At 36.9% G+C, this 288358-nt stretch overlaps 6 protein-coding genes, 2 long non-coding RNA genes and 1 other non-coding gene across 11 annotated transcripts; 5 read left to right on the top strand and 4 right to left on the bottom strand.

Annotated features, from left to right (window-relative positions):
• The first annotated feature begins 14567 nt into the window (after positions 1-14567).
• On the top strand, positions 14568-17402 carry LOC127838124 (zinc finger BED domain-containing protein 4-like). Its single transcript, XM_052365697.1, has 5 exons — positions 14568-14601; positions 14639-14823; positions 15182-15196; positions 15839-15853; positions 16074-17402. The coding sequence occupies exons 1-5, from the start codon at positions 14568-14570 to the stop codon at positions 17400-17402; spliced, it is 1578 nt and encodes a 525-aa protein (XP_052221657.1).
• Positions 17403-18171: 769 nt separating this feature from the next.
• Positions 18172-21760, top strand: LOC127839472 (uncharacterized). The gene is made up of 2 exons (XR_008030357.1): positions 18172-18455; positions 21360-21760. It is a non-coding gene; the product is annotated as an uncharacterized LOC127839472 (long non-coding RNA).
• A 25030-nt stretch (positions 21761-46790) lies between these two features.
• Positions 46791-53609, bottom strand: LOC127839467 (palmitoyltransferase ZDHHC12-B-like). 2 transcript variants are annotated; one of them, XM_052367866.1, is made up of 5 exons: positions 53223-53609; positions 52362-52501; positions 50749-50883; positions 49182-49348; positions 46791-47519 (listed from the first exon to the last, which is right to left on the bottom strand). In XM_052367866.1, the coding sequence occupies exons 1-5, from the start codon at positions 53224-53226 to the stop codon at positions 47195-47197; spliced, it is 771 nt and encodes a 256-aa protein (XP_052223826.1). In that variant the 5' UTR covers positions 53227-53609; the 3' UTR covers positions 46791-47194. The 2 variants fall into 2 exon arrangements, with proteins under 2 accessions (XP_052223826.1, XP_052223825.1); XM_052367865.1 differs by having other exon boundaries at positions 53230-53609.
• Positions 53610-62375: 8766 nt separating this feature from the next.
• LOC127839468 (uncharacterized) lies at positions 62376-73669 on the top strand. Its single transcript, XM_052367867.1, has 5 exons — positions 62376-62625; positions 69828-70011; positions 70849-70978; positions 72121-72202; positions 72920-73669. The coding sequence occupies exons 1-5, from the start codon at positions 62527-62529 to the stop codon at positions 73175-73177; spliced, it is 753 nt and encodes a 250-aa protein (XP_052223827.1). The 5' UTR covers positions 62376-62526; the 3' UTR covers positions 73178-73669.
• A 9323-nt stretch (positions 73670-82992) lies between these two features.
• On the top strand, positions 82993-261946 carry LOC127839462 (hemicentin-1-like). Its single transcript, XM_052367842.1, has 80 exons — positions 82993-83155; positions 84439-84499; positions 85949-86071; positions 87557-87728; positions 90526-90750; positions 91189-91373; positions 93041-93258; positions 94727-94848; positions 95624-95807; positions 98271-98362; positions 99224-99490; positions 101047-101171; positions 103589-103733; positions 108507-108689; positions 110638-110733; positions 112178-112261; positions 113268-113374; positions 115464-115545; positions 117263-117383; positions 118269-118435; positions 120733-121008; positions 130034-130315; positions 131635-131777; positions 132085-132217; positions 132603-132735; positions 136278-136450; positions 136909-137023; positions 138541-138713; positions 139285-139501; positions 143839-143903; positions 145154-145302; positions 145832-145967; positions 147514-147713; positions 153710-153791; positions 154602-154768; positions 157010-157127; positions 160711-160829; positions 161404-161563; positions 162865-162951; positions 163399-163590; positions 163854-163978; positions 177554-177713; positions 178856-179043; positions 184352-184448; positions 189683-189842; positions 190319-190443; positions 193737-194009; positions 196243-196386; positions 196619-196747; positions 198485-198671; positions 204898-204980; positions 205545-205732; positions 208134-208215; positions 208824-208955; positions 211984-212115; positions 212516-212703; positions 213606-213687; positions 214468-214639; positions 215656-215753; positions 216933-217103; positions 220735-220905; positions 221718-221888; positions 224511-224681; positions 225119-225289; positions 232413-232577; positions 234295-234444; positions 235389-235526; positions 240378-240533; positions 241070-241273; positions 245508-245570; positions 246072-246191; positions 246914-247048; positions 247306-247425; positions 247681-247809; positions 249278-249406; positions 251694-251816; positions 252883-253326; positions 253759-253881; positions 257180-257306; positions 257836-261946. Exons 1-80 carry the CDS (start codon positions 83079-83081, stop codon positions 258212-258214), a joined length of 12261 nt encoding a protein of 4086 aa, XP_052223802.1. The 5' UTR covers positions 82993-83078; the 3' UTR covers positions 258215-261946.
• Positions 123159-128370, bottom strand: LOC127839463 (zinc finger protein 862-like). Of its 2 annotated transcripts, none has more exons than XM_052367844.1 (2): positions 127592-128370; positions 123159-125212 (listed from the first exon to the last, which is right to left on the bottom strand). In XM_052367844.1, exons 1-2 carry the CDS (start codon positions 127838-127840, stop codon positions 123338-123340), a joined length of 2124 nt encoding a protein of 707 aa, XP_052223804.1. In that variant the 5' UTR covers positions 127841-128370; the 3' UTR covers positions 123159-123337. The 2 variants fall into 2 exon arrangements, with proteins under 2 accessions (XP_052223804.1, XP_052223803.1); XM_052367843.1 differs by lacking the exon at positions 127592-128370 and adding an exon at positions 125420-126209.
• LOC127839466 (uncharacterized) lies at positions 226260-228368 on the bottom strand. The gene is made up of 2 exons (XM_052367864.1): positions 228225-228368; positions 226260-227509 (listed from the first exon to the last, which is right to left on the bottom strand). The coding sequence occupies exon 2, from the start codon at positions 227504-227506 to the stop codon at positions 226658-226660; it is 849 nt and encodes a 282-aa protein (XP_052223824.1). The 5' UTR covers positions 227507-227509; positions 228225-228368; the 3' UTR covers positions 226260-226657.
• Positions 236780-238525, bottom strand: LOC127839473 (uncharacterized). The gene is made up of 3 exons (XR_008030358.1): positions 238235-238525; positions 237905-238079; positions 236780-237517 (listed from the first exon to the last, which is right to left on the bottom strand). It is a non-coding gene; the product is annotated as an uncharacterized LOC127839473 (long non-coding RNA).
• A 21951-nt stretch (positions 261947-283897) lies between the features above and the next one.
• LOC127840196 (U1 spliceosomal RNA) lies at positions 283898-284060 on the top strand. The gene has a single exon (XR_008030468.1). It is a non-coding gene; the product is annotated as a U1 spliceosomal RNA (small nuclear RNA).
• The last annotated feature ends 4298 nt before the right edge of the window (positions 284061-288358 follow it).

The raw sequence follows: 288358 nt of genomic DNA, 5'->3' as shown, positions 1-288358 counted from the left end.
TTTACTCTTATATAATGAATGCATATTTAGAAAACGGTATATGCATGCTGATCATAAAACATGGTCCTGAATGGATTACATGGTATAAACGAGTAGACAAATTATGCAACCGCAGAATATGTTCGAAAAAGTGCTTTGCTTAAAATTCCCCCTAATGCTGGAAATACTCACACATACAAAGAATCCGTTTGTTCATGCCCGCGAAATAATAAGCTATTATAGTAAAATATATATATTCCTACATGTATTTTTATTTGACTACCATATACGTGTTAAGGCGTACATTGTATGCATATTACATAATAACAGGGTGATATATTTGGTACAAATGAGAGTAACAATGCTAAGAGGTTACTATTTATCGAGACATAAGAAGTGAATCAAGTCAATTGACAATATGCGTGAATATGTTTACGTTGTTCTGTTTTTTTATTTAAAAAAAACATCATACAATTTAAATTTATTATATGTCGTTACATTTTATATGAAGATATTTAATCTGACACCATAAAGAGAATGCGTTCATATACTTCGACATAAAACTGTTTGCGTAGAAAGCAACATACATTCTAACGGCAAATAATCAGAAGCTAAAATATTGCTGCAAAAAGCCCTTAATACAAATAAATGAAAGCACAAAACGTTGTATTCATTTGTTGTTGTTTTTTCTTCCAGCAATGGCACACTGTGGAAATGCAACCTATTGCTGGAAATGTATATACAAATACATAATAAAAATATCTTTCTATGAATGAATAAGCAGATCTAATAATGTACTTAAAACGACAACATTTCTATCCTAAATAAACGCTGGAGCAAGAGTTTTTCTCTCTCTTATATAATAAACGCATATTTAGAAAACGATATAGGCATACTGAACATAAAACATGAATGGATTACAGGGTATACACGTGTTAACGTAAATTATGAAGCCCAGAATATGTTGTAAAAAGCGCTTTGTTTAAAAATCAACCTGATGAGAGAAATACACACACATCGAAAGAATCCGTTTGTCAATGCAAGCGAAATAATAAATTATTATGGTGAAATGTATATATTCCTACAACGGTTCTATTTGACTGCAATATATGTGTATTCCGGCGTACATTGTATGCATATTACATAAGAATAAGGCGATATCAGAATCAGTATTTCGTACAAATGAGAGTTACAATGCTATAAGGCTAATATTTATAGAAAACACATCAGCAGTGAATCAAGTCAATTTACAATATGCGTGAATATGCCACGTTTTCTTCTGTTTGTTTTTTATTTAAAAAAATCATCATTACATCTACATGTATTATATACCGTTAAATCTTATATGAAGATATTTAATCTGACACCATCAAGAGAATACGTACTGATATTTCGACATAATACTGTTTTAGTAGAAAACAAAATAAATGCATAAAATAAATTATCAGAAGCTCAAACTTTGATCACGTTCCGGCAACAAGCCTTTATTATACAAAAAGACATAACACAACTTTTATTTATACTTTCTTTTCTTCCAGCAAGTCCGAATGAATAAACCAAACATGAAAATATATATAAAATACATTAATAAATATACTGCTAAGTATAAAGAAACAGATACAATTATGCACTATATTGTTTGCAAGGCTACTTTTCCAACATATGTATTTACAAATGTGATTATACTAGAAAGCATTTGTTTAAGAATAGGATTTATTGTTATGCTTAGTTATTACAGTATGTATATGACAAAATATACATATTAATAAAATATTTCATCTAAGCAGTTGGATTTGTATTTTGAATTATTTTTAAGGTACTTCGACAAAACGCTGATTTTAGGGCTAACCAATAGTACAGCCTCCATTTCGTTGGACAATTACGTGTATGCTATGCTGACAATATCATGGTACATAAGTATACATTAACGAAAACGGTAATAAAATAAATATAACATATCACATCTTTAGGAATCTTTACATGATCAGAAATTACATGTACTAATTTCTATCATAAATAAACGCTGGAGCACCAGAGTTTTACTCTGATATAATGAACGCATATTTAGAAAACGATATAGCCATGCTGAACATAAAACATGGCCCTGAATGGATTGCATGGTAAACACGTATAAACAAAAGTTATGCAACCCCTGGCATGTGTTTTAAAAAAGGTCTGTGTTTAAAATCCCCAAGTGCTGGAAATACACACGCATGGAAATAATCAGTTTGTCCATGCAAGCAAAATAATTAAAATATTATGCTAAAATATTTTCCTACATACGTTTTTTATTTGCTTAACATGTATGCATATCCAAGCGTACACTGTATGCACATTACTTACCAATAAGGCGATATCAAAATCATTATTTCGCGCAATGAGAGTTACAATGCTCAGCTATAAGGTTAATATTTATCCAGAACACAGAAGTAGTGAGTCAAGTCTATTTTAAATATAGGTCAATATGTTAACTATTTTTTGTTTGTGTTTTTATAAAAAAATACATAATAAAATCTACATTCTTTATATATCGTTATATTTTATATGAAGATATTTAGTTTGACATATTTAGATAATGCGTGTATATACTTCGACATTATACTGTTTCAGATAAAAATATATCAATAAAAGAAATTGTCAGAAGCTAAACCCTTGATCACGTTGCTGCAACAAGCCCTAAATGCCAACACAATTTTTTATTGATACTTTTTTTTTGTTCCAGCAAGTCCGAATGAATAAAACCAAACATAGCTTTGCACAGTGTGAGTAATGCAACCTAATGCTGAAAATGTATATAAAATACATAAAATTAAAGCGATCCGTCTAAGTATAAAAGAATCAGATAATATTATAAACTAGATTGTTGGCAATTCTACTTTCCCAACATCTGTGTGTACACATGTTATTATATGAGAAAATATTTGTTAAAGATAAGGATGTATGGTTATGCAAAGTAATTTCAGTATTCATATGCCTCAACATAAACATTGATTAACTATTGCATGTGTTTAAATGGTGATGTACTATTTAAAGTATGTACTTTTTGTTGCCTAAATCATTGCTGAGGACTTATTTTTATATAAATTTTACTTAAATTATCCGACGATTAACAAGCTTTCAGGTACTTCGACTTAATGCTGTTTTTAGGACATACCCATAGTACAGCCTCCTTTTCGTTGGACAAGTACTTGTATGCTACGCTGAAACCCGGCATGGTACATACATATACATTCACAAAACGATAATGAAATATAATAGTATGAAAGATATCACAACTGGTGAATTTTGCTAACGTCCATGATCAGAAATTACATGTGCGGTAAAACATAACAACGTTAAAGGCATGCTGAACATAAAGTATGGTCCTGAATGGATAACAGAGTATACGCTAGCAAACAATAAACAATAATGGTAAAATGTATATATTCTAACATGCGTTGTTATGTCAATACCATATATGTTTATTCAGGCATACACTGTATGCAAATTACATAAGAATACGGCGATGTCAGGATCAGATTCTCGTACAAACGAGAGTTACACTGTTATGAGGTTAATATTTTTCGAAACACATATTGTAAATTGACTTGAAACAATCTGATCTTGATTGTTTCAAGTCAATTTACAATATGCGTGAATATGTTGATGATTTTCTCTTTTTATACAACATACATCATAACATCTACATTATTATATATCGTTAATTGTTATATCGATATATTTTAGTTTGACACCAAAACGAGAATGCGTTCATATTCTTTGACATAATGCTGTTTTAGTACAAAACCAATTAAATGCATCATATAAATAAGCAGCAGCTAAAACGTAGATCAAATTGCTGCGACAAGCGCTTAATATAATAAAATTCCAACACAACACTTTGTATTGATACTTTTTTCTTCCTGCAAGTTTGACTGAATTTAACCAAACATAGCATTGCACAATGTGGAAAAGGTAACCTAATTCTGGAAATGTATATAAAAATACATAAAAATAAAGCTATCTCTCCAAGAATGAATAATCAGATCAAATTATGACATAGATTGTTGACAATGCTATTTTCCCAACATCGGTGTTTCACATGTGATTATAAGAGAAAGCATTTGTTTAAGAAAAGGATTTATTTTTATGCAAAATTATTTCAATATTAATATATGGAAACATTAAACATTATGAACTAGTTCAACTAAGCCATTGGATTTTAAATTTTGCATCTGTTTTAATGGTAATGTGATATTGAAGGTGTGATCATATGATTTGCCGAATTATTTTTTATTGACTAATTTTTTTTTATAAATTAATCTTAAATTATCCGACGACAAATATTAAAGCTTTCAGGTACTTCGACTTAATGCTGATTTAAGGGCATACCCATAGTACAGGCTCCGTTTCGTTCGACAAATACTGTTATGCTATGCTGAAATCTATCATGGTACATTATTTAACGTTCACGAAAATGGTTATACATATATTAAACAAAATTCACAACTTTTAGAATTTTGCTAACGTACATGATACGAAATTACATGTACTTTAAAACATAACATGACAATCATAAATAAACGCTAGAGCAACTAGAGATTGGTAGTTTAAATTTGTTATAACGCATACTGGACCTTACATTTGGTCCAGACTGTATTATAGGGTATAAACGTGTAAACAAATATTATGCCTCCCTAGAAATATTTTCAGAACACCAATCCCTACTTCATTGTAACTGGTCCGTGTTAGGGAAGTGATAAATTGCCTGACCAGAAAGCTGAAATGCAAAACATTACAATTACACGACAAAACTGCAGTAAACTGCAGCAAGCGCTTTGTTTAGTTTTTTTCCAAATGTTTTAAATGCATAAACATAGAAAGAAGCAGTGCGTCCATACAAGCGAAATTATTAAACTAGTAAGGCAGTATATATTTTTCAACATGCGTTTGTATAACCTTGCCGGTTATTCAATTCTTATTGCATAAGAATAAGGCGATATCAAAACCAATATTTTGTACAAATAGAAAATACAAATAAGAAAGGTTTGGTTGTAAAGTTATTTAAACATGCATAAGACGAAACAAAGAAAACTATTTCGACTTTACGGTTGGATTTTAAATTTACATCTGTTTAAATTGTTTAGTGCTATTTTACTTCTGTTCGGTCCTTTTCCCACAATCGTTCTTATATTTTTTGATTTCTTGATGCGAATTGACCTTGCATTATTCGGACGACAAAAATGAAAGCTTTCAGATTCTAGGATTTAATTATGTTTTAAGGCCATACTCACAGCACAGGCTTCTTTTTGTTGGGCAAATACTTTTACGTTAACGGTAACAAATCATAAACATTTAGAATATTGTTGACACACATTTTCAAAAATTAATTATAGACATTTAATGTATATCCTTAAATACAGGAATAAATATCATGAATGTAAATGTTTAAATGACTTTATTGATATTAACGAAATAAATCTTAATATGTGTTGTATCAGTATGACGCTTAAATAGCATTAACACAGTGCCTATACCACGTGACTCTTTCGGATCTGTGTTGGGAGAATAAAGCGCGACCCAGTTATTATTTTTAAGGATCTCTTTTTAAATATTTCACCATTTTTAATGGGATAAAGTGGAGAGCCCGCTCATTCGTGAGAGTTTTCTATAGGTTTTATGATCTTTTTGAACAAATAAGTATTTTTTCAGTAAAGTGCAATCGCGCGTTTGAACGGCTAGACAAATGTCGGATCAGTGTGGGGACTTCATATTACAAAAGCGCGGTTGCACTTTACTGAAAAATACTTATGTTTTTTAAAAGATCATGATACCTTTAGAAAACTCTCACGAATGAGCTGGCTCTCCACTGTAATAGACCAAAATCCTGAACAGAAAGCTGCGATGTAAACATTACAAAATACGAGACAAAATTGGAGCAAAACTTTTATCAGCGCTTTATTTAAAATTCCCTCCCAATACTTAACATGAATAAAAATAGATAAAAGAAATGCATCCATTGAAGCGATATTATTAAAGTAGTAAAAAAATAAGTATTGTTTCAAGTCCATTTGAAATATGCGTAAACGTGTGCATGTGTGTTGTCTGTTACTAAACATAACATCATAAATCAAAATGTACATTCATCATATATCGATAATGTAACATCAATTGATTTTTGACAATATAGGCGCATGCGTTCATATACTTCGACAAAATACTGGTTTAGGGGAAACCAAATTAAATACATCAATTCAATTTGCAGACTCTAAAACTTTGATCACGTTGCTGAAACACGTGCTTACTCTATAATATTGTCGGTAAAAAAATTGTGTAAGGATATTGTTTTCCTCAAGCAAGTCCGTATGAACAAACCAAGCCTTACATTGTACACTAGGTAAAACTGCAACTTAATTCTGAAAACTCTGCAAAATATATACAAAAAGTTATCCGCCTGAGTATGACTTATCAGATCTAATTATGAACTAGATACTTGGCGATGCTGTCTTCCCGACATCTGTGATTACAAATATGATTGTAATAGAAAGCATTTGTTGAAATAATAATGCTTGCAAATTAATTTTAGTTCGCATTAGACGAAACATTAAAATAAACAAACAGCTTTGTAATCGGATTTTAATTTGACATATCTTCAAATGTTGAAATGCTTTATGTTTTGTATTCGGTGTTGTTGCCACAAATAGTTGTTATATATATATGTTTATGTATAAATCAACCCTGAATTATTGAGATCTTTAACAATGAAAGCTTTTATATTATTCTGCTTAATGCTGAATTAAGGGCATATCCATAGTACAGGCTCCGTTTTGCACAAATACGTGTATGCTGTGCTGAAATCCATCATGGTACATAATTATACATTCACGAAAACAGTTAAAAGATAAATAAAGGATATAACAACATTTTGGATTTTGTTAACATACATAATCAGAAATTAAATGTACTTTAAAACAATATATTTCTTTCCTAAATAAACGCTGGAGCAATAAGAGTTTTACCCTTTTTAATTAACGCATATTGCGAAAACGATATTGGCATGCTGAACATAAAAATAACAGCAGTTGGATTTTTAATTTTGCATCTTTTTATATGGAAATGTGCAATGTAAGGTGTACACGTTTTTGAAGCCAAAATTATTGTTTTAGATTTATTTCTTTTTATAAAATGAACATAAATTATCCCGTCGACAAACAAAAAAGTTTTCGGGTACTTCGACTTAATGCTGATTAAAGGGCTAACCCATAGTAAGGCCTCCTTAACGTTGGACTGTACTTGTATGTTATGCTTAAACCCAGCATGGTACGTAAATATACATTCACAAAAACAGTAATACAATATATAAAAGTTATCATATCTGTTGATTTGTGTTATCGTACATGATCAGAAATAACATGTACTTTAAAATATAACATTTGTATCCTTTATACAGGCTGGAGAAACTAGAGTTGTACTCTTATATAATGATGGCATATTTAAAAAACGTTAAATGCATGCTGAACATAAAACATGGTCCTGTAGGGATTACAGGGTATACACGACCGCACAAAAGTTATAAAACCCCACGAAAATGTTTTGAAAGACGACACAAATAAAAGCTTTCATGTACTTCCACTTAATGCTGATTTAAGGCCATACCCATAGTTCAGGCTCCTTTTCGTTGGAGAAATACTTGTATGCTATGCTGAACACCATCATGGTACATAATTAAACATGCAAGAAAACGGTAATAAATATTATTAAAGATATCACAACTTTTGAATTTATGTTAACGTATATGATCAAAAATTGCATGTACATTAAATCATAACATGTCTATCCTAAATAAACGCTGAAGCAACTAGACTTTTACTCTTACATAATGAAAGCATGTTGAGAGAAACGCTATAGGCATGCTGAACAAAAAACATGGTCCTGAATGGATTACAGGGTGTACATGTGTAAACATAAAGTATGCAACCCCATAATATGTTTTAAAAGTTATTGATGGGAATGCTGTGCTGCTGGAGCAGCGGAAGTTTTACATTAGTATACTTCACAAAACACTTTGTTTAAAAATCCCACTAATGCTGGATGTACACAGACATAGACAGAGTGAGTGTGTAAATTACATGCAATCATAAGAATTAAACTATTACGGTAAAATGTATATATTCCTACACGTTTATTTACTTGCCTTCCATGTACATGTATGTATATTCAGGCGTAACTATTATGCATATCACATAAGAGTAGTTCGATAACAGAATCAGTATTTTGTTTAAATGAGAGTTACAATGCTATGATGAAATTATTTATGGAGAACATGTAAGTAGTGAATGAAGACAATTTACAATATGCGTTGAATATGTTGATGTTTGTTTTCTGTTGGGTGTTTAATAAAATCATAAAATCTACATTTATATATATCGTTAATTGTCATGTCCAGCTATTATAATTTGACTCCATAAAGAGAATGCGTTCATATTCTTCAACATAATACTGTTTCAGAAGAAAACCAAATAAATGCGTCAGAAATTAGCAGAAGCTAAAATTGTGATCACATTGCTGCTACAAGCCCTTAATATACTAAAATGACAACACAAATGCTTGTTTTCATATGTTGTTTTTATTCAGTAAGTCAGTATGAATTTATAAAACCAAACATAACATTGCACACTGTATAAAATGCAACTTAATGCTGGGAAAGTATATAAAAGTACATAATAATAAAACTAGATGTCTGAGAATGAATAATCAGATGTGATTATAAAAAAAACTTTGTTTAAAAAAAAGATTAATTTTATGAAAATTTATTTCAGTATTAATATGACGAAACATAAAAAATAATAAACTATTTCATCTTAGCAGTTGGATTTTTAATTTAAAATCTAGTTAAATGGTGATGTTCTATTTCAGGTTGAATGTTTTTATTTCTAAATGCATTGTAATAGACTAATTTATTTATATATTAAGTTGAACTTAAATCATCCGACGACAAAAATAAAAGCTTTCACGTACTTCGATTTAATGCTGTATTAAGGGCATCCCCATAGTACAGACTCCTTTTCGTTGGACAAACGATGTTGTATGCTATGTTGAAATCCATCATGATGCATAATTATACATTCACGAAAACTGAAATAAAATATGCAAAAGATGTAACAACTATTGGAATTGTGTTAACGTTTATGATCACTTAGATTACATGTACTTTAAAATATTACATTTCTATCCTTAATAAATGCTGGAGCAACTAGAGTTTTACTATAGGGATAATACACGTTTTCAAGGGCATGATCATCTGCAGGCGCTCAAAAAATCCGTTCCTGCCCGAGTGCGCAGCACGAGGGCAGGAACGGATTTTGAGAGCGCCCGCAGGCACGAGGGCAGGAACGGATTTTGAGAGCGCCGGCAGATGATCATGTCCGAGAAATGTGTATTTTCGCTATTATTGCATAAACAAATCACACATACCAAAATAATTTTAAATAACATTGAAAACAATATTTTGTTCATTCGACATCGACAAAATAATTCGATTATTTAAATACAGTTCAAGGTTGTGTTTTAGATATGCCTCACTCGGTGATCATCCGAAATGACGAGGCTTTACTTTCGGATAGGCAGCTTTCGATTTAAAATGTGTTTAAACAGTGGATTAATGCAAAGTTGAAATGCAGCAGCGTAAAGTAAGAAATGCGGAATTATTTTGGAATTTACAGCAGGAACGTTGAAGGTACATAAACACTTACATTTTGAGCATAGTCTTTTGAAAGTGTTGAGTAAATAACCTTAACTTCAATGACGTTGCCAATACAATAAAGCTGATGTCAAGAGAGTGCAGATGGTATACAAGTAACTTGAAAAGTGGATTGAAATAGTCATTATCCCTGCATGCATGAGGAAACTGGTGCTTATTCAGTTCCCCAATTATGCTTGGAAAGTCGTCGAAGGCTGGAGAAGGGAAGTAACTGCGCGTAGACCAGATTATGGATATGTAAAACACATAACAGCGCTTGAACGGCACGTGAATCGCATTGTTAATACACGATTTCTCCCGTTCAAGCCATCTATTTGCCAAGTTTCTGCACCCCGCCAGAGGGCATTATAGATAGAGTTTATGCAATAATATTATATAATGAATGCATATTTAAAAAACGGTATATGCATTCTGATCATAAAACATGGTCCTGAACAGATTACAGGGTATAAACGAATAGAAAAATTATGCAACCAGAGAATATGTTCTAAAAAGCGCTTTGTTTAAAATTCCCCCTAATGCTGGAAATACTCACACATAGAAAGTATCCGTTTGTTCATGCAAGCAAAATAATAAACTAATATAATAAAATGTATATATTCCTACATGCATTTTTATTTGACTACCATATATGTGTTCAGGCGTATAGTGTATGCATATTACATAAGAACAGGGCGATAGATTTCGTACAAATGAGAGCAACAATTCTAAGATGTTACTATTTATTGAGAAATAAGTAGTGAATCAAGTCAATTTACACTTTGCGTGAATATGTTTTACGTTTGTTCTATTTTTATATTAAAAATTATCATAAAATTTACATTTATTATATGTCGTTACATTTTATATGACGATATTTAATCTGACACCATAACGAGAATGCGTTCATATACTTCGACATAATACTGTTTGCGTAGAAAACAAAATACATTCTTACGGCAAATAATCAGAAGCTAAAACGTGTTTCATATTGCTGCAAAAATTCCTTAATATAATGAAATGAAAACACAACACTTTGTATTCATACGTTGCTTTTTTATTCTTCCAGCAATTGCACACTGAGGAAAATGCAACTTTATGCTGGAAATGTATATAAAAATACAAAATAATTAAATATCTTTCTAAGAATGAATAAGCCGATCTAAAAATGAACAAGATTGCTGACAATGCTTTTTTCGGACATACGTGTTTACACATGTGATTATAAGAGAAAACATGTGTTTAAGAAACTGATTTATTTTTATGCAAAGTTATTTCAGTATTAATATGACTCAACATAAATATTAATAAACTACTTCAACTAAGCAGTTGGGATTAAATTTAACATCAGTTTAAATGGTGAAGTGCCTTTTTAAGGTGTGAACATTTTTGTTGCCAAGATCAATTTTATAGACTATTTACTTAATATAAATTGAACGTCAATTATCCGACGACAAACATGAAAGCTGTCAGGTACCTCGACTCAATACTGTGTTAAGGGTATACCTGACGTACAGGCTTCTTTACGCTGGACATTTACTTGTATTAAGTGCTCAAATCCACCAAGATACATATTTTAGAAAACGGTAATAAAACACAAAACTTCAGGGTACAAACAAAGTATGCCAAAACAAAATTGGGTACGAAAAAACATTTGGGTACGAACAATACAGGGTATATACATTACAACAAATATGCTTCCCTAGAAAGATTTTCAAAACAACAACCCGTCCACAGGGGCGGCTCCGGAATATCTGGTTTGGGGTGGGGGGGGGGGGCGGGATATTCAAAGTTTTGCCGGTGGTCCAGGGGGGCCGCTAGAACCTCTGGTGGGTGCACGGCATAGTGATAGGGGTCCAGGGGAGCGAAGCCCCCCCCCCCCTAAGCTCCACGATTTTAGTGATTTTGAAGGCTTTGACAACCACTTCTCGAACATGTCACGCCTTATATACTTTCATCAAATTACCTTCTTTTAATGCCAAAAAAGTGCATAGTTTATCGTTTTGGGGGTCCAGGGGGGCAAAGCTCCCCAGAAGCGCCACGATTATAGTGATGTTGAATGCTTTGACATGTTTAAATAGGTGATTAAGATCTAGTTAAGTGTTAAACATCAAATGAATTGACTTTACTTTGGCGATTTTAGTGGATCCGCCTATGGTCCTACATTGCATAGCATCACAAAATATCAGATAAAACTGCGGTCAGTGCTGTATTTAAAATTCCCTTCAAATGCTGGAAATGCATAGAAATAGAAAGATGCAAGCGAAATTATAAAACTTGTATGGCAAAATATATGTATATTGCAACATGCTTATTTATAGCCGTATATAAATATTCAGGCGTACAATTTTTGACAATTGCATACCAATTATGCGATATCAGAGCAAATATTTCGTACAAATGAGAATATTGTATGTATCGAACCCGTATTATGTATAATAGTTAATACACAATATGTGTGAGTGCACTGTTATGTTTGTTTGTCTGTTTTTTCTTCTTCTTAAAGTATAATAATAAAGTATACATTTATTTCATATCGTTAAATCTTATATCGAGAGGTCTTATTTTTACGACAGTAAGAGAATGCGTTGTCATATACTTCGATACAATACTGGCGTAAGTGAAAACCAAATACATGCATCAAATAAATTAGCAGACGCGTTTTATTTGTGTTTTTTTTTGTTCAAACGAAAAGAAAAATTGATACTTGTTATTTCGTTCATTGCATCGTGCCCCAGAAAACTATAACTCTGTTGCTTTGGTTTCTTCTAACCATTGATTAATCCAGCCGTTATTAAATTATTTATAAGCTCTCTTTTATTGCCTTTCAATTTGTATTACAAAAGATTATTCACACTTATGTGTGTTTTATATCGCTGGGCTAAGTGTGAGGTTCGGGATCTCTCAAATAGTTTTAAATTCGCAATGCTATGTATTTAATGAACGTTCGAAGCAGATGACCACACTTTTATTCAATGTTGTTTTTTACGTTGTTTCGTTTTGTTTTTGTTTTAACCATTAGCTGGCCATCATTATAGAGACGCTAATCAAAATCCACCAGAGAACTAATTCAGTTATCAAAATTAGAATTTATATAATATTTGTAATTACACTTACATTGATAAGAATATTAACCATCAAGGTAATTGGCTATTCGAAGCATCACGTGATAGTAAATGTGACGTAAATTAGGCGCAATAAATGCAAGCACTAAACTGTAAACAAATAACTAAGCAGAAGTAAAAGGCGTACACTGATTCATTCGTGCAAAGCAATGTCGTAACGGTTTAGCACAACACCGACCATAGGTGAGTCGAAATAAATGTAAGATCTTGAATGTTCCACAATAGTCTGAATTAACCAACAAAAAGCACACAATACTTGGATGAATTTAATGCATCGTCGAGGTCGTGATCGAACAGAGCAATTGAATCTCAACAAATAAACGTATATATCTGAGTGCACCCTAATTCCTAACATTTACTTTGTGTATGTGTTCTATTTTTAGATCAGAGAAAAATCAGCACGCGGATAATACATAAATATTATAAATATTAAATATTATATTAAATTGTAAGAAAAGTATCATAAACGCATAATAAAATTATGCTGTTACGTTTACAGACGTGTATCAGCATAATATATTTTTATTTATTATTTATTATCTAAATATTTATTTTTGCTAAATTTATCAACAGTCTTAGAGAAGTAGAGCGTAAATTAGTATGTTTTCGGTATTAAGTTCCCTTCTCCCAAGTGCATTGAAGAGGTAAAGTGAAATTTCTATATGGGTTTTTTGGCATTAGGTAGAAATAGAATTAAGTCGAAAATGAAAATTCAGAAATTTAACATATAATTGTGCAAAATTTAAAATATTTTTTCATAGTTTTACAATGTTTTTCTCTTAAATTATTTAGTTATGAGATTTTTATTAAACATAAACTTAGTTTAAAGAAGTTTTAAAAAATCGCCAAAGTGCTGTGTTTTTGCGCACTTCGCCCTAAGGTGGCGATAGTATTTATATATATATATATATATATATATATATATATATATATATATATATATATATATATATGAAACAAATGATGAATATATATATATAGCATTTAAATATTTTGTAACAATAAAATATGGTGAAAAAATCAATGTACTTTAACTGTTTGTTCATCGCTTTTATTTAAGGGAGAGAAAACATACATTAAATGGCCAAGTTTATAAATAGATCAACACGGTTGACTGATATCATAAGCTATTTTTAGACCCTGGTTGAATGAATATCGCTATTTTTAGAATGCATTAGGATATTTATAAAGTTATGTTTACTTCCTTAATGGAGAAATGTTATAATCTGTGATAACCAACCTGAAACTATAAAAATATTAATATTAAAACACACATTTTTAAATCATATCAAACTTTTTACTAAGATTGAAATAAAACAATTTCTTCAATAATAAAAGTATAGAAAAACTTGTTAGATTCAGTTCTTTACTCAGTTTAACCTGATTGTGAATATCATTACTGATTATACAACCTTAAAATGTCATGTTATGTAAGAATAGCTTACCTGCTATCATATGCTACTTATTTCGATGAAATTTCTGTCGGCGTTAAAACTAACGCTACCACTGAAAAAGTAAGAATTCAAAATAATAGAAATAAAGTTGTATATGCTGATAGCATGATAGACATGTATACATATATATTTTTATATTGAATGAATAAAAAAATGATATACATGTACACATTATTTGTATATACACCCAAAATATTGATTATTTTTCAGCACCAAAAGTATTCAAATATATTATAAAATCTCAAACGTTTTGTGAATGCAGTTTGCCATTATGGAAGGTTGGAAAAAAACATGTCTCGCAGCTGTACAGTTGGCCTCGATACAGGTATGACACTCGCTCAAACCCACCACATTGAGTACAGGACAGCTCTTGGAGCAGTACAGTTGGCCTCCATACAGGTATGACATTCCCTATAACCCTCCACCTTTAGTACATGACTGCTCTCGAAGCTGTACAGTTGGCCTCCATACAGGAATGACATTCCCTAAAACCCACCACCTCGAGTACATGACTGCTCTCGAAGCTGTACAGTTGGCCTCCATACAGGTATGACACTCCCTAAAACCCACCACCTTGAGTACATGACTGCTATTGGAGCTGTACAGTTGGCCTCCATACAGGTATGACATTCCCTAAAAAAAAATCCACCACCTTGAGTACATTGCTGCTATTGGAACTTTGCATTTGGACACATACATGTATGACACTCCCTGAACCCACCACCTCGAGTACATGACTGCTCTTGAAGCTGTACAGTTGGCCTCTATACAGGTATGGCATTCGCGAAAACCCACCACCTCGAGTACATGACTGCCTTTGGAGCTGTACATTTGGCCTCTATACAAGTATGACAATCCCTAAAACCCTCCACCTTGAGTACATGATTGCTATTGGCGCTTTACAGTTGGCCTCTATACAGGTATGACACTCCCAAAAACCCGCCGCCTTGAGTACATGACTGCTCTTGGAGCTGTACAGTTGGCCTCCGTACAGGTATGACACTCCCTAAAACAAACCATCTCGAGTACATGACTGCTCTTGGAGCTGTACAGTTAGCCTCTATACAGGTATGACACTCCCTAAAACCCACCACCTTGAGTACATGACTGCTCTTGGAGCTGTACAGTTGGCCTCCATACAGGTATGACATTCGCTAAAACCCAACACGATGAGTACATGACTGCTCTTGGAGCTGTACAGTTGGCCTTTATACAGGTATGGCACTCCCTAAAACCCACCACCTTGAGTACATGACTGCTCTTGGAGCTGTACAGTTGGCCTTTATACAGGTATGACACTCCCTAAAACCCACCACCTTGAGTACATGACTGCTCTTGGAGCTGTACAGTTGGCCTTTATACAGGTATGACACTCCCTAAAACCCATCACCTTGAGTGCATGACTGCTCTTAGAGCTGTACATTTGACCTCCATACAGGTATGACACTCGCTAAAACCCACCATCTTGAGTACATGACTGTTTTGGAGCTGTAGAGTTGGCCTCCATGACACTCGCTTAAACCCACCATATTGAGTACATGACTGCTCTTGGACCTGTACAGTTGGCCTCAATACAGGTATGACACTCGCTAAAACCCACCACCTTGAGTACATGTCTGCTCTTGGAGCTGTACAGTTGGCCTCCATACAGGTATGACAATCGCTAAATCCCACCACCTCGAGTACATGACTGCTCTTGGAGCTGTACAGTTGGCCTTCATACAGGTATGACACTCCCTAAAACCCACCATCTTGAGTACATGACTGCTCTTCGAGCTGTACAATTGGCCTTTATAGCATCGTAGCCCCGACTACACAGTGCCCTGTAGGAAAACAGTGAGGACTTGTATCCAGCGACGCTATGACGTGGAGCGTGAGGCGCTGATGTCACAATTAGAAAGCGTCCCGTCCGTGTCTATCACTACGGATACCTGGACCTCCAACTCTACCGAGAGTTTCATCACCGTCACTGAACACCATATGACCGACGCATGGGACCTCAAGTCAAACGTCCTCATCACGCGTGCCATGCCTGAACGTCACACTGTGGAGAACCTTGCTCATCGCCTTAAGGACTGCGTGACCGAATTTAGTTTGGACGGTAAAGTGGACACGTGTGTGCATGACAATGCGAGAAACATCGAGTGTGCTGCAAGTTTGTGTGAGGATTGGGGCGATCTGGGTTGTTTCGCCCATACTGTACAACTGACATTGAAGCCTGCGATGGAATTGCCGTTGAACGTCCCTCAACACACTCTTATCCAGGATGTCCCTAGTCGGTGGAACTCCACCTATCTGATGATGGAACGCCTGGTAGAGCAGCAGCGCGTTCTTTCTGACATCATGCTTGATCCAAAGTTAACAAAGAAGCAAGACGCCGCACTCAATTTGAGGGAGTCGCATTGGGACATTATTAAAGAGTTGTGTGTTATTCTAAAGCCGTTAGCGGATACGACGGCATACATGAGTACAGAGAGTCACGTGTCTGTGTCGGAAATATATCCGATCGTTTGTGGATTGGTCACCAAGAGCCTTGTATCTTGCTCAACGGACAGTTCCATCGCTCATCGAGTGAAAAAGGCGATTCGTGATGATTTGGTCCATCGCTACCAGCCAGAATCGGAAGAAGCAGCAAGGTCAACGGCTGCATTGGGTGCCCTATCGGACCCGCATTATAAAAAACTGGCGTTCTTCTCGTCCAAACAACGGAACATTACTCAGGATACGTTGGAGTCGCGCATGGACGATTTGCCCCTTAGGTTCACAATAGAAAAAGGTGACATTGAGACCCCATCAAAACGCCGGAAGTTGGACTTCCTGGACTTTGGCTCACCGGAGAGTACGCTGGAGGATGAGCTTCAGTGCTATGTCAACAAGAAGTCCGTTGGCATGGATCCTCAGCAGTGGTGGCGGGAGAACGAGGAACGATTCCCAAAGGTGGCAGTGGTAGCCCGACGTGTACTCTCGGTGCCCGCGACGCCAGTGCCATCCGAAAGGTTGTTTTGTTCAACCGGCTTACTGCTTAGTAAGTTGAGAAACAGACTCTCAAGTTGCATCGTGGATGCCATCGTGTTTCTAAACAAAAATCGTGTGAATGTCTGTGACGTTGACGAGAATGAAGCGTAGATGAATGTATTGTTTATTGTTGAAGATACGAAATATATGTAAATATGTTTTATAGCGATTAACTGTTTTGTGAATGCACACTGCATGTACATAATAATTACGAAGCAAGAAAACTAGTTCGTATGTGCATGTTGTCTGAATGTGTACCAGTATGTTGTTGCTACGTTATCTTTGTGTAAACAAAAAACAACTTGTGCACTTAGGTTTTTGTTTGTGTTTATTTTAAAGTACAAATCAGGAATATAATTTATATATTATTAAAGTTCTATCCAAGTTTTGACATCATCATGGTTCTGGAGTCCGTACTGAAAAAAATGCGAAAACAAAAGAACAAATATAATCTAAGAGAAGTAATCCAAAAATGACATTCAAATAAATCAGAATTAGGGTAATATGTTTACCGGCAACATGTGAAATAAATAAATGTTATGAAACTAAAATGTATCAAGCGAAAATAACGAGAAAAATAATCACGTATCGATCTCAAAAATGATAAATCTATCTCATTTTATACTGATGCATATACAAAACGATTGAAAGTGTAATGTGTGGCAATGAGGAACGGTACTTTTCTCCGGACGGGCGTAAGTTCGGACATTTTCATTTTATGTCTAAAATCGAATATTCGAATATATTCGAATAAAGGAAAACGAATATTCGAATATCATTTGAGTATTCGAATCCCATCCCTACTAATTAGATTTGATGTCATCAAGGTGTGCATTTGAAAACATTTTCCGTCAAATACCAACATAAACAGTAAATTAACATAAAGACAACCAAATTTCTTTGCTCTACTTATTTTCAGCTAATAATGAAACTTTCCAAACCAAGCCCTTACGATGCTGTATCATTTCATTTTCCTACATGGTTTCTGCTGATGATGCTCTACACATTTTCAACTGATGATGCAACCAGGCCCTGGCCTTGCTGGATCAGCACTTGCTTACCCTACAGGCTTATGGCACAGTGTTTGCCAAACTTTCTCATGTGCTACTTCAAGTGTAGGGTCGCCATAGCAACATAGGCAGGCGGGCGACAAGAAACGTGAGGGTAATACTGATATTTTCCATCATTTTTAGATGTGAGCGTGAGCAAGAAACTAATGTAGATGCAGTTTTGCAAGTCAGTCTGCTGTTAGCTACGCTAGGAACGATAACCACTGCCTGTGTCTTCTGTTAGCTACGCTAGAAGCGATAACAATGCCTGTATATATATCACCACTGGTACATTGCAGACAGTCTGTATGTTATCAATAGTGTTTAAGAGCTTGTACGACGATATTGGTCAGTCTAGTGTTTATAACAGCTTGTGCGACGATGTTGGCCAGTTTATCATTGAAATCTGTATTGGCTGCTTTCAGGGAAACGGATCTTAATGCTGCATTAAACGTATTAGATTCACATAACACAACATGTACATCATTCTAGTCGTGTTATTCTTTAGCAAGGCAGCCAAAATTCTACAGATGGTTGCCATTGCAGCAACTAATGGTGAAATAAGAGACGTATTGTTGTTATTTTGTCTAAGTTATCTCTATAACAAAAATATGAAGATAAACACTTCACACACATCTCGACCTGTGCTTTCAGACACACTCTTTATAAATTTGAATAGTTTGTGATCATTTCAAACTTGCGATATAAAAAGCTATAACATAATTAAAAAAACTGAGTTGCGTCTAAGATTATACAATAGCGAGTAGACTTCATTCCAATTTTCAAAGACTTGTTCTGTGACATTTAGTACATACATTTCCAAAAAGAGTTTTATTTGTATCTAAACCTTATGCTCCATAGTAGAATGACACGAGCTTTTCATTAATCCGTACTAATTATATGACGTCCGTCGTTAATTCGATTGCTATTTGTCCTTTTCGCTGAGCATCGTTATTTTTTATTGTCATATTGGATCACGTTAACACCATGTGTGTAACGAACGTAAATTCGTATATGTCCGACTACTTTCGCGAACCAATAGTTAAGTATGATGTCGTTCGGCCAGACGCTCTTTTAACGTTTTTAATCACTTCCGGAATTTATCGATGCAGTTTGTTACGAAATTCAACGAATTATGTCCGGAAATATCATGAGTCGGTAATAACGAAATAATGAAGTTGTGAAAACTGCAAGAGGGTTACACTCTTTTGAAGCAAAAATCGCCAGCCAGTAAGGCCGACGATTTGCATTTCACCGTCGGCCTTTTTAAATGTTCGTCGGCAATGGCCGACCGGCTTTCGCCATGTCTGTTAACTTACATGTACATTGGCCTTCGACAGTAGATGACCGCTATTGAAATTGGGATCACTAGGTCAAAGGTTAAGGCCACTATCACACTTACGTGTGAAAATTGTTTCCGATAAAAATAATGTCAACGAATTGACGGATTGGCTTGATACTTCACATGTGCATTGGCCTTGGACAGTAGATTATCCATATTGAAATTGGGGTCACTAGGTCAAAGGTCACTGTTACACATTAAGAGCAAAATCGTTTCCGCTCAATAAATCGTCAACTGATTCCTCAATTGGCTTGATATTTCCCATGTGCATTGGTTCGGACAGTAGATGACCCCTATCGAAATTGGGGTCACTAGGTCAAAGGTCAATGTCACTGTTACACACTAATTGTGAAAATATTTCCGATCAATAACTCGTCAACTAATTCACCGATTGGCTTGATACCCCCCATGTGCATTTGCCTTGGACAGAAGATGACCCCTATTGAAATTAGGGTCACTAGGTCAAAGATCAAAGTCACAGTTACACACTACGTTTGAAATCGTTTCCGATCAATGACTCACCGATTGGCTTGATACTTCTCATGAGCATGTGCCTTTGGACAGTAGATGACCCCTATTGAAATTGGGGTCACTCGGTCAAGGTCACTGTCACAATAAATGTGAAAATTGTTTCCAATCAAAAACCCATCAATGAATTGACCGATTGGCTTGTAACTTCACATGCGCATTGGCCTGGACAGTAGATGACCCCTATTGAAATTGGGGTCACTAGTTGTAAGCCCTGTTGTGGGGGCATATGTCTCCGACCGCGGAACTTTTGTTTATTATTCAAATGATAACTTTTAGATGAAGGATGTTCAAGGGGAGAGTTGTTTTTAATGTACCATTAGACATAAAAGGCTCTTCATTAATTTGAAAAACCTAAGAAAATTAAGTACATTTTATTTTACTCTTGTCCTTTGTATCTTCTTCTGTTTTTGAAATATCAGTAGGTCACATAAACATTTTTGTCATAAATTCTTACATACATACAATTTCTGTCACATATTTTAGGTTCTCTGTCCTGTAGAAAAACCTTTACTTTGTGACCATTCTAACATAATATAACTGATTTCCCATATTTGAGGTTCGCTGTCGTGTGAAACACTCTTTACTACATAATCATTCTTACATACATATAACTGATTTCCCATATTTGAGGTTTGTTATCCTGTAAAACACTCTTTACTGCATGGCAATTCTTACATACATAAAACTGATTTCCCATAATTGCAGTTTGCTATCCTGTAATACATTCTTTACTGCATAACCATTCTTACATACATATAATTGATTTCTCATAAAATGAAGTTCGCTATCCTGTAAAACACTCTTTACTGCATGACAATTCTTACATACATAAAACTGATTTGTCATATTTGAAGTTTGCTATCCTGTAAAACACTCTTTACTGCATGACCATTCTTACATACATATAACGGATTTCCCATATTTGAAGTTTTCTATCCTGTAAAACACTCTTTACTGCATGACCATTCTTACATACATATAACTGATTTCCCATATTTGACGTTTGCTATCCTGTAAAACACTCTTTACTGCATGACCATTCTTACATACATATAACTGATTTCCCATAATTGAAGTTCGCTATCCTGTGGAACACATTTTACTGCGTGATCATTCTTACATATAAACTGATTTCCCATATTTTAGGCTTGCTATCCTGCGTGAACAGTCTTAAGCATGTGACGGAGTTGTATCAGAACTGTGAGGCATTCCTTCATGTCAAGAACCCCGTGTATCTAGGCACGACTGTACCATGAACTGGGATTCACAAACGAGAGGAATAGATGTTCACACCAGTAGAGACAGATCGACCAGCAGAACCCGACACTTTCACACATTTTTGTCAATGTAATTTGAATATTTCACATATTGTTAATGTAATCGAAATACATTGTATTTCACATGTTATTGTGAGTGCCATGTGAACATTTTACCAAGACCGTTATGCCCCAGAAATATTTCACTTGCCACTGATGTTGCTTTTTCAATATTATTACAGATAATTTGCAATGCCATTTAAACATTCAGATAATAAATTATTAATGCCATGTAAACATTTCATTAATAGCTTCTGACAAACATTCTGACCATATTTCATTAAGATCAGATGAAAACTGTGACCTCTATTGTCTACAAACGATTTTATTATGATTTGACCTATTTACATAGTTTCTGACCCCAGATGACCCAAATACAATCCACATCCAGATTTTATCAAGATAAACATTCTGACCAAATTTCATAAAGATTGGATGAAAAATGTGACCTCTATTGTCTACACAAAGTTTTTCTATTTTTTTGACCTAGTGACCTACTTTTTGACTCCAGATGACCCAATTTTCATCAAGATAAACATTCTGACCAAATTTCATAAAGATTGGATGAAAACTGTGACCTCTATTGTCTACACAAGGTTTTTCTATTATTTGACCTAGTGACCTAGTTTTTTACTCCAGATGACCCAAATACAATCCCAAACCAGATTTCATCAAGATAAACATTCTGACCGAATTTCATAAAGATTGGATGAAAACTGTGTGACCTCTATTGTCTACTTAAGGTTTTTCTATTATTTGACCTATTGACTACTAGTCATAACATACTTACGAGAGCTTATTGAAACGGTCCCCCGGTCCTTCCCTGTTTGCTAACGCCGGTCGACCGGCGAGAACCGGGATGATTCGTCGAAAAAAATTTACGCGGTCACACTATTTCCCGGTGCCGCTCCTGTTGAAGCCGGTCAACTCCGGATTAGCTACGGTTTATCCCGGTGAAGCCCCGGCAGAGCCCCGGTTTTCGCCGATAATGCCCATGTGAAGCCCAGGTGAAATCCGGCAGCGTCCCGGCAGAGCCTCGGTCTACCGTTACTCCACCGGCACTCACAGGGGCTATACCGGCATCAGACCCCGGCAGAGCTACGGCAACGCCCCGGCTTAATCGCGGTTGTCGCCGGTTGTGCCCAGGCGGAGCCCCGGTAAATTCGGGGGGCATCCCGGCAGTGCACCGGTTTACCGATGTACCATAGCTATACCGGCACTCTGCCGGCATTCTCCGGGGCTCCACTGAGGCACCACCGGCGATAACCGGGGCGTTGCCGTAGCTCTGCCGGGGTCTGCATGGGCCCCGGTGGAGCTACGGTGCCGTCCCTGTTGTTCCGGTTGCCGTCCCGATTTTTTTCGTTATAATCAGTGTGCCTGTCTGGTAATTAGTATTTTCTTTTCAATTACATCTAGCAAAGTATATAACTATTATTAACATGATTTTGTTCTTATAATTCGAATAATTATAAAGAGTTAAATTCAATTAGCTCTTTCCAAATCAGTGGATTTTTTTCGCTTTTTAACACCAAAATGGCCAGAAAAAGGCCTGAGCTTGGGAGTTTCGGACTAATAAAATCAGTGAGCCATGAGACAATGTACTGGACTGTTACCATAGCTACTTTTAACATTGTTGATTTGTTTGGTCCTCAAATCTAACTCTCAAAGAGCTGTGCAAGAAAATCAGAGACAAGATGAAAACTGAGCTCTATGTCCTGTTCTTGAAAAAGTAAGTGAATAACTCATAACATGCTTTTTACTAACCATGCAAATGTATTTGACCAGATTGTCATTGCTTTCGTGTACGCTATCATTCGGATTCATTAATAGTATAAATAAGCACATGCTTCTAACCAAATAAAATACGTCTTATTTCAGCTATGATTTCAATACTGTGACTGATAAAAGATTATGAAAATATATATATGAAACAGAGTTTGCTATATTGGTGATACTAGGATATTTTGTCCTTTTTGTGCTTAAAATAATAATCTTTAAATGAATTCTATTTGTCATCAGAATTACATAATTGTTGGAAAAATGTATGTAAATGACACAGATTCCAGCTGTCCTGTCGGACGGTCAACATCGATTGACGAAAAAAGAAAAGTTCTTAAATACCGTTTTTTTTTTTACAATTAATAGTTTATATTGATTAAAATATCACGACTGGTATATTACATTACTTGAAAAAAGTTGTCAAGTTTTCATATTTTCAGTATATTCGGTAATAAATTTTACTGGGTACTGGTACCAGGTAACACCAGTTAACTATAAAAAAAAACGGAAGTAGATTGATCATCATCGTCACGTGGTAAACCCAGGAATGCAAATTCTATATGCGTAGTGAATTGTATATATTTTTTATATAAAATGATCAATCTACTTGCGTTATGTATAGTGTGTATATCGTTATGTCACCTATTTTCGCAATGTACTTTCGATTTCACATCGCGAAATTTTATTACCGAATAAACTGAAATATGAACTTTTTTCAAGTAATATAATATACCAATATTACATGATATTTTAATCAATGTAAACTAATAATTGTAAAAAAGGGTATTTTAGAACTTTCCTTTTTTGTCAATCGCGGTTGACGGTCCCTTTAAGAGAACATCAAAGCCAGCTTAAACCAAAGATCTACTTGAATAAACATACTGACTGTTTCATTTACGAGGAACAAATGATGAATTCTTTCTTTCTTCTTCTTCATTATTTTTCATCGAGTGCACCGGGATTGTCTCCCATATGGCCATCGCCCCCAGAAAGACGTGTTAGTTGGTTACGGGGGATAGTGCAAGATACAGGAGACAACCCGTTCCAGAGGTGACCCTGGGTCTTTAAGTGCCCGGTGTATAGCACCTAGTACACTGCGCCTCGGTTTAACGTCTCATGCGAAAGACGAGTTAGTAGGTAAGGTGCAGCGGGGGATCGAATCAGCAATCTCTAGATTGTGAAGCCAGTGTGTTACCAGTTACCACTAGACCACGGATCCGCTACATGATGAATTTTTTCACATGCCTTATGTAAATAAATAAAAAAAATATTATTGTTTTTCATAAAACTTTATTCATGACGTACCCTGGGGTGTAGATTGCCCCAGGTACCCGCTAAAAGAACTAAATGTGAAATAACAAATGTATGGTGACTTATTATAATATTTAACAAGATTAACAAAGTTATAAGAAACACAATTATATTTTCCACAATTTACAAACAGTCTTTTGCACGTCTGCACGTTTAATAAATATTCCAGTCTTTGTTCACGTCTGCACGTTTATATGATGTTATTGTAAAATTTATATGATGTTATTGTAAAACAGAACACAATGATAGCTTTTAACAAATAAATGTAACCATCTTAAATTTAAGCGGGTCTTAATTAGTATTATGTATTGAGTTTATATCCTTGATTATAAAACGAGTAATGTATCCACACTTCCTTAAAAATTGTAAAGAATAACTAAAAGAAACATATAAGGTTGTATATTTAAATGAAAAAACTATAATGAAATAAAATGTGGTTCCCAGCGAACCACTTCAGGTCATGCACGGGCACTTCCCGCGATGGTCCGCCAGGATCATGATATATAGTCTACAGCTGCCCTGGATGATGGAGTTGAGGCACGTGACAGCCTTCGGTACAACTTCTCACCCGCCTCAACCCCACCATCCAGTTAAGCATGAACAAGTGTGAAAAAGCATGTATAATATGAAATATATTTTTTGAAATGAAACTCAATACGCAAGAAAGGTAAGTACAATGTTCCTATGGCCTACATGAGTGAAAATGAGGCAATGGTATAGCGTATATACAAAGTGATGAAACATGAGTGATAATGAAATTCAATGAATAAAATGAGATGAGCCCAAGACCGGGTTACACAGTATATGAAATTATGATTGAAATGATTCATAGAAACATTGATGATAACAGTGATGATACATATATAAATACATCAATACAAAAACGCATCACACAAACACTGTATCACTTTGTTGTTCTCTCTCTCTGACCCAGGATGACAACCCGAGCACCGGCTCCCCACATCCTCGCTGCTGTCATTCCAGAGAGAAAACACAACAACAGAAAACAAGTAAAATGTTATAAAAATGTTAAGTAATTTTAGTAATCAAGTTCTCTATGAAAAACAATATTTTCATTGGTTGTGTGACATAATCCACCCCAATATAAATAAAAGAAATCATGTGTTAAGCGATGAAAATCTAATGTAATTCTAAATTTTATTCTATTTATAATTTTAATAAATTAGTCTAAGGGAGATAATAATATTTTTTCATGTTTGACGGAATTCCTACATGTCCAAATAACATGTCTTGATTCTGACAAAAATATTAAATATACATATTTTAATTCAGTACTTCCAACATTTTTTACATAAAAAACTGGAACTATTTAGGATTAATATTAATGTTTTCAATCGTAAGTATATCAATTAAATATAAAACAGTTTTGTTTAAAGGGGAGGTAAACAAACAATCTATAAATAAATGTTGGGCAGTTTCGTCACAATTACAAAAAGTACATTTCTTTTTTGCTTGGTTAAACTTTTTATCATATAAATATTTATTTACATACACAACAGAAGGCGCTAACCTAAAACAAGTATTCCTACACACAGGATCAACTGCCATGGAAAATATATTTCTAAATGTATTTTTAAAATCAATTAATGTAAATTCTTTATTACATTTTGGAATATATTCATTATTTGGATTTTTATTAAAAATATATATTTCTTTTACAGACCACTGTTTAAAATTTTCAGTTTGAACATCCTTTATAAATTTACGAAATACCCTTAAACATTCAACATAAAAAGAAGGAATAAATTCACTGTGGTGTTCACTGTTACTATGTAATGAAGGATTAAATTTTCTAAGTTGCATACCTATCCATTACCTTGTAAAATATACCCAAGGAGATTTATAATCATTTAACAGTTTAAATAAGTGTGATAAATAAAATGCATTAATTCTTTGTTGAACATTAGGTACCCGAAGGCCAACTAAAGTGAAGTCTAAAAATAATGTTTTTCGAGCGATTGGTCCGTAAACACTGCCCCATATAAACTTAAAACAACTTTCTGTATCATATTAATATTGTGACTCGGAATTGTTTGACATTGAACAAAATAAAGAATTTTTGATAGCACATATGTATTTAAAACAGAACTTTTGCCTTTAACAGATTTACATTTATTATAATTTATTTTAGAACATGAAACTTTTTGAAAATCAGAAACATGAAGAAAGAAATAAAACATAGATTTGTCATCTGTTAATACCGATGTATTATCATCGGCATATAAAGAAATTTTAACATGTAATTTATTTCCTGGTGTCTGTATACCATTTATAGTGTTATCATCTTGAATTATTTTAGCAAATGGTTCAAGACAAAGTACATATAAAAGAGGTGATAATGAACAACCTTGACGAAAAGAACGAAATAATGAGAAAGGATCAGATATATGACCATTTACAATTACAGACGATTTAATATCCTTATATAAAATTTTAATCCAAGTTATGAATGTATCTGAAAAACCAAATGAAACAAGTGTCTTATATAGATAGGACCATGAAACTCTGTCGAACGCCTTCTCATGGTCTAGACAAATAAAACAAGCATTTATATTCTTTTGCTCAACATAATCAATAATGTTTCTAATTAAATGTACATTGTCAAAAATAGTACGACCTGGAACAGAACATGTTTGAGAAATACCAATGATCGAGTCTAAAACCTTATTTGCTAATATTTTTGATAAAAGTTTTCTATCAATATTTAAAAGAGAAATAGGTCTGTAATTTTTAACTGATGTTTTATTATTTGGATCTTTGCATAATAATGTAATATGAGATATTGCCAAATAAATGGAAGAATTTAATGTAAATAACGGAAGTTAAACCATCACTACATGGACTTTTAGTGTGATCCATATCTTTTAAAGCTAATTTAATTTCATCTAATAATAAGGGGCTATTTAACATATTATTATCATCATTTGATACTTGAGGTAAATTATTTATCATTAAAGGATGCATCTACTCGCTCTTCTGTATACAGTTCTTTATAAAATGTTTTAAATGAATTTAAAATGTCATCAGTTGATTTTTTATCAACTCAACCATCAATAATATGGTGTATAATTTTGTTATTACCATTTTTAAATTCCTTGATATGATAAAATGTACTAGAGTTTTCATTATCATTTAAAATATCTATTTTACTTCTTATATATGCCCCTTTATATAAATTGTCTTGAAGTTCATTTAATTTATCTTTAATATCGATTTTTTCCGAAATATCAATACAATGTTTATATTGTACATCTAGTTTTTTGATTTCATCAAAAGATTTTTTATTTTTAGACTTGCTATAATCAATACAGAAGTCTTTAATTTGTGTTTTTAAAATGTCCCACCACTCTAAAGTTATATTTTCAGTTCTACTGATAATTTTAAAATAATTTCAAAAGCAGAGACAAAATCTTCATCTTCAAAAATTGAAGTGTTTAATTTCCAGTATGATTTACCAATGTTTATGCTATTAGTTGTATTATTATTTTCCAAATTTATAGTTAAACTAACAAAATCATTATCTAAAAATGGACATGGAATAATATCTACGTTTTAACATTGTTCAATAAGTGACTTTTTAATATAAATTCTGTGTAAACGACATGCAATAGATTCTGTTGAACATTTCCTACTCCAAGTTGTTATTACTTTATCTGGATTAAGATGTCTATAAATATCTGATATTTTAAATGTTTCCACTATTTGTTTGAAAACTTTACAACCTTTTATTGTATCAATAAATGTACCCCCTATTTTATTTAAGAGTGGGTTTAAAATGAAGTTTAAGTCTCCTAAAATAATTAATTTGTTTGATGACACTAAATAATGTTTTATTGATTCAAAAATTGTATTTCTGTCACCTGGTTTATTCGGTGCATAAGTATTACAAATTTTAAAATAATCATTTAAGTATTTACGAGGAACAAATGATGAATTCTTTCACATGCCTTATGTAAATAAATAAAACTTTGCAAGATAGGCGTGTTGTGTGTGTACATTTTTTGTTGCTGCTGTTGTATTTTTATAAATTTTTTTCAATTCTGGCTGGATTGTATATTCTTGAAATATTGTTTAAAGATGAAATATTGCTGTAACATTTCAATATTTCAAACTATGAATATGCTATAATATATATAGCAATAAAATATTTTGTAAAAATGAAATATGGTGTAAAAATCGATGTACTTTAACTGTTTATTTATCGCTTTTATTTAAGGGAGACAAAACATACATAAAATGGCCAAGTTCTCTACTATAAATAGATCAACACGGTTGACTGATATCATGGCTGAATGAATATCGCTATTTTTAGAATGCCTTAGGATATTTATAAAGTTATATTTACTTCCGTAATGGAGAAATGTAATAATCTGTGATAACCAACCTGAAATTAAAGAAAATATTAATATTAAAACAAAAAATTTAAAATCATATCAAACTCTTTGCTTAGTTATAAAAAGATTGAAATAAAACAATTTTTTAAATAATAAAAGTATAGAAAAACTTGTTACATTCAGTTCTTTAGTCAGTTTAACCTGATTGTGAATATCATGACTGAGTATATCATCTTAAAATGTCAAACTACGTTAGAATAGCTTACCTGCTATCTCTAGCTATACCTAATTCAAGGAAATTTTTGTCGGCGTTAAAACTAACGCTAACACTGATAAAGTAACCATTCAAAAAAGTAGAATTAAAGTGTCATGTGCTGACAGCATGATATACATGTACGCATTAATTGTATATACACCCAAAATGTTGATTACTTTAATTTTCAGCACCAAAAAGTATTCCAATATATGATAAAATCTCAAACGTTTTTGTGAATGCAGTTTGCCATTATGGAAGGTTGGAACAAAAACATGTTTATGCCCCCGGATCATATGCGGGGGCATATGTGTTCGACCGCGGAACTCTTGTTCGAATTGTATTCACCAGAAATTGCAATTGGAACGACTATAAAAAAAGTACAATTAGTAAAGGCTCTGGGTGTGGGTTGCTCTGCCCTTTATTCCCGTTGGATTCCTGCGGCCCAAGACTCCCGGCCTAATTTTCAGAATATCAAATTTGGGACAATTGACACTGCTTTAAATGTACATGTAAATGTACATAAACTAAATTATGTTTGTACTTTGACAAGTACCATACTCATTGTTTACTGTATTGAAAATAGTATGGTATATTATGATTCATGATATGCCCTTGTTGTCATTAAAAGACATCTAAAAAGTTGATAGTATGTATAATGATTTCAAAAACAGTTTTCGCCCTCCGAAAAACGATAACTGGTTTGCTCAAAGAAATTTTGGGCCAGCACTAGCCCTGACTTAGATACTTATTTTTATGCATTTTGAGTCGCTCAGGAAGTTAAATTTAATTAAAGACCTTTCTTACTAGATTTAAGTTTTAAAGGCGTTATTGCCAACCCTTAGATACTGATGAGCAGCAAACGGCATGAAACCTTAACAGACTACGAGTTTATTGCAGGCTATTCTGGTTTATGCTGTTTGCACATAGTAAATTTCACGTTGCTTCTGAGTGGGAAAGGGTGAAGAAATATGACCAATCTCCACACGTGTTATGTAGCTAAAGTTATGACAGAAATGCGTTGTTTCGAAATATGTACTTTTATTATAAGTATGTCTGTGAAATGAAGACCATGTGAAAGTAAACTAAGACGTGTAAGACGTATATTTACTGAACTTCGGTATTCATAGATATTGGTATTAAGCAGTTATGCTTCTTTGAAAACCAAGTCTGAACTTTATTGAGTTATAATTGTTATCACAAATAAATTACAAAACTATACCACTGTTGTTGTATTGTCTTTATTCATAAGCCTTTCAGAAAATTTTGACCTATGCATAATACTTTTGAATTACAAAGGGAAGCCTGTAACAATCAAACAAAAAAAAACAGAATTTGTAAGTCTTTTCTGCATTATGCATTTAATATTATCTCAGCTGATCACTTATAATATACTTTCTTCTTACAGGGGTTATCTGGAGCTGGGAAGCCTGTATCGTCAGACAGGTAATGAAAGCATTGCCCAATCTTACATACTGGAGAGTATGACACTGGCTAAAACCCACCACCTCGAGTACATGACTGCTCTTGGGGCTTTACAGTTGGCCTCCGTACAGGTATGGCACTCGCAAAAACCCACCATCTCGAGTACATGACTGCTCTTCGAGCAGTACAGTTGGCCTCCGTACAGGTATGACACTCCCTAAATACCAACACCTTGAGTACATGACTGCTCTTGGGGCTGTACAGTTGGCCTCCGTACAGGCATGACACTCCCAAAAACCCACCACCTCGAGTACATGACTGCTCTTGGAGCTGTACAGTTGGCCTCTAAACAGGTATGGCACTCGCAAAAACCCACCACCTTGAGTACATGACTGCTCTTGGAGCTGTACAGTTGGCCTCTAAACAGGTATGGCACTCGCAAAAACCCACCACCTCGAGTACATGACTGCTCTCGGAGCTGTACAGTTGGCCTCTAAACAGGTATGGCACTCGCAAAAACCCACCACCTTGAGTACATGACTGCTCTTGGAGCTGTACAGTTGGCCTCTAAACAGGTATGGCACTCGCAAAAACCCACCACCTCGAGTACATGACTGCTCTCGGAGCTGTACAGTTGGCCTCCGTACAGATATGACACTCCCTTAAACCCACCACCTCGAGTACATGACTGCTCTCGGAGCTGTACAGTTGGCCTCCGTACAGGTATGACACTCCAAAAAAACCACCACCTTGAGTACATGACTGCTCTTGGAGCTGTACAGTTGGCCACCGTACAGGTATGACACTCCCTAAAACCCACCACCTTGAGTACATGACTGCTCTTGGAGCTGTACAGTTGGCCTTTATTCAGGTATGACACTCCCCAAAACCCACCACCTTGAGTACATGACTACTCTCGGAGCTGTACAGTTTGCCTCCATACAGGTATGACACTCGCTCAAACCCACCACATGGAGTACAGGACTGCTCTTGGAGCTGTACAGTTGGCCTCCATACAGGTATGACACTCCCTAAAACCTACCACCTCGAGTACATGACTGCTCTTGGAGCTGTACAGTTGGTCTCTATACAGCTATGACATGCCCTAAAACCCTCCACCTTGAGTACATGACTGCTCTTGGAGCTGCAATCGTGATACATCGGCTATCTCGGATTCCTCCGTAAGATAGGCCTCGTGGCTAACGGTCGCCATATTGCCGTGTATTACTACTTTACTACCCAAAAGGTTGTAAGTCTATTGTTATGAGGCTGTATACATGCGCGTTGAACTAGCGCCAAACTTTTTACCGAAACTTTGATATTAAGAGCACTATTAACGTTCATTTGTGTTGCATTTTGACCTATTATCCAAGTGATTTACTTTTCCATTATTATTTAATCACCCTATCATCCAATTTTTAAGATGAAATTACGGTGTTTACAAAACCAACCAAACCGAAAGTGAAACTGGATGCATTACGTTTCGCGATGTAAACATTAAATATGTGTTCAGTTTGAGAAAGCGAATCGATAATAGACGTTGGAATATGTATGCAATACAGGCTTTCATTGCCGATTGTATTTCTGGCTAAAAAATACATTTTATGACAGGTCATGTATAGAACGTTAAGCAAATAGTGACCATAAATCACTACAAATGTCTGGGTTGTTCATTAACCCATTTATGCCCAGTGGACTCTCCCATCCTTCTTAATTGGATCAATTTATTTCCAAAAGTAGGGGTGTCTGGTATATTTATTTCTATATTTAGAATATTTATTACAGAAATTTCTTTAAGCAAACAGCGCAGACCCAGATGAGACGCCGCATTATGCGGCGTCTCATCTGGGTCTACGCTGTTTGCAATGTCCTTTTTTTTAGGACGCTAGGCATGAATGGGTTAATATAATTAATGCACGTTTCTGATCTAATTGCCTGTATCTAGTTGTAATTACCATGATATTGATAAAATTAAAACGTTTTTTTCATAAATTAACATTACATGTTTTATTTTTATCATTTAGGGAATATATAACTGTATCATTATCATCATTAAACATTCTGAAAATGATCTAAATTATCATGATTACTTTAAAGTAGAATTTTTAAATTTTACTCATTATTTTTAATGAATTTGCACATTTGCTTGATTCAAAATAAAATGTATTCATAAGGGTTTCAGTTGTTAGTTTTAACCCATTTTTAGTTCGATTAAATTTAAAGTACTAACTACGTACATGTATGTGTAATGCTCTTGAGTTCGTTTCCTGGACCTAGAACCAGTACTTGGGTGTCTCTTGGAGATTTCTTAAGAATGCTCCCACACTGGGGATCAAACCAGTGACCTCCAGATCATTAGGTGGACACCACATCCATTACACATCAGCGACCTTTAATTAGTAAATTACTTTAGTATTGCAGCATTATATAATGTAATGTTGCTACATATTTTTGGAAAATGATTAATGTGCAGTACTAAATAAATCTAAATGCATACAATTTTAATTGTGTATATTGTGTGATTATTAGTTACAAATTCCCTTTTTACAGGTATACTGGATTATGAAAGACTGATAAACATAAAATTGACAACTCATCTCCCCAACGATACTTTGTGTGGCTCATTCTCAGAACAAACCCATAGTCAGTGAGAAAACTACAGTGTAAAAAGACCACTTGATTGTGACAATTATGGCTGACCAAGCAAATGTTATCATTTAAAATAAAGAAAACTTCCAGTTCAATATACATTTTATACCAATTATGACATTGGCCAACACAGAAAATAATTATAAGGTTGATTTTCCCAAAATTGACTGTTACAATTGGATACTGTTTTAAGCTTCACTCTACTTTGTCTGAAAATAAAAGTCCTAAATGATGTAATAGAAACATACATATTTAATTTTTAGTTTTACAAGGATATATATATACATACATATATTATAATATCTTTTTATCGATGGTCAATCAATTTAAGTTTAACTATACATGTGTATGCTTTGATTTTTTTCTATTGAAGCCAATTTAATATCCCATTAGATAGATAGATAATATCACAGCAGTATTCCTATTTTGTCTGCAAGTACTGCAGAAATCATGGATTATTATTTTACTGCGTCAGCCTTAATCTTTATATTATAATTGTTAAAACAGATTAAGATGTGCATTATACAATTGAGGATGCATCCAGATTAAAAAATGGTACATGTATAAATTAATAAAGAATCAATAACAATCAGAAACTGTGCATTTTTTTCTGTATTGTGTGAAAGGATTTAAAGTAATGATGTGTTTTTGAAATATGATTTATGTGAATTTGAATAAATATATACAATTTAGTGATTTTCTCAAACAAAAACTGTTAATTACATACTAAAGTATTCAGAATGTATTATTGTAATATTCATTCGAATTTTTTAGTGCAAAAAGCACTTTTCCCAAACATGAACACGGTTTCATTTTTTGAGTATTTAAACAAGAGGGCCATGATGGCCCTGTATCACTCCACTGCTAAAAAAAGGCTGAAACAAATTTCTCTGCATGTGCAAATACTTAAATATAGGCCCTATTTAAGCACATGTACACTTTTGTGACCTTCTGGGCTGGGTCAAATTTAACCCCAGGGGCATAATTTGAGCAAACTTTGTAGAGGACTACTATATCTCACTACATACAAAATGTGGTAGCCCTAGGTCCTAGAGTTAAGGACAAGAATATTTTTCAAGTTTTCAAAAAATAAGCAAGATATAAGCGTATATAATGTTCAATTTTGTGACCCGCGGGTCAAGATCAAATTTGACCCAAAGGGCATAATTTGAACAAACTTGGTAGAGGACTATATGATGTTATTGCATACCAAATTTGGTAGCCATAGTCCGAATGGTTTTTTACAAGAAGATTTTTAAAGATTACACAAAATAGGCGCTTTATAAGCGTTTATTCAGTTTTGTGACCTCCTGGGGCAGGGTCAAAGTTGACCCCAGAGGCATTATTTGAACAAATTTGGTAGAGGTTTATTAGATGTCACTACATACCAAATTTGGTAGCCCTAGGCCCAATGGTTATGGACAACAAGATTTTTAAAGTTTTCACAAAATAGGCCCCATATAAGCGTATGTTCAGTTTTGTGACCCCGGGCAGGGTCAAATTTGACCCAAGGGGCATAATTTGAACAAACTTGGTAGAGAACTATTACATGTCACTACATACCAAATTTGGTAGCCCTATGCCTTATGGTTAAGGACAAGAAGAGTTTTAAAATTTTCACAAAATAGGCACTATATAAGCATATAATTGATTTTGTGGCCCCCGGGGCAGGGTCAAATTTGACCCCTGGGGCATAATTTGAACAAACTTAGTAGAGGACTATACAATGTCACTACATACCAAATTGTGTAGCCCTAGGCCATATGGTTATGGACAAGAAGATTTTTGAAGTTTTCACAAAATAGGCCTTATATAAGCATATGTTCAATTCTGTGACCCTCGGGGCAGAGTCAAACTTGATCCCAGGGGCATAATTTGAAAAAAACTTGGTAGAGGACTATAAGATGCCACTACATACCAAATTTGGTAGCCCTAGGCCCAATGGTTATGGAGGAGAAGATTTGTAAAGTTTTTACAAAATATACCCTATATAAGCATATGTTCAATTTTGTGACCCCCGGGGCAGAGTCAAATTTGACCCCAGGGGCATAATTTGAACAAATTTGAAAAAGGTTTACCCCAGGAATATTCCTCAGAAATTTCATCAGAATTGGACCAGTAGTTTATGAGAAGATGTTTAAAGGAAAAGTTAATGCACGGACGCACGATGGACACAGGACCTTTGGCCAGTGGAGCTAAAAATCAAATTAAACATTTAGTTTTGATGTAAAATCAGTTTTTATATGCAAGTGTCTATTTCACTTATAAATTAAAACAGCATATTATACATTATTGAAAAGATTATTCCAAGCTTGATGTCATATTTCAACTTTGCATAGTGTAGTTAGTTGAACATTGTATTGAACTGTATGGGCAGCTATATTTTTTAATTTATGTATGTTGTATTATACAAAATGCATTATTTCTACCACAAGTAGACCATATAAGGCCTACTGCTACTAAATAGGCACTGGTATGAATTTGTTACTGCTTTTGATGCTCATACAAAACTTTAATTATTACTTCACTTTAGTATATTAAATATTTTCAAGTTTTTGTTCAACATTTTTTGCAAAAGAATGTCTTAATGCATTTGAAAATATACTTAATACAAACTAAAAATGCATTTTAACATACCTTTTTCCTGGTAAAGTGTATTTGGGATGATAAAAAATACACTTGAAGAGTATTAATGCTGGAAAAATGCTGGAAAAATGCAGAAAAAAATACATTTGTTTCTGTTAGAAGTGTGTCTGGTCTGCATTTTTAAGTGTATTAAATGCACATCAAATGCAGATAAATACAATGCCAATACTGTTACATGTATTGTAATGGACATAAAATGCACTTGTTCTTGTAATTAAATGCTTTAGTGAATGGAAATAACCTTTTATAACGTTTTAACAATTAATAATACCTTTTTATATAAATTTTCTTTTGAAATGTGACACTTAATTGATTTTTGCACCACTAGTAAGAGATATAATTTGTGCTCATAATGCTTTATCATTACACTATATAATATCATTTGTTGTATGAAAATTACCCGTAAAATTCATGTGAAAGCTCAAGAGATCAATAGCAGCGTGCTATACCCTGCTCCTTTTTACATGACTTGATGGTATTTAGTCCCCAATTCTACATGGCCAAGGGCAAATTAATGTGCAGATTTGACAAATAAGTCATAACTGGGATCCAATAGGCAGACTTTCATATTACTTGTATTTAATTTAAATCATGATCTGAATTGCTCTTTGGCAAATCTTCGTTGGTCACAGTATTCAACTGAATTTTGTTCACGTTGTAGTGATTATATTTTCAATATTTATCAGACAACATCTTTCTTCAAAAGTTTTACATGATTGCTTGGTTTATTTAGAAACATCAATGCATCATAACATAAAATGAAAAAATGTGTAATAGTAAAAATGGCCGCAAAAGAGCACTAGATTATATGCCTTAAATCTGAGACGTTATGTTGATGTATTGGAGTTTCTCATAAATAATGTGTTCCATAGTTGTATAATTGTATAGTCGCATGCATGAGTGTTGTCAATGTCACAATACCAATTAAATCCTATAATTTACTAAAACAATTTGAAGTTTGGTTTGTGCTTTTTTCAAGATCTGTTATATATAATTATTTATATATATATATATATATACATTGTTGAAAAGTTAACATGCAATAAGTTTACTGTAATTAAGTGACAAATAGTTTTACTGATTTGGTTGGATGCATATATGCAGATATATCATGGTTTGTGCAGAGGACAGTAGCAAAAACAAGAGCTGTCTCCGTAGGATGACATACGCCCCCGATAAACGCTTTGATAGAAGTTATGAGCATTTTTCAAAACCTAAACGCCGACCCTAAGTTCAAGGTCAAAGGGGTGTGTGTGTATGGGAAGGCCTTGTCCATATACACATGCATACCAAATATGAATGTTACATCTGAAGCGACATAGAAGTTATGAGCATTTTTTCGAAACCTAAATGCAAAGTGTGACGGATAGACAGATGGACAGTGCGATCACTATATGCCCTCCTTTGGGAGCATAAAAATGTGTTTCACATTGTTTTGGTAAATTAGTAATGTAGTTAAAAGAACAGAATCATCAATTATAAAGTTATTGATTATAAAGTGTTGCTGGCATATTTGCTGCATTCATCTAGCTATAAGAAGGTCCCTATTTTATCCCCACTGGCACTGAGCGAGGGTTCTCAAAATCTTTAAACAATATGAATAAGTACATATAGGGTCGAGAAAGCCTTGTTGATATGGGGGCTAAACACCTGAAATCAAAGCGACCCAGGTTAAAGGCTGAGGCAAAATAAATAAACAAGAGGCCGCATGAGCCTGCTATACTCTGAGACTGAACGAGTATTGTTTCTTCTCAGAAAACTGGCTTAAGTGTCTTACTAAGCTTTAGACTTTGAGTTTCAGTGCAATCTATCTAAAATAAATTGGTTAAATTAAATAATAATTTGTAAAAAATAAACATTCTGCACAAATTCAATTATTTACTTTACCTGTGTGCATGAATCATTTCAGACTTGATGGTTAGTGAACTATGTCAAAAGCACCATAGCTATGAAACACTTGTATTTTGAATATTGCAATGTTCCACAGAAATGATGCTGATGATAATTCTACCCGATCATGACACGAAAAATGATGAATTATTAGATTCTAAATTCCATTTCCACCAACAATTCGGTTATTCCACTACCAGTTCACATGCTTCGTACATAGTTGAAAATAACACTACAGTATTCCACTCAACAACCGTGACACATGTACTCAATTTTTCAACTTTTCGCAATTAAAATTGTCTTCTACTGTTATTGTTGTTGTTGTACTTTTGAAAGTAGTTCGAAAGATGGCGACTATTAACCCAGAGATTGATTTATGAAATAAATCGTCTGCTGATCCAGAGTGTTGGAGCTGTACAGTTGGCCTCTATACAGGTATGACACTTCCTAAAACCCACCACCTCGAGTACATGACTGCTCTCGGAGCTGTACAGTTGGCATCTATAAACGTATGACACTCGCTAAAACCCACTTTCTATATTACATGACTGCTCTTGGAGCTGTATAGTTGGCCTCCATAAAGGTATGACACTCGCTAAAACCCACTACCTTGAGTACATGACTGCTCTTGGAGCTGTACAGTTGGCCTTCATACAGGTATTACACTCCCTAAAACCCACCACCTTGAGTACGTGACTGCTCTTCGAGCTGGATCAGTACTTGCTTACCCTACAGGCTCATGGCACAGTGTTTGACCAGGCAAACTTTCTCATGTGCTACTTCAAGTGTAGGGTCGCCATAGCAACCAGGCAGGCGGGCGACAAGAAACGTGAGGGTAATACTGATATTTTCCATCATTTTTAGATGTGAGCGTTAGCGAGAAACTAATGTGGATGCAGTTTTGCAAGTCAGTCTGCTGTTAGCTACGCTAGGAACGATAACCACTGCCTGTGTCTTCTGTTGGCTACGCTAGAAGCGATAACCACTGCCTGTATATATATCACCACTGGTACATTGCAGACAGTCTGTATGTTATCAATAGTGTTTAAGAGCTTGTGCGACGATATTGGCCAGTCTAGTGTTTATAACAGCTTGTGCGACGATGTTGGCCAGTTTATCATTGAAATCTGTATTGGCTGCTTTCAGAGAAAACGGAGCTTAATGCTGCATTAAAAGTATTGGATTCACATAACACAACATGTTAATCATTCTAGTCGTGTTATTCTTTAGCAAGGCAACCAAAATTCTACAGATGGTTGCCATTGCAGCAACCAATTGTGAAAAAAGAGACGTAGTGTTGTTATTTTGTCTAAGTTATCTCTATAACAAAAATATGAGGATAAACACTTCACACACATCTCGATCTGTGCTTAAGACACACTCTTTATAAATTTGATTGGGTTGTGTTCATTTCAAACTTGCGATACAAAAACCTATAACATAATTTAAAACAAGAGCACCGCCTTGCGGGTGCAGACCGCTCATCTATTTTCTTTTTAAAGGTGAAGGGACTCTCATTTTCAATCACAAAGGAGGGAGGGGTGGAGTGAAGAGGGGTGCATTGTGTGGGGGTGTGGACATTTATTACATTATCTTCCAAAAATGCGAAAAAAAGGAAAAAAAATCGGGGGGGGGGGTGGGGGTTGGGGGTGGGGGTGGGGATTCTTGGCAGCAATGGTTGGACGGTATTTAAAACATAAAATAATCTAAATAAATAGTTTTTTTTAACCGTTAAAAAATATAATTGGGGGGTAGAGGTGGGGGGGGGTATAGTGTGAGGGTGTGGTGGTAATTTGTGAGATGATCTTAAAAAAAATAAAAAAAAATAGGGGGGAGGGGGGATTCGGGGGGGGGGGCACGGGCGATGGTTTGGGTGGAGTCTATTGTGGTATGTCAGGTAAGAGTAGTTTTGTCAAAGTATCAATCAAATCTAATCAGGCCATCCTTAAAAAATTGTTTGTTTGGCATAACCCGACCCAGGTAAATTTGGGTGGGTAGGTAGGTAGGGATTTTTATTTTTTTTAAGTTTTTTTTTTCTGAAAATTGAACGCCGACATATACCAAACTTAAAGTTAATTATCAAATAAAGCTCCAAGTCTTCTGCCTCATGAAAGGAATTGGTAAATATTTTTCTGCACCGTCCATATCACCGCACGTTTATTCGTAAGTCTATTTTTGTATAAAGAACATCGAAAATATAATATAATCAACACAAAATACTTTATCTGAAAACGAGAGTCCGAACAATTGTACGCATTTTGCACATGAAAATGTGCATATCGTTTGACTACAGAAAATAAAAACAAGTAATCTAGCAAATACGTAATTAATATACCGGTACTATATGGTTTAAATATTACTTTACAATAGCATAGTTTGTGAGTAAAAAAGAACAAAGTAATTATAACATTTTAATTTCAATCAAGAACAGAAAGGTGTAACATCTTCGACATGTAACTAATTATTAAGTTATCATCCTTTAATTCAGATCGATCGATGGTAGAAAGTTGATAAGTGATCAGCTTAAATAAAATGTATTGAGTGTTACGCTTATTTTCATTTGCTTATTTTTTTATACGACCTTTGCCATCGGCCATTATATTGCAGGCAGACGACAGTTTCAACTGTGTATTCCATTATTTGCGCATTAATTACCCAATATTACCCCATAGCGAACTCAATTTTGATTGGCCAGCTACCATATGCGCTTTAAAACTTTCACGGAAACAAAGAGAAAAAAATAGTTTAAAATAAACAATCCGGATTAAAATGGCGGATGTTTTCAATGAAATTTAACACGATTATAGCATATTCGCAAATTATATTTTTCTTGAGCCAAATTCGCTATATTTTCGCAAATTGCAAACGACCGTGCGAGCCCTGTAATAGTGAGCATTTATTCCAATAATAACATGTTGCCAATGTTGTGCTGTCGTTCGCCATTTGAGCCATCTGCGCCATTTGCAAAAATATTGAGAATTTGGCTCAAGAAAAATCTAAATTGCGAAAATTCGAAAATCTAGTAAAATGTCGTTGAAAACATCCGCCATTTTAATCCGGACTAGTTTTCTATATTTGTCTCTTTGTTTCAATGAAAGTGTTCGCAATTCGAACAATTAACAAACCCCAGTCTGTACCCGATTAGACATCGCTAGACCTGACCTTATTTTTATTGAAGTGCACGTGGTAGCTGGCCAATCAACATTGAGCTCGCTTTCACATGACATGACGTTGTCGAATGAAACGTGAGAAAGGGTGGAGCAATCGGATAATATTGGGTCATTTATAAGCAGATGTTGTATAATTTGAATACACATTTAATATCGCAGTCTGCCTTCGAAATAGCGGCCGGTCGCTAGAGATAAACAAATGAAACAAAAACGTGACAATACCCGTCAATAAATATTTCTAGGCTGACCACTTTTTATCTTTCTTCCGAATATTTACCGATCTGAATTAAAGAGTGATAATTAAATAATTAGTTATATGGCGATAATATTACACATCTCTGCCGATTGCCGAATTAAATTGAACAGTAATAATTAATCAATGTGTTTTTTACTCCCAAACTATTCTGAACGACAGCAGCGTATTTTAATTAAAAGGATACGAGAAAAACAGGAGCGGTTGGTATTAAAAGTCTTATTAATCGCATATGCATATGTTAAATAAATAGGCGACTTAAATAAATACCGGTACGCGTTTTGTTCATTGCTATTCTAGATATTCTCAGGGGTGTCAATTGTCCCAAATTTGAAATCCGGAAAATTAAGCCGAGAGTCTGAGGCCTTAGGATAAAGGGAAGAGAGGCCCCCCCCCCCCCCGAGCCCTAGCTTATTGTTCTTTTTGTATAGTCTTTCTAGGTGCAATTTCTGGTGAGTACAATGCGAAATATTATAAACCAAACCATCCGTAACACCGCATGTGTATTTGTCATTCTAAACAAATGATATTAAGAACTTCAAAATTAAATTAAAATCGACAAACCATACCGTATCCGAAAACGACTGTCCGAAAACATGTCCCGATACATCATTTGCAAATGAAATAAAATATGCATATCTTTTGACTGCAAAAAATGAAAACCAGTAACCAGTAACCTAGCAAATACGCAGTCAATATATAATTTGATTAACATATTGTTTTAAAATATGATATTGCAGTGCTTTACTTTGTTACTGCTCATGTCAGTGCCAGCCGCTTATCAGATATCAATAAATTAAATCGGTACCAAGCGCAAATGTCCGAAATGCCGACGATGCTATAACAATATTCGTTCTGAAATGATCCCGCACTAAAAGAATTTTGTCCCTACCCCCACCCCCCTTAAACAAACTCATCGAATTTACATTCACCTCAAAATCAACCCTGGACGAATTTACATTCACCTCAAAATCAACCCTGGACGGCTCAAATCCGGATTTCCGGAATAATCCGGAAAATTGACACCCCTGTATTCTTGAAAGAGCATTCAATTAAATGACGCAAATAACCGGAAAGGATAAAAAGCGGAAAGGCAAAATTTAGCGGAAAGAATTTTCGGCGAGGAAAAAAAAACTTTTTCTTTGAAAGTGACAAAAAAAAATTTAGTCGGGCCGATTTTAGTGGGTCGGTCGGGTTATGCCAAACAAAAGAATTTTTAAGGATGGCCTCATAAATAAAAAAGTTATGGCAATTTTACCAAAATTTAATAATTTGACCTTGAGAGTCAAGGTCATTCAAAGGTCAAGGTAAAATTCAACTTGCCAGGTACAGTAACCTCATGATAGCATGAAAGTATTTGATGTTTGAAAGCAATAGCCTTGATACTTAAGAAGTAAAGTGGATCGAAACACAAAATTTAACCATATATTCAAAGTTACTAAGTCAAAAAAGGGCCATAATTCCGTAAAAATGACATCCAGAGTTATGCAACTTGTCCTTTTACTGAACCCTTATGATAGTTTGCGAGTGTTCCAAGCATGAACGCAATATCTATGATACTTTAGCGGTAAAGTGGACCAAAGCACAAAACTTAACCAAATTTCAATTTTCTAAGTTTAAAGGGCCCATAATTCCGTCCAAATGCCAGTCAGAGTTACATAACTTTGCCTGCACAGTCCCCTTACGATAGTTAATAAGTGTTGCAAGTATGAAAGCAATAGCTTTGATACTGTAGGAATAAAGTGGACCTAAACACAAAACATAACCAAATTTTCAATTTTCTAAGTATAAAAAGGGCACATAATTCTGTGAAAATGCCAGTCAGAGTTACATTACTTTGCCTGCACAGTCCCCTTATGATAGTTAGTAAGTGTTGCAAGTATGAAAGCAATAGCTTTGATACTAAAGGAATAAAATGGACCTAAACACAAAACTTAACCAAAATTTTCAATTTTCTACGTATAAAAAGGGCACATAATTCTGTCAAAATGCAGGCCAGAGTTATCTTACTTTGCCTGCCCAGTCCCCTCATGATAGTAAGTAAGTGTACCAAGTTCGAATGCAATAGCTTTGATACTTTCTGAAAAAAGTGGACCTAAACGCAAAACTTAACCAAATTTTTCAATTTTCTAAGAATAAAAAGGGCACATAATTCAGTCAAAATGCACGCCAGAGTTATCTAACTTTGCCTGCCCAGTCACCTCATGATAGTAAGTAAGTGTACCAAGTTTGAATGCAATAGCATTGATACTTTCTGAGAAAAGTGGACCTAAACGCAAAACTTAACCGGACGCCAACGCCGACGCCGACGCCAAGGTGATGACAATAGCTCATAATTTTTTTTTCAAAAAATAGATGAGCTAAAAACTGAGTTGCGTCTAAGATTATACAATAGCGAGTAGACTGCATTCCAATTTTCAAAGACTTGTTCTGTGACATTCAGTACATACATTTCCAAAAAGAGTTTTATTTGTATCTAAACCGTATGCTCCATAGTAGAAACACGCGCTTTTCATTAATCCATACTAATTATATGACGTCCGTCGTTAATTCGATTGTTATTTGTCATTTTCGCTGGGCATCGTTATTTTTTATTGTCATATTGGATCACGTTAACACCAAGTGTGCAACGAACGTAAATTCGTATATGTCCGACTACTTTCGCGAACCAATAGTGAAGTATGATGTCGTTCGGACAGACGCTGCGTTAACGTTTTGAATCACTTCTGGAATTTATCGATGCAGATTGTTACGAAATTCAACGAATTATGTCCGGAAATATCATAATTCGGTAATAGCGAAATAATGTAGTTGTGAAAACTGGAAGAGGATTACACTCTTTTAAAGCAAAAATCGCCAGCCAGTAACGCCGACGATTTTGCATTTCACCGTCGGCCTTTTAAAATGTTCGTCGGCAATGGCCGACCGGCTTTCGCCATGTCTGTTAACTTCACATGTGCATTGGCATTGGACAGTAGATGACCGCTATTGAAATTGGGATCAGGTCAAAGGTTAAGGTCACTATCACACTTAAGTGTAAAAAATGTTGCCGATTGGCTTGATACTTCACATGTGCATTGGCCTTGGACAATAGATTATCCATATTGAAATTGGGGTCACTAGGTCAAAGGTCAAGTCACTGTTACACATTAAAAGCAAAATCATTTCCGATCAATAGCTCGTCAACTGATTCCTAAATTGGCTTGATATTTCCCATGTGCATTGGTTCGGACAGTAGATGACCCCTATTGAAATTGTGGTCACTATGTCAAAGGTCAATGTCACTGTTACACACTAAGTGTGAACACATTCCCGATCAATAACTCGTCAACTGATTCACCGACTGGCTTGATACTCCCCATGTGCATTTGCCTTGGACAGATGATGACCCTTATTGAAATTAGGGTCACTAGGTCAAAGATCAAGGTAACAGTTACACACAACGTGTGAAATCGTTTCCGATCAATGACTCACCGATTGGCTTGATACTTCTAATGTGCATGTGCCTTTGACAGTAGATAACCCCTATTGAAATTGGGGTCACTAGGTCAAGGTCACTGTCACAATAAGTGTAACATTGTTTCCAATCAAAAACTCATCTACGAATTACCGATTGGCTTGTAACTTCACATGCGCATTGGCCTGGACAGTAGATGACCCCTATTGAAATTTGGGTCACTAGTTGTAAGCCCTGTTGTGGGGGCATATGTCTCCGACCGCGGAACTTTTGTTTATTATTCAAATGATAACTTTTAGATGAAGGATGTTCAAGGGGATAGTTGTTTTTAATGTACCATTGGACATAAAAGGCTCTTCATTAATTTGAAAAACCTAAGAAAATAAGTACATTTTATTTTACTCTTGTCCTTTGTATCTTCTGCTGTTTTTGAAATATCAGTAGGTCACATAAACATTTTGTCATAAATTCTTACAAACATACAATTTCTGTAACATATTTTAAGCTTTCTATCTGTGGAAAACCCATTACTTTGTGACCATTCTAGCATACATATAACTGATTTCCCATATTTGAGGTTCGCTATCCTGTGGAACACTCTTTACTTTGTGACCATTCTAACATACATAAAACTGGTTTCCTATATTTTAGGTTCGCTATCCTGTGGAACACTCTTTACTGCATAACCATTCTTACATACATATAACTGATTTGCCATATTTGAGGTTTGTTATCCTGTAAAACACTCTTTACTGCATAACCATTCTTACATACATAAAACTGATTTGCCATATTTGAGGTTTGTTATCCTGTAAAACACTCTTTACTGCATAACCATTCTTACATACATATAACTGATTTGCCATATTTGAGGTTTGTTATCCTGTAAAACACTCTTTACTGCATAACCATTCTTACATACATATAACTGATTTCCCATATTTGAGGTTTGCTATCCTGTAAAACACTCTTTACTGCATAACCATTCTTACATACATATAACTGATTTCCCATATTTGAGGTTTGTTATCCTGTGGAACACTCTTTACTTTGTGACCATTCTAACATACATAAAACTGGTTTCCCATATTTTAGGTTCGCTATCCTGTAAAACACTCTTTACTGCATAACCATTCTTACATACATATAACTGATTTGTCATATTTGAAGTTCGCTGTCGTGTAAAACACTCTTTACTGCATAACCATTCTTACATACATAAAACTGATTTCCCATATTTGAGGTTTGCTATCCTGTAAAAGACTCTTTACTGCATGACCATTCTTACATACACATAATTGATTTCTCATAATTGAAGTTCGCTATCCTGTAGAACACATTTTACTGCATGACTATTCTAACATATAAACTGATTTCCAATATTTAAGGCTTGCTATCCTGCGTGAACAGTCTTAACCGTGTGACAGAGTTGTATCAGAACTGTGAGGCATTCCTGCATGTAAAGAACCCCGTGTATCTACAGGCACGACTGTACCATGAACTGTGATTCACAACCGAGAGAAATAGATGTTCACACCAGAACAGACAGATCGACCAGCAGTACCCGACACTTTCTCTCATTTCTGTCAATGTAATTTGAATATTTCACATACATGTATTGTTAATGTAATCGAAATACACTTCAACACCGTTATTTCGAACACCCATAATCCGAAGTCACCGTTATTTCGAAGTATTTTTCGGGTCCCGATATTGGTTCTTCTTTGTTTAATGTAAAATTTCATTGTTAATCCGAACTTCGTTAAACCGAAGAAATCGTTAATTCGAAGTTATTCAGTCGGTCCCAACACTATAATTCGCACCTTAGTAACAATCTTTAATCCGAAGTCAAAAGTGCAAAATACTGAGCGTAATTTTACACCTTTGTCGTGGCTCGTCAAAAGCCGATAATTACACCTTTGTCGTCTGCGCGAACGCCGGTGTTCAGAGAGACATCGCGTATTAGTTAAAAAATGTTAATTAATGTCCGAAAATGTATTTATATGTATGTATGTCTGATAATTTGTGCTATTCATTATATTTTATATGTTCTGTAATAAGACAAAAATAAAAACAAGAAAAATAATCGTTTTATTCCTCCGTTTGTTACAAGTGGAAATCTATTTCTATTGTCATGTGAACATTTCATTAATAGCTTTCAATGACATGTGAACAACTTTGTGAATGCTGCAAATTTACTTAATTAGGATTTTATAAGCAAAAACACTAAAGCATTTAACATAATTATTATTAAGCAGCTCTAAAACCAATGAAGGACAGTAATAAAACTATTTGTATTATGTGATAATACACTGTTACAATACAATTTGTTGAATAAATAAACAGATTATTCAAATACAGTTATTTATTCTGACTCTTAACGCCAAGCATTAAAATGTAAGCAATTCAAAAAATATACTGTAAACCCATAAATATGAGTCTTCAAAATCTTGTGGCCCTTTTAAATTAAAAAAGTTTCAATCTTGTGAAGCTGTAAACTTTGCTTTTTGAGCATATACTTGCTCCCAGCGTCTCACTTTATGAAAACACATAAAATAATAAATATTTGATAAGCAACCTTCGTCAAATGGATTGAACTCATTTTCCAGGTATTTTAAATACGTGATTCTTTCCCTCGATGAAGCCTCCCAGGTGGTTTGTCCATTGATCATCAGGTATGTGTGGAAAGCAAGCAGCCCTAAAACTACGGGGCCGCTTATGACAAGGATGATTGCTAATAAAAATAGCACCAGGTTCGTATGAAACCATTCTGTCCAACTCTTTTTGGTCACAAAACTGTCCCTGAAAAAGCAAAATTAAAACATATCTAAACGCTAAACTGTCTGTCAATGAAATATATGTTAATATCACTTGTATGATTACAAAATTTGGAAGTTGAACATTTGAAGTACACTTGCATTCATGTACGAGAGATCACACACTTCTAACCATAAGCTGTTTTGGCTACTGATTTTGCTAATGAAGAGTTGTACAATCATTTTAAGGGTCGAGTGCTAGACTGTTGTTTCTGCCTTCTATATGATAACAGATGGTTTTACACTCAATTATCAAACAAGAGGGCCATGATGGCCCAGAATCGCTCACCTGACTAACCTTGCTACATCAACTTAAATTCTATCACACCCATATACAATCCCAAGTTAGATTTCATAAATTAATACATTCTGACAAAATTTCATTAAGACGTGATGAAAGCTGTGAACTCTTTCATCTACACAAGATTTACTAGAATTGGCCTGTTGACCTATTTTGACCCCAGATGACCCATTTACGATCCAAAATCAGATATTATCAAGATAAACATTCTGACCATATTTCATTAAAATCAGATGAAAACTATGACCTCTATTGTCTAGACAACTTTTTTCTATGATTTGACCTAGTGACCTAGTGTTTGACCCCAGATGACCCAAATACAATCCCAACTCAGATGTCATCAAGATTAACATTCTGGCCAAAGTTTGAATGAAAACTGTGACCTGTACTGTCTACACAAGTTTTTTTTAACTTTGACCTAGTGACCTAGTTTTTGACCTTAGATGACCCAAAGACGCTATCAATCCAGCTTTTAACAAGAAAAACATTCTGACCATATTTAATTAAGATCAGATTAAAACTGTGAACTCTATTGTCTACACAAGGTTTTATTATGATGACCCAAAGACGATCCCAATCCAGATTTTATCAAGATAAACATTCTGACCGAATTTCATAAAGATTGGATAAAAACTGTGACCTCTGTTGTCTACAAAAGTTTTTTTCATTATTTGACCTAGTGACCTAGTTTTTGACCCCAGATGATCCAAATACAATCCCAACCCAGATTTCAACAAGATAAACATTCTGACCAAATTTTATAAAGACTGGATGAAAACTGTGACCTCTACTGTCTACACAAACAAATTGTTGACGGACGCTCACACGCACGCACGCACAACGGACGCCGGACATCACACGGTCACATAATGACGACAAGAATGTCCACAAGATCAGTGTTGCATTTTCAGAAATGTTTCAAGTTATCATGTAGTCACTATGTTAACAGGGGCGGCTACAAAAGTCTATTTGAGTAGTTTCACTTTAGAACATATTTTTTTAGCTTGATGCATCGATAGCCAAGGCTTATTGACACTTTAAAAGTCCATTTCCTGGTTAGAGCCAGTACTTGGTGTTTTGGGGAAATCTAAAGAACAATTCCACATTGAGGATTGAACCTGTGACCTAGGCGGACACCATATTCACTATGCCATGGTAACCTTAGTCTTCCTTTCACGACCAAGGGGGTGATTTTGGGGAGGGAAATACCAAACCACCCATATTGGGGAGCCATGTCTTCATTATTTGACAGATCCATTTAAGTTAAGGGGACCATCATTTGACAGGAGAAATCTCACACTTGATAACTCAGCAGTAGTCTTAACAGGAATTTGTAATGATACATACCACAATATCACAAACGTCCACACGATGAGAACCGCTGTTACAAGCAGGAACCACCAAAAGTACTTGTGGTTTCGTTCCCCAACGCATGCCTCCAGCCACGGACAATGGTGATCGTAGCGTCGCACACAGAGTCGACAGTCCTCACAGTGCTTGGCGCGTAGCGGCGGCTGACAGGAATGGATGAAATAAAAATAAATCATAGATGAAATACAATAAATCATAGATCAATTACAAAATAAAATATAGATGAAATAGAATGAATCATGGATGAAATAGAATAAATCATTGATGAAATAGAATAAATCATTGATGTAATGAACCATAGATGAAAATGAATTTGTAATAGATAAAGTAGAGTTAATCAGAGATGAAATAATATAAATAAAAATTGACATAGAATAACTCATAGATGACATTGAATTAATCATAGATGAAATAGAATAAACCATAAATGAAAAAGAATAAATCAAAGATTTAATCAAGCAATGCATAGATGAAATGGAATAAATAATATACAAAATAAAATAAATCACAGATGAAATAGAACAAGTCATATACGAAGTAGAGTAAATCAGAGACAAAAAAATAAAATACTAGTATCACTTTTTACAGCGAATAACATATATTTAGAGTATAAATAAATCTCATAACATAGAAGCAATGGAGCCATTCCTTAAATCAAAGAAACAAGTTAACATATGTATAGTTAGGGTATGTTTCACATAAAAGCACACATTGATGGGACAGACATAGGTGATTTTGTATGCCTTATTCATTAGGGGTGGGGTATAACAAATTATGGCTATTTCAACATTATTAACTCCTTGAGATAGTAAAAAAAAGACTGAAATTGCCGTCTTAACATTAAATGATAAATCCTATAATTAGCCGTAGTGAAGTAAATAAATATAAAAAAACAAGATGTGTTTGTGAAACACTATGTCCCCATATATTTGACCTTTAACCTTGAAGGAATACCTTGACCTTTCACCACTCAAAATGCGCAGTTCCATGAGATACACATGCATGCTAAATATCAAGTTGCTATCTTCAATATTGCAAAAGTGTACATTAAATAAGCAATTTTGACCCATATATTTGACCTTTGACCTTGAAGGATGACCTTGACCTTTCACCACTCAAAATGTGCAGCTCCATGAGATACACATCCATGCCAAATATGAAGTTGCTATCTTCAATATTGCAAAAGTTATGACAAATGTTAAAGTTTGACGCAAACAAACAAACACACAAACAAAGCAACAAACCAACAGACAGGGCAAAAACAATATGTCCCCCACTATAGTGGTGGGGGACATATAAAATATTTTTAAGATTGTATCCAAAATCCTGCATTTAAAATGAGACTGCCAGTGTTAACTTAAAAAAAAAATTATTTGATACAATGACCTAGAGTTTTTCTTTCAAAAATCAATATCCTCCAAAATAGTTGATAAATATTAATGATTGATATAGGTTTTATGCTGATTTGACAAAATGAACGCATTCTGCTAGAGGTAGCTGCAAATACCAACACTGTAAAGACATAATGACAACCAATGTTCACCTGTATTTCACAGTAATCACAAAATCTGTATTTGTATCTGTGACGCTTATCCAGGGGTTGAGCATCTTGTGTCAGGCATGTCTCTACCTCTGACATATCACTCTCCATCTCCAAGCAATGGTCCTGTCCACCTGTCTGAAAGAAGCAACTACATGTAGCTAAAACCAAACCGTTTGTTCATCAATTGATCTTAGAAACAAATGATCTTCACACTTCATATGCAGCATCACTATTGGGCAGACATGGGTATATTTCAGGTTGGTCAAAACAATTTTCAGGCAGTTCTTTTATTTGAAATATTATTTTTATAAATCGTCATCGAACTATTAAAAATTTCTGTGTCACTTCACAGGCACTAATGATCTCAACAGAATCCCTACAGTATTAGCATAAGCTTATTTGCACATTCCTCTTTAAAGGGGCCTTTTCACGGTTTGGTATATTGACAAACTTTAAAAACTAGGCCTAAGCGTTCTTGAGTTATCATCCGGAAACCATCTAGTGCACGGACCGACCAACAGACCGACATGTGCAAAACAATATACCCCCTCTTCTTCGAAGGGGGGCATAAAAATGTTTCAGATTTGCACATTTTCCTTTTATAGTCATGATATTTGTGATTTAAAACCCTGAAAATTATAAAGCGTTGCAACGCAAAACCATTGTAAAATTTTGAGAGTTCTGTTGTGGTCTTTATATTTTGGGATACTAAGATGATTGCCCATATAAGGTATAAAACAGATGACACATTGTATGAGCACGGATGGCCGAGTGGTCTTAGAATAGATAGAGTTTAACTTCGGGGATCAGTAGTTCGAGCCCAGTTGAAGGTTACTTTTTTTCTTTCTTTAATTTTATTCTTGGTTTTAACATGAGCATTTTAGATCCAATGTTTACATTTATCAATATAAAGCATTTAATGACAAACTTCAATACATGCAAAATCTGTGAAAACTGAAAAGATCCCTTTCATGAGTTTTCAGTGCGTTATATCCCCTTTAATAAACATTTGTTTCCACACAATAAACCCATACACTGACAAGGGGGATCATCCCACAGTTTGACTGATATTCAGACAACTTTAAAAACTTAATCAACCTCTTCAAACCAAGCCAAATTTCAATGCAATATTACTATTGAACAGTCTTAATAGCATGTATGTCAACAACAAAAATGTGATGCTAAAACCTATTTAATTTAGACATATTTTTTTTTTCTGTGCTCCATGGGATCAATGTACCATGCATTTTCTCCCATTTTCTAGAATGTTTTCTCAAAATGTGTACTGTTTATTTCTCCAAAACCTCTTAAAACACTAAACGCCATTTATCTAGCGATTATGAAATTGATAGAATAGTCTAGAATGTTATAGAAGGAAAATGCGGAATGTGAGTGACACTTCATCAGGTTTTAGAATAATAATTCTTAGTAAACCTGCCAATAACTTTAAAAATAGACGCATAAAAAATATTTGCTTACATTCCTTACAGAAATGTTATTACCATGATACATGTACATGTATATTATGCGCTGAATTTGTATATATATGATCTAAAAATAATTTTAAAAACAGTGGGGGGGCAGTATGTCTGATATATTTTGTCCGTACTTACTGTTTTCAACTTTTGTTTAGGTACATATCCGGGGTCAGTGAAGCAAGTTACGAAGTAAAGTACAAGAGACACAGCCAGTAGGCAGCAAAACAGGACTCCATAGATTGGGTCCTGCAGGTCAATTAAGGCATGGTGAAGAACTGAAAACAACATACTTCATAATATTAATTAGCTACGCTCTGTGAAAAGGGGGTTAAATGCATGTAGATTGATCATTTTATATATAAAATATATACAATTCACTATGCATGCACAATTTGCTTTCCGCAGGGTTTACCATGTGACGATGATGATCAATCTACTGGCGTTATTTATAGTTAGCTGGTAGTTACCTGGTACATGTACCTGTACCCAGTGTTACCCAGCTAGAAAAATCCCCGACCATACTGGGGTTCGAACCCGGGACCTCCCGGTTCCAAATCAGGCAGACACTCTACTGCGTCGCTATAAAAGCTAGCTCATATAGCAAGGCAGTATAAGTTCTCCTTACACCGAACCCTGCTACACCAGTAAAATTTATTACCGAACATACTAATAATATGAAAACTTTACAACTTTTTCAAGTAATGTAATATACCAGTCATGATATTTTAATCAATATCAACTAATAATTGTTAAAAAAATACGGTATTTTAGAACTTTTCTTTTTTTGTGGTTGAAGGTCCTTTAAAGATTGGGCTGTTATAAAATAATAATATATTCAATAATGAATCAAACACTTCATCTGCAGATTTTGTTGTGCTTCTTGTTCATGTATCTCACTGGTTTACTATATTTAGAGGCTTAGTTGTGATGCGGAACGTAACAGCAGCTGTCACCAGCCCAGCTTTCACAAAAACAACACAAAACAAGAATAATTACCCATTACCTGTGTCTTTCCATAAAAGAACGCTCATAATTCCCATGCATATTCCTGTGTGTATAATTCTAACAATCATTGTAAAACCAAATTAACGCTTGCAACTATTCCCTTGAGAAGTTGAGTTTTAACTGGTCTTAAAAAATGTCTTTATACTCCATAAGCGTCTACGCGATAAACAACTGTTACTGATTTTAGTATGATATAGTTCATGACAGCATCCCCCATCACCAATATTTATTTTTATTTGACTATACTGATTTTATATGTATAGAGATAACACAAGATTTAGAAAGACAAAACCAATTATGTCAATTTATTTTGGTTGTTGTTTTACAGTTTAAGTCCTTCTCATACAGACGCTGTGATATTTCCCGTCAGGTTAGAAACCAGTAAATCCTACAACCGAAGTCGATATGCTGGTTCCTTCAATTTGCCCTTTGATCCAACGATGTTTATCTTCTACTTCTACTTGATGCTTCCTACAGTCAATTACCGACTATGACAGGAAGGCGTCTGTCGGAGGACAGAGAATGTTAAAAGTCACGTGTTAAAAATATATATACAGTATGTACATGGAGGTGATGTTAATTGACATACAAAATAAAATGGTGACGAACAGTTTAAAGTTATTACATTGACTACTGATTAAAGTATAAAAACAAGAAACTTATATTTATTTCGGGACACCGGCCAGGCCTGCAGTAAACTGACTGAGGCTGGTGCTGATCTTAACGTTGTATGGCAGGTCATTCCAATACCTGATTGTCCTTAGGAAAAAAGAATTTTGATGATAAGTTGTTCTAGAGAAGGGTACCAAGAAGTTGTAAATGTTTTGTTGTTGTAAGATGTTGGTGGTCTACATAGATTAGATGATGTTCAATTATATAAAGTAGTGTCAAGGATGAGTTTATTCTTCTCTGTTCTAGAGTTTGCCAGTTTAGTGTCTTTATCATATGTGAAACGCTACTGGTGTAATGGTAGTCATTTAACACATAACGGGCTGCTGATCTTTGCACTTTTTCTATTTGATATGTCAGATTTTTCTACCATGGATGCCAAATTGAGGAACAATATTTCAGTTGCGGTCTGACATATGTTTTGTATGCTGTTTCTTTTATTTGTTTGTTATTTATTTTGACATTTCTCTTGATAAATTTTAATGTGTTAGTAGCTTTAGATGTTATGTTTTTTATATGCGTTTTCCAGTTGAGATCATTGCTTATAGTTAGTCCGAGATATTTTGCTTTTTCTGTTGTTTTAAGTTCTATATTATGAAGTTTATAAGGGAAACTAATTATCTTTTTCTTTTTCGTTATTCTTATTACTTCACACTTATCAGGATTAAATTCCATGGACCAGTTATCTTCCCATTTTTCTAGTTTGTGTAGGCCATTTTGGAGTGTGTAACAATCATTTTCTTTATTAATGGTTTATTGATAGATCTTTGAATGATCAGATAGTGAAGCGTATAACGTACTAACATTGATTCTCGCTTTTCTTTATTTTTCATTCTGCGATTATGATGATAGATTTTTTGCTCCAAAATATGTGAAAATAATTCTTAAAACCAAAAATAGTGTACCACGTGGCATTTAATAAGGATTTCGACATTGCAATAACATTATTAGCAGTTGTCTGCGGAATAAAGGTATTAAAGGAATATGTATTATCCAGAAACATAATTAGGGGGTGGGGAATTGTGCTACAATCCGCCTATACATTTCAGAACTGGTAACAATGTTCTTCTATTCCGTTTCGGATCTTTTTTGTTGTTGTTGTTAATGAGAAATTTGACCATGCTATTTTACTTCTTTGGCAATACAAATTCATTGAGTTTCACGTGAGAATGTACAAACAATTCAAATAAAAGATTGTTAAATAAGACATCTACTTACCACACCAAGAGAAGCCACTGCGTGCATATTTACTGATGGTCATGCACTAGCAACTACTCATATTCGCAAAATGAAACTTCAGCTGCACCAATAGGCGATAAAAATTGTATAACATGCGGTCCTTTCTTAACCCTTTGCATGCTGGGAACTTTGTCGTCTGCTAAAATGTCGTCTGTTGAATTTCTAAAATTAGCATTTTCTTCGATTTTTTTTCAAAGAATACTATCAGAAAAGCAAACAGTTTGGATCCAGATGAGACGCCACGTTCTGTGGCGTCTCATCTGGATCCAAACTGTTTGCAAAGGCCTTTAAAATTCGGTTCCCGCACTGAAAGAGTTAATGGCAAGTAAGCAATTGTCAAACAGATCGACACAAAACAAATGAACTAAACAAGAATCACAAATACACATCAAACACTCACAAATGAATAAAATAATTGAGCAGTCAAATGGTGATTTAAATAAAATGTATCACCTTTATTTCTTACTTTTTGCAATAGTGAGGCTATGAGGTTAATTTTCATTCACACGATAATTTTTTGTGAATAAACATAGGCTATGTGTGAGGTTTGGCGCTCCATAAAGCCGGTTTGAAGTGCCAAACTTGTGTATTACAGTTTCAAGGTAAAGTGAATCCATGCAGTTGTGTTCACTGTTTTGAGGAGTGTTTGTTGCTCACTGTGCTGTATTTCATTCCTTTGTGCTGTGTTACCCAGTTATATAAGGTATGTTTTCATTATAAAGTAACCTTTATTAAGGGTTTATCGTGATGATGCAATATTGAATGCCAAGAGATATCACCTGTTATGAAATCTCGACACGTTCTTCATTTTAGGCTAGTGACAAATTGCACAAAAAAAACATTCTTACGACAACAGTTACCAACACCATAAACGCGTTAAGCGCTTTGGCACGATCAATGCATAGTGGGTTTAAACCATAAGGCATGGGACAACTGACATCTGGCCCATGATGGATCATACAAAAGGGACAATACTAATTTAATAACATATCAATTATACTAGATGTAGAAATATACCAGAATTATTCCAGCTGTTGTTAACAATAACAGATTTGTGAACTCATTATCGGACGTCTATTGTTGTTGCAAGTTTTTTTTATACTTAATTTGCAGTCGAATTTAATTTATTCATTTATTTATTTATTTGTTTATTTTTATATCTATATAATATTTATATTATTTTAATATCTATATTATATTTATATTAATAAATAAATATATAAAAAATAAAATAATTATTTAATTAATTAATATATTTATTAATATTTAATTAATTTATTATTAATATTACATAACTAAAAAATGAATTAATACATGAATAAATAAATAATTTATTTATTCATAAAATTCATTCATCGAATGAATAAATTTTTGATTGATTGATTGGTTTATTTATTCATTTATTGTTTAGCGGGGGATGCGGTATGTTAGGGGGATGCTTGGAATGGGTGATGTAAACTTTCTTGAGCACATAGTTTCAAATACTCATCATCTGACGCATGTCTCAGGCCCATTGACACAATTCCTTCTGACATATAAGGGCCATCATATTGTATCCGGATGTTTATTGTTGAGAGGATGAAACGCTACTTAAGATTCCTCCAGACACTTATTATATCGGTTGTATTACATTAAAGACACAGTGTCCGCATTGCATAAATTCTGTCTACAAAAATTCTAACATTTCAGCAGAATTGCCGTGTGAAAAAAACCCAGCTCATATACAAAGTGGTGAACATTTTTTGTTTAGTTATTTTCAAATTGTATAATAAGTTATGATGTCACAGTATGAACAAGATCGGATGGACGTACACATGCACGTACACTTAACTATTATGAAAGAGTTATCGAACCGCAAACGGCCTCGACAACAATATGTTGGAGCGAATTTCCAATTTCAGTGAATAACCGATTCTATAGCATGCCGTTATTTTGGAGAGGCTTGAAACAGCGTTCCCTGCTTGTGAGTCAATAGCTGAAAAGCTGGTTGATAATCCTTCATTAACGAACATTATCTTATTGGAAAACTGGGCTTAATTCATTAACGTAAAGTGGCCTCCCATATTAGCATGTGCAGTCCACATATGCTTATCAGGGACGACACTTTCCGCCTACACTGGATTTTGTTTAAGCGAGACCTCCTTAAAGGCGGACTGCACAGGCTAATCTGGGACGATACTTTAAACACACGAATAAAACCCAGTTTTTCCCCCAGACCGAAGCTCCTTTATGACCGCCCAGTCGTGTAGCGGTTTATAATCCTATCTAAACAGCCACTCCGATATATTGCCCATGTGCGAACACACATTGTGGTATGTTATTATTTTTTTAAACTCCCACTGTTGTTGATCATTTATATGTTGACGACCACATTATTCATTTGCGGACACAATAGTATATGGTTCATATGTGGGCATGCTCTATAATATTTCATCTTTATTTACACACACTATATGATATTTTATGCATATGCGGGAATCTACTATGATATATAATTTATATGTTGACATCCACTATATTAAATGTGGACACCCACTATGATATATTATTATTATTATGTAGACAAATACTATGTAAAATGATTCATATGTGAACACCCATTATGATGCGTTATTTGTATGTGAACATCCGTTATGGTATAAAGTAATTTGTGGACACACAAAATCATATGGTTTATAACTCATATATGGACTAACACTATAACATTTAATTTATATGTGGACAACCACTATGATCATATAACATTCTCATGTATTGGAACACTCATGGATGTTCATCATTAACATCGGTTATGATTCATCACATATGTCACAATATCAATTAAAGGTTAGCACACGTACCATAAGCGAACATCTAAATAGGTTCGAAAGAATTTAGGCTGAGCATGGTCGCCTGTACATTGACTATGACCAGTTGATTTTGCATGCATGCAGTGGACGTTTTTTATTCCTTTTTTATTTTATTTTAATGAAATGTAAAGCCACCAATGACAGTGAATTATTTATGTTACATGTCATTCAGCTATTATTCTATTTAATTCAATTATATACATAGACGATCGAGAATAAAAAGTATAGCGTTGGAGTAAAATGCTCATATTATTCTGTTTGATTCTAAACCAATGCAAACAGATCGCCATTGGTCCTCGCGGTCGCAACCACGTCTCAAACGGTAATTGTGACTGTTTGAAATAACAAAACGTACTGTGTTTTATAAGCAATTAAAATTCGATCAAATGAAAGTAATTTTAAGACATGGAAGAGAAAGGGGAAATCGAATTACCAAAAGGATGACTAACAGAGCTCTGCTTTTGTTCTCTTAGTATTCCAGAATTTGAACACGGATCAAATGGATTGGAAAACATTTAGCTGAAAATTAAAACTAAAACGTTTTGAGATGTGATCGAGTATTGATGTATTCATGTATTAAAAACAATATTATAAAGTTGATTTTTTTATTTAACCTTACGATTTTTCAATATGCGTTTAGAAGAAAAATCATAGAATTTGAACAAATGTATCATGATAGGCAATGCCATGTGTAAAGCGATGAAACTTTGTACATTGTGAATAAAATATGACCTATTGCGATGCTAATAATACAGTCAGAAAATGCGTGTCTCAATACAAAATCGGAATGGATTTTAAAGGGGCCTTTTCACGTTTTGGTAAATTGACAAAACTAAAAAAAAATTGTTTCAGATTCGCAAATTTTCGCATTAGTTATGATATTTGTGAGGAAACAGGAATACTGAACATTTACCATGCTCTCAAACATCCATCACATGCATCTTTTGACGATTTAAAAACCTGAAAATTATAAAGCGTTGCAACGCCAAACGATTGAATAATTTGGAGAGTTCTGGTGTTGTCGTTATATTTTCTGAAACTACGAGGATTGTTTTTATAAAGTATTAAATACATCACTCTTTGTATGATCACGATTGGCCGAGTGGTCTAAGTGGTAAACTCCAGGGGTCAGTGTTTCGAACCCAGTTGATGGTTATTTTTTTCATTTTCAAAATTTTATTTTTGTATTTTTACTGGAGCCTTTTAGACACATGGTTTACATTTATAAATATATAAATTTAATGACAAACTTCAATACACGAGAAAATTTGGGAATATGCCCCTTTAAACATTTTTAAAGCGTTTTAAACCAATGAACAGATGGCGAAAATCATGTGTATTCCCAGACGGTTTCCCGCGGCGACGTAAACTGCTGGTTTTAATAAATTATATACTTCATGGCGCTTATGAAAGAAACTGTACAATTAGTACCAATAGGGCCACAAAAAGAACATTTCTTACAATAATTTAAGATGAAACGTACTTTTCTTTTGCCGAAAGACATAAACATTACTTGAACAGGCTTGAGTTGCTGGGTAAGCGTTGATCAGCGAGGTATAACGGCCTGCTTAAACATATATTCAATAAAAGCAGAACGTGAATATATGGTGAACAGGTTGAAAAATGACCTTTAAACAGGGCCCATCAGAGGAGCAAGGCAAGTCATTTGAATGGCATTTCCCAGCGGTAAACTCTCTGCCCCACCTTTGAACTGCTTTAAACAAACGACGTCTTATCAGCTCGAGACAGACTTCATTCATTCGCAGGAAACGCGGTATTTATGAATGTTGATTTCCGAGTTATCAATGGGTCATTCAAACTCATCTGGAGGGGCTGTTACAAAAAACTAAATACATGTTATCCTTTAACTTGAGATGCATGTATAGGATAGTTACTTTTAGCATACATATATTCGTTATGTATTTTTATAATGCTACATACATATTTCAATTTGTGTGCATACCTAAAACTGACGGTTGATGAAAACAAAATCATACTGCGCTCAAATTGGGAAACCATGGTATTTTTGTATATATATTTTTTACATATTTTAAGGCCGTTTACACGATACACTTACGTTGAATAATATGATTTATAGTATTGTAGGTTGTTGTTGGATAAAGATGAAATATACACGACGTGAACAATCAGCTGCACCAGCAGGAGAGAAACCGTATAATACACTGTGGTCCTTTACTTATGGTGCGGAACCAATTGCCAAATAACGTATCACGAGACAAACATTATACCAAAACACACCAACACGACCCACACAATCGGACAAAACTCAGGTCAACGTTTTTGAATAATTTTCTCGCATGAAGGTTATGTAACATTCATATATATATGCGAGCATGCAACGACAACTCTGCTGGGAGATTGCGTCTTGGAACGGTCAATCTAAAGCATTTGTGGTTTATACCGGTTTATAGGAGCCTAAACGTACACATTTCGACAAGAATAATTAATTATAAAAAAAGTAAACATCATAACATCACGATTCAAATTTAAAAGCAATTAAAGAGAATACATTTAACTTTAACTACCATCTTTTCACGCTTTGGTAAATTGACAAAATTGAAAAAAGTTGTTTCAGATTCGCAAATTTTCGTTTTAGTTATGATATTTGTGAGGAAACAGTAATACTGAACATTTACCATGGTCTAATATAGCCATTATATGCATCTTTTGACGATTTTAAAACCTAAAAGTTATAAAGCGTTGCAACGCGGAACGATTGAATAATTTGGAGAGTTCTGTTTTTGTCGTTAAATTTTGTGAAACTACGAAGATTGCTTATATAAAGTATAAAATACGTCCATTATGTGTACTTGGCGAAATAGCTCAGTAGGCTAAAGCGTTTTTACTTTAGGACTCTGGCATGACTCCAGGGGTCACTGGTTCGAAACCTGGTCCGGGCAATGTTCTTTTCCTTTTTTTAATTTTATTCTTGATTTTTTACTGGAGCTTTTACGATCCAATGTTTACATTTATCGATATAAAGCTTTCAATGAATAAGTTAAAAAATGCCAAAATCTGTGAAAAGGCCCCTTTAACTTCTCAATAGATATATAAAGAACACTAGGACCGTTACTGTCATAGCGTTTGATATGCTCGACACGAACCGATTCACCGCTCAAATTGTTTGTCCAGGGCCTGGGCAATTTAACACTGTATTGCCTATAACAGTTTTGCATGTTAGTAGTAAGTATACAATTATATATTACCATTTATAAATATTTAAACTATGCATTTAAAATTAACCAATTTATGCCTAGCCTTTAGAAAAAAAGGCTTTGGCAAACAGCGTAGACTCAGATGAGACGTCGCATGATGCGGCGTCTCATCAGAGTCTGCGCTGTTTGCTTAAAAGGATTTATGTAAAAAATATTCTAAATATGGAAATACAGATACTCAATTCTATCTCTAATTTTGGAAATAAATTGATCTAATTTAGAAGGATGGGAGAGTCCACTAGGCAAAAATTGGTAAAGCTCAAATGCATAAGATCGCAAGCATGAGCAGATTTTACTTTGATATGTCATAACACAGTTTTAATTGCCTCGATTTTGTATATAATAAAATAGATCATTACTTTGTTCTTACTTTGCTCATAAAATAACGTGCGTATTCGTGACTATTTGATCTGACTCGGCATCTCTACCGAAAACCCATCCAAAAAGCAATACAAATTGGCAAAATTAACTAGAACAAAGGGATTTTGTCGAACGTAATATTTCATACACAATTAACCATTGTTTTAGGGACCTAAATAAGTGTATCGAATAGTGGACTTTTTGAAGACAATAACAAACATCTGGCCCAATTTTGTTGAATATTCTTAAGTCAGATTTCATATGATTAGCCCAGGCTCTTTTTTTCAAATTGCAATAACAGGAGGAAATCAAATAATAGTTACAAATCTTGTGAGAAAATTACATGAAACAATATTTATTATTTTATACAACCTGATTAACTTAAAAAGAATAGTAAGATTAAATAAAATATAAAGCGAATTTAGACAGTTATTCTGTAAGCAGGCTAAACCATTTCTTAAAAATCGGGACTAGGGCCCCGTATCACAAAGCAACTTACATAAATCTGTGTGTTAGGTACATATTAATAGGAATAGCTATAACATTGTATAAGATAACCAAGTTTACTGGAGTAAACTATATGAATTTGACGGCACTGTAAATTGCGTTTAACATTATGTAAGTGCAGAATCAGCAATCTATTAAAAAAAAATATTCCTAAGGTTAAGAATTACCCATGCAGCTTAGTGAAACGGGGCCCTAATATGTTTTTTTGTTGAACGACCCTCCGCCCACCAGCATCCGACACGTGACGCCTTATCTGAATAGAAATATATATATGCCAACACCTCCTCGCAGCGTGAAACAAAACATTCAAGTCTGAAAGAAACCGAACACACTGAGCTTGCTCTATGAATGAAACTCTGATTTCACGCTGAGTGAATAAATATTTGTGCCGACTAATAGGTTGTGTGGAACAGATTAACTTTGCAAGGCGGAAAAATGACTTTGCTAGCATTTATAGTTGTGTGTTTGTGTGTGGCTATTGGAGCTTCGGAAAATATTAACTATATCATTCTTCCACCAAATCCATTACCACCCGTAAGTATTTAGTTTATATGGTTCCTCTGGGGTAAATACAAATTAACGTCGTGCAATTATAATGTTAATAATAATAAGTAAATAACAGTATTACTTATTCTGCTTATACTTTAGCAATCAAAACAACAACTTCATTTTACATATCTAGCATGTTTTTGTTAATGTTGCTTCTTCTATAGTGGCTTCTTTTACTACAGAAACAACAAATACAACAAAAACAACGACTACTACTGCTACTACTACTACTACTACTACTACTACTTCTTCTACTACTACTACTTCTACTACAACTATTGCTACTACTTCCACTACTTAACTACTTCTATTTCTTCTACTGCTGCTGCTACTACTACTACTACTACTACTACTACTACTACTACTACTACTAATACTACTACTACTACTACTACTACTACTACTACTACTACTACTACTACTACTACTACTACTACTACTACTACTACTTCTACTACTACTACTACTACTACTACTACTACTACTACTACTACTACTACTACTACCACTTCTACTACTACTACTACTACTACTACTACTACTACTACTACTACTACTACTACTACTACTACTACTACTACTACTACTACTACTACTACTACTACTACTACTACTACTTCTACTACTACTTCTACTACTACTACCACCACTTATTATTTTTATAATACTGCTACTGCTACTACTACTTTTACCACTACAACTACGTCTACTACTAATACTTCTTCTACTGATACAACTACTAAACAATACAACAACTAAACACTCACACACTTCTACACTTTGAAATGGACATGAACAAATTACAGTGGAAACCCTCTACACCGGAATTCTCTCTATACCGGAATCCTATATAAACCGGACAAATTGTCCGGTCCCATTTGCTACATGCAAACAAACACAACACGTAACCAATGGGATATTTGACAGAACCGACAGTATCGGTATACCACCACAGCTGCAACAAACCAGCACACTAATAAGCATCTCAACAACAACACCATAGCACTACCACCAACATCATAACCACCGACTGGTACTTATTCGCAACCACGACCAGTTCTCCCGCTACCGTCAGCATCACTTACACCGCCACCACTTTATCTTTTGAAGCCATCACCACAATTTCTACCACAACTGATATTATTAGACCATTAACTGTTATAATTAAACTCGGTCAGACGGACTGGCATCACCAACATACCTCACCGATGAGCAAATGTTGTGGTGCCTCACCTGTTTATTTTCAAGATTAAGATCTTCCCACGTCTACAAACACATCATTGTACTCGCGCATTTGATATAAAACAGATGTTACAGAGCAATAATGGAGCTTTGTTTCAAATTATAACCTTAGTAGTCTAAATCGGTATAAACCGGTCAAATGTTGCACATGCCGTCTTTATACCTCAGTCACAAATAGACACCGATCACCGTCCGATCAGCGGCCGACGTATTTTTCCGCTCATCGGGCTTGCGACCGGCCGATGATTGCACGGAAACCGGACCAATTTGTAGCATCGGGCGGCGTCCGGATTAATTTTAAGTCTCACTTAAAATTTAACCCGACGTCGAGCCCGGGAAGGAATCGAGTTGAGATCGAAACAAGATCGGACGATCAACGCACGGGTATCGCCCGGCGATCGTCCGACATCGAATTCGTTGGACGCGTATCGGCAAAAGTAAAGGTATTTTCAAGAGGAATATACATCGGGCGGCGACCGTCTGATTGCCGGAGGGCCTCCGCACGATGCCCGACGGACGCCGGACGATGCTCGTTATGATACACGTACAATAAATCCGATGTCGGGCGCACACCGGGCGATAACCGTTCGTTGATCGTCCGATCTTTTTTCGATCTCAACTTCGATTCCTTCCTGGGCCCCATGTCGGGTAAAACAAACTGTGATATAAAAATTTAATCCGGACGCCGCCCGATGTTACAAAATGACCAGATGTGCGTGTGATCATCTGCCGGCGCCAGCCCGATGAGCGGAAAAAACGTCGGCCGCTGATCGGACGGTGATCAGTGTCTATTTGTGACTGAGGCTTTAAACTGTGTCACTCATCTTACGGCGGACGGCTCCGACGTGTCCAGTCTTCCCGATGCCTGGAGATCAGACACATCGGCCGGCGACCGGATTATTTGTGACTGAGGCATAATAATAGTGCACTTGCGAGAATTTGAAAACCGTCCGCTTTCATTTTTTACTATTTAGGTTACGATACAATACGTTACTTTTTCCGATATAAATACGCTTGACCGTGTTTTGTTCAGCTAGTTCGATACAAAAATTGTTTAAAATAAGTTTATAAAACTATTATAGCGTGAAAAGTACGATATACATTCGATACATAGACCTTCCATACACATAAATTTGTTAAAACGACGGCGTCCTATATGATATTGGACGTTTACTCATTGTTTTCATTGATTCTAGTTGTTTCCCTTCAATAGCTTACAGTTTTCTTAGCTGTGCAGCGTTTTAACCCACTTATGCCTAGTGGACTCTCCGATCCTTCTAAATTGGATCCATTTATTTCCAAAATTAGGGATGTCTAGTATATGTATTTCTATATTTAGAATATTTCTTACAGAAATTTCTTTAAGCAAACAGAGCAGACTAGGTCTACGCTGTTTGACAAGGCCTTTTTCTAGACGCTAGGCATACATGGGATAATTTGATCTCGTTCTGGGGAAACGGGGTTAACCCTTTGCATGCTGGGAAATTTGTCATCTGCTAAAATGTCGTCTGCTGAATTTCTAAAATTAGCCATTTCTTCGATTTTTTATCAAAGAATACTATCAGAATAGCAGACAGTTTGGATCCTGATGAGACGCCATGTTCTGTAGCGTCTCATCTGGATCCAAACTGTTTGCAAAGGCCTTCAAAACTTAAAGGGTTAAATACATGTGCGTAAAATTTCGTCCCAGATTTACCTGTGCAGTCCACACAGGCTAGTCAAGGACAATACGTTCCATATGAATTGGATTTTTTTTTAGAAGAGACTCTCCTTTAACGGAAAATACCCAAAACAGCTGAAACTACTAATCCTTATGGTCTATAAAATCACCACAATTCAGGAAAACAATCTTCTTATCCGTGCGTACCATGTTGACCTATTTCATGTACCAATGGTTATTACACTAGTGTGATTTTGAAAGGATTTGATCAGGTCAACTGCACGGTGCCTATACCACGTGACTTTTTAAGATCTGTGTGGGGACTAAAATGTCAACAAAAGCGCGATGAAGGTAAGATTTTTATGGATATTTTTTTTAATATGTCATCATTTTCAATGGGATAAAGTGGAGAGCCCGCTCATTCATGAGAGCTTTCTTTAGGTATCATGATTTTATAAAAACAAATAAGTATTTTTTCAGTAAAGTGCAACCGCGCGTTTGAACGGTAAGAAAAAGGTAGGATCAGTGTGGGGACATTATTTTATTTTGACACAGAAACATCACTTCTGGTGAAATAAAGCAATAAACTTAATGGGCGGAGCTTACACTATATCATTTTGCATTCATTTTCAGTTTTCTGTTATATATTTACGAAACAAAATTCAAGGTAAATATTCTTACAGTAATATGATCTGTGTGGTATACGTTTTTAGAAGGATCTGTGTGGTATACTGTTTATAAGTTTTTCAGTTCTATTCAGTTGCTTAAAAAATGCTTGTCAACAATGTATTTAAAACTGGATTTTTAAATGCGATAGCAAGTAAAACACATAACGGCTATACACTACGCTTGCACCGCTTGTTGAACTAATACATAATTATGATATACAGGCATGCTATACAATCCCCATCATAAAATTAAAATCTTACGCTGGAGCATCTTAAATTGATGACAATGCCATGCATACCTTAAATAGGTGTACACTTTATGTTATTGTATTAAATTCCATTTTTATTTTGGCACCAAACACTACTGTCACGTGAAGTAATGTATTCTATATATTATTTTAGATATTATATTTGCTTTAAGGTATGGCCCAATGCTCCGAATGCGGAAAAATGTTGAAGACCAGAGCTGGATTATTGCGCCACATTAGGAGATACGCTAACTCTGGAAACTATTACTGCTGTGGGAAACCATTTCAGGTAAGATGAAATACCTTAAAAATAGTTACATTTGTATACAGTTATACTAACAAACAGATGAACGGATTTTCGTGAAACAGTACAAATATACAATATATCTCATCTCTCAGGTTATCATACATTTTGAAATATCTCAATAATCGTCAAATCGTTGGTAATTTAAAAAAAAATAACGAACGCGTGTCTTCTGATACTAACATTTTTGAAATAGCGAGTTTACGCATTGAAATGTCACGTGATTAAAATAGCTTTTTTTCTTCTTACGATGCCTTCAATCTTAGAAGGCTTCAAAGAACGAAGGACCCCACGATGTGTGTACAGTGCGGCAGGAGCTTTTCGGACAAGTACCTACCTACCCGTGGCTCGAGAGAAAAGTGCAAAAAAGAGGGATTGTCGAACTGTTACCAGTGTGGGTTGGCAGTTAGGAGTGAGATTGACCTCAAAGAGCACGACAAGCCCCACATGCCTGACAAGTATTACATATATGAGGAGTGTTTCAAACGTACAGTCGCAAAACAAACCTCTCTCGACACGTGAGCACTTCACATAAATCATAATAGTTTACAGTTTGTCTGTGTAACTTGAATATCGTTTTACGTTATTTTATTCGTTATTTTATTTTAACTCTCCTTTTCAATATTTTTTTTAAGTTATCCGAATTTGATTAGTTTTTGTGTTTCGTTAAGTTCGTTTGTGTGTTTCTTTTGAAATTATTGTCAAATAATTGTGCAATAAGTTGGATTTACGTTATTCATTAATGAATCGCATCTGTGATTTGTATTATCTAATCTGTGATTCTTTATTAACTATAACTTGATTAAAGTTGTGCGATGTTTTTTCGTTGATTTTAATTTTAAATACCGCTGTCTGAAGCTAGTTTGATAATCATAAGCAGCCAGGGTTTCTAAAAAGTAGTGATTTTCACGATTGCTTTACATTATTAACTGCCTGCTTATACTTATTCTAGGCCGTGGTAATTGACAATAAACAATGTAGGCGATGAGGTTGAGTATACAATTCAATACTCCTTAATTTAGTCGAAATACGTCTTGACATTCTTCACAGCTGCATCCCACCACAACACAAGAGGAGAATCGTACATATATAATCATTTAATATAATAGTTATTCATTTACTTTTTATATTCTCTTCAAAATAATTAACACTAAATATAAGCATACACTTGTTACACTGAATACAATGTCATAATTTATAACATGACATTATACAAACACATGGCGCATGATTGTAAATATCTATACTATGTAATAAACTAATGCAACAATATAAATTCCATAAATGAAAATAACACACACAAACACACACATATATAATATATATATATGTTTCTACAATGACCATTATTTTGTTTTTAGGAAATCGTGCCGGTTATTTTCAACTTTAAATAACAACAAAATAGAAAATAATGTCGAAAATGTATGATTTGTTTGGTCGTTTAAAGTTTCTTCACAATGATGCAAGGCACTTTGAAATCCATGATAAACCAATACGTCTGGTGGATTCAGTTTTATCAGTTTTTATTTCACATTTGATTTTAAAACATGCATATTACTCAGGAAAGAACATGCCTTTGCTTTTTTTCAACCTGTGTAATATTTGACACAATCTCTATTGCAGAATTTGTGTTCGAATTAAATTTTCAATTGTGTTCGTCTATCCCCATTCTTATTGTTGGCAACAGTTTATGTCAGGCTATCGTTTCGTCTCGCCCGCACCCAACTTACTCCTAGTGTCCCCTTCTGTATAGCATTTCTGTCTCGTGAAACTGTTTCCTCTTTTTTCTTCCCTTATCTCTTTCCGCTCACTAGTGTCAAATATGTGATTACTGAAAAGAATCATTTTTTAATGATAATAATAGATCTACTACTACTACTATTACTTCTTCTTCTTCTACTACTACTACTACTACTACTACTACTACTACTACTACTACTACTACTACTACTACTACTACATGTACTTCTACTACTACTTCTACTACTACTACTACTACTAATAGTAGTAGTAGAAGTAGTAATAGTAGTAGTAGTAATTGCTGTATTGAAATTATTGAAATTAAATATATAAAAAATATTTTGTCGTCATTATTTCAATTTATCCGTGAATTGTAGAAACACGGATACCACACAGATCCTTCTAAACACGTATACCACCCAGATCATATTACTGTAAGAATATTTTTCTTGAATTGTGTTTCGTAAACATATTACATAAACCTGAAAATGAATGCAAAATAATATAGTGTAAGCTCCGCCCATACCGTTTATTGATTAATTGCACCAGAGGTGATGTTTCTGTATCAAAATAAAATAATGCCCCCACACTGATCCTACGTTTTTCTAACCCTTCAAACGCGCGGTTGCACTTTACTGAAAAAATACTTATTTGTTTTAAAAAATCATGATACCTATAGAAAGCTATCATGAATGAGCGGGCTCTCCACTTTATCCCCTTCAAAATGGTGACATATTAAAAAAAATATCCATAAAAATCTTACTTTCGTCGCGCTTTTGTTGACATTTTAGTCCCCACACAGATCTTAAAAAGTCACGTGGTATAGGCACCGTGAACTGGTTTCATTCCAAACGTAAGTGAGGTTATCCGAAATCTTTTTAATCAAATTACACCGAAATGTGCTATCGATTTTATGAAAAACTGGAATGAAATTATCAATGGTTCATAAAATGGTCAGACTTCTTTGCAGCTACGTTTTAGATATACATGTAATGGGTTTTCGGTAGATTTGGAGAAACGGATAACCAATTTTCCGGATAAGATTTATTAAAGTAGTGCAAATACTGTAAATTCATCATTATTCACGGGGCATTAATTTTCGTCCATTTCGTGGGTTAATTTGCGTCTATATCGTGGGTGAATTTTCGTCTGTTTCGTGGGTTGACTGACGAATTTAACACGAACACATCCGAAAATCACCAACACATATTCATATTTTTTTCCAAAATCAGAAATGCACAAAATAAAGGGTCCACGAATTTTTTTTATTTTTTTTTCATGCCGACGAATATAAATGACATCACATTATAAAATCTCGTTGACAGGAAGCACCCACGTGCACCTCCTACAGCGGCCTGTGCCACCTCGCATACAACCTGACGGATAACGGAAACAGCTACCAAGTGTACCACAGCGAGCAAGAGATTTGCCGCTGCCCTGGTGGAAAGCAATGTGAGACGGACTGGTCCAAATCTTCTAGTTCCATGACACGGACCTTCACAAATGGAGGTGACCTCTGCTTTTTATTTTATGCTGGGTATTGAAATGACGAGAATATTTTAATGTTTAGGAAAACTATCGTATAAGTAAATGAAACGGATCGTCAACGATTCCGGACTGAATTGTGAAATGACGTATCGCGTCGTAACGAGCTCCTTTATATTTTACAATATGAAATCTTCTTTCATGATGGCCATATGATTCGGATGATCATCTGGATATCGGATGAGATTTTATATCGCATTGCAATTGTCCGTAAGGTCGCACTACCGTTCATCCAAGATGTGTGAACACTCGCATACTCGTGCATCAATCTGCATGGTGTATTTTCCTCCAATTGTGACAAACCGTTAAAGATTATTGACATGTAGATGTTCTAAAGAACGACGATTTAACCCTTTGCATGCTGGGAAATTTGTCGTCTGCTAAAATGTCGTCTGCTGAATTTCAAAAATTAGCATTTTCTTCGATTTTTTTTTCAAAGAATATTATCAGAATAGCAAACAGTTTGGATCCTGATGAGACGCCACGTTTTGTGGCGTCTCATCTGGATCCAAACTGTTTGCAAAGGCCTTCAAAATTTGGTTCCCGCAGTGAAAGGGTTAACTTCCAATATTTAAATACAGAATATACATAAATAACCTGCTTTTCTTATCTGCAATGGCTACTCTATTTTTACGACACAATAACATTTGTTTTATCTACAATATGAGGGCCGTGTCCCTTTAACGGTACGTAACTATTCCTCTTGATCAGTCTTAAAGGAACAATAACATGCGTAATTTTATTGTGAATTCGAACGGTTTTATCGATATTTAACTAAAACTTGTTTCTGGATCCCGGCAGGCCAAGAGGTGGAGGTGAAGATCAGTTACTGCAAACTGCGTCAGCCGGACACCATATGCAGGATCAACGAGCCTGCGCTCGTGACACGTGGTCGGGGCGCGTTCACGTTCGAAATCGTGTCCGACTTCAGGTAAGAAAAGAATAGCAAAACGAGTTAGACGGCTGTGATTGATTGTGATTGTATATATCTATGAGATCAGTTATAGAATTGTGGGTTTGTATCTTTTGGACCACTTATAGATATATGGGATTGAACAATGGGACCAGTTATAGAATTATTTGATTGCATCTATGGGACAAGTAATATGATTAAGGAGATTGCATCTATGGGACCAATTATAGAATTATGAGATTGTATCCATGGGGAAAGACCCGAAAGTTATAGAATTATGTGATTGTATATATGAGAAAAGTTATAGAATTATGGGATTGCATCCATGGGACAGGTTATAGAATTATGGGATTGTATCTATGGGACCAATTATAAAATTGTGAGATTGTATTCATGGGAAAAGTTATAGAATTGTGTGATTGTGTCTATGAGAAAAGTTATAGAATCTTTGGATTGTATCTTTGGGACCAGTTCTAGAAATATGGGATCGCATCTATGGGGCAAGTTAAAGAATAATGTCATAACGTATATGGGACAAATTATCGAATTATTGGATGCATATATGGAACCGGTTGTAGAATTAATGGATTGAATCTATGCGAATAGTGATAGAATGAAAAGGGATTGCATCTTCTGGACCAGTTTTAGAATTATGTGATTTTATATAAGGAACCAGAAATAGAATTATGGGATAGCATATATCGTACCAGTTATAGAATTAAGAGATGACATATATTGGACCAGTTATATAATTATGGGATAGCATATATCATTATGGAGGCAGTTATAGATTTAAGGGATTGTATACATGGGGCCAGTAATTGAATCATGGGATTATTAAAAAAAGCAGCGTACCGAGTTAAACATATGTACTGCGATTCCTTTTAAAAGACGGCTCCCAATAAAAAGTATTTATATAAGGAATATTTCCGAACTTACGAGTGAATTGCTCAGCCACAGTTGTACACTTAAAAGAACCAACGGTAATTTGCCATCGATACCATTTTTCGTTTCTCATAGAAAACTAAGCAATGTGTGGCTAAACGTTTTTCAAATATCCAACATTTTGACAAAGACGTTTAATTTGCGGATACGTGGCTATTTTTCGCCATGTATTGTGTGTAAGATATCACAGATTACGCTTTTCTTAATGTCCCCAGTTGTCGCTGTTACCGGCCCCTGTTCGCCCATCGGTCATGGCGGGAGGGAGACTACGACTACATCGAGTACGCTTGTGGAAAGGTATGACAGTCACGTGTTAGGACAGTCATGTGGTTGGGCGGTCACGTGGTAGGGCAGTCACTCGGTAGGCAGTCGCGTGTTAGCACAGTCACGTGGTAGGACAGTCACGTGGTAGGACAGTCGCGTGGTAGGAAAGTCACTATGTGTGACAGTTACGTAGCATGCTAGTCTCTTCGTAAGATTGTAGCGTGGCAGAACTGTCACGTGGTAGGTTTGCCGCGTTGTTGGGCTGTATCGCGGGAAGAATGTCACGTGGTGGCGCAATTATGTGGAAGTACTCTCACGTGGTCGGGCTGCAGCGTAGTAAGACTGTCAAGTCGTAGTGCAGTCACATGGTAGTGCAGTCACATGGTAGTGCAGTCACATGGTAGTGCAGTCACACGGTAGTGCAGTCACATGGTAGTGCAGTCACATGGTAGTGCAGTCACATGGTAGTGCAGTCACATGGTAGTGCAGTCACATGGTAGTGCAGTCACATGGTAGTGCAGTCACATTGTAGTGCATTAAGGTGGTAGGGCCGTCTCGTGCTAGGACAGCCTTATGGTAGGGGAGTCACTTAGGGATGAAGTCACGTTGTGGATCGGTTACGAGTAAGATATACCGGTAAGTATCATGTTCATGTGTTTGTGATGTTCTACATTTCATCACTGATATCAAATATTGTATTCGAATATAAAAATAATTTTGTTAAACTGATTATGACTTTCGTGTTTACAGCCTCGGTGCGGAATGAACCGCCTGCCGTCTTCGGAATGTACTACAATCACATGGAACGGGGCGCCGGATATGCTGAACCACACGTACGTGTGCCGCTGTCGCCGCGGCGAGGAATGCACTTCTGGCCTTCTGCCGACGGCCGAAAAAACGACCGTCGTCCGCAGCTGCGAGAGAGTGCCCACGTCTACCACCATTGAACGCCGTCGACGGCGAAGTATCCTGAGGAAACTTGGCAGTGGAGATAATGCGTACCCTTGAATGTCCGCCGCTGACAACCGGGTTTGGATTGTCTCCCATTTCTGCTAACAATTTTGAGCCGCTTTGGCGCGATCTGACGGTGTACAAAGTTGTTATGTCTATATATGTAATGATGAGGCTCTTTCCGTAGATGCAGTAGTGCGTTTTATGTTAGGTAAAATTATTAGCTATGTATCGTGAGTTAGTGGCTTACAACAAACCTTAGACGTTGGAACCTTAACCTTTGATGGAAAACGTTTTTCTTTTGAAGCGAATTTGTACTTCACGTTACTTCCAACATCGTAACCGTTCAAATGAAGGCCAGTAAGATCTTCTAAGAGACAAGTGTTGCAAGGGAGATGGTATGTGATGTGAAGATACTTTGCTACATTGTTAACATTTCGCTTGAAAATATACCCCCATTTCGGTTGATTAAAACTGTCCAGTATTATATGCTTAAACTATTGTTTTGTCATTTTTGTAAAGTATTATTCTTAATATATATTCGTCGAAGATGTTTGGTTTTTGATTAGGCTAGTCATGGACGACACTCTTCGCCTAAACTGGATTTTCGTTTAGGGGTGACTTTCGTTAAATAAAAAATTCCATGAAAGCGAAAAGTGTCTTCCATGTTTAGCCTGTGCGGACTTCACAGGCTGATCTGAGCTGACACTTTACGCATATGCAGATGCCCAGTTTTCCTATAACGAGGCTCAAATGACACTCTAACCTCATACAATGGCTATCTACTCTGATAAGCACACATGCAACCACTGTACATTATTAACATATGGTGCTCGCATATTTTGAACGCAGTACATTCAATTCATCAGCAACAAACATTTATTACACTCATTGTGCTTCTCTGCGCCTAAGGCAAATCAAAAGGTTTAGAAGGTAGGCATTTATGATACGAGGTTTCAGTTTACTCATTGAACATCAATAGACCATATATCCACTTAATGGCTATCAACATTCAACAGCTTTATTTCTTTTTATTCTTGCAACAAACTTATGTATTTAGATGCGCACAACCACTTTATGGTCATAGATTTCCTCAGCAACTTTGTTACTATAGGAAAAAGCAAACGCTTTGTCACGATAAATGCATGAAACATCTATATGACTGTATGTGCGTACAGGTTTTTAATAGAGATAAGACGTTGACTCAAGTTGCACGCAAACACGGTATGACTAGAGATACAGACAGTGACTATAGATGCACGCAAGTACGGTATTAATAGAGGTACAGGCAGTGACTTAAGATGCACGCAAACACGTTATTACTAGAGATACAGTCAGTGAATATAGATGAACACAAACACATCACTAGAGATACAGACAGTGACTAAAGATGTACGCAAACACGTTATTACTAGAGATACAGACAGTGACTAAAGATGTACGCAAACACGTTATTACTAGAGATACAGACAGTGAATAAAGATGCACGCATACACGGTATTAAGAGAGGTATAGACAGTGACTACAGATGCACGCAAACACGTTACTACTAGAGATACAGACAGTGACTATAGATGCACGCAATAACGTTATTACTAGAGATACAGACAGTGACTAAAGATGTACGCAAACACGTTATTACTAGAGATAAGACAGTGACTATAGATGTACGCAAACACGTTATTACTAGAGATACAGACAGTGACTAAAGATGCACACAAACACGATATTACTAGAGATACAGACAGTGACTAAAGATGCACACAAACACGTCATTACTAGATATACAGACAGTGACTAAAGATGCACGCATACACGGTATTAAGAGAGGTATAGACAGTGACTACAGATGCACGCAAACACGTTACTACTAGAGATACAGGCAGTGACTATAGATGCACGCAAACACGTTATTGATAGAAAAACAGTCAGTGACTATAGGTGCACACAAACACGTTATTACTAGCGATATAGGCAGTGACTATAGATGCACGCAAACACGTTATTACTAGAGATACATGCAGTGACTATAGATGCACGCAAACACTTTTTTTACTAGAGATGCAAGCAGTGACTATAGGTGCACGCAAACATGTTATTACAAGAGATACAGACAGTGACTATAGGTGCACACAAAAACGTTATTACTATAGATAAAGGCAGTGTCTATAGATGAACACAAAAGCGTTATTACTAGAGATACAGGCAGTGACTATAGATGCACACAAACACGTTATTACTAGAGATACAGACAGTGACTTTAGATGCACACAAACAACAGTGACTATAGATGCAAACAAACACTTTATTACTAGAGGTGCAAGCAGTGACTATAGATGCACGCAAACATGTTATTACAAGAGATACAGACAGTGACTATAGATGCACACAAAAACGTTATTACTAGAGATACAGGCAGTGTCTATAGATAAACACAAAAGCGTTATTACTAGACATACAGACAGTGACTATAGATGCACATAAACACTTTATTACTAGATATGCAAGCAGTGACTATAGATGCACGCAAACACGTTATTACTAGAGATACAGGTAGTGACTAAAGATGCACGCAAACACGTTATTACTAGAGATACATGCAGTGACTATAGATGCACGCAAACACGTTATTACTAGAGATACAGGCAGTGTCTATAGATGAACACAAAAGCGTTATTACTAGACAAGCACGTTATTAATAGAGATATAGGCAGTGACTATAGATGCACGCAAACACGTTATTACTAGAGATACAGGCAGTGTCTATAGATGCACACAAACACGTTATTACTAGCGATATAGGCAGTGACTATAGATGCACGCAAACACGTTATTACTAGAGATACAGGCAGTGTCTATAGATGCACACAAACACGTTATTACTAGAGATACAGACAGTGACTATAGATGCACACAGACACGTTATTACTAGAGATACAGGCAGTGACTATAGATGCACACAGACACGTTATTACTCGAGATACAGGCAGTGACTATAGATGCACATAAACACGTTATTCCTAGAGATACAGGCTGTGACTTTAGATGCACACAAACAACAGTGACTATAGATGCACATAAACACTTTATTACTAGATATGCAAGCAGTGACTATAGATGCACGCAAACATGTTATTACAAGAGATACAGACAGTGACTATAGATGCACACAAAAACGTTATTACTAGAGATACAGGCAGTGTCTATAGATAAACACAAAAGCGTTATTACTAGACATACAGACAGTGACTATAGATGCACATAAACACTTTATTACTAGATATGCAAGCAGTGACTATAGATGCACGCAAACATGTTATTACAAGAGATACAGACAGTGACTATAGATGCAAACAAACACGTTATTACCAGAGATACAGACAGTGACTATAGATGCACGCATACACGTTATTACTAGCGATATAGGCAGTGACTATAGATGCACGCAAACACGTTATTACTAGCGATATAGGCAGTGACTATAGATGCACGCAAACACGTTATTACTAGAGATATAGGCAGTGATTATAGATGCACATAAACACGTTATTACTAGAGATACAGGCAGTGACTTTTAGATGCACACAAACACGTTATTACTAGAGATACAGACAGTGACTATAGATGCACGCAAACACGTTATTACTAGCGATATAGGCAGTGACTATAGATGCACGCAAACACGTTATTACTAGAGATATAGGCAGTGACTATAGATGCACATAAACACGTTATTACTAGAGATACAGGCAGTGACTATAGATGCACACAAACACGTTATTACTAGAGATACAGACAGTGACTATAGATGCACACAGACACGTTATTACTCGAGATACAAGCAGTGACTAAACATGCACTCAAAAACGACATGACTATTGTTACACTTTGTGACTATCAACGACATGACTATTGTTACACGTTGTGACTATAAACGACATGACTTTTGTTACACGTTGTGACCATAAACGACATGACTATTGTTACACGTTGTGACTATAAACGACATGACTAATGTTACACGTTGTGACTATAAACGACATGACTATTGTTACACGTTGTGACTATAAACGACATGACTAATGTTACACGTTGTGACTATAAACGACATGACTATTGTTACACGTTGTGACTATAAACGACATGACTAATGTTACACGTTGTGACTATAAACGGACTCCAGAAATTCATTCAATATTCTGATGCGCAAATATTTAAAAACCTCGACATACGAAATCGAATTTCATTTGTAACAACACACGTATGACACTGCATTACTAATAAACACATTTCTTTAGTTATTTTAACTTTGCACTCACGAAAGATATTGTATGATTATCGACAAGCTCGTCATCTCAAAAAAAACATTATGAATATCGAAAAAAATGCAAAAAATTGAGTTTTAGACTGTGGGCAGACATCAACTGTCTTAAGTAGGACGATTTCAATATATGTGTATTGAGCTTCGCCCTGGCGAAACTGGGCTTATTGTGCGGACTACAGAGGCTTATCATCGAAAACACTTTCCGCTAAACTGGTTTTTTGTTTAGGAGAGAATGCCTTTAAACGAAGTCCAAAACAGCAGAACAGTGTCGTCATATGTTCAAGCATTAAGCCCCGTTTTCCCATATCGAGACGCATATTTTATTTCGATGCCAAGGTTTTATTGTGCAGGATGCAAAGCACTAAAATGCTCACTACTTATTTTACAGAAAACTGCTCTAACTCAAAACGCTTTTTAATGAATATAAATGAAACACTTAGACCTGCCACAGCTTAAAAAACATGCTCGTGAAAATATTTACGTTTTCCCTTTTCTTGCGGTGGTGGTGCTGATGCCGGCGTAGATGAATATGAATATGTATGAATATGAATATGAATATATATAAATATGAATATATATAAATATGAATATTAATATGTATGAATATAATTATGAATATGTATGAATATGAATCTGAATCTGAATCTGAATATGGTGATGATGATGATGATGATGATGATGATGATGATGATGATGATGATGATGATGATGATGATGATGATGATGATGATGATGATGATGATGATGTGATGATGATGATGATGATGATGATGATGATGATGATGATGAGATGATGATGATGATGATGATGATGATGATGATGATGATGATGATGATGATGATGATGATGATGATGATGATGATGACGATGACGACGATGATAATGATGATGATGATGATGGTGATGATGATGATGAGGAGGAGGAGGAGGATGACGACGACGACGACGATGAAGATGACGACGACGACGACGACGATGATGATGATGATGATGATGATGATGATGATGATGATGATGATGATGATGATGATGATGATGATGATGATGATGATGATGATGATAGCATTTTTTTTTTATGAGAGGGATCAGGTTATGAAGGGAAAGAAGGCGAGACCTCCTCTAAACAATGATTACAATTTAAATAGCCCTATTAACTGAGTCTTTGAATACCCATACCGCGGAGAGCCAAATCGACGGTGGAGCAAGCATACAGTTAACGTGCAGGGGCGCCTGTTGAAATTGTTTCAAATGTTTCATGATCTAATTTCAGCATCTGTTTAAGTTCATAATGTTGTTGCTTATCTTGATCCGTTTGAGATATGCGTATTTAGTGCTTTGTTGGCTGGGTATATCAGAGGAACATACAATAAGATAAGGCCTGTTATCGCGTGTGATTAATTAAGATAAAAATCATTTAAAATACCGTAGTTGCCGGAAACGTTTAAATTCTAGAAATTCTTCTTAAAACTTTGGTCTTGTGCATAATGAATGCATGGAGCACTTAAACTACCGGATTGCAGAGTTTTAAATAGGGATAAATAAATACGAATTTCTGCGAGTAAAAAGCACAGAAACAAAATAGAACAATAAATAAATAAATAAATAAATGAATCAATCATAAGTTTTGAAAATTGAAACATGGTACATTTTTCTTTTAACTAAAGCTGCGCAATGGATTTAAAGATCGTGATTCTTTTGATAATAATAGTGAAGTTATGCAACTTCCGGTTGAACTTCGCGCAGGGCAACGGAGAAAACGGAAACGTTACGAAGGTGCTCTACCGTGGGGAGCGGTCGGGAGAGATACCGGAAGGAGCAGCGTCTCTGGTGTTCGTTTTTGACATTACGGGTTCCATGTACGACGATCTAGTGCAGGTTATAGAGGGGGCAGCTAAGATCCTGGCAACGACACTCTCTCGACGGGAGAAGCCGTTATATAACTACGTTCTCGTGCCCTTTCACGATCCCGGTGAGTGATCAATTGATTTTTGTAGGGACGTGATCTTGGTAAAAGGTCTTTGTCCAAGGACCTTCGTATTTTTGTTAGATATCATTGAACCTCTTTACTAACAAGTATATACTGTTTAAATAGTCTTCACTTATAGCAGTAGCCAGAAAAAAAGTTGCATTAAAAATATTGACTTCACCCGGAATTCGAACCCGGGCTGTCTTGAAACATGAACTAATGCACTTTCATCGGCGAATTATAAACGCTGTCAGTATTATGCGTATTTTCCAAATAATCGAGGAAAGTCGTTACGAATGACGATTGTGCATTAATGAACCCATATTGTTAACTTGTTTCTTTGTCAAAAGTGTTATTTCGCTTGTTGAAAGATAATGTTTACCGGTACATTCTTTTATAATCTCTGCCAATTATTTTGAAAATCGTCATTTTACCAACATGTGAACAAGTCTTTCGTATTTTCGTATTTTTGAAGTGTTATTACATGTATGTACGGTAAAATATAATGCATTTTGAATATTAAAAAATAATTACAAAATCAAACAAATAATTGAATTAAAAGTACTGTGTGACCCTGGATTTGATCCTTAGATACAAAGAGTAACGCGTTACCAGGGGCTGTTTCTGGTGCAATACGTGACTTTTTTACGAATTGTATAGAAACGTTACTAAATTAACGTTTTGCACTTACGTATGATTTTTAAACGGTTCTAAGGAACGGCCCCAGAAGACTAAGAAAACACTAAAAAGGCTTTTGATCTTTGATGCGACTTTTATACAATATCTTAAAATATAGCTGTATTTTCCAAAGTTTTGCTAAAAAGCGTTACAAACGCTTGTTTATCTTACCGATTTCGAATATTGATTATTCATGACGAAAACGAGTTTTAATTTTATTTTTCTCTGTCAGAAGTGATATTTCGCTTGTAAATATTAAGTTGTTTGAATATAATTTTTATATTATTTTTTTTAATCTTTGACAATTTTGTTGGGAATTCGTCATTTGCAAAAATGGAAGCAAGTCAATATATTAAAAGAAACCTGTTAACAGTTGGGAAATTAAACATTTTGTTATATACATGTATTCAGGTTTACCGGTGCATTCCATTATAAAAGCATACATTATACAAGCGGCAAAATAACGCTCCTAGTTTGGGAAAATGTACAAGTTTTGTCTAGTTAATCTTAATTCATCAAACGACATAAGGCTTAAATTATTAAGCGCGTATAATGTTTTCGTATGTGTATTTCGAAGTTTATAAGGTCCTTTCGCGGAGAAGAATGCATTATGTGAGGGCCCGGAGTGTGCCCTAGTACTCCTACCAGATGCACTATTTGACTCAAGAAAATTGGGGTGATTTTTTTTTTATTATAGTTATTATAGCAATTTCCAGCCATTTTTTTACTGAAAGATATTTTTGATTTTGGTGTGGTCTTGTGTACTGAACAGTACAGTGCACTACAGTACTTTGCAGTACACGACAGGAAACTACAGTAAGTACACTGCAGTGCACTACAGTACTTTGCAGTACACGACAGGAAACTACAGTAAGTACACTGCAGTGCACTACAGTACTTTGCAGTACACGACAGGAAACTACAGTAAGTACACTGCAGTGCACTACAGTACTTTGCAGTACACGACAGGAAACTACAGTAAGTACACTGCAGTGCACTACAGTACTTAACAGTACACGACAGGAAACTACAGTAAGTACACTGCAGTGCACTACATTTCAGTACAATATTAAAGAACGTTTCTCGATGATTTTATTTTTTTGTATCTTACATTTGTCTTTTATAGTAAACACACATTTCAAAGGCGTCTGAATTTCCTTCTTGAAGTATAGTGATAACTTAAACTTGTCGCGCTAAGATAAGACTGAGAACAATTCTCCTGTGGTACAAACTGACTCATGTTGTAGAAAGCGATACTGTTATCCATTTAGAGAAATAACATCAGCTTATCAAAATTCCAATATAAACGTGATTGACGAATTAAAAAGCATGCCTGCTTCAAATAAAACGCGTGGTGTTGCATCGAGAAAATGTGGTTACATAAATTGAAACGGTAGCGGCTGTAAAATTAGATTAGCGAGTTTGCCGGATATATTGTAATGCTATAAACAACCTATCAGAGTTTGCAAACAGTGGGTGTGAGTGAATAACCGATAGGCCATGCCAGGGGTAGCCGCTGGAAATTCGAAGAACACAAGCCAAAGCGCTAGTTTGAGCATATTAGTAAACATTATTGTTATTTTTCTTCATCAGTCTAAATAACTGAGACATTGATATTGCAAAAACAACAAAAACGAAGTGGAAGTTATCTTTCTCTTCAAAACCCACTTTGTCGCAATAATCGACATTTACTCTTTTCACGTCATGTAAATCAAATTGTATTTAATGTTATTTTAATTCGGCATTTTATTAAAGAGTATTATTTTTCAACAGTATACCGTTTTATGCATGTATACATTTAAAGATCTAGTTATTCACAGAAATGTATCTCCAGTAAAATGTGTTATTGTTGCCAAACATAAGCATGCCGTTTCGCATTAGGCTAAAAGTGGCGCGCCGTGTTATTAGTTTGACGTAACCTAAATCATTAATTGAAAAGTTACTTCCCTTTGTTAACATTTTCCTTCATGTTGTGTCAGACACTTTTGCGTTTCTTTTCCCACCGTGAACTGACGTATATTTTTTTAACGTTTTGTTGTAAACATTTTAATGTGGATTTAACTTTTTATTACAAATTAAAAGTTTAAACTTTTTCATGATTTTGTTGATGGTAAAAAATGTTTAACGTAGTCAGTCTTAATTATTGACAATGTCTTAATTTTCACACAAGTGACGCAGAGAGTGAGAGATTTTTGTCACAATTTCATTTTTTGATTGCAAAACCAAATGGTTCACAACATAACCCAGATGCGACATGTGGCCCATTAGTGGTTTAAAATGAAATAATTGTGTGTAATGTAAACTGACTCCTAGTCCCAGATCCTTTGATCATTTTTTCTGTCAAACCATTGGCTTTGGGTTATAACGCTGAGAATTTTATTATTGCATCTAGGGTGTTATGTTGAGTGCAGTGTGTTTACCAATAACTTTAGTGCACGGGTTTGATTGAGTTTTTATGTGCATTGTATGCTTTAGCTGCTATATCAGCTACAAATCACTCAATTAAGCAAGTTTTTTCTTCATTATAAAGTACTCGTTAAAGGTAGTTCTTCTTGAATTCTCGGAGGGTCAATAGATTGGATTATTGCAACTATCGTCAGAAAAAATTTCCAAAAGGAAGGAAAGTTGCTTAAAATTTGTTCATACCTGCATGGAAACAAATAAAATGAGCCCTTCAACTGCACATTACAGCAAAAAGACATGTACAAGATTATTTGAATTTTATGAAATAAGTAACAAGCAATTCAAAAGACCCATATTTTCAAATCTGAAGATTTCATGATGCAATTGTTCCACCTTTTTGAGTTTTTTGCACTAATGTTTTCAAATTGGTTGGGTACCCTTACAATTCCCAATGAGTGAGAAATAATTGCTGCATGACTTTACTTTTAATACAGATGTGGGCCCGGTGGTTGTCACTACTGACCCGGATGACTTCCAGTATGAGCTACGTAGCCTGTATGTGCAGGGCGGCACTGACTGCCCGGAGATGTCCATCACTGCAATCAAGGAGGCCATCGATGTCTCACTTCCAAACTCGTTCATTTATGTGTTCACGGATGCAAGGTTAGGTCCATGGGGTTGTAACACTTGATGTCTCACTGCCAAACTCTCTCATTTACTTCTTTAAGGATAGCAAGGTTAGGTCCATGTGGTTGAAGGAATTGATGTCTCACTTCCAAACTCTTTCATTTACATGTTTAAGGATGCAAGGTTAGGTCCATGGTTTTGTAACAATTGATGTCTCACTGCCCAACTCTTTCATTTAGGTGTTTACGGATGCAAGACTTGGCCCATGCGGTTGTAACATTGATGTCTGACTGCCAAACTCTTTCATTTACTTGTGTAAGGATGCAAGGTTAGGTCCATGTGATTAAAACAATTGATGTCTACTGCCCATCTCTTTCATTTACATGAAGAGAATTATGCCCATGGGGTTGCAGCAATTGATATCTCACTGCCCAACTCTTTCATTTAAGTGTTTACGGATGCAAGACTAGGTCCATGCGGTTGTAACAATTGATATCTCACTGCCCAACTCTTTCATCTACTTGTGTAAGGATGCAAGGTTAGGTCCATGTGATTAAAACAATTGATGTCTACTGCCCAACTCTTTCATTTACATGAAGGATTATGCCCATGGGGTTGTAACAATTGATGTCTCACTGCCCAACTCTTTCGTTTATGTGTTTAAGGATGCAAGGCTAAGTCTGACTCCATGGGGTTGTAACAATTGATGTCTCACTGCCCAACTCTTTCGTTTATGCGTTTAAGGATGCAAGGCTAAGTCTGACTCCATGCGGTTGTAACAATTGATGTCTCACTGCCCAACTCTTTCGTTTATGTGTTTAAGGATGCAAGGCTAAGTCTGACTCCATGCGGTTGTAACAATTGATGTCTCACTGCCCAACTCTTTCATTTACATGCTATTGGATGCAAGGTTAGGTCCATGTGGTCGTAACAATTTGCCATGCAAGGTTAGGTCCTTGGGGTTGTAACAATTTTCCAACAAAGATGTCACATTTTGTTATAAAAAATGCTGTTTTAAATGAATGACTACAAAGTGTCTACTCTTATTAGCAATTAATAAAAAACAAAAGTTATAATTGCAACATGTTTCATTCTGATTGGGCATGCATTCATGTATAAATAACATTCTATATTTCAGTATTTTCGTTTTGAATTTAGGTGCCATACATTCAATGTGATATTTGTTTATGAAGCATTCTTACATATACAAATTGAATCTTTTATTTAAGGTTGTATCAGTACAAAAAAAAGAAATTTGTTTCTGGCACCTACATGTTCCTTATTCTTCTGAGGCTATAGATCTCTCATTTGCCTGTCAGGTCCAAGGATTACTTCTTGGTGGAAGAAGTTCTGGCAATGATACAGAAAAAGCAGAGTCAGGTAATAAGAAGACCAGGTTCAATTAACCACAAATTTTGTCACATTAACCACTGTGCTTAACACTAAAAGAAAACATTTTGTCACATGACTCACTATGCTTTGCACACAGACAACATTGTTTTTGCATTTACTGTGCTTTACACTTAAGCCAAAAACTGTGCCACATGGTCCATTGTGCTTGACACTCAAACCCCAAGTACTTTTACAATAATATTGTTCTTAACACTCAAGGTTTATGGCCTTTTAGCATGACCTACTTTGCTTTACACCAATACAACAAGTACTTCACTTGATTTGCTGTGCTTCAAACACAAACCATCAGTAATATCGCATGAACCATTTAACTCAAGCTCAAATACTGTCTCATTACTATTATTAAAATCACAAGAAATGTCGCAGGACAGATAGCCCGTGCTTTATATTTAACCCTTTACAAGATATGTATTTTGACGCATTTGTAGTCCCTTAGAAAGTATAATTTAATTAAAGACCTTTCTTACTAGATTAAAGTTTTGGCTTCATTTCCAACCCTTTGACACACGTGAGCAGCAAACAGTATTAAACTTGAACAGACTGTGAGTTACTTGCAGGCTGTTCTGGTTTAATGCTGTAAGCACATAGCCATTTTCACTTTGCTCCTGAGTGGGAAATGGTAAAGCTATAGGTACAGTAATATTAACCACAGGGCTTTACATCCAAGCTATGAGTTAACTCTCTTATGACTCACCATGTTTTACACCCAAATCAAAAGTTCTTTCACGTAGCATAATTTTGCACTCAAGTGGTGATTTCTAACCCATTGTGCTTTACACTAAAATCAAAAGTAATTAAACATGAAATTTAGTGCTTTACGATCCCGTTATAAGTTATCCCATATGATCCTGTTTAGTTTATAATTCATTTTTGTCATAAAAGTTTTCTGTCTTGCAAATGAAATGTTCAATGTCCTTAGATGTTCTAGATTTAACTTAAAAATCAAGTTCTGTGTGGGCCAATTATCAGCTTATATTTAAGTTATGCATAGTAGCACATTGCCTTCTGATCTATTTACATGACAACCAATCATGGGACAAACAAGCTTGGACAAACACAAAAATTGAGAAATATAATTACGTTTGCAAACTCAAATAAATTCATAGAAGCATGTGCATTAGAGACAAAACAGTAACCCTTTACCGTATAGATAGTTATTTTAACGCATTTGTAGTTCCTTAAAAAATTAAATTTAATTAAAGACCTTTCTTACTAGATTTAAGTTTTATAGGCTTCATTTCCATAAGCAGCAAACAGCATAAAACCTGAACAGACTGCGAGTTACTCCTAAGCTGTTTTGGTTTAATGCTGTTTGCATAGCCATTTTCACTTTGCTTTTTAGTGGGAAAGGTTAAAAAAACTTGTTCAGTTTTGTGTTTAATTCATTCATTAACATCTCATGTGCCTCATACACAGGTAGTGTTTGTCCTGACGGGGGATTGTGGTGACCCCGAGCACGAGGGTTACATCGCATATGAGCAGATCGCCTCCACCAGCTCGGGTCAGGTGTTCCTGCTCAAGAAGACTCAGGTCAATGAGGTAAGTCTCAGGTGACCTGGGGCCATAATCACAAAGTATCTTAAGTTAAAATCTCATATCAGTTAGGTCTGTCCATGTATGTCTGGGGTCATAATCACAAAGTATCTTAAGTTAAAATTTCATATCAGTTAGGTCTGTCCATGTACGTCTGGGGCCATAATCACAAATTATCTTAAGTTAAAATCTCATATCAGTTAGGTCTGTCCATGTATGTCTGGGGCCATAATCACAAAGTATCTAAAGTTAAAATCTCTTGTAAGTTAGGTCTGTCCATGTAGGTCTGGGGCCATAATCACATAGTATCTTAAGTTAAAATCTCATGTCAGTTAGGTCTGTACATGAAGGCCTGGAGCCATAATCATAAAGTATATCAAGTCGAAATCACAAGTCAGAGAGGTGAGTCCATGATGGAATGAAATAACCACAATGTATCTCATAATCACTAAGTCTCTTCAGTGAATTTAGTCCATGACTGCCCGGGGCAATAATAACAAAGTATCTTAAGTCGCAAATCACAAGTCAGAGAGGTTTACCATGGTGGCTCGGGGACTTGCCACAAAGTTTTTTAAGTTAAAATTTGCACAGCTCAGTGATAGGAGTTCAATGTGTGTTGATCCATAATCTTTCAGTGCTAGTATTTATATCGTGGTAATTTCAACTTAACTGATTGAGGTTAGTCCATTTTGGCCTTGGTCTATATCCACAAGGAATCTTCATTTTAAGTTGATGCAGTGACTTGCAGAGAGCCTGGCCCTGTTTTAATGCAGTTGATTTAGTTGATATTGATCATTTTTTCCCCTTGAAATCAAATTCAATGTTGATTTTGTGGCATAATAGTAAACAAGCTGTGCTCTTTAACATATTGACCTTAACATATCAAACTTTTCTTGCAATTTCTGACGACTTCATTATTGTCAAACAATTTGACCAGTAAGTTCAAAATCACTGTTGAATGATTCCAGTCTCAGTGCTTTAGTTTGCAATACACATCTAGGCATTGAAGTGTGTTATTTTGATTGCCTTACACTTTATTTTGTCATTCACTTTATCTTGGTGAACTCTTAAGTAAGCAGTGCACGTTAGTTTGTCGTACACTTAAGTTACTTGTACACTTTAGTTTGTCATACACTTTATTTTTTCATACACTTTAGTTTTTTGTACACTTTAGTTTTTTGTACACTCTAGTTTGCTGTACACTTTAGTTTGTCGTACAATCTTGATTGCTATACACTTTAGTTTGCAATACACTTCCAGGTGTTGAAGTTTGTGCTTTAGATCGCAGAACACTCTTGTTTGCCTTACACTTTAGTTTGTCGTTCAATTTAGTTTGGTGTACTCTTTAAGTTTGCAGTACACTTTAGTTTGTTGTATACTAAAGTAGTTTTGCAGTACACTTTAGTTTGTTAAACACTTCAGTTTGTTGTACACTTAAGTTTGCCATACACTTTAGTTTGCAGTACTCTTCAGTTTACTGTTCACTTGCAGGTGTTGAAGTTTGTGCGGGTGGCGGTGCAGACACGCAAGGTGAACCTGATGTCAGTGGATGTCAAGGACAAGTTTGTAAATGAGTTCAAGCTGCCAGTTGACTCACAGCTGCAAGAAGTCACAATCTCTGTCAGCGGACCAAACCCACGCATATCTGTCACAGATCCTTCTGGTACGGTTACTTTATTTTTTCTGGGCCCATTATTAATTTATTTAAAGCTTTCAAACTCTCATCTTTTACACTTTAATAGTTCTTAAAGCCACATTTTATTTGTCTGGTTAGCCATTTAGAAAGATAGACCTTAAATTGTTTAAAGATCATGTGTTTTTCTAACAGCATATGCTTTAAACAGTGTTTTGCTGGCTTAAAGCCCATGCATGGTTACCAAACACAGGATTATCAATCACATGGTCATCAACCACATGGTTATAAATCACATGGCTAAAAATCACATGGTTATTAATCACATGATCATCAATCACATGGTTATCAATCACATGGTTATCAATCACATGGTTATCAATCACATGGTTGACAAACATGGTTATCAATCACATGGTTATCAATCACATGGTTATCAATCACATGGTTATCAATCACATGATTATCAATCACATGGTTATCAATCACATGGTTATCAATCACATTGTCATCAATGATATTATTTTCAATCACATGGTTATCAATCACATACGGTATCATCAACTGCTTGTTTAGGAAACCTTCTTGACGTCTGGAACCTCCTGGTTGATAGGGTCCTTAAATAATTCAACAGTTTGCCACAGTTTTTTATCTGTAAAAAATGTAGCCACAAAATTCCACGCATTGCTCTGGAAAAAAGGGGCTTAATGCATGTGCATGAAGTGTTATCCCAGATTAGACTGTGCATTTAGGGACAACACTTTCCGCCTAGACTGGATTTTTGCTAAGAAGAAACTTCTCTATAAGAAAAATTCCATAAAATCGGAAAGTGTGGTCCCTGATAAACCTTTGTGGACTTCACAGTCTAATCAGGAACAATAATTTACACATAATTAACTCTTCCAGTGCTGGAACCGAATTTTGAAGGCCTTTGCAAACAGTTTGGATCCAGATGAGACGCCACAGAACGTGGCGTCTCATCAGGATCCAAACTGTTTGCTATTCTGATAGTATTCTTTGAAAAAAATCAAAGAAAATGCTAATTTTAGAAATTCAGCAGACAACATTTTAGCAGACGACAAATTTCCCAGCATGCAAAGGGTTATGCTCTGGGCTCTCAAAGCAAGGCAAGTATTTATATCTGTCAATTTGTACACAGATATTAAAGCAGGGATACTATCAGCAATTTCAGCAATTTCAAACTATTTTCCAATGGGGGAAAACTGGAAGACATGAGGACTAGGCTTAAAGAAGCTTGTCTACTACACCAGGCCTTTTTTTGGCCACTTCGGGAAAAAAATGCAATTTCAGGATTGGGAACCTTTTTGCGCAAAAAGTCCAATGATTTGGGAAAAACTAATTTAACATAACTTTTAATAATGATTCAAATAAGTAGAACAAAATCATATCAATTATAGTTTGTAAATGTTATTGAAACAAAATGAGATCTACAAATCGAGACACTTTTTTATCAAAAACTAAAATTTGATATGAAAAAAATTAAGGGGGGGGGGGGGGGGGGGGGCTGAATCGGGATTTTTTTTTTCAAATTGGGATTTTTTTTACAATTTTGGTTTGGAAATGGGTCAGTTTAACAGATCTGTAGATACGCCAGGAAAAGGCCTGTAAACTTTACAACAAAAATTAAAAAATGAATGTTGCAAAGTTTTCGCACAGACTCTTTCACCAAAACAATTTTCAAATTTAGGAAAAGATCTTACAAAAGAACAATTTCTAACGGAGCCTTTCTGCTAGACTGTTTCTAAAATAATAAGGAGAGAGAATCTCTTAAATAATTACTTCTTTTTTTCAATCCTTTTTTAACACATTATTCATTTGTTAAAGATATTACATTTGCCAAACAATATAAATATTTTGAAACTAATGTAGGAAACAAGATGACCCAATATGGCCTAGGATGCCTTTCCTCTAAACTTTTGTCTAACATAAGAAACAAGCTGACACAAGAATTAGGCCTTAAACAATCTTTCTTCTTAACTTTTTTTTAAACTGAAGTAACAAGATGACAGAAAAACAAGGCTACAAGAAGCTTTTCTATTTAACTATTTTCTAATGTAAGAAACCAGCATGACATAGAAAGAGCATGCCCACATGATAAAACGGCCAAAAGAGAAGACCTTTTAAAATTGTAGATTTATTTACTTTTGTTGACATGACATTTTATGGGTTCATAAATCTGGCATTTAAGTTTGATTGTAAATTCACTGATTTTTTACATATCTGATATACTGCTTAAGACTTGAACGTTTGGTGGACACTTGATTTTATTTCATGGTTGAGAGGACAGACAAAATTCCATGAAAATAAGGTTCAGAAGAATACTTTTGGTTTCACAGTAAGGCAAACTATTTTCTAAAATAGGAAACAAGCATGACGATAGAAACACCCTCAATATCATGATGATAGAACAGCAGAGCCATGAAGAGAAGCCTTTATAATAAACTAAACTATTTTCACACCTAGGAAACAAGCTGACACCCGCACGAGGCCTCAAGAAGCTCCTGCTGGACATTCACAACGCACTGATGTTGAACTGGGCTTAATGCATGTGTGTTAACCCTTTCAGTGCGGGAACCGAATTTTGAAGGCCTTTGCAAACAGTTTGGATCCAGATGAGACGCCACAAAACGTGGCGTCTCATCAGGATCCAAACCGTTTGCTATTCTGATAGTATTCTTTGAAAGAAAATAGAAGAAAAAGCTAATTTTAGAAATTAAGCAGACGACATTTTAGCAGACAACAAATTTCCCAGCATGCAAAGGGTTAAGCCCAGTTTTTCCAGAATAAAACTCATTTTTTAACACAGGAAACAAGCTGACTCCAGCACGAGGCCTGAAGAAGCTCCTAGACATCCAGAACGCGCTGGTGTACAATGTGAAGGACCCCCAGCCCGGCGTGTGGAGGATGAACGTGGAAGGGCAGGGAAGGCACACTATCCGGGTCACGGGGCTCAGCACCACAGACTTTGCTGCGCGGTTCTCACGGAAACCAGGAACAGACCTCCTGCTTGGCGACTATAGGCCGGTTGGAGGTGAGGATGTGGTTGAGTTTTGTTGGTATTTTGTTGAGTCATTTCAGCAAGTATGTAATCACATTCTAGTGTCAAATGGTGTCTTGTGTGCAAGAATGAGTCATGCCATTTAACTCAATGTTTTTTGGGGTCAAATTTGGGGCCAAACATAGAGCCCATTCCAAATCTCAAAAAAAACAAATTTTCCAAACGATTTCCTAAAATTTCAAATTTGATGGTTTCCAAAAATATATATTAAAAAAAAAATAAACTTGTAGTCTATCTTCCAATCCAGCTGTATTGATTGAACCTTATAAAGTTTAATATTGAATTCACTTTTATTCTCATATGTTTTGAATTTGAATTTCTTTTCAAATTTGATAAGTGAGGCTTAGCAATATTGCTCTGCAAAGTTTATATCAATAAGCAACTCACAATTGTCACATCTTCCCCACACAGGTGTGCCCACGTACTTGAAAATCAATGCCACTGACCTCGGCTCCCCGGGGGCGTACAGCCAGGTGGAGTTGTTTGACCTGTATGGCATGAGTCTTGCTGTGTACCCGCTGGCGCGCGATGGGAACAGTACCAGTCTGTACACAGCGCCACCGTTTGTGCCCCCAGAGACGTTCTTTTATGTTCAGGTGAGCTGTTTGTGTGTATTGAGCTTATGTGCCCATAGTGGCTTTTACGAATGTTAATTTTATACTAATGAGCAGTGTTTGGGAAAGCTGGGCTTCATGCCTGTACCTTACGCCTGCACACGCAAATCATGGCAACACTTTCCGCCTAAACTGGATTTTTGTTTTGAAGAGAGTTCTTTGAAAAACAAAATTCCATAGAAGCAGAAAGTGTCATTCCTGATTTGCTAATCTGGGACAACTCTTAACACGCGTACATTAAACCCCATTTTCCAAGAAAGATGCTTAAATGAATCTTTAAGGTGATCTAGTCATCACTATTGAGTAGCTGCAAGCAAAACTACACAAAAGAGCTCACTCATATTCATGGCAGTTCATCAAAGTGGAAATCTGGATAGAGCAGTCACAGGTTGAGTGTTACATGTAATGTTGTTGTGTGAGTTTCACTGTCCGTAAACATGTCTGGACTGTAACTTTGTCATACAGCATGCACTTAAAAAGTTACCATCCACACAGGTTCAACTTTAGGAAAGAAGTGTTGGGTGTAACACGCTTCTCCCTTGCTCAAACTTCAAGTTCACGTTTAGAGGTCAAACGTTAGATATGAGTATATATATAGCTTATCTGGACAGAAACTTATTCATTCATCGTTCAATTTTGATATAACTTGCCATAAATATCAGCAATAAGAAGACCACATTTTTGCGTTTAACACCCGTCTCCCCCTACGACAAAGGTCAATGCTACAATAAGAGGTCAATTTGGCCATATAACAGTAATGGAATAATTTTCCACAAGTTTGCATTTTTAAGGAGGCGTGTCATTCCTAGTCTGATACCCCTTCAAAGGTCAAGGTCAAAGTGAAGGTCAAACATGTTCATGGTGAATATATAGAGAATACTAGGTCGGTGCCGAATAAAGCAAAGTTTATTTTGCGAGGCTTAGAAAATCTGAACCACGAGCCTTGGCGAGTGGTTCAGATTTTCGTGCCGAGCAAGATAAACTTTGCTTTATTCGGCACCGACCTAGTATTCGATTTATCCCATCAATTTTCTTAGTCGTAAATTATTTCTTTAAACATAGAATAGGAAAATCGAACTAGACGGAAAATTCCAAAGATATTTTAAGCAAACATTGTTTCATTATTTTAATCGTGTCGAGCCTAATACATTACAAAAAGATCAGTAACCAACCTGTTTTTTCGTTTATTATACCTCCAGGTCCCCGATTTTTAAGAAATAATGAAAAAAAGAGACACTAAACAACTGCATCTTTAGCGTGAAACTACATGCATTGTGTCGTATGACGTGTTAATAATGACGTCACGAGTACGCGCACTTAATATTTGTAAATAATGTTTATTTGCTTTTTGAGTTGCATTATGTGATAAAACTATATTACATCTTGGTATCAAATTGTTTGTTTTGTTGAATCTGATTCGATTTTACTAAAAATGATTACTTTATAGTTGATTCCGAGTAATATGAACATTCTTCGCCGCGCGTGACAGCTATATTTCAGCACTGCTGAAATAAAGGAAAATTTATTCCACAGTGGTTTATTTCGACAATGCACGTCTGATGATGGGATAAAATGAAATGATCACAAGCATCATTTATAATTAGCTTGACAAGTAACCGACAAGCATTCAGCTGGTAATGTATACCCAGGTAAGCGGAGTAGACCAGAAGGGCTACATACTACACAGACAGACGCCAACAGCAATCACGCGTCTGGTGCCAGGAAGGCCGACGGTTTACATGCCAGAAGTCACTAAGGGGTATTTTGGTCGTACCGCGGTGTTGACGTGTACCGTAGACAGTCTGGTTCCCTACAGTGTGCGATGGTTCAAGGAGGAGGTGCAAGAGGGACCGGAACTGTATTTCCAGTATGTAAACTTCCCTCTTGGTTTCGTTTGTTTTGCTTGTTTTTTTTACCAGGTTTTCAGCAAAATTATAATCCAGTATGTAACCCTTCCACTTGGTTTCTTTTCCTCTATTTGTTTGTCTTGCTGTTGTATATGAGCAGCATTCTGGGTAACGGGGGCTTAATGCATTTGCATGCTGGGAAATTTGTCGTCTGCTAAAATGTTGTCTGCTGAATTTCTAAAATTAGCATTTTCTTCGATTTTTTTTCAAAGAATACTATCAGAATAGCAAACAGTTTGGATCCAGATGAGACGCCACGTTCTGTGGCGTCTCATCTGGATCCAAACTGTTTGCAAAGGCCTTCAAAATTCGGTTCCCGCACTGAAAGAGTTAATGCATTTGTATAAAGTGCCGTCTCAGCTTAGCCTATGCAGTCCAGACAGGCTAATCAGGGATTGCACTTTCTGCCTAGACTGGATTTTTGTTCAGAAGATACATTCTTTAAACAAAAAATACAATAAAAGCGGAAATTGATGTCTCTGTTAAGCCTATGTGAAATTCACAGGCTAAAATCTGGAACAGCACTTTACACACATGCATTAAGCCCAGTTTTCTTAGAGTGCGGCTAAAATTTAACAAGGTTTTTATCAAAGTAAATTGTCCAGGCTATAAGATTGGCATTTTAGGCGGGGGCAGGCGTAAAGGTGGCGTTGGTTTCCGGTTGATAACTTTGCTTACCATGGACTGAATCTTTGAAATTTTGCTTTTGAATATCGGAATGATTTCCGAAAGTAAGAATATTAGACTATTTGTTGCCATTCCTTGTTTAAACATATTAATTTTAATTTGATTACAACAAAAGCTAATGGCTTAGTGGGCCACTATGAAGTCTGTTTCCTTGGAAAACCAATACATACTGTATGTGGACAAAAATCTTCAGAATGTTCACTGAATGTGGATGGAATCAAGGACTAACCAATGGCTTAACAGGCATCATATTCATTTACATATCCAGAACTAAATTATGTTTTCAACGAAAAATGGTTGACCTTAAATTGTTGTCGATGGCTAATAAACTTACAAGAGCCTCATTCTAATACAAAAGGTCTTGATGCATGTGCCTTTAGTGTTGTCTCAAATAAGCCTGTTCAGTCTGCACAGGCTAATCAGGGACCACACTTATTGCTTTTTGTTATTTTTTGTTTTAAGAAAGTCTTTTATACAAGAAAATGCAGTTTATGCGGAAAATACCTTACCTGATTAGCCTGTGTGGACTGCACAGGCTAATACTGGATGACACTTTACTCACAAGTATTGAGCCCAGTTATCACTGAGCAAAAAGACCATAAAAGCGGAAAGTGACTTACCTGATTAGCCTGTGCAGACTTGACAGGCAAACTTGAGATGACCCGCTATGCACATGCCTTAAGCCCAGTTTTACCAGAACGAGGACCATATTATACCTACCTTCATGACTTCATTCCACAGAGACCCTGCCAACTCCACGCTAGAGATCCCTGCGGCCAATCAGTTTGCAGAGGGCATCTACTTCTGTAACGCCACCAACGCTGCCGGCACAGTCCGTGTACCAACTTTTCTTGATATCAGTGGTTTGTAGCCTGATTATTTCAGTTATATGTCATTTTATCTACGTTCCTAGATATCAGTTGTATGTAGCCTAATTAAGAGAGTTCAGTGTCATTTTGTTATGTATTAACGCCTTTCTCAATCAAAATATTTATCTTTAATAGGTTTGTTTTTCATTTTGGTGCATACGATGGAATTAGAAATTTTGTGCATAGATGTCTACGTCTTGATTTTATTTTCCATGTCAGTTTAATGGAGTTCAATTTTTTAATTTAACTGATACACAACCTATTAGGTCATCTGTTTACATCACAACAGATAATAATTGAACCTCAATCTGTGAAAACAGTGCTTAATGCATGTCAGTAAAGTATTGCCCAAGGCTAGCCTGCGCCATCGGCACATGCTAATCAGGCACAACATTTCACATGCTAATCAGGCAAGACATTTCACAGGCTAATCAGGCACGACATTTCACAGGCTAATCAGGCACGACATTTCACATTTTTTGTATTTTTTGTTTAAAGGAAGTGTCTTTGAAGCAAAAATTCAGTTAAGGTGGATATTGTCATCCCTGATTTGCCTGTGTAGACTGCACTGGCTAATCTGGGATGACACTTTACACACATGCATTGAGTCTGGTTTTCCAACAGAAGGCTCATTTCAAATATGTAACTTGCTACTTGCTCTGCAGATTTAAAAGGTGTCAGCTTGTTTTTTTTCTCTAATATAAGTGGGGGTTTCCAAAATCTAACACATTCATGGGTAAGCATTTTGCAATTTCAATGCCTGTTGTAGAGCCGCCCCCCTCCATCACCATGCCCCAGAACGTGTCGGTGTTGCCAGGTAACAGCGCCCTCCTGACGTGTCACGTGTTTAGTGCCGTGGAGCACAACCTGACATGGCATGGGCCTGCGTACAAGGACCCCATCAGGTCAAGCCAGAAGTTTGTCAACTTCAATAATGGATCCTTACTTGTCAGGTTAGAATACAACCTTCTGTTTTCTGTATTCAGTAACATCAAAGATAATTGACCAGTCGCCAACTCCGCCCACATTTTGTCGATCAGCCAATCAGATATCGATTTTTCACACACCCCTCAGCAACGCTTATCTGGCCGCCATTTTGTCCGACAAACAAAGCGTGTTGTACATATGGAATGGACGTAATTTTTAAGAGTTTACACAGATTTTATATCAAATGCATGATCATTACTGTTCGATCATTATTCAAAATTGTAGGTGCTATACATACTTTATAAAAGGTTATTATTTTATCTTTATTTCTTGAACATATGAACGAGTAATCAGAAAACAAACCCAATCAATAGTTTAACCACACCAGGTGTGTGTTCTATGAAACGTGTTATACCGTTTGATGCACAATATTGTTTAGCAGTTTGGGCAACACATTAATTGCCACACGTGCTTATTAATCTCAGCGTAATTGTCGATGATTAATAAATAACAGTATGTTGCGTGGATCTCAGAATGAAGGAACATTAAGGCATTGTTAGGTACTGTACACAAGAAAAGAAAACTATTTAATTACTTAAATGATTTCCAATTATATATTTATTTTCTGTGGATTATTAACAAGGGAAATCATTATAAATTGTTAACTTAAGTATTGTTTTAACTAAAGTAAAAACAACACAAAGGTGATTTCAACGCGGCTTAGCCAGCTTAAAGCGACTTCAAGTGTAAAATGTACGGCTTATAATACAACAACAACATTTCTAATACAACATATATTGATACGGGGAGAAATGTGAAAATTGCAATTAACATATAAGGGCCATCTTGTTATAAATAAGCAAATGCATGATATGCTAAATGTATTCAATTCGAATATTCGTGAACAGCACCGTAATACCAACATTTCATTTTTTGATAGTGAAATGTAACAGGTTCGCATTAAACATAAATGAAATAAAATGCATATTAGACTATCTGTTAATGAAACCACGAAATTAGGCCTGTATTAAATTATGGTTACAATCAAAATTTAATTTACATCCAAATAAAAAAAATCGGAATCTTTTTAAAAATAACACAATAAAACAAAGATCTAAACATTTTTAATAAACAAAAAACCCATCATGATATGGATATGTCATTTGCATTTAATAAAAATATTTTCAAAATTATATATGAATAGCCACCGGGTTCACTGTCAGACGGTTGAATACAAGTTCAAAATCAATATGAAATAAATGCTCATTTTTACAACAGATTTTTCATCACCTCCCTGTATTATATGTATTAGAAACGTTTCTGATAGTCAGTCTGCCGTTAACTCATTTATTTTGATAACGCCATTTCTCTCTTAAGTTTTTTATGATTGTATTAACGTTTTACAAAGCAGTTTAGGTTAGTGTGCGGCTTTAATAATTTATTTTATAGAAAAGAGCATAATACATCATTACAAATTTAGAATTTCCCTCACGTAATCCGCTATAATTGCGATCTGCTTGTCGGAGTTTTCTAATCACTAGACCACGTGACTATGTGGGCGGAGCGATCGATAATTTGGCGACTGGTCAATTCCGACACCTGTCATACCCAACATATCTAGACACCCACAAAATATTCAGACACCTCTGTGTATGCAGACTCACCTGTATATTCAGACTCATGCATTTTCAGACGCTCCTGCTTTTTCAGACACTCCTGCAATAACAGACACTCCTGCTAATTCAGACACCCCTGTGTATATTTCAGACATCCCTGTGTATTCAGACACACCTGTATAATCAGACATTCATGCATATTCAGACACCCCTGTTTATTCATACACCTGGGTATATTCAGACACACCTGTATATTCAGACACACCTGCATACTCTGACATCCCAATGTATTCATACAACCATGTTTATTTTGTTACCCTCATGTATAAAGGCATCCATATATATTGGGTTCTGCTGCATATTCAGATGCTCATGTGTATTCAGACACCACCACATCTTCAGACACCCATATATATTTTGACACTCTTTCCAATATAATCAGACACTCATATATAATCAGATGTTCGTATATTTTCAGACATCCTTGTTCATTCAGAAACCTATTTATATTAGACACCACTTTTTATTTAGATCCCCTTGTATATTTAGACAACCCTGTTCATTCAGATCCCCTTGTATATTCATACAATAATTTGTTAAAATGAGGGAATAGACACAAGCAAGGTATCTTATGAGGTGGAAACCATGTATTTAGTTTATATTTGAACCTCGCAGTCCACACATGCTATCAAGGACAACACTTTAAGGCTTAACCGGTTTTGCACTAAGAAGTGACTTCCTTCAAACTTTAAATACCATAAAAGCGAAAAGTGTGCGGACTTCAACGACTAATCTGAGAAGACACTAAACGGACATGAATTAAGCCCCATTTTACCAGATTGCCTCTCATTTTTTGTCCTGGTCATGTTACAGGTCAGTGGTACGTTCAGACGAGGGCATGTACACATGCAGGGCTTCCAATGAAGGGGGAACCACCGAGAAAAACGCCTATATACACGTACAAGGTGCACATATGAATACATTTTGTACATGACCATTGTAGTACACAAACTTACATATATACATGAACAAGGTGCTTGTAGTTTTATTTCAACCTGTTTATTGTAGCTTGATTGCAGTTGTTGAGTAGCGTTCTGAGAAAACTGGGCTTAATGCATGTGCGTAAAGTGTCGTCCCAGATTAGCCTTTAAATGAAGTACCTTCCTAGCAAAAATCCAATTATGGCGGAAAGTGTTGTCACTGATTAGCCTGTGCAGACTGCACAGGCTAATCTGGGACGACACTTTTCGCACATGCATTATGCCCAGTTTTCTCAGAACACGACTCAGTTACATTTGAATGCGCTATAGTCAATGGGTAGAACCACTGCATGGTGTCTCTGGCCGAGCTCTAAGGAACATAGTTCATTTTGTACATGGCAGTAGTATACAAATCTAGTTGATTATAGAATGGTTTCTAATTAAGTGCAATAACTTTCACTTTTATTTTTAACCATTTTATAGTTTTAGACCAAAATTTACAGTGTGTTGAAATTATTGTTTTTTTTTAGATAAATAGAAAAAAAGGTTGTCTTTTGTCATGGGATGTATATTTTATTATTGAATTCTACATATTTAAAACCTACTTTAGCTAGCCAAAAAATTTCTTTGATCATAGAAGTCACGTATAGGAATTGTTTATGAAAAGGTTACTATTAGACATTGCGATCGATACATTGACTTTTATGTATTGCATTTGAAATACAGGTATTTACTATAGGTATTGCAATTATAAGAAAAAACTAAAGTCGTTGAATTTAAAAATGTGTTTCTCATTTCTCCAATCATTATCAGCACTCATTGGGTACTATTGTCACTTCATTTTAGTTGCTCCAACAGTCAAAATAAACCCACAGACAGCAAGTTTCAAGGTCGGTGAGACTCGCGAATTCACATGCATTGCTACCGGATTTCCGGAACCTTCTGTGAACTGGCTACGCGGAGGCCAGGCGGTCATAACCAATCAGAACGTCCGAGTCGTGGCTAACAAGCTGGAGTTACGGAACCTGAAACGCGGAGACGAGGGCATCTACACCTGCTGGGCGTTAAATGCTGCAGGGGAAGTCACTACAAATGCAGAACTGAAATATATCGGTGGGTACCATATGAGCCTTGTTCTGGGAAAACAGGGCTTAATGCATGTGCGTAAAGTGTCCTCCTTGATTAGCCTGTGCAGTCTAGCCTGTGCAGTCTGATCGGGGACAAAACTTTCTGTCTTAACTGAATTTTTGTTCAGAAGAGGCCTCATTTCACCAGAAAACTGGACTTAATGCATGTGCCTACAGTACTGTCTCTTATTAGCCTGTGCAGGCTGAACAGGCTAATCGGGGATGACATCTTCTGTCTAAACTGGATTTTTGTTAAGAAGAGACCTCATTTTAGGGGAAAATTCCATAAAAGAGCCGAGGGTAATTGATATGACTCTTTACGCTCATGCACATTAAGCCCAGTTTTTCCAGGACAGGCTCATATTTTGTTGCCAATAAAAAAGTTGGTCTGTTGGCTGATCAATTAAGAGAAAAATTTGAAGTCTGCATACCTAAGTTATAATTAGCAAAAATATGTAAAAAGCAAAACATTGGTTTTTCTTAAGGTGTTTACAATATGATTAATGTACTTCATGAAATCCTTCTAATCACATTTTTATCTGACATTCTTTGACAAAAAAGGAATTTTTTACGATAACGTAATATCACACCAGTCATTTGTTCCAAAAGTATGACATTGGTCAAGTGGATTGTGGGGAGGCCGTGTGAGATACAAAATAGTTCGAGTCAGGAGACTAATAATACCTTGGGGACCATTGACTTGCATAATTAATAATCATTTTATTATTGTCAACAAAGCTCTTCAAAAATGCATTTACTTTCATTTATTTTAATACAATGGTTCTGCTATTTTGATTTAGCCGGACATATAAAAATGTATGACATCATCTCACAACATCATGGAACAAAGTCATGGAATCTGTTGCAAAGGTCATCCTGCATTCAGAAAATTGATATCCTTTTAAAGATATAGATTCTGTACTTATAGACTTGTTCTATTCTGGGAACCTTTTTGTACTCCTTACCAGTATACCAGAATATGATGAAGGTCAAAATTCATATGAGCTGCTTTTTGAGAAAACTTGTTTTAACCCTTTGCATTCTGGGAAATTTGTCGTCTGCTAAAATGTTGTCTGCAGAATTTTTAAAATTAGCATTTTCTTCGATTTTTTTCAAAGAATACTATCAGAATAGCAAACAGTTTGGATCCTGATGAGACGCCACGTTTTGTGGCGTCTCATCTGGATCCAAACTGTTTGCAAAAGCCTTCAAAATTCGGTTCCAGCTCGAAAGAGTGAATGCATGTGGGTAAATTGTTTTCTCGTATAAGCTTGTGCGGTCTGCTTAGGCTAATCTGGGACGACACTTTACGCACATGCATCCAGTAACATTTTGCAAGAGTGAGGCTCTGTTACAAGATAGACACAGGCGTTGACAAATATCAAGTTTTTAAATTTAAATCAAATAATTATTTTAAAAAAAAAAGACGAAAAAATAGTCTTTTATTTACTACCAGTACAGAGTGAAGAAGGTAACGCACATTCCAACAGACAAAAGAAACAAAGAATTGGATTTTACATTTGACATTTTCACTTCTTTCAGAGGAGCCTCACATATCCGTGTACGAGAGCAAGGTACTGGTTGCCAGCGGCGATGAAGCCATATTGTTTTGTGGAGCAGACGGCATTCCTAAACCAGAAATACACTGGTACCGTGGTGATGTAGAGGTAAGATTAGAGAATGTGCACATATGTGAAATCATTTGCATATAAGTACACAAATTATCAGTTTTGTTTATACATTTGAGGAACTGTCTTCTATGGAGAATAATTAAGTCAATTTTCCTTGTCCATGTTTGCTTAATAGAGTTTTTGCAGAACCAATGTTTCATTTGTTTTGTAACCCTTTACCACTTAGTTACTCGCAGGTTGTTCTGGTTTTATGCTATTTGCACATAGCCATTTTCACTTTGCGTCTGAGTGGGAAAGGGTTAACCCTGTCTTGTTCAGAAATGTAAATGGCTCTATGTTACCAGCATTTAACCCTTTCAGTGCTGGAACCAAATTTTGAAGGCCTTTGCAAACAGTTTGGATCCAGATGAGACGCCACAGAACGTGGCGTCTCATCTGGATCCAAACTGTTTGCTATTCTGATAGTATTCTTTGAAAAAAATCGAAGAAAATGCTAATTTTAGAAATTCAGCAGACGACATTTTAGCAGACAAGAAATTTCCCAGCATGCAAAGGGTTAACCAGAACAGCCTGCCAGAAACTGGTTGCTGCTCATCAGTATCATAGGTTTGGAAATGAAGCCTTAAGTACTTGAATCTATTTAGATAGGTCTTTAAAGGGGCCTTTTCACAGATTTTGGCATGTATTGAAGTTTGTCATTTAATGCTTTATTTTGATAAATTTAAATTAAATTGGACCTAAAAATCTCCAGTAAAAAAAACACAAGAATACAAATAAAAAAAGGAAAAAAAAGTAACCCTCAACTGGGCTCAAACAACTGACCCCTAGAGTCCTGAAGTAAAAATCTTCTGCTTAAACCACTCGGCCATCCGTTTTCATGCTGTAACAGGATGTATTTTTTACTTTATATAAGCAATCCTTTACCCAAAATATAACGGCAACAACAGAACTTTCCAAATTATTCAATCGTTTCGCGATGCAACGCCTTGTAATTTACAGGTTTTCAAAACGTCAAAAGATGTTTATAATAGATATTTTAGAGCATGGTTGATGTTCAGTATGATTGTGTCACAAATATCATACCTAACGCAAAAATTTGCGAATCTGAAACAACTTTTTTTTATTTTGTCAAGTTACCAAAACGTGAAAAGGCCCCTTTAAAATAATTTTATTTTCTAAGTGACTACAAACAGTTAAAAATGAGTATCTAAGCAGTACATGGGTAAAATTGTACAGACAATGAGCAGCTAATGGTTCTAGGGTCTCTTCACCTGAAAGGTTGGCAGGAGAGCCTTAGCCCTTTGCATGCTGGGAAATTTGTCGTCTGCTAAAATGTTGTCTTCTAAATTTCTAAAATTATCATTTTCTTCGATTTTTTTCAAAGAATACTATCAGAATAGCAAACAGTTTGGATCCTGATGAGAGCCACGTTCTGTGGCTTCTCATCTGGATCCAAACTGTTTGCAAAGGCCTTCAAAATTCGGTTCCAGCACTGAAAGAGTTAATTCATACTGAGGAGCTTATTGAACATGACGCCAGGCCATCACATTATTAGTTAGTGAGTTGAACAAGTTAAGGCTCCTGTCATATATGTCCAAATCATGGATGAGGGACAGTCAAAGATTTCAGTACAGACTTTCATTAGGTATTCTGTGACTGTGACCAGGTTTTAATGCATGAGCGTAAAGTGCTTTGCCAGATTAGCTTGCACAGACTATGACGATACCTCCTTTAACCCTTTGCATGCTGGGAAATGTGTCGTCTGCTAAAATGTTGTCTTCTAAATTTCTAAAATTATCATTTTCTTCGATTTTTTTCAAAGAATACTATCAGAATAGCAAACAGTTTGGATCCTGATGAGAGCCACGTTCTGTGGCTTCTCATCTAGATCCAAAATGTTTGCACAGGCCTTCAAAATTCGGTTCCCGCACTGAAAGAGTTAACCCTTTCCCACTTAGAAGCTAAGTGACAATGGCTTTGCAACCAGCATAAAATCAGAACAGCCTGTGAATAACTCGCAGTCTGTTCAGGTTCCATGCTGTTTGCTGCTCATCAGTATCTAAAGGTTGGAAAGGAAGCCTTTCAAATTTGAATTTAGTAAAAAAGGTATTTAACTAAATTTAACTTTCAATGGGCTACAAATGTGTCAAAATACATATCCATGCAGTAAAGGGTTAAACAAAATGTCATAAAAGCGAAAAATATCGTCCCAGTTTAGACTGTGTGGACCCAGCAGGCTAATCTGGGACAAAACTTCACATGCAGATGCATTAAACCTGGTTTTCTCAGAGTGCATCTAATTTGTCATTTTCAGTTGAAGGCCCTGTCATACGTACAGATCACTGACACGGATTAAAGGACTAGAAAGCTAAATTATTGGTAGTAAAACTTCAGTTCATACTTTCATAAAGAATTTGATAAATTTGACCAATTGCTATATTTGTCATTTTCAGTTGAAGGCCCTGTCCTACGTACAGATCACAGACCAGGGTCAGTTGAGGATCCTGGGGACCCAGCAGCTGGATGCAGGGCAGTATCGATGTGAGGCCAGGAACGAGGCTGGGAAAGACGAGGCAATCATCACACTGGAAGTCGGATGTGAGAATCTCACTATTAAAGTTAAAGTGAATATGCTAGAGTGTCATCCCAGATTAGCCCGTGCAGTCAACACAGGCTAATCCAATACGACACTTTCCGCCCAGACTGAGTTTTTGTTCAGAAGAGACATCCTTTAAACAAAACATTCACAAAATAGGGAAAGTGTTGTCCCTCATTAGCCTGAGTGGGCTGCATAGCTGATCTGGAATGACACTTAACACACATGAGTTATCTGGAATGACACTTAATGCACATGAGTTATCTGGAATGACACTTAACACACATGAGTTATCTGGAATGACACTTAACGCACATGAGTTATCTGGAATGACACTTAATGCACATGAGTTATCTGAAATGACACTTAACGCACATGAGTTATCTGGAATGACACTAAACGCACATGAGTTATCTGGAATGACACTTAACACACATGAGTTATCTGGAATGACACTTAATGCACATGAGTTATCTGGAATGACACTTAACGCACAAGAGTTATCTGGAATGACACTAAACGCACATGAGTTATCTGGAATGACACTTAATGCACATGAGTTATCTGGAATGACACTTAATGCACATGAGTTATCTGGAATGACACTTAATGCACATGAGTTATCTGGAATGACACTAAACGCACATGAGTTATCTGGAATGACACTTAACGCACATGAGTTATCTGGAATGACACTTAATGCACATGAGTTATCTGGAATGACACTTAACGCACATGAGTTATCTGGAATGACACTTAATGCACATGAGTTATCTGGAATGACACTTAATGCACATGAGTTATCTGAAATGACACTTAACGCACATGAGTTATCTGGAATGACACTTAACACACATGAGTTATTTGGAATGACACTAAACGCACATGAGTTATCTGGAATGACACTTAACACACACGAGTTATCTGGAATGACACTTAACACACATGAGTTATCTGGAATGACACTAAACGCACATGAGTTATCTGGAATGACACTTAACACACATGAGTTATCTGGAATGACACTTAATGCACATGAGTTATCTGGAATGACACTTAATGCACATGAGTTATCTGGAATGACACTTAACACACATGAGTTATCTGGAATGACACTTAACGCACATGAGTTATCTGGAATGACACTTAACACACATGAGTTATCTGGAATGACACTTAACACACATGAGTTATCTGGAATGACACTTAATGCACATGAGTTATCTGGAATGACACTTAACACACATGAGTTATCTGGAATGACACTTAACACACATGAGTTATCTGGAATGACACTTAACACACATGAGTTATCTGGAATGACACTTAACACACATGAGTTATCTGGAATGACACTTAACGCACACGAGTTATCTGGAATGACACTTAACACACATGAGTTATCTGGAATGACACTTAATGCACATGAGTTATCTGAAATGACACTTAACGCACATGAGTTATCTGGAATGACACTTAACACACATGAGTTATCTGGAATGACACTTAACACACACGAGTTATCTGGAATGACACTTAATGCACATGAGTTATCTGGAATGACACTTAACGCACAAGTTATCTGGAATGACACTTAACGCACATGAGTTATCTGGAATGACACTTAACACACATGAGTTATCTGGAATGACACTTAATGCACATGAGTTATCTGGAATGACACTTAACGCACAAGTTATCTGGAATGACACTTAACGCACATGAGTTATCTGGAATGACACTTAACGCACATGAGTTATCTGGAATGACACTTAACACACATGAGTTATCTGGAATGACACTTAACGCACATGAGTTATCTGGAATGACACTTAACGCACATGAGTTATCTGGAATGACACTTAACACACATGAGTTATCTGGAATGACACTTAATGCACATGAGTTATCTGGAATGACACTTAACACACATGAGTTATCTGGAATGACACTTAACACACATGAGTTATCTGGAATGACACTTAACACACATGAGTTATCTGGAATGACACTTAACACACATGAGTTATCTGGAATGACACTTAACACACATGAGTTATCTGGAATGACACTTAACACACATGAGTTATCTGGAATGACACTTAACACACATGAGTTATCTGGAATGACACTTAACGCACATGAGTTATCTGGAATGACACTTAACGCACAAGTTATCTGGAATGACACTTAACACACATGAGTTATCTGGAATGACACTTAACACACATGAGTTATCTGGAATGACACTTAACGCACATGAGTTATCTGAAATGACACTTAACGCACAAGTTATCTGGAATGACACTTAACGCACACGAGTTATCTGGAATGACACTTAACGCACATGAGTTATCTGGAATGACACTTAACGCACATGAGTTATCTGGAATGACACTTAACACACATGAGTTATCTGGAATGACACTTAACGCACATGAGTTATCTGGAATGACACTTAACGCACATGAGTTATCTGGAATGACACTTAACACACATGAGTTATCTGGAATGACACTTAACACACATGAGTTATCTGGAATGACACTTAACACACATGAGTTATCTGGAATGACACTTAACACACATGAGTTATCTGGAATGACACTTAACACACATGAGTTATCTGGAATGACACTTAGCGCACATGAGTTATCTGGAATGACACTTAACGCACATGAGTTATCTGGAATGACACTTAACGCACACGAGTTATCTGGAATGACACTTAACACACATGAGTTATCTGAAATGACACTTAACGCACAAGTTATCTGGAATGACACTTAACGCACATGAGTTATCTGGAATGACACTTAACACACATGAGTTATCTGGAATGACACTTAACGCACAAGTTATCTGGAATGACACTTAACGCACATGAGTTATCTGGAATGACACTTAATGCACATGAGTTATCTGGAATGACACTTAACGCACATGAGTTATCTGAAATGACACTTAACGCACATGAGTTATCTGGAATGACACTTAACGCACATGAGTTATCTGAAATGACACTTAACACACATGAGTTATCTGGAATGACACTTAACACACATGAGTTATCTGGAATGACACTTAACGCACATGAGTTATCTGGAATGACACTTAGCGCACATGAGTTATCTGGAATGACACTTAACGCACATGAGTTATGCCCGGTTTTCACAGAAAGTACTTCAAATGATCTAGAGGAATATTTTTGCCATTATTTTACAACCACTGCCATGTCCCACTTGCAGTGACATTTTGCGTGATACTGTAAACAAAAAAACAACAGTAATAGAGTTTATCCCTGTACAGTGGGAAATAAACACTGCCAATTTCATTACCCACCCCTTCCCCTTATTTACACAAATTAGCTGGTTAGTGTAAAGAACAGGATGGTCAATGTATTACTGTACAAACAGTCATGTTATTTGATTTGTGGGTTGACATAATCCACTAATTAAACACAAACATATTAGGCAATGACTGATGCAAAATTGTCATGTTTTTTTTTTCTCCCAAATCAGACATCTACAAATTCACGTGGCCACAAAAAAGTAATTTTTTGAAACACCACCAAATTTCATGCTAAGGAATATACAGTAAATGTTTTTATAACATCAATCATCAACACATTTTAATCACATGACTTAACTTGTAACAAAATAAAGGCTGAAAATGGAGTCGCCTCATTGGTTGAGAACTTCAAATTTTATATTCCCCATGATAAAAATGTTAGTCGCCATTTATTTCGAGCAAGTGGAATTTTACACCCTTAAATCTCTTGTTATGTTTGAAGCATAATCATGCACTTATTTGGTACTTGGTTGAATTATAGGCTTAATTTTACTCTCAACAAAAGTTGCAAGACTATAAAGAGATGCAATATTTGTTATTACATAGTTCCATTGTAAAATGTAAACAAACAAATCCGTTATTTAACTTGCACAATTTGTTTGTAATTCAAAACGTATTTCTGCAAGTGTAGTGATACCTTAAAAATATATTTACCAGCACTTACTTGCACACCTTGTTTTTGTTGTTGTTCTTTATACTGGATTTATTGTCCTTGTTTGGAAAATTAACATTATTTAACTTTTAACATAAGTGGAGTTTTACGGCAAAAGTAGAATGTTGGGGGCAGGGGGGGGGGGGAATGTCTTTTGACACATGTTTAGTTTTCAATAAATTGGTAGGAGTTCACACATGTGTATGTTACCAGTACATTTCAACTGAATTGATTTTAAGCTAAAATTCTTACCAATAAACCATACAACAATTTTCATCTGGTGTGTTTTAACTTAAGTTGAGATATTACAGGCTGGCTTGTAAAATAAGTATGAATGATTATTTTCCTATGAATATGGTACTTGATGACTTTCTCAGTGCAAGTTTTAAGTAAATTAACCTTTTCCCTCACAGAAGAAAAATGAAAATGTGCAAACAGCATAAAACCAGAACAGCCTGCGAGTAACTCGCAGTCTATTCAGGTTTTATGCTGTTTGTTGCTCATCAGTATCTAATCATGGAAATAAGTCTTTAAAACTTGAATCTAGTAAGAAAGGTCTTTAATTAAATTTATCTTTCTGACGGACAACACATGCATAAAAATACGTATCTAAGTGGTAAAGGGTTAAACTAAAAACATATCTCACAACCCACAGAGTGCAAACATGGGAGGAGTGGACATTTGGAATGAAAACGTAGCAGCGGTCACATCTTTCTTGTTCATTCATTCTGCACATTCTGAGACAAAGTTCTTTAATTTCTGACATTTTAAGCCCAACCAGAAGTGATTGAGGCACCTGCCAACGTTGATGTCAACATCGGCTCCAACGCCACGCTGCACTGTCGGGTTGACGGCCTGCCTGCACCAAAGCAGTTCTGGCATCGGGCAGACGGGAGGCCCCTAGAGAAGGGCAATAGGGTCCAACACCTGCCCACTGGGGAACTCATGATTCTGAGTGAGTCACTTCAGTTGAACTTCTTATAACTTTGTATAACTTTAGTTGAACTTCTTATACTTAAGTTGAACTTCTTATAAATTTAGTTGTACTTCTTATAACTTCAGTTAAACTTCTTATAACTTAAGTTGAACTTCTTATAACTCCTTATAACTTAAGTTGAACTTATCATAACTTCAGTTGAACTTCTTATAACTTTAGTTGAACTTCTCATTACTTTAGATGAACTTTTTATAACTTAAGTTGAACTTCTAATAACTTTAGTTGAACTTCTTATAATTGAAGTTGAACTTCTTATAATTGAAGTTGAACTTATTATAATTGAAGTTAAACTTCTTATAATTGAAGTTGAACTTCTTATAACTTTAGTTGAACTTCTTATAATTGAATTTGAACTTCTAATAACTTTAGTTGAACTTCTTATAATTGAAGTTGAACTTCTTATAATTGAAGTTGAACTTATTATAATTGAAGTTAAACTTCTTATAACTGAAGTTGAACTTATTATAATTGAAGTTGAACTTCTTATAATTGAATTTGAATTTCTAATAACTTTTGTTGAACTTCTTATAATTGAATTTGAACTTCTAATAACTTAAGTTGAACTTCTTATAATTGAAGTTGAACTTCTTATAACTTCAGTTGAACTTCTTATAATTGAAGTTGAACTTCTTATAATTGAAATTGAACTTCTTGTAACTTTAGTTGAACTTCTTATAATTGAAGTTGAACTTCTTATAGCTTCAGTTGAACTTTTTATAACTTCAGTTGAACTTCTTATAATTGAAGTTGAACTTCTTATAATTTCAGTTTCCTAAAATATATCGCCCTTCGTGTGGATAATTATATAACAGTCTGTTTTGTCTAAACAGTAAAATGGAATATTTGTATGGAGAAAATTTAAATCATTATTTTTAATTCCAATTTATCTTGATGATTGAGGCACATTATTATCAATATAAAAATAAACTCTGATGCATAACTTTGTTTGTAAATACCATATAAGAAATTAGAAACATTGTGCAATTACATGCCACACGCAAGAGCCAGGTCCCCAGATTCAAATGAATGTCACGTTTCAAGGTGAAATGTCAGTAACTTTGTAAATGCCATACATTTGTCCAACATGAATGGCCCTTAAAATAACTTGGCAGGTGTGGCAAGCCCATGACAGAATGTTAAAAGCAAGAATCAGGTGCATATGTCAAATGTCAAGATCACAGGACAAGATCATATACAAATGTATGAATCCAAGCTGTTACACTATCTGATTGTAACTTTGTCCAGGTTTGATTGATTTTTAAATAATAATGAAGAAGTGACAGGAGTAGGTTAACAGTGTAAGGCACTCAATAGAAAGTCAATGCTCAAAACATGGTATTAAGAATTACAATGCTTTTAAAATAAAATGACACGCACCAGTCTACTCAAGTCCCTATTGGTAAGGAGAAGGTCACACTTATGGTCAAATGTCAAAGTAAAATCTATAATGATTTTGTTTTATCTTTGCATAATTGAAAACTACTCACAGGGCGTCTTTGTGATGGCATATAGCAGTTACACTGCCTGTCAGTGCATCCAGATGTGAATGGAAACATTCCTGTGTCTGCCATATGTCATGTGCAATACCTGTCTTTCTACATAAAAAGTCAAGGTCACACTTTGGAATTAAAGATCAAATGTGAAAATTCCTTACTCAGCCATAACTGTTGCATGTATTGATTGAATTTAAATTAGCTTGGCATTAATATAAAGCCACATAAGATGAAGTGCAACATGTAACACTTGTCACATTACCTTAAATGCCAAGGTAATTATTTGAGGTCAAAGGTCCAATCTGAAAGCAAAAGTTGAATGTTGGGTTGTCTGTATCCCTTTTCCACATACCTTGTTGCCTAAATTAAACATCTTAAAATACACATGTTATTGTTTTGTTTCTTGTCCCCAGATGTTAGTCTTGAGGACCAGGGCAGCTACACCTGTGTGGCCCAGAACCAGTTTGGTACAGTCGAGAGCTCTGCTTTTCTTACCATCACTGGTATAGGTAAGTTGTGGAACAGTAGAAAGCTCTGCCTCTCTAACCATCACTGGTATAGGTAAGTTAAGGAACAGTAGAAAGCTCTGCCTCTCTAACCATCACTGGTATAGGTAAGTTACAGAAGAGAGCTTAGCCTTTCTAACCATCACTGATATAGGTAAGTTACAGTTTGGTACAATAGAGAACTCTGTCTTTCAAACCATCACTGGTATAGGTAAGTTACAGTTTAGTACAGTAGAGAGCTCTTCCTTTCTAACCATTACTGGTATTGGTAAGTTACAGTTTGGTACAGTAGAGAACTCTGTCTTTCTAACCATCACTGGTATTTGTAAGTTACAGTTTGGTACAATAGAGAACTCTGTCTTTCTAACCATCACTGGTTTAGGTAAGTTACAGTTTGGTACAGTAGAGAACTCTGTCTTACTAACCATCGATGGTATAGGTAAGTTACAGTTTGGTACAGTAGAAAGCTCTGTCTTTCTAACCATCACTGGTATAGGTAAGTTACAGTTTGGTACAGTAGAGAACTCTGTCTTTCTAACAATCACTGGTATAGGTAAGTTACAGTTTGGTACAGTATAGAGCTCTGCCATTCTAACCATCACTGGTATAGGTAAGTTACAGTTTGGTACAGTAGAGAGCTCTGTCTTTCTAACCATCACTGGTATAGGTAAGTTACAGTTTGGAACAGTAGAGAACTCTGTCTTTCAAACCATCACTGGTATGGGTAAGTTACAGTTTGGTACAGTAGAGAACTCTGCCTTCTAACCATAACTGGTATAGATAAGTTACAGTTTGGTACAGTAGAGAGCTCTGCCTTTCTGACCATCACTGGTAAAGGTAAGTTACAGTTTGGTACAATAGAGAACTCTGTCTTTTTAACCATAACTGGTATAGGTAAGTTACAGTTTGGTACAATAGAGAACTCTGTCTTTCTAACCATCACTGGTATAGGTAAGTTACACTTTGGTACAGTAGAGAACTCTTCCTTTCAAACCATCACTGGTATAGGTAAGTTATGATATACACATATTTTGTAAGTTGTTCTGAGGGAGTAGGTTATCATATACATGTACCAATATTGAATCTTAAAAAACTTTATGTCAAAGTGTTAACCTTAAAAAATCCTTCGCAGACAAAACTTAAAAAAATCTACATTGCCTTAGAAACAGTCACAGACATGTATAGGTTTAACAGAGGCTTAACATGCAATATACTTATTCGAATTCAGAAGAAATTAAATGTATGAGAAAAAGAATGTTCCATTTGAAGGTATACATTTTTAACCATGTATTACATAAAATAGAGATTATAGTATTGCATTAATGTATTCATACTAACCTCTTGTAGTGGCAGTTCAACGAATGCATTTAAATTTAAAACTAACATAGGGCATTCAATTCTGACACATTGACTAGGGCATAAGTTTGTAAACTTTGACCCATTTCAGTTTCCCCTGTACTAGAAGTGTTAGCACCAGAACTGGAGGTTGTGGCTGGAGACACTGTGGAACTCAACTGCAGGCTATTTCAAGGTATCACACAGGGCCATATCCAGACTTCAGTCACTTGTCCCTGGTTTTGTTTATACAGGCTGTTCTGTTTTTTTTTGCTGTTTGCACTTTGCTTCTAAGTGGGTAAGAGTTAATAAGCAGTCTGCAACTATTCTACCTGGGCATACTTGCCCCAGTATTATATATTGACTGTATTATTGTGTAAGTTATTCATGCATGACATTCAGGATCTGTTATTTGTATGCACTCATTTGACATATAGCAGTTGCGCTGTCCTCCTGTCTGTTGGTCTGTCTGTTTGTTTGTCCGTCCACTTCTCAGAGCGAAGTTTTGTGTCATCAATAAATTTGCCATATATTGATGGATCTGGAATAATTTTCCATGACTGTCCACCCTCATATATGACAAAATGTTTGGTGTAAAACACGATTCCTCGCCTCAAAGATTCAGGTCACACTTATGGGTAAAATTCAAAATGTGCCATATAACAGCTAGAAAATTCCTATTTTAGCCATATCTTTCCAGTATAGATCCGTATTTATTTATTTTGAAATGACTGGGCACAAATATAAACTATCATAAGATGCCATGTTTAGTTCAATACTTGTCTCCCTATCTCAAAGGTCAAGGGCACATTTAGCGGTTGAAATTAAGATATACAATTCCTTAGCCATATATTGACATACTTAAAATTAATTTGGCACAACTGCAGTCCATAATAAGACAGTTTAACAATTGCCTCCCTGCTTCAAAGGACAAGGTTACATTCAGAGTTTGAGTTGAAAAGTCAAATGCGGACACAAATCAGCTTCTTAAAATTAACTTCATGAAATGACTACCATGAGAAGAAAGAGTGTTGTGTTTACATAATGATCATAACTACCTGAAAGTCATAAACTTTTGAAGTAAAATATTAATTATAGATGTGGTTTATTTGTTATAATATATATATATATATGCAAGTTATTGGCTGTAGTGTTAATATACAGTTATTAATATGTAGCCTGTGGTATATCTATGTTGCTAGGCAACCCAAATCCCAAACTGGTTTGGTTACGTGGTGAACGGCCAATCCAAGAAGACAGTCATTTTATTGTGCCACAAGAGGGGAGTGTTACCATAGAAGATGTACAGGTAAGCGATAAGTACACAGTACTGTTATCATAGAAGTTGTAAAGGTAAGGGATAAGTAACAGGTACTGTAATCATAGAAGATGTAAAGGTAAGGGACAAGTAACAGGTACTGTAATCATAGAAGATGTAAAGGTAAGGGATAAGTAACAGGTACTGTAATCATAGAAGTTGTAAAGGTAAGGGATAAGTAACAGGTACTGTAATCATAGAAGTTGTAAAGTATGGTTGAAGTTACCTAGCAGCATACTAGTATACAGAGGATAATTATTAATTAAGTGTTTAATTAACACTGCTTTGGTCACATGTCAAGAGGTAAAAAGGCTGGTAGAAAAAGACAGTCACATCATTTTGTCACAGGTGGTCTATGTAATCATATCAAACTTACAGGTAAGGGAAAAGGAACATGACAAAATATACAGAGAGAATGCTTTGTAAGTTTTGAATAAAGGTATAGTTAATGTTGAAAGGTCCATAGAAGAAGAAGAAGAAGTCATTTATCGTGCCACAAGAGGGTACTGCTATATAAAAACTTTGTCTGAAAACTTTAACAGATATATGTTAACTGGTAAGATGACAAAAGCAAATAAGTTAGGTTTGTCTTTAAATTTTGTATTCACTTTTAGCATTTTTTTTCAGGTACTAAGTTAGACTGAGGAAGTTACTGTAATCATAGAAAAAATCCAATTTTAGATTTTTTTTTAAATCAAACCAAGGGCTTCTCACACATATTTATGCAGTTGCAATACTGTACCTGTTCTTAACAGAAAATATACTCAAATGTAACGCATTAATTATCAGCCAGTCAGATGCAATAACATTTAATATCAAATACAATTCAAAATTACATTACATTGTTCTATACTTTTTCATAAGTTTTTGCAATATGTATAATAATTTTGATAGAGTCATCATACCCCCACAAGAAGGACTGGAGAAGGTATGTATTGAAGTCACTCTGTTATTCAGTTTGTCAATGGTTTGTCCACTTTTTGTCCTTACATAATCTTTTACCTTTATGTAGAAAACTACTTCTACATTTGAATAGCAGTTGAATTGAAACTTGAAGCATGACACGATTTTCATGTGCAGTGATCCTGAATTATGTGCCCTTGAACATAGTTACTATGCCTTTGACAAACTGGTGGTAATAAAGTATTAGTCATGTTTGTAGCGAAGCTCTATAGTTTTAACTGCTTTATCAGATTACCATTAACAACAATGTTCGTCTAGAGCATTCAATACCATGCATTTGCCATTACTACGTTTAGCCAAAGTGCATTGTACAAAAATTGTAACTTTATAAAGGAAGAATTTTACTGAGTTATTGCCCTTAAGTCAATTTTCTTGTGGCGAGCATACATCCCTTAGTATTCATATGGGTTAATCATATGATAGTCAAGATGGCAACGTCCATGCTGAGACAGCTATTTTATACCCTTGATTACTTGTATTAATGTTTAAATAACGTTCACTTTCCAGCCACATCAGCAAGAAAGTTACAAGCATTTATTTTGTATTAATATTTGCTCTATATCACGACTTTACTCCCTGCAAACATTCTTAGCTGGATGATCTAATTACTTAGAAAATTTGCAGGGAGTCGAGATATTAGGCGGATTTTCATACGCAATAAATGCTGATCACTTTCCTACTTATCTCTTTCAGTGCGGGAACCGAATTTTGAAGGCCTGTGCAAACAGTTTGGATCCAGATGAGACGCCACAGAACGTGGCGTCTCATCAGGATCCAAACTGTTTGCTATTCTGATAGTATTCTTTGAAAAAAATTCAAAGAAAATGCTAATTTAAGAAATTCAGCAGACAACATTTTAGCAGACGACAAATTTCCCAGCATGCAAAGGGTTAAATAGCTGAAAAGTGTGCATCATTTATAAATTAAACAAAAGAAATAAAGGGTATACAACGGCGGAAAATACCCGTCCCAGCAAGGATGTAGCAATCTTGGCTATCACGTGATTACCCCCTCTGGTATTGATAGTGGGCATTGAAACAAACGCTGAGTACAATAACTGTAAGTCTTATCAGTATTGTTGTAGTTATTGCACCTAGCCTATTTTCCATTACTTCAGTCGGTCCACAGTGGAGAATACACCTGCCATGCCTCCAATGTGGGTGGAAATGCCTCCTTCACTGTTCTACTCACTGTCAAAGGTATCTGTAGCATACAAGCTCATGAAATCCAAATAACAGCTGGGACAGAACAATACTTTTAATAAACAACAATTTGAAATATTTTATTCTTTATAGTAATTACCTAGTTAGGGCACTTGTCAGTTACTTTTTAGAGGTCGCTGTGGTATAATGGATATGGTGTGGGCCTAGCAACCGGGTGTGTGGTGTAATGGATATGGTGTGGGCCTAGCAACCGGGTGTGTGGTGTAATGGATATGGTGTGGGCCTAGCAACCGGGTGTGTGGTGTAATGGATATGGTGTGGGCCTAGCAACTGGGTGTGTGGTGTAATGGATATGGTGTGGGCCTAGCAACCGGGTGTGTGGTATAATGGATATGGTGTGGGCCTAGCAACCAGGTGTGTGGTGTAATGGATATGGTGTGAGCCTAGCAACTGGGTGTGTGGTGTAATGGATATGGTGTAGGCCTAGCAACCGGGTGTGTGGTATAATGGATATGGTGTGGGCCTAGCAACTGGGTGTGTGGTGTAATGGATATGGTGTGGGCCTAGCAACCGGGTGTGTGGTGTAATGGATATGGTGTGGGCCTGGCAACCGGGTGTGTGGTGTAATGGATATGGTGTGGGCCTAGCAACCGGGTGTGTGGTGTAATGGATATGGTGTGGGCCTAGCAACCAGGTGTGTGGTGTAATGGATATGGTGTGGGCCTAGCAACTGGGTGTGTGGTGTAATGGATATGGTGTGGGCCTAGCAACCGGGTGTGTGGTATAATGGATATGGTGTGGGCCTAGCAACCGGGTGTGTGATGTAATGGATATGGTGTGGGCCTAGCAACTGGGTGTGTGGTGTAATGGATATGGTGTGGGCCTAGCAACCGGGTGTGTGGTATAAGGGATATGGTGTGGGCCTAGCAACTGGGTGTGTGGTGTAATGGACATGGTGTGGGCCTAGCAACTGGGTGTGTGGTGTAATGGATATGGTGTGGGCCTAGCAACTGGGTGTGTGGTGTAATGGATATGGTGTGGGCCTAGCAACCGGGTGTGTGGTATAATGGATATGGTGTGGGCCTAGCAACTGGGTGTGTGGTGTAATGGATATGGTGTTGGCCTAGCAACCGGGCGTGTGGTGTAATGGATATGGTGTGGGCCTAGCAACCGGGCGTGTGGTGTAATGGATATGGTGTGGGCCTAGCAACCAGGTGTGTGCTGTAATGGATATGGTGTGGGCCTAGCAACCAGGTGTGTGGTGTAATGGATATGGTGTGAGCCTAGCAACCAGGTGGTCATGGGTTCAATCCCCATTGTGGTATATCGCTTTATGAGAAGGATTCAAATGAATTTTTGCATAATGATAGAAGACTTTAACGGAAAGTGTCAGGGACAAGAACCATAACTCTTTCTTGAATACTGGTATTTATGGAGTTATTGCTACTGTTTAAATTTATTTTGCAAATAATAACTTTAAGTATAAAATTAAAAATAGAACTTATTTATTAAAAGAATGATATGAAGAAGTAGATACAAACGTAAACCTCTATAAAGGGCATACCGGGGATTGCATCATAAAAAGGAACATATGTGGTCATAAACAATCTCTGATTTTTTTTACACTGGCAGTCAACACCTGCAATACTGTCAAAAATTTCAAGTGGCACAATTCATAATTAATATAAAAATAAATATTATCCGAGTCACTTTTTTGAATCTGGCCTCTCACATATTTTGTTCTCATTTTCAGTGCCTCCCAAGTTCAACTTTGACAACCCTGAAGATGAGCAGATAGACTTCAACATCGTGGAAGGGGACAGGGTTGTGTTGCCGTGCAATGTCCAGGGTGACCCCAGGCCCCAGATAACATGGTAGGTCACTTTACATATGAGCCTTGCTCTAGAAAAACAGGGCTTAATGCACCTGCGTAAAGTATCATCCCAGATTAGCCTGTGCAGGTTATCTGTTCTGTGTGCATTTTATCTTCTCTGTGTACATGTTATCTGCTCTGTGTAAAGGTTATCTGCTCTCTGTACATTTAATATGCTCTCATGTTATCTGCTCTGTTTACAGCTTATCTGCTATATACACAGGTTATCTGCTCTGTGTACATGTTATCTTCTCTGTGTATGGGTTTCTCTGTGTACAGGTTATCTGCTCCTTGTACATATTATCTGCTCTGTGTTCAAATTCTGCTCTGTGTACAGGTTATTTGCTCTGTGTTAAGGTTATCTGCTCTGTGTACAGGTTATCTGCTATGTCTAAAGGTTATCAGCTTTATGTCACATTATCAGCTCTGTGTACATGTTATCTGCTTTCAGGTTATATGCTCTGTGTACATTTTATCTGCTCTGTGCACAGGTTATCTGCTCTTTGTGCAGGTTATATGCTCTCAGGTTATCTGCTCTGTGTACAGGTTACCTGCTCTGTGTACAGGTTATCTGCTCTGTGAACGGCTTATATGCTGTGTGTACAGGTTATCTGCTCTGTGTTCATGTTATCTGTTCTGTGTTCAAGTTATCTGCTCTGTGTACAGGTTAGCTGCTGTGTGTTCAGATTATCTGCTCTGTGTACATGTTATCTGATCTGTGTTCAAGTTATCTGCCCTGTGTACATGATATCTGCTTTGTGCACAGGTTATCTGCTCTGTGTACATGTTAGCTGCTGTGTGTACATGTTATCTACTCTGTGTACTGGTTATCTGCTCTGTGCACAGGTTTTCTGCTCTGTGTACAGGTCATCTGCTCTGTATTCAGGTTCAAGGATGAGAGCCCTATCTCGCTCACAGACTACCACTACTTCATCAATGAGGACGGCAGTCTGGAGATCTACTCCGCCGAGGCCATAGATACAGGGCTGTACCGTTGCCAGGCAACCAATGAGGCGGGGGAAGTTGAGAAGATTGTCAACCTATTCGTACAAGGTTGCCATTTTTAGCCATTTTGAGCTGTTTTTCTCAGTGGTCAATTAACAGTATTCCAGTAATATATTGGTGCTCAGTTATCTCAGTTATCCATTTTTAAAGACATATATCAGTGGTCAATTAACAGTATTCCAGTAATACATTGGTGCTCAGTTATCTCAGTTGTCCATTTTTAAAGACATATATCAGTGGTCAATTAACAGTATTCCAGTAATATATTGGTGCTCAGTTATCTCAGTTGTCCATTTTTAAAGACATATATCAGTGGTCAATTAACAGTATTCCAGTAATATATTGGTGCTCAGTTATCTCAGTTATCCATTTTTAAAGACATATATCAGTGGTCAATTAACTGTATTCCAGTAATATATTGGTGCTCAGTTATCTCAGTTGTCCATTTTTAAAGACATATATCAGTGGTCAATTAACAGTATTCCAGTAATACATTGGTGCTCAGTTATCTCAGTTGTCCATTTTAAAAGACATATATCAGTGGTCAATTAACAGTATTCCAGTAATATATTGGTGCTCAGTTATCTATTTTAAGAAATATTACATTGGTCAATTAACTGTGTTATAGTAAATCGTTTTGGTGACCAAGATTGAGTGGGCACAGTTATGAAAATAATCAATTATTATTCTACTTCAATCAGAGGTATGGGTATAACATTGTTTCTGTAGAAACAATCTATGCATGGCATTATTATAGAATTTCTATATTTGCCTGCATCAAGCATTATAAAGCAAAAGAATGATAATTACTATTAAAATTTATCAATGTGAAACACTTGATTAAATGGATTTGAAAAATGACTTAAAACTTGGAATCAACATTATTTTGATTTCTTTTTTACACACACCTGTTCATTTAACTTTTTGAATGTGTTTTTCTTCAATACCGGTATTCTGTCTACACTTAGAGTATAACAAGTATAACTGTTTATTCCAAGATTGATGTCTTATTCCAACTTCACATAGAGATTGATTACAAAAAGGAAACTACTTTTGAATTAATATGAGAATTTATGTCTAATTTATGTTTAAATATTATATATTTCTTGAAGTACTTTTTAATGCTGTGATTATGTCAACACATTTTTGCGCCTTTCTCAAAAACAACACCATTTAACCCTTTACCAGATATGTATTTTCAATTTTTCACACATTTGTAGTCCCTTAGAAAGTTTTATTAATTGAAGACCTTTCTTACTATATTCAAGTTTTTAAATCTTTATCTCCAAACCATTGGTACTGATGAGCAGCAAACAGCATAAAACCTGAACAGACTGCAAGATACTCACATGCTGTTTTGGTTTTTATGCTGTTTGAACATAGCCAATTTTACTTTGCTTCTAAGTGGGAAAGGGTTAAATTTGCTTTTCCAAATCTACACACTAATCCTCTTTACAGGTTAATTTTCTGGAATGGTGAGCATGCAAAATGAAAGAAATGTTTAGTCCCATTTCTGTGTGTTAGCCAAAGTGGACATATTGGTAGCCTCCTTTCTGTATGTCAATCATTTGTCAAAGAAATCTGGATCCTGCAAATAATGCAAAATAACTGATTCAAAAGATAGTTATATATGAATCTTGATATACTTAAAAATGACAACATGAGGATTTTGCATTAGCTCTTATTTTTCCAGGACAGGTCAGGGCACTCAAAAAAACAAAATCTAATATTGTAACAACATACATATTGCAGGAGATCAAGATAAATGGTGAACGCAATAACCCATACCTTTGCCTTTTGCCAGTCTGTGATTTCCTTTATATATATATATTTATCACATGCTATACCCTGTTTCCCATGTAATACAACCATTACATATTTTTTTATATTACACATGTGTAATACAACATTTTTAAGCTTTTTTCATTGGCTTAGTTTTTGTTTATTGACAATCGCATTTTGTTATTTTGCTATATGACGTTGCAACGTCAAATGACGTCACGAAATGTAAACAACATTCGGGATTTATCATTATGTTTGCGTAAATATTTATTTAATTTGCTCATTTAAAAGTATGTTATAAAAAAAGATCTGACACTCTGTGTCATATCATACCATATTTTATTAAACTCGTCCAGGAAATTCGTTAGTAAGCTGGCCAAACGCTCGCTTACTAACAAAATTCGTGAACTCGTTTAATAAAATATGGTATGATATGACAACTCATTCCAGATCCTATATATATATGATATTTTGGGTTTCAATATTAAGTATAAAATTATTTTAGTTTACCCATGGATCATTTATGCAAACTTGATTTCCATCAGAGACTTTGTACTTTGCAGTTCCACCAACTATTGCTGGTGATCCGAATGAAAAATACATCGTAATAGAGAATGAAACAGTCGTGTTACCATGCGTTGCTAAGGGCATACCACTCCCAAAAGTAGCCTGGCGGAAGAACTTTATGCCGTTCGAACCAACAGACTCCGAGAGGTATCTGCTTGGAGATCATGGACTGACGATTACAAGCGTACAAGTCGAGGACAAGGCCATCTATGAATGCATCGCATCCAACAATGGGGGTGAAGAGACAAAAGTCCTTGTACTCGTAGTTCAAGGTCAGTTATGAAAAAAATATTATGAGTCTGGATCTGAGAAAACAGAGCTAAATGCATGTGAATATAGTATCGTACCGGGGCCCGTATTCACCAACCGATTCTTAGACTTAAGAATAAAGAATAGACTTGGAACCAAGAAAAATGTGTTCAGTGTTTGAATATATACAGGCCTCCACTGGTGATTATGTAATTAACAAAATGTTCTATATGAAGAATAATATAGATAGAGATGTTTACTGCAGAGTTTGACTCAAAATTAAAGAAATTCTTGAATATTCTAATTTAAAGAATTTTCTTTATTCGTAGACTTAAATCTAAGAATCATTTGGTGAATACGGGCCCAGACCAGCCTGTGCAGTCCGCACATGTTAGTAAGGAAAGAAACTTCCTTTCCTGGTGTTTTTTGTGTTCAAAGGTCTCTTCTTAGCGATAATTCAGTTTAGGCGTTAAATGTAGTCCCTGATTTGCCTGTGTGGACTGCACAGGCTAATCAGTGACACAACTTTATTCACATGTTAAGCTTAGTATTCTCAGAGCAAGGCTAACATGAATTTCAAATAAAAGTATTGAATATTGGGCAGGAAAATGTGTCTGATATCCCAGTGCTTGAAATTTGTACTTTAGATAAGGTATGTGGCCTTAACCCTTTTCCACATAAATTCGTATTTTCACGCATTTGTAGTCTCTTAGAAAGTTAAATTTAATTTAAGACCTTTCTTAATAGGCTCAAGGTTTTAAGGCCTCATCTCAAAACCCTAGATACTAATGAGCAGCAAACAGCATAAAACCAGAACAGACTGCGAGTTACTCGCAGGCTGTTCTGGTGTTATTCTGTTTGCACATAGCCATTTCCACTTTGCTTCTAAGTAGGAAAGGGTTAATGCTGAACATGGAACGAGCTTATCTTATCGACACTTAGCTTGTATTCTATTTATCCCATTATTTTATCCTTTTTTACTGTCATTTAAAATAGCTGATTTTTTTTACAACATATAATGCATATTTTAAATAAACAAAATGATGTCATTATAATGAGCATGACAGCTTTATTCCAACAGTTATGAAAGAAAGACAAGCTCATAGCATTTGTAAATTTACTTTTCTGGGTTTATAAACAAAAAATCATGTGAGATAAAAATTAAAAGACAACTTTCAACAAGGCAACAGAGAATCTTTTAAGAATCTTTATGAATGAGTGAGCCTGTTTTCTGATCCTTTTTCCTGGAAACAAGCGGCACAGATTCAGGGCTTGAATTACTTTTTTTTTTCAACTCGCAAAAAATTGCTAGTTGTTAATATTTCAACTCGCATTTTTTATTTCCAACTCGCAATACAAGTTTTCTTTTTTTATTTTAACTAAAAACTTCAAAGCAACATTGTAACACAATTGAGTGTAAAGAGTATTTTTTTTTATATCAGTTATATCATCCAAAGTTAATGCCTCGGTCCATATGGGGCGACATCTGGCCTTTTGCTACTGTTGCCACTGATCCACCACCTATTCACAGCTCTGCGTGGCTGGAACCCCTCATTATCTCTGATAGAGATTCGCATTAATTGGTCCATCCTTTCAGTGCTTAGTGAACATCGCCAATCACTTTTTATCCTTTTCATAACAGAAAAGCATCTTTCACACTCAGCATTGCTGAGGGGGTAGAGACCAATCAGATGAATCAGCAAAAGAATGTTGGAGAACTCTTTCCTGTCAACATCTTCTCGGCTAATACGCTTGTATATACTGAGAGGATTTTTGCCAGTAAAGTGTTGGTTTCTTGAAATGTATAATTTTAAATATTTCCATTCATTGAGTACTTGATTTTCATCAACACCTGCATTGAGCATTGGTTCTCTAAAATGGTTAAGTAGAATGCCAATTTCACCATTCCCATATATATTCAAGGCTTCTCCTTGCTGATCATCTGGCCAGTTTTTGGGATCAAAGACGTGACACGAGACAAACATCTCATCTGTGTTCAAGTTTCCTAACCTTACATTTATACAATCAGTAACAGAGAGCACTAGTCTTTGTTTTTCATTGTTTAGAGATACATCATCAACCACATTGTGCAATGTTTCACCCTCATACACATTACCAACTAGTTTATTTCTAAATGACTGTATGTTCTCTCCATCATTCTCAGGGCTTGAATTACTTTTTTTTTTCAACTCGCAAAAAATTGCTAGTTGTTAATATTTCAACTCGCATTTTTTATTTCCAACTCGCAATACAAGTTTTCTTTTTTTATTTTAACTAAAAACTTCAAAGCAACATTGTAACACAATTGAGTGTAAAGAGTATTTTTTTTTATATCAGTTATATCATCCAAAGTTAATGCCTCGGTCCATATGGGGCGACATCTGGCCTTTTGCTACTGTTGCCACTGATCCACCACCTATTCACAGCTCTGCGTGGCTGGAACCCCTCATTATCTCTGATAGAGATTCGCATTAATTGGTCCATCCTTTCAGTGCTTAGTGAACATCGCCAATCACTTTTTATCCTTTTCATAACAGAAAAGCATCTTTCACACTCAGCATTGCTGAGGGGGTAGAGACCAATCAGATGAATCAGCAAAAGAATGTTGGAGAACTCTTTCCTGTCAACATCTTCTCGGCTAATACGCTTGTATATACTGAGAGGATTTTTGCCAGTAAAGTGTTGGTTTCTTGAAATGTATAATTTTAAATATTTCCATTCATTGAGTACTTGATTTTCATCAACACCTGCATTGAGCATTGGTTCTCTAAAATGGTTAAGTAGAATGCCAATTTCACCATTCCCATATATATTCAAGGCTTCTCCTTGCTGATCATCTGGCCAGTTTTTGGGATCAAAGACGTGACACGAGACAAACATCTCATCTGTGTTCAAGTTTCCTAACCTTACATTTATACAATCAGTAACAGAGAGCACTAGTCTTTGTTTTTCATTGTTTAGAGATACATCATCAACCACATTGTGCAATGTTTCACCCTCATACACATTACCAACTAGTTTATTTCTAAATGACTGTATGTTCTCTCCATCATTCTGACCTAAATCATGAAGGCTTTCATTAGCACTCTGGACTTTAGTTAAAGCACTTGAAAGGACCAAGTCTTCTCTTTGAAACTGCAAGGAAACTGCAGAGATAGTACCAAGTAAATCTTTCATAAAGTGGATATACCAAAGAAATTTGAACTGCATCATCTTTTTTAATATTCCTTTTGCTTTAGCCCTATACTCAGAACCATTAGAATGGTCCTCAGCATAATTCATCATATGCATGACAAGCACCTTCCAGTTTTTTATCAATTTACTAATTGCTCTTAGCTTGTGGTCTACCCATCGTGTCCCATTGCATCTTTCTGGTTTGGTAAAGTGGGTATCCATGACTTCTGCTATCTCTGCAGCTTCCTTGCAGCGCTTTGATGACCCTCTGTAGAAATAAAATATACTGGTCAACACATCAACAACAGTTTGAAGGTATTCCTGCTTAAAGCAGTCTTTCAGAGCAAGCTCTAGACGATGAGCAATACACCATATTGCTAGGATCCAAGGCGCATTTCCTGTTTCACGAATGTTCTGAATAACACCATTTCTACCACCCATCATAACTGACGCACCATCTGAACACATAGCAATTGTTTTATTTTTATAGTCTGGCATCTCAAACTCATCAAAAGCAGCATCAATAGCTTTCAGGATACCGTCTGCTTTCGTATTTTCAGGCTCAACCAGTTTTAAAAAGAAATTTCTTGGTTCAAAGTCATCAATAGCACGTACTAGAATGCACTCTTTTTCAGAATTTGAGTTGTCTGTTGTACCGTCACAATATATGCTTAGAAATGGAGAGTCATGTAAGATTTTCTTAAGATCATCAAAGTAGCAACCAGCAATGTGCGTAATAAACTCAACACACGCCTTGTCATTTATGTATGTATCACCGAGATCAATGCCATTTTCATTTTGCAACTTACACAGCTCAGCAAAATCAGTAAATGGTTTGGCATGTGAAGCTATAAAATAAGCCGTCCTAAAAAGTTTATCCAACTTATCTTGCGCTTTCTCATCTAATTTCATTAAACTTTGCTGAATCGGTGTGGGTTTATTGGCTGTTTTCTTCTGAGCTGCAGCCTTGATATCAACTGCTCTCTTGTGACAGTCAGACTCCTTGTGGAATTTCACAGATTCTTTCTTTATGGAGGTACAGCCAGTAACAAACTGAAATATAAAAAGGGATAAAAGTGAGTGTTGAGAAAAAAATCCATGTGATACAAATAGGCAAATTAAGTCTACCATGATTAGACAGCTCCTGTAGGAGTATTTGTCTATTCAGGGTACACTTCATTTGCGAATGAAGACTCAAGGTGTCACTGGCCAAACATCAATCAAATAAATGATAAAAATTTGCGGATGAAAATTACTTACTGACGAAGTTTGGTCAGCTCTGTGTTCCACACATATTTCGCAGAACATCTTACACACATTGCCGTCTTGGTCTCTCTCCGTGTTCAAAGTTATTTTTAGCTCGTCTTCCCATTTCTTAACTGTTTTGGGACTGGGATTAGTTCTTCGGCATTTCTTTTTATCTGGTTCGGCCTCGGCTTTTTTGTCTTCCACAGAGGAGACGGAGGAATTCGCCACAAAAAAGCTAGTTATTTTTTTAGTAGACGACATTTTTGAGTTTTTAAATCGTCTGCTAAACGTGTTCCGTCTATTTATAAGAATGAGGAATTAACGAAATGAGCTTCGTTTTAAAAAAAACTTCATACTGAATAACTATCGCCAATTTTCACTTAAGAAGGGAATAACATACTTTCAATTGCAATAATATAATTTTCAATGTTCTTTACTAACTATATCGGCAGAAAGATACAGTGCAGAGCGTAAATATATTTTAAAAAATATTTCGTAAAATTATTTCTGCTAGAACGGAAGTAACCGCTGAAATACATTATGCAAATTAGGGTAATTCCAATTTTCAGATCTATTTTTAGATCGAAACTAGACGGGGTTTAATTATTTTCGTACTTGGTCGGAAGACTTTCGATCGGCGAACAAATCTTGTATTTAATCCAAGATCTTTAAGCACCTTGTTTGTTTTTTCCCCAACTCGCAAAAAATGGCGAGTATCTAAATGTTGCACTCGCATTTTAGACGTGTTTTTTAAAATGTACTCGCAAATGGCCTGTTTGCGAGTGCTTAATTCGAGCCCTGATTCTGACCTAAATCATGAAGGCTTTCATTAGCACTCTGGACTTTAGTTAAAGCACTTGAAAGGACCAAGTCTTCTCTTTGAAACTGCAAGGAAACTGCAGAGATAGTACCAAGTAAATCTTTCATAAAGTGGATATACCAAAGAAATTTGAACTGCATCATCTTTTTTAATATTCCTTTTGCTTTAGCCCTATACTCAGAACCATTAGAATGGTCCTCAGCATAATTCATCATATGCATGACAAGCACCTTCCAGTTTTTTATCAATTTACTAATTGCTCTTAGCTTGTGGTCTACCCATCGTGTCCCATTGCATCTTTCTGGTTTGGTAAAGTGGGTATCCATGACTTCTGCTATCTCTGCAGCTTCCTTGCAGCGCTTTGATGACCCTCTGTAGAAATAAAATATACTGGTCAACACATCAACAACAGTTTGAAGGTATTCCTGCTTAAAGCAGTCTTTCAGAGCAAGCTCTAGACGATGAGCAATACACCATATTGCTAGGATCCAAGGCGCATTTCCTGTTTCACGAATGTTCTGAATAACACCATTTCTACCACCCATCATAACTGACGCACCATCTGAACACATAGCAATTGTTTTATTTTTATAGTCTGGCATCTCAAACTCATCAAAAGCAGCATCAATAGCTTTCAGGATACCGTCTGCTTTCGTATTTTCAGGCTCAACCAGTTTTAAAAAGAAATTTCTTGGTTCAAAGTCATCAATAGCACGTACTAGAATGCACTCTTTTTCAGAATTTGAGTTGTCTGTTGTACCGTCACAATATATGCTTAGAAATGGAGAGTCATGTAAGATTTTCTTAAGATCATCAAAGTAGCAACCAGCAATGTGCGTAATAAACTCAACACACGCCTTGTCATTTATGTATGTATCACCGAGATCAATGCCATTTTCATTTTGCAACTTACACAGCTCAGCAAAATCAGTAAATGGTTTGGCATGTGAAGCTATAAAATAAGCCGTCCTAAAAAGTTTATCCAACTTATCTTGCGCTTTCTCATCTAATTTCATTAAACTTTGCTGAATCGGTGTGGGTTTATTGGCTGTTTTCTTCTGAGCTGCAGCCTTGATATCAACTGCTCTCTTGTGACAGTCAGACTCCTTGTGGAATTTCACAGATTCTTTCTTTATGGAGGTACAGCCAGTAACAAACTGAAATATAAAAAGGGATAAAAGTGAGTGTTGAGAAAAAAATCCATGTGATACAAATAGGCAAATTAAGTCTACCATGATTAGACAGCTCCTGTAGGAGTATTTGTCTATTCAGGGTACACTTCATTTGCGAATGAAGACTCAAGGTGTCACTGGCCAAACATCAATCAAATAAATGATAAAAATTTGCGGATGAAAATTACTTACTGACGAAGTTTGGTCAGCTCTGTGTTCCACACATATTTCGCAGAACATCTTACACACATTGCCGTCTTGGTCTCTCTCCGTGTTCAAAGTTATTTTTAGCTCGTCTTCCCATTTCTTAACTGTTTTGGGACTGGGATTAGTTCTTCGGCATTTCTTTTTATCTGGTTCGGCCTCGGCTTTTTTGTCTTCCACAGAGGAGACGGAGGAATTCGCCACAAAAAAGCTAGTTATTTTTTTAGTAGACGACATTTTTGAGTTTTTAAATCGTCTGCTAAACGTGTTCCGTCTATTTATAAGAATGAGGAATTAACGAAATGAGCTTCGTTTTAAAAAAAACTTCATACTGAATAACTATCGCCAATTTTCACTTAAGAAGGGAATAACATACTTTCAATTGCAATAATATAATTTTCAATGTTCTTTACTAACTATATCGGCAGAAAGATACAGTGCAGAGCGTAAATATATTTTAAAAAATATTTCGTAAAATTATTTCTGCTAGAACGGAAGTAACCGCTGAAATACATTATGCAAATTAGGGTAATTCCAATTTTCAGATCTATTTTTAGATCGAAACTAGACGGGGTTTAATTATTTTCGTACTTGGTCGGAAGACTTTCGATCGGCGAACAAATCTTGTATTTAATCCAAGATCTTTAAGCACCTTGTTTGTTTTTTCCCCAACTCGCAAAAAATGGCGAGTATCTAAATGTTGCACTCGCATTTTAGACGTGTTTTTTAAAATGTACTCGCAAATGGCCTGTTTGCGAGTGCTTAATTCGAGCCCTGAGATTTCACAATTCTAAAAATGGAAACCACTAAGACTCCGATGTGAATATCCTCAAACAAACTCTTCTTAGAGTTAGTTTGGCTTCATAATGTTTATGAAATATTGCCCAGTGTGGAACTTAATTCTGAAGGATTGAAAGTAGTCATAGAAATGATCGTATATTGATAGATGGCTTTTATAGGAAATTTTAGAATAATAGCTCTGTCTATATGACATACAGAGTTATTTCTGTTTGTTAATTTTTCTTGAGCCAGGCATCAATTCATAAATATTATAGTGAACCAATACTGGCCTCCATGTTTTCAGTTCTCTAAGTAATTATGGAAACCAACAACACAGAGTTAACAGTTCTCAACGTGGACACAGTATTATTGGCTTCATATTAAATACTGGTCCCTCATGTTTTCAGTTCCCCCAGTCATCCTGGAAACCAACAACACAGAGTTCACAGTTCTCAACATGGACACAGTAGTATTGGCTTCATATTAAATACTGGTCCCTCATGTTTTCAGTTCACCCAGTCATCCTGGAAACCAACAACACAGAGTTCACAGTTCTCAACGTGGACACAGTAGTATTGGCTTCATATTAAATACTGGTCTGTCATGTTTTCAGTTCCCCCAGTCATCCTGGAAACCAACAACACAGAGTTCACAGTTCTCAACGTGGACACAGTAGTATTGGCTTCATATTAAATACTGGTCCCTCATGTTTTCAGTTCCCCCAGTCATCCTGGAAACCAACAACACAGAGTTCACAGTTCTCAACATGGACACAGTAGTATTGGCTTCATATTAAATACTGGTCCCTCATGTTTTCAGTTCCCCCAGTCATTCTGGAAACCAACAACACAGAGTTAACAGTTCTCAACGTGGACACAGTAGTATTGGCTTCATATTAAATACTGGTCCCTCATGTTTTCAGTTCCCCCAGTCATCCTGGAAACCAACAACACAGAGTTCACAGTTCTCAACGTGGACACAGTAGTATTGGCTTCATATTAAATACTGGTCCCTCATGTTTTCAGTTCCCCCAGTCATCCTGGAAACCAACAACACAGAGTTCACAGTTCTCAACGTGGACACAGTAGTATTGGCTTCATATTAAATACTGGTCCCTCATGTTTTCAGTTCCCCCAGTCATCCTGGAAACCAACAACACAGAGTTCACAGTTCTCAACGTGGACACAGTAGTAGTGGCTTCATATTAAATACTGGTCCCTCATGTTTTCAGTTCCCCCGGTCATTCTGGAAACCAACAACACAGAGTTCACAGTTCTCAACGTGGACACAGTAGTATTGGCTTCATATTAAATACTGGTCCCTCATGTTTTCAGTTCCCCCGGTCATTCTGGAAACCAGCAACACAGAGCACAGAGTTCACAGTTCTCAACGTGGACACAGTAGTATTGGCTTCATATTAAATACTGGTCCCTCATGTTTTCAGTTCCCCCAGTCAACCTGGAAACCAACAACACAGAGTTCACAGTTCTCAACGTGGACACAGTAGTATTGGCTTCATATTAAATACTGGTCCCTCATGTTTTCAGTTCCCCCAGTCATCCTGGAAACCAACAACACAGAGTTCACAGTTCTCAACGTGGACACAGTAGTATTGGCTTCATATTAAATACTGGTCCCTCATGTTTTCAGTTCCCCCAGTCATCCTGGAAACCAACAACACAGAGTTCACAGTTCTTAAGGGGGACACAGTTCGGCTCCACTGTGAGAACTCTGGTGACCCCCGACCTCTTGTGGAGTGGAAGAAGGATGAGACGATGTTGGCGCTGTTTGATGACGTCAGTGGCCTCAAACTCGTTGATACAGGGTCGATAGTGATTGGTGCTGCCCGGATTGAACACTCAGGGACCTACGTGTGCATTGTGACCAATGAGGCTGGTATTGCAACCCGGGACTTCACTGTAAAAGTAGACGGTAATGAATAAATAGTGTTTGTATATGAGCATATGATCTGGAAAATTGGGCTTAATGCATGTGCAATAAGTGTTGTCCTGTATTAACATGGGGCAGTCTTCACAGGCAAATCAGGGACGACACTTTCAGCCTGAATTAGATTTTCATTTAGAAGAGACTGACTTCAAACGAAAAGTTAAAGCAGAAAATGTTTTCCCTGGTTAGCTTGTGGGGACTTCACTCTTGATGCCTATGCCTATGTCAGGCGCTTGGCAGGATGGTAATTCCTTGGTCTCAATTCAATTAGCCGCTGGGTAGGCAAATGGCCTTGTCAGAACATCTCAAACCATTGACCTCTTGCTTCACAAACAAACGCAGGATAAAATGTTTATGTTGAGAAATAATTCAAATTCAATTTTCAATATTTGCATCTGGCTCACTTACTTTAGTATTGAAAAAATAATAAAATCTGAAGTCCTTCTTGTTAAAATGAAGTAGTTGGAGACATCATAAGATATTATGCGTTCTATATCTTTTAGAAAGTACCTGTTGTGTTTTGTATGATTTTAAGCTCAGGTTAGAAAAAGCAGCATCAACATTTTGAAACAATAATTACAAAAGTATCAATGCAGTAATAAGCATTGAAGCACTTTGATCAATATTTCACTTAAACTGACCTGTCTTCTAGTCAGGAGCGTTATTTTGCTTGTTTAAAGAAAGGCATACAAGCTTCTTTGAATCTATGGCAATATCATCATTTTACCAGACTGTGAACAAGTCTTATCTGGTTTAAAGCGGGTATATACTATCTTGTCAAATATTTATTAATTAATATAAAATGTGTAAAAACTTACTATACATATATTTCAATATAAACAAAAATTAAAGTAAAGAAGAATATATGTCGAAAAATGCGAAATAAGCCAGATATTTAATTCTGAAATCGAAAAAGGCTGTACAGCCGAATTCGCCAGCATGTATATCATGCATGTACGATGTGAATCTAAATTTAGTTTAACGGTTCTTTTTAAATTCCTGCAGCGATATCGATTCATACGACACACAAACACTCACTAAAAAGATGAATGCATCGGTTATTGTAGGAAAATATGTACGAATTATCTTCGTCACAATCGGCTCGGGTCGCTAATTTGTATTTGCTGCATTTTATGAAATTCGTCTGAAATGTATCACTTTTTCTTGCATATTGTGTGTTATTATAACATATTTGTATCAATATATACAATTTAACACATACAAAAATCATATATACCCGCTTTAATGCAATATGTCATGAATAGTTTAATTGTTCACTTAAACTCATAGTACCTGTTTCTCAGACCCGCCCCAGCTGCCCAATAACCTGACAACCTATAAAGACGTAGTCGAGGACAATGCTCTGATCCTTCGTTGCCCGGCAACGGGCACCCCACCACCCATCATCACATGGTACAAAGATGGCACAATCATCTCCGGAGATCAGGTGAGGGGTCATGTTTTTTAAAGTGGAACTTGCCAGCAGTAAATCAAACCCTTTTCCACTCAGAATCAAAGGGAACATATGCAGCCATCTTAAGACAAGAACAGCTTATGAGTAACTCACAGGTTTCATGATGTATGTTGCTCATCAGTATCTAATGATTGGAAAGAAGCTTATAAGTTTGAATCTAGTAAGAAAGGTTGTACATTTTATTTGAATTTCTTAGGGAGCACAAACACACCAATGTGTGTGTCTGAGTGCTTAAAGGTTAAGATATAATGGCGTCTATCGGTTGGTTCCCTTGTTTCAGCTTGGGGTGGTGATACTGGAGGATGGTTCCCTGCAGTTGCTCTCTGCTGAGGCAGAAGACTCAGGCCTTTACACATGTGAGGCATCAAACTACGTGGGAACCGTCAACCACAATGTTACCGTCAAGGTGTGGGGTATGTGTCATTTTTGTGTCTTTAGTATTACGAGTAACGCAATAAAACTTAAGTCAGACTGTGTGTGTATTTTCACTGATCATTTACCCGAATATAAGAAAGAAATGTCCCATACCGATTGTGTCTCTTGTGTGGTTAATTAGTATGTGTTGAAAATGTTAAAATTTAAATGACTGAAAAGCTTATTTAAAATATGGCAGGTAGGAGAATGTCTCTGTAAACCCAAGACTTGTAGGTGCAGTCAAGCTTATTTTTTTTAATTTTAAATGAATAAGCCAGCAAACAAGTTAGTCAACTGGTAGTAAAATCTTGAAGTCACTTTTCTGGTTTTCACTACTCATTGTCATTTGACCAATTGAAGTAGAAGCCCTCTCTTTTACTCCAGTACCACCAAAACTGACTGGGCCTGACAAGGGCAAGGAAGGAGCAGTGGACAATCCCAAGGTCATCCTAGGTCAGAATGTGACCTTGACCTGTCCAGTGGAAGGTGACCCTGACCCAGAGATCACTTGGTTGAGGTAAGTGCATGTGCACTGGTGTGACCTGAACCTTTCAAGTGGAGGTTGACCCTGACCCAGAGATCACCTGGTTGGTGTTAGTTAATGTGCACTCGTGTGACCTTGACCTTTCAAGTGGAGGTTGACCCTGACCCAAAGATCACCTGGTTGAGGTGAGTATATGTGCACTGGTGTGACCTTGACCTGTCCAGTGGGGGATCACCCTGACCCAGAGTTTAGGTAAGTACATTACTGTGCACTGGTGTGACCTTGACCTGTCAAGTTGGGGATTACCCTGACCCAGAGGTTTCTTGGTTGAGGAAAGTACATGTGTACTGGAGTGACCTTGACCTGTCCAGTAGAAGGTGACCCTTAACCATAGATCACATGGATGAGGTTCGTACCTGTGCACTGGTGTGACCTTGACCTGTCTAGTAGAAGGTTACCCTTAATCAAAGAACATCTGATTTGGGTGAGTAGATATTCACTGGTGTAACCTTGATCTGTCCAGTGGGATGTGACCCTGACCCAAAGATCTCCTTGTTGAGGTAAGTGCATGTGCTTTGGTGTGACCTGACCTGTCCAGTGGGGGATAGTCTCTGACCCAGAGATCACCTGGTTGAGGTAAGTACATGAGCACTGGTGTCACCTTGACCTGTCCAGTGGGGGTAGTCTCTGACCCAGAGATCTCCTGGTTGAGGTAAGTACATGTGCACTGGTGTCACCTTGACCTGTCCAGTGGGGGTAGTCTCTGACCCATAGATCACCTGGTTGAGGTAAGTACATGTACACTGGTGTCACCTTGACTTGTCTAGTGGGGGTAGACCCTGACCCAGAGATCTCCTGGATGAGGTAAGTACATGTGTACTGGTGTCACCTTGACCTGTCCAGTGTGGATAGTCTCTGACCCAGAGATCTCCTGGATGAGGTAAGTACATGTGCACTGGTGTCACCTTGACTTGTCCAGTGGAGGTAGTCTCTGACACAGAGATCACCTGGTTGAGGTAAGTACATTTGCACTGGTGTCACCTTGACCTGTCCAGTGGGGGTAGATCCTGACCCAGAGATCACCTGGTTGAGGTAAGTACATGTGCACTGGTGTCACCTTGACCTGCCTAGTGGGGGTAGATCCTGACCCAGAGATCTCCTGGATGAGGTAAGTACATGTGTCCTGGTGTCACCTTGACCTGCTTAGTGGGGGTAGATCCTGACCCAGAGATCACCTGGATGAGGTAAGTACATGTGCACTGGTGTCACCTTGACCTGTCCAGTGGGGGTAGACCCTGACCCAGAGATCTCCTGGTTGAGGTAAGTACATGTGCACTGGTGTCACCTTTACCTGTCCAGTGGGGGTAGACCCTGACCCAGAGATCTCCTGGATGAGGTAAGTACATGTGCACTGGTGTCACCTTGACCTGTCCAGTGGGGGTAGTCTCTGACCCAGAGATCACCTGGATGAGGTAAGTACATGTGCACTGGTGTCACCTTGACCTGTCCAGTGTGGATAGTCTCTGACCCAGAGATCTCCTGGTTGAGGTAAGTACATGTACACTGGTGTCACCTTGACCTGTCCAGTGTGGATAGTCTCTGACCCAGAGATCTCCTGGTTGAGGTAAGTACATGTACACTGGTGTCACATTGACCTGTCCAGTGTGGATAGTCTCTGACCAAGAGATCACCTGGTTGAGGTAAGTACATGTACACTGGTGTCACCTTGACTTGTCTAGTGGGGGTAGACCCTGACCCAGAGATCTCCTGGATGAGGTATGCACATGTGTACTGGTGTCACCTTGACCTGTCCAGTGTGGATAGTCTCTGACCCAGAGATCTCCTGGATGAGGTAAGTACATGTGCACTGGTGTCACCTTGACTTGTCCAGTGGAGGTAGTCTCTGACCCAGAGATCACCTGGTTGAGGTAAGTACATGTGCACTGGTGTCACCTTGACCTGTCCAGTGGGGGTAGATCCTGACCCAGAGATCACCTGGTTGAGGTAAGTACATGTGCACTGGTGTCACCTTGACCTGCCTAGTGGGGGTAGATCCTGACCCAGAGATCTCCTGGATGAGGTAAGTACATGTGTCCTGGTGTCACCTTGACCTGCTTAGTGGGGGTAGATCCTGACCCAGAGATCACCTGGATGAGGTAAGTACATGTGCACTGGTGTCACCTTGACCTGTCCAGTGGGGGTAGACCCTGACTCAGAGATCTCCTGGTTGAGGTAAGTACATGTGCACTGGTGTCACCTTGACCTGTCCAGTGGGGTTAGACCCTGACCCAGAGATCTCCTGGATGAGGTAAGTACATGTGCACTGGTGTCACCTTGACCTGTCCAGTGGGGGTAGTCTCTGACCCAGAGATCACCTGGATGAGGTAAGTACATGTGCACTGGTGTCACCTTGACCTGTCCAGTGTGGATAGTCTCTGACCCAGAGATCTCCTGGTTTAGGTAAGTACATGTACACTGGTGTCACCTTGACCTGTCCAGTGTGGATAGTCTCTGACCCAGAGATCTCCTGGTTGAGGTAAGTACATGTACACTGGTGTCACCTTGACCTGTCCAGTGTGGATAGTCTCTGACCAAGAGATCACCTGGTTGAGGTAAGTACATGTACACTGGTGTCACCTTGACCTCTCCAGTGGGGATAGTCTATGACCCAGAGATCACCTGGTTGAGGTAAGTACATGTGCACTGGCGTCACCTTGACCTGTCCAGTGGGGGTAGTCTCTGACCCAGAGATCACCTGGTTAAGGTAAGTACATGTGCACTGGTGTCACCTTGACCTGCCTAGTGGGGGTAGTCTCTGACCCAGAGATCACCTGGTTAAGGTAAGTACATGTGCACTGGTGTCACCTTGACCTGTCCAGTGGGGGTAGTCTCTGACCCAGAGATCACCTGGTTAAGGTAAGTACATGTGCACTGGTGTCACCTTGACCTGTCTAGTGGGGGTAGTCTCTGACCCAGAGATCTACTGGTTGAGGTAAGTACATGTGCACTGGTGTCACCTTGACCTGTCCAGTGGGGGTAGTCTCTGACCCAGAGATCTACTGGTTGAGGTAAGTGCATGTACACTGGTGACCAGTAAGTAGACATCCTTGGCCAGAACTTGACTCATCTTTATTATGCATGATTGTTTTTATTTCATGTTATACATTTGTATGAATCATGTTTGAATATTTTTATCCTTTGTTGAGCATCATAAGTATCATGACCTTTTTTCAGTAGCATAAACATTTTTATAAACATTACTTATAGGATGATATGTATATGTAGAATGGCATATATGTTTCAGTATTGTTGCCCAAACATTAAACTTATTTATCTTCTTTTTTCCTGAAATTTAGGTTTAATATGAAAGGAATTGTCAGTCTCAGTTCAATGATTAAGTTATCAGAGATTATGCAGGTATAGAATTAGTGTCTGCATATTATTTTGGTTAAAGCCCGCTGTTCAACGGCCTTTCTAGTCTTTGGAAAGCTGTTTTTTGACATCTTGAAAATGTAATCATTCCAATTGGTCCACAGTTGTTATTTTCAATACAAATGTCATAAATACCATTACAGAAATGGCTTCCCACTGAGCGAGACAGAAGACATGGAGTTCAAGTATTCGTTGTCGTATGATGCACGGGAGCTTACAATTTTTGAAGTGCAGGTTGCAGACACAGCACGTTTCATGTGTACAGCAAAGAATCTGGCCGGAGAAACAGATAAAAGCTTTGACCTTGATGTCTATGGTATTAATATTTTACAGTTGATTTTATACAGGAAAGCTTTGACCTTGTTGTCTACTGTATTAACATCTTATAAATGATTGTGTGACTATAAATACTTTCACCCAGTACTGAGGCAGTGCCCAGGACCAATTGTCTCCACTTCAGAACTAAGCATGTTTTCTAAATTCCTATCCTGTATAGGTCAAGTGAAATGGCAAAGAGAGCCTACCGGAATCTTACCAAATAATGACAAAATCTAGACGTCATCACTTCCAGTCTAAAGAAGCATTTTATATTATATTTAATGCATATTAATGAAATAGTGAAGATTATCAGGGATATTATTTCTTTTTTTCCCAGAAGGGACTTCTTAAAAAAATGGTTTTATTAGATCTGAAGTAAGTTTTCATGTATATCATTTGCCTGTTCATTGTAGAAAAGTCATAAATAGTAAGAAGGAATAAAAATATGTTTTTCAGTTCCACCAGCCATTGATACAGACATGGCTTCACCTGAGAAGAACGTGGTGATTCAGGATAGCTCGCTCTACATCGACTGCCCTGTCTCGGGAGTGCCAAGGCCCAAAGTCACATGGTTTGATCTTCACTTACTATAAAAAACAATACCAGTAAATGTTCTTTGGGTATTCAGAACTTTTATTCAGTAATTTAGCTTGATTAAACCATTTATTAAACCTGGTTGAACCCATAATTTAAATCAAGTTTACCTTCAATTTAACCAGTTTTATTCAGTTATTTATTTTATTCATTCATTTGACCTGGTTAAGCATTATTTTTTTAAAGTTTAATCTTTAATTTAACCTGGTTTAATCACGAATTTAACACTGGATAACCATTATACCATTACATGCCCCATATGTTTGTTCACCAGGTAACCTTGTATTTAACCTGGTTAAGCCATGAATTTAACCCTGTGTAACCATTACACCATTACATGCTCCATATGTATGTTTACCAGGTAACCTTTAATTTAAACCAGTTAAAAGCTGTTGTTTGTTGACCTGGTATAAAGATGGAGAGCTGTTGTTTGTTGACCAGGTATAAAGATGGAGAGCTGTTGTTTTTTGACCAGGTATAAAGATTTAGAACTGTTGTTTGTTCACCAGGTATTAAGATGGAGAGCTTTTGTTTGTTGACCAGGTATAATGATGGGAAGCTGTTGTTTATTCACTAGGTATAAAAATCAAGAGGTGTTGTTTATTGACCAGTTATAAAGATAGAGAAGTGTTGTTTATTGACCAGGTATAAAGATGGAAGACTGTTGTTTGTTGACCAGGTATATAAAGATGGAGAGGTGTTGTTTGTTGACCAGGTATAAAGATGGAGAGCTGTTGTTTATTGACCAGGTATTAAGATGGAGAGCTGTTGTTTATTCACCAGGTATAAAGGTGGAGAGCTGTTGTTTGTTGACCTGGTATAAAGATTGATAACGGTTTGTTGACCAAGTATTAAGAGAGGGAAAGGTGTCATTTATTGACCAGGTATAAAGATGGAGAGCTTTTTTATTGACCAGGTATAAAGATAGAGAAGTGTTGTTTATTGACCAGGTATAAAGATAGAGAAGTGTTGTTTACTGACCAGGTATAAAGATAGAGAAGTGTTGTTTATTGACCAGGTATAAAGAAATAGAAGTGTTGTTTATTGACCAGGTATGAAGATGGAGTGCTGTTGTTTATTGACCAGGTATAAATATGGAGAGCTGTTGTTTATTGACCGGGTATAAACATAGAGAAGTGTTGTTTATTGACCAAGTATAAAGATAGAGAAGTGTTGTTTATTGACCGGGTGTAAACATAGAGAAGTTTTGTTTATTGACCAGGTATAAGGACAGAGAAGTGTTGTTTGTTGACCTGGTATAAAGATGGAGAGCTTTTGTTTATTGCCCAAGTATAAAGATGGAGAAGTGTTGTTTATTTACTAGGTATAAAGATAGAGAAGTGTTGTTTGTTGACCAGGTATAAAGATAAAGAAGTGTTGCTTATTGACCAAGTATAAAGATGGAGTGCTCTTGTTTGTTGACCAGGTATAAAGATAGAGAAGTGGTGTTTGTTTACCAGGTATAAATATAGAGAAGTGTTGTTTATTGATCAGGTATAAAGATGGAGAGCTGTTGTCCCCAGAACTTGACCCCAACCTGCGTCTCCATGCCGACGGGCGGCGTCTGGAGATCAAGGAGGCACGGGTGTCCGATGCTGGCGAGTATGTCTGCGTCGGAGAAAACATAGCGGGGTCTGCAGAGAACAAGTTTGATGTTGATGTGCATGGTATGTGAGATGTGAATATCAGTGGTGAAACGCATAACATAGACCATGTAGCTATTGATAGTAGATTGTGAATGAAAAAAGTGGATATTTTAATTTATTAAGGTGTGACCATTCATTATCTTAAAAGTATGATATATAAAAAACACACTCAAATATCTTCTCTTTTTTAACTCAATGGTAATTTTTGCTATCTCTCTACTTATTCACCAAAGACAAACAATTACAATAGCCTCTATATGTTGGTCAGCAATTGTTAGTTGGTCCATTTGTTTGTCTACTCTTAACTCTATAGTCCTTGATATATGAAATTAGCATCCCGGTATTAAGAACCCCCCCCCCCCCCACACACACACACACCAATTACAGATTATTTAATCTTATTTTTATTTTATCAAATTGAAGATTTTTTGTTGTTGTTCAGTGGGTCATAACATTAACAAAGGGAACTAGTTTTATTAATATTTGAAAATGATCTATATAATTATATTTATATGAGAAAGAATACAATTATGTGCAAAACATTTAATTACATTGTGTATTTTTTCATTAATTGAGTCTTATGTGTTCGAAGTCCCACCAAAGATTGACAGGCCAGGGGAGATAAGCAAACCTGAAATCGTCAAGAACGACACTATCAGCCTCACGTGTCCAGCAGCAGGTGTGCCCATCCCAGAGATCACTTGGTACAAGAATGGCATCGAGATTGGAGCAAACTCGAGTCAGTTCAAGTTGTTGAACGATGGTTGGACCCTTGAGATTGTGTCTGCTCAGATAGCTGACAGTGCAAGGTATATGTGGTCTGCTGCCAATGTAGAGTTTGTGTTGTCTGCTGACAGTGCAAGGTATATGTGGTCTGCTGACAATGTAGAGTTTGTGTCGTCTGCTGACAGTGCAAGGTATATGTGGTCTGCTGCCAATGTAGAGTTTGTGTTGTCTGCTGACAGTGCAAGGAATATATGTGGTCTGCTGACAATGAAGAGTTTGTGTCGTCTGCTGACAGTGCAAGGTATATGTGGTCTGCTGACAATGTAGAGTTTGTGTTGTCTGCTGACAGTGCAAGGTATATGTGGTCTGCTGACAATGTAGAGTTTGTGTTGTCTGCTGACAGTGCAAGGTATATGTGGTCTGCTGACAATGTAGAGTTTGTGTCGTCTGCTGACAGTGCAAGGTATATGTGGTCTGCTGACAATGTAGAGTTTGTGTCGTCTGCTGACAGTGCAAGGTATATGTCGTCTGCTGACAATGTAGAGTTTGTGTCGTCTGCAGACAGTGCAAGGTATATGTGGTCTGCTGACAATGTAGAGTTTGTGTTGTCTGCTGACAGTGCAAGGTATATGTCGTCTGCTGACAATGTAGAGTTTGTGTTGTCTGCTGACAGTGCAAGGTCTATGTCGTCTGCTGACAATGTAGAGTTTGTGTCGTCTGCTGACAGTGCAAGGTATATGTCGTCTGCTGACAATGTAGAGTTTGTGTTGTCTGCTGACAGTGCAAGGTCTATGTCGTCTGCTGACAATGTAGAGTTTGTGTCGTCTGCTGACAGTGCAAGGTATTTGTCGTCTGCTGACAATGTAGAGTTTGTGTTGTCTGCTGACAGTGCAAGGTATATGTCGTCTGCTGACAATGTAGAGTTTGTGTCGTCTGCTGACAGTGCAAGGTCTATGTCGTCTGCTGACAGTGCAAGGTATATGTCGTCTGCTGACAGTGCAAGGTATATGTCATCTGCTGACAGTACAAGGTATATGTCGTCTGCTGACAGTACAAGGTATATGTCATCTGCTGATAGTACAAGGTATATGTCGTCTGCTGACAGTACAAGGTATATGTCATCTGCTGATAGTACAAGGTATATGTCGTCTGCTGACAGTACAAGGTATATGTCGTCTGCTGACAATATAGAGTTTGTGTCGTCTGCTAACAGTGCAAGGTCTATGTCTTCTGCTGACAATATAGACTTTGTGTCGTCTGCTGACAGTGCAAGGTATATGTTGTCTTCTGACAATGTAGAGTTTGTGTCGACTGCTGACAGTGCAAGGTATATGTCGTCTGCTGACAGTGCAAGGTATATGTCGTCTGCTGACAGTGCAAGATATATCTTCTGCTGACAATATAGACTTTGTGTTGTCTGCTGACAGTGCAAGGTATATGTTGTCTGCTGACAATGAAGAGTTTGTGTCGTCTGCTGACAATGCAAGGTATATGTCGTCTGCTGACAGTGCAAGGTATATGTTGTCTGCTGACAGTGCAAGATATATCGTCTGCTGACAATATAGACTTTGTGTCGTCTGCTGACAGTGCAAGATATATCGTCTGCTGACAATGTAGAGTTTGTGTCGTCTGCTGACAGTGCAAGGTATATGTCGTCTGCTGACAGTGCAAGATATATCGTCTGCTGACAATATAGACTTTGTGTTGTCCGGTGACAGTGCAAGGTATATGTTGTCTGCTGACAATGTAGAGTTTGTGTCGTCTGCTGACAGTGCAAGGTATATGTCTACTGCTGACAGTGCAAGGTACACTTCAACACCGTTATTTCGAAGTCGTCGGGACCGTTAAAAAAACTTCGGATTAACGATAATTCGAAATAAACATTTGACAGAAGACTTCTTTGATTCTGTTAAAATAAAACATTGTGGAAGTCGCATAGCAATAGATTTCCACTTGTAACAAACGGAGGAATAAAAAGAATCTTTTTCTTGTTTTTATTTTTGTCTAATTACAGAACATATAAAATATAACGAATAGCACAAATTATCAGACATACAAACATATGAATACATTTTCGGAAATGAATTAACTTTTTTTAACTAATACGCGATGTCTCTCTGAACACCAGCTTTCGCACAGACGACAAAAGTGTATTTATCGGCTTTTGACGTGCCACGACAAGGTGTGAAAATACGCTCAGTATTTTGCAGTTTTGACTTCGGATTAAAGATTGATAATAAGTTGCGAATTATAGTGTTGGGACCGACTGAATCACTTCGAAATAACGATTTCTTCGGTTTAACGAAGTTCGGATTAACAATGAAATTTGACATTAAACAAAGAAGAACCAAAATCGGGATCCGAAACATACTTCGAAATAACGGTGACTTCCGATTATCGTTGTTCGAAATAACGGTGTTGAAGTGTATATGTCTTCTGCTGACAGTGCAAGGTATTTGTCTTCTGCTGACAGTGCAAGGTATATGTCGTCTGCTGACAGTGCAAGGTATATGTTGTCTGCTGACAGTGCAAGGTATATGTTGTCTGCTGACAATGTAGACTTTGTGTCGTCTGCTGACAGTGCAGGGTATATGTTGTCTGCTGACAATGTAGACTTTGTGTCGTCTGCTGTTAGTGCAAGGTATATGTCGTCTGCTGACAGTACAAGGTATATGTCATCTGCTGACAGTACAAGGTATATGTCGTCTGCTGATAGTGCAAGGTATATGTCATCTGCTGATAATACAAGGTATATGTCGTCTGCTGACAGTACAAGGTATATGTCATCTGCTGACAGTACAAGGTATATGTCATCTGCTGACAGTACAAGGTATATGTCGTCTGCTGATAGTGCAAGGTAAATGTCGTCTGCTGACAATGTTGAGTTTGTGTCTTCTGCAAACACATGGGATAGATAGCATACACTCCATTTATTTTGTTAATAAAGTGTCTTAATGAGGTAATTACCTCTGATATAATTAATAAAACTCTGTGAAAACAAATACAAGGATACTGGGAGCCAGTTGGGTTGTTTGATTGTGATAATTACTGAAGAATCTTTTATGGTTTCAGGTACAAATGTAAATATGGATTTAAAAATAATATTTTCTGGTCATTTTTAAACTTATTGTTCTTGCATAAACGTCAATTTTCCAAAAGGATTTAAAGATATTTTAGTTGTTACAAGAATAACAAAGATTTTGCTGTTAAATGAGGATGATGATAATAAGCAGACCAACTGTCTTATAAAGTTGTCACATGCCTTCAGCAGCCACTTTGACCACTTCCCTAATGACTTGCTGCTTATTCAGGTTAGATTAAAATATCCTTGGAACCACATCCCTGGACTTGCTGCTTATTCAGGTTAGACTGAATTATGCTGGGAACCACCTCCCTTGACTAGCAGCTTATTCAGGTTAAACTGAATTATGCTGGGAACCACTAACCTTGACTTGCAAATTTTTTAGGTTAGACTGAATTGTGCTGGGAACCCCTTGACTTACTGCTTATTCAGGTTTTACTGAATTATGCTGGGAACCACTTCCCTTGACTTGCTGCTTATTCAGGTTAGACTGAAATATGCTGGGAACCACTAACCTTGACTTGCAAATTATTCAGGTTAGACTAAATTATCCTGGGAACCACTTCCAATGACTTGCTGCTTATTCAGGTTAGACAAAATTATCCTGGAAACCACTTTCCTTGACTTGCTGCGTATTCAGGTTTTAGTGAATTATGCTGGGAACCACTTATCTTGACTTGCCACTTATTCAGGCTTGACTGAATTATGCTGGGAACCACTTCCCTTGACTTGCTTACTTATTCAGGTTAGACTGAATTATGCTGGGAACCACTACCCTTGACATGCCACTTATTCAGGTTAGACTGAATTATGCTGGGAACCACCTCCCTTGACTTGCAGCTTATTCAGGTTAAACTGAATTATGCTGGGAACCTCTTACCTTGACTTGCAAATTATGCAGGTTAGACTGAATTATGCCGGGAACCACCTCCCTTGACTTGCTGTTTATTCAGTTTAGACTGGATTATCCTGGGAACCACTTTCCTTGACTTGCAGCTTATACAGGTTAGACTGACTTATGCTGGGAACCACGTACCTTGACTTGCTGCTTATTCAGGTTAAACTGAATTATGCTGGGACTTAAAAATTGTGAATGTTAACAGTACTGTACTTGAAAATCCTTTGTATTTGCCAGGTTCATATGTCTTGCTTAAAACTCTGAGGGATTATTAAGTTTGGTGCTTTAAAATGCTTTGTTTTCAGGTACACATGTAGTGCTAATGACTCTCCTGGATTAAGGGTATTTTAAAATCCTTTGTATTATCCAGATGTACATGTCGTTCTAAGAACCTCTCTGGATTATTGATAACGGTATTCAAAATCCTTTGTATTATTCAGGTACACATGTCGTGCTACAAATGCCGCTGGAGAGAGTGAGAAAGTGTTTGATCTTAATGTGCTGGGTAAGTACTGATAGTGACATTAGGGTCCCTAACAAGGTTTAAAACCATATGATATCGCTCCCTTGTTGCAAAAAAGTACCATGTGACATTGAAATAAGAAGGCACATGGTACCTGTTTGCACCAACGGGGCAATATTGCTTTGGTTGTGTAAAAAAAAGAGCTGTTTGAATGTTCACAGATGCCACATTGAACTTATGGATTTTTTTACACATAATGAGATGACATGAACCTTGAAAATATTATTCACTTTTGTAACTTTACAGACGTAAATTGTTCACATCCGTATTTTGAACTTTCTTATTGCTAAGTGTTTTTAACAATTTGAAGAACTTTGTTAAACTGGTTTGTGTTTGAATGTGATTCTGGCAATTAAATCAAAATATTTTAATTTTTAAAATGAATTAAGAGTAAGCACAATATGGGCAAAGTTGTAAGTAATTTTAATTGATATAACCATTTTATTGTATGCTTTTTGGAGTTTTATAGAGAAATGTCAGTGAATTAAAACAGATAATTCACTGTTTCAAACAGTGAAAATTAACAGTGAAAATTATCTTTTTTTTCTGTCATGTCGTGAAATGGCATCGTTGTCATGACTTTATGATGTCATTGTTTCAGCAAAAATACAAAAATAATCATTTTTTAGCATTAAATAATAAGAAAATATTTTGTATCTGGTGTTATATCGATTTAAATTAACTAATGATAAAAAAATGAATATTTTTTCTTTGATTGCTTGTGATTTAAAATCAATACTCCACCAAATCCAACAAATATCCTCTATATAACCCACCTGATGAGAAAATGGGTCTTTCGCCATATGCCTCAAGCTTAGCTCCAGACCATCCTGCACATTCCCACAGACTGGTCAGGAGTTACTCTGTCTGCTTATGAGACATTGAAACCTTGTTTGACTTTATAAGTTGTTATAGCTGGCCCCCGATATTGCATAAGACCCTTTTTCCCCTGTGTCTCATTTTATTTTTATGTAATCATTACATATGTTGATTCCTAATCAATCGTATTACAGTACAGTTTGTTTTGAACCAGTCTATATTGATCCTGATACGTATATGTTGACATGTAACCTTTCCTGTTACATATATGTTGACATATAACCTATCTTGTTACAGTACAGGCGGTTTTGAACCAGTCTTAATATTGACATGTAACCTATCCTGTTACATATATGTTGACATGTAACATATCCTGTTACATATATATTAACATGTAACCGATCCTGTTACAGTACCGCCATTCGTTGACAGAGCCCTAGTGAACCTGTTCCCCAAGGTGGTTGTGAACCAGTCTACCATCATCAGCTGTCCTGCAGAAGGCAAGCCCAGTCCCTCCATCACCTGGTTGAAAAATGGTTTGCTGTTAGAGACAAGTGTACAGGTAAGTAGATAGGGTGAGATAACCTTTTTCCTCTAAGATATGCATTTTGACGGGTTTGTAGTCCCTTTGAAATTCAAATTAGGTTAAAGACCTTTCTTACTAGATTTAAGTTTTAAAGGCTTCATTTCCAACCCTAGGATACTGATTAGCAGCAAACAGCATTAAACCTAAACAGACTGCAAGTTATTCGCAGGCTGTTCTGGTTTTATGCTGTTTCCATATACTCATAGACATTTTCACTTTGCGGGAAAGAGTTTAAGAAGATTTTATACTTCCTTGCTTGATTTGCTAGTTTTTAATGAAATCTTCAGTATGACTTGCCTTTTAGCCAATTCACAAGTTTAACACAAACATATCAGAAAATGGCCGAGGCTAATTGCTAATTTTTTCCTTATAAGAAAACCACAAATGTATTTGTCCACAAAGTCATTTTTTTAAACCATCAATGTTCATTATGACAAAGTGGTGTTAAGGGGTATAACTCATGTTTATAACAAATCTCCAATTCTCATTGTTGCCATGGTTATAGACACGCTACGAGATCCTGTCTGGGGGACGTCAGTTGAGGATTAAAAACGCCCAACTCTCCGACACTGCAGGATATGTGTGTGTCGCTGAAAACAAGGCTGGCATCCACTCTGTGGACTTTAACCTCACTGTTCTAGGTATGGTGCTATAATGTTTATTTATTTTTGTGGTTTTTTGATAAGTTAGTTTAAAAGGGATTTAATTGTTCATAGATTTGACTTTAACCCCACTGTTCTAGCTAAGGTGGTTTTATAATGATTATTTACCTATTGTGGTTGATTCCATAAGTTAGCTTGAAAGTGACTTGTTTAGATTTTTTTGTATTTAAAAAAAAGTTAAATGAATTACCAACATTATTTTTTTAAATATTTGGTATAGTTTTGTAATAATTGTAATAACAAGGAAAAATATTTTGAAATCCAGCATGGGGGTTTGAACCCGGGACCTGTGGAAGCTAAAGCTAATGGGCTACAATTACACGATACAGACGTTTTAAATTAGATAGTAGTTTAAACGCTATCTTTGTAACAATTTTTAGGTGAAGTTTGATGAAAAGCATTAATTTTTTTTAAATATATATCTATTCTTAGTTGATGATTATGGATAGTAGAACATATATATTAAAACATTTGTCTTAGTCAGGAGTGTTATTTTTCTTGTTTGAATATTATAAAGCATACATTTTATAAACGTCTTACTTTTTTGGTCTTTTTTTTTTAAACTGTGTGTTGTAAAAGTCCTTTTAAGCGAGTCCTTCGGAGCTTTGTGACTGACTTTCCTGGGCCTTTACTTCAACGTTAATGTCTCAATGAAGAGCATACAACAAATTTAAAAGTCAACTGACATTTTAAACCTCTCAACACAATGACATTTGTTTGTGAAATGTTCCTAACAGAAAAAACAGAAAAGTTTGAGACAAATTGCAATGAAGTGAATATAATACTTCAATGAATCGATCATCAAGATTGATGCTTAGTCATAGAAAATGTTGAATGCATTATCATCTTACACGCAGACTAACAATTCTGACACTGACAAAAATAAATAATTTTAACAAGTAAAATGAGTATTTAAACTGAACATTTCAAGCCAAAATGCATGAAAATGAATATTTGAATTGATTTGTGCAATTTATACCAAGCAATTTAGAAGACCCATCATTCCCAAACTGAACATTTCATGACATGAATTTTCCCGATTGGAGGGTTTTTAGCACTAACTTTACCCAATTGGTACAGTACCGGTACGTTTACAAATTGGGTACAAAAATTGCTGAACTTTGAACAAGTCCCTTCGGTTTTTAACCCTTTGCATGCTGGGAAATTTGTCTTCTGCTAAAATGTCGTCTGCTAAATTTCTAAAATTAGCATATTCTTCGATTTAAAAAAATAAAATTATCAGAATAGCAAACAGTTTGGAGCCTGATGAGACGCCACGTTCTGTGGCGTCTCATCTGGATCCAAACTGTTTGCAAAGGCCTTCAAATTTCGGTCCCCGCACTGAAAGGGTTTAGGAGTCTCGAGACTGACAAAGCCTGGAAAGCTACATTCAAACATCACCCTACAAATTATATAACCAGTTTTGATACATGTAATTAAAAAGAGGTTAAAAACACTAAACGTTGAAAATGTTTAATACATGGCCACTGGTACTATTTAAACCTATATTTTTTGCATATTGCAGTTCCACCACGGATAGACACGCGCCGCACCAACGCAAACCCAAAAGTAGTCCAGAACAGCACGTTGACGCTCACGTGTCACGCCACTGGAGTACCGTCCCCTGTTATCACATGGTTTAAAAACGGTGATATGTTGCTTAGCAACAACGAGAGCTTTGTGTTTGTTGATGGTGGACGGGAGCTGAAGATATTAAACACGCAGGTAGAGCATTAAGCATGAAAATATTAATTATGTATTCCTCACGCTAATATATAAGCACAACAACATGGGTCTGATGATGTTATTTCGGGCACTGGAAATTTATACAGTCGGGCTACTGGAATTGTATCATCCATTTCTATGAAAAAATCATGATTGAGTTAGTGGTTGAAATTTGTTACCATGAAGTCTGCTGATTCTGTTAGGCAAATGTGTTGGGTATTTGTTATGAGCTTGATGTGTTATTGTCTAACAATGACTGGATTGCTATGTAGAGTGTTTTACAGATTACAAATTTGATCAACCGGTAGTGTGCACACAACAATAATAGTTGTACGAATGTTAAGACACATGCTGTGCTTTCATTGTGGAAGTTTGGTAAAAGTTTGTCATGTTATTCTCACCACAATGTTCAGGGTGGTTGGTTTACTTTCTTGAATATCTTACCTGATGCTTGTTTATTCCATAATAATGTAGCTCAGACTTCATCATGTTTTCCTAAGACCCTGATAGATCTTAATCACAGCTCATCTACATTGTGATAACCATCCAATTACAATACGTGTAACTTTTCAGCTTTTATATTGATAACTTAAATTGATCTTAAAAAATGTTCTCAATGGGGTGATAAGTTGTCATAAATTGATGTTTCCTCGTCTGTATAGATGGAGGTTTTAAGGTATGCCAATGGCATCCTTCCATCTAACATGAAAATTGGATGATTGGGTTAGTTAAGAAGTAATGCTTCTTCCAAAATAGCATCTTTACGTACATATGGTTTAAGACACTAAATATAAAATCAAGGATAATTAATGCAATGAGCCTTGTTTTTGGAAAAATAGGCTTAATTCATATTCACAAAATTTCGTCCCAAATTAACCTATGCAGTTTGTAAAGGCTAATCAGGGACGACATTTTCCGTCTAAGCTGGATCTTCTTCTTGAGGAGACTTCCTTTAAACAAAAAATTCCTTAAAAGCAGAAAGTGTCATCACTGATTAGCCTGCTTTGACAGCCCAGTGTTGGCAGAGCTAGGCTCTATTAAGTATCTGTACTTGATACATTACAGGTATCTGACACAGGCATATATTATCTGTACTTGATACATTACAGGTATCTGACACAAGCATATATTATCTGTACTTGATACATTACAGGTATCTGACACAAGCAAATAGTATCTGTACTTGATACAGTACAGGTATCTGACACAAGCATATATTATCTGTACTTGATACATTACAGGTATCTGACACAAGCATATAGTATCTGTACTTGATACATTACAGGTATCTGACACAAGCATATATTATCTGTACTTGATACATTACAGGTATCTGACACAGGCATATATTATCTGTACTTGAAACATTACAGGTATCTGACACAAGCATATATTATCTGTACTTGATACATTACAGGTATCTGACATAAGCATGTATTATCTGTACTTGATACATTACAGGTATCTGACACAAGCATATACTATCTGTACTTGATACATTACAGGTATCTGACACAAGCATATATTATCTGTACTTGATACATTACAGGTATCTGACACAAGCATATATTATCTGTACTTGATACATTACAGGTATCTGACACAAGCATATATTATCTGTAATTGATACATTACAGGTATCTGACACAGGCATATATTATCTGTACTTGATACATTACAGGTATCTGACACAGGCATATATTATCTGTACTTGATACATTACAGGTATCTGACACAGGCATATATTATCTGTACTCACGTTGTAGGTATCTGACACAGGCATATATTATCTGTACTCACATACATTACAGGTATCTGACACAGGCATATATTATCTGTACTCACATACGTTGCAGGTATCTGACGCAGGCATATATTATCTGTACTCACATACATTGCAGGTATCTGACGCAGGCATATATTATCTGTACTCACATACATTGCAGGTATCTGACAAGGCATATATTATCTGTACTCACATACATTGCAGGTATCTGACACAGGCATATATTATCTGTACTCACATACATTACAGGTATCTGACACAGGCATATATTATCTGTACTCACATACATTGCAGGTATCTGACACAGGCATATATTATCTGTACTCACTTACATTGCAGGTATCTGACACAGGCATATATTATCCGTACTCACATACATTGCAGATATCTGACACAGGCATATATTATCTGTACTCATAAACATTACAGGTATCTGACCCAGGCATATATTATCTGTACTCACATACATTACAGGTTTCTGACACAGGCATATATTATCTGTACTCACATTACAGGTATCTGACACAGGCATATATTATCTGTACTCACATACATTGCAGGTATCTGACACAGGCATATATTATCTGTACTCGCATACATTACATGTATCTGACACAGGCATATATTATCTGTACTCACATTGCAGGTATCTGACACAGGCATATATTATCTGTACTCATATACATTACAGGTATCTGATACAACCATATATTATCTGTACTCACATACATTGCAGGTATCTGACACAGGCATATATTATCTGTACTCACATACATTGCAGGTATCTGACACAGGCATATATTATCTGTACTCACATATATTGCAGGTATCTGACACAGGCATATATTATCTGTACTCACATACATTGCAGGTATCTGACACCGGCATTAATTATCTGTACTCACATACATTGCAGGTATCTGACACAGGCAAATATTATCTGTACTCACTCATATTGCAAGTATCTGACACAGGCATATATTATCTGTCCTTGCATACATTACATGTATCTGACACAGGCATATATTATCTGTACTTGCATACATTACAGGTATCTGACACAGGCATATATTATCTGTACTCACATACATTACATGTATCTGACACAGGCATATATAATCTGTACTTACATACATTACAAGTATCTGACACAGGCATATATTATCTGTACTCAATCACACTGCAGATATCTGACACAGGCATATATTATCTGTACTCACTTACATTGCAAGTATCTGACACAGGCATATGTTATCTGTACTCACTTACATTACAGGTATCTGACACAGGCATATATTATTTGTACTCACTTACATTGCAGGTATCTGACACAGGCATATATTATCTGTACTCACTTACATTACAGGTATCTGACACAGGCATATATTATCTGTACTCACTTACATTACAGGTATCTGACACAGGCATATATTATCTGTACTCACTTACATTGCAGGTATCTGACACAGTCATATAATATCTGTACTCACATACATTGCAGGTATCTGACACATGCATATATTATCTGTACTCACATACATTGCAGGTATCTGACACAGGCATATATTATCTGTACTTACATTGCAGGTATCTGACACATGCATATATTATCTGTACTCACATATGTAACAGGTATCTGACACAGGCATATATTATCTGTACTCACATTGCAGGTATCTGACACAGGCATATATTATCTGTACTCACTTACATTACAGGTATCTGATACAGGCATATATTATCTGTACTCACATACATTACAGGTATCTGTCACAAGCATATATTATCTGTACTCACATACATTACATGTATCTAACACAGGCATATATTATCTGTACTCACTCACATTGCAGGTATCTGACACAGGCATATATTATCTGTACTCACTCACATTGCAGGTATCTCACACAGGCATATTTTATCTGTACTCACATACATTACAGGTATCTGACACAGGCATATATTAACTGTACTCACTTACATTACATGTATCTGACACAGGCATATATTATCTGTACTCACATATATTACAGGTATCTGACACAGGCATATATTATCTGTACTCACTCACATTACAGGTATCTGACACAGGCATATATTATCTGTACTCACATTGCAGGTATCTGACACAGGCATATATTATCTGTACTCACATACATTGCAGGTATCTGACACAGGCATATATTATCTGTACTTACATTGCGGGTATTTGACACAGGCATATATTATCTGTACTCACATATATAACAGGTATCTGACACAGGCATATATTATCTGTACTCACATACATTGCAGGTATCTGACACAGGCATATATTATCTGTACTCACATACATTGCAGGTATCTGACACAGGCATATATTATCTGTACTCACATACATTACATGTATCTGACACAGGCATATATTATCTGTACTCACTTACATTGCAGTTATCTGACACATGCATATATTATCTGTACTCACATTACAGGTATCTGACACAGGCATATATTATCTGTACTCACCTACATTGCAGGTATCTGACACAGGCATATATTATCTGTTCTCACTTACATTACAGGTATCTGACACAGGTATATATTATCTGTACTCACATACATTGCAGGTATCTGACACAGGCATATATTATCTGTACTCACTTACATTGCGGGTATTTGACACAGGCATATATTATCTGTACTCACATATATAACAGGTATCTGACACAGGCATATATTATCTGTACTCACATACATTGCAGGTATCTGACACAGGCATATATTATCTGTACTCACATACATTGCAGGTATCTGACACAGGCATATATTATCTGTACTCACATACATTACATGTATCTGACACAGGCATATATTATCTGTACTCACTTACATTGCAGTTATCTGACACATGCATATATTATCTATACTCACATTACAGGTATCTGACACAGGCATATATTATCTGTACTCACCTTCATTGCAGGTATCTGACACAGGCATATATTATCTGTTCTCACTTACATTACAGGTATCTGACACAGGTATATATTATCTGTACTCACATACATTGCAGGTATCTGACACAGGCATATATTATCTGTACTCACTTACATTGCGGGTATTTGACACAGGCATATATTATCTGTACTCACATATATAACAGGTATCTGACACAGGCATATATTATCTATACTCACATACATTGCAGGTATCTGACACGGGCATATATTATCTGTACTCACATACATTGCAGGTATCTGACACAGGCATATATTATCTGTACTCACATACATTACATGTATCTGACACAGGCATATATTATCTGTACTCACTTACATTGCAGTTATCTGACACATGCATATATTATCTGTACTCACATTGCAGGTATCTGACACAGGCATATATTATCTGTACTCACCTTCATTGCAGGTATCTGACACAGGCATATATTATCTGTTCTCACTTACATTACAGGTATCTGACACAGGTATATATTATCTGTACCCACATACATTGCATGTATCTGACACAGGCATATATCATCTGTACTCACATACATTGCAGGTATCTAACACAGGCATATATTATCTGTACTCACATACATTGCAGATATCTGACACAGGCATATATTATCTGTACTCACATATATTGCTGGTATCTGACACAGGCATATAGTATCTGTACTCACTTACATTGCAGGTATCTGACACAGGCATATATTAAATGTACTCACATATATAACAGGTATCTGACATAGGCATATATTATCTGTACTCACATTGCAGGTATCTGACACAGGCATATATTATCTGTACTCACTCACATTGCAGGTATCTGACACAGGCATATATTATCTGTACTCACTTACATTGCAGGTATCTGACACAGGCATGTATTATCTGTACTCACATACATTGCAGGTATCTGACACAGGCATATATTATCTGTACTCACTTACATTGCAGGTATCTGACACAGGCATATATTTTCTGTACTCACTTACATGGCAGGTATTTGACACAGGCATATATTATCTGTACTCACATATATAACAGGTATCTGACACAGGCATATATTATCTGTACTCACATTGCAGGTATCTGACACAGACATATATTACCTGTACTCACATACATTACAGGTATCTGACACAGGCATATATCATCTGTACTCTCATACATTGCAGGTATCTGACACCGGTATATATATTCGGTTCTCACATACATTACAGGTATCTGACTCAGGCATATATTCGTGCAATGCTGCTAATGAGGCCGGGGAGTCTGTGGTCTCGTACAATGTCCAAGTGCAAGGTATGATCCCCCATAGAGGGAGTATTTGTACATTTTTCTATAGGTGTAGACATTCAATTACGTGCCTCTGAATTTAGGCAAATTTTAGATTCTTAACCTCATTGAACTTGTCCTTTTTGTGTCGCAAACTTGTCTCTCAGGTTACAGATTTTCAGATAATGTAACTTTATGTACTTTAACTATATGTTTTTCATATTGATGTTATATACTTTTTGAATGTGTTTATGTAATATGCAAGGGCCAGTGGCTGTATAGCAAATAAACTTTCTTCTTTATGCATATGATGTTTATACTATGTAAAAGTTCGGGATGTTATGTTTGTATATATTGCAACATTCATTTGCAGAGTTATTTGCCTTTAAACATAGGGCAACTTTTGATATAAAACATCACTGAAGTGTTGTTCTTACTATATTTAAATTCCAGATGTTATTTTTGTGTATATCACACTATTTGTTCCCTTGAAACATTGATGTAATAAATCAACACCAAGCTTTATGTTTGTATGTGGGAACAATGTGAAGAAAGAAACAACAAAACTTTAAGAGATTGCCTTATACTCCCTTTATGCACCTGCTTAAATTAAGCCATATTTAAAAAAAACACTAGAACAATCATGGAAGATTTTTAATAGCCCCATGTCCAACATCTTCAATGATTGTACTAGTTTGTATAAGTCATGTAAAAAGCTGGGCTATTCCAGCATATATAGTTATTCTGTTTAGTCAATACTGGTTTGCTGGTAATTTTCACTGATGTCACAGTAATAACAAACACTTTACTTAACTTGTTCACTCTCCAATGGTGCAGTGCCACCCCAGCTCGACATGGATGACATCAACCCCAGTCCTCACGTCCTCCTGGGGGGCTCGGTCGTGCTTAACTGCCCCGTGTTTGGTGTACCGGAACCAGAGGTCATGTGGATGAGGGCGGGGCTACCCATAAACATTGACACAAATCCTTTTTACAACCTTGAGGTATGATAAGAAGTTAATAACTAATAAGAATGTGTTGCTTGGTGAAAAATGCAATTGAATTTAATTAAGAATTAATAAGAATGTGTTGCTTGGTGTAAACAATTGTTATTTATTTAATCAATAATTAATAAAAATGTGTTTTTTTGTTATAAGTAATAGTAATTAATTAAATTGTTATAATTTTATCTTATGTTCATCTCATGTAATTGTACCAGAGGATGTGTTGTTGAGATATGTGAATTTTGGCACTAATAAGGTTTATAACTTGGTGGTATAATGAGTAACTTTAAAGAATATTTGCTTGAATATTTGTGTAAGAAATATTCACCATTGCACATGTTGTAAATCCCGCTTGTGTAATGCTCAGCGAAACAGTCACAATGGTCAAGTGCATGCGTGCATGTGTGCGTCTAAATTGTCCGGCGTAAACATTTATAATTGAATGAGCAATTTAAATATAGCAAACCAGATATGTTCACCATCATGAGACGAAGTGTCGTGTGTAACACACATATCATTTGTCCAAACCTCAAAGGACACACTTATAGGTCAAAGGCAAAATTTGGTCATTAAACAGCTTGACTTATCATGCAATTTAAAACAATTTACCATTAAAGACCATCATGTGGAGACTGTGTGTCACCTGAAATACTCTTTCTATAAGGTCAAGGTTACACTAAGAGGTCAGGGTCAAAACTGCTTGTTTTACTGCAACTTAATTCATTATCATACAATTAAAAATATATTTACTACAAATGTCCACTATGAAAAGACGATTTATGTTGTGAGAAATATGTCTTCTTTTCTCAAAAGGCAAGATTTGACTTAAATGTCATGGACTATATTTGGCCATAAAACTGTTTTCTTGTCAGGACTGTAACTTCATCATTTATCATGCAATTTTATAATGATTTCCAAAAAATTTAATTTGCAATCTTTAGACTTAATGGCATGTTGTTTCAAATGTCTCCTTACCTCAAAAGTAAAGGTCACACATTAAGGTTAAAGGTGGCCATAAAACATGTTGTACAGAATGTAACTTCATGAGTCAACATGCAATTTAAAAGTAATATACCAAAAAGGTTTACCATGTAGAGATGTGTAATCCCTTGGCACAAGGTCAAGGTCACAATTTATGAGTTAAACATTTGCATGTTTCAGCTTGTTAAATAATTGCAAGCAGATTGATAATGGTTCAACATTTTTCCTACATCTAGTTAGTAACTTATATCTACCTTCTAATATCCAGTGTCCCAATTATGGATAATCAGTACACTTGACACAAACTCCATAATGAAGTAACTCTGACTTGAGCAAAAAATGTGAAGCCATGTCATACAAAACAGCATGTTTTGACACATGTCCAAGCGCTTCGTCATCAGAAGTATACTTTGATAAATTGTATTAATCATATGTTGTTTAAAATCTTTTCTAATAAAATATATTGAATAAAAATGTGTGGCATCAGTCCATAAAGGCTCATCTAACAGGAGAACCCTCAGCTAAAGACCTCTTGCCATTATTGATAAGGAGTGCCATTATGGACGCCTGTCATACAGTTGACATGTTTAAACCTCTAATTATAAAATTATAAGACTGTTTTCAACTGCCTTGTTTTTCATTAATCAGAGGTTGTGTACTTGGAAAACCAGAGATTGTGTGTTTGGTTAACCAGAGTTTGTGTCTTTGGTTAACCAGAAGTTGTGCGTTTGGTTAACCAGAGGTTGTTTGTTTGGCAAAGCAGAGGTTGTGTATTTGGTAAACCACAGATTGTGTGTTTGTATAATAAGAGGAAGTGCGTTTGGTTAACCCGAGGTCATGTGGGTCAGAAGGGGCTTCATGTTAAATTTTGGTAGGTATCTGTTTTATGAGCTTGCCGTTTAGGAAGAAATTGATAAGTGTGTAGCTTGGCAAAATAAATATTAATTAATAAATTTATTGTCAAAGCATTTCATCAGCTGTCATTGCTAAATTCCTACCAAGAACATTAACGGCAACATGCTATTTTTTCATTCTGTAAGATATTACTGGGAGTTATTGTCAGTTTTGTCAAAATGAAGTTCGGTGGTATATAATTATTGACTGTCTCTGTCAATTTTCTTTCTTCCAAATCTGTTGTGAGGTTCTTCCCTTTGTACTTAGATGATCAAGGGTATGGTCAAATATAACTAAACCCTTTTTACTACATATTTGTGAATTACTAAAGGTACAAAATCAGTTATGTGTATCCTCTGATTACAGGGTGAAGGTCACAGGCTGGTCATTACTAATGCCAGACTGTCAGATGCAGGTCTCTTCGTGTGTGTGGCTAACAATGAGGCTGGAACCATCAGCCAGGAGTATAACCTAGATGTCTGGGGTAAGGCAGATAAACAGAGCTCAGGGAAAATGGGGCTTAATGCATGGGTGTAAAGTGTCGTCCCAGATAAGCCTGTGTAGTTTCAGGGGCAGTTTTTTCTGCTTTTATCGTATATTTTGTTTAAAATATGTCTCTTCTAAGTGTTAATCCAGTTTAAGTGTAGAGTGTTATCCTTGATTAGCCTGGGGTGACACTTTAAGATGCATGAAGTTCAATTTCTCAAGAGAAAGTCTCAAATATTATACCTAATCATGGAGATCGAAAACTAAAAGAACACTGTTACTCAGAGAATTGAATAAGGCTTATGACATAGACTCAGACAGTAGACAGATTGAAAAATTTAATTTTGAAATGAAAAATTATGTCATATGAAAAATGAGACTTAATTACTGAGTTATTGAGTAGATTAATTGAAAATTGTCTTCTTCACTTCACACACTCATTAAGATTAATTCAGTACCACTTATCCGCTTATCATAACAATGAACTAGTTACGGGCATGCAATTAGAAGGGCCAGTTACTTTCATTTCATAGCAATCGACAAGTTTATTGGTATGTGATTAATTGGGTCCACCTTCTGCTAGTAACTCACGAGTCACCTATCACGGGCAAGTTTGTGCAAACAAATCTGAAAATGACAGATGCAAATTTCCTTTTTTTATTTCAAAATCAGAAATTGGCAAATTTAAGTGTTGACGAAGTTATTTTCTGTTTGTTTTTCATTATATTTGTGTCAACAGGTGGATCACTGATGAAAAGTATAAAATGTTAACTGTAACAGTCTTAATGGAAAGTAAGTTGAGACTTTTACGTTTTAAGTAAAAGGACACTGGTTCAAGCCCAGGCCCCGTGTTCACAAAACGATTTTGCAATTGAAAATCGATTTTAACTGACATTGATTTTCATTTTTGCCTATCAACTACAATGGCAATCCATTATCAATGACAAGTAAAATCGATTTTCGATTGCAAAAAATGTTTTGTGAACACGGGGCCAGGTGAGGTTAACTTTTTTCTTGTTGTTTTTCTTTATTTCATTATAATCTTGTTATTGTACTGGAAATCTTTTGTTCCAATGTTTTCTGTGACAAATTTATAGCATTGTATGACGTACTTAAAAAATGCACAGATCTGTTTGCAAGTCTCTTTAAAGCTCTATCAGATTATGTAGAAAGCAGAAGACCATTTCAAAAAGTTTTTGTAAGCCCATAGCAATGATCATATTAAACATTTTATATTTAAAAAAATCAATGCAACTTGCTTAAAATGTGTTATTGAAATGGTTTTCAAGCTGATGAGTTTTAAAATGATGATTTTCTATTTGCCTTTCAATATATCCACAATTTAAATTGTGAAACCCTGTTGTCTGTTATTTCTTTTCAGTTGATAATCCCCCCTCCCTCATTTGACTAATAACCTTTCAGTTACCCTCCCACCATTATCATTTTCCTTTCAGTTGCCCTCCCACTATTATCATTTTCCTTTTAGTTGCCCCCCCCACCATTGAACAATTTCCTTGCGGTTGCTCCCTCACCATACATCAATGTCCCTTCAGTTGCCCCCACTATTGACCTATTTCCTTTCAGTTTCCCCAATTATCGACTAATTTCCTTTCAGTTGCCCCCCACCATTAACCATATTCTGTTCAGTTGCCCCAACAATTGACCAAAGTCTGTTCAGTTGCCCCTCACCACTGACCAAAGTCTGTTTAGTTGACCATTTGACCAATTTTCCTTTCAGTAGCCCGCACAGTTTAACAATTTCCTTTCAGTTGCTTTCTCCCCCACACACATTACCAATTGTATTTGATTTGATCTTGCAATTAACCAATTTAATTTCAGTCAAAATCAACTTATTCCACTTACTTCCTTTCAGTTGCACACACAACTTTTTGGCCACAATTGACAAATACATTTTAGTTGCCTTAAAAATTGACAAGTTCCTTTCAGTTGCCCCCACAATTGACTAATTCCCTTTCACTTGCCCCACTATATACCAATATCCCTTCAGTTGCCCTTTTATGTACCAATATCCTTTCAGTTGCCTCAACTATTGACCAATATTCTTTCAGTTGCCCCACTATATACCAATATCATTTCACTTGCCCCACTATTGACCAATATCCCTTCAGTTGCCCCACTATAAACCAATACTCTTTCACTTGCCCCAACTATTGACAATATCCCTTCAGTTGCCCCAATATATACCAATATCCTTTCACTTTCCCCAACTATTGACCAATATTCTTTCAGTTGCCCCCACTATTTACCAATTTCCCTTTCAGTTTACCCCACTTTTGACCAATGTCCTTTTCAGTTACCCTCATCATTGACTAAGATCCTTTCAGTTCATCTCATTTTTGACAAATATCATTTCAGTTTCCCTGACAATCAACCAATATGCTTTTAGTTGCCCCTTTATGCACAAATATCCCAGCAGTTTTGCCAACTATAGACCAATATCCCTTCAGTTGCCCCCTATATTTACCAATATCTATCAGTTTGGCCACAATTGACACTTATCCTACAAGTTTCTTCCACAATTTACCAATATATTTTCAGTCTCCCCAATAATTGACCATTTTCCTTATAGATGACCCCACTATTGACCAATTTCCGTTTAGTTGCCCCTATCATTGACCAATGCCCTTTCAGTTGCCCCAATTTACAACCATTTCCTTATCAGTTGGCCCCATTATTCAACAATGCCCTTTCAGTCGCCATTACAATTGACCAATTTCCTTTCAGTTGCCTCAACAATTGACCAATGCCCTTTCAGTTGTCTCTACAATTGACCAATCCCCTTTCATTTGTCCCAACAATTGACCAATGCCTATTCATTTGTCCCTACAATTGAAAAATTCCCTTTCAGTTGCCCCCACAATTGACTAATTCCCTTCCACTTGCCCCAACTATTGACCAATATCCCTTCAGTTGCCCCACTATATACCAATATCCTTTCATTTGCCCCAGTTATTGACCAATATTCTTTCAGTTGCCCCCACTATTTACCAATTTCCCTTTCAGTTTACCCCACTTTTGACCAATTTCCTTTTCAGTTACCCTCATCATTGATCAAGATCCTTTCAGTTCCTCTCACTTTTGACAAATATCATTTCAGTTTCCCTGACAATCAACCAATATGCTTTTAGTTGCCCCTTTATGCACAAATATCCCTGCAGTTTTGCCCACTTTAGACCAATACCCCTTCAGTTGCCACCAATATTTACCAATATCCATTTAGTTTGGCCACGATTGACAATTATCCTGTAAGTTTCTGCCCCAATTTACCAATATCTTTTCAGTCTCCCCAGTAATTGACCAATTTCCTTATAGATAAACCCACTATTGACCAATTTCCGTTCAGTTGCCCCTACCATTGACCAATGCCCTTCCAGTTGCCCCAATTTACAACCATTTCCCTTTCAGTTTGCCCCACTATTTACCAATGCCCTTTCAGTCGCCATTACAATTGACCAATTCCCTTTCAGTGGCCTCCACAATTGGCCAATGCCCTTTCATTTGTCCCAACAATTGACCAATGCCCTTTCATTTATCCCTGCAATTGACAAATTCCCTTTCAGTTGCCCCCACAATTGACCGCACCAACCTTGACCTTGTGCAGGACGTGATCAAAGGTCAGCCAATCACGCTCTTCTGTCCAGCGGTGGGCAACCCAGAGCCAGCCATCCTTTGGCTAAAGGTGGGGAACTGTTGTGGTATTTTATTATCAGAATCTTATGCAAATATTCCTCTACTATAAAACGCAGCGCTCTTACATTCATGGAAATATAGTCTTGGTTATCCTTGTAGGTATTGCGGTCCATTAGTGGCAATACAATTAGTGGCAATTAGTTCATGGAAGGAAATGTTCATACTGTTATTAAATCTGGTCCGTTGCAACCATATCAAATCTGAAAAGAAATAGACATTTTGTATACCTGTTGTTAGATGCAGAATTGCAATAATGCTAAGTCTTTGCACGTGATCTGTTATAACCAGATTTATCATGTTTTATGACCTGTAAATTTGTCTATTTAAATGTTTGCAGAATTCTTTAAAAATCTTGTAACTTGTCTGTTCAGGTTTTATGATGTTTGCTGGTCATCAGTAGTTAAGGATTGGAAATGAAGACTTCAAAACTTGAATATACATTGTAGTAAGAAAGGTCTTAAAGTAAATTTGATTATCTAATGGACTAAAAATGCTGCATATCTGAGTGGTTAAGGGTTGATCAATCACGCATACATATGATAGATTCTGATGATTCCCTTCAGGAAAGTGACCCCGTTGAACTGGATGGCAGAGTCCAGATACTGAATGATGGACTTCAGCTGCGGATCTCAAATGCATCTATATCTGACACAGCACGGTACACGTGCGTGGTGCGTAACGCTGCCGGGCAGGACTCTGTCTCTGTGGACCTGAGCGTGCTAGGTACGTGCAAGATTTGGAGGTGGCCAGGGGCTGGTGTTGTCAAAGCTGTTTAGAGAAATCTTAACCTAACATGTATTTAAGTTTAAGAATATGTAATCAAATTTTTCTTTTACATAAAGTTTTTTTCAAATGTTAAGTGTAAGAATTGGAGATGACCAGGGGCTGGTGTTCACAAAGCTCCTAAGTGTGATCTTAACTTAAGACGTATTTAAGATAAGGAATTTGTAATCAACTTTTTTATCAAATTAATTTTTACGCATCAAATTGTACGCATCAGTCTTAGCCTTGGCCCATTAAAAGAAATATTTTCAAGCTTAAAGGGGCCTTTTCACAGATTTTGGCATTTTTTAACTTATTCATTAAATGCTTTATATTGATAAATGTAAACATTGGATCGTAAAAGCTCCAGTAAAAAAACAAGAATAAAATTAAAAAAAGGAAAAGAACATTGCCCGGAGCAGGTTTCGAACCAGTAACTCCTGGAGTCCTGCCAGAGTCCTGAAGTAAAAACGCATTAGCCTACTGAGCTATTCCGCCGAGTACACATACTTGACGTATTTTATACCTTATATAAGCAATCTTCGTAGTTTCACAAAATTTAACGACAAAAACAGAACTCTCCAAATTATTCAATCGTTTCGCGTTGCAACGCTTTATAATTTTTAGGTTTTAAAATCGTCAAAAGATGCATATAATGGCTTTATTAGACCATGGTAAATGTTCAGTATTACTGTTTCCTCACAAATATCATTACTAAAACGAAAATGTGCGAATCTGAAACAACTTTTTTCAATTTTGTCAATTTACCAAACCGTGAAAAGATCCCTTTAATATAAATGGTAGTTCTTAAGTGGAATAGGGATCAAACATTAACATAAATATAATAATGTGACCCAGCTTTGTCATTGATAAATATTAATACAAAACAGAAGAAGAAAGGGAGTTTTCAAAGTTGTGGGACCTATATTGGTATTTAAGTGACAAATGTGTTGATAAATATATAAGGAATATTACATGATTGTTGTGTTTGATTGGGTGGCTTGCACTCGTACGACTGAATGATGTTATTCACCATCTACAAGGCCAGTGGAACATGATTTCACACAATAAACGAGTGACGTCATTCAAAGTCTGTTTTTTTCCAGCTGTTAACAAAGGAAATAGAGTTAACACTGTATTTTCTTTTCTATTTGCTACCGAAACTGCACCAGTATTTTGTTCAGATTATCTTTAGTTATATGATAAAGTTTCTTTAACATTGTTTCTTGTACTTGTATTGTGTTTTACATTCCCCTTACCAGTTCCCCCATCCATTGACGAATCCAACGTGGTATACTTTCGAAGAGTTGTCCAGAACAGAACCATCATCATTGAGTGCCCAGTATCAGGTGAGCATAAACTAGAATTTTGCTAAAGAGAGACTTTCTTTAAACAAAAAATATCATAAAAGTGGAAAGTGTCATCCCTGATTAGCCTGTGTGGACTGCACAGGCTAATCTGGGATGACACTTTATACACCCATGCGTTAAACCCCCTTTTTCACAGAGCACAGCCCATATAAAAAATCACATATTAACTTGTATCAGTTCATAAGGACCCAGATGAAAACAGCAGATGGACAAGTAATTAAAAAAAAAATTCAATAAATTTGACGTAAGGTTTGGCTATTATGCAAAAAATCTATTGATGAAATATTAATTTATATTTAGAAAACATGCGACAATACTGTAAAAGTGGATTTATGAATTTTTATCTATGAAAAAATAGCTTGGGAGGAGTTTTAACTTTAAAATTGATGACAAAACCATATTTGTCTATTGTCTGCATATCTGCAGGTATTCCAAAGCCCAAAGTGGCTTGGCTGGTGAATGGTAAGCCAGCGGTAGAGAGTTCGGGCCTTCGGATCACACATGGCGGGTACAACCTCGAGATCCCAAGTGCCCAGGTCAAGGACTCTGCAGTGTACACATGCGTGGCTTCCAATACAGCGGGGGAACTGCAGAAAAAATTTGATCTTGAAGTGCAAGGTAAAACCTCCGCTAATTTAATGAAATCAGCCCATCAAAAAATGAGAACTGATAACTCTTTGTCCTGATTATGGCAGATTTTCAAAAGTTAAATTATTAATATTATTCTCATTTAAAACTATAATTTTTAAAGAAAAGCAAGCTTTTATACTTCTTCAGGAGTCTTAAATGGCATCAGCATTAGGATCAAGTTAAAGCCATTTGGTAAGCTAGATCCTGGGAAACGGCTTGAGGGATGCCATTAAAACTTGTCACTTTTCCAGTTCCTCCCGTGATAGACCGTCGTAACCTAGAGACAAGGCTGTCAGTGATACAGAACCGCACACGAGTCATCTTCTGTCCGGTGTACGGGATTCCTACCCCCTCCATCCTCTGGTCTCACAATAACGTGAGTAGTATGAGCTGCCTTCTGGAAAAACTGGGCTTCATCAATTGATTTTTTTACCTGCGAGTCCTGAGTCCTGGACTCACAAAAATCAGTGAGGATGCTAATTTTCAAATTATGTGAGTCCAAATGATGCATGGAGATTTCTAACAAAATTTAATTTTGAAGATTGCAGAATATCGTAAGAATATTCATAATGCGGGTTTTCAACAGCTTTAAGTGTAAAGAAGCCAGTTTTACAAATGCCTGTAACAGGTTGCTTTAATGTTTTTTAAACCAAAATATTTGGACTCGTTCTTTCAATGTTTGGACTCGTACATTTGGAAGTCATCAAGTCCCAGGAAGCGTTTATGGCAGTTTGTAAAAAAATTACTGGCTTCATGCATGTGTGTAAAGCATTGTCCCAGATTAGCCTGTGCAATCTGCACAAACTTATCAGTGACAAAACTTCCCACTTAAAATGATTTCTATGTTATAGAAGTGATCTTATCTTTTAAATGAACAAATTTCGTCAAAGAAGAAATGCACATGCATTAAAAGCAGTTTTCCTGGAACGCAGCTTGTTTTTATTATAATCTATGTAGGGAAGGGCCAATGAATGGTTGACATTGAAACTTGCAATATGTCATCAACATGAAATGAAGATGTGCTGAACACATTTTTCATCACACATTTTTTGATCCACACATTACTGAGCATTTGCCTTACAAAGCAGTGAAGGGATATAAGTGACATGATTGTTGACAAATCTCTTCTTTATGCCCCGGATCAAGATAGAGGACTGAGGGTGCATATAGATGTTTTCTTGTCCATCACATTGATTTTAAAATAAATAACTTACAAGAATACAACTGAGAGATGATTAGTGTATTCATCTTATAAAAGTGTGTACCTGTGTTTATGTTAAGGCTTTTCCCTAGTCTACATGGGCGTCCGCACACAGGGGCAAATGGGGTCAGCTGACCCCTCCCTGGAAAATCGGTGCGTGGATAAATTATAATATGGAAAAATCTCAATGTGTAAAATTATGATTCCTGATTTGAACAATTTGGATCAGAATGACCCCTGGTTAGTTTCTTACGAAAATCAACTCCCATTTACATGTAAACAAATCATGGATGTGGTTATTGCACAATTTATTTACTCTCAAAACTTTCAAAAATGATAAATTTGTGCACAGTCAAGTTGTAGAATTCTTTAGATTAACATTTATTCAGTCCCTGAATAGGAAGTGAAGGCGACGTGGGTCTTTGGCAAATTTCTCAATGTTTTTTTGTATGAACATGTTCTTGTTGGTGTTGATCCAATCCCTGTGAACGCTCATCATGCATAATCCTGACAGCCTGTCATCGGACATTGTGAATCTTAGCCATGTCTTGACTCGTCTCAGCGTGCTAAATGATCGTTCCACCGTACAAGTGGTGGCGGGCAGGGTTAGTAATATAATCATCGCCTCATGCACAGCTGGAAACAGATCCGTTTTTGTGACCAAGTCTATGAAATTTGACTCATTCTGTTCGACGGTTTCCTTCTTGCTCATGTCGTACCATGACATTGCGTCTTGTTCAAAATTATCGATTTGATAACATTTGTTGATGGTTCTGACTGTATCTTTATAGTCTGATCGATCAATTTTTTAAATTTGGTTCGGATGCAGTTGAAATAACATGAACGCAGGCATATTCGTTTCTGGAAATTGACTTCCTAGAGACTGGATCAGTGAGTCCATGTACGAAATATAAATTGTACGTCGATAGTATTCTTCACTGGTTCCACCAACATTTGCTCAGTGTACTTGACGGCCACATTGCCGTGGTATCGTCATTGTAATACCAATATCTTTGGCTGATTTTAATGCCGGACTGAATATATCCTCCGCGAAAATCAAGTCCCCATTATGCCGATGATCCGTGAACATCGATGTCAGATTATCAACGTGTTTTTTGACACCGATCATGTCTAATTGAACAGCCTGAAGTGCTTGCGTGATGGGCTCTAAAATGGACAAATATTTTGCTATTATGTTGAGCGTTCATAATCACAAATGTCGCCGTTCCACTAACCGTCCTTAGCTGATGTGCGGTCTGTTGTCCTTTCGTATTCTTTTCGTTTTGCGCTAAATATTCTAACTGAAGGCGTAGTTCGATGAAATGGTCAGCAAAGATTCGTATACTTTTATACTTTGCAGTCCACCTTGTTTCGCAAAACAATGGTGTGTTCGAAACAAGCCGTCTTCTCTTAGGGCTGTCTCTGAAATACTTTATGATTTCTTTCACAGTTCCTATGGTATTACGAACGTCAGAAACTGCATTGAAATAATTTACAACAAGATTAATATTGTGAGCCGAACAATGTAATGGGATAATCGGCTTTAATACGGGCTTGTACACCATTTTCTTTTCCAGCCATAGTCGAGCATCCATCGTATCCTTGGCCCCGTAGCTTGTTCAAGTTCAGACCGTACTTCTTGCACTGTCAGGCTGTCAAGTGACCTTTTTTCAAAAAGTAGGACAAAATAGGAACTACTTTTGCAAGAAAAGTAGGAAAAAATTAGGAAAAAGTAGGAACTTTTCCCTCAAAAGTAGGAATACATAATACTAATTTTTTAGACACAGGTCCAGGAAACATAGCTTGAAACAGAGCAGGAGTGCCATCACATGTTCTGTATGGATACCCACTTGAAGCTACCTTAAGGGCCCAGAAGATTTCAGCCTTTTGTATCTGTTCCTTGTGTGATGGTTGTACTTGCATACAGATAAGATTTATCCACCCTGAGAGCTGCTTGGCTTTGGGGCACTTCCACGCTTTTGTGAATTATCATGCATGTATTTCATGTTTATTTTGTGTTTTTATCCATCTGCATGACTTATCAGTTGATTAGCACCAGAATTACAACAAGATGGACTTCATTCAGACAGTATAATATCTTGCAAACTCATTGCCGGTATCTCTCTTGCACCATGATTCAAGTGTTTTTCCACTGTTGTCCAACTTTTCCATCCATGAAGAGTTAAACTTTGGTTTCCCACTAGGCATTTTAGCACTTATAGTGTATCTATGATAATTAAGTTTCAAGCAAAGCTACCCTGATAAAGAAGTATACATGTAATTAGATGCTGTTCATTTTGGTGTATCATCAAATAAGTGGTTAGAGGTCTTCTGTGTATCGATATAAAAATGGTAATTATATTGTGCATGTTATATCCTTAAGCAGAAGACCAAATTTATTTAGTGATACACCAACTTGTTGTACAAGATTACTACTAGTATATAAAGCAGTGTCAATGCTCTGCTACAGCTACATTGTGAAACCTTTAAATTGACAATAGGGTGCAGTTATAATAACTTAAGTTACATTCAAAATGACTGGTGATTGCAGAGCAGATTTTACAACTGGAGATAGGACCTTATCACCTGACATCTTTTATGACATCATTGATTGGGCAATGAAACAGTTGCACTACATTGTTTATTCCAGTTTCAAATAATGGTTTTTACATTATTGATGACTTCGCGGGAGTGTAATAATGCTGTTAAATAATTTTAATACTACGCTTTAACACCTTGAAGTTACCTCACTAGCTATGGCATCATTAGACAAGAATTGTGTTTGTCAGAAACACAATGCCCACTATTGCGCCGCTTTAAAATAAAATTTCAAATTCATCATTTGGCAGGTTCAGAAATTATCTCCCTTTTAAAGCTTATTACTTTCCTTGGATTGTATTTTTTTACTTTTGACCTTGAAGGATGACCTTCACCTTTCACCACTCAAAATGTGCAGCTTCATGAGATACACATGCATGACAAATATCAAGTTGCTATCTTTAATATTGCAAAAGTTATGGCCCATATTAAAGTTCTCGGACGGACACACAGACAGACAGACAGACAAACGGACTAACAGTACAACTGCTATATGCCACCCTACCGGGAGCATAAAAATGTATCAGGGCATTTAGGCTCTGTGCATTTATCTTTAATTACTAAACATGATGTACCTATGATATCAATAGAACATCATATCCGTTGTCATGTAATACAGAATTTATTACATTATATTTGTAAATGTGAAAACTCGGCAAAGCATCAGTTTTATCTTTTTCCAATAACTTGTGTAATAAATTCCATATTACATAACCACTCATACAATACATGGTATCTCTATATCTCTACATTCCAAACAGCAATATCATGTAAACATGCATAAGGTTTGGTCAAATTGTTGTCAATGGAAACAAAATAAAACTGGAATAAACAATGGGTTCCCTCAGCTCTTGCATCACTGGGAACTGTGTAAGGTAGTGAAGTCTGCAGTGAACAAATGCTATGGAAGTAAACAATGCACTATTGTTACTTAAAAAAAAACTTGTCAATAATTTGAAAAGTTACATAAGAAATAAATATTTATGCTTCCTGAAGAGGTGCTAGCAGACAGTCAGCATGGGTTTGTTTGAGGGTTAATTGTCAGGTCTCATCTAGATGAATGCAAATTAACAGGGATACAGTCATGCCATAGATTCATTCATACTGCAAGTTTACTAAATAAACTCTTAAAAAAATATATTATCAATTGAAAATGAAAAAGTAGGAATAGTAGGAAGATTTGGTAAAAAAATAGGAAAAAGTAGGATCCTGATGAAAAAGTAGGAAATAGTAGGAAATAGTAGGAAAAAGTATGACCGCTTGACAGCCTGCACTGTGTTAAGATTGTCCCTGCAATTGTTCTGCGTCCATTTCATCAAGTGCTGTATATCCAAGGAACTCTTCTCTTATGGGGAGTTTCTCTTTTCATTGAAAAATCTCAGTCGGATAGAAAGTTGCTCCGTTCCCGAGATATCAGCAGTCTCATCCGCTAAGATTGAGAATCCAGTTGAATTGTTAGCTGCAGTAACAACATCATCCCTAACAGTCTCTTCACATAGACTAATCAGATCATTTTGGATTCAAACCGGGGTATACTTGGCATTGTCACTAGCATGTTCCATATGGCTCTTCCATACATTGTCACCAGATTCAATTTGGAACGATAACAAATCATTCAAATTGCCGGATTTGGAATCTTTACCCCTTAGTGCAATATCATGGGTACCACAGAAGATAATGCTCGATAAAAATTGCCATTAATTTTGCACGGTTCACTGAAACATTTTCATTGAAGGCTTTGTTCAATGAACTGTAATTTTGCACAGTTCATTGAAACATTTTCATTTAAGGCTTTGTCCAATAAACTGTCGACACGACGTTCTGGATGTTTCGTGTTGGCAAGGAACTTGTTAGCATCCTCTTGAGATTGATGGTGCCAGGCACTACTGATGTGGTTTTTCGCAGCGTTATGGAAGTCGTTATACTTTCGACAAGGGGCACTGATGAAGGCGCCAGTTATGCTACAGTGAACAGGTTGTGGAAATAACACACATAGTTTACATACCGGTCCTTTCAGCAGAGGCGAATATGCTAGCCACTGATATTGCGTCAACCAAGGATGGCGAAAACAGCTATTTCCTTTGGCGTCTTCTCAAAAGTCGTAGTCAATAGGAGGTATGTATGCGTTTGTTAAAAGCTTATGGCGGGTATTACTAGAGATGACTCGATCGTAAGTGACGTGCTTCCCAATATCCATATCATGGCAGACTTGAACACTTCGAGCGGTTGGCGGTTTAGGATCGGGGATAGCGCTAGTTAACGGTTCAGGATCGGGAACAGAGCTGGTTGACTGTTCGGGAGCTAGGTGTTGATTATCTGGTGTGGGCTCTTTTGGCACAGATACGTCAACACTGCAGTCACGCTGTTTGCTTGGAGGTGCTCCTTTGTGTTCAGAGGAAGGATCAGGTTTACGCTTGGTGAAGTTATGGCTGATGTCCATTGGTGAAGTAATGGCTGATGTCCATTGGTGAAGTAATGGCTGATGTCCATTGGTGAAGTAATGGCTGATGTCCATTGGTGAAGTAATGTCTGATGTCCATTGGTGAAGTAATGGCTGATGTCAATTAGTGAAGTAATGGCTGATGTCCATTGGTGAAGTAATGGCTAATGTCCATTATAAGGTGAAGTAATGGCTGATGTCCATTATAAAACGTTGTAAATATCTGATTCTGAAAATAGAGATATTAATGATGGATTAACAAGAGGCTCACAAAGGCGAGCTGTAAAATCTATTGTATGATCAACATCATGATACAAACAATTGTAGAGATACGATATCATTATCTCCTCATGAAGAAATGAAATAATTTTCATTAATCAGGGGTGTGATTTTTCCGCAGATCCGCGGATTTCCGCGGATTGGGTTGTCCCGGAGGTCACTTCTGAGATTCGCGTAAATTCTTTTATAAAAATGTGGGGGAGAGGGGCTACCACCGATTCGGCGGACGTATTTCATAAGCGGCCCGAAATATCCGCGTCCTGTGAAATCTCTCCGCATTTTAAACTGGTAGATTCTGCCTAAGCATTTTTAAAACGAGCGATATAATTGGCTGTCGTTTCCCAATCTTCCAATTAAAATCGTTTTCTTAAAATGCGCTCAGCTGATTTGTTTGCAAATGGCTCCGTTGTGAAGAGAAAATTAAGATTATTGAAATGACAAATAGCAATCGAATAAACGACTGACATCACCTAGTCTGATAGGAATAATGAAATGTGTTTGTCAAAAAAAAAAGACTACGTTTTAGATACAAGCAACACATATTTTGTTAAGAAATGTGCCCACTGAATTTGTGTCATGGAAACCAGTGTTTGCAAATTGGAGTTTAGTCTACTCGCGAAGTAAAACAATTTAGAAGAGTATCGTTCGAACATGGAAATAGACAAACATGATTTGATTTATATGTCTGTGGGTCTTTGTATAATCAGATTCATATGCATATTCTGCTTTATTATGTTTGTCACGCTGTTCAGTTAACTGAAATAGCGTTGAGCTGAGTGAAGATGTGAAATGCAAGATATTAAAAGGTAAACAAATTAAATATATTAATTTAACTCAGTAAGTACATCATTAACACAAGAAGAACACTCAAGTGTGTTTGTTTATATTTAGTCCATTAACTGTAATTCAATACATTGAAAAACTGCTGCTATTGATCACAATAAATACTTACTTAACTGTTTACTTTGCATCATCAGTATGTTAAATGTGAAGTTTAACAGGTTTTTATAAAGAAATATTGTTATGAAGCTCAAGAAGTTGTTTATTTTAATGTCTGTTTTCAGGTTTGTCATTGCGTTATGCGCGCCATTCGTGTAGTCAAAATCAGTCGACAGAACTTTCCTCCCCTCTGACTTTGCCTCAATCACACCCCTGTTAATATATGTATACAGTACTCAACCCGCAATGACAATCAGACCGTAGTACTAGAGGTATTAGAGTGAGTTCTAAATTGATAAGGATAAAAACTTATTTTCAAAACATGCACAGCCATGGATGTGTCAATGCACTCCCATAAATATATAGATGCTGCATTTTTTTATTATTACGTAGTGTTCGAAAATAAACTTATATATTGTAAGCGATTAATAAACAAACTCTATATTTAATACAAATGCTCAATATTTACTTCCAATCACCAAATTTCAAGGCTGAGGGGAAGCCTATGATATTATGAAAACAAAAATAATTTATGATACTTTCATTATATGTACATGATGGGCGGCTATAACACCTCATAAACGAAGGAAGTGTAGAAAGTGAACACTTACTTATGTGAAGATTCATTCAGGCTCTTCTGCAACACCAGCAAATTGATGACTGGAAACTGATTTTACAAGCTCCATCAATGGCCATCAATTGACATTGGTTAAACTTATAACACAACACTCAACACTAAGATAATATTATTGTTCTGTATTGTTGACGTCGCCCTGGAGGGCGGCGACTTGTATGTAATGCATTTTTTTCCGCTTATTGGAGCAAAAGTTATTTTACGGATCAATGTATATATTTTTGTTTTAAGAATATCTTGCATAGTGGTGATTTTTTATGTAAATTAGTGTAAATAAGTACTGCATTTGTGCCTATTACATTTATTACAACATTTATTGCCAATAATGCAAAGCTAATTGTTTTAATTAATAACTGATCCACAACTGATCACAGGGGAAAGATCACAGGGACTGGAAAAATACGCGAAACTTTCTGGTTTTGTATAAAAACAAATGATGTTTTGTATAAAAACAAAACATAATCAAAATATATTTATTTTGTGGTTTTTCTAATTTGCTTATTTAGTGGAGAATCAATGTAGTACGATATTTGACGACCTATTGCGCAAGCAAGTTTATTTGAAGTTGTAGTGGTACTAAAATGTACAATGTATTAGTTTATAAATAGACATATAATAACGATCGCTATACACAACTTCACCAAATAGCAGCACATAAGTGAATGTCAGCCGGAATAGCTCAGTTGGGAGAGCGTTAGACTGAAGTTGTTTACGCAACAGTCATCTAAAGGCCCCCGGTTCAATCCCGGGTTCCAGCATGAACGAAACAGTTCGGCAGCTGACAATTTTTTCAGTCAGGTTAATAAAATAATAAAGCTTTATTTTATGTAGACATTTTAAAATCCATTTTACTACAATTGGACATTTTTATTAAAATTAATGGATGCAACATGGTGACGACGTTAATTAAAATTTCTTACATCATTTAAATATCTTATAAAAAATACACGTGTTTTTATATTAACAAATAAATGCAAACAACACATCTATTATCCATGTATTTTTATGGTTGTCTATCATAGGCCTATCCCTACCACATATAGAGCGCGAAGTGAGACACATATTATTGATTGTAACAATGAGTTGCGATAAAGGAAGCAACCGCTTATCAAGGAGGAGCTGTGTCCCAGCAAACCATTTCCCTAGAGTCAAGCACTCCTCGGATTTTTTTTTTTAAGAACCAAATATAGAGCGCGAAGCGCGACACGTACTAGTATTACTATCCAGGTGGTATGGGCCCTTTAGCATTATCCGACCATTACGTCTATAGTTATCTTCCTTAGAATTTGAGAAATTTTGAAATCCTTGTTCGAAGTCCAAAATTTTCATCTGATTGTTCCCAAACTTTCTTAGGTTTTTTTTATCAATGAGGACCCAACCCAAACTCTATATGAGCAATATCAGACCATAAGTCCAGAATTATGTCTCTTTGAATTTAAAAAAATAAAAGTGAAAAACTGCTTGCTTAGGTGATTATGTCAAAAATTTTCATCAGATTCTTTCCAAACTTACAGTGTCTTCATATCAATGAGCATTTTTACCTCATTTACAATGAGAAACATCGGGACAATAAGTCCAGAATTTTTTCTATTAAATTTGACAAAATAAACAATTTCCACTTGTTTAAAAAAATTCACAACTTTCGTCTGAATCTTTCCAAACTTGTTAAGTGTTTTTATATCAGTATTACTCGAACCCTATTGAAAATGATGAATATCGGAGCAATAAATCTATTATGATCTTTTACTGAACTTCAAATTATTGTGAAATTCAGCTTCTTTATACATTTTACAGTTTTCATTCAATTTTTTTTCAAACTTTTACAGTGTTTTCATATCAATGAGTACTCAACCACTATTGTAAATGAGCAACGTAAGAATAAGTTCAGAATCATCTCCCCTTGAAGTTGAGAAAAATATGAAATTACACTTACAAGATGAATCAGATTTTTAATAACCTACACAGTTCTGTTCCATTAATGAAAACTGCACACGGATACCAGTAAAAAAAGGAAACCAATGTAAATAAAAAGAACTATGAAATATTTGGGAGTTACAACACAAAATCATAGATAATCGTTATTTGGGAGTTATAACATAACATCATAAATAATGGTTATTTGGGGGTTATAACACAAAATCATAGATAATGGTTATACCAGTATATTTTTTTATTTTGTTTAAAATAATCTACCAATATATTAATATTTACAGTAGAAAAAAATTGTTCCATGTAACTTCATTGATTGCCTTTTACACTGAAATTCCCGACGCCCTATGATGCTTTGCATCAATACTTATCTTGTACTTTTTTGTAATAGTATTTTATTTTTACCACAAGTTTCAAAATATATATTCCAAATAAAACGGGTTGTTCTTTTAACATTATTTTAGGTCATATTCTTAGCCCAAAGTCAACTATTGTTTGCTATTGCCTGGTCTTATTGCAACTTTTCCTAAAACTCCCTAAACAATGAGAATTTCTAAAGTATCCGGTTTCTGTATTATTTCAAAGAGATAGCATTGACATTACCATAAAGACAGAGCTTAGAAATGTGAACATCGAAACCATTTCACCTAATTAATAAAGACAATTAACCCAAGTTTATCAACACCACCGTGGTGCCTGGTAAATTACGGGTGAAATGCTTGCATTTCGCGATATCTAGTCAATTTATCAATTCTAAATCCTGACTTGTAACCTTCCAGATATACTTCATGATGTACCATTATCTGGCCTTATTCTCGAAAAAAAAATTGCCTCCAGCCGCAAAGGGGGAAACATCCCCCCTTGACCCCCCTAGGAAAATTCCTGCGGACGCCCATGTCCCTAGAGGGTTTGAGCATTTTTATTCATTGTTCACCGGTCTTACACGGTAATTCTTCCACAATCAAAGCAACTAGAAGTCTATTTGTGCAGTGTTCTAGGAAATCTGGGCTTAATACATGTGTGTCAAGTGTAGTCCCAGATAAGTGTGTCAAGTGTAGTCCCATATAAGTGTGTCAAGTGTAGTCCCAGATAAGTGTGTCAAGTGTTGTCCCAGATAAGTGTGTCAAGTGTAGTCCCAGATAAGCGTGTCATGTGTAGTCCCAGATAAGCGTGTCATGTGTAGTCCCATATAAGTGTGTCAAGTGTAGTCCCAGATAAGTGTGTCAAGTGTTGTCCCAGATAAGTGTGTCAAGTGTAGTCCCAGATAAGCGTGTCAAGTGTAGTCCCAGATACATGTAAGCGTGTCAAGTGTAGTCCCAGATAAGTGTGTCAAGTGTAGTCCCAGATAAGTGTGTCAAGTGTTGTCCCAGATAAGTGTGTCAAGTGTAGTCCCAGATAAGTGTGTCAAGTGTAGTCCCAGATAAGTGTGTCATGTGTAGTCCCAGATAAGTGTGTCAAGTGTAGTCCCAGATAAGCGTGTCAAGTGTAGTCCCAGATAAGCGTGTCAAGTGTAGTCCCAGATAAGTGTGTCAAGTGTAGTCCCAGATAAGTGTGTCAAGTGTAGTCCCAGATAAGTGTGTCAAGTGTAGTCCCAGATAAGCGTGTCAAGTGTAGTCCCAGATAAGTGTGTCAAGTGTAGTCCCAGATAAGCGTGTCAAGTGTAGTCCCAGATAAGCGTGTCAAGTGTAGTCCCAGATACATGTAAGCGTGTCAAGTGTAGTCCCAGATAAGTGTGTCAAGTGTAGTTCCAGATAAGTATGTCAAGTGTAGTCCCATATAAGTGTGTCAAGTGTAGTCCCAGATAAGCGTGTCAAGTGTAGTCCCAGATAAGCGTGTCAAGTGTAGTCCCAGATAAGCGTGTCAAGTGTAGTCCCAGATAAGTGTGTCAAGTGTAGTTCCAGATAAGTATGTCAAGTGTAGTCCCATATAAGTGTGTCAAGTGTAGTCCCAGATAAGTGTGTCAAGTGTAGTCCCAGATAAGCGTGTCAAGTGTTTTCCCAGATAAGTGTGTCAAGTGTAGTTCCAGATAAGTATGTCAAGTGTAGTCCCATATAAGTGTGTCAAGTGTAGTCCCAGATAAGCTTGTCAAGTGTAGTCCCAGATAAGCGTGTCAAGTGTAGTCCCAGATAAGCGTGTCAAGTGTAGTCCCAGATAAGTGTGTCAAGTGTAGTTCCAGATAAGTATGTCAAGTGTAGTCCCATATAAGTGTGTCAAGTGTAGTCCCAGATAAGCGTGTCAAGTGTAGTCCCAGATAAGCGTGTCAAGTGTAGTCCCAGATAAGCGTGTCAAGTGTAGTCCCAGATAAGTGTGTCAAGTGTAGTCCCAGATAAGTGTGTCAAGTGTAGTCCCAGATAAGCGTGTCAAGTGTAGTCCCAGATAAGCGTGTCAAGTGTAGTCCCAGATAAGTGTGTCAAGTGTAGTCCCAGATAAGCATGTCAAGTGTAGTCCCAGATAAGTGTGTCAAGTGTAGTCCCAGATAAGTGTGTCAAGTGTAGTCCCAGATAAGTGTGTCAAGTGTAGTCCCAGATAAGTGTGTCAAGTGTAGTCCCAGATAAGCGTGTCAAGTGTAGTCCCAGATAAGTGTGTCAAGTGTAGTCCCAGATAAGTGTGTCATGTGTAGTCCCAGATAAGCGTGTCATGTGTAGTCCCAGATAAGTGTGTCATGTGTAGTCCCAGATAAGCGTGTCATGTGTAGTCCCAGATAAGCGTGTCAAGTGTAGTCCCAGATAAGTGTGTCATGTTTAGTCCCAGATAAGCGTGTCAAGTGTAGTCCCAGATAAGTGTGTCAAGTGTAGTCCCAGATAAGCGTGTCATGTGTAGTCCCAGATAAGTGTGTCAAGTGTAGTCCCAGATAAGTGTGTCAAGTGTAGTCCCAGATAAGTGTGTCAAGTGTAGTCCCAGATAAGTGTGTCATGTGTAGTCCCAGATAAGTGTGTCAAGTGTAGTCCCAGATAAGTGTGTCAAGTGTAGTCCCAGATAAGTGTGTCATGTGTAGTCCCAGATAAGTGTGTCAAGTGTAGTCCCAGATAAGTGTGTCAAGTGTAGTCCCAGATAAGTGTGTCAAGTGTAGTCCCAGATAAGTGTGTCAAGTGTAGTCCCAGATAAGTGTGTCAAGTGTAGTCCCAGATAAGTGTGTCAAGTGTAGTCCCAGATAAGTGTGTCAAGTGTAGTCCCAGATAAGTGTGTCAAGTGTAGTCCCAGATAAGTGTGTCAAGTGTAGTCCCAGATAAGTGTGTCAAGTGTAGTCCCAGATAAGTGTGTCAAGTGTAGTCCCAGATAAGCGTGTCAAGTGTAGTCCCAGATAAGTGTGTCAAGTGTAGTCCCAGATAAGTGTGTCAAGTGTAGTCCCAGATAAGCGTGTCAAGTGTAGTCCCAGATAAGTGTGTCAAGTGTAGTCCCAGATAAGTGTGTCAAGTGAAGTCCCAGATAAGTGTGTCAAGTGTAGTCCCAGATAAGTGTGTCAAGTGTAGTCCCAGATAAGTGTGTCAAGTGTAGTCCCAGATAAGCGTGTCAAGTGTAGTCCCAGATAAGCGTGTCAAGTGTAGTCCCAGATAAGCTTATGCAGTCAGCTCAGGCTTATCAGGGATGCCCCTTTCCCTTTGGTGGAATTTTTTGTTTATAAACAGTCTTGGAAACAAAAATCCAGTTTAGGCGGAGTGTCTCACTGATTAGCCTGTGTGGACTACACAGGCAAATCTTGGAGGACACTTTACATACTTGCATTAAGCCTGGTTTCATCAGAACGAGGCTCACATCTTAACCTATATGTACCAATATTGCCTCAGTAACCTCAGCTGGACTGGCTGTACTGAAAGTCTATATCATAACCTATATCTATATGTACCAATGTTTCCACAGTCCCCTCTTCTGGACTGGCTGTACTGAAAGTCTGTATCTTAACCTTTATCTATATGTTCCCATGTTTCAACAGGCCCCTCTACTGGACTGGCCCTATCCCAGATTGACCTTGACCTCCAAGGAGCAGCGTCTGGAGGTCACCAACGCCCAGGTGGAGGACGCGGGCACCTACACCTGCACAGCAACCAACCCTGCGGGACAGGTGAAACAGGACTTTCAGCTTGAAGTCAACAGTAAGTGGTTACTGTACCAAATGTGTGATAATTCGCATACATTGCTTATGAACTATGTGCAATGTGGAGTGGGATCACATTGACCCTCACTCACCTATTTACGAGGATAATAAAATATATTGAATGGAAGGAAATATCATTTAAAAATAAAATACGAAAAAACTACTACAAACAAACATAACGCAAAAGTTAGTGATTTGTTTTCTTTGCATATTTACACGGAATTTAAATCCATGCAGAATGCTCATCATATACTCCATGGAATAAATGTAATCCAGACCTTCTAAACTTTGGAAAAAAAACGGCATGAACAATGCTGACACCATGTATCAACCAATGCAAGAGATAAAAACTAACATTTTGCAAATGGGTGTCCTAATAATTATTGTTCATATGTGATTTTGAAAACAATATTAATGTATCACCTTGGTTTGTACCAGCAGATAGGTGTTTTTAGTATTTTAGTATTTGACATGTTACATTCTATAGTAGTCCTCTCCTAAGTTTGTTAAAATAATGCTTCAGGGGCAAAAACATGGGGTCACATGACAAAAATAGACTTTTGTAGTGAACAACTTAAAAAATCTCTGGAACAACAAGTTTTAGAACTTTGATATTTGGTGTTTTACATCAGATAGAGATATTGTACAAAGTTATGCCCTTATGGGATCAAAACTGTCCACGTTACATGATTACATAGATGTATATAGTAAATAGCCTTGAACATGTTATTTGAAACTGCAAGGGTTAAGAGTTTAATATTTTGTGTGTAACCATTGTAAAGTGGTCCTCTACTAAGTTTGTTTAAATCATGCCCCTTGGAGCGAAACTGACCATGCCACTTTACACAGGTGAGCAATTACGGTCATCTTGTCCCTCTTGTTTGGTCCATTTTCATATAAATTTTGCAAACAAATAATTCCAATATAAAGATAAAACATATGTTCAAATATAAATGAACAATACATTACTATGAATGATATCAGTGTTTAACTTTTTATTCTCAAACAAATTTAACAGCATTAAAAAAGCCAATGTTTGATATGATTTAACTGAAATACTTTTGAAACAATGAAAAAAACAAACAACAATCACAATCAACAAACCCACACACAAACACTGCATTACTTGGCTTATTCCAGTTCCACCAAACATCGTAGATTCCGAGTACGTCTCCGAGATATCAGTGACCCGGGGCTCCCTGGTGACCCTTGAGTGCATTGCCACAGGCAACCCTGAGCCCCAGATTGCCTGGATGAAGGGGTCGCAAGTCATCGAGATTTCCCAGAATCCTCAGATGCGGATCCTCAAAAATGGGCGTGTCCTTCAGGTGATTGCCTTATCTTCAATATTGCCGTGACAACTGCCCCCATGTAGAACCTATCTTAGTAAAATGATAATCAGAATTCATTAGTATTTAATTTGTGCTAACCTCTCTGACAATGCAGAATGATTTTTTTAGGCGTTTTCTCCCTAGTGTAAACTTAGGACATTATTGAAATGGTAAAATAGCACAGTGTACACATGTTTTTGCTTCCTTGCATAAATAACATCTTTTATGATAAAGAAACTACAGCTTGATAAAGCAGTCACACTATTTGTGTGTGTATGTGTCTATCACAGTGAACAAGCAGTCACACTATTTGTGTGTGTATGTATCTATCACAGTGAACAAGCAGTAAACACTATTTGTGTGTGTATGTGTCTATCACAGTGAACAAGCAGTCACACTATTTGTGTGTGTGTATGTGTCTATCACAGTCAACAAGCAGTCACACTATTTGTGTGTGTATGTGTCTATCACAGTCAACAAGCAGTCACACTATTTGTGTGTGTATATGTCTATCACAGTGAACAAGCAGTCACACTATTTGTGTGTGTATGTGTCTATCACAGTGAACAAGCAGTCACACTTATTGTGTGTGTATGTGTCTATCACAGTGAACAAGCAGTCACACTATTTGTGTGTGTATGTGTCTATCACAGTGAACAAGCAGTTACACTATTTGTGTGTGTATGTGTCCATCACAGTGAACAAGCAGTCACACTATTTGTGTGTGTATGTGTCTATCACAGTGAACAAGCAGTTACACTATTTGTGTGTGTATGTGTCCATGACAGTGAACAAGCAGTCACACTATTTGTGTGTGTATGTGTCTATCACACTATTTGTGTGTGTATGTGTCTATCACAGTGAACAAGCAGTCACACTATTTGTGTGTGTATGTGTCTATCACAGTGAACAAGCAGTCACACTTATTGTGTGTGTATGTGTCTATCACACTACTTGTGTGTGTATGTGTCTATCACAGTGAACAAGCAGTTACACTATTTGTGTGTGTATGTGTCCATCACAGTGAACATGCAGTCACACTATTTGTGTGTGTATGTGCCTATCACAGTGAACAAGCAGTTACACTATTTGTGTGTGTATGTGTCCATCACAGTGAACAAGCAGTCACACTATTTGTGTGTGTATGTGTCTATCACACTTTTTGTGTGTGTATGTGTCTATCACACTATTTGTGTGTGTATGTGTCTATCACAGTGAACAAGCAGTTACACTATTTGTGTGTGTATGTGTCTGTCACAGTGAACAAGCAGTCACACTATTTGTGTGTGTATGTGTCTATCACAGTGAACAAGCAGTCACACTATTTGTGTGTGTATATGTCTATCACAGTGAACAAGCAGTCACACTATTTGTGTGTGTATATGTCTATCACAGTGAACAAGCAGTCACACTATTTGTGTGTGTATGTGTCTATCACAGTGAACAAGCAGTCACACTTTTATGTGTGTGTATGTGTCTATCACAGTGAACAAGCAGTCACACTATTTGTGTGTGTATGTGTCTATCACAGTGAACAAGCAGTCACACTATTTGTGTGTGTATGTGTCTATCACAGTGAACAAGCAGTCACACTATTTGTGTGTGTATATGTCTATCACAGTGAACAAGCAGTCACACTATTTGTGTGTGTATATGTCTATCACAGTGAACAAGCAGTCACACTATTTGTGTGTGTATGTGTCTATCACAGTGAACAAGCAGTCACACTTTTATGTGTGTGTATGTGTCTATCACAGTGAACAAGCAGTCACACTATTTGTGTGTGTGTATGTGTCTATCACAGTGAACAAGCAGTCACACTATTTGTGTGTGTATATGTCTATCACAGTGAACAAGCAGTCACACTATTTGTGTGTGTATATGTCTATCACAGTGAACAAGCAGTCACACTATTTGTGTGTGTATGTATCTATCACAGTGAACAAGCAGTAAACACTATTTGTGTGTGTATGTGTCTATCACAGTGAACAAGCAGTCACACTATTTGTGTGTGTGTATGTGTCTATCACAGTCAACAAGCAGTCACACTATTTGTGTGTGTATGTGTCTATCACAGTCAACAAGCAGTCACACTATTTGTGTGTGTATATGTCTATCACAGTGAACAAGCAGTCACACTATTTGTGTGTGTATGTGTCTATCACAGTGAACAAGCAGTCACACTTATTGTGTGTGTATGTGTCTATCACAGTGAACAAGCAGTTACACTATTTGTGTGTGTATGTGTCTATCACAGTGAACAAGCAGTCACACTATTTGTGTGTGTATGTGTCTATCACAGTGAACAAGCAGTTACACTATTTGTGTGTGTATGTGTCCATCACAGTGAACAAGCAGTCACACTATTTGTGTGTGTATGTGTCTATCACAGTGAACAAGCAGTTACACTATTTGTGTGTGTATGTGTCCATGACAGTGAACAAGCAGTCACACTATTTGTGTGTGTATGTGTCTATCACACTATTTGTGTGTGTATGTGTCTATCACAGTGAACAAGCAGTCACACTATTTGTGTGTGTATGTGTCTATCACAGTGAACAAGCAGTCACACTTATTGTTTGTGTATGTGTCTATCACACCATTTGTGTGTGTATGTGTCTATCACAGTGAACAAGCAGTTACACTATTTGTGTGTGTATGTGTCCATCACAGTGAACATGCAGTCACACTATTTGTGTGTGTATGTGCCTATCACAGTGAACAAGCAGTTACACTATTTGTGTGTGTATGTGTCCATCACAGTGAACAAGCAGTCACACTATTTGTGTGTGTATGTGTCTATCACACTTTTTGTGTGTGTATGTGTCTATCACACTATTTGTGTGTGTATGTGTCTATCACAGTGAACAAGCAGTCACACTATTTGTGTGTGTATGTGTCCATCACAGTGAACAAGCAGTCACACTATTTGTGTGTGTATGTGTCTATCACACTTTTTGTGTGTGTATGTGTCTATCACAGTGAACAAGCAGTTACACTATTTGTGTGTGTATGTGTCTATCACAGTGAACAAGCAGTTACACTTTTATGTGTGTGTATGTGTCTATCACAGTGAACAAGCAGTCACACTATTTGTGTGTGTATGTGTCTATCACAGTGAACAAGCAGTCACACTATTTGTGTGTGTATGTGTCTATCACAGTGAACAAGCAGTTACACTATTTGTGTGTGTATGTGTCTGTCACAGTGAACAAGCAGTCACACTATTTGTGTGTGTATGTGTCTATCACAGTGAACAAGCAGTCACACTATTTGTGTGTGTATATGTCTATCACAGTGAACAAGCAGTCACACTATTTGTGTGTGTATATGTCTATCACAGTGAACAAGCAGTCACACTATTTGTGTGTGTATGTGTCTATCACAGTGAACAAGCAGTCACACTTTTATGTGTGTGTATGTGTCTATCACAGTGAACAAGCAGTCACACTATTTGTGTGTGTATATGTCTATCACAGTGAACAAGCAGTCACACTATTTGTGTGTGTATGTGTCTATCACAGTGAACAAGCTAGTTATCATGCTCAATAAATCTGTCACAATTGTTGTGTCTGTCAACATTTTCCAGACTGTGAGCTAATCATTTATCATGCAGAATCGCGGCTGCCCTGAAATTTTCTAAGTCCGTTGATTGACCGTAAAAATCGCCATAATGAAAATGTTCAAGTATCAATATATGCCACCACGATCAGTGGGACTGTCCAACTGAGGCGAGCTGGTTCAGTATTTCCAGCTAATACACAATGAAATTGTTGCAAGTATGAATATATACCACCACGATCAGCGGCACCGTAGGCCAACCAACCTAATTTACCACAAATGTTCAACTTGTGGAGATGCTGCAAGTAAGACATGTGCCCCTAGCTCAAAGGTCAAGGTCACACATATATGTCAATGTCAAAATGTCATTATATATTGTATTTAGAATGTAAAATTGTTCATCAGACAATGTTTCAAATAACTAAACACAAATGTTAACTATATGGACACATGATTCATTAATGACCTGCTTCACTGATGTAAATGGGTCAAAGCTAAAATATTGGCATGAATGTTGGGGCATTAAGTTTGTCATAGAACATGCAATTTTACAATAAATTTAAAAAAAAATGCATGCAATTTGGACCCAGTTTGTTGGGGCCAAGACATGTATCCATTACTCAAAGGTGAAGGTCATTCTAAAAGGTCAATGCTAACATAGGGACATCATTAGGCGGTTGTAGACTGTAACTTCATCATTCACCCAGATATTGTAAAAATAATACACCCCAAAAGTTTTTCATCTGTTTTGTGCTATATCTGTGTATCTAAAAGGTCAAAGGTCAAGGTCACACAGTCATTGTTAAATAATTGCAATATGGAATGGCATTCTTGACAAACTGGATTGACATTTTACAAACAGTTATCGTGTTTAACTCCATAATTAAATACATCATGGTTAAATCTGCTTGAAGAAAGTCAGTTTTGGTATGTCATCTTCTCCAAAGTACTATCATGTTTCTGTCCTTTAATTTCTTTCATTAAATATTTATCTAAACACGGGTCTATTAACTTGATTCGGTGAAACTCAATTTCTTCTTAAGCATATTTTTTTAAACCAAGATTTATGCTTAATGTTACAAAATTGTTTAGTTTTCATATTTTCAGTACATTCGGTATTAAATTTCACTGGGTATGTCTACCAGGTAACTACCAGTTATCTATAAATAACGCAAGTAGATTGATCATCGTCACGTGGTAAACCCAGGAATGCAAATTGTGCATGGGTAGTGAATTTTATATATTATATATATATAAAATGATCAATCTACTTGCGTTATTAATAGTGTGTATATCGTTTTCACGATGTACTTTCAACTTCACATTGTAAAATTGTATTACTGAATATGCTGAAAATATGAACGTTTTTCAAGTAATGTAATATACCAGTCGTGATATTTTAATCAATATAAGCTAATAATTGTAAAAAAATATGGTATTTTAAAACTTTTCTTTTTTCTTCATTCGTGGTTGACAGTCCCTTTAAAAAAATTAATCTTTCTTGGAAACCTTTAATTGGGAATTGTTAGGTCCATTTGAGAAAAATAAATACTTTTTTCTATTTGGAATGGGTCCCCGTATCGGACCCAAATTTGAACAAAAAAAGACAATTATAGTGCCAGCCCCTCCAAGTCCTGGTCTGCAGACCAAGGTAGAGGGACTGTGGCTGGTATGTAAGTTTCTAACGTTGACTCTGATGAATGTGATGAGTATCATATAGTGTGCTCACTGTGTGGTCTTGTAGATACCAAACTCCAACGTAGAGGATGCTGGTCGCTACAAATGCCATGCCGAGAACAAGGCTGGTATAGCTGAGAGGCTGTTTGAACTTCAAGTACACGGTATGGATGGTTGTAATTGAGCCTCATCTGGGAAAACTGGCTGTGAAAAACTGGCTTAACCCTTTAAGCGCTGGAACAGAATTTTGAAGGCCTTTGCAAACAGTTTGGATCCAGATGAGATGCCACAGAACGTGGCGTCTCATCAGGATCCAAACTGTTTGCTATTCTGATAGTATTCTCTGAAAAAAATTGAAGAAAATGCTAATTTTAGAAATTCAGCAGACGACATTTTAGCAGACAACAAATTTCCCAGCATGCAAAGGGTTAATGCATGTTTTTAAAGTGTGTAGTCCACATATGCTTATCAGGGATGATACTTTCAACCTAAACTGGACTTTAACTAAGAAACGATTTCCTTTAAACAAAAACTACAATAAAAGGGGATAGTGTCATCCCTGATTAGCCTGTGTGGACTGCACAGTCTTTTATCGAAGACAGAACATTACGAACAAGCCTTGTGTTCCCAGAGCACAGCTCATTTATTTGTTAACCCTTTGCATGCTGGGAAATTTGTCTTCTGCTAAAATGTCGTCTGCTGAATTTCTAAAATAAGCCATTTCTTCGATTTTTTCAAAGAATACTATCAGAATAGCAAACAGTTTGGATCCTGATGAGACGCCACATTCTGTGGCGTCTCATCTGGATTCAAACTGTTTGCAAAGGCCTTCAAAATTCGGTTCCAGCACTTAAAGGGTTAAGTGGAATAATTATATTATCCACCCTTCCCCTTGGATACAAAGGGAATATGGGGTATTCTGGAATGAAAATGGACATATGTCCAACTCTTTATTTGTCTTAACTGTCCGTCGGTCTGTCGGCTGTCCATAGACACAAATATGTCAAGAGAGTTTCACTAAAACGTTGAAATTTCATTGAAGAGTTTCTTGTGATATGAAGTGAGGCATGTGCGATTGTTATTCTCCTACATTAACAATTACAAAAGTCATGCATCTTTTTCAACATAGAAATTCTGTAACTTTATTGTTACGGTTGACTTCATGCCCAAAAGAACACATCTCTGAAACTTCAACATCAAGATGTTTCAAATTTGGCTTGTAACATTTGATATTGGTCCTCTACTTAATATCATAATCTTAACCCTTTAAGCGCTGGAACCGAATTTTGAAGGCCTTTGCAAACAGTTTGGATCCAGATGAGACGCCACAGAACGTGGCATCTCATCAGGATCCAAACTGTTTGCTATTCTGATAGTATTCTTTGAAAAAAATTGAAGAAATGGCTTATTTTAGAAATTCAGCAGACGACATTTGAGCAGATGACAAATTTCCCAGCATGCAAAGGGTTAACTTATCCCAATCATGACCCTTTGGTCATAACTGGCCACTCTAAGGAGTCAAATAGTTTATATGGACTTATAGAGCAAAATAAAACTTCTCATCTGATACCACCATACCCAAAAGGTTCAATATTCTGAATGTAACATTTAATGGTTGTACTCTACAAACTCTGTTTACAAAACAACAACCTTGAGTCAACATTGTTCATGCCTTAGGCTCAAAATATTTCATTGTAAAAACTTCTGAAAGGGTTTAGTTAGTTAAGTGGAATAATTTAAATTAATGTGGTTTTCTGAAGAGATCTGTTTAATTTTAACGAATCATTTAGATTCATGTAGATTTTGTGACATGCAGGATGTACAAACATCACTTTTAATGGGTATATATTAAGACCCATTGTTCTTTCTTCCTTTTCCTTTTTTTAAGCGAGATCTCAGACCCCGATGATCCAATTTGATGACACTTTTTTATGCAGCATCCCTATATATGGTGGACATTGTCATGTTGCTCCATTCCATGATGTTTCAGGCATTTATGGCACTTTAATAAATAATCTTATATGTTCTAATGTTTTGTTTGGTTCAAAGATGAAATCTTTGAAACTTATTTCCAATTTGATGAAACTAAGATGGACATTTTTTTAATTCTGTACCAAATACTAGGAGTTTATGATTCCAAGTTGATGATGTGAACTCATAAATTGGACCTGTGCATTCAGGCCAGATCCTTCTACCTCAATTGTTTTTCAAGGACTTTTCAATCTGCCCTTTAAATCATGAAATGTTTATAGCTGTGTATCATCTTTTGTAAGGTTGCTCCAGTCTTCACTTTTTTCAAATAGCAATTCTTTATTTCCTTTTTCCCATGCTTATAATCAATCAAGATCTTGACAGAGCATTATCAAAAAGCATCCATCAGTTTGTTTGATATTCTTTATTTAAACCTATTTTAACTCTATTGCATCGAAAGCATAAGGCTAATTGAAACCCTCGAGTCAATTTCCTGGGTAGAACCAGTATGTGGTGTCTTATGGAAGAAAGCTTAAATAAGCAGCCACAATGTGGATCGAATCAGTGACATTTTGGTCGCTAAGGGACACCATATTCACCAGGAAAACCTAGAGTCAATTATCATAAAAGAACCATCATTTTTATGCCCCCGGTAGGGTGGCATATAGCAGTTGAACTGTCCGTCAGTGTGTCAGTCAGTATGTCCAGTCTGTCCGTCCGTCCGAAAAAAAACACTTTAACGTTGGCCATACCTTTTGCAATATTGAAGATAGCAACTTGATATTTGGCATGCATGTGTATCTCATGAAGCTGCACATTTTGAGCGGTGGAAGTTCAAGGTCAAGGTTACCTTCAAGGTCAAAGGTAAAAAAAACAAAAAAACAATTATTTCAAAGCAGCATTCTCAAGAAGCTGCACATTTTGAGTGGTGGAAGTTCAAGGTCAAGGTCATCCTTCAAGGTCAAAGGTAAAAAAAAATAAATTCAAAGCAGCGCAATAGGGGGCATTGTGTTTCTGACGAACACATCTCTTGTTTTATTTTTTTTTGTTAACAGTTCTTCATGTTTTTGTTTTCCCAGTGGGTTGAGGTGGGTCTGAAAGTTATTAATTGTATTTTAACGTATTTATTTCATCTTGATTACATGGATAGTCAAAGGCTTATTGAAATGCTTGTGAGTTTATTGCCTGGATAGAACCAGTACTTGGTGTCTTTGGGGAGATCTAAATAACACTCCCACTGTGGGGATTGAACCTGTAACCTCATGGTTGCTAAGGGGGCATTATATTCACTTTCCCACGGAACCCAGAGTGCAGTATCGAAAAACATCCATCAGTGTTTTTGGTATTATTGTTTATGGTTATGTTTCCGCTGTGGCCCCTGGCCTAGTGAGTCTGAGAGGCTTTCAGAGCCCCGAAATGAAAAATTCAATGAAAGCAGAAAGCCTCATCCCTGATTAGCCTGTGCAGACTGCACAGGCTAATCTGGGACAACACTTAACGCACATGAATTAAACCCTTTTTTCTCAGAGCGAGGCTTGTATAGAACACAGATGCATCCACAACATTAATCAGAACACAGATGCATCCACAACATTAATCAGAACACAGATGCATCCACAACATTAATCAGAACACAGATGCATCCACAACATTAATCAGAACACAGATGCATCCGCAACATTAATCAGAACACAGATGCATCCACAACATTAATCAGAACACAGATGCATCCACAACATTAATCAGAACACAGATGCATCCACAACATTAATCAGAACACAGATGCATCCACAACATTAATCAGAACACAGATGCATCCACAACATTAATCAGAACACAGATGCATCCACAACATTAATCAGAACACAGATGCATCCACAACATTAATCAGAACACAGATGCATCCACAACATTAATCAGAACACAGATGCATCCACAACATTAATCAGAACACAGATGCATCCACAACATTAATCAGAACACAGATGCATCCACAACATTAATCAGAACACAGATGCATCCACAACATTAATCAGAACACAGATGCATCCACAACATTAATCAGAACACAGATGCATCCACAACATTAATCAGAACACAGATGCATTCACAACATTAATCAAAACACAGATGCATCCACAACATTAATCAGACCACAGATGCATCCACAACATTAATCAGAACACAGATGCATCCACAACATTAATCAGAAGAGCCTTGTTCTGAGACAACTGGGTTTAATGCATGTGCGTTTCATGTCATCCCAGATTAGCCTGTGTAGTCAGGGTCGATACTTCCTGCATTTAAAGAATTTTTGGTTTTAAGGAAGTCTCTTTTAAATGAAAATCCATTGTAAGCGCAGAGTCTCATCCCAATTCCCTGTGCAGTCAGCACAAGCTAATCTGGGATGACTCTAAACACATGTACATTAAACCCTATTTTCCCAGAATGTGAATTATTCAAATCAAATTTGCACACACAACATTGATCATAAGTGTGGTCTGAAGGTTTTTGTTATGTTCACATTCCAGTTTCCCCCAGCCTGGTAGGTATGAGTGGTGATCAGAACCTATTAATAGTATACAGCGTGGTAGGTATAAGTGGTGATCAGAACCTATTAATAGTATACAGCCTGGTAGGTATGAGTGGTGATCAGAACCTATTAATAGTATACAGCCTGGTAGGTATGAGTGGTGATCAGAACCTATTAATAGTATACAGCCTGGTAGGTATGAGTGGTGATCAGAACCTATTAATAGTATACAGCCTGGTAGGTATGAGTGGTGATCAGAACCTATTAATAGTATACAGCCTGGAAGGTATGAGTGGTGATCAGAACCTATTAATAGTATACAGCGTGGTAGGTATGAGTGGTGATCAGAACCTATTAATAGTATACAGCGTGGTAGGTATAAGTGGTGATCAGAACCTATTAATAGTATACAGCGTGGTAGGTATAAGTGGTGATCAGAACCTATTAATAGTATACAGCCTGGTAGGTATGAGTGGTGATCAGAACCTATTAATAGTATAAAACAGTAATAAGAGTTTTGCTCTGGGAAAAACTGGGCTTAATGCATGTACGTAAAGTGTTGTCCCAGATTAGCCTGCGCTGTCCACACAGGGGTATCATGGATGACACTAAGCCTGCACTGTCCACACAGGGGTATCATGGATGACACTTTCCGCTGTCCACACAGGGGTATCATGGATGACACTTTCCGCTGTCCACACAGGGGTATCATGGATGACACTTTCCGCCTAAACTGGACTTTTGCTGATAAGAGACTTACTTGAAAGGAAAAATGCAATGAAAGCAGAAAGTGTTGTCCCTGATTAGCCTGTGCAGTCTGCACAGGCTTATCTGGCACGACACTCAACACACATCAATTAAACCCAGTTTAAGAATTTAATGTTCACTTTCCAGTTGCCCCCAGTCTGGCAGGTCTGAGTGGTGTACAGAACCTCTGGGTGATTGTGAATGAGCCTCTGACCTTGGACTGCCCTGTAGAGGGCGTGCCGCCCCCCTCTGTGACCTGGAGTCGACAAGATCAGTTTATACAGCCGTATGGCAACCCAAGACTCAGGTAGGCCTGTGTGTGTATGTGAAAGTTTATGAGGTCATTCCACACCTGATGTTTTATTAGTTGAGCCTCGTTCGGCAAAATATTGGCTAAATGCATGTGTGTAAAGTGTCATCCTAGATAAGCCTGTGGACTCGCAGGCTAATAAGAGAGAACAATTTCTGCTTAAACTGGATTTTTCATTAAGAAGAGACTTTCTTGAAACGAAGCAATCCATAAAAGTAGAAAGTTTTGTCCCTGATTAGCCTGTGCCAAATACACAGGCTAATCTGGGATGACACTTTATGCACCATTAAGCCCCATTTTCACAGAGTGTGGCTCACCGAACTTAACCTAACCTACAAGACTAATGAATATTTGATAGATTTTAAATGCTAGCTGCAATTTCAAGCCATTTAGTCTTTACTGAAATATTTTCAAATCAGTTACTTTACTCATTTTAAATGGGTTGCTTTACTTATGTGAAACCCGTTAATCAGGTTGCTGGAGGATGGCAGGAAGTTGATGATTGTCAGTTCTCAGCTGCTGGACCTGGGAGAGTACACTTGCTACGTGGAAAATGTGGCGGGAAACGATTCCCTCAAATACTTTGTCAATGTGTATGGTGAGTAGACTACACTTGCTACGTGGAAAATGTGGCGGAAAATGATCCCCTCGAATACTTTGTCAATGTATACAGTGAATGGGTTCAGTGCCAGTTATAGCCCCTACCAGGGAGGGGAAATATTGGCATCCCACTTTTGCTTGTTTTTTTTATCAGATCTGTTTTAAGTTTGTGTCTGTGTTTGAGTGTATGTCTTCCACATTTCTTGAAAGATTACATTGAAATTTGAAATATGCTCTTAACATAAACGGTTTATATGCAAGGCACTATTTCATACAAAGTGGTTAACTTACAACTGATTTACTTATTCGTTTGTGATTTGCTCTTGAACGTAGCTTACAAAGTGGTGCTAATCAACATGTTTGAGACATTCTCTAGTTAACATATTCGACTTGGAACATGCTTCATGCATTGTCTGGCCTTCCTGAGAGGCAATTTTTCTATTCATGTCTTCTGTATTTACCTTGAAATAGTTTGTATTCTTATTTTGTCACATCATCATTAACAGAAAGTGACAAAACTTCAACGTGTACAACCTTTGATTCTCCATGGCTTGTGGATCAAGCTTTCCAAGCTTTGCCAAATAAATTATGCCCTAATTAAAACTAACTCAGTATTCTTACTGAGTAAATAGAGGATTTAGTGTAAAACTGTCCTATCTGCTGAACAATTCTATCATAGATACAGTACTTCTGCAGCAGAATCTTGATATGAGCCCCACACTGAGAATAAATAATACATGTGCGCAGGCTAATCACGGATGACACATTCTGTGCAGGCTAATCACGGATGACACATTCTGCACAGACTAATCACGGATGACACATTCTGCACAGGCTAATCACAGATGACATGATCTGTGCAGGCTAATCACGGATGACACATTCTGTGCAGGCTAATCACGGATGACACATTCTGCACAGGCTAATCATGGATGACACATTCTGCACAGACTAATCATGGATGACACATTCTGCACAGGCTAATCATGGATGACACATTCTGTGCAGGCTAATCATGGATGACACATTCTGTACAGGCTAATCATGGATGACACATTCTGCACAGGCTAATCATGGATGACACATTCTGTGCAGGCTAATCACAGATGACACATTCTGTACAGGCTAATCACGGATGACACATTCTGCACAGGCTAATCATGGATGACACATTCTGCACAGACTAATCATGGATGACACATTCTGCACAGGCTAATCATGGATGACACATTCTGTGCAGGCTAATCATGGATGACACATTCTGCACAGACTAATCACGGATGACACATTCTGCACAGGCTAATCATGGATGACACATTCTGTGCAGGCTAATCACGGATGACACATTCTGCACAGGCTAATCATGGATGACACATTCTGCACAGGCTAATCATGGATGACACATTCTGCACAGGCTAATCATGGATGACACATTCTGTGCAGGCTAATCACGGATGACACATTCTGCATAGGCTAATCATGGATGACACATTCTGCACAGGCTAATCATGGATGACACATTCTGCACAGGCTAATCATGGATGACACATTCAGTGCAGGCTAATCACGGATGACACATTCTGCACAGACTAATCACGGATGACACATTCAGTGCAGGCTAATCATGGATGACACATTCTGCACAGGCTAATCATGGATGACACATTCAGTGCAGGCTAATCACGGATGACACATTCTGCACAGGATTATCATGGATGACACATTCTGCACAGGCTAATCATGGATGACACATTCTGCACAGGCTAATCATGGATGACACATTCTGTGCAGGCTAATCACGGATGACACATTCTGCACAGGCTAATCATGGATGACACATTCTGCACAGGCTAATCATGGATGACACATTCAGTGCAGGCTAATCATGGATGACACATTCTGCACAGGCTAATCACAGATGACACATTCTGCACAGGCTAATCATGGATGACACATTCTGCACAGGCTAATCATGGATGACACATTCTGCACAGGCTAATCATGGATGACACATTCAGTGCAGGCTAATCACGGATGACACATTCAGTGCAGGCTAATCACGGATGACACATTCTGCACAGGCTAATCATGGATGACACATTCTGCACAGGCTAATCACAGATGACACATTCTGCACAGGCTAATCACGGATGACACATTCTGCACAGGCTAATCATGGATGACACATTCTGCACAGGCTAATCATGGATGACACATTCAGTGCAGGCTAATCACGGATGACACGCTCTGCACAGGCTAATCATGGATGACACATTCAGTGCAGGCTAATCACGGATGACACATTCAGTGCAGGCTAATCACGGATGACACGCTCTGCACAGGCTAATCACAGATGACATGATCTGTGCAGGCTAATCACGGATGACACATTCTGTGCAGGCTAATCACGGATGACACATTCTGCACAGGCTAATCACGGATGACACATTCTGCACAGGCTAATCATGGATGACACATTCTGTGCAGGCTAATCACGGATGACACATTCTGCACAGGCTAATCACAGATGACACATTCTGCACAGGCTAATCACGGATGACACATTCTGCACAGGCTAATCATGGATGACACATTCTGTGCAGGCTAATCACGGATGACACATTCAGTGCAGGCTAATCATGGATGACACATTCTGCACAGGCTAATCACGGATGACACATTCTGTGCAGGCTAATCATGGATGACACATTCTGCACAGGCTTATCACGGATGACACATTCAGTGCAGGCTAATCATGGATGACACATTCTGCACAGGCTAATCACAGATGACACATTCTGTGCAGGCTAATCACGGATGACACATTCTGCACAGACTAATCACGGATGACACATTCTGTGCAGGCTAATCATGGATGACACATTCTGCACAGACTAATCACGGATGACACATTCTGCACAGGCTAATCATGGATGACACATTCTGCACAGACTAATCATGGATGACACGTTCTGTGCAGGCTAATCACGGATAACACTGTCTGCACAGGCTAATCACGGATGACATGATCTGCACAGGCTAATCACAGGCTAATCACGGATGACACGGTCTGCACAGGCTAATCACGGATGACACGTTCTGCTTAAACTGGATTTTCACAAAAAGAGCCTTCCTTTAGAAAAAAAGTCATAAACGCGAAAAGTGTTGTACCTGATTTGCCTGTGCAGACTGCACAGGCTAATTTGGGATGACAAGTAACGCACATGCCTTAAACCAAATTTTCCTAGAGCAAGCGAAACTCTTATATAAGTAAAAAGCCTCTGATTGCAGTTCCGCCAACAATTGAGGGAGGCTTTGAGCAGATTCAGGCGGTTGTCAACAGCCAGGTGACCTTGTCCTGCGAGACAATCGGCCTTCCCGACCCCATTGTCACGTGGACCAAAGATGGCGTCAACTTCCCCACGACCGGTCTAAGACACCGGATGCGGCCGTCTGGAACCATAGATTTCAACTCTGTCCGTTTGGAGGATGCTGGCGATTACAGTTGCCTAGCAACCAATGAGGCTGGCACTGCAACTAGGTCAATGACCTTAGAGGTTCAAGGTTAGGACATTTTTTTATGCCCCCGGATCGAAAGATCGGGGGCATATTGTTTTTGGCCTGTCTGTCTGTCATTCATTCATTGTGTGTGTCCCAAAACTTTAACCTTGGTTAAAGTTTGGTCATAACTTTTTGAGTATCGAAGATAGCAACTTGATATTTGGCATGCATGTGTATCTCATGAAGCTGCACATTTTGAGTTGTGAAAGGTCAAGGTCAATGTCATCCTTCAAGGTTAAAAGTAAAAAAATAAAATCCAAGGGAAGTAATAAGCTTTAAAAGGGAGATTATTTTTAAAACTGCCAACTGATATACATGTATTGAAATTTTATTACCCAGGAAAACTGTCAGTATGCTGACTGACTGCCTGGATGTGACTGAAATACTGTTCACTACAGCAAAAAAATCCACACACAAAGAAAACACAGACTTTCGTGTATCTTTACAAAAAAATATTTGATATGCTTACTGATAAAAAGTAGCATCTAGAAAAATGAACGTTAAATGAAAGAAAAGGGTAAACTGAAAGATATCTTAGTTCAAGATCCAAAGTAATGACTTAAAAAAAAGCAACTGCTCTGCCTTCAATACAAACAAATGTAAATGTGGATTGTTTATGTTTTGTGAACAGCTTTGCACAAGTTTTTCATCATACCATGGCAAAGTGGTTTATAATACTTAATCATTTTTGTCACTTTAATGTTTTGTTTCCGATTTATTGTAAACCTGTGACAAAAATAATGATATAACTGTTTTTCAATCAGCGAGAATCATGTCAACAGCAAACAAAGCCAGTATTATCTTGTTTTTATGGTGAATATTCTCATAATATCCTTGTTATTTTTTCATCAGTCTATATACTGTTTAAACTTTTTTTTAGTTCGCAAGTGAAACTTTACTACAACCATCACTGTGTAGGGTTTTTTGACATGTTAATTTGAATTCCAATGGATGTGTGTATCAAAAAACATTTAAGTCATTGTTTTTAATTGAGTTTTTATGCCCCCCGGTAGGAGGGCATATTGTGATTGGACTGTCCGTCCGTCTGTCTGTCTTTCCGTCTGTCCTTGCGTCACACTTTGTGTTTAGGTTTCGAAAATAGCTCATAACTTCTATGTCTCTTGAGCTATAACCTTTATATTTGGTATGCATGTGTATATGGGGACAAGGCCTTTCCATACGCACACAAATTTTACCACTGTGACGTTGACCTTGAACTTAAGGTCCGCGTTTAGGTTTCAAAATCTGTGTTTAGGTTTCGAAAAATGCTCATAACTACAATGTCCCTTGAGATATAACCTTCATATTTGGTATGCATGTGTAAATGGACAAGGCCTTTCCATACGCACAAAAAATTTGACCCCTGTGACCTTGACCTTGAACTAAGGGTCCAAGTTTAGGTTTAGAAATCTGCGTTTAGGTTTCGAAAAAATGCTCATAACTTCTATGTCCCTTGAGATATAACCTTCATATTTGGTATGCATGTGTATATGGACAAGGCCTTTCCATATGCACAAAAATTTTGACTCCTGTCACCTTGACCTTTAACTTAGGGTCCGCGTTAAGGTTTCAAAATCTGCGTTTAGGTTATGAACAATGCTCATAACTTCTATGTCCCTTGAGATATAACCTTCATATTTGGTATCCATGTGTATATGGACAAGGCCTTTCCATACGCACACAAATTTTGACCCCTGTGACCTTGTCTTGAACTTAGGGTCCGCGTTTAGGTTTCGAAATCTGCATTAAGGTTTAGAAAAAAGCTCATAACTTCTATCAAGTGTTTATAGGGGGGGCATAAGTCATCCTATGGTGACAGCTCTTGTTTCACAAAGTTAAAATTGTTCCTTGACCGATATTTATGTTAAAAGAGTTGATAAGCATTGTTTATTTGTATAAATTTGGGGAAAAAAGCATCCATATGCAATAAAGGTCAATGACCACAATGCAAAGTACATGATAAGAACTTTGATATTGTTAAATTTGTCTTGAAAATGAACCATTTGCAGGGTTCCTTAAATAACAAACAACAATGTCTTAAGGTTTTCTATTTGGACAGGTCACAGGTCGTGGGTTCAATCCTTTCTTTGGAAGCAATTTTAGATCTCTCCCATGGAAACAAAGTACTGTTTCTATCCAGGAAACAGACTTGAGAGCATTTCAATTAGCCTCAGTATTTCATTGGAAATGAGCTCAAATAAATAGGTTAAAAATATAATTTTTTCTATTCCTTTAGTGCCGCCTCGAATCCTTGGTCCCCAGTCTCTGAATGTAGAATCCATCGAGGGAAAGGGAGTCGTGTTGCCGTGCAACTTCACCGGGGCACCTGAACCCAGTATCAGCTGGCAGAAGGGTGCAACTGTGCTGCGAAGAGGAGCAGGTAAAATGAAGAGCAATGTTTGGACATCTTCTAGAAACTTCTTAACCCTTTTATCACCCAGATATGCCTTTTGATTTTGATACAGCCTTTATCATTTTAATGACACAAGTTATCATTTTGTCAAATTCTTATTCAATTTTACAAAGTTGGTATAATGGAAATTGCCACTTTCAGTTCCATTTTACAACCCTGGCTTATGAGCGGGTAGACTTTATCTGAGTTTTTACTGTAGGAAAGGAATTCCTGGCCAATGGTTCCCTGTTCATCCAGCAGACCACAGAGGCAGATGGCGGGGTTTACGTCTGCATTGCACAGAACACAGCTGGAACTGCTTTTGGACAGATCAGACTCCGGATATTCAGTAAGTTGTATTTGGTTTTCTTGATTGTCGAGTCATTCTGCTATAATTCAGTCTGTCCAAACCTGTTGTTGTTGTTGTTCAGAGTTTATTTTCTGGTCCATACGAGCTCCTTCACGGGGTCATTTTGGATGGACCTGGTTAAAACCTGTATTGGATGCTGTTGTTTTTATACTTATTAACAAAGTATGAAGGCAATTACAAAGATTATAATAAAGTTTAGTAAACATAAAAATGTCCCTAGTTTTAACTGTTAACTTATGTTAGGACATGTCAATCAATGTTAATGAACATTTTGATGGTTTAGAGTGACACTGTTATACTGTTAAATCATATTTGTGGGACATTGGAATTTTGCGTTGATTTCTTGGGGTGACCGATTCACGAATTAGCACCAACATGTTGGAAAATGACTAACATTTATTCCTAATTTTGTTCTCAAAATAAAAAATTCAAGAATGTACAGGTCCACAAAAAGTAATTTGTTTAACTTCTTAATTTCACGCCAACAAATATAAACAATGTAACAGTATTTTTTAAGACTTATCAGGCAGATTCATGAGTGTCTGCCCTGAACACATTCAAGAGAGATTATGTCTCTGTGTACAGGATTACATCCCCAACCTTTTTTTTTTTGAATCGTGCGGTCTTCCAATTTAAATTGATGGTGTTGTTGACAATGGCATGGGTGTTGCCAATTTGACGAGGATTTTTCATTTAAAGCTTGTAATATTTTTACAATAAAATGTTTTATAACTTGATTGCAAATTCCCAAAAAAGTGAGCTACAGCTAATCCTGTTGAGACAGACTTAAGAATACTGACAAGACACAGGGGCCCACTGACAGGATTATAGCATACTTTGTTCACTGCCTCCAACCAACAAGACTCAGTCTGGGAAAACTGGACTTAAAACTGTGCGAAAAGTGTCATCTCAGATTAGCATGTGCAGTCTGTACAGCCTAACTTGGGACGACACTTGACCCCCACTCATTAAAACTGTGCCCAAAGTGTTGTCCTAGACTAGCTTGTGCAGTCTGTACAGCATACCTTGGACGATACTTGACCCCCACTCATTAAAACTGTGCCCAAAGTGTTGTCCTAGACTAGCTTGTGCAGTCTGTACAGCATACCTTGGACGATACTTGACCCCCACTCATTAAAACTGTGCCCAAAGTGTTGTCCTAGACTAGCTTGTGCAGTCTGTACAGCATACCTTGGACGATACTTGACCCCCACTCATTAAAACTGTGCCCAAAGTGTTGTCCTAGACTAGCTTGTGCAGTCTGTACAGCATACCTTGGACGATACTTGACCCACACTCATTAAAACTGTGCCCAAAGTGTTGTCCTAGACTAGCTTGTGCAGTCTGTACAGCATACCTTGGACGATACTTGACCCCCACTCATTAAAACTGTGCCCAAAGTGTTGTCCTAGACTAGCTTGTGCAGTCTGTACAGCCTACCCTGAGACGACACTTGACCCACACTCATTAAAACTGTGCCCAAAGTGTTGTCCTAGATTAGCTTCTGCAGTCTGTACAGCATTACCTTGGATGACACTTGACCCCCACTCATTAAAACTGTGCCAAAAGTGTTGTCCTAGATTAGCCTGTGCTGTCTGTACAGGCTTATCTGGGACACCACTTTTCCAACACTCATTAAGCCCAGTTTCCCTAGAAAGCCACTATTGATTGGAGACACAAGGGCCTGCTGGCCTCACTATTACAAACTTTTTTCAGTGCCTCCTACCATCGAGGTGCGGGAAACAGCTTTCGTGACCTCCAATGGTCAGAACATTGTGTTGCCTTGCCGCGCCACGGGTAAACCCCGCCCCACAGTCACATGGGAGCGTAACGGGGTCGCAATATCTGGCAGCAGTTCCTATGTGCGGGTGATAAGACATGGGCTGGCCATACCTTTTGCCAGGTACTGTCCCCGCTGCTTGTAGTAAAAATGTGCGGGTGATAAGACATGGGCTGGCCATACCTTTTGCCAGGTACTGTCCATGCTGCTTGTAGTAAAAATATGAGCCTTGCTCTGGCATGATGGGCCTTAGGGCTATTCCAGTAAAACAAATGTCCCACCACCTGGAAGGCACTTTTCCTTGCTCTGGGATAATGGGCCTTAGGGCTATTCCAGTAAAACAAATGTCCCACCACCTGGAAGGCACTTTTCCTTGCTCTGGGATAATGGGCCTTAGGGCTATTCCAGTAAAACAAATGGCCCACCACCTGGAAGGCACTTTTAAAATGAACCAACCCCCTTCAGAAGTTAATTTTACAAAAAAGAACCCCCTTAAGAATATTGTTTTCTGCTATTTGGACCCCTTTTAGAAGTTTGTATGTCCCCCACTATAGTAGTGGGGGACATATTGTTTTTGCCCTGTCTGTTGGTTGGTCTGTCTGTCTGTCTGTTTGGCCAACTTTAACATTGGCAATAACTTTTGCAATATTGAAGATAGCAACTTGATATTTGGCATGCATATGTATCTCATGGAGCTGCACATTTTGAGTGGTGAAAGGTCAAGGTCAAGGTCATCCTTCAAGGTCAGAGGTCAAATATATGTTACCAAAATCGCTCATTTTATGAGTACTTTTGCAATATTGAAGATAGCAACTTGATATTTGGCATGCATGTGTATCTAATGGAGCTGCACATTTTGAGTGGGAAAAGGTCAAGGTCAAGGTCATTCTTCAAGGTCAGAGGTCAAATATATGTGGCCCAAATCGCTTATTTTATGAATACTTTTGCAATATTGAAGATAGAAACTTGATATTTGGCATTCATGTGTATCTCATGGAGCTGCACATTTTGAGTGGTGAAAGGTCAAGGTCATCCTTCAAGGTCAAATATATGGGTCAAAATTGCTCATGTAATGTCACTTCTGCAATATTGAAGCTAGCAATTTTATATTTGAAATGCATGTGTATCTCATGGAGCTGCACATTTTGAGTGGTGAAGGGTCAAGGTCAAGGTCATCCTACAAGGTCAAACGTCATATAGGGGGACATTGTGTTTCACAAACGCACCTATTTTCATTAATGCAAATTTCAAAAGCCCAAAATAATAATTTTGCAAAGCATTTTTTGTTAGGGTTCTGATTATTTTGTTCTCTTCTTTAAATCATTTTGTATTGTAGCAGATTGTATATTTATGAAATAAATTTTTTATCAAATAAAATTGACATCTTTCGGTCCGACATGCCAACTGTTTCTCCTTTAATACCATTACTTCAATGACACCTAGGAAAATGGTCCTTTATTAGGGCCCCAAACTGAAGGTGTTGGTGCCCTATAATAATCACTGTGTCCGTCAGTCAGTCTGTTAGAGTTTTTGTCCAGGCCATAACTCTTTTATGGATTGAACTAGTCTTAAATCAAATCGCCTTCTAAAAGGTGGTGTGTCATGCACAAGATCAGAGATTTGTAGCGCAAGATCATATAGGGCAAAGGTAAAAAACCTGTGGTATTCAGCTTGTCCGGGCTGTAACTCCACCATGGATTGAAGGCTTTTTTTTAATAACCTAGTTCAAGTGTTTTTTTTCTCAATCAGACTGTGTCTTGTGACAAGAACTAGGTTTGTAACTCAAAGGTTAAGTTAATAGAGGTCAAATGTAACACATCCGTGATTTTCAGCTTGTCAGGGCTGTTAATCCACCATAAACATTTCTTTACCGTCATAATATTATACAAATTAAATATAAACTTAAAATCGTGTTTGTCATAATAATAATATAATGAGATCAAATTTTTATGATCTTAAAAGCCTTTGATATTGCTCCTTGAGATCAAAAATTAAAAGGACGAAACGTAAAAAATATTTATGCGAGTTATCAAGTAAACAAAGTATTCTATAATATACTAATCAGATATCATAAATAACATATAATTTGGGATATAAACACCACAAAATATTTCTGTGAAGTCTTCACAGTCGTTGCAATTTAGCCAATTCAACACGGCCGGCTAAGACCATTTGAAAATGTCAGCCTTTTTGTATCTGGTATAGACTAAAACCCACGCTGCTCCTTTTCACAGCCAACCCGGTCATGTTGATAGCGCGATTATCGGATTCCAAAATTTCGTGATAAAAAAACGGTTGGCACAGAAATGTATTTAAATGATCATATAGTCCATTTTAAGTTGGCAAATAGGGTTAGAAGAAAAATAGAAATGATGCCCCACAACAGAAGTAAAATATAAGTTTAAACGCCCCCTTCAGAAGCAAAATATGAAGAAACCCACCCCCAACAGAATTTCTTTATTTTGCCGTCGAGGAGGGTATATGTTTTACTGGAATAGCCCTTAATGCATGTATGGAAAACAGGGTTTAATGCATGTTTGTTCTGGACGATGCTTTCTTTTTGTTACGTGTTTGTTTTTGTTACGTGTTTTTTTTTGTTACGTGTTTGTTTTTGTTACGTGTTTGTTTTTGTTACGTGTTTGTTTTTGTTACGTGTTTTTTTTTTCATTTAAAAGAAGTCTCTTCCTATTGAAAATCCAGTGAAGAGGAAATGTGTCGCCCTGATAGCCTGTGCTGATTACATAGGCCAATATTTTGCTACACTTTACGCACATGCATAAAGCTCCGTTTTTAGCTCATCTGTCACAAAGTGACATGGTGAGCTTATGTGAATGTCTGATGTCCGTTGTGCGTGCGTGTGTTTGTGCGTGTGTCCGTGTGTCCGTCAACAATTTGTTTGTGTAGACAGTAGAGGTCACAGTTTTCATCCAATCTTTATGAAATTTGGTCAGAATGTTTATCTTGATGAAATCTGGGTTGGGATTGTATTTGGGTCATCCGGGGTCAAAAACTAGGTCACTAGGTCAAATAATAGAAAAACCTTGTGTAGACAGTAGTGGTCACAGTTTTCATCCAATCTTTATGAAATTTGGTCAGAATTTTTATTTTGATGAAATCTGGGTTGGGATTGTATTTGGGTCGTCTGGGGTCAAAAACTAGGTCACAAGGTTAAATATTAGGAAAACCTTGTGTAGACAATAGAGGTCACAGTTTTCATCCAATCTTTATGAAATTTGGTCAGAATGTTTATCTTGATAAAATCTCGGTTGGGATTGTATTTGGGTCACCTGGGGTTAAAAACTAGGTCACTAGGTCAAATAATAGAAAAACCATGTGTAGACAAAAGAGGTCACAGTTTTCATCCAATCTTTATGAAATTTAGTCAGAATGTTTATCTTGATAAAATCTGGGTTGGGATTGTATTTGGGTCATCTGGGGTCAAAAACTAGGTCACTAGGTCAAATAATAGAAAAACCTTGTGTAGACAATAGAGGTCACAGTTTTCATCCAATCTTAATGAAATTTAGTCAGAATGTTTATCTTGATAAAATCTGGATTGGGATTGTATTTGGGTCATCTGGGGTCAGAAACTAGGTCACAAGGTCAATCATAGAAAAACCTTGTGTAGACAATAGAGGTCACAGTTTTCATCAGATCTTAATGAAATGTGGTCAGAATGTTTGTCTTGTTAAAATCTGGGTTGGGATTGAATTTGGGTCATCTAGGGTCAAAAACCAGGTCACTAGGTCAAAGTTAACAAGAAATATCTTTAAAAAAGATATACGGCGTTGATAGTTCAATGAATGAGATCAAGGATAGCGAATGTCTTTTTTCTGTGCAGTTCTTAGCTGCATCACACGCAGTACGGGATGTTACGCGGAGTTTTCGCGGCTTATTTTACATTATTACATATTGCTGGTCATAAACCTATAGATACAAAACAGAAAACCAAAAGAAGAATTGAAGTGAAATTAAAACATACGAGTCAACCGGCCACACGAGAAGTATCCGTATTTATAGGCGCGTTCTTCGAACAAACCTGTTTTAGTGGTTTGTCGGGCATTGCTATTTGATTTGATTATTAACAGTATCGATAATCATCGCGCTCATGCTTAATACATTGGTCAATATGGTGGAATAATTATTGTTAAATTAATAAAAAATAATATTTATCATTGTTTTGTTGAAAACACATTAAGAATCTACATATTTCTGGTCTAAAGAAAATTCCAGGTCACCTAGTTTACGGATAGCGTATTTATTATATAACTATTATTTTACTGGCCGCGAACTCCGGTGATGACCTGTATATAAACTCTGACATTCATACACTGGCCGCGAATTGACCCGATACCTCGCGGGTTGAAATGCAATGTATTAAAGTGAGGCCTCGCTTCCACTGCTCTTTATACTTTTACATGTTAACATGTTAACAAGAATATGGAAGTAAGTACTAAATATGAGAACATAGCCTTTAAATATAAATGCGTTGCGCTGGTAATTCTCTGAAAATAACAGGTGCACGCACAAACTGTATTGATGTCGAGAATTGAGTGTAAAACTGTTCTATCTATTAAGCCTTTTCATTAGAAATAAAATTGTTTCATGCAGTAAAACAGTGTTACAAAGACGCGGATATGTTTCCAATGTTCTGGTGGTATACTCAAATCAGCCAATGGAATAAATGAAGTGTATTCATTCGTACCTAGCCGCGGGAAATTTTATTTGAATTTTATTGGACACTTACAAAGGTCAGGTAAGGTGAAAAGCTGGCTTAATACAGCTTACGCTGAAAAAAAAACACTTTTGTAGACAGTAGAGGTCACAGTTTTCATCCAAACTTAATAAAATTTGGCCAGAATGTCAATCTTGATGAAATCTGGGTTGGGATTGTATTTGGGTCATCTGGGGTCAAAAACTAGGTCACTAGGTCAAATCATAGAAAAACCTTATGTAGACAATAGAGGTCATAGTTTTCATCTGATCTTAATGAAATATGGTCAGAATGTTTATCTTGATAGTATCTGATTTTGGATCGTATATGGGTCATCTGGGGTCAAAAATTAGGTCACCAGGCCAATTCTAGTAAAAGCTTGTGAAGATGAAAGAGGTCACAGTTTTCATCACGTCTTTTTTGTCAGAATGTATTAATTAATGAAATCTGGCTTGGGATTGTATATGGGTCTGATATAATTTAAGTTGATGTAGCAAGGTTAGTCAGGTGAGCGATTCAGGGCCATCATGGCCCTCTTGTTTCAGTTCGCGGCTAAATTAATATAATTAAACAACAAATAAATATCTATGGCTATGTGTTTGGTCTAGAAGTTATTTAGTTATACATTTAGAAATGATGTTATATTAATCTTTAAGTGTTTTTTTATTTAAAAACGCCCTGTCCACAAACAAATAATTGAGCTAATGTTGATATTAACATGATGTCATATAAACTATCATATATGAAGATTTACAGTCAATTTGTACCTAACTCAACTTGCATCCACTGGTTTAGTCGTACCCATTTTGGTCAACTGTCAACTCATATCATGGCCAACTCGTACAGTAGTAAACTCGTATCGTGGTCAACTTGTATCGTGGTCAACTGGTATTGTGGTCAACTGGTATTGTGGTCAACTGGTATTGTGGTCAACTGGTATCGTGGTCAACTTGTCCTGTGGTCAACTTGTCCTGCGGTCAACTTGACCCTCATTAAAGCTATTCATTTGGTAATATGTTCGAGAAGCGTAACTAATGCATGCACACAAATAAGAAACACATCTAGAGTATGATACACTATTTATTATTTCAATACTTTCACAAAATAAAATAACAAAGTTTTACATCATAGACACAATGACTGCAAACGTTCATCTATACAGTTTAACACAGGTTATACTCACACCTTTAAAAAAAAAAGAAAAACACCAACCACAAGTGTGAAGGTTGACGTTAACTGTGACATTAATCGTTGCTTAGGTAATTGAATTGGAAAGTTCAAACATTTAGTGAAAATAAGACATCATCAGTAAGACGTCCTTTCGAAAGTTATGGATGTTTCATTTTGTTATAGTGTAAGTGCGGATTGGGGTAAACATGCTGTTAACATAACAATTCAAGGTGATGAACTAATGATTTATAGCTGACTTGATCACAAAGTGATTATTGTGAGTTATTGTAAAGGTAGGCTCTCTAGCGCCTGTCATTATGTGTCGTGTTTCCAGTGTTATGTGTTGGTCATCCTCAACAATACGCATCAATCTACATCTTTACCTATATGGCTTGGTAGATTTTTAATCAACTGAGGCTCTTATAGTTTGCATATCAAAACATTGTATTGTTGTGTGCTTTACAGACCTGAGGACGCAGGCACGTACACATGTGTTGCCACTAACGATGCTGGTACATCTAGTGTAGAGCTACGTCTTACTGTGCAAGGTACGTTAATCTCACACCCTACCAATATAGTCAAAATACAACGCACACCAAAAATAAAACCTATTTATTAGGGACTTGTGCTTCATGCCAAATTTAACTTATCAAGTCTACTGTGACACATTTTCCTACTTTTTTTACACATTTTTTCACAGTTTTTCCTTTAAGAGATCTTTTTTTGCACTTCTGTGACACATTAAACACTTCTGTGACACTTTTTTCTGTGACACATTGAACACTTCTGTGACACATTCCCCCCCCCCCCCCCCCTTGAGTGATGAATTTTCCACTTCTTTGACTCATTTAGCCACAATGACACAATTTCCCATATCTTTCACACATTTTCCCATTTATGTGGAACATTTTTCCACTGATTTAATAAACATATCTGTGACACATTTTTCCAAATCTGTTATACATTTTTCGTTGTGTGTGACAAATTCTCACACATCTGGGAAACATTTTCCAACTTCACTGATGCATTTTCCTACTTCTGTAACACATTTTACTCTTGTATGAAAAATTGTCCAGCATCTTTGACACATATTATCCTTCTTCCCCTCTCAGTTCCGCCTCAGATCGGTGAGGCGAGTCGCCTGCTGACGTTCACGGTTGATGAGACAGCCTCGCTCCAGTGCACGGCCATTGGGATCCCTGCCCCAACAATACGCTGGCTCAAAGATGGTAGGGAGCTGGAGAACTCACATAAATACAACATCACCTCGGGTGGGACTCTGATCATTAGATCCCTCAAGGTACTGGGTGTTGTGTCTAATAGTAACATAATAAAGGTACTGAATGTTGTGTCTAATAACAAGACTAATGTACTCAATGTTGTGTCTAATAACATGATGAATGTACTCAATGTTGTGACTAAAAACATAATGAAGGTAATCAATGTTGTGTCTAATAACACCATGAAGGTACTGAATGTTGTGTCCTATAACATGATGAAGTTACTCAATGTTGTGTCTTATAACATGATGAAGGTACTCAATGTTGTGTCTTATAACATGATGAAGGTACTCAATGTTGTGTCCTATAACATGATGAAGGTACTGAATGTTGTGTCTAATAACATGATGAAGGTACTCAATGTTGTGTCTTATAACATGATTAAGGTACTCAATGTTGTGTCCTATAACATGATGAAGGTACTGAATGTTGTGTCAAATAACATGATAAAGGTACTCAATGTTGTGTCTTATAACATGATGAAGGTACTCAATGTTGTGTCTTATAACATGATGAAGGTACTGAATGTTGTGTCTAATAACATGATGAAGGTACTCAATGTTGTGTCTTATAACATGATGAAGGTACTCAATAATGTTTCCAATAACATGACAAAGGTACTCAATGTTTCACCTTATAACACGATGAAGGTACTCAATGTTGCGCCAAATAACATGATGAAGGTACTGAATGTTTTGACTTATAACATGATGAAGGTACTCAATGTTGTGTCTTATAACATCATGAAGGTACTGAATGCTGTGACTAATAACATGATGAATGTACTGAATGTTGTGTCTTATAACATGATGAAGGTACTGAATGTTGCGCCTAATGACATAATGAAGGTACTCAATGTTGTGTCTAATAACATGATGAAGGTGTTGGATGTTGTGTCTAATATCATCATGAAGGTACTCAATGTTTTGTCTTATGACATGATGAAGGTACTGAATGTTGTGTCTAATAACATGATGAATGTACTGAATGTTGCGCCTAATAACATGATGAAGGTACTGAATGTTGTGACTTATAACATGTTGAAGGTACTGAATGTTGCGCCTAATGACATAATGAAGGTACACAATGTTGTGTCTAATAACATGATGAAGTTACCTAATGTTGTGTCCAATAACATGATGATGTTACCTAATGTTGTCTAATAACACAATAAAGTTACCTAATGTTGTGTCTAATAACATGATGAAGTTACCTTATTGTCTAATAACATGATGAAGTTACCTGATTGTCTAATAACATGATGTATACACTGAATGTTGTGTTTAGTATCATTATGAAGGTAATGAATGTTGTGTCTTATAACATGCTGCTGAGTAGCATCATATGGGTGAGAAGTAAATCGTTTGTTGTAAAAGAAATTGGTATCAATGTAAAAGGAAATTCTTGACATGAGCAAAATATGGCTAAATTTAAATTTAATGTATTATTATTTTTTAAACACTGTACAATCAAAGTGATATTTGCTTTATTGTTTTTTTATTGGTCAACTCCTTGTTATCTTCATGCATGGATATTTAAAAATACTTCGGCTAAAAGCGACTCATGATGTAATATATATATAACTCAATACACCAAATCATTGTTCATTAACTGATTAACACATTTGTCATGTTTTGTCCAATCTCTGGTATATATAACTCAGTACACCAAATCATTGTTCATTAACTGATTAACACATTTGTCATGTTTTGTCCAATCTCTGGTATATATAACTCAATACACCAAATCATTGTTTATTAACTGATTAACACATTTGTCATGTTTTGTCCAATCTCTGGTATTTTACACACCCATAAATCTTTCCCAGGTGTTTTTTTTAAATATGAGCCTCATTCTGTGAAAACTGTGCTTAATGCAAGCTGGGCAAGTGTCATCTGTGATTAGCCTTGCAGCTGGGCTTAATGCAAGCTGGGCAAGTGTCATCCCAGATTAGCCTTGCAGCTGGGCTTAATGCAAGCTGGGCAAGTGTCATCCCAGATTAGCCTTGCAGCTGGGCTTAATGCAAGCTGGGCAAGTGTCATCCCAGATTGCATGTGGGCAAGTGTCATCCCAGATAAGCCTTGCAGCTGGGCTTAATGCAAGCTGGGCAAGTGTCATCCCAGATTGCATGTTGGCAAGTGTCATCCCAGATTGCATGTGGGCAAGTGTCATCCCAGATTAGCCTTGCAGCTGCATAGGCTTATCAGGGACAACACTTTCTGCCTAGACTGGATTTTAATTTAGAAGAGACTACCTTTAAAAGGAAAATTACATAAAAGCGAAGTGTCATCCCTGATTTGCCTGTGAGGACTGCACAGGCTAATCAGGAACGACACCTCAACCTCATGAATTAAGCCCTGTTTTCCAAGAAAGTGGCTTATGTTTCTTCAGCTTTTGAATGTATGTGAGTTATTGCTACAGGAGGAGGACACTGGAAGTTACCTTTGTTCAGCATCCAACATCGCCGGGCAAGCAACACAAGAGAGGCTGATTAGAATTCAAGGTGATTTACTTATGATTTTTAGCTCACCTGATCACTAAGTGCTCATGGCGATAAATTTTAGTGAGTGGCCTCCTTTGCTATGTGTCATTTTTCCTGTTTTGTGTAGTGCCCATCTTCAACAATTGGCTTTAATCATTATATTTTAAACTGCTTGGCAGATTTTCATGAAACTTCACAGGAATTGTTCTTGGGTAATCCCTTTTAAAATTGTTGAAATGTGTGTGTGTGGATTTTGAAGGTAATGAGGTCCTTACATGAGCAACCGTAGTGTGTCCCAGCACTTCTACCTAATAAACATATGAAAGTTGGGGAAAAATTTGAAATAAAGCTGCAATTTCCAGCTTTTTGTTTTATACTGAAAAAATTATATTATGGTGCGGTCTGGTGCTGAGGGGAAGCCGGAGTACCCGCAGGAAACCTTACCTGTTTACCTGTTTTATTATCAAACATATTCAATTTATTCAAGGAAACAAATATGTTAATGATAACCATATAAGTCAAAGGGTTAACAATTAAGTGAAATAAATAACTTAATAAAAAAATCATGGCTGTTTGCTGAACTGGCCATTAAAGTGTTGAGTAAACCTAGCCCTAATGTCATGTTTCAGTGCCTCCATCGTTTATCGTGGTTCCTCGGGTACAGGAAGTGCTGCTTGACTCTCGTCTGGAGCTACGATGTACGGCAGACGGCATTCCCACCCCTACCATACACTGGAAACGAGACGACGTGCTCATACCTTGTAAGTCTGGTTTTCACAGAGCTTTCACAGAGTACATAGATAATGACACATAGTTTAACCCTTTACTCCTCAAACATAAGCAATTTGACCTGTTTGTAGTCCATTAGAAAATTATAAAACATTTAAGTCCTTTCTTAATAGATTCAAGTTTGAAAGGCTTCATTTCCAACCCTTATACTGAGGGGCAGAAAACAGCATAAGAAACTGAGGGGCAGAAAACAGCATAAGAAACTGAGGGGCAGGAAACATCATAAGAAACTGAGGGGCAGAAAACAGCATAAGAAACTGAGGGGCAGAAAACAGCATAAGAAACTGAGGGGCAGAAAACAGCATAAGAAACTGAGGGGCAGAAAACAGCATAAGAAACTGAGGGGCAGAAAACAGCATAAGAAACTGAGGGGCAGGAAACATCATAAAAAACTGAGGGGCAGAAAACAGCATAAGAAACTGAGGGGCAGAAAACAGCATAAGAAACTGAGGGGCAGAAAACAGCATAAGAAACTGAGGGGCAGGAAACATCATAAGAAACTGAGGGGCAGAAAACAGCATAAGAAACTGAGGGGCAGAAAACAGCATAAGAAACTGAGGGGCAGGAAACATCATAAAACGAGAACATTCTGCATCAATTGCAGACTGTTCTCGTTTTATGATGATTGAATATAGCCATTTTCACTTTGTATCTGAGAGGGAAAGGGTTAAAGGGGTTAAAAGCTTGTTTATAAATAATGTGTACATACTTTCTTTAATCTCTGACAATTATTTTAAAAATCGTCTTTGCTAACCCAAACCCTAACCGGACCCCTAACACAAACCCAAACCCTAACCCTCTAACCCCCCCCCCCCCCCCCTTGCGTAATACCATACCATGCCTCGCCCGTTGTAGTTTTCCGCCTCCCGTGAACAAGTCCCTTAAAATAATGTTAAGGTTTGTTAACACTTGGCATGAACAGAATATTCACTACTGATACTTGGTTACAGAAACGGACTGTACACACCATGTACATGTAACACTAACAGGTATCATATTCACTCGGTACCAAATTTACATGAATGAATGGATAACTGATCATTATTGTTTTTCCTATTTACATTTGATTTTGATTCCCCAGCAGTGTGATAGTGGATGTCATGTCCCCTTTGATGTCCTTGGCAGCTAATGTTGAATAGATGTTGAGTATGCCTTTTCTCTTTCCATATATATCAAAACACCAAAATCTTGGCTTTGACCTACTTTGGACTAAATGTTCTATTTCTTGATTAACAATATTTTACAGTTTTTTTCTATCACCACCACTACTTGCTACATCAAATGGATGCTACATATTTGTTGCCTAATCTTTCCCACTGAGAAACAAAGTGAAAATGGCTATACGCAAACAGCATAAAACAAGAACAGCCTCGAGTAACTCGCAGTCTGTTCAGGTTTTATGCTGTTTGCTACTCATCAGTATCTTAGGGTTGGAAATGAAGCCTTGAATATATTAAGAAAGGACTTAAATTAAATTTTATTTTCTAAAGGACTTCAAATGCGTCAAAGTGTGTTTTTGAAGGGTAAACAAATATTTTACAGTTTTGCCTAGCACCACAACCACTTGCTGCATCAAAGGGATTCCTACATATATGTTGCTTAACCCTTTCAGTGCGGAACCGAATTTTGAAGGCCTTTGCGAACAGTTTGGATCCAGATGAGACGCCACAGAACGTGGCGTCTCATCAGGATCCAAACTGTTTGCTATTCTGATAATATTCTTTGAAAAAAATCAAAGAAAATGCTAATTTTAGAAATTAAGCAGACGACATTTTAGCAGACGACAAATTTCCGAGCATGCAAAGGGTTGACCTTATAACTCGCAGTCTGTTCATGTTTTAAGCTGTTTACTGCTTATCAGTATCTAAGGGTTTGAAATGAAGCCTTTAGAAGTTGAATTAAGTAAGAAAGGTCTTTACTTAAATTTTACTTTCAAAGTGACTAAAATGCGTCAAAATACGTATCTAAGTGGTGAAAGGTTAATACAAAACTTACATATTTACTCCCTGGTTTCCTGTAACCATTCTCAATCCATCCATACATCTATATGACCTTGACCTTATTTGAATAATGAATATGGTCTGCCCATTATCAAGTTGTGCCATCATGAAACATGCTTCTTAACCCTTTCAGCGCTGGAACCGAATTTTAAAGGCCTTTGCAAACAGTTTGGATCCTGATGAGACGCCACAGAACATGGCGTCTCATCAGGATCCAAACTGTTTGCTATTCTGATAGTATTCTTTGAAAAAATTCAAAGAAAATGCTAATTTTAGTAATTCAGCAGACGACATTTTTGCAGACAACAAATTTCCCAGCATGCAAAGGGTTAACAATAAAAATAAGCCTTGATCTGGTAAATGGGGCTTATATGCATGAGCGTATAATGTTGTCCCAGATTAGCCTGTGAAGTTTGCACATATATGCATGAGTGTTTAATGTTGTCCCAGATTAGCCTGTGAAGTTTGCACATATATGCATGAGTGTATAATGTTGTCCCAGATTAGCCTGTGAAGTTTGCACAGTTTACACTATCTGCCTAAACTGGATTTTTTTTGCTAAGAATAGACTTCTTTTACGAAGAACACAATAAAAGTGGAGTGTCCTCCTTGATTAGCCTGCTTAAATTGCGCTGGCTAATCTGGGCCAACAGTATTAGAATATGCATTAAACCCCATTATTCAGAGCAAGGATCAAATACATAGAGAATATTATGTGAGTTTTGGATAAAGATCAAGTTTATCATGCGAGGCTTAGAACCGATGTTGCGCAAGGCTTGCCGAGCGCTAACATGGTTCGGGCCGAGCATGATAAACTTGATCTTTATCCAAAACTCACATAATATTCTATTTATCCTATTATTTTGTGGTCGTTTATCGTTCAAAAAGAGTAAAAATACTTGGTCTAAAAATAGCTATAGTATAAAGGTAAAGTTTATACAATTGTTGCTATACGATCGATTTTCATCTGGTAATAGGATACAATTATTTGTCATGTCAGCTCAGCCAAGTGTGAATGGCCGCAGTTTGCTGATCGTGCAGAATGTTCGACCGGAGGACGGCGGGGTTTACACGTGTGTGGCACAGAATCATGCCGGGGAGGCAGAGGTCAGCACTGTCGTCAACGTGAAAGGTCAGTTCAGATTTTTTTTCTACTGCTGCAACATCCCTTATATAAGGGCATTAGAAATAAGATAATGGTCAGTCCAGAGATCGTATTCCTACTGTTGCAGCATTGTGTAAAAGGGAAATGGAATATAATTGGTCATTATCATTATGGGCCGATAATTATGTCCGGGTATTATTGCCATATGATGACAATCACTTAAGAAAGAAATTGTGTATGTATCATGTGTACAATTATTATATACTTAATTAAACCATCCAATCAGCTACCTTTATTTAAACTAAGGTATCTACCATACTAGATGCAAGTGCTTCTTACCAGTTCAATAGTTACTCATGAAGTTAGTTCCCCTTTCAGTGCTTCATACCAGTTCAATAGTTACTCATGGAGTTATTACTCCTTGCAGTTCCCCCAGAGATCCTGACTCCGCCTGGCAACAAGGCGGTCACCGTGGCAGAGCGGGTAGTGCTGGCTTGTTCTGTGGGAGGTGACCCCCCGCCAAAGGTCGTCTGGTTGAAGAACGGCCGCCCTGTGAAACTCAGCGACCGAATCAGACAGCTGAACAATGGGTCCTTGGTCATATACGACTCTACAGTAAAGTGTTTCACATTTTGGATAATTTCTTTCATAATTAGGAATAATACTGTAAAATCATTAATATTCGTCAGCTTAAAATGTTGTTTTTTTAAATCACTTTTTGGTGGGCACAAATATTTGTGGACAACTGATTTTGGAAAAATTATATATGTATTTGGTATAAAACATATTATCACATGCCATACCCTGTTTCCCATGTAATATAACCATTACATATTTTTTTATAATACACATGTGTAATACAACATTTTTAAGCGTTTTCATTGGCTTAGTTTTCGTTTATTGACCAATCTCATTTTGTTATTTTGCTGAAATGACATTGCAACGTCAAATGACGTCACGAAATGTAAACAGCATTCGGGATTTATCATTATGTTTGCGTAAATATTTATTCAATTTGCTCATTTAAATGCATGTGATAAAAAAGATCTGACACTCGTTGTCCTTTCATACCATATTCTATTAAAGGCTAGCTTACTAACAAAATTCCTGAACTCGTTTAATAAAATATGGCATGATATGACAACTCATGCCAGATCCTATATATAGTTTGGTTCTCTACAAAGTTTTCAAGATGATCCCCGGGATCAAAATTGGCCCAGCTGTGGGGGTAACTTGTTCTCCTTATATGTATTTATTGAAAACTTTAAAACTATCGCCCCTGTAACTTCAACTTCAAGGCCTACAGATTTGCTATGTAACATTAGATAGTGGTCCTCTAGTTTGTTCGAATTATGACCCTGCGATCTAAATTGTCTTCGATTATTGTTAAATTTATGCACCTGGGGTCCAAACTTGCTATGCCACATTGCACAGGTGAGAAAGGGCAAGTTTTGCCCTCTTGTTGTTCTGCATAATTGATTTTTACAAATTGTTGCGTATTTTGAACGTCCTTGTAGAGTTCAGATGCTGGAGAGTACAAATGTGTCGCCACTAACGATGTGGGCACGTCAGAAGGAGTTGCCATGCTTACAGTGAGAGGTATCTTAGACATAACAAACTGTTAATTTAAGTCTCTTTTATTCAGATGCATCATTTTATTTTTTTAAATATTTTTTTCATGGACATTATAATTCATTGATTTCATTATGGAGACAAAAATCAGGAATCTGAGTTGGTCTTTTTCTTATGTGTTTGTGTTTAATTCGTGACCAGTCCACAGGCTAATCTGGGAGAACACTTTCCGCCTTAACTGGATTTCTGCTAAAAATATACTACCTTTAATTAAAAAATTTCATAAAAGCAGAAAGTGTCATCACAGATTAATCTGTGCGGACTGCACCGGCTAATCTGTGACGAGACTTTATGCACATAAATTAAACCCAATTTTTCCATTACTCATCTTAATAAAACCCAATTATTCCATAACTCATCTAAATTAAATCCAATTTTTCCATAAATCATCTAAATTAAACCCAATTTTTCCATAACTCATCTAAATTAAACCCAATTTTTCCATAACTCATCTAAATTAAACCCAATTTTTCCATAACTAATCTTAATTAAACCCAATTTTTCGAATAACTCATCTAAATATAACCCAATTTTTCCATAACTCATCTAAATTAAACCCAATTTTTCCATAACTCATCTAAATTTAACCCAATTTTTCCATAACTCTTCTTAATTAAACCCAATTTTTCCATAACTCATCTAAATTTAACCCAATTTTTCCATAACTCATCTAAATTAAACCCAATTTTTCCATAACTCATCTAAATTAAACCCAATTTTTCCATAACTCATCTCATACATTTCCAGAGCCTCCCTCGTTCCTACTTGAGCCTGTGGACACTCGTGTTGAGCTGGGAGCCAATGTACGACTGGACTGCCTTGGGGTTGGGGAACCAGTACCAGACATGCAGTGGATGGTTGGCTGGACAGTACTCAAGGACGAAGGGCGTCTGTCCATCCTACCCAACAACTCTCTCAGGTATTGTTGTGGCTGGAACAACAGAAAAAATCAGTTCTGTATTCAAATATGGCCTTTTGTTTAAAGGATTGTAAATCATTATTTAATCATCCTATAGCTGAATATGGGATTCAATTTTTTGTAGTGAATTGTAGCTTGAAATTTGATATATTGTGAACTGCCAAAATCTTGCTTAATAACTGAAAATACGGTTCTAGTTTTAAAATTAAATTTTAGTCCTTATTTGCATGTGTGTGTGTGTTACAATACATGTAAATGGAGTAACTTGGAAATACTTGGTAACTTGGACTCAGATCAATATTGAATTGTTTAATATATTAACATTTGATGGTCTTCAAAATCTTAAAATAAATGTTTACCCTTTTGTGTGTTGTTAGGATGGACTGATAAAATAAAAATTCATAAATTGAAGATGAGTGTGATAAAGAAATAATGAATGTAAAACATGTGTATCTTGCAAAGCAATACTTATTAGAAAAAGCAATGCACTCAGGTATTAGAGTAACTTGGTAATACACACTGTTTAATATTGCATAGTGTAATATATTTAATATTGAATGGTCTCTAAAAAATAGATATGAATGTTTACCCTGTTGTGTGTTGTACAAATGGAAGGATAAAATAAATATTTATACAATTCATATTTGGTGCAAAACAACAATACCTTATATAGATATACTGAGCAGTTTCAACAATTTCACACTCAATTCACAAATATCACAAAATTCATCTTATTATTATAACTCACCCTTACTGCTATGACATTTTAGCTAGAAACACTATCATCAGATTTCAAAAGTACTTATGAAATAGCACACTAAATTCTCTGTATTAAAATTGCATGGTAAAATTGGCGCCTTTCCTTCAGTATAATAAAAGAAAGATTCATGTTTGTGGGTAGAAGTGCAGTTTAATAAACTCATGAAAAATACTTTAGGAGAATATAATTTTGATATTGACATTGCATGAAATAAGTAAAATTATAAAAAATTTAAGCAGGATTTCTTCTTCTTCAGGATTGTTTCTGCCCAGCTGTCTGACTCAGGCACATACCGATGTATGGCAAGCAACAACCTGGGCCAGACCTTCATAGAGGTCAACATCACGGTCATAGGTGGGCATTACATGTGCTGGTATAGGAAAATACCGGTTTTGTTCTGGGTAAACTGGGCTTAATGCATGTGCATTAAGTGTTTTCCCAGGTTAGCCTGTGCAGTCCACATAGGCTAATGAGGGATGACACATTCCATTTTTATGTAATTTTTCATTTGCAAGAAATCACTTCAAAACAAAAATCCAGGTGGAAAGCGTTGTCCTTGATTATCCTGTGGGGACTGCACAGGCTTATCAGGGACAACACTTTTGGCACACGCATTAAGCCCAGTTTTCCCCCAAACAAGGCTAATATTACCATGTAAAAATAGTTTGAAGAGCATGGCTTGTATGAAAACCTGGGACAAACATTAATTGAGGTCTCCATCAGTGTTATAGGTGATTTAGGGTAATATAACCATGGGAACATAGTTTGAGGAGCATGGTTACAATAGAACCCTGGGTCAGACATTCATTGAGGTAACCGTCACTGTCATAAGAAGGCATAACATAATTATATAGGGTAATATTTCCATGGGAACAGAGTTTTCGGAACATGGTTACTATGGAAACCTGGGTCAGACATTCATTGAGGTAACCATTGCTGCCATAAGAAGGCATTTCATAATTATATAGGGTAATATTTCCATGGGAACATCGTTTGAGGAACATGGTAACTATGGAAACCTGGGTCAGACTTTTGAAAAGGTCACCGTCACAGTCATATAAAAGGTATGTTTTCAAGTGGTAGTTAATGATTATTTTAGCAATTACACTAGAAATACAGGGCTATATATAATCACAGGAGAAAGCGATTGTATTCGTACTACTGTGTTTTTTGTAGTGTCACATCTTTTGAAAGTTAGGTTAATCAAGTGATATTATTAAACTTCATGTTCATTTACTAAAAAGACATGTTGGAATTTTAGATCACTGCAAATTTAAAGTTAAAGTAATATTTGCGCCTAAATGCATGTGCATACAGTGTCATCGCAGATTAGCCTGTGAAGTCCAAACAGGCTAATCAGGAATGACAATATTCGTGTAGACTGGATTTTCGGTAAGAAGTGTCTTCCTTTAAACGAAAAATTAAATAAAAACGTAAATTGTTCTCAGATGAGCCCGTGCAGCATTTCACCAGCATGCATTAAGCCCTGTTTTACCAGAACGAGCCTCATTTTGTGTTCCATGTTTACTGCAGTGCACGGTTTGTGGTCAGAGTGGTCTCCCTGGGAAGCCTGTAGTCTCAGCTGTGGAGAGGGGATACAGCTGCGCCACAGGTCATGTGACAACCCAGAACCAGCCAATCAGGGACGAGCGTGTGTCGGGGAGCCAATAGAGTCCAGGCCATGTCTGAACAGGGGATGCCCAGGTTAATATGAATACAATGAGATACAAGGAAAGAATTGACAGATTTATGCAGTGAGCAAATCAGAACAGATCTGAAAGACCTACAACAGTCAGTTATGAGCTATAGATGTCAAGGTTCTTTTTTATACGCCCGTTTAAAAAAAAAAGGGGACGTAATATAGTTTCACCTTGGCGGCGGGCGAACGGGCGACGTCCACAGCAGTTTCCGCTCTCTAATTCAAATTGTTTTTATCCGATCTTCACCAAACTTGGTCAGAAGTTGTATCTAGACAATATCTAGGTCAAATTCGAATATGGGTCATGCTGGGTGAAAAACTAGGTCACAGGGTCACTTATATTATTAAGTGCATTTCAAGCATTTAGCATGGTGTCTGCTCTCTAATTGAAGTAGTTTTCATCCGATCTTCACCAAACTTGGTCAGAAGTTGTATCTAGACAATATTTAGGTCAAGTTTGAATATGGGTCATGACGGGTCAAAAACTAGGTCACAGGGTCACTTAAACCATTTCAAGCATTTAGCATGGTGTCCGCTCTCTAATTGAAGTAGTTTTCATCCGATCTTCACCAAATTTGGTCAGAAGTTGTGTCTAGACAATATCTACATGTAGGTCAATTTCAAATATGGGTCATGCCAGGTTAAAAACTAGGTCACGAGGTCACTTAGTGCATTTCAAGCATTTAGCATGGTGTCCGCTCTCTAATTGAAGTAGTTTTCATCAGATCTTCATCAACTTTGGTCAGAAGTTGTGTCTAGATGATATGTAGGTCAAGTTCAATTATGGGTCATGGTAAAGTTATAAAGTTGTCCAAAGCCTTAAAACGGGTGTATCTTGTGACAGTTTGGCACTCTTGTTTGCCTATAAGATTATATTTCATCAATAAAATGTTGCCTGTGTGTATTAATTTATGCAGTCCATACAAAATATAGAACAAGCCAGTTAAATGTGTATGATTTTATTGATTTTTTTTGGTTAATTTCTTTTAAATTAAGTATGTGCTGATAAAATGGTACTAATTGGTTTGAAACAACTGAAATCATATTGGATTCTATATTTTTGTCATTTAGTTGAGGCTGATGTAAATAAACATACACCTTTTTTTAATTTGATAGTTATAAAACGCCCTGAATTTGTTGGAAACAAATATATCTTAATTGGTTTTTATTTTTATTAGCTCATCTATTTAAAAAAAAAAATTATGAGCTATTGTCATCACCTTGGCGTCGGCGTCCGGTTAAGTTTTGCGTTTAGGTCCACTTTTCTCAGAAAGTATCAATGCTATTGCATTCAAACTTGGTACACTTTCTCACTATCATGAGGGGACTGGGCAGGCAAAGTTAGATAACTCTGGCGTGCATTTTGACTGAATTATGTGCCCTTTTTATACTTAGACAATTGAAAATTTTGGTTATGTTTTGTGTTTAGGTCCACTTTATTCCTACAGTATCAAAGCTATTGTTTTCATACTTGCAACACTTATTAACTATCGTAAGGGGACTGTGCAGGCAAAGTTATGTAACTCTGACTGGCATTTGGACGGAATTATGGGCCCTTTATACGTAGAAAATTGAAAGTTTGGTTAAGTTTTGTGTTTTGGTCCACTTTACCCCTAAAGTATCATAGATATTGCTTTCATACTTGGAACACTCGCAAACTATCATAAGGGTACAGTAAAAGGACAAGTTGCATAACTCTGGATGTCATTTTTACGGAATTATGGCCCTTTTTTGACTTAGTAACTTTGAATATATGGTTAAATTTTGTGTTTCGATCCACTTTACTTCTTAAGTATCAAGGCTATTGCTTTCAAACTTCAAATACTTTCATGCTATCATGAGGTTACTGTACCTGGCAAGTTGAATTTTACCTTGACCTTTGAATGACCTTGACTCTCAAGGTCAAATTATTAAATTTTTATAAAATTGCCATAACTTCTTAATTTATTATTAGATTTGATTGATACTTTGACAAAACTACTCTTACCTGACATACCACAATAGACTCCACCCAAACTATCGCCCGTGCCCCCCCCTGGAATCCCCCCCTCTTTTTATGTCCCCCACTATAGTAGTGGGGGACATATTGTTTTTGCCCTGTCTGTTGGTCTGTTTGTCTGTCTGTCTGTTTGCGCCAACTTTAACATTTTGCAATAACTTTTGCTATATTGAAGATAGCAACTTCATATTTGGCATGCATGTGTATCTCATGAAGCTGCACATTTTGAGTGGTGAAAGGTCAAGGTCAAGGTCATCCTTCAAGGTCAGAGGTCAAATATATGTGGCCAAAATCGCTCATTTGATGAATACTTTTGCAATATTGAAGATAGCAACTTGATATTTGGCATGCATGTGTATCTCATGGAGCTGCACATTTTGAGTGGTGAAAGGTCAAGGTCAAGGTCATCCTTCAAGGTCAGAGGTCAATTATATGTGGCCAAAATCGCTCATTTTATAAATACTTTTGCAATATTGAAGATAGCAACTTGATATTTGGCATGCAAGTGCATCTCATGGAGCTGCTCATTTTGAGTGGTGAAAGGTCAAGGTCAAGGTCATCCTTCAAGGTCAGAGGTCAAATATATGTGGCCCAAATCGCTTATTTTATGAATACTTTTGCAATATTGAAGATAGCAACTTGATATTTGGCATATTTTGTGTTTATGTTGGTTTGTATTGTGCTGTATTGTGCTGTTTTGTACTGTTTGGGCAATTGGTCACTTGCCTTAAATAAAGGACCAATTAATTGTTTTTAATGAAAATTCAATACTGCTCCAGCAGCTGGAGTTTCACTTCTTTATAATGCATGTGTATCTCATGGAGCTGCACATTTTGAGTGGTGAAAGGTCAAGGTCATCCTTCACAAGGTCAAGGTCATCTTGCAATGTCAAACATCATATAGGGGGACATTGGTGTTTCACAAACATATAGGGGGACATTGGTGTTTCACAAACACATCTTTTTTTTTTTTTTTTTTTTTTTTAAGATCATCTCACAAATGACCACCACACCCTCACACTATACCCCCCCCCCCCCCCCACCCCACCCCCTCCCCAAATTTATTTTTTAAACGGTTAAAAAAACCCTATTTATTTTGATTATTTTATGTTTGAAATACCATCCAACCATCGCACCCAAGAATCCCCCCACCACCCCCCCTCCCCCACCCGAATCCCCCCCCCCTAATTTTTTTTTTTTTTTAGATCATCTCACAAATTACCACCACACCCTCACACTATACCTCCCACCTCACCACCCCCCCCCCAATTAATTTTTTTGACACGGTTAAAAAACACAAATATTTATTATTATTATTTTATGTTTGAAATACTGTCCAACCATTGCACCCAAGAATCCCCACCCCCCCACCCCCCCACCCGCCCCCCCCACCGATTTTTTTCCCCTTTTTTTCGCAATTTTGGAAGATAATGCAATAAATGTCCACACCCCCACACAATGCACCCCTCTTCACTCCACCACTCCCTCCTTTGTGATTGAAAATGAGAGTCCCTTCACCTTTAAAAAGAAAATAGATGAGCGGTCTGCACCCGCAAGGCGGTGCTCTTGTTTATTTATGTTGTTATATTTTTGGCAATTTACCTAAATGTTAATGTCAGTATACTCATCTGTTCCTAGTGTCTGGCAACTGGGGCATATGGTTACCATGGGAACAGTGCAGCGTGACGTGCGGGCTCGGTCGTCGAACAAGACGCCGTCTGTGTAATAACCCTTGGCCTCAGTTAGGCGGGGCACCTTGTGAAGGGGAGGACTTGCAGACAGAGGTCTGTGACAGCGGCCATTGTGCAGGTATGTACAATGGAATATCTCGGTCATTATGTCAATTTGTCTTTTTGCTTAAAAAATATGAGATTGAGGAGCAAATTACTTCAATATTTATCAAGCAATACAACTGAAAATTTCATAAAATGTCACTTGGAGTGTTGGCATTACATAATGATTGCTTGGATCATCGAGCCTGATATACGCTTTAAATTTCATTAGTAAATTAACTTGAAAAAGTACACTCAAGACAAGGATATTCACTTCATTTCTTTGTGTTACTTTTTGAGGGCAATTACCTAGGCTTATAACTTTGACATGCTTAGAATTTAGCAGGATTATGTCCCTTTTTTGTTCTTAGAAAAAAGGTATAAGTTATGATATTATGTAAATCCTACAGGTATTCACTTAGTGTGCCAATATGTCCTCAAGGCCCTTACTTTGGCTCACTGACAGAATTTTTTTATATTTCTCTCAAATAGGAAAAATAGCTGAGATATAGTTTTGGGCTCTTGTTTTGCTTTTTACCCTAGAATTTTCTATGTATTTAGCGAACTCGTTAAGGGTGTTTATTTAAAACCCAATCTTTTAATTTTCACATGGTTATTCGAAAGAATGTGTTAAGTCGGTACAGGCTAATCAGAGACGACACTTTCCGCTTTTATGGAATTTCTTGTTTAAACAAAGTCCTTTCTGAACAAAAATCCAGTCTAGGCAGAGAGTGTCATCCCTGATGAGCCTGTGTAGACTACACAGGCTAATCTGTGAGGACACTTTAGACACATGCATTACACCCCGTTTTCTAAGAGCACGGTTCAAATACAAATACCCTTCTGCAGTTGCTGGCGACTGGGGTGGCTGGTCTCAATGGCAACCATGTTCTTCCACCTGCGGGGATGGTATCCAGGCACGCTCGCGCACCTGTAACTCCCCATCGCCTAGCAACGGGGGCAGGTTCTGTCGAGGTTCTGACACAGAGAGTCAGACGTGCAAGGTGGCCGAGTGTGCAGGTAACAAAATCTGTTATGGCATGGAGAAGTCTCAAAATTGCCAACAGTCCTTTTTACATAGTCTTGTTTGTCCGGGACAGATTGCACATATTAATTACATAGTCTTGTTTGTCCGGGACAGATTGCACATATTAATTGCATAGTCTTGTTTGTCCGGGACAGATTGCACATATTAATTGCATAGTCTTGTTTGTCCGGGACAGATTGCACATATTAATTGCATAGTCTTGTTTGTCCGGGACAGATTGCACATATTAATTGCATAGTCTTGTTTGTCCGGGACAGATTGCACATATTAATTGCATAGTCTTGTTTGTCCGGGACAGATTGCACATATTAATTGCATAGTCTTGTTTGTCCGGGACAGATTGCACATATTAATTGCATAGTCTTGTTTGTCCGGGACAGATTGCACATATTAATTGCATAGTCTTGTTTGTCCGGGACAGATTGCACATATTAATTGCATAGTCTTGTTTGTCCGGGACAGATTGCACATATTAATTGCATAGTCTTGTTTGTCCGGGACAGATTGCACATATTAATTGCATAGTCTTGTTTGTCCGGGACAGATTGCACATATTAATTGCATAGTCTTGTTTGTCCGGGACAGATTGCACATATTAATTGCATAGTCTTGTTTGTCTGGGACAGATTGCACATATTAATTGCATAGTCTTGTTTGTCTGGGACAGATTGCACATATTAATTGCATAGTCTTGTTTGTCTGGGACAGATTGCACATATTAATTGCATAGGCTTGCTTGTCCGGGACAGATTGCACATATTAATTGTTTAGTAATGTTTGTCCAGGAAGAATTGCGCATATTAATTGCATAGTCTTGTTTGTCCAGGACAGATTGCACATATTAATTGCATAGTCTTGTTTGTCCAGGACAGATTGCACATATTAATTGCATAGTCTTGTTTGTCCAGGACAGATTGCACATATTAATTGCATGGTCTTGTTTATCCAGGAAAGATTCCGCATATTAATTGCATAGTCTTGTTTATCTAGGAAAGATTCCGCATATTAATTGCATAGTAATGTTTGTCAAGGAAAGATTCCGCATATTAATTGCATAGTCTTGTTTATCTAGGAAAGATTCCGCATATTAATTGCATTGTAATGTTTGTCAAGGAAAGATTCCGCATATTAATTGCATAGTCTTGTTTATCTAGGAAAGATTCCGCATATTAATTGCATGGTCTTGTTTATCCAGGAAAGATTCCGCATATTAATTGCATAGTCTTGTTTATCTAGGAAAGATTCCGCATATTAATTGCATAGTAATGTTTGTCAAGGAAAGATTCCGCATATTAATTGCATAGTCTTGTTTATCTAGGAAAGATTCCGCATATTAATTGCATAGGCTTGCTTGTCCGCGACAGATTGCACATATTAATTGTTTAGTAATGTTTGTCCAGGAAGAATTGCGCATATTAATTGCATAGTCTTGTTTGTCCAGGACAGATTGCACATATTAATTGCATAGTCTTGTTTGTCCAGGACAGATTGCACATATTAATTGCATAGTCTTGTTTGTCCAGGACAGATTGCACATATTAATTGCATGGTCTTGTTTATCCAGGAAAGATTCCGCATATTAATTGCATAGTCTTGTTTATCTAGGAAAGATTCCGCATATTAATTGCATAGTAATGTTTGTCAAGGAAAGATTCCGCATATTAATTGCATAGTCTTGTTTATCTAGGAAAGATTCCGCATATTAATTGCATAGTAATGTTTGTCAAGGAAAGATTCCGCATATTAATTGCATAGTCTTGTTTATCTAGGAAAGATTCCGCATATTAATTGCATAGTAATGTTTGTCAAGGAAAGATTCCGCATATTAATTGCATAGTCTTGTTTATCTAGGAAAGATTCCGCATATTAATTGCATAGGCTTGCTTGTCCGGGACAGATTGCACATATTAATTGTTTAGTAATGTTTGTCCAGGAAGAATTGCGCATATTAATTGCATAGTCTTGTTTGTCCAGGACAGATTGCACATATTAATTGCATAGTCTTGTTTGTCCAGGACAGATTGCACATATTAATTGCATAGTCTTGTTTGTCCAGGACAGATTGCACATATTAATTGCATGGTCTTGTTTATCCAGGAAAGATTCCGCATATTAATTGCATAGTCTTGTTTATCTAGGAAAGATTCCGCATAATAATTGCATAGTAATGTTTGTCAAGGAAAGATTCCGCATATTAATTGCATAGTCTTGTTTATCTAGGAAAGATTCCTCATATTAATTGCATAGTCTTGTTTGTCAAGGAAAGATTCCGCATATTAATTGCATAGTCTTGTTTGTCAAGGAAAGATTCCGCATATTAATTGCCCTTAAAAGATGGCAGGTTTATGTCATGATTATGGTCTGATGTTGCTGAGAACAGTTAGATTTTAATACACATCATAATAAAAACTTTATTGTAATTTTGGCCATTCTTCAGTTTCATTCCTACATGTCTGCGATGAGCAAACTAGGGCTCTCTTGTTCAGATATTTTCTTTGTAAGCATACCTTTGGCATCATTTGTTTTAAATATACAGGTATAAACCTATCCTTTACCTTTCTTGTGTTACCTGACCCCTCATTTTTTCCTCTTAGTTGATGGTCAGTGGGGTAACTGGGGCTACTGGGCCCCGTGTTCTCTGTCCTGTGGGGGAGGGTCAAGGTCACGACAGCGGCTGTGTAACAACCCGCGTCCTGAGTACGGGGGCCAGACCTGCACAGGGTCTGGGAACGACACAATGGCTTGCAATAGTGAACCTTGTCCAGGTAACTTCATACCTTTTCTGCAGTTATTATACCCATTCTATTATGTTGTGGGTAATATATAGAATTCGCCACTGATTTATGTTCATCTGTCGTTAGATTGACGCACACTTCAAAGAAGTACTCTAACACTTTAAGGCACAACATTAAAACTTGCATGGATAGTTCCTTATGATGTTAAGTGGTGCATGTGGATATTTTATTATCCAATTTTAAAAATTACTGCAGTTATACCCTTTCTGTATTATATACACAAAGCTTTACTTAATTACATAATAAGGTCAATTCGCACAATTATTTTAGGAAACTTTGTTTAATGGCTTTTCCATCAGATCTCGTATAAAATCACAAGTTTCATTCGAAAATTGCACTGAAGAATAAGTGAATTAAAGTGCTTCCTAGGTGATATTTATTGTGATTGGCCCTGATGCATCTTGCAGTACATGGAGGATGGTCCCCATGGGGACAGTATGGGGAGTGTTCAGTCAGCTGTAACGGGGGTCTGAGACGTCGCTATCGCCAGTGTGACTCTCCATCGCCTAGCAATGATGGGCGCCCCTGTCCTGGCAGGTCTGATGAGGCGGAGACCTGCAACCAAGTACCCTGCCCTGGTGAGTGGCTTTTGAAATTTGTGTGAAAGTTTACAGTAGCCGATATATATCTTAAACATATTTAAGTCAATGTTCTGACTCAACTTTGAGCTTTTTTGTCAATATTTGGATCAGTTTGACAATCATTCTCAATTCAGTGATCACAGAAGTTTTTTGTTTGTTTTGAGTCAGTCTCAACCCTGGGTTTGAAGAGGAATATGTGGATATTGTCATAGCTGAGATTTGAGATTGTTTGAAAAGTGACCCACATTCTCAATACTCAACTGAGTGAAAACTCAAATCTAATTGTCTGAGTGGAGCTCAAAAATTGAGAATGTTTATAATACTGGAAAATTGGTCAAATTGTTTAGTTTGAATATGGTTCATGTGTAACCAAAAACTAGGTGACTATGTAAAATCGCAGAAAAATTACTAATGGTTTGGAAACCTTTTCAAAATGTTTATTTTGACAATATCTAGGCCAAGTCTAGTGTGCCAAAAACTAGGTCAGCAGGTCAAATATATTTTAAACTGTGTCACCACTCAAGACACCACATTACTTGTAATGTTTGAATCCTGTTGGTAGAAAACAAGCATAAGCACCAATTAAAGAACTTATTAATTGTATTCCCACCCATCCATTAATATTGCATATAGTTTATAGTCTTGTAATTATTGGGAAAAGTAAGCAACACCAATATGTGGCCATTCCTGTCCTCGTAGAAAGAACTTTTAGCGATAATGCAAGTTGGTCTTTATCAAAATGAAACATTTAAATACTCAAACAATTATATTCTTAAGTACATTAATTTTTTAGCTTTCACAGGCTAACGCAGCCATATTTGAGCAGCCCAACCAACTCAAAATGTTTCAACTTCATTTTCTTCAAATTTTATATGTGGTAATAATACTGGAATAAATGAAACATATTTATTTTGTTTATGCATTTGTTATGAATAAAGTAACTGCATGGATCACAAAAGGCAAATAGTGTCATTAAACTTTTTTATTAATAAAAAAAAATGATATAATAAGAAAATTAAACCTGACACATTGCATTTTAGTTGATTTTAAATTGATGCTATCTAAAGGAATGGTAAAAATAATTTTCTGATTGTAATTGTTATGATTCATTCTGAAGTAAATGTATCATTCAGACATTTCTTTTTAATAAGCTGTATTAAAGGAAGTTAAAAGCATATACAACTCCACCACAAACCTTCTTCCCACACAAATGTATATTGAAATTGTCTTAGGCAGTTGAGACTAAAAGTGAAGTTTTGAATAATGGGAGTTAGACTCAAGAATGTCTAATTATATTTCTATTAATATAATATAATATAATAATATATAATGGACAACATATAACTTTGAAATGGTCCTTTCATCTTATAGTTTAACAACATATATTTCTGTTTTCTTCTGCAAGATGTTCTGGTCATTTGTAACATTTGTCTTTGATGAACTTGGCCTTTTGGTACCTCTGCTCCTGTTTGAATCAGTTTTAGATAACCATTGCACATTTTCTTCTTGCCCACTTTGTATGGCTTTGTCCGAAAAAAGTATAACTTTTCTATTTAATTCGTTTGGTTCCTTGGTATCGGTTATTTCTAATGTATCTGATTCCTTTCTGGTTTTCTTGTTGGCCCCATTTTCCTGCCTTGTTTCCCCTCTGTTAGCAACATCTACATTTCTCGTAAAGGACTTTGTGTCTTGAAGAACAGTTTTGTTGCTGTCACTTGGTCGCTCTGTAATAACTCTTTGTTCAATATGGCTCTCAAACTGTGCATAGTCTATCTTAGCTATATTCTTATCCTTATAGATGATATATGCTAGAGTCATTAGGCAAGGAAACAGAAATATGGCGCCAGCCATGATTCCTATCACCATTTTAAGGTCACTGACCTTGACTTTTTTGCAAGCTTCCTGCAGAACCTCAGTGTGGTTAAGCAGCTGTTGGATGCAGATGGTGCCAGTGCCTTTCAGCTCGTTACTTATCGTCATTTTGCGTTCTTGACTTTGAATAACTGATGAAGTGTAGAGCGTCTGATCGTGATCATTGTAGAGTATGGTCTTGAATCCATAGATGTTTTGAACTGTTGTATTCACTGTCCATGACATTTCAATGTTATCGTTGGTGACCTCAACTTCTAAATTTAGCTGACCAATAGGACCACATTTTCCTGGATAAGGACTGACCAATAGAAGCAGTCCAAGAACATTTGCAGCCCACCCCATTCCCTGCAATAAACAATACAAATCATTAATTTAAAAGCTGGACAAAGGGAAATGACAATTTGTTTCTGTCTTATACCAAAGGACCAAAATTTGGTCTTATGCCATATGTGGCCAGCATAGCTTAAGACTAGGCTTTGCATTTGCGCAGTCTGGTCTGGGGCTACGCCGTCTGCTTAAAAAAACATGCAGCGTTTAATGGTCTTTTAAGTGGATAGCAGCTCCACAGCAGACTACCCAGATGCACAGGCTGGTCTGGAGCTAAGATGACAACAAATGGCATAAGACCCATTTTTGCATGGCGTGGGTCATATGTCCTGCACTTATTCGCTATAAAAATTGTTTGTTTACCCCGCTTATCTTATAAGCCATCTAAGCCATTGTATAAAGTAGCCCACATAGCACAATCTCTTACTAGGGTTTCCAAAATAACAGCTAGCCAAGAAATATAATTTTATATTACTTTAAATTGATGACTTTTATTGAAAATAATAATACATAGATTGCTGAACTCTGCAACAGTTTTGTATTATCTATATGTTATGTATTTATATTTCAATATGAATCAGGGTTGATGTCTCTGAATTCAAAGAGAATATAATGACTATCTGGTATTTAACTTTTTGAAAGAACAGAGTACTTTAAGATAAATATATATATGATCTATTTGTATTGTCATACATGAATTATTTGTATAATTTTAACAATTATTTAAACATACCTGTATCTCTTAGGATATGAGGATATGTTAAGAATATGCCAAAATTATCAACAGAAAATAGTTGAAGTATAACAGCTTAATATAAACAAATTTTCTGCATAGTTGAAGACAACTGACTTTGGTAGTTTGTTATCAGGCTTTGCACTAAAATACAAGAGTAGGGCAGAGTGAAAAACGTTAGGGCAGTGTGCAATGTTTGTTTGTTTGGGTGGATTTCAGAACACGCCACATCAAGGTCACAGGTTACAGGTTTGAGTGGCTGGTTTTTATCTGACCCAGATTTATTTATCTTTTGCATTGGTTTGATTTACATTTAAAGTACTTACACTGTTGATTTCACTGGTGATTAACATTTGCAAAAAAAAATAGTGCTGAAAATCACAGTAAAAAAGAACTCTGTTTGACGGTATAAATCTTCCATACTCGACATACCCCTAAGTGCCACTTACACAACAAACTGGTAAAATCATTTGTTTGCCAGTATGGAGCAATCCAGATAAGTAGTATAACATACTTTGCCATCTAATGTGTGCATCCATGCATCCATGTAGAATGTTCACCTAATATTTTATGCCTAAATGGAGGAAAAACTGCTTTCTAATAACAAAAAAAGAGCAAACTGTTCCCAAAATTAGACTCCATATTGGTATTGTTAAATCAATTTACCAGGTCACTGAAACACTGTTTGAAATATATATATAGTTCTTATGATCATGAGCATAGGTTTCATGAAACTAATATGTTGGCATATTTTTATAAAGTTCTCTTGAGAATACAGGTGGTCCTGTTAAGGGTACTTCTTGTCAGTCTGTACTTTTCCCATGGTCTGCAGTGGGGTCCCCTTGATATCTGAAGCATGGACACATTTAAAATCTTCATTATCAAAGTCACTGTCAAAATACTAGGTTTAACACAACTCTTCTGTTAAAAAACAAGGTGGACTGCGCAGGCTGATCTGGGATGACACTTTACGCACGTGCATTAAACTACACACTTTACCCACATGCATTAAATCCCACACTTTACGCACATGCATTAAACCCCACACTTTACGCACATGCATTAAGCCCCACACTTGACGCACATGCATTAAGCCCCACACTTTACGCACAGGCATTAAATCCCACACTTAACGCATATGAATTAAACCCCACACTTTACGCATATGAATTAAACCCCACACTTTACGCACATGCATTAAGCCCCACACTTTACGCACAAGCATTAAATCCCACACTTAATGCATATGAATTAAACCCCACACTTTACGCATATGCATTAAACCACACACTTAACGCACATGAATTAAACCCCACACTTTACGCACAAGCATTAAACCCCACACTTTACGCACAAGCATTAAACCCCACACTTAACGCACATGAATTAAACCCCACACTTAACGCACATGAATTAAACCCCACACTTTATGCACAAGCATTAAACCCCACACTTTACGCATATGAATTAAACCCCACACTTTACGCACAACAATTAAACCCCGCACTTTACGCACAAGCATTAAACCCCACACTTTACGCACAAGCATTAAACCACACACTTAAAGCACAAGCATTAAACCACACAGTTTATGCAGATGCATTAAACCCCACACTTTACGCACATGCATTAAAACCCACACTTTACGCACATGCACTAAACCCCACACATAACGCACATGCATTAAACCCCACACTTTACGCACAAGCATTAAACCCCACACTTTACGCACAAGCATTTTACCCCACACTTAACGCACATGAATTAAACCCCACACTTAACGCACATGAATTAAACCCCACACTTTACGCACAAGCATTAAACCCCACACTTTACGCACAAGCATTAAACCCCACACTTTAAGCACAGGCATTAAACCCCAAACTTTATGCACAAGCATTAAACCCCACACTTTACGCACATGCATTAAACCCCACACTTTACGCACATGCATTAAACCCCACGCTTTACGCACATGCATTAAACCCCACACTTTACGCACAAGCATTAAACCCCACACTTAAAGCACAAGCATTAAACCACACAGTTTATGCACATGCATTAAACCCCACACTTTACGCACATGCATTAAACCCCACACTTTACGCACATGCACTAAACCCCACACTTAACGCACATGCATTAAACCCCACACTTTACGCACAAGCATTAAACCCCACACTTAACGCACATGAATTAAACCCCACACTTAACGCACATGAATTAAACCCCACACTTTACGCACATGCATTAAACCCCACACTTTACGCACAAGCATTAAACCCCACACTTTACGCACAAGCATCAAACCCCACACTTTACGCACATGCATTAAACCCTACACTTTACGCACAAGCATTAAATCCCACACTTAACGCATATGAATTAAACCCCACACTTTACGCACAAGCATTAAACCCCACACTTTACGCACAAGTATTAAACCCCACACTTTACGCACAAGCATTAAACACCACACTTTAAGCACAAGCATTAAACCCCACACTTTACGCACATGCATTTAACCCCACACTTAACGCACATGCATTAAACCCCTCACTTTACGCACATGCATTAAACCCCACACTTTACGCACATGCATTAAACCCCACGCTTTACGCACATGCATTAAACCCCACACTTTACGCACAAGCATTAAATCCCACACTTAACGCATATGAATTAAACCCCGCACTTTACGCACATGCATTAAACCCCACACTTATCGCACATGCATTAAACCCCACACTTTACGCACATGCATTAAACCCCACACTTTAGGCACATGCATTTAACCCCACACTTAACGCATATGAATTAAACCCCACACTTTACGCATATGCACTAAACCCCACACTTAACGCACATGCATTAAACCGCACACTTTACGCACATGCATTAAACCCCACACATAACGCACATGCATTAAACCCCACACTTTACGCACATTCATTAAACCCCACGCTTTACGCACATGCATTAAACCCCACACTTAACGCACATGAATTAAACCCCACACTTAACGCACATGAATTAAACCCCACACTTTACACACAAGCATTAAACCCCACACTTTAAATATATGAATTAAACCCCACACTTTACGCACAAGCATTAAACCCCACACTTTATGCACAAACATTAAACCCCACACTTTAAGCACAAGCATTAAACCCCACACTTTACGCACAAGCATTAAACCCCACACTTTACGCACATGCATTGAACCCCACACTTTACGCACATGCATTAAACCCCACACTTTACGCACAAGCATTAAATCCCACACTTAACGCATTTGAATTAAACCCCACACTTTAACGCATATGAATTAAACCCCACACTTTACGCATATGAATTAAACCCCACACTTTACGCACAACCATTAAATCCCGCACTTTACGCACAAGCATTAAAGCCCACACTTTACGCACAAGCATTAAACCCCACACTTTAAGCACAAGCATTTAACCCCACACTTTACGCACATGCATTAAACCCCACACTTTACGCACATGCATTAACCCCCACACTTTACGCACATGCATTAAACCCCACACATAACGCACATGCATTAAACCCCACACTTTACGCACATGCATTAAACCTTACACTTTACGCACATGCATTAAACCCCACACTTTACGCACAAGCATTTAATCTTACACTTAACGCATATGAATTAAACCCCACACTTTACGCACATGCATTACACCCCACACTTAACGCACATGCATTAAACCCCATACTTTACGCACAAGCATTAAATCCCACACTTAACGCATATGAATTAAACCCCGCACTTTACTCGCATGCGTTAAACCCCACGCTTTATGCACAAGCATTAAACCCCACACTTTACACACATGCATTAAACCCCACACTTTACGCACATGCATTAAACCCCACACTTTACGCACAAGCATTAAACCCCACACTTTACGCACATGCATTAAACCCAACACTACGCACATGCATTAAACCCCACACTTTATGCACAAGCATTAAATCCCACACTTAACGCATATGAATTAAACCCCACACTTTACGCACATGCATTAAACCCCACACTTTACGCCCATGCTTTAAACCCCATTTTCCCAGAGCGAGATTCATATCTTTAGTATCAGATACTGTAGATTCTGTTCTAAATTGTTCTCCTAGTAACAGTAACTATTTTTGGATTAGTTGATGGCAGGTGGTCCATCTGGTCTGACTGGAGCAAATGCTCACGTACTTGTGACGCAGGAAGGAAAACTAGGTCAAGGTCATGTGAAGGTCGTCAAAATGGCGGACTGGATTGCCACGGTGAAAGGGAGCAAATCATGGATTGCTTCATCACATCTTGTTACAGTGCGTATTTTATTTTTTCAAATGGACCATAATTAAGATTGATAAATTTCCATGTGGTAAGTTATGACAAATTTTGTATTAAAGCCTTTGTCTAAAATTAGAAATTTTTATGTGGAGTACCTTTTTACGGAGTTGATAATTGAAACATTTTGGAAAAAATCAACTTACGATCGTAGCTTGATTGTGTCCAAATTTGTAATAGAAATAATTTCAAATATGACTTTGTTAATGACTAGTTCAGTGTTTTTTAAGCCCCTGAAGGGAGGCGGATAGTTTCTGGACCGTCCACAACTGAATTTCGCACTTATTGACTTCTTCTCTTAAACCCAACCAGTTTTTATGGGATTGTCCCCAAACTTTCTAAGAATGAATGTTAGCATAAAAAGGAGGCAAAGATTAATAACCAGCCTTATCCCTTTGGTACTTTTGAAAAAGGGCCGTTGAATTATTGCCTTTGGTTATTTTTTGTACAAAAGTTTTGTCTGTAGCATATCTCAAAACTTAAAACACATATTATCTTGATAGGTAAAGTAGATTTCATTAAGGCCCAATAAGGGATGTGCAGTGCAAAGGAACCATAACTATTGCTTTCCTGTTCTTAAAGTTATTGCCCATTGTTAATTTTTTTAGCTCGAAGAAAACCCGAGCTATTGTCATAGCCAGCTCGTCGTGTCGTCCGCCGTTTGCGTCATGCTAAAACCTAAACATTTTGTTAAGGCTTTGAACATTGGCTCTAAAATCAAATTGCTTCCACCTACAACTTTGAAACTTCATACATGTATGTAGATGCACCTTGATCAGTTCTACACGCCACACCCATTTTTGGGTCACTAGGTCAAAGGTTAAGGTCACTGTGACCTTTAAAAAAAAAATTCTGACAAGCTTTCATTTATTCAAAACTGCACCCACAGCCGAGCTTGGCGGTGCTCTTGTTTACTTAAATTTTGTCCGAAGCATGTCTCAAAAACCTAAAAGAGATATCCACTTTTAACTTAATAGTTATAGATAGTATGAAGAGAATATGCATTGAACAAGAATATTAACCCTAATGCTCTGCAAATTTAAGAATTATTGCTTTTAAAAAATAACTTAAATTTTGAGCAGAGCATTTCTTGAAAACTAAGAGGTATACACTTTAAGTTTGATAGGTAGGTATATCTCATTTATTAATTGCAGTACTCTAGTCTAACTAACTCTTGTTCCCTTATTTTGAGAGTTATTGCTCTTTGTACATTTTTGTACTTAATTTCTTTAAATATAAATTCACATGATAACCTCCCAACACTCTTCTTTTTGTCCAGTTTAATTCGGGGTGGGGGGGGGGGATGGGCATCTGTGTTTGCTGGACTCATTATTCTCAAAGCCAAAATGGAATTCTTCTGATCACAAGTGGGGCACCATATTTTTTACAATATCTTTATTGAGATTTTCACAACTTTACCCCTCACTTAAATCAAATTGGTATGTTGAAATTAGCTGACTTTGTACCCTGCATTAATATATTTTATGTCATGCTTTCAAAGATATTTTAGAGATATATAGGCGAGCTTTTACCACTTGCTTGATCTCAGCAAGCAATGAGATGAATATTTGGACTTGCTCTCTAAACTTTATAATTTACTTATTCCAGTAGCTGTACTATTAAAAGTGAAATATTGTACAGCCTGACATTGTTATAGGTAATGAATTGTTACATGTTCTGACTGTTGAACTTCAGAAATCCCCATACTTGGAGAGGGAAGTTTGATAGGCAGCATTAACAGCGTTGAAATCAGCGGTGCGCGACTGACCGCCCACATGGTTCCGTTGCCGGGCAACACTGCCACCCTTGTGAATGTCACTGTGGAGGGAATACCATCAGAACTAGGTACAGCTGTTAGCTTGCGGGGGAATATTGCAAGTTCAATCTGATTAAAATCACATATTAACCCTTTCAGTGCTGGAACCGAATTTTGAAGGCCTTTGCAAACAGTTTGGATCCAGATGAGACGCCACAGAACGTGGCGTCTCATCAGGATCCAAACTGTTTGCTTTTCTGATAGTATTCCTTGAAATAAATCGAAGAAAATGCTAATTTTAGAAATTCAGCAGACAACATTTTAGCACATGACAAATTTCCCAGCATGCAAAGGGTTAAAATGTTCTACATATGAGCCTTGCTTTGGGAAAATGGGGCTTAATGCATGTGCATAAAATGTCATCCGATGTCAGCCTGTGCAGTCTTCACAGGCTTATCAAGGACAACACTCTCCATCTTAATAGAATTTTTGCTTAGAAGAGACTTTGTTTAAATGAAAAATGCCAGAAAAGCGGAAAGTGTTGTCCCTGATAAGCATGTGCAGACTGCACAGGCTAATCTGGGACTACACTTTATGCACATGCATTTAGCCCTGGTTTCTCAGAACGTGACTCTTATTTACATCTGAGGACATTTTTGGCATGCCAGCTCAGTTGGTACAGCGCTGGACTACAATATTAAAGATTGCAATTATGGCATTTCTAAGAAAAACTATCATTAATATTTTCCAAGAAAAAGTCTTTCTTATATTTGCCAGCTGCTTAGTTTCATCAAATCATGACCCTGGGGTCGAAACTGGCGCCACCCAGAGTGTAAGAATTACCAATAAAAACAATCTTTTCATCTTAAACCACAAGGCCCAAACGTTTAATAATTGCTGTAGCATTTTATTGTGTTTTTCTTTAATAAAATAAAGCATCAAATTTTTATTTATTATAATATGCTACATATATTTCTAAATGCTGGGTCAGGGGGTAGTCCTCAGTACTGTGGCAATTTGTAGTTATTTCCAGTTCCACATTTCCGGCATCTCCTGCCAATTCTGAGTCCGCTCTACTGGAGCACTGCAACTGAGATGGACGGAGCGTCCAATGGTTACAAACTGACCAAGGGAGAGTTTGCAAGGGAGGTCCAGGTCCAGTATACCACTGGTAAGATTTCATAGGACTGTCAGTCTTCACAGGTAAGAAAGGGAGAATTCATAGGATTGTAAGATTCTCAAGAGATTTGCAATAATTAATATTGCGATTTAATAGTATTGTGAGAATCGCGCCACAGGTAAGATATGGAAATGTCATAGGATTGTGAGATTCTCAACGGAGCCTCCAATGACTACACTCTGACCAAGAGGGAGTTTGCATGGGAGGTACAGGTCCAGTATACCAAAGGTAAGACAGGATCATTTCATAGGATTGTGAGATACAACGAATAATAAAGGGTGATTTCATAACATTGTGAGATTCTAACCATAGGTAAGATAGGGGTATTTCATAGGATTGTGAGATACATTAGGAAATATAGGGTTATTTCATAAGATTGTGAGATTCTTACCATAGGTAAGATAGGGGGATTGTATACCCTTGTCAAAAAAGTGGGAATAACCCGGTTTTAATCCGTGTTAAAACCGTGTTAAACCCTGCGGTATTGGCACCGGGTTAAAGCGTGTCTTTTAAACACACTTTTTGCTTACCGACTTGGTTTTTTGTAGGTAAAACCTGGATTTCACTATCATAAACCAACACGCTTATACCTTCTTATACCAACTTAAACCAACTAAAACTAACTTAAACCAACTTAAGTGGGTTAAAAGTGAGTGTGCTTTCCTTCTTTAATTGTTGGCTTTTAAACCTGCTTCTACACATCAAGTCGGTTTTTCCTGTTCTTAAGCGAGTTAAAAGTGGGTTTTTGTTTGAGCGTTAAGTGAGCTAAATGTGTGCTTTTCACAGATTAAGCGCAGTTTAAACTTACTTTAAAACCGTCTTATACCAACTTAAACCAACTTAAGTTGGTTAAAGTGAGTGTATTTTCCTTCTTTATGTTGGCTTTTAAACCCGCTTCTTCATATCAAGTCGGTTTTTCCTGTTCTTAAGCGAGTTAAAAGTGGGGTTTTGTTTGAGTGTTAAGTGAGCTAAATGTGTGCTTTTCTCAGATTAAACGCAGTTAAAATACGCTTTAAACCGCGTTTTTCCAACTTGGTTAAAAGTAAGTGTGTTTTCCTTCTTTATTTTGGATATACACCCGCTTCTACACATCAAGACGGTTTTTCCTGTTCTTAAGCGAGTTAAAAGTGGGTTTTTGTTTGAGCATTAAGTGAGCGAAATGTGTGCTTTTCACAGATTAAACGCAGTTAAAACTAGCTTTAAAACCTGTTAAATGCTCAGTAAAAACCAACTTTTCACCCACTTGAAAACTGAAAAACTTTTTTATGATAAGAACAAAAATATCATAAATTAAATTCTATTTACTGTTTTAAACGATAAAACATAAAATTTTACATATATATCCATATACACAGCATGATAAAACTATTTTGACAGACATGGCATTGTTATAATAAAATATAATAGTGTTATAACATAACATTGAACACAAAGAAAGAACTGAAAAAAGGAAGATTGTATGGAATAAGTACAAACAAGAGATGTGTTTATCAGAAACACAATGCCCCCTACTGCGCCGTTTTGAAATAAAATTTCTATTTATCATTTGGCAGGTATAAAAATTATCTCTCTTTAAAGCTTATTACTTCCATTGGATTTTGACCTCTGACCTTGAAGGATGACCTTGACCCTGCACCACTCAAAATGTGCAGCTCAATGAGATACACATGCATGCTAAATATCAAGTTGCTTTCTTCAATATTGCAAAAGTTATGACCAATGCTAAAGTTTTCGGACGGATAGACAGACAGACGGACAGTTATATGAGACCCTACCGGGAGCATAAAAATAAGTTAATGTTGTTGAAACAGGTGCAAATCAATATAACAAAGTTAAAACAATGGTTAAATAATCATTTTAACAGCACATTTTATTTACAAAGACTTCAGTCTACTTGTGCATCAGCCGCAGACGCCTTAAACAACCTCTCATCTTTTCTTCAACATCAACCAGAGGCTTGTCAAAGGTTTTGGCTATGACATCTGAAAAAATATAATAGACTATTCATTTTAAAAAACATGCCAAAAAAACAAAATCTGTTCTTAAATAGAAAATACTCTAGCCAGAAAAAGAGGTTAAATATTTGCATATTAAGGAAGTCAACACAAATGAGTTTAGAACTGATTGTCCTGGAGACAGTGACTAGAGACACAGACAATGTTATTCAATCCCTGTCTTCATGAATTAAAAAAAACTATTGTTAACTGTCACTTGGATAATAAAAACTCCCCCTTTTCACAAATGATGTAATATAATGATCATTTATGCGACTGTAAACAGTAAGTGATCTGAAAAATATTTGTAGGTTGTGTATTGAATTTCTATACGGATAACTGGTACTTCAAATTTGTATGATGAAGAAAAAGTACCAATGATTGCATTTCTCTCAGCAGCGGGGAGGCATGGTCTTGGTGACCCCGTTGTAGTTGTTGCTCCCTTCATGGAACAAGTCACAAGCTGGTGGGGAGTGAATAGTCGGCACATGGCCTGTGCGATGGCCTTCACCTCCCTGGTTTCATGCTGGATTTCAGCTTTAATGATACTCTGGAACCAAAAAAAGAAAAGGAGTTTTGACAAAATATTTACAATTGGTAATTTTCCAAAGCTTGTAATTTACTTTCATCACATTTCAAACTCTAAAAATAATTGTCACATTTGTCAGAATTATAACGCTTTTAAAATGCAATAACCAGTTTTACCTCTCAACAAATCCAGCTTTCTTGTTCAATGACAGGGCGAGGTTTGCCCACTTCAGTTCCCCTCAAGTTGGCCAGCTCGTGCAGGGTAAAAGCCTGGTGTAAAAGTCCATACATCAGGTAGTATGATTACCCCTTTTGCTCTTGGGGCAAGAGTTTAACCTTCAAAATTAAAATATAAAAGTTCTCATTAAATATGAGGGAAAGAAATCTGTTCAGTAATAACCAGAAATATCTATCAATAACAATAAAGATGACAATAATCATAAAACACAACCACAATAATTTACTGTACACAGCATTTACACTTTGTCATGTGTATGTTTATCTATTTTGCTTCAAAATGTGTTGTTTTTCCTTTAAATTGCAATTCATTAACTTATCAATTTACATTTCCCAGTGACAATACATAAATATAATAATGATCATAATTAATTCAATAAACTAAATAAAAAAGTTTGAAGAAATGACAATACAAACCTGTTAAAACTGTTCTTCAGTATTCCAAAAAAAACACAGTTGAACCTCTTTTCCAACAAACTTATTGTTGATTTCCAAATTGTAGTAAAAAACACATTGTTTTCATCACACAATACTTTATGCTGACAGTATTTCAATACATTTTACAGAACAATTATAAGTCTTAATGTTAATTATATTTAGCTCAATATTCAATTGCTAAAACCAGCTTGTTTTTCAAAAGTTGTTGTTTTCAAATAATTTCCTGTGCAAAAATTTGAACCAATCAAAAGTCTTATACCTCATTCCAGCCTTATGTCTGTGCAACCCCTATCAGTAGCCTTATCTTAGATAATCAGTACCCTGTTTAGCTCTGAATGCCTGACATATTGTTATCTGTTTATTGTTAGTGGTGTGAAAAGGGGTGTTTTTAGGTAGTCTTGTTATTTTGTTGACTGTTTATGTAACACAGGTCATGTTTGGCAACTTATTATTTTATTGCAAATTAAGAAAATGGATATGATGGTATCATATGAAAATATCAAAATCTTGCATAACTTATATACACAAATAAATAGATTATTTCCAAAAAAATGTTTCCAATACCATAATTATTTAAATAGGCAGATTTAACAAGTAAATACTGTTTTAAACAAATATAAACAATCATATAAGATTGTTTTAAAATTAAAAAAAAAAAATAATTTTAAGACATAAAACAATCATAAGATATTGTTAATAATAAAAACAAATATAAAGAAAAAAAACAAAGTGAAACACAAACTCTTTCATTTTCAGGTATAAAACAAAGTTTGATCATTATTATAGTTTTTGGCAGTGATACTTGTTGTCCATCTGTGAACCTGTGATGTTCTGAAAGAGCCATTTTCATCCAATATTCACTAAAAAATTATGGGGAGCACACACATGTACAATAGGGACAATGGCAAACAAGCTGTAAAAAAGCCCCTTTACAATTGACTTGTATTATATATGGCTATAAACATGAAAAAAAGACCTAGTTGAAGAATTATTGTTTTATTGATGAGTATTATTTTTTCAATGTGTGTTAAAGTGAGTTTTTTAGCCTGGTTTCAGCTCTCAAATTATTTACAAAAAGACCAATTTAAACTCACTTAAACCCACTTCTGTTTAAAAAAAGACCAACTTCTGTTGTAAAAGACTCGCTTATAAAACAAAAAGACACACTTAAACACACATAAACCAACTCATAAATAAAAAGGCTCACTTTTGACACACAAAAAACCGACTCCTTACAGAAAAAAACTCGCTTAAACACACATCTTCGTAAAATAACCAACTTTAAACTCAGTTAAGCACAGTTTAGCGCACATAAAACTCGCTTTTAATAGCAAAAACCAACTTTTGCTGAGAAAAACTCAGAAAAAACACAGTTTTATGTTGGTTTAAGCGTGTTTTGGTATGAAAGTGGGTTATTTTTTTGACAAGGGTAGGATTGTGAGATACAACAGTTAAGATAGAGAGGTTTGGAATTTTCTCAAGAGATTTGCTGTTACTAATATTTAATAGGGAAAATTTTAATGGTATTGTAAGATTTCAAAGAGATTTGTAAATATGTTATAATTATGTAAAAGGGTCAGTTGCATCGAATTGAGATTTTTTAGACATTATCTAAAAATGCCTTGATATTAAAATTGTTTTTCAGGTGAAATTCTGCGTGTTTCCCAGTATGGTAAAGGGGTCGATGCCAAGGGCGTATTGCATGTGGATCTCGTAGTGAGAGGGGAGGTGCCAGAGATAGAGGCAAGCAGACTGGTCAAGATGACACCGTTCTGGGAGGATTACACCCAAACTGGACCAGGTTAATTCTTATATTCTAGAAAAAAAAGTTTGAAAGTGGTTATCGCCCCCTTAGTGCAAAAAAGGTACCATGTGGCATTGAAATAAGGAGGCACATGGTACCTTCTTGCTCTAATGGGGGATATATTCTAGTCACTCTCTTGCTTGGTTTGTTGGTCAGCCATAAAATGTTATATTTATGGAGCAGACTTCATGTACTTCCACATTTATGAGGTTATGAAATTGAAATTTCAAGTGTATCATCACCATGAAATGTAGATGTGCAAAATACAGCTTTCATGCCGAATGATACACACATTCTTGAGTTATGTACCCTTGAATTCCGTCATTTCAATGCCATTAGCATGAAATGTTATAAGTATATGGAGCCAACTGATATCACATTTCTCAAGGGATTACATTTAAATTTGAAATATGTCATCTCTATGAAGTGTACATGTGCAAGAGACTGTTTATAACATAATTTCTTTATGTTGTTTTTGAATTTTTTGATGTGCCAATTAGTTTACAATTTAATAAGGAATATCCATGTTGCAGGTACAATCCATGCGGACTCGACCAGCCTTTTCCAGGTGGACGGGTTTGTTCTTCCATATGCGTGGAACCACAGCATCAGCTACAGCTCCAGGAATTCTAGAATGCCGTTCCTCATGGAGAAATTGCATGCGCGAAACATTGATGTGATCGTTGAACCCGAAAAGAATATTGTCCAGTTCCGGTTAGAAGTGAGCATTTCTCCAGGTAATGTGTGGTCTTTTTGACCTGTTGAGAAAATAGCAAATATCTTCACAATATTTTTGAAACCTGCAATTTAGGTAGCATTTCTCTCAATAATGTTTTTTATGCCCCCGATAGGGTGGCATATAGCATTTGAACTGTGAGTCTGTCTGTCTGTCAGTCTGTGCGTCCATTGGAAAACTTTAACATTGGCCATAACTTTTGCAATATTGAAGACAGCAACTTGACATTTGGCATGCATGTGTAACTCATGGAGCTGCACATTTTGAGTGGTGAAAGGTCAAGGTCATCCTTCAAGGTCAACGGTAAAAAAAATAATCAAAGCGGCACGGTAGGTGGCATTATGTCAGCTGGTAGTGCACTGGACTTCAATTCTGAGGATCAATGATTCGATTCCTTGCCAGGCCACATAACTTCTGGCGGTTTTGGTCATGACATTATTTCTACGCCCATTCTTCCCCTATTGTAACTCAAGTAGAGAGCAGTTGTTAGTTACTGATATGAGTATGCACACTTAGGGCTGGAAAACCAGTCATCCAAGAAATTGTAAGTGGTTTAGGTCATGGCCTTGATATGACTGAAATACTGCTGAAGTCAATGGCAAATAATCCACACAAACTAGAGAAATCAATTTCAGATATGTGCATTGAAAACTGGTAAAAGGCTCAGTTTGCCCAGGAAAAGAGTTATAATTCTTAAACTGCCACAAGCACCATTAAAAGGACTAAAACTCCTATCAAACAAACATATGTTTAGGAGAGTTGGTGTATTTGTTAATGCCCTTAGCCTATTAGGATTTTTAGCTCACCTGTCACCAAGTGACAAGGTGAGCTTATGTGATCATCTGATGTCCATCGGGGGTACATGGGTCCGTCCGTCAACAATTTGTTTGTGTAGACAGTGGAGGTCAAAGTTTTCATCCAATCTTTATGAAATTTGTTCAGAATGTTTATCTTGATGAAATCTGGGTTGGGATTGTATTTGGGTCATCTGGGGTAAAAAAAACTAGGTCACTAGGTCAAATCATAGAAAAACATTGTGTAGACAATAGAGGTCACAGTTTCCATCAGATCTTTATGAAATTTTGTCAGAATGTTTATCTTGATGAAATCTGGATTGGGATTGTATTTGGGTGATCTGGGGTCAGAAACTAGGTCACTAGGTCAAATCATAGAAAAACCTTGTGTAGACAACAGAGGTCATAGTTTTCATCTGATCCTAATGAAATATGGTCAGAATGTTTATCTTGATAATATCTTATTTTGGATCGTTTATGGGTCATCTGGGGACAAATATTAGGTCACCGGGCCAATTCTAGTAAAAACCTTGTGTAGATTAAAGAGGTCACAGTTTTCATCATGTCTTAACGAAATTTTGTCAGAATGTATTAATTGGTGAAATCTGGCTTGGGATTGTATATGGGTCATCTGAGGTCATAAAGTTGGTCAAATCATAGTAAAACTTCTTGTAGACGATAGAGGTCACAGTTTATCAGATCTTTATGAAATTTAGTCAGAATGTTTATCTTGATTGTATTATACCAGTTTTCCTCAGATGAGCGATCTAAGGTCATCTTGTTTTTTTAGCTATGGTCCTGAAATTTGGCCCATTGTACTTCATGATATAGCTAGCCATAGTCTGATAGAATTTAAGTTGATGTACGTAGCAAGGTTAGTGAGGTGAGCGATTCAGGGCCATCATGGCCCTCTTGTTTTTAGCTTGACTATTTAATATGAAATATATATAGTGGAGCTATCCTACTCACCCCGGTGTCGGCGTTACCGTGAGCGTTGGAATGTTTAAGTTTGGGTACCACCTCAAATATTTATGCCCCCCTTCGAAGAAGAGGGGGTATATTGCTTTGCTCATGTCGGTCTGTCGGTCCGTCCACCAGGTGGTTGTCAGACGATAACTCAAGAACGCTTGGGCGTAGAATCATGAAACTTCATAGGTACATTGATCATGACTCGCAGATGACCCCTATTGATTTTGAGGTCACTAGGTCAAAGGTCAAGGTCACGGTGACCAGAAATAGTAAAATGGTTTCCAGATGATAACTCAAGAACGCATACGCCTAGGATAATGAAACTTCATGGGTAGATTGATCATGACTTGCAGATGATCCCTATTGATTTTGAGGTCACTAGGTCAAAGGTCAAGGTCACGGTGACCCGAAATAGTAAAATGGTTTCCAGATGATAACTCAAGAACGCATACGCATAGGATCATGAAACTTCATGGGTAGATTGATCATGACACGCAGATGACCCCTATTGATTTTGAGGTCACTAGGTCAAAGGTCAAGGTCACGGTGACCCGAAATAGTCAAATGGTTTTCGGATGATAACTCAAGAACGCATACGCCTAGGATCATAAAACTTCATAGGTAGATTGATCATGATTTGCAGATGACCCCTATTGATTTTGAGGTCACAAGGTCAAAGGTCAAGGTTACGGTGACCCGAAATAGTAAAATGATTTTCGGATGATAACTCAAGAACGCTTTTGCCTAGGATCATGACACTTCATAGGTACATTGATCGTGACCCGCAGATGACCCCTATTGATTTTCAGGTCACTAGGTCAAAGGTCAAGGTCACAGTGACAAAAATCGTATTCACACAATGGCTGCCACTACAACGGACAGCCCATATGGGGGGCATGCATGTTTTACAAACAGCCCTTGTTTCTATGTCCCTTGACATATTGCTTTCATATTTTGCATACTTTTTTACGAACATGACCACAATCTATAAACAAGAGCAGACAACTGTATCCAACATTTTGTAAGAATTATGTTCCATTTTTATGCCCCCTTTCGAAGAAGAGGGGGTATATTGCTTTGCTCATGTCGGTCTGTCGGTCGGTCTATCGGTCTGTCGGTCCGTCCACCAGGTGGTTGTCAGATGATAACTCAAGAACGCTTATGACTTGGATCATGAAACTTCATAGGAACATTGATCATGACTGGCAGATGAATCCTATTGATTTTCAGGTCACTAGGTCAGAGGTCAAGATCACAGTGACTTGAAACTGTAAAATGGTTTCAGGATGATAACTCAAGAATGCTTATGCCTAGGATCATGAAACTTCGTAGGTACATTGATCATGACTTGCAGATGACCCCTAGTGATTTTCAGGTCACTAGGTCAAAGGTCAAGGTCACAATGACAAAAAACGTATTCACACAATGGCTGCCACTACAACTGACAGCCCATATGGGGGGCATGCTTGTTTTACAAACAGCCCTTGTTTATTTTTCCTTTATTTTTATTTTTGACAGATCATCAAATAAATGACCACACACTCACATTATATCCCCCTCTCCACCCCCACCCCATCCCCCATCCAAAAAGATTTTTTTCTTTGAAACATGGTAAAAAAAATCCACAAATATTTATTGACTTTATTTTTGAAGGATCGTCCAACCATCCCACCCAAGCTATTGCTATTAAACTTGAAATAAAATCTTATTAGTTTGTTTTATGTCTACAAATGTTCAAGAGATTGTGGAAAATATACCTGAACTCAGAATCGTCTATAAAGTACAACTTCTTTAAAACGTAAGCGATCAATATGTTTCAATTATGGTCCTCTCCCACTTAGGATATGACTATATTACCTTCACCTTATTGAATTTGAACGATTTCCCCATGATGGCTTATACTGTCAAGCACTCGAATAGTCGAGCGAGCTGTCCTCTGAAAGCTCTTGTTTATATTTATTATTGACCTCTTGTGCTTGTATTTATTATTGGCCTCAGCAAATCAGGAGAGTGCTTGTATTTGTTATTGGCCTTTGCCAATCAGGAGAGTGCTTGTATTTGTTATTGGCCTTTGCCAATCAGGAGAGTGCTTGTTTTGTTATTGGCCTTTGCCAATCAGGAGAGGGCTTGTATTTGTTATTGGCCTTTGCCAATCAGGAGAGTGCTTGTATTTGTTATTTGTCTAAGCCAATCAGGAGAGTGCTTGTATTTGTTATTGGCTTCAGCCAATCAGGAGAGTGCTTGTACTTGTTATTGGCCTCAGCCAATCATGAGGGTGCTTGTATTTGTTATTGGCCTCAGCCAATCATGAGGGTGCTTGCATTTGTTATTGGCCTCAGCCAATCATGAGAGTGCTTGTATTTGTTATTGGCTTCAGCCAATCATAAGGGCGCTTGTATTTGTTATTGGCTTCAGCCAATCATGAGTGTGCTTGTATTTGTTATTGACCTCAGCCAATTGTTCTTATTTTAGGAAGTCCCAGTGACCAGTGCCCAACAGGATTTAGACTGAACCCAGAGGGACCATACTGTCAAGGTGATTACACGTCTCTATACTTCCACTAAGGCAGCTTTCTACTTGTGACATTATCAAATGGACACCAATTTGATACATTTACGAGGGATGATAAAGATTTTATGTTTATCAGCATGTACTTATTCCATGAAATAATTAATTGTGTAAAAATGTTAACAAACATCTTGAACATCATTTATATTTGGATTTTTGCTATTTGATTGTAATAATCTATATAAATACTTAGAAAATAATAAAATAAGTTTTTTACTCAGAGTCATATTAGGTTAAGTTTATATAATAATTGTGATAAATATTTTAAACAAAAAAATCTCAATAGGAACAAAAACAATGAGTTAATATCCTTTATCTTAAAAAAAAATGGTTGTACCGTAGCAACAATATGAATAAACCATTATGTTTATCCTGTTTCTGAGATGTAGATGATCCTTGAACACTTAATTTATTATGGTTACTCAGCAATACCATATTAATTCAGTATCTATGTTGTTTCTTCCTTAGACGATGATGAGTGCCGCCGGTTGCAGCCCTGCACCCACCTCTGCCACAACTCCGCCGGCAACTATTATTGCTCGTGTCCCCCTGGTTACACACTCGACGTGGATGGAAGACAGTGTATCGGTAAATTTGCTGACCAATGGAACCATTGCAGTCACTTGACACTGACTGACATTACTGAAATAAAAGTGTGCATGTTAAAATGAATTTAGCCGTGTGATGTTTGCCCTTCACTGCCAAACAAGTGCAAGCAATACTCTTTTAAGGTCTTCATAACAATTGTATACTGTTTTTGATTCAGATATCAATGAATGCTCCACTCAACTGTTTCAGATATCAATGAATGCTCTACTCTACTATTTCTGATATCAATGAATGCTCCACTCTACTGTTTCAGATATCAATAATTGCTCCACTCAACTGTTTCAAATATCAATGAATGCTCCACTCAACTGTTTCAGATATCAATGAATGCTATACTCTACTATTTCAGATATCAATGAATGCTCCACTCAACTGTTTCAGATATCAATGAATGCTCCACTCTACTGTTTCAGATATCAATAAATGCTCCACTCAACTGTTTCAGATATCAATGAATGCTCCACTATACTATTTCAGATATCAATGAATGCTCCACTCTACTATTTCAGATATCAATGAATGCTCCACTCAACTGTTTCAGATATCAATGAATGCTCCACTCAACTGATTCAGATATCAATGAATGCTCCACTCTACTATTTCAGATATCAATGAATGCTCCACTCAACTGTTTCAGATATCAATGAATGCTCCACTCAACTGTTTCAGATATCAATGAATGCTCCACTCTACTATTTCAGATATCAATGAATGCTCTACTCTAGTGGATCCATGCCCTGGTGGTCAGCAGTGTGTGAACTCCATTGGTTCTTACACGTGCTCCATGAAATGCAGACAGGGCATGAGACTCTCTGATGACAGGCTGAGATGTGAAGGTGAGATAAGTAACCTTCAAGTCTCCATGGTTACTAACTATACTGCTTACATGATAAGGTATATGATTTAAGAGGGTTTTAACCTTGATTCATAGGGGCATAAAGAAACATGGTCCGATTATTAAATCAAAATGCAGTTGGTTCATGAACAGGCAAAAAGTTATTAAAAAAAGATCTTCCATATATTAACATTCATTTAAGTGTGCAATCCCACTCCAGAGCAAGAATGTCTGTATTGTATTGTTGTATTGTTGTAGACATTGATGAGTGTGATGTGCCCCGTTCCCCATGTGAACAGGTGTGCGCCAACTCTCTAGGGACATTTGTGTGCAGCTGCAGACAGGGGTTTGAACTTGAAGCCAGCGGCAGATGTACGGGTGAGGACTTGTATGATCCCAAGGGCAAGAAGTCTGGGTAGGATGTTGAATGTAGTATAGTATGCTGTTGTACTCTGACACTGCTCGCAGAAAGCCTACATGTGTAACATACTGTAAAACCCTGCCCCCTAAAGGTGGGGGAGTAGAAAGTATTAGAAAGTATTAAAAAATATATTTGCTTAATCTTTCAACTAACCAACTCCAAATATCTTTTATTTGAGACTGTGCCTTTAAACATTTATTATGTATCCCCAGATGTGGATGAGTGTAAGGTGAAGACTAATGCATGTCCCCGAGGTCAGGAGTGTGTCAACTCTGTAGGAAGCTACAAGTGTGCAGTACGCTGTCCCAAAGGCTATGAGATGGTGATAGGAGGGTGTGCAGGTATGGATGTCGTTAAAGTTTAAATGTTTTTAAAATAGCTCTTTTTTAACTCACCCGTCACGTGACATGGTGAGCTTATGTGACCGTGTGATGTCCGGCGTCCGTTGTGCGTGCGTGTGTGCGTCCGTCAACAATTTGTTTGTGTAGACAGTGAGGTCACAGTTTTCATCAAATCTTTATGAAATTTGGTCAGAATGTTTATCTTGATGAAATCTGGGTTGGGATTGTATTTGGGTCATCTAGGGTCAAAAACTAGGTCACTAGGTCAAAAAACAGAAAAACCTTTTGTAGACAAAAGAGGTCACAGTTTTCATCCAATCTTCATGAAATTTAGTCAGAATGTTAACCTTGATGAAATCTGGGTTGGAATTGTATTTGGGTCATCTGGGGTCAAAAACTAGGTCACTAGCTTAAATTATAGAAAAACCTTGTGTAGACAATAGAGGTAACAGTTTTCATGTTATCTTTATGAAATGTGGTCAGAATGTTTATCTTGATGAAATCTGGGTTGGGATAGTATTTGGGTCATCAGGGGTCAAAAAATAGGTCACTAGGTCAAAAAATAGAAAAACCTTGTGTAGACAATATAGGTCACAGTTTTCATCCAATATTTATGAAATTTGGTCAGAATGTTCATCTTGATGAAATCTGGGTTGGGATTGTATTTGGGTCATCTGTAGTCAAAAACAAGGTCACTAGGTCAAATAATAGAAAAACCTTTTGTAGACAATAGAGGTCACAGTTTTCATCTGATCTTAATGAAATGTGGTCAGAATGTTTATCTTGATAATATCTGATTTTGGTTTGTATATGGGTCATCTGGGGTCAAATATTAGGTCACCGGGCCAATTCTAGTAAAAACCTTGTGTAGATGAAAGAGGTCACAGTTTTCATCATGTCTTAATGAAATTTTGTCAGAATGTATTAATTGATGAAATCTGGCTTGGGATTGTATATTGGTCTGATATAACTTAAGTTAATGTAGCAAGGTTAGTCAGGTGAGCTATTCAGGGCCATCATGGCCCTCTTGTTTATAAAAAGCCAAAGTCTTATAGAAACAACCTCAAGTATATTTCCTAGGTAGAACAGGTACTGGGTGTCTGTAGAGAAGCTCTATGGAATCCTTCACATAGGGGATCGAATATGTGACGTCATGACACCATGTCCACTATGCTCTTAAAAAATTGGCTTTAAAACTTACCAAAATATACTTAATTATTAACAAATGTATTCCTGAATAGTTTAGCATTCATTATCAGGTTTTATATTGTTCATCACTTCATGCTGCCTCTTTTAGCATTCAATCATTCATATACTTGACATTTTAAATAATAATTGAACATATATTTTTATTAAATTCAAAATTGTATGAATCTTCTGAAATTTAATTAATCAACCAACCAAACATTTAATCATTTCATTACCAGTCATACACTAATTAAGGTATTTTATTTTGTTCATCATGAAGACGTGGATGAATGCAGGACCAATCAGCATCGCTGCTACTACAACCAGAAGTGTGTCAACACGGAGCCCGGATACAAGTGTGTGTGCCCGCGGGGCTACAGGTCAGCTGGTCCTGGAACACCATGCTTTGGTACGGGTGTGCACATAGCTTATGTAAACACGGAAAAGTAGTAGTTCCCCAGGCATCTTCCTACATATGAGTCTGTCTTCGGGAAAATGGGACTTAATGCATTTGTATAAAGTATCGTCCTAGTTTATCCAGTCCAGTCGGAAAATGTCATCCCTTATTAGCACTTTATGTACATGCTTTAAGCCCTGTTTTCTCAGATCAAGGCTCATATTTTCATTATTGTTTTTTCACATTTAACCCTTTGCAGGCTGGGAAATTTGTCGTCTGCTAAAATGTCGTATGCTGAATTTCTAAAATTAGCATTTTCTTCATTTTTTTTTCAAAGAATACTATGAGAATAGCAAACAGTTTGGATCCAGATGAGACGCCACCTTTTGTGGCGTCTCATCTTGATCCAAACTGTTTGCAAAGACCTTCAAAATTCGGTTCCCGCACTAAAAGAGTTAAATGCCTGTACCTTGTAGTCTTTTGGAAGTTTTATAGCATATAAAGTTGATTAATTGGTATATTTGTGGTAAACTACATAAACAAACTATCATAAAATTAACAACATATAAACACAAGTCATTTCAATATGTGTGTATCCTATTTTTGTTAAATCATTGAATACGTATATAATTTTTATTTTATTTGTATTTCAATTCATGTCTACAATATTGCAGTCTTTGCAGATTTCGATGGAAATTTTCATTACATGGACAAGAATAATGAATTATTTTTTGCGCACTCTCAACATGTGATGGTTACAACCATGACAACTTATATAAATACATTTTAATGTTGGTTAATTAGAGATGGATGCCTATTTGTGAAGTAATAATGAAGTGAAAGTTTATTTTTGAAAATATGTAAGCATATCTGCCAGTTATCCCTATTTTTAGTTTATTAATTTCTTCTTGGTTATAGTTTGTATGGTCTTAACGTGGGATTTCAACACTTATTAATAAAAAACACAACAGTCACAGCATCATAATGTTGGACACTGTGTGGATCACAGGGAACGGAAGTATATACAGCCTAGTATCTGAGGATGCAACGGCAGACCTGGATGTTGAAAGTGATTTGCCAAAGCAACAGGAGTCTTAACCCCATTTTCTGAACAGAAACTGCTGTATGCTCGTCCTTAAAGCTGGCAAAGAATGCATGATGATTGGCCAAAAGCTTATGCTGTGTTATCTTTCATGCTAACCTCAGTTTCAACTTCTAGATTAGATTACTTTAGCCGAGTTATGCGAAAATGGGTCTTATGTCACATGTGGTCAGGGTAGCTCCAGATTAGCCTGCCCTTTTATGCAGTCTGGTTAGAAGCTTTACTCTGTCCACTGTAAAATTACGCGATGATTTGTTGTCTTATGAGGGGACGGGTATCTACTAACCAGACTGCGTGCTGGATGTGCTGGCAGGTCTGGTCAATGGCACTGTTTCTTTAAGACTGAGTGTTATTGTTAAGAAATGTGAGGTATTGTCATAGCCAGCTCGTCGTCCGGCGTCTGCCGTCCGCATTCCGGGTCGTGCTAAAACCTTAACATTGGCTCTAAAATTAAAGTGCTTCCACCTACAACTTTGAAACTTCATATTTAGCTGCATCTTGATGAATTCTACACGCCACATTCATTTTTGGTTCACTATGTCAAAGGTCAAGGTCACTGTGACCTCTAATATAAAACTTTAACATAGGCTCTTAATTCCAAGTGCTTCCACCTACAATCCGATCACCTCACTGGCTGGGATTACTTGGTAGAAGTCTTTTAAATGAAAGTATTCTATCTACGGATGCATAGTCTCTAAGATGAGTTCTTCTTGCCACTTACCTTTCTTTCTTTTCTTCTTACAAGCTTTCATTTATTCAAAACTGCACCCACAGGCGAGCGTTGGCACCCGCTATGCGGTGCTCTTGTTTTTATTTTTTAGCAATTATAATTTGTTGGTGCCGTCTCAAAACTTTCTCTATTTATTACAGAGTTCCGCTACCTTCAATCAAATTGCCAAAAATAGCCTGAAAAACTTTAGCATAGGAAGAAAGAATATTGCATAGGATTTTTATTTCTGTAATTAAACCAGATAATTTAAGTGAGAAGTAACTTTTGCATAATAATCAATAAACAAATAGTTAATGCAAAATCAGAAGTAAGGCCCTCCCTGTTTTCTTTGGAGATGATATTGGAAACAAACAACATAGTGTTGGACCTTAGTGAGTACGGCTAACTTGATGTTGAATAACATTTGAAACAACTAACTTATTGTTTGGCCTTATTGAGTACAGCTAACTTTCTGTTGTATAACGCAGACATAGATGAGTGTGAAGAGACGCCGGAAGTGTGTGCATACCAGTGTGAGAACACTCATGGCGGATACGAGTGTCTCTGTGCTCCCGGACAAGTCAGACTCGCCGACAGGAAATCATGTGCCGGTTAGCTCCTATAGGCACTTCCTGTCTCTTAGTGATGATGCAAAAATTCTCTCCTATGATAAAAAACACTGTCCCATTTATTTTATGATTTATTTTGTAATTTTTGCCTTTAGATATACTTGCCTTGCATAGCAAAATAACAGAATGCTTCATTTGTATAAGTTTTATTTTCATCTAGTATTTAGTCTGTCATTTTACCATTTAGATTAGCATGCATTTTTATGCTCTCTGAAAATATTTTCGGTGGAGCATATAGTTGCCAGTTTGTAGTTCTGTACTTCCTTCCTTCCGTCACACTTATGCTACCGTTTCTCATAGTGCCTTCAATACTTTACCAATCACTTTCATATTTGGCATGTAGGTACCTTGCATGGACCTCTACCTTTTGATTAGGTTTGAGGTCACTGGGGTCAAGGTCAAGGTCAACGAGGCTAATAATAGACTTCCTTCTGTCACACTTTTGCTACCGTTTCTCATAGCGCCTTTAATACTTAACCAATCGCTTTCATATTTGGCATGTAGGTACCTTGCATGGACCTCTACCTTTTGATGAGGTTTCAGGTCACTTGGGTCAAGGTCACCGAGGCTAATAATAGACTTCTTTCTGTCACACTTTTGCTACCGTTTCTCATAGCGCCTTCAATACGTAACCAATCGTTTTCATATTTGGCATGTAGGTACCTTGCATGGACCTCTACCTTTTGATGAGGTTTGAGGTCACTGGGGTCAAGGTCAAGGTCACCGAGGCTAATAATAGACTTCCATCTGTCACACTTTTGCTTCCGTTTCTCATAGCGCCTTCAATACTTTACCAATCACTTTCATATTTGGCATGTAGGTACCTTGCATGGACCTCTACCTTTTGATGAGGTTTGAGGTCACTGGTTCAAGGTCACCGAGGCTAATAATAGATATTTTTAGGTGTTTATTAACACATACATTGACAAAGCGCATCATCGGGGAGCATCCATCAGTTTCACTGATATTCTTGTTTTATATATTTGCTTTGCTTGTTTCCTTTTATTTGCTTGCTCCTCTACCCGCCTTGTTTTGCTCTGCCTTGCAGGCCTTGAATTCATTGACCAACCAACCATTCACGATGTCAGCAGCTTAAGGGCAAACCCCAACACCCTCAGTAAAACACTTCACCGCTCCTCTGATAACGATGTCATGGATACGCGTCATAGCAACGCAAACCCTGCTCAAGGGTCAACGACAGACAACACTAGCACAAAGAGTGCGGCACGTTTGGAAGTTCCCACCGTTGCCCCTAGCGATGGCTTTGGCACTGAACAAGGTCAAGGTCAGGTTGTTCGACACACAGACCCTGTGAATGGTTTTGGGGCAGAGGTTGAGTGGATTGAAGTGTATGAGAAGAAGCAGATACGGAATAAAAAAGAAAAGAACAAGGACCCAAAAGTGAAAAACAGCAAGAAAGCAAAGCGAGGCCGCTTGACTAAGAAGTGTTCTGAGGGCTTTGTGTTAAATGATGGATCTAAGGAGTGCCTAGGTAGAGAATGTATGCAATTTGAAATGAAATGTGTTCAATTTAAAATGAAATGTGTTTAATTATGTTGTGAAGATCTACCTTGTAGTTATCTGGCTCACCATGTAATGATCTAATGTAACATCTCTTAGAATCATAATGTATGTAGAGATAACAATTGGATCACCATGTAATGATCTAATGTATACATCTTTAGAATCATAATGTATGTAGAAATAACAATATCATAGATCTGTGAAAAACATGAGAACCTTTTCTACCATATTATATATATATTACAAGCCTTCTCCCCCCCCCAAAAAAAACCTACCATCCTCTTGATAATTTAGGGACACTTGGGTATACTCCTCTGGCTTATCCAACACTTACTCCATGAGGTAAAGGTATATTTAAAGGTGCATTACATGTACGAAATGTTATTGTTTCTGCTTTCAGATATTGACGAGTGTACAGAAGACCCTGGGGTGTGTCAGCACAACTGTACAAACACTGTGGGGGGCTACAACTGCACGTGTCCCCCGGGCTACCGTATATCCAAGGATAAACGCACCTGTGAAGGTGAGCACTCTTATTTTAATTAAATATGTGTTCTCGTACCAAACAGAAAATGAGCAGAACCCCAACCTTGCAGTGTGTGTATATATTTCCATGACAAAGGTGCATTTCATGTTGAGGTAGTGTTTTCTAGTTTCACAAGGCACAAGTTTACTGAAAGTTGCGAGTTGATCAGTCTAAATTAGGGACAAGTGATCAATAAGGTTACAACTTAAATTATGGGTTATCCAGTTACCGACTCAAATGTGAATTTTACCAAAAGAAAAAGAACAAAGTTTGAAGGGAAAATTATTTATACAGAAATAATGCCTTAGTGAATATAACAAATTAGTCAAATAGTGTTTCTATAAAATATAAAAATTAATAATGTTACCATAGTTTATTCAGTCCCTGATTCAAGGCCACCGGCCCATAACAAAATGCATATACATATACTTGAATATAAACAAAGATATACATACATTTATAGTTGTTACCTGACAGAGGCAGAACAAGAAAACAAAAGCAGTTTTATTTATAACAAAACAATGGTGTGAATGCAAACAAAGTGGTGTACAAAGTTGACATAACGATAACTGTAATATTTATTGATCATAAGTATAACTTATCTTCATTATATTAATACTATCTTCTCATTATATTATTAATCAGCTTACAAACAGCTAGAATTTCATAATTTCTTCCAGAGTTTAGTAAATTGTAAAATCTATTAACTGTAAAATGATTTGGTTGTATATTAGGCAGATAGAATGAGCGTATATCTGAGTACTTTTTACAATCAAATAAAACATGATGCTCATCCTCAACAACAACAATATTGTGGTTAAAACAGTAAGTATATAACTGCTCAGCTCTTGGTATACCAAAGTGTCTTCCTGTTTCAATTGCAAATGTGTGACTAGAACATCGAAGTCCATTAATAAATATTTTTCAGTCTCTAATAAAGATTTAAAATGTTTATAGTGATCACATCTAGGTGAAGAATATTTGATAAAACGACTCTCATAATCGACATAAAGAAGTATTCTACCACATTCACCTAAGACCATATCTGTGTTTGTCGAGCGTGAAACACCCAGAAACAATTTACAATAGTGCGTTTGAACACGTTCAATTATAGGTGAAAATTTAAAACCCCATATCTCTGAACCATAGAGTAGAATAGGTTTAACCATAGAATCAAACAATTTATGTATATCCACCATTGTTAGTAATGTTGGTCTTATTTGAAATATCTGGAATGTTCATAGAATAGCCTTTGTAACACGATTGATGGGAATTTTTTCTTAAGAATGAATGGATTTTTTATGGACTCGATTTGATCCTGAGTTTATTTGTCATCTGCTGCGGGATTAGTCCCAGTAGCTGGGGTAGGCATAGCTTCTAACCCCTAATTTCCACGCTCCTCTGCTCTGTGGGTCTGTGTTTTCCATGCCACAGGTGTGCAGGTCATCCCTAACACAGTCAGACCACGATTTTCTTGGTCTCCCTCTACCTCTAGTACCAGGAATGGCCATCTTCATGATAGGGTTGATGCAAGAAGTGGCACGTTCAACATGCCCATACCACCTCAGACGTCTGGCTCTCAGTGATGCAGTGACTTCTGGTATCCCTAGTTTTCCATACAGCGTGTCAATGTTGACTCCGTCATCAGGTTTGACGCTGCAGATCCAGCGGGCCATTGCTCTGTCGTTTCTACGAAGTCGTTAGATCAGAAGCGGATGGTGCCCACGCTTCACTACCATGTAACATGGCAGGCTGGACACAAGCATTGAAACTTTGTCACGGGTTTTAAGGGAAACATGCTTCAACGTCAGTATTGGTAGTAGTTTCTTTAACTTTCCCCAGGCAGTGCAGCATCTGGTGATGATGGCAAGTTCGCAGCCTCCCCCAGCACATAGTGTGTCACCCAGATAGCAGAAGCTGGCCTCAACATCAAGCTGTGAGCCGTCGATGACCACCTGGGTAACTGGTCTTCCATTAATTGGACGTGCCTGGTCCAGGCATCTCGGACATACATAGTTCGGGATGCTGGTGATCCTTCCCTTGATGCCACTGCACTTTTTGTGCACCCACAGTTTGCACTGGATGCACTCAATGGAGTTCACTCCCACTCCACTCCTACATACCCTACAGGGATATGCTCCAGCGTCACGCAGGAGATTCCGTCCAGGACCGGTGATCAAGAGCTTTGTCTTCTTCATATTGACCCTCAGCCCTTTGCTTTCCATACCATCCTTCCAACAATTCAGTCTGGAGAGACACTCCTCCAGTGAGTCTGCGATCACAGCAAGATCATCTGCGTAGAGGAGCTCCCATGGAACCCCGGTGCGGAATTCCCTTGACAGAGCTTCAAGGACTAGGATGAAAAGCAGGGGACTGAGAACTGAACCCTGATGCACCCCTACTCCAACTCCAAATTCCTCCTTGACACGTACTCGGCTCCTGGTGCCTCTGTATATGCCCTGTTTGACACATACTGCCCATTCCTGAACCCCAAGACTCCTCAGGGCCCACCAGAGGACCTTCCTTGGTACTCTATCAAATGCTTTCTCAAGGTCGACGAAAGGCAATATACATTGGCTTGTTTGCAGCGATGTATTTTTCCTGCAGCTGGCGTATGATGAAGATTGCATCAGTGGTACCTCTACCAGGAACAAAACCAAACTGCATACCATCGATGTCGACCATCTCGCGTATGAGGGTGTCAAGTACACGCTCAATCAGTTTCATCGTCTAGTCCGTAAGCTTTAACCCACGGTAGTTTCCTCTGTCTAGAGCCTCCCCTTTATCTTTGTAAAGATTAAGGATGTGGCTCTCCTCCCAGTCATTGGGGATCACAACATTGCTGAAAACAATATAAAAAGAAGAAATCAACAACAATACTCTTCAAACAAATGATTAAAACTAAAGAATGCTTTTATTTTTAAAATTTACAATGCCTTGTATTCTTGTAGCTAACAAATATGATTTACTGGGTTGTCGCAGTTTACAATATTTATTATTTCTGATCAAGACAAAATTAAGGTGAAAAATGCATTATAATATGGAGGTAACAGTTTCAGGCAGATATGGTATCTGCCAAGCAATCAACAAGTCGCAGGATTGTTCACCACTGTGGGAACATATTCAAGTTTTTCTGTGAAGATACTAATTACTGGTGATATCCAAGAAACAGACTTTGACAGGGTCTCAATAATCTTACAGCTTACCATGCAAAAACATATATGTTTAAATTCATCTATAATGATGTTTTTTGTTATTGTTCTTTAATTATTTATGGTACATTAACATTTTGCAGACGTGAATGAATGCATCGAGTTTGATATCAACTGCGGGCGTGATAAGATGTGCTTTAATACATTGGGAGAGTTTACGTGCATTGACGTCCCCTGCCCAAGGGGCTACCAGCGGGACCCCATCACAAAGTAGGTTACCATACACCACCAAGTAGGTTACCATACACCACCAAGTAGGTCACCATACACTCGATTTATTATGTGTTGATCCATTTAGAAAACTAGATGTAACCCTAACTAAGTCATGATTTTATTTACACATTTCTTGTTCTTATTTGAACATATTGAATGTTGAATTGCTTTTCCTATAATAGTTCCATAGAAGAAATAATGGTGTTTAAATAATTTGGTTATAATAGTAATGTTTGTAACAAAGCTTATTTTTGAATTTGACTTTTTGATGGTAACAAACACAAATGCAAATAAAGGAGCCTGCATGTTAAATTATTTCAAAAATGGTGAAGTTATCTAGTTTTTCAACGCATCCTTATGTAACAATGTAGTGATGTGTTTCTAAATATATTTGTGCAGATTATTCTCTTACTTTTAGATCTATCAAAATCATTTTACAACATTGTCTAGACCTAATAATTTCATGAATATGTGTTCCAACTTTACTAGTCTGTTTCACTCAAGCCAGCCATTTAATATTTTACAGTAACTGTGTCCTTGAATGCATAGACGCCGAGATCGCCTGCCCACAGTCCGCAAAGTTTGCAGACGTCATGGAATTCCGAACTCTGGCGTTGCCTAGCGGCGTCTTAGCCCAACAAGATCTGATCCGCCTGACTGCGTACAACCAAAACAACGAGATTCTACACAGGACAGTTTTCACAATTCTGGAGAACGATGTGCTTATACCATTCCAGATCCGGCTGGAGGACGGGATAGGTATCGTGTACACGCCCCGCGTCCTTGAAGACAGCCGACTGTACAAGATCAAGGTGCAGGCCAAGTCATTTGACAATGTGAAGGACAATATCCAGTACCAGACAACATTCATGATTCATATCTCGGTGTCCGCTTTTCCGTATTGATAATTTTAGGAATTACCATGTTTTTATTTCCAATATGGTCTGTTTTCTTTTGCCTCTCTGTATTTAATGTTAATTAAACAGTTCGCAGTAATGATAATTTTATGTAAAGCTATTGTCTGGTTCTTTTTATTCATTAATGTAATTTTTAGATCACCTGGTGATAAGGTGCACATGGCAACTACCATGATCTTGTTTTGTATGTCTTGCATTATTTTCATCAAACAATATCTCTTCCTTATCTTGTTACCAAATATTGAGAAGATCGTTGGTTGAACCTCTTGAAAAAAATCAATTCTGTATTTTGCCTATGTAAGTCACCAAAGCTAAAAATAGAAGATAAAAGAAGTGGATACTAAAAAAAAAACAAAGCTGAAACCACAAAGCTTATGTCTGCAATGTTGGTTTGTGACTGCCCCTTAAGTACCTTTACAAAGATTCTGGAAGAAAGAAGCTGTGTCAAAACAGGCAATATACACGTATATTGAAAATAACTTCCAAAAACTATAAAACCACACATAAAAAACCTTTGATCTTGAGTATTTAACATGGGGTGCTGGTCCTCTACTCTTTCTTGTAGGTTCAAAACTGGCCATGCACCAGAGGTCACAAACTTTTACTAAGGTGAGCTATTTAGGGCCTTGTTACCCCTGTTGTTTAAAATGATAATTGGTCACCATTTAAGTCTACATTATACCCATGTTACTACTTAAGATATTTACCGTTAGGATAAACCCCTTACCAAACTGACTTACTCCCGCTTATATGCGAAGTATAAGGGAGTTATATGCGGTTTATAAACCGCTTGTAAGTCGCATATACTCATTCAAATATCTTGTATAAGCGAGATATAAGTCTAAGGCAGTTATAAGCGAGATGCAAGTCTAGAAATGTTTCGCATATAAGCGGCTTATATGCGGTTTATAAACTGCATATAACTCCCCTAGAGCATAGCCAAAACTATCCACCTTTTTCTTTCGCTTATATGCGGCTTATACACCGCTTATATCCAAGCCTCAAACTGACCAATCAGTGACATTTTTGCCACATGATCCAGATTGACCAATCAGAGCAACACAATACAATAACAAGTTTGAAATTTTCAGTCAAACACTGGTGTGTGTCTTTTTAATGATTTCTAACAATGCTGCCCAATAAAGAGGTAAATATATAAATCTTTCTAATCAGATACTGTTAATGGTGTGTATTTTTATATAATTTAACGAAATAACACATTCATTTTGATGAATAAGGTATTAAATTAGGGCATAGACATGTCACAGTTTGTCAAAAGTGGGTGGGGTAATGGTCAGTGTTTTCTTAAAAACAATGTCATAAGCTCAATATGATATTGGTAAGATTTATCTATTTTATTAGATAAAATAATGATATATAGTTAAATGATGTCCGTCTGACTAATAAAATGTCTTGATTTTGAGTTTTTAGCTCACCTGAATGCTCAGGTGAGCTTTTGTGACCGGTCTTTGTCCGTCGTATGTCCGTCCGTCCGTCCGTTAACATTTGCACGTAAACACTAGAGGCCACATTTCTTTTCCCATCTTTATGAAACTTGGTCAGAAGCTTTGTCCCCATGAAATCTCGGCCGAGTTCGAAACTGGTTTGTGCCGGGTCAAAAACTAGGTCACTAGGTCAAAAAAAAGAAAAACATTGTAACACTGTAGAAGTCACCTTTCATGCCCAATCTTCGTGTAACTTTGTCAAAATGTTTGTCTTAATGATATCTTGGTTGAGTTAAAAAGTGGTTCCGATCCGTTGAAAAACATGCCGCCAGTGGGCGGGGCAGTTTTCCTTATTTGGCTATAGAGAACCCTTGTAAACACTCTAGAAGTCACAATTGTTGCCCAATCATCATGAAAATTGGTCAAAACATTGGTTCAATTGATGTCTCGGACGAGTTCGAAAATGGTCGAGATCGGTGAAAAAACATGGCCACCAGTAGGCGGGGCATTTTTTTCTATATGTATATAGTGGCAGTTTTCCCTATTTGGCTTTAGAGAAACCTTGTAAAAACTCTAGAAGTCACAATTTTTGCCCAATCATTATGAAAGTTGGTCAAAACATTGGTTTTATTGATATCTCGGACGAGTTTGAAAATGGTCGGGATCGGTGAAAAAACATGGCCGCCAGTGGGCGGGGCATTTTTCTCTATATGTATATAGTGAAAACATGTGAACACAGAAGTCACATTTTGGCCCAATTTTCATGAAATTCGCTCAGAACATTTGTTTTCTTGATACGAGAGTTGAGTTAAAAAAATGGTTCCGGTCAGTTGAATAACATGGCTGCTGGGAGGGGGCAGTTTTCTCATTATACCCCCACCCTTTCGAAGAAGAGGGGGTATATTGTTTTGCTCATGTCTGTCCGTCCGTCCACCACATGGTTTCCGGATGATAACTCAAGAGCGCTTATGCCAAGGATCATTGAACTTCATAGGTACATTGATCATGACACGCAGATGACCCCTATTGATTTTCAGGTCACTAGGTCAAAGGTCAAGGTCACGATGACCCGAAATAGTAAAATGGTTTCCGGATGATAACTCAAGAACACTTATGCCTAGGATCATGAAACTTCATAGATACATTGATCATGACTCGCAGATGACCCCTATTGATTTTCAGGTCACTAGGTCAAAGGTCAAGGTCATGATGGTCCGTCCGTTCGTTAACATTTGCTCGTAATTACTCTATAGGCCACATTTCTTGTCCCATCTTCATGAAACTTGGTCAGAAGCTTTGTCCCAATTCTTGTTATCGCGCTGACGTCACCCACGGGGCAGTACCTTAGCGACGGTGAAAACAATGCCCTAGATACGGTCGATTAACAACGCTGATTAAGCTATCTCTGTTGGCATTTCGCCAACTGCATTCCTATTTGGAAGTTGATAAGTAATTAAATGTGCTTTAATTGGCGTTTGAAATGTCTTTTGACTGTTATAAATGGTTAGATTGCACTTCGAAAGCCCAATTATCCCCAATATGACCAGCAAATTAAAATATTTTGACTAAATGAAATATCCGTATAAATTACATACGGGATGTTGGAAAAATGACCCGACCAAATGGCCAATGTTCGAGTACGGCGACATTCATATCTTTCTCATTGAGACACTAGGTAAATAAGTTTATTCTCTAATAATGGGAGTATCATTGTAGATGTTGATGTAATTAATATTGTCGTTCTTTTAGAGTTCATTCATATTCGTACATTGTATATTTCTACTATGTCAATTCATAATAATAACGCGAAGCTGGAAAATTAGTAGGAAATTCTGGTACACCTACTGAAAGCCTAAGTTGTGTTATCAAAATCAGGCTTTATTTACTTTATACTGATCTGATTTATAGTATTTCTTTTATGTTGGTGCATTATCCGTTTACATTGTGATTTACATGCCATTCATTATGACCCAAGATTGGTTTAATAAACGTGACTTACTTACTAATTGTCTATCGCTTTTACGTTTTTGATTAAATCAAATTAAAACAAAAAATAGATCTAATTAATATTTCAATAAATAAAAAAAAAACTCAACCTGTAAGTTAGCATTTACTAAATTGGCAAATGCATTAAAGCTGTTAGTATATAGGAAGTCAATACTAAAACTCTAATACTCAGCCCTGTTATATATCACTTCTCGTCCCTGACATGTGTTGTATAAACCAGTTGATTGTTATGAGTATGAGTGACAAATATATAAGATTTTTAACACACGCATCTATGTACCTTTTTTTAAATTATTTACCCCCGTTGCTGTCAAACGTAATTTCTTGCTTTTATGATGTCGTTCGTTTGTTGCCGTAACATATAATCTTAATACGGTCCGTAGGAGCGATTGTCCGGGAATCGGAATGACGTCGTTTGAATAAACCGATTCACGCTAGATACGTTACTTGTGTTTTACGTAAATTTTATAATTATTAAATGCTTTATTTTTTTATAAACTAATCGGTCTAGTATCTTTACGGTGTACAATTTCTGATAATCTTAATTGGACATGACTTTTAATTTGTACAATATGTAACATATCTAATTTAAGCAACTGTTAATATAAGTATGTCGGCGTTAATTATTCAACCAAATGAATGCTTAATACACACAGAAAGAGAAGAAGACATGGTGGCATCATCAATCGTGTTTATTGGCGCTGTCATCTACCACCCAGTGAGGTTTATGACACCATTCTGTTAGTTAAGTCTGAATAATATCTGATCAAGACGAGATAATCGGTTTATGCAGAACAACGGGGCAATTAAACACCGGAATACAAAGGCTTACGCGCTTTTAAGATTGATGCAAACAATCAAATCAAAAATATTGCATTTAATTAAATTAAATGTTTATTTAAGGTATCAACGTGTTTGTTTTCCCAGTTAAATACCATTATGGTTAATGTATATGTTGTATATTTGAAATTGATATATTTATTGTTTGTTTTTAATCTAATTTGTTTCAGTAAAGTAGAAAAACTTGTTTGTATGTTGAAAAAAAATCTTAATTTAATCGTTTAAATATATAAATAACGATCACGCTCTATTTCTCAATGCAAATAAAATAGCGCAGCGCTAAATATTGTTTTTACCTCCGTCAAGGGGCACGTAACTCTAACTGACGCAAGTGCCCGGATGTTGCGATATTATGAATGAAATCTCAGTCGAGTTCGAAACTGGGTTGTGCCGGGTTAAAAACTAGGTCACTAGGTTAAGAAAAGAAAAACCTTGTAAACACTGTTTAAGTCACATTGCATGCCCAATCTTCATGTAACTTTGTCAAAATGTTTGTCTTAATGGTATCTTGGTTGAGTTTAAAAGTGGTTCCGATCCGTTGAAAAAACATGACCGCCAGTGGGCGGGGCAGTTTTCCTTATTTGGCTATAGAGAAACCTTGTAAACACTATAGAAGTCACAATTGTTGCCCAATCATCATGAAAAATGGTCAAAATATTGGTTCAACTGATGTCTCGGACGAGTTTGAAAATGGTCGAGATCGGTGAAAAAACATGGCCGCCAGTGTATATGTATATAGTGGCAGTTTTCCCTATTTGGCTATAGAGAAACCTTGTAAACACTCTAGAAGTCACAATTTTTGCCCAATCATCATGCAAGTTAGTCAAAACATTGGTTTTATTGATATCTCGGACGAGTTTGAAAATGGTCGGGATCAGTGAAAAAACATGGCCGCCAGTGGGCGGGGCATTTTTCTCTATATGTATATAGTGAAAACATGTGAACACAGTAGAAGTCACATTTTTGGCCCAATTTTCATGAAATTTGCTCTGAACATATGTTTCCTTGATACGAGAGTTGAGTTAAACAATAGTTCCGGTCAGTTGAATAACATGGCTGCTGGGAGGGGGGCAGTTTTCTCATTATGCCCCCCCCCCCCTTTCGAAGAAGAGGGGGTATATTGTTTTGCTCATGTCGGTCCGTCCGTCCACCAGATGGTTTCCGGATGATAACTCAAGAGCGCTTATTCCAAGGATCATTAAACTTCATAGGTACATTGATCATGACTCGCAGATGACCCCTATTGATTTTCAGGTCACTAGGTCAAAGGTCAAGGTCACGATGACCCGAAATAGTAAAATGGTTTCCGGATGATAACTCAAGAACACTTACGCCTAGGATCATGAAACTTCAAAGATACAGTGATCATGACTCGCGGACGACCCCTATTGATTTTCAGGTCACTAGGTCAAGGTCACGGTGACCCAAAGCAGTAAAATGGTTTCCGGATAACTCAAGAACGCTTATGCCTAGGATCATGAAACTTCATAGATACATTGATCATGACTCGCAGATAACCCCTATTGATTTTCAGGTCACTAGGTCAAAGGTCAAGGTCACGATGACCCGAAATAGTAAAATGGTTTCCGGATAATAACTCAAGAACGCTTAGGTCTAGGATCATGAAACTTTATAGGTACATTGATCATGACTTGTAGATGACCCCTATTGATTTTCAGGTCACTAGGTTAAAGGTTAAGGTCACGGTGACCCGAAATAGTAAAATGGTTTTCATATGATAACTCAAGAACGCTTATGCCTAGAATCATGAAACTTCATAGGTACATTGATCATGACTGGAAGATGACCCCTATTGATTTTCAGGTCACTAGGTCAAAGGTCAAGGTCACGGTGACCTGAAATAGTAAAATGGTTTCGGGATGATAACTCAAGAACGCTCATGCCTAGGATCATGAAACTTCATAGGTACAATGATCATGACTGGCAGATGACCCCTATTAATTTTCAGGTCACTAGGTCAAAGGTCAAGGTCACGGTGACCTGAAATAGTAAAATGGTTTCTGGATGATAACTCAAGAACGCTTATGCATAGGTTCATGAAACTAAATAGGTATATTGAATATGACTCGCAGATGACCCCTGTTGATTATCAGGTCACTAGGTCAAAGGTCAAGGTCACAGTGCCAAAAAACGTATTCACACAAAAGCTGTCAAGGTCACGGTGACTCAACTTAGAAAAATGGTTTCCGGATGATAACTCAAGAATGCTTACGCCTAGGATCATGAAACTTCATAGGTACATTGATCATGACTCGCAGATGAAATAATGATAAAACTTGACCAGGATGTTTGTCTGGACAATATATAGGTCAAGTTTGACATTTGGTAAAGATTGAATGAACCGACTCCTTTCAGGCAGTGCTCCAGCTAGGCCTAAATCGAAGGGCGCCGCGCTCTGCCCTCACGAACTTTTTTTTTTTTACATATGATAATTCATAAATCTCTTATTACATTGTAATTAGTTTAATCCTCATTGTAGACATTATATTTGAATGGTTTAATAATAATGGGAATAATACAATTATTTATAACATATAAATGAACATGCAATAGAAAGCACTCCAGAAACACCCGCGCGCTCAAACGTGTCCTTTTCACAAAATACTGCGCGTCGAAAGTGCCCTTTTCACAAAATACTGCGCGTCGAAAGTGCCCTTTTGACAAAAAAGCCCCCCTGCCCTTTTCAAATCCTAGCTGGAGCACTGTTTCAGGTGAGCGAACTTGGGCCATCTTGGCCCTCTTGTTTTGTTTTCAAGAAGGTCTATATGCGCGCGTGACGTATTCGTTGTTTACATGTAAGAAATCTTAAGTGATGAAAGTGATGTTTGATCGCCCGTCAAGTGACGTGTGCTATTGTAAGTTTTTTTTTTTTTAATATATTTTTAACTTTTATTGGTTGCAATACACTCGTTGAAGGCTTATGGTTATGTAACATTCAAAGCGTGAAAACTTGAATAAATGTAGTTTATGACAGAACAATTTTTAAAAGGTTCCCCACCGTTTTGCAGGTGTGATGAACCCTTAAACTGATAAAGCAGCACAAATTTCTGTTGCTGTGACGGTTAAATGTTTTCCAGCATATGCCGTTTTTTAGCTCTACTGGCCGAAGTCTGCAAGAACTTATGTGATGGAATGGTTTCCGTCGTCCGTCCGTCCGTGCGTCCGTCCGTATAAGCGGCTTATATGCAAACTGCTCAATTTCTTTATAGCTCGCATATAAATCGCATATAACTCCCTTATACCCCGCTTATATGTATCCAATTTGTATATGCCGCTTATACGCCGCTTACATCTCATTTGCATGTAAAATGCGAACATGCAGCTTATAAGCGACTTATATGCGAAACTTGTAAACCGTCTATATGCGACATATATTTTTTTTGGTAAGGGATATTGTAAAATAGTTTTGATCTTTATGTGCAAATCAAATTTTTGTTTAAATATAAAATGAACTGCAGATTTAAATTGCAGATTTAAATGTATGTCAATCAATTAAAAACAAAGCGTTGAATGCTGTAATATATTAAACAAAACAATTGTTTAAATTTTATGAACATTTTAGGCTTCTATAAAATATTAAAAACTAAATTTATTTTTGTATCATTTATTGATTGAAAAGGGCATACATTAAATATAAGTGATTGTTATGACATTTCTTTCTTCTTGTTCGTTTAAGCCACTTATTGAAATAGGCACAGAATGTTGGTTCATTCGGCCTGTCTGTTGGTAGACCTTTTTTTCTCTCCTCTATATTCATGATTAACTCAATCCCCGATTAAGGCGCATGTAAGCTTTGTTGGTTGTCACCATACCACGCTGGTTTCGTTTCCTCCGGTTATTCCCCCGCACATGACAATGCCAAAATTAGAATATTTTTCAGTAAACGAAATATAGCTGAAACTTATAGCTTTAAATTCTTTCCAACTTTCATGAGTTAAGTAAATGCTGTATGATTGCTGGGAACACTCCGGGTCCTCACATTATGCAGCGCGGAAGGCCATCACAAACTTCGAAATACACAGAATTAAATTAAGGCTGTAGTCGTGAGGCCAGAAGCACTGTAAGGAGAGCATATGCACGGTTCGCATTTACAAGAAGCTTATTAGTGATATAAGGCCTGTTTTATCATAGATCGTATTATAAAGTTATGTAGCGACTGAATTTGATGTCCACCAAAAATATACATCTAATATGAACATGTCCCTAAAATATATGCCGTATGAAAGATAAAAAGGAAATTAACAGAATATCTATATTTGTACTGTTTATGGAGGCCGATGCTTAGATTATGCTCTTGTACAAAAGTACATTTTAACTTAAATATCCAACGATGGTTAACAAGACGTGCCCCAGTTCCTTTATAACATAAATATTAATATGTCTGTGTTCATGATAAGCCCCATTTGGCTCTCATGGAACTATATAAGTCTGGTTCTGGGAAAACTGGGCTTAATGCATTGCCGAAAAGTCCCCATAGGCTAATCAGAGACAACACTTTCGGCCTTAACTGGGTTTTCGTTTAGAAGAGACTTTCTTTAAAAGAAGAATTCAAATAGCGGAACGTGTCGTACCTGATTTGCCTGTGCGGAGTGCATGCACATGCATTAAGCCCAGTATTCCCAGAACAAAGCTCATAAAACTACAGCTTGATTGGTCATTGTTGGATCGGTTACTACTATAACGTAACCAGAGTACAGAGAACACAACATAAATGCACGACATACAGCGTACACAAAAACACAACATACAGTGCAACACATAGAACACAAACACACAGTATTGCGCATAGATCACAACACAAATACACAAAAGACAGTGTCACACAAAGAACAAACACACAAACAGTGCAGCACATAGAACAAAACACAAACACACCAGACAGTGCAGCACATAGATCACAACACAAACACACAACAGACAGTGTAGCACATATATCACAACACAAACACTTCACAGACAGTGCAGCAAAGAGAAAAAAAACACATATACAACATACAGTACAGCACATAGATCACAACACAAACACTCCACAGCCAGTGCAGCATATAGATCACAACACAAACACTCAACAGACATTTCAGCACATAGATCACAATACAAACTCACCATGGACAGTGCAGCACATTAATCAAAACACAAGCACTCAACCTACATTTCAGCACATAAATCACAACACAAACACTCGACAAACAGTGTCACAGAGAGATCACAGCACATACACACGACATAGGGTGCAGTACATACCTGGTATTTCATAACACAAACACACAACATACAGTGCAGAACAGAAATTACAACACAAACACAGGACATTCAGCGTACCAAAGAGATAACATCAAAATCACACAACAGACAGTATAACACAGAGAACACAACAGACAGAACATCACATTAAACACACCACAAACACAAGGCTGACAGTTAATTACAGAAACAGTGCAGTAAAGAAAACACAACACAAATACACATCAGACTGTGCAGCAAATTGATCACAACAACACAAACACTCAATAAACAGTGAAACACATAAATCACCACACAAACACTCAACAGACAGTGTCACATAGAGATCCCAACATATACACACAACATAGGGTGCAACACAGATAACATAACACAAACACACAACATACAGTGCAGAACAGAAATAACAACAAACACACCACATATACCGTACCAAAGATATTACATCAAAAACACACAACAAACACTGCAGCACAGAGAACAAAATGCAAACACACAACAGACAGTATACCACAGAGAACACAACAGAGAGTGCAGAACATACAACACACCACAAACACACTGCTGACAGTAAAACACAGAGAACACAACACAAAAACACACAACCTACAGTGACGCACAGAGCGAGCACACAACCGACAGCGCAGTAAAGAAATTACAACACAAATACACATCAGACTGTGCAGCACAGAGATCACAAACAAACAAACGACATTCTGTGTAAAATAGAGAACACATCACAAACATGTGACATACAGCTTTACACAGAGAATACAACACACTAACAACATACAGTGCAGCACAGGAATGCACATCACAAACACACAACTGACAGTAAAACACAGAGAACACAACACAAAAACACAATAGACAGTAACACTTGAAGCACAAACGCACAACAGAAATTGAAGCACAGAGATAACAACGCAAATACACAACAGACAGTGCAGCACAGAGAACACAACACATACATATAGTGAAGCACGTAAAACACAATACAAACACAGGACAGAAAGTGCATCGCAGAGATCACAACATAACCAAATGACAGACAGTGCTGAACATAAAAAGCAACAGAAATAGACAACATACAGTGTTACACATAGAGTCCATCACAAGCACACAACAGAACAGAGAGAACACAATGAAATCACACAACCGACTGTGCCGCAAAGAGAACACAACACATACACACAGTGTAACAAAAAATAAGCACAGAACAGACAGTGCAGCACAGAAAACAAAACACAAGCACACAACAGAGTTCAGCATAGAGAACACAACAGAAACACGCAACATTGTAGCAAATCGAACACACACACAGCAGACAGCGTAGCACATATATCACAACACAAAAACACCTCACACAATGTAACACTGAGATCACAACACAACCACACGACATACTGTTTAAAACAGAGAACACGACAAAAACAAATTACATAAACAAATTACATACCGCGTAACTTAGATAACACAAGCACACAACTGACAGTGCAGCACAGAGAATAAAACGAAAACACACAACACACAGTACAGCACAGAGAACAAAACGAAAACACACAACAGTCAGTGACGCAGAGAGCACACAACATAAACACACACACAGTGTTACTCAGTGATCAAAACACAAATGCACGACGGAAAGCGTACCACAGATGTTACAACAAAAACACACAACATAAATCATAACACAAACACATTGTAGCACATCGAACACAAAAAACTCAGACAGTGTAGCACAAATATCACAACACAAACACACGACATAGATATTACACAAACAAACACAAGCGACCGTACAGCACATATATCACAGCACAATCACACAACACAGAGTGCAGAAAAATAATACTACACAAACATATGACTGACAGTAAAGCAATCAGAACGCAACACACACACACAAAATACAATGCAGAACAGAGAACACAATGCAAACACACAACATACAGTATAACAATACAGTATAACACAGAGAACAAAATGGACACACACAATAGACAGTGTGATATAGAGATAATAAAACGAACACACCACAGAGAGTACAGCATAGATAACACTACACAAACACACCGATGGCAGTACAACACAGAGAAAACAACACAATCACGCAACAGACAGTGTAACACAGAGAACACAACAAATACAAACAAGAGACAGCATAGCATAAATAACAAAGCACAAGCACACAACATACAGTGTACCACAGAGAAAACAACACAATCACACAGCAGACAATGCAGCACAGAGAACACAACACAACCACACAACAAATAGAGCAGCACAGAGAAAACAACACAAACACACAACAGACATGTGCCGTAAGAGAACACAAGCAGACATCAGACAGTGAAGCACATTTTTATCAACACAAATACACAACAGGAAGTGTAACACATAGATCATAACACAAACACACGACATTTTAGTACCACAGAGGTAATGACAAAAACAGATCGTGCAGCACAAAGAGCACAACACAAACACACAACTGACAGTGCAGTATAGAGATAGATCAAAACACAAACACACAACATACAGTGCAACACAGAGAAGAAAACATTCACACACCAGAGAGTGCAGCACAAATAACACAACACAAACATATGGCTGACAGTAAAGCATAGAGAACATAACACAAACACACAACAGACAGTGCAGCAAAGAGACCACAACGCAAACACACAACAGACAGTTCCGAATGAAAACACAAACACATCATACAGTATATCAAAGAGAACACAACTCAAACACGCAACATACAGTAAAAAACAAAATACACGCACACAACAGACAGTATAACAAAGAGAACACAACACAATATAAAGTGCAGCACAGAGAACACAACGCAACCACACCACTGACAGTATAACTCAGAGAACACACCCCAATCACACAACAAACAGTGTAACACTTAGGACACAACACAGCTAAACAACAGATGGTATAACACATATAACACAACACAAGCACACAAAATACAATGTAACACAGAGAATACAACACAAAAACACGGTTGGCAGTACAAAAACCAAATACTAAGTACAACACAATCACTTAATATAGTACAAAATGCAAACATACGACTGTTAGTGACGCCCAGAGCACACAACATAAACACACAACATACAACGTAGCAAAAAGATCACAACGCAAATACACAACAGACCCTTCAGATAACACAACACAACAGACAGTGCAAAAAGAAAACACAAACACACAACAGACAGCGCAGCACAGATATAACAACACAAACACACAGCAGACAGTGTATAACACACATCACAACACAAACACATGACATAGAGGGTACCACAGAGGTAACAACAAAAACAAACAACAGATCGTGCAGCACAGAGAGCACAACACAAAAACACAACTGACAGTGCAGCAAACATAACACAACACACGCACACAACAAACAGTGCAGCAAACATAACACAACACACGCACACAACAAACAGTGAAGCACAGAGATCACAACACAATCACACAACTCACAGCGTACCACAGAGACTTAGATAGAAACACACAAAAGATATTACAGCATAGAGAACACAACAAAATCATATTACTGAGAGTGCAGCACAGGGAACACAACACAAGCACAATACATACTGTGTAACATAATGAACACAACACAAACACACTCCAGGCTGTGCAGCAAAGACCGATAGTCAGTGTAACGAAGACAACACAACACGATCGAACAACATAGAAATCATCAAATAGAACACAACACTAACACACAAGTGTTTCACGGTGAACTAAAACACACATCAGTGTATCACAGCAAACATATAACAGACAGTGTAACAAAGACATCAACACACAACAGACAGGTCAGCACAGAAAACAGTACTAACAAAAAGCGGACATTATAACACAGAGAACACAACACAACAGAGAGCGCAGCACATAAAACACAGCAAAAACACATGGCTGACAGTAAAACATAGAGAATACAACACAACCACACAGCAGACAGTGTAACACAGAGAACACATCGCAATCACAAAATCGACAATGAAGCATAGAAAACACAACACATACACACAAAAGACAGTACAACACAAAGAACACAATTCAAACACATGACAGAAAGTGCAGCACAGGTAAAGCTACAAAAATAGACAGCATACAGTTTTACACATATATCATAACACAATCAAACAACATACAACATAACACAGGTAACACAAAACATTTACAATAAAAACTGTACAGAAAAGATAATGCAACACAAACATACTACAGACAGTATAACACATACATCGCAATACAAACATGCAACAGACGGTGTAACACAGAGAACACGACATTAAAAACACACACCAGACAGTGTACCACAGAGAACAAAACACAAACACACAACATACAGTACAGCCCAGAGATCACAACACAAACACACGGCATATAATACAACACAGAGTTCACAACCAAAACACAAAACAGACAGTGCAGTACAGAAAACAAAACACAAAAGCATATTAACAAACATTATAACACAGAGATCACTTCACAAACATAAAATAGAAACTGAAACACAGAACACAACACAACCACACAACAGATAGCATACCACATATATAACAACACAAGCATACAATACTTGTACGAAATGTTCCGCCCGGAATCGGCACGGAATCGCATACTAAATGCCGGGCGTAAAAAATATTTCCGGGCGTATTTTTCTATATATGATTTTAAGAAGAGGGGCTGAGTCCGGGCGGATTCCAGGCGTAATCCGGGCGGAAACAGGGGCGAAATATGTTAATGAGGTGGGACGGAATGTTAAATTACGGGCGGAAAGCAGTTTACGGGCGGAATTCAGATTACAGGCGGAATGTTAAAATTACGGGCGTAACTTAGATTACGGGCGTAATTTAGATACTGGGCGGAAATCGGATTACATGAATATTGTAAATATACCCATATTAGGACAGGCCATTTGAAAAAAAAAGGTGATCGCAAAAGCTCACTTAAGTAAGCTAAAAACTAGTCAAAATTATGAAAAGATATACATTTTGTATTTAACATAGTATTTTTATATTCATTTTAAGATAATACATTTTAAAAAGATGTATCATCATTTTATACTTGATACTTCTGCAAATGCGGAACAAATGCTGAAAATTCCCGCATTTTTTCTGTGGTTACAAAGAATGTACACATTTTCGTTCCGCATTTCGATGTCACTTTTAAGAGACAATGTAGCTTTTAAAGACATACAAAATGCGAATTAAAAGGTGTATAACTAACTTTCAACGCAATCATGAGTGTACAGAAAACGATTTTTTTTCGAACCTGCCATTTGTAAACGTTGTAGCGACTATGGTATATAAACAGCATAATAGCAGTATGATTTCTGTTTACAAATGGCAGGTTAACTTATGCATTCAACACTCCTGTCATATAACGGGCACTGTTTACACTACACTACTGGAAAGCATCATCTACACTACAGTAAGGAAAAAAAACAAAAACCGTCACAATTCTTTTTTTGGTCATGATGCGTGGGTCATTTCAACAGAGCCAGAGTGCACGGACGAGATGGTATTTCACCAGGCGCGCCCTACTAGCCCTGCCGACACGCTCCACCCAACATGTTTTAATAGTGTGCATAGGGGAAAAATTATTTACTTATCATATTTATTTACAACATTATTTACACCTATAGGGGTTGCACTGTGAGTAAATGCGATTTGCCTACGTGAGCACTTAATGTCTTCCGATATTGCGTGGAATTATGTTGTCTGTGTGCTTTTCCCTGCCTTTGTAGTCGGTAGCTGTTTACAGCTTGAGAGAAGGAAAAAGAGGGTCTCGCGGAACCCTGGGTTTTGTTATCTAGAGCGATATTTGGTTTTAAAAGAAGGATTAGAGCTTTTCCATAATGGTCGAAAACGGCTGAGTGACCTGCGTGTTGGGGAAAACGTACCCTTCCGTCGTTTTAGCATTGTGTGTTGTTGATGTTGTACCGAGATACTTAATTCTCATTTGAATTTATTTTAGCTAATATGTATATAACTGGTTTCGATTTTTTGAGGGCTATACTGTAGCCTGATGATCACAATGTGATGTGTATTATAGATTATTGTTGTTGTTCTACTGTGTTTAGCATGACTGCCCGTTCCCGTCCATGGCGTCCTCACAGGGCGCAGCCCAAGAGGTCCCCATGACACTCGTCGATGTGGCCCGTCGGTTACTCCTGTGAGGGGTTAACTATGGCCAGGTGCAGTCCGAGCTGGCCCGAAACAGAGGACCGTTAACACTCGTTGATCGGCCCGTCGTCCGTGCCGGCCCGGCTACACCCTTCACTGCCAAGTCCATGGATCGGGTCCGGCAGACAGGATACACATTGTATTATTATAAGTATGTTTATGTCCATAGTTTCCTGTCTGTGAAATTATTCTGATGTCGTATTTTCTGGAGTCATATTTGGTCGAGTTGTTTTAAGGTAGTTTGCACGTTATTTAGTGTGTATTTGGATATCGAGTGGCACGGGCACGCGTTTTATTAGCACGCTTTGCGGGAATCACGTTTTGTCAATATACGCATATTTGATCTTCCGGTAATCCTAAGCGAGGTAATTGCTATTCTTTTCGTCACAGTTCAATAAACATGCGTGCTTACTAATGCACGGGGTGTTCGTGTGTTTTGGCGGGTATAGCGTCATTCGAGGTCCGCTTACAGGAGACAACGCACGTTGTGGTTCAATATATTTGTTAAAAGTTTGATATTGCGTTGGAAAAATGTCGTAAACTCAAGAAGTTTTGTCGGGGAATTTCAGCAATTCATCGGCTGTTTAGCAGTCGTTGCTCAGCAGAGAAGTAGAATGTTCGTTTCAGTGTAGAAAATAAATTAACAGTATCAAAAAGTTTAGAGATTTTATATTTTGTTTTGTTTTTCATGTTTGGCTAACGTGATTTACATACTTAAGTTTCTTCTTTGTTTATTCGATAAAAGCGGACCGCCTTCTACATTTGGTGTTTGTTGTATTGTTTGTTGTCACTGGTTTGCTAGTAAGCAAAGAATCAATTCCCATTAAAAAGTTGTTCAAAAAATGTGATTCGTCAAAAAACATGGCGACAGGAAGTCGTTGAACTTTGCATGTTATGCGTTTTTGCTATTTATTCATTATGGAATGAATAAACTTTTTTTCTCAAACTAAAAGTTTATCAAAATACACTTGGAATCCAAGTGTATTTTAATAAATGGAATAACTTTTTAATTATTATAGATAAATGCATACATGTCGAGCGTGAAAGGTAGACCAACATGTTAACTATCCATAAATGTTAACCCTTTACCAAACGACACATTTTGGACTGCCCCAAATTGAAAGAGATTGCAGACGAGAAATAATATTGTAAAGGACTATTTATAAATTCGCTGGGTGGGGTAGAAATCATTGTGATAAAAGGAGAAATTGCTCATCATGAGCAATTTCTCCTTTTTGAAACCGGAAGTCCTGTTTTCAAAACGAAACGAAACTATTCAGAATGAGTTATGGTCTATTGGAAGGTGGAGACTGGCATTTGGTACTTAATCATCCCATATCTACAAAGAAATTAAATTTATATCATTTTTTGCCGGTAATATGACAACCCATCAGTTCAAAAGCTCGATCGAAAACATTTCTGCTTATGCGCGGACAAGTCTAAGACGTTGTTTACATAATTAGTTCCAAGGTCACAACAACAACAAGAACAACAACAAACCTACATGCATGCATGGGAATCAAGTCTTTTTGCGTCCGTTTGTAGACATTATCTTTACTTTTTAACGATGTTGCGAAGCATCGTCTAAGTTATCATATCATGAAAAAATTCTTCACAATGGCAACCTATGTAAAAGACCGAGCCAGTCCGATTGAGATAGCTCGATTTTTCTTATCGGCATACCTCGCTGATTATCATTGATAAAGGTATATGAAGCTCAGCTATCAATAGGACAGCATATTCTAGGAAAAGATTTAATAATAGTTTGAAAACGTTAATTTTAAATCAGTTATATTCAATCCATTATATGTTTATAGATCAATAAAACAACTATGCATTTTCTGTATTGTATTTGACATTTGTCGTGATTCAGTTAATAAATTGCGAATTAAAACGTGTATAATTAACTTTCAACGCGATCATGAGTGTAAAGAAAACGAATAATTTTGAACCTGCCATTTGTAAACGTTGAAGCGACTATTGGTATATAAACAGCATAATAGCCATATCATATCTGTGGTACTCGCTCTTCTGCGTGCTTTCTCATTTGCATATTTTATAAACTTTTCAAACATAAACTACAGAGCCACATCAGTGCACATACTATGTTTGACAAGTCATTCGTTTGTTGGATATTGTTTGCTGTTTTAAACACATAATAGGTCATATCGCGGAGATTTAGTTAACCTTACCATGTGTTCATGGGCGAACTCACGTATTCAAGTGCTCTTACGACTATGTGCTCATACCCACTTTCGATCGGGAACCATCATGAAATTATTGCCGTACTTAACGAACAAACATGCCTAAGCTTATTGAATTAGAGAACTTAGGAAAGGAAACAATAAAATATAAAGCTTGGTATGATATACATGTGAAATTAAAGAGCATGGTGTAATTAAAGAGCATGTCAAGTTTTGAATTTATATGCTGAAACGTAATGTTATAACCCACAAATGTTTTACTGTAACATACAGTTTTTTAAGATAAGTGGTACAGATAATACACGTCGAATACCTTTTTAAAGATATATCTTGTTATATTTGATCGAGAATGTAACCCGCCTCCCAGTTTCGCTGAAAGGATCAAGTTCCCCACGGGTACTACTTCCCCGTACCCCCAATGTTTTTTTCGAACCCTACATTTTTCGTACCAAATTTTTTTCGTACCCAAATTTTTGCTCGTAACCAAATATTTTTTCGTACCCATTTTTTTTCGTACCCAATTTTTTTCGTAACCAAATCTTATTACGTTGTTAATTTTTTTTGGCATAATTGTTCTACCCAAAATTTTCGTACCCATTTTTTTCCTTCCCAAAATTTTCGTACCCACATACACAATTGTGGTGATGTAGATAAACTTAAATAGATGCTTTTATATCAATCCTCTTCAAAAGCATCGTCACACCAGTATCAATAAAAAATCTAATAATACATGTAAGCAGAAGCACAACTATTTATTTCATTTTTTGGAAATCAATGTTTATACAGACTATCGGAAATTGGGTCACGAAGCTGCGGGAAAAAATGTCGATTTTGTTGTTTTCTTCTGATTTTCTTGTAAACATGAGATACAACCCTGGAAATTAGTGTCATTTTAGATCAGATGGTGACTGCTCACAAAGGAATTGAAGTAAGAACATGTGCTATGCATGTTTTTCTTATAAACTGAAAATAGTCGGGTTTTATTTAAATATGTCGAAAGTGACCATATATCCGCATAAAAATATTTCGGATGACATGTTAATTTCATGTCTCCTTTGAAGTGTTTAAACCAGTTTAATAATATCTTATTGATTTTAAAAACACAACTTCCATGAACATAATTATTTCAAGAAAAGTCAATATATGATACTGCATATGGTAAACTCAAACTTTGTATCCAAGAAAAGGTGTTGGAATTAATGAAGTGAAATGTTCTTAACTATCGTATATGCTGCTTTTTAATTACTAATGATTCGCTGTCACATGCTTGAGTACATTTTAACCTATGCGCATTGCACGCTTTTTTCGCATAAAAAACAGTGGAGCGATACAGAGCCATCATAGTCCTCTTTTTTACTTAAGCTGTAGTTTAAAGTTCGTTAAATGATCTTGATCGGGTAATTGATAGTCCTTCCAGTCATTTGGGCTGAACCAGTACATGGTGTCTTGTGTTGAAAAGTTGATAAAATTACCAGAGTGTGGATTAAAGTGGACATAGAGCTCAGTGTTCATCTTGTCTCTGATTTTTATGCACAACTCTATGTCCTGTTCTTCAAAAAGTAAGTAAATACCTCGGAACATGGTTTTGTTTGGAAGTCAAGCTTTTTACTAACCATCCAAATTTATTTAACCGAATTGCCCTGCTTTCATGCATGCTATCAATTCAGATTCATTAATAATATAACCTGGCACATGCTTCTAACCAAATTAAATATGTCTTTTTTCAGGCTGAGCTATGATTTGAATACTGTGACTGATCATGAAAATATATGAACTGTGCTCTGTGAAAAGGGGGTTTAATGCATGTGCGTAAAGTATTTTCCCCAATTAGCGGGGACATTTTACGCTTTTGAAAGTCCATTCTTGGCAAAAATCCAGTTAAGGCAGAGAGTGTCGTCCCTGATTAGCCTATTCGAACTACACAGGCTAATCTAGGACACTTTACGCACATGGCTTAAACACCCACAGCCCATATTTATAACACAGAGTGTGCTATTTTTAATCTCAGCTATTTGCATGATAATAGGATACGTTGTCCCTTTTTGTGCTTTAAATAATAATATTTAAATGAAATTATATTTATCATCAGGATAAGATTATGTGTGGAAAGATGTTTGTAGTTTGTCACCCATGGTTGAATTATAGATATAAGCATATAACAAGTGACTCCAGACCTCATTTATCCAGTATTAAAACACCATCAAATCAAGCTTAAACCAAAGATCTACTTGAATAAAGATACTGAATGTTTCATACACAAGCAACAAATGATGAATTCTTTCACATGCCTTATGTTAATAAATTAACAAATATATAACTTTGCAAGATAGGCGTGTTGTGTGTGGCGTTTTTTTGTTGCCGTTGTTGCATTTTTGTCATATTGTTCAATTTGCTAGATTTGATATTCTTGAAATATTGTGTAACGATGAAGTATTGCTTAACGATGAATTATTTTGTTACAATTAAATATTGTGTAGGGATAAAATATTGTGTAGCTAGCTATGAAATGATTTACTACAACTGTTTGTTTATTGCTTTTATTCAGGGGAGAGAAAATGTACAGTTGAAATGACTGAGTTATGTACTATAAATAGATCAAAACGGTTGAATGAAAACATAAGCTATTTTTAGACCATGGTTGACTGAACCTACAGCTTTTTTTAGATTGCCTTGGGATTTTTAGAAGCATAATTTATAAAGTTATGTTTACTTCCGTAATAGAGAAATGTAATAATTTGTGATAAAACACTTACAATAAAAAAAGGTTTAATAATAAAACTCAAATTTTAAAATCATATCAAATTTAAGACATAGTAATAGAAAATTATAATGGAACAATTTCTTAAATAATTAAATTATAGAAAACATTTATAGATTCAGTTCTTTAGACAGTTAAACATGCATCTGAATATAGCCATTATAAACCAAAAAGCGTACAATGAACAGGATTACAAATGGTCAAAATACTGCACTGAGCATGATTTACCACTTATCACTAACCCCAGCCATAAGATCCATATCTATAGCCCCATTAAGCAAGAAGATAGGGCATATACGCGTATGCGCTTAGGGGTGACTAGGTTACACGGTGATAGCTACGAAACTGTTCTGTGCCCCATATGCAGTGTCCCAGATACCTTCGAACATTTGTTCTTCATATGCCCTCAACACGCGGCCCAAAGACTAGAACTAAGTGCAGGTATAATAGCAGCATATAACAATATTTCTGTTATAATTGATCGCAGCCTACTGTTAATGCCCCCAAACAAGATCGGATCAGTTATAAGACAACATGTTTTTAAATTTTTGCGGGATACGGGATATCTCAATAAAATATAAATACAATAATTACATCGCATATTAGACAAACAGTTAAAATACTCCGATAAGCGAGCTTCCACTGCGTATGCCTTAATAAAATAAAATATAAATATTACAAGTTAAATACACAAGATACATTGTTTCCTTAGCAATCTAAATATTATAAATATTACAATATAAATACACTAGATAAATTGTTTCTCTCACAACCTAATTATTAAACCGTAGACCCCGAGTGGGACGCCGCGTTGGTGCGGGAGACGCCGCAGGGGAGTAGGTATTATAATAGTATATATGTGTGTGTTTCAGAGTTTATTTACAGGTCCTACTGGCCTCTTCACGAGGTTACGGTAGCCCGACCTGCCCCTGTGACCTCTTAGGAGAAAAAGATTAATTTTAGAGTCAAAGTAGGTCAAATTTACCCCGGTTTCCCGGGTATTCGCCAAATACTTTAATTTTTAAAAGAGTTTGTTGCACGTTGGCCAATATATGTATGTGTATCCCAAGATATTATACAGACATCATATATCCGTAACAATATCTCTCCATCCCCATACTAATAGTAACTTAAGGTTTAATTCCCATATATATTGCAAAACAAACATAAATATGCACGGAAAGGACTATTTTTACGAACTTTGAGTATTTCTATTATCTCCCTTGCATAAGCAAGATATAAGGAAAATCGCATTAAAATCAAAATTAAGGGTAAAACTAGATACATACCTGCACTTAATCTATAAAATAAAGCGATACAGTAGGGCATACTAACTATCCAGAGTCTTCTTGCATAAACTATCTTCCTTAGGCTTAAGCCGTAATAACAAAAATATGCGTATAAACAAATCGCGTAACTTACAAAAGTGCGAATAAAGCGCGTTCTGATGCCGGACTAAACACACATTTAGGTAACTACATAACATCTACCCTGTCTGCCGGACACCGCCCGTGGACTATAGCCATAAGGGAACCCTCTGTGCGGGCACGGACGACGGTCACTTCCGTATGTCACTGGGGCTGCTCGCCCGGGCCAGCACAGAGTGAACCTACGGTACTATCACGGCCTGAGCATAACGCGGATATGACAACCGACCTATAGTTATTCGTCGCAGGGCATAGCCAACGGGTCACTCCTGTGTGTCAGTGGGGCCCCCTGGTCTGTGCCCTGTGACGACGCCACGGACGGGCAAGGGCTGACAAGCTACCCAGTAAAACATCAACAACACTCTCTTACTAAAACGACGGAAGGGATTACGGTACCGAATATAACTGTCAACCAAATCATGTAATATATCGGCCGCCTGTCTAGTTAACAACCGCGACCGTACAACATAAACGCAACTTAACGCTAAGGGCACGCTACCAGAATCAATGACGGATAGGTACGCTTGATAAAAATAAAAACGAACATCTGTAACCACTATGTAAAGATATGGACAAATCTAAAATCCCCCCCCTTTGTAAACCAAAAAATCGGGCTAACAGTATCCGGGTTCCGCGAGACCCTCCCCCCCTGTGCTGGTCCTCGGTATTTTAAATTTTTGTCGCTGCACCCAGCACGCAGCAACCGACGACGACGGTAGTGGGGTAAGCACGCAGACACTACACTTCCGCACAGAGACGGAAGCCGCATCAAGTGCGCACTCAGGTAACTCAATAGAGAAACCTTCAGTACAACCCCTTTAAATGTAGATATCACAACCATTTTATATATGCATTATATTAAAAAACAAAAAATGTTGGATGGAGCGTGTCGGCTGGGGTGGTGAGGCGCCCCCCCCTCGCGCTGCGGCTCTGTCGACACGACCCACCCAAGATTACCAAAAAAAGAAAAGTGATGATAATAAGTATATTTGTTTCTCAGTGTATAGATAGAATAACTCATTGCAGTCCATTTATTTACTAACCATTGAAATAGCCACAATAGCACATAGAACTGCTGCCTCTGATATCATACATAACCCGAACCAGTAAAGCGCTCACTCTCCTAATACCAAACTACCATAACCACAGCCCATCTCTTCTATCATCAAATAAATGATCTATCAAAAACGAAGTCTGGCCCTCACAACACCACAGTGCCACAGGCAATCACCTCAGAAAGAAGAAAGAAAATCTCGAAATTGTCAAAGCCCACAAAACAAAATAGTCATCTTGGTCCATTTACACACACTCAGTCCCTCTCTTCTATCATCTAATACATGATCTGTCAAAAATCTAGTCTGACCCTCAAATCAACATCCAACCATTACCCAAAAAAGCAACAGAGAGTGCCCAAGCTACTATAACATATGACACAAGGCAGCAGATCTCTATATGTACCATTACTAACACTATAGACTAATATGTCCTCAGCGAGAGACGCTACATGCCGTCCCTCTTGAAAAATACTGAAAAGAATTACTGTTTGCAGTTCATTGGTACACTAACCTTTATATGCTCCTATGTAGCCGGCTCGAGCCCTTAGCTCGACATGCCCTAGACCAGACCACAATACTAAACCTGGCATATTACACAAACACATAGGAATGCTGTCTTTGCTTGTATAACCAGAAACACTAACGTGTGCGCTCTCCCTAATACCAAATTTACTCAAACTCAGCCCCTCTCTTCTTTCATCAAATAAATGACCTATCAAAACTAGTCTGGCCCTTACAACACCACAGTCTCACAAGACACTTAACACATCAATAAGAAAGAATTTACAAAAAGATTGTCTGCCCCCAACGAACTAGTCATCTCGGCCCAATCAAACAAACATAGTCCCCTTCTTCTATCATCGTATACATGATCTTTCAAAAACTAGCCTGCCCTACGCAATAACATCCAAACTACATACCAAATAACAACAGAGAGAGCCCACGTTACCGCAAGCTATGGCACAAAACAACAGAACTACACATGTATATAAACACCAATACTAACACTATGTACTAATATGTCCTCCGCGAGGGACGTTAAACGGGGGTGCAGTGTATCGGTGCTATACACCGGGCACTTAAAAGAACCAGGGGCGCCTCTGGAATCGGGGCGTTTCCTGTATCCTGCTCGAACCCCCACTAACACCTCTCATGGGGCGGAGAGCACAACAACCACACTTGGGTAAATGAAAGCTAGAGCACAGGACATAATCTATAATACCATGAGTTTTACAAATTAACATCAAACATAAATAAATCATATGATATATCAACGGAGTTTTTAGATCATTTATTTACTTTACCTATCCAATTATAAAAGCAAATACAACATAACAGCAAAATTAATACATCCCAGCTTGATACATGGTCTGGATGTTTGGCAGGCGGGTGGGAAGGAACGATGGTGACTCTGGATAGGGCTTTGGATGGCTCCATGGTTGGTTCTCGACTGATTTGTTGTCGCGCGCAGCAAGTGGGTGGATGAGGGTGCTTGTCTCGGGGGTCTTCGGCGGTTGGGTGCTCGGGCCGGGGCAGTATGCGGGCGCGAGGGGGGGCTCGGGCTCGCTCGGCGTGGGTGCGCTTGTGCGGGGGCGGCGGGTTCTGCGATCTGGGAACTGCAACAATATACAACCCTTCACGACTGACCGACGACCGTAAATTACTGACAGACACCTCCTCTTCCGCTCCAGACAAATGCACAACAATCACATACCACACACTATACACAACCATACACAGATCACCACCAAGGAACCCGGAACGCACGGGCGTGGCGCTCTCATACGCGCCACCCGTAATGAGTGGGGTGTGAGAGCGATACGTGTGTGTGTTCCGGGGCCTATGTACCGGGTGGTGTTGGGATGTGGATCGCGTTGAGTGTCTTGTACATTAGTAATGTGCGGGACACTCGGCGGGATCTGCTCCTCATCACCACCTTTAGGTAGCTAGCACACTAAGGTCTCATTGGCCAACGTGCAACAAACTCTTTTAAAAATTAAAGTATTTGGCGAATACCCGGGAAACCGGGGTAAATTTGACCTACTTTGACTCTAAAATTAATCTTTTTCTCCTGAGAGGTCACAGGGGCAGGTCGGGCTACCGTAACCTCGTGAAGAGGCCAGTAGGACCTGTAAATAAACTCTGAAACACACACACATCAAATTGGCCATTCAGGTCGGGCTACCGTAACCTCGTGAAGAGGCTAGTAGGACCTGTAAATAAACTCTGAAACAAAAAAAAATCAAAATTGGCCAACGTGCACGGAACTCTTTTAAAAATTAAAGTATTTGGCGAATACCCGGGAAGCCGGGGTAAATTTGACCTACTTTGGCTCTAAAATTAATCTTTTTCTCCTGAGAGGTCACAGGGGCAGGTCGGGCTACCGTAACCTCGTGAAGAGGCCAGTAGGACCTGTAAATAAACTCTGAAACACACACATCAAATCATACATACCTGGTACAGGGAACACCTTGATCAAAAAGTAGGTTTCCCCAGGAAGAGGCCCTTCCATTGCACTTCGGTTGGGCTGACGCCTGCGATAGCCCCAAATGTGGGTTACTCGGGTACGCAATTTATTTGTGTGGGGTCTGCGTTCGCGCTAACCCTGATAAACTAGCAATTCAAAAAAGTACAATAGAGATATGTTTGTATAATGACTAACGTTTACAAATTAAATGCATATACAACCAAAAGATTGATTTATACTATATTTTTCAACCACCAAAAGAAGTCATTTTTTTTAAATCTGAAACGTTTTTGTTAATGCAGTTTGCCATGATGGAAGGTTAGAAAACAACATTTTGCCAATTATACTTAGTTAGCCGATTTCGAAACATTCAACATTTGTAGATTTTTTGTGTTCATGGACTTTTAATGCAGACTGCATGCTTGGCAAATGTTTAATCCCTATTCATCAAAAGTGTTCGGCCGAGTTACGAAATTGTTTTAAGCCCAATTTTCTCTCAATGCATTGACAGTATTTTGCCTGATGTTTTTTTTCCAGATTTATACAGGAATTTGTAGGGGAGGGTGTGGTAGCCATGAAATACTACGTACAGAATGTGACGAGAGAATATTTCCAGAATAACAGCGGCGTGGAGAGAACAAGCGTGCTAGGTAGTTTGCTTTATTGCCAAGATCATTGTTTTCAAACTTGGAAGGACTCCTTTTAATGCTTATGTTTAAAACTGTTGTGTCAGTTTTATATAAGATGATATAGCTTCTGCTCCACCATAGTTTAAAATGTACAGTATACTCTTTACCTTGAACCTATTAGGGGTTATGTCGTTTGAATGCCTTAATGAGGTAATTTATTATGTGCAGTCCATTTGTATTTTTCTTTGTTCCATTATAATTTCCTGTGCAGACTGCTTTAAGCCCAGTTTTCCCAAGACGAGGCTCATTTACTCATGGACTTACTTCCACTAATATCAGTTGAATAGTTACTCATGGAGTTACTCCCCCTTTCAGTGCTTCTTACCAGTTCAATAGTTACTCATGGACTTAGTTCCCCTTATTGCAGTGCAATAGTTATTCATAGAGTTATTCCCCCTTTCAGTGCTTCTTACCAGTTCAATAGTTGCTCATGGAATTAGTTCTCCTTATTGCAGTTCAATAGTTACTCATAGAGTTACTCCCCCTTTCAGAGTTTCTTACCAGTTCAATAGTTACTCCCCCTTTCAGTGCTTCTAACCAGTTCAATAGTAACTCATGGAGTGAGTTCTCCTTGCAGCTCCTCCGGAGATCCTCACGCCGCCTGGCAACAAGGCGGTCATTGTAGTAGAGCGAGTGGTGCTGGTTCTGTGGGTGGTGACCCCCCGCCAAAGGTCGTCTGGTTGAAGAGCGGCCGCCCTGTAAAACTCAGCGACAGAATCCGACAGCTTAACACTGGGTCCTTGGTCATATACGACTCTACAGTATTGTGTTTCACATTTTGGATACATTTTCGTTCATAAATATTAATAATGCTGTAAAATCATTCATATTGTCAGCTTGACATTTTGTGTTGTTTTTTTAATTACTTTTTCGCGGACCCAAATATTTGTGAACAACTGATTAGGGAAAATTATACATGTATATGGTATAAAACATAATAGTTTGATGATCCCCAGCTATCAAACTTGGCCCAGCCCTCGGGGTAACTTGTTCTCCTTATGCGTATGTATTGAAAACTTTAAAACTATCCCCTCTGAAACTTCAAGGTACACATGTTTGGTATTTGCTATGTAACATTAGATAGTGGTCCTCCAGTTTGTTCGAATTATTACCCTAATTATAATTAACACTATATCTCAATTACAAGGTCTTATGTTCACAGTATGGAGAAGTTCGACCCAACCTTTATTGAAAACTTAAAATTCCAATCGCTGTAATCATTAACGTTTCGAGTCAGTAACTGTGTTTGCCAAACATGAAAATAAGTATACATACTTATTAAATAAAATTCGATCTTACACGGAAACCAAATAATAATTATAGTTGGTTTTGTCTAGAATACAGGTGGAAGGACATCTCTTGTGAAAGCGATAGCTGTGGCCAACGTCGAAATATATTTGCGATTGCTTCTTAAAAGTAAGTGTCAGGGTAGGCTTTATACTCTTCACTGAATTGTTTTAAATCATGAGATTTGTCATACTTACATTTGACAATATTTATAAGGTACTAGTCGTTTAATGAATTGGATGTTAATATTAGACACAAACAGATAAGCATTACATTCTTTTTTGTTTCACTAACATGTAGAGTGGAGGTGCGGACACAAATCAAGCCGTCTTTGTGTTGACCGATGAAAAAGATCCTGTCTGGCGCGATTCACAAATGTTGAAAGACAAAACTAAAATCCCTTAAAGGTTTGTTATGAGAATGTGCTTTATTACCTTAGAAGCCTAAGGTGAAAATACTGTTAACACTGCTTTATATACGAGAACTTCCTCATAGTGATGAATATTGATGAGCCGACCAATGAAGTCATATGTGACATTAACATAATCTTCCAATTAATAAGGGAAGCAGTTGATTAAAAAGATAACGTTAAATAATATCGAAACGAAAATTATTCCATTAAGTTACATCTTATCCACTCGGTTGTAGTCTTTGTGTTGTTCGCATTTTAAACCCTGTCTTTAAAATGCCGGATACATTCAAGTACACTGCGACACTCGCGTATTATTCCCTATATGTAAGGGTAATGTCGTTTGTCCTTAAATCTTAAGAAAACTAAAAATTGTAATAACTCATAAAGTACATATAAGGTTTTATCATTTGAATTGGTATGCACATTGGGCTAAACGTTTGTTATCCGTGCCCCTGTTCACCCTACCTTCTGTCTGTCGATCAACAACAAAATGAAATAACTCGAAGAGAACATAAGTTACTATCAAAAATTGTGGTAGTGTAAATATGTAAAGATTAATAAATGACTCTCAATTGGTCATGTAAGGTTGTTATTAACATTAAAGTACACTTACTTAACACCGCACACATCTTAAATCGCATTATACAAATGTATACATGATGGTAAACACATCAAGACGTTAAGAGCAATATTTATGTAAATCACTTTTTATGTCACAAAAGATCTTGAAAAATCTGTCGAATGTTCAACGAAATCTCAGTGTTGTTGTTTCAAACGAACATCAGTTTGGATGATGAAACTTTGCATTTGAAAAGATAAAAGGAACTATGAAGGTTATGCGCCTTCAACGTGTGGGGTCTCCTGTATACCTTGCAATTATGCCTTAGCCTTGTTAATAATTGTAAGCATCTGTTCTTATTCGACACCAACTAATTGTCCTTCATTTGAATATATCGTTCTTTTCAAATTCACATTTGATCAGCAAAACTTCTAATAATATGCTTATATCGTCTCTTAGCGTACTTGAAGTTTTACGACAAGTTGCTGAAAGGCTTTATTGGCGAGGACTGGTAGGTTACTCGGATTTTCATTTCAACTTGTTTTAGCTTGTACATTTCCCTCACGAAGTTCTTTTTGCAGAAGTCATTCTTTGATGGAAGTTTAACACGGACAACTTAAACTTTTAAATTGAGTAATTATATACACCACCGTTAAATATGTATCAAAACGGGACATAAATGATGGGCACACGGCGTTTGAGTGTTAAAATGCGGAGGAGTGAGTGGGGCCCTCAAAATAATTCGCTAATTAATTGTTAAATTGTTCTCGTTTTTGGTACAAGACTTCGCCGATTGGTTAATGTAATTTTGTAACTGATAAATAAGAAGTAAGGCGACTTAAATATTAATTTGAATTTTATAAAGATCTCTTGAACATACGTATTTTAGTTGTATAATTAAAAGGGGGAAAATTTCCATTTTCAAGTTAGATGCAAATTTTTTAATTTGACTCAGTGGAGTACTTCTTACTTGTCGTTTAAAATAGCGGCCGTTTTCGTAGAAGGAAAATATTGTGTAAACGTTCATAGAAAATCACGATTGTGCGGGATTTTGTTGCGTTTTTTTAGCGATTTTACTTCTTGAACAAGAACCAAGTAAGCAGTTACATATGTGCATGTGTTTTTTTCCAGGGACCGCTAAATTTATTGTGTTCCTGCGTCAATTTACTTTGCTATTATGTTTGAGATGAATGCTTGATAAACTAAACATGATAATTACGGCGAAGATCATATCATATTTATTATCGCATGTGCACTTTTTAAAAGCAGAAACGACTGCAGAGTTTGTTTTGTTGTTTGTTTTTGAGAAAACAAAATTTGCGTGTGAACAAAAACTTTCGTTTGTTTATGGAATGTGTAATATTTGGCGTGCAGAATATATTGGAATAGAGGCATATTTTGTTAACTTTCTATATGGAATATTTTTATGGCAGAAGGAACATGTTTAGAAAGATCAGAAACATATCCGATATAACTATTACTACACGGTTATA

Source organism: Dreissena polymorpha, chromosome 7 (genome assembly GCF_020536995.1).
Source record: "Dreissena polymorpha isolate Duluth1 chromosome 7, UMN_Dpol_1.0, whole genome shotgun sequence".
In the NCBI taxonomy this organism is placed as follows: Eukaryota; Metazoa; Mollusca; class Bivalvia; order Myida; family Dreissenidae; genus Dreissena; species Dreissena polymorpha.
The sequence above is the reverse complement of the archived record's forward strand: the minus strand, read 5'-3'. Positions and strand labels throughout refer to the sequence as shown.

What these genes read in the sequence shown, in the direction of transcription:
- LOC127839467 (XM_052367865.1), bottom strand. Translation starts at nt 53,299, where the DNA reads ATGATTGTTAGAATTATACACACAGGAATATGCATGGGAATTATGAGC. An exon ending in CTAAACAAAAGTTGAAAACA is followed by an intron (nt 50,884 to 52,361) that starts GTAAGTACGGAC and finishes TGCTTCTTTCAG; the next exon opens with ACAGGTGGACAGGACCATTG. An exon ending in TGGACGTTTGTGATATTGTG is followed by an intron (nt 47,520 to 49,181) that starts GTATGTATCATT and finishes TTGCTTTTTCAG; the next exon opens with GGACAGTTTTGTGACCAAAA.
- LOC127839463 (XM_052367844.1), bottom strand. Translation starts at nt 127,840, where the DNA reads ATGTCGTCTACTAAAAAAATAACTAGCTTTTTTGTGGCGAATTCCTCC. An exon ending in GAGCTGACCAAACTTCGTCA is followed by an intron (nt 125,213 to 127,591) that starts GTAAGTAATTTT and finishes TTTATATTTCAG; the next exon opens with TTTGTTACTGGCTGTACCTC.
- LOC127838124 (XM_052365697.1), top strand. Translation starts at nt 14,568, where the DNA reads ATGTCTCGCAGCTGTACAGTTGGCCTCGATACAG. An exon ending in TACAGTTGGCCTCGATACAG is followed by an intron (nt 14,602 to 14,638) that starts GTATGACACTCG and finishes CATTGAGTACAG; the next exon opens with GACAGCTCTTGGAGCAGTAC.
- LOC127839466 (XM_052367864.1), bottom strand. Translation starts at nt 227,506, where the DNA reads ATGGGGTGGGCTGCAAATGTTCTTGGACTGCTTCTATTGGTCAGTCCT.
- LOC127839462 (XM_052367842.1), top strand. Translation starts at nt 83,079, where the DNA reads ATGTCCATCACTGCAATCAAGGAGGCCATCGATGTCTCACTTCCAAAC. An exon ending in GGTCAACATCACGGTCATAG is followed by an intron (nt 215,754 to 216,932) that starts GTGGGCATTACA and finishes TGTTTACTGCAG; the next exon opens with TGCACGGTTTGTGGTCAGAG. An exon ending in CAATAGTGAACCTTGTCCAG is followed by an intron (nt 224,682 to 225,118) that starts GTAACTTCATAC and finishes TGCATCTTGCAG; the next exon opens with TACATGGAGGATGGTCCCCA.
- LOC127839468 (XM_052367867.1), top strand. Translation starts at nt 62,527, where the DNA reads ATGACTTTGCTAGCATTTATAGTTGTGTGTTTGTGTGTGGCTATTGGA. An exon ending in GAAATCGTGTCCGACTTCAG is followed by an intron (nt 70,979 to 72,120) that starts GTAAGAAAAGAA and finishes TAATGTCCCCAG; the next exon opens with TTGTCGCTGTTACCGGCCCC. An exon ending in TCGAGTACGCTTGTGGAAAG is followed by an intron (nt 72,203 to 72,919) that starts GTATGACAGTCA and finishes TCGTGTTTACAG; the next exon opens with CCTCGGTGCGGAATGAACCG.